General features: G+C 47.3%; 1 pseudogene; it reads left to right on the top strand.

Moving 5' to 3' along the window:
* The first annotated feature begins 52,524 nt into the window (after window positions 1-52,524).
* On the top strand, window positions 52,525-185,516 carry LOC147121194 (uncharacterized; annotated as a pseudogene).
* Window positions 185,517-288,358: the final 102,842 nt, after the last annotated feature.

The raw sequence follows: 288,358 nt of genomic DNA, 5'->3' as shown, positions 1-288,358 counted from the left end.
CTGTCTTGGCTGACAAGTTAGGAATGAACTTTCCAATGAAGTTTATCATCCCCATGATGCGTAGCACTCCTTTTTTGTCAGTGGGTCGGGGCATTTTGAGTATGGCGTTTACTTTTTCCATATCTGGCTCTATTCCTTTACCAGATAGATTATCTCCTAGGAAAGTGGCTTCCTGGACGCCAAACTGACACTTGGCTTTGTTGAGCTTTAGTCCATTCCGGCATATGCTCTGTAGCACTTTAGTCAGTCTCTCATTGTGTTCTTTCAGTCATAGAGTCATAGAGTCATAGAGTTTTACAGCACAGAAAGAGGCCCTTCGGCCCATCGTGTCTGCGCCGCCCATCCATTCCTGTCCAGTCTAATCCCATTTTCCAGCATTTGGTCCATAGCCTTGTATGCAATGGCATTTCAAGTGCTCATCCAAATGCTTCTTGAATGTTGTGAGGGTTCCTGCCTCTACCACCCTTTCAGGCATTGAGTTCCACATTCCAACCACCCTCTGGGTGAAAAAGTTCCTCCTCAAATCCCCTCTAAATCTCCTGCCCCTTACCCTGAATCTATGCCCCCTTGTTATTGACCCCCCCACTAAGGGGAAAAGTTCCTCTTTATCTACCCTATCTATGCCCCTCATCATTTTGTACACCTCAATCAGGTCCCCCCTCAGCCTTCTCTGCTCCAAGGAAAACAACCCCAGCCTGTCCAGCCTCTCTTCATAGCTGAGGCGCTCCATCCCAGGTAACATCCTGGTGAATCTTCTCTGCACCCTCTCCAAAGCAATCACATCCTTCCTATAGTGAGGTGACCAGAACTGCACACAGTACTCCAGCTGTGGCCTCACCAGCGTTTTGTACAGCTCCATCATAACCTCCCTGCTCTTATATTCTATGCCTCGGCTAATGAAGGCAAGTATCCCATATGCCTTTTTAACCACCTTATCTACCTGCTCCGCTGCCTTCAGGGATCTATGTACATGTACACCAAGGTCCCTCTGACCCTCTGTACTTCCTAGGGTCCTACCACTCATTGTGTATTCCCTTGCCTTATTTGTCTGTCCAAAATGCATCACCTCGCACTTTTCAGGGTTAAATTCCATTTGCCACTTTTCCGCCCATCTGATCAACCCGTTTATATCGTCCTGTAGCCGAAGGCTTTCCTCCTCGCAATTTACCACCCCACCAATTTTCGTGTCATCTGCGAACTTACTGATCATACCTTTTACATTCTCATCCAAATCATTTATGTAGATCACGAACAACAAGGGACCCAGCACCGATCCCTGAGGTACCCCACTGGACACAGGCTTCCAGTCACAAAAGCAACCTTCAACCATCACCCTCTGCCTCCTGCCACTCAGCCAGTTTAGGATCCAACGCGCCAAGGCACCCTGGATCCCATGGGCTCTTACCTTCTTAACCAGTCTCCTATGCGGGACTTTGTCAAAAGCTTTACTGAAGTCCATGTAAACCACATCCACAGCATTTCCCTCATCCACCCCACCAGTCACCCCCTCGAAAAATTCGATCAGATTTGTCAGACATGATTTACCCTTGACAAAGCCATGCTGACTATCCCCGATTAATCCTTGCCTCTCCAAGTGGAGATTAATTTTGTCCCTCAGAATTTTTTCCAATAATTTCCCCACCACAGATGTTAGACTCACTGGCCTGTAATTCCCTGGTTTATCCCTGCTACCCTTCTTGAATAATGGTACTACGTTAGCTGTTCTCCAGTCCTCTGGTACATCCCCTGTGGCCAGAGAGGTTCTGAAAATTAGTGTCAGAGCCCCTGCAATCTCCTCCTTTGCCTCCCACAGCAGCCTGGGATACATCTCGTCCGGGCCTGGGGATTTATCCACTTTTTGGCCTGCTAAAACCGCTAGCACCTCCTCCCTCTCGATGCTACTATGTTCAAGTATGTCACAAGTATGTTCAAGTATGTTGGAGCCCCAGATGATGATGTCATCAACATAGACCCGAACTCCTTCCAGACCTTCAATTATGTGTTCCATCGCTCTACGAAAGATTTCAGATGCAGATATTATCCCGAAAGGCATTCTGAGGAAACAATACCTGCCAAATGGTGTGTTGAAGGTACAGTGGCCTAGAAATTCATTATAGCCACTTTTGGGGCGGTAAAGTCGGGCGGCCGCTAAAGTTTGCGCCCGGCGCAAAGTCGAGGCCACTTCGCCGATATTCAGTAGCTTCGCCCTAAGAGTTTGCTCGAGCGCTAAAACTGGCGATGCACGACTATCTTTAGGCGCTAAGCCGGCGGTGCTGAGCGATACCGCCGAGGCCGGGCGCAGCGCAGGTGCGGTCATTTCTTGATTGACAGCAGACACCCTGGCACCGGCCAGCTCTTAAGGGGGAAGGGTCGAGTTGGTCTGCTGCCACGCCCTGGACACTACAGCCCTCCAGCTAGGCCTGAACACTGCTGCTGGACTCAAATAGCGCCTGAAAGGATGGAGAAGGCCCGTGAACGAGCGCAGCGCTTCTCAGAGCACGATCTGAGGGTGCTGGTTGGCGCTGTGGAGAAGAGACGCCATACCTTGTTTCCGGACAATGGGACGAAGCCGGCGGCCCGCGTCTACCGGAAAGCCTGGAGGGATGTCGCCACCAGGGTGACATCCAACAGTGAGGTCCCCAGGAGCTCTGTACAATGCCGCAAAAAGCTAAATGACCTCGCCAGGATTGTCAGGGTGAGTACCCTTCCCAGTGTCCTCCTCATCTTTGCATGTGCACCTCACATTATGGGCAAAGGGACCTGAAAGCCCTAATGGCCAGCCCTCATGCAGCAGCTATGGGACAGTCATGAAAATCAATTGCACATTCTGCATTTAACACACTGGCCAAGCTATTCGACCATGGGAGGCAGTGCACACAAGATCAGGGCTACACACTGGCCAGGCTATTCGACCATGGGAGGCAGTGCACACAAGATCAGGGCTACACACTGGCCAGGCTATTCGACCATGGGAGGCAGTGCACACAAGATCAGGGCTACACACTGGCCAGGCTATTCGACCATGGGAGGCAGTGCACACAAGATCAGGGCTACACACTGGCCAGGCTATTCCACCATGGGAGGCAGTGCACACAAGATCAGGGCTACACACTGGCCAGGCTATTCGACCATGGGAGGCAGTGCACACAAGATCAGGGCTACACACTGGCCAGGCTATTCGACCATGGGAGGCAGTGCACACAAGATCAGGGCTACACACTGGCCAGGCTATTCGACCATGGGAGGCAGTGCACACAAGATCAGGGCTACACACTGGCCAGGCTATTCCACCATGGGAGGCAGTGCACACAAGATCAGGGCTACACACTGTACTTAGAGGCCGTCCTTTCTCTTGCAGGCCAAGCTGGCCAATAATAAGAGGAGCCGGACTGAGACCGGGGGAGGCGGACCCCAGATCCAGCAGCTCACTGAGCTGCAACAGCGCGTGGAGCGCATCATGGGTGCCCGGGTGATTGGCCCCGTTGCATCTGGAGATGCTGACCCTGTTCTGGGCACCAATGGTAAGGACATCACCTTTTGGACCTCTCTCGTCCCACTTGCGCATCAGATCTACATCCTTTGCCACTGTCCGACCAATGCGCTGAATGCCACCACTCATGCATCCCTCGCTGATGCCCTCTCCTCGCTCTAAAGCTACTCTTGTGCCTTCCTGCTTTCAGATGGTGAGGAGGAGGTCCCTGAAGTTGCCAGTGACAGCCCCTCAGAAGAGGAGGAGGAGGAGGAGGAAGAGGAAGGCGGCCCATCAGTGGAACCCTCAGCCGCGGCAAGCCATGCCAATATAGGGGACACGTCTTCTCTGGAGGGGAGCCTGGGGGAAGTGTCGGAGGGGAGTGTAGCTCCTGGGACCAGCGGCCTGCAGCAACGCGGGAGGGGGGTGGAAGCTCAGCGGCCTTCACCCCAGAGGGGGGAAGGGTCGGAGGGGAGTCCAATTGCTGGGCACAGCGGCGTCCAGCAATGCAGGAAGGGTCGGGCAGCTCGGCGGCCTTCCCCCCAGAGGGAGAGTCCGGCCTCCAGTCCGGAGACGGTCACCGCCGAGGAGCTGCGCCTCCTCGAGGACATGTCCGCGGACTCGGAGCGCCGGCACACGGAGCTCATGGGGGTAGTGGCATGGATGCCTGAGGCCATCGAGTCCCTGTCTCGGAGTGTGACCGAGTTCGGGGCCTCACAGGCCACGAGTTTGGTGGAATTCGGGGCAGATCAGGCAGCGAGTCGGGCGGAATTCGGGGCAGCTCAGGCAGCGAGTGGCCAGGTGATCAGTGGTGCTGTGCAGTCACTGGCTGCTCTGATGCGGTCGCAGAACAGGGCAACACGGGCACTCACTGCTGCCACACTCGCTGCGTCAGCCAGGCATTACCAGGGCACCCGCCGCGCTGCAGCAGCACAGCGGTCTGTCCCTCGGCAGATTGCTGCGCATGCTGCAGTGCTGGCCCGGGCGAGTGACAGTGTCTCAGGTGACCAGCAAGCGCCTGCCATCCGCCAGCTTGCTCCCATTCCTCCAGCCGCCACTGCCACTACCCCAGTGGAGCTGCCACGAGCTGCTGCAGCGACTGATGCTGCCCAGCCACAACTGCAGCATTCACCAGCCGGCCCCTCGAGGGCCAGACCTCGTCTAGGCCGACCCCCAAGGGCATCTGCCGTCACGACATGTGCCCCTCAGGAGCCTTCCCCCAGCCTTGCAGCAGCCACTGGGCTCACTTTGAGGAGGAGCAGCAGGGCGTGCAGAGGCCGCAAAAGTTTGCAGAAGGCATCGCCCTCGCGGGCCACAAAGTAGAGGGTGTGCCCAAATGTTTTGTTTTTTGGAATGGGTGTTTTGTGAAGGCCGAGGATGAAGGCCATTTTTGTTTACATCTTTTGTTAACCCTCCCCAGGTTGTGGGAGTGAGTCATGTGTGTGAGTGTTTTTTGGGGGTTTCGTCTGTTTTTGGTTTTCATGTGGGAAGGGCCCTGAGTTTGTACAATAAACCATTTTATTTATTCACATTGTCCATGTTTGATCTTTGAAGTGTTTGTTGCCTTAACCAGCTGAGGGCTTGCGGAGCGGCTGCAATCATGTTCTTTCATTGGCACAAGCCATTCCCTGACAGGGGGCCTAGAAGTGACGTTCAATAAGCCGCCGACGGGCGGCCCTTGGACCTTCTGCCTCCCTTCTGGGCTGGTACTCCTCCTCCTCCTCATGCTCCTCCTGCTCCTCCTCCTGAGGTGGTGGTCCAACGTGAAGTGGCAGTGCCTGAGTCCTGCGGATAGCCAGGTTGTGCAGCATGCAGCAAACGACGACGAATTGGGAGACTCGCTCCTGCGAATACTGGAGGGCTCCACCGGAGCGATCCAGACAGCGGAACCGTTGCTTCAGGACGCCGATTGTTTGTTCGATGATGTTCCTGGTCGCTTGATGGCTCTCATTGTATGCCTCTTCAGCAGGGGTCCTGGGCGCGCGGAGCGGGGTCATGAGCCAGGTACACAAATGATAGCCTTTGTCCCCGATAAGCCATCCTCTTGGGTGAGGCTGTGCCTGGAATATGTCAGCCACAGTTGTCTGTCGCAGGATAAAGGCATCGTGGCTGCTGCCTGGAAAGCGGGCATTGACAGCTAGGATGCGCTGCCTGTGGTCACACACCAGCTGTACGTTGAGGGAATGGTAGCCCTTCCAGTTGCGGTAATCCTCGGCATGCTCCAGAGGTGCCCGCAAAGCCACATGTGTGCAGTCAATGGCGCCCTGCACCATGGGGAAGCCCGCTATTCTTGCAAATCGCACTGCACGCTGCTGCTGCTTGTCCAGGGTCATGGGGAAGGAGATGAATTGATGTCTCCTTCTGAAAAGGGCATTGGTCACCTGGTGGATGCAGCAATGCATGGCGAACTGGGAGATGTTAGCGATGTCCCCAGCAGCGGATTGGAAGGAGCCGGTGGCATAGAAGTTGAGAGCCACCGTCACCTTCACTGCCACCAACAGAGACGTCCTGCGCCTCAGCTGTGGACGCAGATCTCTGTGAAGCAGCTGGCAGATCTCTGCAACCACCTCCCTTCTGAATCGCAGCCTCATAACACACTGCGCGGCAGACATGTTGAGATAGGAGAACTGCTGGCGGTATTCCCTGAGTGGGCAAGGCCTCCGTTGCCGACGCCTGTTGCCCCCTCTGCGTCTAGCCAGGGCTGCCACTCTCTCACGGCGTCTGTAAGCCCTTCGGACATAATGCTGAAACTCAGCGCTGGCACCCAATGCAGCCCCCATAATATGCTGGCAAACACTGAGATCTCAATGAAGGCAAAGAGAATTGCAAAGCTCTGGCCTGAAGCCAAAAATACCTGTCCTAGTGTTGGGCCAAAGCAGTAAGCTCTCTTCCTTGGTCTCTCTCCAAAAATCCGTTGCACAAGAGTGAGTGCTGCAAAATGGCTGCCCTTCATAGTGCAGGGTAAGTGCCCTTTAATTTGCGCTCCCCGCGGTCCGCCTCGGCTGTGTACCATTCCACTTCACAGTCATTCGGGCCGCCAGGCGCACAATGGGGCGGCGCGAGTGATGTTCCGGTTCCGGGCGCACAAAGGGCGTTGCACGACGAAATGACGTCATGATCTGCGCGCACAATGACTTTGTGCCGGCGCTAAATGTCTACTGAAGTTGGGGCGAGGCGCAGATCGCGCTGCGCCCGGGCGCTAAGCGCCTAGCGCTCGAGATCTACTCTTCCTAAGGCGCTAACGGCTGGCGCAGCCAACTGAATGTCTAGGCCAGTATTTGGTGCTCTCTTCATCCAGTTTTAGTTGCCAAAATCCTTGTGAGGCATCGAGCTTTGTAAAGTATCTGGCACCTGACATTTCACTGGTGATTTCTTCTCGCTTGGGAATCTGGTAGTGTTCACGTTTTATGTTTGCATTTAAGTCCTTTGGATCCATGCATATTCTTAGATCATTGTTCTTTTTCTTTACACATACCATGGAGTTAACCCAATCTGTTGGCTCTTCGACTTTCCTGATGACTCCTAGTGTGGTCATTCTGTCCAGTTCATTCTTGAGCCGGTCACGCAGGGGTGCTGGAACTCTTCGTGGAGCATGTACCATTGGCTGAGCATCCTCCTTTAGCTGGGTCTTGTAAGTGAATGGTAGAACTCCAAACCCTTTGAACACATCCTGGAAATTATTCACTACAGAATCCACCGAGTCATCTGGTCTGCTTATGGCACAGTTTATACGGTAGACTCTCTTGACCAGTTCTAAGTCCTCACAAGCTTTGTCACCCAGTAGTGAATCAAGTCTTTCAGCCACAACAGAAAACATGAGATGATGCACTTTGTCTTTGACTGTCACTTTAAGTCTGCATACACCTAAGCTATCTATTTTCTGTCCATTATAGTCCTTCAGTAGTACTGACTTTTTCTGTATTTTGGGCTTTTCTTTCATATTGTTAATGTCACTCATGCTGATTAAGTTTGCTTTTGCCCCAGTGTCTAGCTTCAAGGTAACTAATGCTCCATTTACCTGCAGTGGGATCATCCATTTGTCCTCTTTTACTGCATTAACTTTATGTTCAGCATTGTCCATTTCTGAGGGCTGCACATTTTCTGTATCCTTTTTGATATTGTCACATGATACCATTCCTACAAAAAATGTCTCACTTAAATCAGTGTCCTCAATTACATTAACTCTTTGCCCTTTCTTAGTTTGTACTTTTGAAAAGCATTGTTTGGCAAAGTGATTCTTTCCATTACACTTTTTGCACATTTTTCCAAATGCTGGGCATTGTCTTAACTGGTGTTTGTAACCACAGCATTTACAATTAAAAATTTCATCCTCCGATTGCTTTTCATTTCTGTTCTGCCCACGTTTCTTCCCCTTGTAGGACACAGCACCGACAGCAGCATTATCACTCATTACAATCGCATCATTATTGATTTCACTGAACGTCTTCGCGTGCTTTCGAGCTAGCTCACTGGCTTGGCATATTTTCACCGCATTTTCCAAATTTAGTTCGGTTTCTCTCAACAGATGTTCCCTGACTTTTTTATCATGAATACCAAACACAATCTGGTCACGAATCATGGATGCTTTGAGCTCAGAGAAATTACATATCTGTGCTTTCAGTTTCAGATCAGTTATAAAGCTATCAAAAGTCTCATTTTGCTGCTGTGTCCGAGAACGGAAGATGTATCTTTCATAGGTCTCATTCTTTTTGGGAGAGCAATGTGCATCAAATTTTTTTAACACATCTTCTAATTTTTCTCTGTTCTCCTCTGGATTAAATACAAATGTATTAAATACCTCTATCGCCTGTGGGCCTGCAACCGTAAGCAGCAACGCTATCTTCCTTGCGTCTAGCTTCGTACTGAATCCGATGGCTGCAATGTAGAGTTCAAATTGTTGTTTAAGAGTCTGCCAATTGTAGTCGATATTTCCTGTGAGTTTCAAACGCTCTGGTGGCTTCAAATTCTCCATGTCGCTTTTCACAATTTTCAGCAGATCTTCACCATCCTGGTACCATCTTATGTTCATTAATAAATAGACATTCTTATTATGAACACAGCTAACTTTTGCTAGACACTTTATTGAGCACATGTGGACTAGGTACAGTATCTGTAGAGGCATCCATCTTGACTGCTGCCTTGTGGGTAGCCTAGTGCCTCATGGGTAATGTAGTCTTAATATACATACAGCTGGTTAGTGTAGTCTTATATACATACAGCTATATACAGCTCTACACAGCTCTACGGCTCCACCTAGTGTCCACTATAGAATGACATGTTATTGATCATTACAGAAGAGTCCATCTCAAACTTGTGTAGGGTCATCACGCAGAGCATCGAATCAATGCAGCGAACCATGGAGCATGTGGTCACCTCTATGCACACTGCAATGGGGCACTCGGTTATGGAGCTTTTGGCATCAGTTCTGACAACTTTGATGGAAGCTCAGGCTGCAGCCATTCAGGATCTGGGTTCCAACATCTCCTCTAGCTTGCTAAGCATGAAGGTAAGCATGGATAGGTACTTCCAAACCGTCACATCGCTCCTGTAAACTGCCCTCATGCAGAGCAGTGATAGGGTTGAGATGCAGCTTGGTAAGAGTGGTGGTACTGCCATGGGAACGGCACATGCTGTTTTCTTTCAAGATGACAGCACTCCTGTTCCCTTGCCAACCTCTCAACCAGTGCCCGTGTTGGTACTAGAAAGCCAGCTAGGCCAGACTGCCTTGGCTGTAGACTGAATGTTGTAGTCTACAGCCGGGTTCTCAGGCCAGAGCTCCTCATGGTTGCCCACCAAGGCCACCCCAAGTGCCCTCAGCAGCCTTCAACCTCCTGTATTGTAGCCACTGCCATAGCACCTTGTAGGAGCACTAAAGTAGGGAACAGAGCACCTAAGACAGGCACTAGGGATTTGCACAAGAGTGACCTTTAGTTTTGGAATTTGTTTCATGGCAATTTTAAATCACAATTTTTAATCAAAATCTTATTGAGCAGAGTTTCTTTCGATTGGTGTTTATTGACATTGTCTAGTGAAGTGATAGATAAGTTGAGGCTAAGTTGCGGGTGGGTGAAAGGACTGGGGTGTTCATCATCGATGATCTGCTGACGTAATGCTCTGGAAGCTGGCAGGACTGGTGGCACTCAGCATTGTTCTGCTCTTCCTGCTCTAGCACCTCTACACCTTCCTACCCAGGCGGTTCTAAGGGTTGCCTCCTTTTCAGGGCAAAGTTATGGAGCATACAGCAAGCTACTGTGAATCTGGAGACTCTGTCAGGGATTTATTGCAGGACACCTCCAAACCTATCGAAGCAGCGGAACCTTTGTGTTAGGACGCCGATGGTTTGCTCAATCTGACCTGTGGTGGAGGCGCGGCTCTGATTGTAATGCTCCTCTGTGTCTTTGCTCCATTTCCTGATAGATGTCATGAACCACGTCTTCAGGGGATACCCCTTGTCCCCAAGCAGCCATCCTGAAACTCTATGCCCTGAGTGGAAGAGAAGGGGGGATTGAAGGCTGCCACAGAATTAAGGTAACATGACAACTGACAGGAAATTGGACATAGACCTGCATGATGCAATGCCTGTCGTCGCACACCAGCTGCATGTTCAGCAAATGGAAGCCCTTCCTGTTCATGTGCAGTGAGGGGTCTTTATATGGAGCACACAAGAGTATGTGGATGCAGTCAATTATGCCCTGCACGTGGGGGAAGCCTGCGAATCTGGCGAAGCTCGAACCTTTGCCTTCTTCCTTTGCTGGCTCCGTAGGGAAGAAGATGAATTTACTTTAAATTTGCAATGCATTCCTGATTCTGTGAACTGCTAGATGCAGGGATGCACTGTAAATTGACTAATGCTGCTTATGTCACATGTTCCAGCCTGGAATGAACCTGAAGTATAAGAATTCAGGGCCAGTCACCTCAACTTAGACAGGAAAATCGAGCAGGGTGTATAATGGGCGCCAGTCTGATAGCACCGGTGATACAGCATCGCAGAAAGTTAAAATTACTCCCAATATTTTAAACTAACTCTTTTTCCAAATCCTTCCTGTGCAAAATGGTCCAAAAAATCCCAAAATGTGACAACCCCCTAGGGAGTTCTTTCAGACTATTGGCTTAAAAATATTTTAGACTGTTTATAGCATTAAATGTCTTCTGTTTACTTTGAATCTACCATAGAAACATAGGAACATAGGAACAGGAGTAGGCCATTCACTCCTGTGCCTGTTCATGCATCATTTTCATTTTGCACGGAATTTATCACACTCCTGGCAGAAATTTATGCTATCCTATTGTTAAAAATTTCTTGTAATAATGACAAATACATCTAATTAAATCAGATGTGAAGTGTTTGACCTCGATAAATGACCATGTAGTCACACTGACAAAAGAACAAATTGGAAAAAAGGCTTCCTTTATTTAAAGTACTCACAAGCCAAAGAGAATTGGGTCAACCTCAATACCCAGTAATAGCAGATAAGCAAGGGGCAAAAGAGAGGGGGGAACTTAAAACAATCATTATCACTAGAGAAAAAGTACTAGGCAAGCTAATGGGACTAAAGGCTGACAAGTCCCCTGGACCTGATGGCCTGCATCCTAGGGTCTTAAAAGAAGTGACTGCAGAGATAGTGCATTGTTTGTAATCTACCAAAATTCCCTAGATTCTGTAAAGGTCCCAACGGATTGGAAAGCCGCAAATGTAACACCCCTATTCAAGAAAGGAGGGAGACAGGAAGCAGGAAACTATAGACCGGTTAGCCTAACATCTGTCATTGGGAAATTGCTGGAATCCATTATTAAGGGAGTAGTAGCAGGACATTTAGAGAATCAGAATACAATCAAGCAGAGTCAACATGGTTTTATGAAAGGGAAATTATGTTTGACAAGTTTATTAGAGTTCTTTGAGGATGTAACTAGCAAGGTGGATCATGGGGAACCAGTAGATGTAGTGTATTTGGATATCTAAAAGGCATTCGATAAGGTGCCACATAAAAGGTTACTGCACAAGATAAGAGCTCACGGTGTTAGGGGTAATATATTAGTATGGATAGAGGATTGACGAACTAAAAGAAAACAGAGAGTCGGGATAAATGGGTAATTTTCAGGTTGGCAAACTGTAACTAGTGGGGTGCCACAGGGATCAGTGCTGGGGCCTGTAGGATCCGTTCCTCTCCCACAACGGTAAAAATTGGACTATGAAATATAAAAACCCAGAACTGCACAGCCCACAAAAAGAGATGGGCAATAAACGGCTAATTCAGACATTGCAGCCGAATTGCCATATGAAGGTTTTCTGTCTAAGGATGATACAAGAACATTTGCATATTCATTTACCTTAAGCGGTTACATTGTTTACCTTGGACCATGGCTCCAGAAAAGCTGGTATCGGTGCAGACCTAGACAATGGGCCTGGGCCCTGAAGCATTTGAATACGAATGCTTACAGAAACCAACAATTAGCATATGCAGTCACCTTGGGAAGGTTGCATTGTCAGAAAGGACGTCAATACAGACAGTCGGCGCCCAAGTAATCAATGGACAATACGAGGGATAATTAGCCATCAAGAGTTCTCTGCTAGAGACATTCACACATTTTGATACGGCCATCGTGTGCACAGGAGGGGGCCAGGAAATGTGTTTCAAGATATTGCAAGTTGGTTTTGGTTTAAAGTAAGGCACTTCGAAGAGAGTCGGCGTCAGATGCTAACGCAAGAACAGCAAGCAGAAGGATTCGGGCCTACAATCAACTCCAGGAGACAGGCGAGCGGGAGTGGTGATTGTATGTTTCAGTCAAATCATAGAGGGGGCTTTTGTAATTGGGTCTGAGTAAGTTTGTAAGTTTCAGTCAGATCACAATAAGGGTTTTGTGATTGAGTCTGGGTAACTTTATATGTAACAGTCAAATCGCGGAAGGGTTTAGCTGTGTTATATTGTGTCAATGCAAATGACCCTTGCGTAGGGGTTTGCATTTTGGGGTTGTTAGTCTAATATAAATCGTAGCGATTTATACTGGGGAGGTAATTGTGTGTGTGTATTCAAGAAACGAACGAATCAAAGGTAGAGCCAAAATCCTGTGCCATGTGTATTTTGCTCTTATAAATCCTGATGTCCAAGAACTGTGTGTAATGGGGGACCAGTACTGGAGAAAACCCCTTACAGGCCTCAACTATTTACAATCTATATTAATGACTTGGATGAAGGGACCGAGTGTACTGTAGCCAAATTTGCTGACGATACAAAGATAGGTGGGAAAGCAAGTTGCGAGGAGGACACAAAGGGCAGGATTTTAACTCAGCCGTGAGGCGGGCTTTGAGGCATGTGGGGGTTAAAATCGCAAAACCTGGGGGTCGGGACCCCCCCCCACCTGGTTCCCGACCCCAAGCCATTTTAACCCAGGTGTGTCTGACTATCAGCTGCAGGTCAACCATTAAAGAGGAGATTTGATCAGTCATCATTTGCAGGTGGCAGGACTTTGTTGTTTCAGGCCTGGGGCAACTTTTACCAGGCTTAACCACACCTGTGGAAGGATGGAGCTTCACACACATCTCCAGTGTGACCTCCTGGGAAACCCCACTCACCACCTTCACTCAGCACTTCCTCAATGGAGGCATATACCAGAAGCATGGGAGCCATTTATTTCCTTCCCTTCTGGGCATTAGATGAGCTCGAACACCAGTCGCAGCACCAGCAGAACCAGGAACCACAGCAGCAGCAACAGGAGCGCCAGGCTGCTGCTCACCCACCTGAAGCTGCACAGGCCAGAAGGGGCCAGCGCTTGGAAGTGGCTTGAGAGCTCTTTGCTGCACATCAGGGGGCAATGGGGACCCGTATCTGCACTGGTAGTCCTACTCAGAAGGACTTCCATGAAGGTCTGATTTCTCTGTTCAATACATGCCCATCGCTCCTCAAGAGATGTCATTCTATTATGAACACTCACCATGTTTTCCATACCCTGGCGACTTATCTCCTCCATGGAGGTTGCCATCCTTGCCATGGTGATGCGTTCATGTGCCAATGACTCCACAAAGGCTCTGCTTATGTTTGCTATGGACTCCTCCATTCGCTCCACACTCACATCGACCCTGGAGGCAAAACCTGCCAGAGACTCCTGCAGCTGTTCCTGGAGTTCCAGTCCCGCTGATCTTATGGATGGACCCAGAGGCAGAGGGTCGACATGCAGCTGAGCCGAGCTGGCAGAGTCCTGCACCCTCCGACTAGCACTCTCCACTCCTGTCCCTGTCTCCACAATTTGCTGATGCTCACTTGTGAGCTGTGATACACCAGGTGACAACACTACTCTATGTCCCGAAGGTCCCACCGAGGTGTGAGTGTCTGCGCTGGTGCTGGGTGTGCTGAGTTCTGCTGACGCTGCGCCCTCAGAGGTTGCAGATTCCTCTGAGGAGTCTGGAAGCTCAGGCTCTTCCTCCTGGACAGTGGGGATGGGGGCTCTCGATGGTCCTGTGGGGGAGTAAAGTAAAGAGTTAGAGATGTGAGGTCAAGGTTACATGCACATTGCATATTGCAGATGATCATAGGTCCATCTGTTACTGCTTCAGAATCATTATCAGCGACTCATGCAATGTCAATGAGAGAGATGGAAAACTATTCTGTCACCAGCTTGCTGTGATGCACCCGTCTGCCCGTCCCCGACTTGCGCCTCACCCTCCACTCCTACGATCTCCAGGACTGCCTCCTCCCAGGGGGTGAGGTGGGCTATTGATGGTGGCCCTCCTCCTGTCCTCGCTCATTCTCTTTTATTGTGAGCTCTCTTTTCCTGCAATGAGGGAGACAAGTGGAGTTTGAGTGAGAATGAAGGAGTGAGTGCTCTACCCTTCATCCCAAGTGCACATCCAAGTGGCCACCACCATAAGCTCAGTTTACAAAAATGTTCCTGTGGAGCCAGGAAGATTACTAATACCTCCGTCATCCTAACAGTTCAATTTCACAACCCCCTTTTGAACGTTATTTCCTCCTCCAGTAGTTCTGCAACCACAGGGGAATTATGAAGGATAGAGTCAGAAATACATAACAAGCAGAAGAAGAACATTGAATAAATCACAAGTATCTCAGGTGCTTTTGTATTATATGGTTAGAATAATATCCCAATGTTTCAGTTTTGTTAATTCATATGTAATTTCCTTTGAATTTTGTATGGGTAAAGGACAGAGAATAGCTTGATATATTTTTTGATGACAGCAAGGATAACATGGAGATCACCATATTTTGGGTTAACATATAAAATAAAAAAGACAATGGACAGGCATTGTCAAATATAGAAGTTGCATTGATAAAAGTATTTACTTCAATTGAAATGTTGGTCAATAAGTTTGCTCTTTTTGCCCACTTGCCAACATGAACACATTGGCCCTGGAGCAGACTGTTGGAATTCCTCATTAATATTTGATACAGCATGAGTGCATTCTTCTGTGATGTCTAGGTAGTGGGCATGCATGCTAAACATGCAGTTCACCATGACAGAATTGCGGACTACATGTGCCGTAAAGGAATAAATGCCTTTACAATCAATGGATTGACTGATGGTACCTATACTTCTACGTGTGTACAAGCTACCACAAGCACATTATTGGGAAAACTATATCAACAGCATAAAACCTATTACCGTCTAGACAGCTGTGTCTCAAGATTCCTGGAACAGTGGATGAAGCAATCAGCCTCCCAGAACAGTGCATCAGTTACCCGCTGAATGCAGGTGGATAATATACTCTAACTAAAGCCAGCACAATAACCCCCTGATGCCTGGAACATCCTTAAAGCAAGTAATTGATTGTCAGTGTCAATTTTTTAGGCACAGGCAAAGTAGTTGGAGTCACTGAGAATCTCTCGAATCACATGGACTCAATCAGCGTAGCTCAGTCATTTTCTCTGCTACACCTGAATGATAGCACAATACTTGCAGATAGTTTAATCTGGATCTACAGACCATTTCCCTGGGATAAGGCTGGGTATCAGTTCTCCTCCTCCGATGTGGGTGCTGTAGGATTCTCAAAATTTACAGATCCCCATTTGAAAGAAAAACCATATTAAAGTGATTCTGGACCCTAGCTAAAAACTTCAGAAGTGATAAAAGGACATGTTGGGCCTAAAATGGAGATTCAAGATCAGAAATCAGACTTGGCATTTTAAAAGGACATGTTCAGGCATGTTTGGGAAAAAGGCTGCAACAAAGAATTTGGGATCAACCTCTGCAGTTAGACAGTTTGTGTATTCGAGATAGTCAAACTGTCTGGGGGAACTGTAAACGTCACTCAGCCCCTATCAAGAAATTTACATGCTAACAATAGGCCCACGGAAGAACAGCCTCACAGAACCCATCCAAATCATGCATAAACCAAATCGTTTCACCAACCTACAAAGAATATCAGGCCCCACAGGAAACTCAAAGCTTGAGGACAATTCACTACAATTAGATAAGAGCTCAACAGCTCAGGAAAACCATCCCGAAACCACTTCACACATTTTTAAAACTTCAATAGCCCATGGAACCATCCCAAAACCACTTCAAACAACTTAAGATTAGGAGGCCCCAATTAGTATAAGTGAAAGCCTGTTTTCTAAAGACAGAGTACAGTAGCAGTTCAGCAAGGTGGGAAGTCAAGAAGTTCGAAAGACTCGTTCAGCAGTTCAGTTTGGCAGTTACACAGTTACAACAAGTTCTCTACAAGCTCTACAGTTTTTGGCAGTTCTCAGGAGTTCATCAAGTTCGAAGAAGTTCACAGTTCTGGAAGCAGGTCAACACACAAGAAGAAACCAGTGCAACAGTTTCAGTGACCATCAGACACCTCGCGGCAACAAGGGCCTTACGAAACAACCAACCGGGGTACGGCAGGCACCAACCGACACATCCAGCGAACCCCGAAACCGCGAGCCAGCTCAACTGTCAAGGATCTGTTTGGTGAGCATTATCCCTGGTCTTTTAGAGCCTAACTTAGCTAGTAAGGTGGGATTGGGAGGGGTGAGATATTTTGTCCACTGTAATTTTTCCCTCATGTATGTTGAAGTGTTTCCCCCTTTTATTAGAGTGTTATTATTGTGTTGTATTTTCTTTCTCAAATAAAAATCAAAGTTCTTGCACCAAAAATCAGTTGTCTGCTGCACTTTAAACACAGCCTCCAAATAAGTCCAAGGTCTAGAACCAAGGGAGTGGGAACGATTCGAACCGCTCATAAGTCAGAGGTGAAGCTGACCCCACACACCACCCCCTACAGTGCATCATATTTTCCTTTTTAATCTAATTTGACAGGCCTGTTCAACAAATGATGCAAGGTCATCCATTGTAACAGGACCAATGAATAATTTACCAAATTTTAGAAATAAATGTTGGTCAAAATACCCCCTCATAATTGCCTCACTTGGGGGTGAAATCCCCTTGGAACACAAACAGTGCATTAATGGTGAGTTCAGTTTTTTAATACACTTACAGGAATGCACACATTCCTTTTTGAGGAATGGTGTGGAGATGCCGGCGTTGGACTGGGGTGGACAAATGTAAGAAGTCACACAACACCAGGTTATAGTCCAACAGTTTTATTTGAAATCACAAGCTTTCGGAGCGCTGCTCCTTCATCAGGTGAAGTGGAGAGATGCATAAAGACACAGCTTATATAGTCAGAGAATAATGCCAGATGATTACAGGTAATCTTTCTAACTGCCATTTATCACACCTCGGCAGAGAGATAATCATAGCAATCAAAGGTGTGAATGGTGTCCAAACAGGCCAGTCAGGAAAACATTACATCAAAGAACAATGAGGTGGGGTCACAAGGGGTCAAATGTTGCAGATACAGACGTATGAAAAACGAAAAACAGACAAAAAAAATTTTTTTGCTGGAAATCACAGCAGGTCCGGCCTCAGCTGTGTAGAGAGAACAAGCCAACGACGACACAAGTCTGGATGACCCTACATCAGGTGGAGTTACATGTAGCGTGACATGAACCCAAGATCCCGGTTGAGGCCGTCCTCATGAGTGCGGAACTTGGCTATCAGTTTCTGCTCTACGATTTTGCGTTGTCGTGTGTCTCAAAGGCCGCCTTGGAGAATGCTTACCCGAAGATCGGAGGCTGAATGTCTAGACTGCTGAAGTGTTCCCCGACTGGGAGGGAACACTCCTGCCTGGCGATTGTTGCGCGGTGTCCGTTCATCCGTTGTCGCAGTGTTTGCATGGTCTCGCCGATGTACCATGCTCCAGGGCATCCTTTCCTGCAACGTATGAGGTAGACAACGTTGGCCGAGTCACATGAGCATGTACCATGTACCTGGTGGGTGGTGTCCTCACGTGTGATAATGGTATCTGTGTTGATGATCTGGCATGTCTTGCAGAGGTTGCCGTGGCAGGGTTGTGTGGTGTCATGGTCGCTGTTCTCCTGAAAGCTGGGTAATTTGCTGCAAACGATGGTCTGTTTGAGGATAGGCAGCTGTTTGAAGACCCCAGTATCTGCAACATTTGACCCCTTGTGACCCCACCTCATTGTTCTTTGGTGTAATGTTTTCCTGACTGACCTGTTTGGACACCATTCACACCTTTGATTGCTGTGATTATCTCTCTGCCGAGGTGTGACAAATGGCAGTTAGAAAGATTACCTGTAATCATCTGGCATTATTCTCTGACTATATAAGCTGTGTCTTTATGCATCTCTCCACTTCACCTGACGAAGGAGCAGCATTCCGAAAGCTTGTGATTTCAAATAAAACTGTTGGACTATAACCTGGTGTTGTGTGACTTCTTAATTTTTGAGGAAGTAACTGGTAAAATAGATAAGGGAGAACCAGTGGATGTGGTGTATTTGGACTTTCAAAAGGCTTTCGATAAGGTCCCGCATAAAAGATTAGCATGTAAAGTTAAGGCACATGGGATTGGGGGCAAGGTATTGACTTGGATAGAGAACTGGTTGGCAGACAGAAAGCAGAGTTGGAATAAACGGCTCTTTTTCCGAGTGGCAGGCAGTGACTAGTGGGGTACCGCAGGGATCGGTCCTTGGACCCCAGCTATTCACAATATATATTAATGATCTGGACGAAGGAACTAGATGTAATATCTCCAAGTTTGCAGACGACACAAAGCTGGGTGGGCATGTGTGCTGTGAGGAGAATGATTAAAAACTCCAGTATGATTTGGGCAGGTTGGGTAATTGGGCAGAAGCATGGCAGATGCAATATAACGTGGAGGTTATCCACTTTGATGTCAAAAACAAGAAGGCAGATTATTATCTGAATGGCAATAGATTGGGAGAATGGGAAGTGCAACGAGACCTGGGTGCCCTTGTGCACCAGTCGCTGAAGGTAAGCATGCAGGTGCAGCAGGCGGTTAAGAAGGCAAATGGTATGTTGGCCTTCATAGCGAGAGGGTTTGAGTACAGGAACAAGGATGTCTTTCTGCAGTTGTACAGGGCCTTGGTGAGACCACATCTTGAGTATTGTGTGCAGTTTTGGTCGCCTTATCTGAGGAAGGATGTTCTTGCCATGGAAGGAGTGCAGCGAAGATTCACCAGGCTGATACCTGGGATGGCAGGAATGACTTATGAGGAGAGATTGGGTCGATTGGGCTTGTACTCGCTGGAGTTTAGAAGAATGAGAGGGGATCTCATTGAAACTTATAAAATTCTAACAGGACTAGACAGGCTAGATGCAGGAAGGATGTTCCCGATGGTTGGGGAGTCCAGAATGAGGGGTCACAATTTAAGGATAAGGGGTAAGCTATTTAGGACAGAGATGAGGAGGAATTTCTTCACCCAGAGAGTGGTGAACCTGTGGAATTCTCTACCACAGAAGGCAGTAGAGGCCAATTCATTAAATATATTCAAGAAGGAGTTAAATATATTTCTTAAGGCTAAAGGGATCAAGGGATATGGGTACTGAATTTGGATGATCAGCCATGATCGCATTGAATGGCGGAGCAGGCTCGAGGGGCCGAATGGCCTACTCCTGCTCTTATCTTCTATGTTTCTGTGTTTCTAGTGTGTTTTTGGAAGCTCATTGTGTTAAGGTGCACTATTTGTAACACACAACTGAGTGAGCAATCCCAAAACAACCTTAAGAATGTTACTTAACTAGCTAAACAGTGGCTTAACTGTTATAAGTCACACCCCAAGTCAATCAAGCAGTGGAATCTGCAATTTTTGGGAGAAACGGAGTAATACTTCAGAGAGCAGAAAACACAATTTACCTAAGAAGATGTGCAGTCAAAGTTGACATGTTGAGAACAAGGAGAAATGCGTCATATGATGCAGAGGTGTAACGCACTGTAAGATTTCTATGGACAGTATTCTGTATATCATGTAAGGAGTATGGGCCAAAGGGTAGCAGATGAATTTGTAACTCCTTTCTTTCAGCACCAAATCAGAGAACGGGTATTGATGATGAAATTTCCAAGTTTCCAGTTAGTTCCCCTGAACTATCTCACACTAATTAGTCCAAAAGTATTTTAACATTTACACAAATCAAACCAATTACAGCGAGAACACGGAACACTACCAAGTAAATTAGTTAACTTCCTCTTGTCAAATTCATCAAGAATGAAGTCAGAAATAGATACAAATGAACTAACATCACTTTATCAACACATCTATAACAATTAACACCATCATAAGAATAGCATTGAAGAGCACAGAAAGTACTTGGGTAGATATTTTGAACTGACAGAATTACAATGGTTACAAGCTCAGCCATAGTTTAAATAGCATTACACTCATTTTCCAGGATCGCAAGGTTTGGCTATTTTACAATTAGATCCCTTATATAGCTGGCAGGATAACAGTGTTGGATAACAGGTCTACAGAAGTATGTTTGAAGTCCATTTCAGAACATTTCTAATTAAGATACTAACTTTGACAATATTATCCTTAAGTTTCATACAACCTCCTATTACCTCAAATGGACCTCGATTGCATTTTAACCACAGCCTGAGCAAAAGAAAGACTTTCTTCCCATTTATTTCAATGACTGAACAATCAAAATGACTGATTTGTTTTCAAGGATTCACTTTAAAATGCTAACCACCTTAAACAGACATATGTCAAGGACTTATAACAAGCAAAACTTAATTATTTGTTGAAAATAGGCTTGTTCATTTGATGATAAGGTTCTTTTACTTTTCAAACCCTAAATGATGGTCAAACAGAAAGCACCACATAAAATTTACTTTACTTTGGGTCATTCCCAGGCATTGTTTAGGTTACACAGTGTAACCCATCAGTTATCTCTAGGCTTGTGAGCTTGACAATCTTGGCCTACTCAGCTCCAGTCATGATTTGGAGCCAACTGCTAGTTGTAAGGCTCCTCTGTTCTAGGATTGTTATCTGTCTTTTCTACAATGCTTAGAATTAATTCTTTGGGCAAAATTTTCACCTTTGCATTGGGTTGGGTGCGTGTTGGCGGCGTAGCGGGTCTGAAACGTAGAATCATATAATCATAGAAAGTTACAGCATGGAAGGAGGCCATTTCAACCCATCATGTCCGCGCTGGCCAACAAAGAGCTATCCAGTCTAATCCCACTTCCCAGCTCTTGGTCTGTAGCCCTGCAGGTTACAGCATCCCAAGTGCACATCCAAGTACTTTTTAAATGTGGTTAGGGTTTCTGCCTCTACCACCCTTTCAGGCAGTGATTTCCAGACCCGCACAACCCTCTGGGTGAAGAAATTCCCCCTCAAATCCCCTCTAAACCTTCCCCAATTACTTGAAATCTGTGCCCCCTGGTTTTTGACTCCTCTGCTAAGGGAAATAGGTCCTTTCTATCCACTTTATCTATGCCCCTCATAATTTTATACACCTCAATAAGGTCTCCCCTCAGCCTCCTCTGTTCCAAGGAAAACAAACCCAGCCTATCCAGCCTTTCCTCATAGCTAAGATTCTCTACTCCCGGCAAGACCCTTGTAAATCTGCTCTGTACCCTCTCTAGTGCAATCACATCTTTCCTGTAATGTGGTGACCAGAACTGCACGCAGTACTCTAGCTGAGGCCTAACTACTGTTTTATACAGTTGAAGCATAACCCCCTGCTCTTGTATTCTATGCCATGGCTAATAAAGGCAAGCATTCAGTATGCTTTCTTAACCACCTTATCTACCTGGCCTGCTACCTTCAGGGATCTGTGGACATGCACTCCAAGGTCCCTTTGTTCCTCTACACTACTCAGTGTCCTACCATTTAATGTGTATTCCCTTTCCTTGTTAGCCCTCCCCAAATGCATTACCTCACACTTCTCCGGATTGAATTCCATTTGCCACTGTTCTGCCCACCTGACCAATTTATTGATATCTTCCTGAAGTCTACAGCTTCCTTCTTCAGTATCATCCACATAGCCATTTTTAATATCATCTGCAAACTTCTTAATCATACCTCCTATATTCAAGTCTAGATCATTGATAAATACCACAAAAAGCAAGGGACCTAGTACTGAGCCCTGTGGAACCCCACTGGAAACAGCCTCCCAGTCACAAATCACCCATCAACCATTACCCTCTTCTTCCTGTCTCTGAACCAGTTTTGAATCCAACTTGACAGTTTGCCCTGGATCCCATGAGCTTTTAACTTCGTGACCTGTCTGCCATGTGGAACCTTATCAAAAACCTTGCTAAAGTCCATATACACTACATCAAATGCACTAACCTCATCTACCCTCCTTGTTACCTCCTCAAAAAATTCAATCAAGTTTGTCAGACACTATCTTCCTTTAACAAATCCGTACTGACTATCCTTGATTAATCTGTGTCTTTCTAAATGAAGATTTATCCTGTCCTTCAGAATTCTTTCCAATAATTTTCCCACCACCGAGGTTAGGCTGACTGGCCTGTAATTAATTGGTCTATCCTTTTCTCCCTTTTTAAACAAGGGTACAAAATTAGCAGTCCTCCAGTCCTCTGGCACCACACCTGAAGCCAGAGACGATTGGAAAAAGATGGTCAGAGCTATTTCCTCTTTTGCTTCGCTTAACAGCCTGGGATACATTTAATCCGGGCCTGGGGATTTATCCACTTTTAAAGCTGCTAAACGCCTTAATACTTCCTCTCTCACTATGTTTATTTCATCTAATATTTCACACTCCTCCCTGATAGCAATGTCTGCTTCGCCCCTCTCCTTTGTGAAAACAGACGCAAATTATTCATTAAGAACCCTACCGACGTCTCCCGCCTCCACACACAGATTACCCTCATGATCTCTAATAGGCCCTACCCTTTCTTTAGTTATCCTCTTACGCTTAATATATTTATAAAACATTTTTGGGCTTTCCTTGATTTTACTTGCCAAGAACTTTTCATGCTCTCTTTTTGCTTTCCTAACATCCGTTTTAATTGCACCCCTGCACTTTCTGTACCCCTCCAAAGATTCTGGAGTATTTAGCCCTCGGTATCTGTCATACGCCTCCCTTTTTTTCTTTATCCTACCCTGTATTTCCCTAGACATCCAGGGGGCTCTAGATTTGTTAGTCCCACCTTTTTTCTTTAAGGGCACATGTTTGGTCTAAACCCTCCAGATCTCCTCCTCGAATGCCTTCCACTGCTCTGACACTGATTTACCTTCAAGTAGCTGTTTCCAGTCCACTATGGCTAAATCCCCTCTGAGCTTAGCAAAATTTGCTTTTCCTCAATTTAGAATTTTTATTCCTGGTCTATCCTTGTCCTTTTCCATAACTACCTTAAATCTAACTGAATTATGGTCTCTAGCACCAAAATCCTCCCCCACTGATACGCCTTCTATCTGCCCAGCTTCATTCCCTAAAACTAAGTCCAGAACCGTCCCCTCCCTTGTTGGGCTTGCTACATACTGGCTAAAAAAGTTCTCCTGGATGCATTTTAGGAATTCCGCACCCTCTATACCCTTCATACTAATTTTATCCCAGTTAATATTGGGGTAGTTGAAATCCCCTACTATTACTGCCCTATAGTTTTTGCACTCCTCAGAAATTTGTCTGCATATTTGCTCTTCTCTCTCCCTCTCACTGTTTGGGGGTCTGTAGTACACTCCCAGCATGTGATCACCCCTTTTTTGTTTTTCAATTCGACCCATATGGCCTTGTTTGATGATCCCTCCAACATATCATACTGAAGGGATAATTACTAGTCCTAGCCCCTTTAAGGCTATCCCGGAACAGGCGTGTTCCTCAGACATTCACTTTCAACTCAAGTTTGCGGTAGCTGTATCCTAAAGATGCTTAATTAGGTCTAAATATCTGGACTATCTCTCCCTAAAGGAAAGGAGCAACCTGAAAATGTTACCGTCCTCCAGACAGCACTTTTAATATGTTTAGCTAGACTGTAACATTCTGGATATTATGAGGGTCCGGAAAACTCCCCCAGAATTCTGCAACTCCTCACCAAAGAATGTACAGAGATTGAGTTTGTGAGTTTTTGATACAGAAGTCTTATGTGAGACAATTCTAAAAATATATAGATTTATTAAAGAACTGATATGTAATCTACAGTTGGTGAGTCAATCATAACATTAACAGTTCCAAAAAGAGAAAGCTTACAATCCTATTATCAGAGATCCTTACTCTCAAATCTTAACTTCGCTACAGTTTTACAGTTCTTAAAGTTCTATTCAGGATATCCACCAAAATCAAATACCTTTGATCCCCGAGGTACAAAGAGTTGGAGACTTACAGAGTTGCCTCTGAAGCTGAGAATCGCTTTGCCCTTTTAAAGCGAGTCTACTATCCCATTTGAGAGTTCAATAATTATACCTTTTTATTTCCTTTAAGGTTTTCTGCTGATGTAAGATAATTATCTCTAGTCATTTTTCTGCTGACCCCTGTAATTCTTACAGTCATCTCAGCTGGTAGCATTACAGAATTAGGTCTCTTCTCTAGGTGTTCTAAGTTTACCATAAAAAAACGGTATAACGGCAGGCGTGTTTTTTACTTGATGTAATTTTTATGAAGGCAGATGTTTCTTACTTTTATGTGCTTCTTTACGAAGTGTAAATTAGAACACCTTGTCCATGGTGAACCATTGTTTCATTCCGAAAGGTTCAGCCTGCCGGAGCCTTTAACCTTCTGTTTCAATAAGGTTATTGATTCAGTGTTAACAACTATCTTATCTCTATAGCCAGAATACTTTCACAGTTTTTTCATCGTTAGGTTTCTAGATTTCCAGACCCAGTTTGTCATGTTTTAATAAGACCAGAATTCTTTCATAGAATGGTGTATTTTTCTGAATAGGTTATATGGCTTATTCCTTCACAATCCTTCCTCACAGCTGTAATAGTTTCTTTAATCAATACCGCGACCCCCCTCCCTTTTTACCTCCCTCTCTATCCCATCTGAAAATCCTGTAACCAGGAATGTTGCCAGACCTACCCCTCTTTCAGCCACATCTCTGTAATAGCTATAATATCATAGCCCCAAGTATCTACCTGTGCCCTCAGCTCATCTGCCTTGTTCGCTATACTCCTTGTATTGAAGTATATACCATTTAGTACAGGCAAATCTCCTTGTTGACTACTATCTAGCCCTTAATTCCTCTGTCCTTCCAATTTACTTTCTACGTTTTTGTTTTCCAATTCCAGTTTTTCTTCCCTCCCTACTGACACTATTCTTAGGTTCCCATCCCCCTGCCAAGCTAGTTTAAACCCTCCCCAAAAGCAAGTGATGTTTTCAGCAACGTGCTGCTCAGAGCAACTTCCACTTAATGGCCCCAATTGAAAGAGTCATGCACGTTTCCCGGACTTATTAAATGGTACGGGTCTGATGATGTCATCGATGACTCGTTTCCAGCAGCAGCCTTGCAGTGAACTCACTTGAACATTTCCAGAGGAGGGTGGGAGGTGTGAAAGAAAGGCCACAGGAGAGATAAAACTTTTGAAACATGGATAGCCAAAGGCAGAGGGCTGCACCCCAGTTCTCAGAATCTTATAAGAATATAAGAAATAGGAGCAGGAGTCGGTCACTTAGCCCTTCGAGCCTGCTCCACCATTCAATAAGATCATGGCTGATCTTCTACCTCAACTCCACCTTCCCGCACTATCCCCATATCCCTTGATTCCCTTAATATTCAAAAATCTATTGATCTCTGTCTTGAATATACTCAATGACTGAGCTTCCACAGCCCTCTGGGGTAGAGAATTCCAATAATCCACCACCCTCTGAGTAAAGAAATCTCTCCTCATCTCAGTCCTAAATGGCCGACCCCTTATTCTGAGACTGTGACTCCTGGTTCTAGACTGCCCAGCCAGGGGAAACATCCTCCCTGCATCTACCCTGTAAAGCTCTGTAAGAATTTTGTATGTTTCAATGAGATCACATCTCATTCTTCTAAACTCTAGAGAATATAGGCCTAGTCTACTCAATCTCCCCTCATTGGACAATCCCCCCATCCCAGGAATTAATCTGGTGAACCTTCGTTGTACTCCCTCTATGGCAAGTATATCCTTCCTTAGGTAAGGACACCAAAACTCTACACAATACTCCAGGTGTGGTCTCACCACTATAAGTTTCGCAAAATTATGGCAGTTCCCCCCCCAAAGATTATTTAATTAAAAGAGACCCTGGTTGGACTGATTTTAAAACCAGGGCACCCAAAATGACTGCGGTAAACCTCGTGACCAGGCCGAATGCGATTTTAAAACAAAGGTTTTGCAAAGTAAGCAGGTCAAGGAGTTCAAGTTTTAAACTAATCAAGGATTTTGTAAAGACTGATGAAATGGACAAAAGACTGTAACATTCCAGTCCTCAAGTGGGAATGGGCTCCATCAAGCCATTAGGCTCTCTGCATTTTAAATCGGGAACCGCTCACCAGAGACATTAAGCCTGAATGGGAGCAATTCACAACTTGTCTTTAACAACAGCCAGGGTTTCGAGGCTACTTTAGACATAACGACTATCACTCTACAGGTCATTTTTATAAATGTTTTTAAACATTTAAATGAGCTCACCCAAATCATACAAAGGACTGAACTGATTTGCCGAGCAGATAAGTGCTACCGAGAGGAGTATAAATATAGCCCCTCAGGAAGCCATGCTCTCTCTCTCTCCTCGTCTCCCGCGCCCTGCTTGCCACCACCCCAGGAAGAGGACCTACGAAGAAGAGCCCGCCCCGAGAGCTGAGATACCCTGCCAGAGACTGTTTTATTACTGGGGCATTTTCACCTGGACGGTACCCTGTGCAGCATTGAACCCACTTGGCATCGAAAGGCAGCAGGGCAAAGAAGCAAGATTCTCATCTGTTTAAACGACTCGGACCGATGAGCATGGAATAAGATAGCCTAGCGAGGTTTAGAGGGTGGGAGTTAAGGGGATTGCTAACATTGTCATTTTAGTCATTTTCCCTCGATGTGCCGCTTCTCCTCCCCTGTTAAGTGTAAGTGTACTACATTCAGATCATCCTTTTGTATAGTATTGTTATCTTATTTTCTCTGTTAATACATTTTGGTTTTCTTTGTACCAAACCACTGGTCTGCTCGTTTGTCTATATCGCTATCTGCCAATAAGTCCGGGGATCAGAACTAAGGGGTGAGTGATCCGAACCGCTCAGAGATAAGGCAGCCGGAGACATAACCGACTGGCCAAAGCAAGTAGCAAAACCCCCTTACACCAGGGCCCTATATAATTGCAGTAAGACGTCTTTACTCTTATACTCAAATTCTCTTGTAATAAAGGCCAACATACCATTTGTTTTCTTAATTGCTTGCTGTACCTGCTTGTTAACTTTCAGTGATTCATATACAAGGACACCCAGCAACATTTATCAATCTCTCACCATTTAAAAAATACACTACTTTTCTATTTTTCCTACCAAAGTGGATAACTTCACATTTCTCCACATAATGGGCCAGTAATTCCGGTCCCAACGCGTGAGTACGGACGGTTTACTCACGCGTGGGCCCGATGGAAGTGCCGGTTTTCAGGATGCACAGCGCATGCGCTGAAAACCGGCATTTCCTGTCCTCTGAACCAAGGGGTTAAGAGGCGGAACGCGTACGACGTATCAGGCAGCGCGTGCGCGCTGAATTTCCTTTTTTTGTAACGAGTTGCCCGTGCGTAAAGGCCTCCGGTTTTTACGCTTGAAAATACCAGACGTAAGTACTTAGTTTTACAGGTAAGTGGTCTATTAATACAATTTAGAATTTTTTTTCCACAGGTTTATTATTTTTAAAGAAATTACAGTAAGGTAAGTGTATTTTTAGACCCTATTTGTTAAAAAAAAAAAAAAATTTTAATTTGATTAATTGTTTAAAATAGTTTTTTTTACAGTTATTCATAGTTCATTTATTTAGTGGGATGTTTTTTTAACTTTTATTTGTAGTTTAAGTGCTGTTTTGGGCACCCTGAGTTTTCATGAGTTTGACAGTTCTTACTATCAAACTCATGAATGAACTTTTGCAACCTTCCATTGGTTGCCCAGTGCCCACGTGATCCCAGCCGGCTCATCAAAATAACTACGCTTTAATTCTGTTTAAAACTACTTTACATTCTTCAAAATAATTTAAAATTATTTAAAACTTTATAAAAGTTACCTAAAGATTAATAAAAATACAAAAAATTTCTTTAAAATGCTGCTCTGCATGTAAAATTGCTTTGCAGCTTGTGTTAAAAATTGGGGGTGTGGCCTATGTTAAGGAGACCTCAAGGGGCGTGTCTAACTTAGACTCCGCGCTCGAGGCTTCGCGCTGGCTGCACTCCTGGGCGGCGTGACGTCAGACGCTGCCCGGGAGTAATCAGCTGAAAACAGGAATTGCAAGCGTCCCGGGAGCCGAACGGCAGGCGCGACGGGTAAGTGCTCATCGGGGGCTTGCACGCGCGGCAAGCCCCCGAGCCTAATTTCTGGGCCTATATTCCATTTGCCATGTTCTTGCCCACTCACTTAGCCTGTCTATATCCCCTTGAAGCCTCCTTGCATCCTTGTCACAACTTACATTCCCACCCAGCTGTGTATCATCAGCAAACTTGGATATATTATATTTGGTCCCCTCATACAAATCATTGATATTGATTGTGACTATCTGAGGCCCAAGCACTGATCCTTGCGGTACCCCACTAGTTACAGCCTGCCAACCCGAAAATGACCTATTTATTCCTACTTTCTGTTTTCTGTCCGATAACCAATCCTCAATCCATGCTAGTACATTACCCCCAATCCCATGAGCCCTAATTTTGTTTAATAACCTCTTGTGTGGCACCTTATCAAATGCCTTCTGAAAAACCAAATACACCACATCCACTGGCTACCCCTTATCAATTCTGTTAGTTACAACCTGAAAAAACTCTAACAGATTTGTCAAACATGATTTCCCTTTCATAAATCCGTGTTGACTCTGCCCAATCCTATTATTATTTTCTAAGTGCCCTGTTACCACATCCTTAATAATAGATTCTAGCATTTTCCCTACTACTGATGTCAGGCTAACTGGTCTCTGGTTCCCCGTTTTCTCTCTCTCTCCTTTCTTAAATAGTGGGGTTACATTTGCTACCTTTCAATCCGTGGGAACCGTTCTAGAATCTGTGGAATTTTGGAAAATGACAACCAATGCATCCACTATCTCTATAGCCACCTCTTTCAAAACCCTAAGATGTAGGCCATCAGGTCCAGGGGATTTATCGGCTTTCAGTCCCATTAATTTCTCTAGTAATATTTTTTTTACTAACACTAATTTATTTCAGTTCCTCATCCTCGCTAGACCCTTGATCCTCCACTATTTCCGGGAAGTTTTTTGCATCTTCTTCTGTGAAGACAGACACTGAGGCCATGATTTTGCCAGCGCTCAGAGGGCGGGTTTGGAGGTGGGTCGGGAGTGAAATCCAAGATGATTCACGGCGGGTTGTGAACCTGCCATGAACCCGCCTCCACGTGACTTTCCAAAGCATCGGATCTGCGAGTCCTGATCAGACCGAACACCAAGCAACAGGAGAGGCAGTTAAGGTAGTTAACAGCTACCTGTTTAATGCTATTTTGAGAGGGCTTTCCAATTTTGCAACATTTTCAGCGTGTTCCACGGTGTTCCAGAAACAAGCCAGCTGATTGTGTCGGGTGATCCAACAAGCTGAATAGTTCACAGCTGCAATTGCAGCATTAAAGCTAACCTGCCGCATCAGTTCAATTTCAAAAGCTAGAACTTTCTGATTTCAGGGTTTGGAAGATATTTTTCAGGTGTATTGAGGTTGTAAGTGTGTGTTGTGAGATCTATATAGACTGTGACCTCCTTGGAATAACCTCTCTCCACTTTGACTGGCCGCTTATGACATTTCATCCTCAAGTGACATTTTCACCAGCAGAATGGGAACCATTTACACTCTCTCATCCTGGCCCTCAGATTCGGAGGATGAGCAGCCACGGCAGCAGCAGGACCAGGCACACCAGCAGCACCGACAACATGAGCGCCAACCTTCTCCTCACCCACCTGATGCTGCACAGAGCAGAGGCCGTCAGCGCAGGGCTGCACCTCACCGCAGGAGATACCCCAACACAGGGTTTACAGGTCGAGGATGAGCTTCCTCAACATGACTTAGCAGCAGTGCCAAAGGAGGCTGAGACTTTCACGAGAGGTAGTCACAGACATCTGCACAATGCTGCACCAAGACCTGCAGCCCAGAGGAGCGGGTGGACACTCCTAACCAGTGGCTGTCAAAGTCACCACCATCCTCAACTTCTTTGTGTCAAGGTCCTTCCAGGGATCAGCAGCAGACATTAGCGGCATCTCCCAGTCGGCCGCACACACCTGCACCACGCAGGTTACCGATGGCCTGTTTGGCAAGTCGGCCAATTACATCCACTTCTCAATGGATGAAGCAAGTGTTACCGCGCGGGCGGTTGGGTGTTCCAATATAACAGGCTTCCCAATGGTGCAGGGCATCATTGACTGCGCACATGTAGCCATCAGGGCACCCCATCATCTCCCAGCTGTATTTGCGAACCGCAAGGGCTTCCACTCCCTTAACGTGCAGCTGGTGTGTAACCACAGGAAGAACATTATGCGCGTGTGCGCCTTTACTACAAGGTTAATAATTCACCCTTTCTCATTGCACAATACTAGATCTAAAATAGCCTGTTCCCTAGTTGGTTCCTCAACAAACTGATCTAGAAAACTATCTTGCATACATTGCATGAATTCGTCCTCCACACTATTATTGCAAATTTGGTTTGCCCAGTGTATATGTAGATTAAAGTCCCCCATGATTACTGTATTACCCTTGGTACATGCACCTTTAGTTTCCTGATTTATACTCTGCCCAACATGTTTGGGGGCCTATAAACAACTCCCACCAATGTTTTCTGCCCCTTGCTGTTTCTTAGCTTCACCCAAACTGATTCTACTTCTTGATTTTTGCAGCTAAGCTCCTTTCTCTCTATTGTCTTTACCCCATCCTTTATTATCAGGGCTACCCCTCCTCCTTTTCCATTTTGCATATCTCTTCTAAAAGTTAAGTATCCTGGAATATTTAGTTCCCAACCTTGGCCACTTTGTAACCATGTCTCCGTAATGGCTATTAGATCAAACCTGCTAATTTCTATCTGCACTATTAATTCATCAATTTTGTTGCGAATGCTTCGCACATTCAGATATAGTGCCTTTAGCTTTGACTTATTTCTATTTTTCCCTGATGTCACCTTAGTCACTGATGCCTTATTACCTTTGTTACTCTCTGTCCCTTCCTGACCCTTGCTTATGTTTAACCAAAACTCTACTCTGCTCTAGAGCCTTGACATTTCTCTTGTGCTTTTTCATTTACTCTTTCCTGAATCCTCCCACCACCCTCCCCTTCATTAGTTTAAAGCCCTGTCTACTGCCCTAGTTATTCGGTTCACCAGGTCACTGCTCCCAGCCCGGTATAAGTGGAGCCCGTCCCAACGGAACAGCTCCCTCTTTCCCCAGTACTGGTGCCAGTGCCCAATGAACTGAAACCCCTTTCTCCCACACTACTCCTTGAGTCACACATTTAAATCTCTAATCTGTTTGTCCCTATGACAATATGTGCAATTATTACCTTTTTGCTTCTGCTTTTTAATTTGGATCCTAGCTCTACAAACCCCCTCAGCAGAACCTCATTTCTAGTTCTACCTATGTCATTGGTTCCAATGTGGACCACGACAACTGGATCCTCCCCCTCCCACTCCAAGTTCTTCTCCAGCCACGCGGAGATGTCTTTAACCCTGGCACCGGGCAAGCAACACAACCTTCAGAACTCTTGGTCACAGCTGCAGAGAACAGTATCTATCCCCTGACTATACTGTCCCCGACCACAACTACATTCCCTGTCCTTGGGGGAGTGTTTGCTAGTGCTGTTGGGGAGGGTTTAAACTAAAATGGCAGGGGATTAGGAAGCTGTGCAGGGAGACAGAGGAAAGGGAAACAAGGATAGAAGCAAAAGACAGGAAAGAGAAAAGCAAAAGTGGCAGTCTGAGAAATCAAGGGTTTAACTCAAACATGGCCACAGTAAATAATAATTCTAAAAGGTCTAAGAATGTTAAAAAAACAAGCCTGAAGGCTTTGGGGGAAAAATTCAGTTGTTTGCACCTCCCGTTAGTGCCTTAAGAGGGCACGAATTGGGGCGCAAAGCAACTAGAGGCCGGGCGCGGCGATGTTTGCGCCGCTCGTGAAATTAACTAGACATTTTGCGGCGGCACTAAACACTACTGCCACGATCTCCTGCGCCGGCAGATTGTGACATCAGTCGAGTGCGCAATGCGCCGTTAGCGCCCCGGACCGGATAATGAGTGGCGCCCCCTGCCTTACCGCCTGCCGCTAGCAACGACAGGTTGAGGGGAGTGTTATGCTGTCAGAAAGGGACTAGGGGAGCGCTATTTAAAGGCGACCACTTCCTGCCTTTTTTTGTCGGTGACATTTTTGCACCACGCATTCTGAGAGAGCGAGAGACTTGTGGAGAGATTCAATGCTGTGTGAAGGAATTTTGAGTACTGAGCAGCACTTTGCAGGTTTATTTTGATTTGCCCTTCCTTGCTTCACCAGCACTCTGAGGTAGCGCCTCACTCCTCGGCCTTTGCGCCTTAAGACAGGTGTGAAGCACCTGATTTAGCGCTCCAATCACCTCCAGGGGCGATAAAAGCCAAGTTTGCTGTCGGAGGCGATAATTAGCGCCAGGCGCTAAACTTTGCGCATGGCCGATAATGGTGCCCCAAATGGGGCGATACCGAATTTTTCCCCCTCTGCGTCTTAATGCGAGGAGCATTCGTAATAAGGTGGATGAATTCGCTGTGCAAATAGATGTAAACGGATATGATATGATTGGGATTACGGAAACATGGCTCCAGGAACTCAACATCCATGGGTATTCAATATTCAGGAAAGACAGGCAAAAAGGAAAAGGAGGGTGGGGTAGCATTGCAGATAAATGTTAGATCCGTGATTCTGAGAGTATGCTGTTTTTCAATAACCACACGGATGCTGTAACTTAACGATAAACAGGTATTTACTGGAGGAGGGTAGTCTCAAGACTGGGGGTAAAGAGGCATGTGCAAGGCTTATATACAGGTGTGGTCACTGCCGGTACTACAGTATACAGGAGCTGTAAAAGTAGTTCTGTCTTAAAGGCACATACACTACAATTCCTCCCCTTTTAGATTAGTAGTACCCCTAATATTCAAATAACAATTAACATTTTAACATGTACATTAAACAACAATAGTCCATTTATAGATTCAGTCTTTGGGGCGGCTTCCTGATCCTTTCGGGATAGCGCCTTTCCTGAGGGTCTTGTTCTTGGTGCAGAGGCGATTCTGACCCCTTTTCATCAGGTAGTTCATCGGGTTCCACTGCTACTGGTTCTGAAGTAGATGCTACCGGTATGTCGGGTTCATCCCCAGGTACTCGAGACATGGGGTTGACGCGTTCCTGTGACGCTAAGATCTGATCGACATGGCATCTCACAATGTTCTCCCTGACATCCACTGTGTACATTAAGGGCCCCTGCCTTGTACATATCATTCCGGGTTGCCATTTCTCTGTTCGATAGTCACGGGCCAAGACTGGTTGTCCTACATTGAAGCTCCTTGTCGGCTTCTCATTGATGTGCTGGAATTGTTTGTCCTCAACATTTCTTCGCACATTTGGTCTGAGTAAGTCCAGACGAGATCTCAACCTTCGGTTAAAGAACATCATGGCCGGGGTCTGGTTGGTAACTGCATGTGTCGCGTTTTGGTAGGCTAATAAGAAATTGTCCATCTTATGCTGCAGTGGAATTTCATCGTCGCACATGGCCTTTATCGCCTTCTTAAAGGTTTGTACGAACCTCTCAGCCAATCCATTTGTGGCTGGATGATACGGGGCGGATGTGTAATGCCTTACCCCATTCCTTCTCATAAATTTTTGAAATTCTTTGGACACAAACTGTGGTCCATTATCAGAGCAAATCTGCTCTGGCAAACCGTTTCTGGCAAATATGGTCCGTAGGATTGCAATCGTTTTCTCTGTAGTGGTTGAGAACATTTTTATCACCTCAGGCCACTTCAAATGAGCATCCACTGCTATTAAGAACATTGAGTCCATGAATGGACTAGCGAAATCAATATGCATCCGTTGCCATGGAGAGGAGGGCCACTCCCATGGGTGTAGAGGGGCATGTGGTGGTGCGTTTTGGACCTTCTGACATCCTAAGCAGCTCTTAGTTAGGTCTTCGATTTGTTGATCGATTTCTGGCCACCACACATAAACCCTAGCAAGGCTTTTCATTTTCACTCCCCACAGATGACCTTCATGTAGCTCATTTAGCACTCTCTCCCTTAACTTGGGTGGAACCACCACTGTAGATCCGCACATCACTGTCCCCTGGCATACTGACAGCTGTTCTCTTCTGGATGAGAATGCTGGCAACAGTGAGTCGCCATGTGTTGGCCATCCCCTCACCGTCAAATCATATACCCAAGACAGCATCGGATCATTGCGGGTCTCCTTCTCTATATCCGCGTTCGTTACTGGCAATCGTTCAATTATTGATGAATAAAATATCTCGATAGGGTCCACTGCTGGTGCGTCCTCCACAGTAGGCAGTGGCAGGCGCGATAGCCCATCAGCGTTCCCATGCTGTTTCATGCCTTTATATTCTATTTCATATTGATTTGCCCCTAGAAATAAGGACCACCTTTGTAACCATTGTGCAGTCATCACTGGAACGCCCTTCTTTGGATTAAAGATGGAGACAAGTGGTTGGTGGTCAGTCAGCAAGGTGAACTTCTGCCCATGCAGAGAGTGGTTGAATTTTTTTACTCCCAATACTAGGTTGAGGGCCTCCCTGTCAATCTGGGCGTAGTTGCGCTCGGCTGAGGTTAGTGACCGAGACGCAAAGGTTACTGGCCTCTCCAACCCGTCTGGGAATTTGTGCGACAGCACCGCTCCAATACCATAGGGTGATGCATCACATGCCAAACGAATTGGTAGCGCTGGGTTGAAATGAGCCAACACCTCTTTTGATGTGATCAATTCTTTACACTTCTAGAAAGCTCGTCTACGTTCCTCATCCCACTTCCATGGTACCCCTGTTTGCAGTAGGGTGTTCAGTGGGTGTAATACCGTGGACAAATTTGGTAAGAACTTGTGGTAGTAGTTTACCAGCCCGAGGAACGACCTCAGTTGTGACACATTTTCCGGTGCTGGAGCCTTGACTACTGCCTCAATCTTTTCAGGGGACTTATGTAACCCCTCTTCATCGATGACGTGGCCACAATACGAGATCTGTTTCTGGAAAAACTCGCACTTGTGGCGATTAGCTCGTAGCCCATACTCCTTTAATCTGGTCAGCACCTTCTCCAAGTTGGCAAGGTGATCACTGTCATTTTCGCCCGTGACCAAGATGTCGTCCAAATAACACTGGGTCCCTGGAATCCCTTGCAGAACTTGATCCATTGCCCTTTGCCAGATAGCCGGAGCCGAGGCTACCCCGAACACCAGCCGGTTGTATTGATAGAGACCTTTATGAGTGTTAATCGTAAGGTATTGTTTCGAAGCTTCTTCTACCTCCATTTGCAAGTATGCCTGGGCTAGATCAATTTTGGTGAAGCATTTACCTCCAGATAGCGAGACGAAAATATCCTCAATTCGTGGAAGCGGATATTGTACCGTGTGAAGGACTGGGTTCACTGTCGCCTTAAAATCCCCACAGATGCGGACCTTCTTTGGTTCCCCAGGCGTATTACTCAACGACCTCTTCATTTCAGGAACGATGGGTGTAGCCCACTCGCTCCAGTCCACTTTGGACAGTACTCCTGAACGTTCCAACCCTTCCAGCTCTGCTTCAACAGCTGGTCTGATCGCATAAGGCACTGGTCTGTCCTTAAGAAACTTTGGGCTTGCATTTTCCTCTATTTTAATCGTTGCTGTTATGCCTTTTAGTGTTCCTAGTCCCTCCTGGAACACTTCTTTTGCGTCAGTTAGCATTTTTGACAGTCGTCCAGGTGTGACGTCGCCATCCGTTTTGGCCTCAACCTTAAGTGCCTGTATGGAATGCCAATCTAATTGTATCTTCCGGATCCATTCACGTCCTAGCAGTGGTGGTCCTCCAACTGGCAATGCATATATATCCATTTTAGGTATTTCCTGGCCTTTATTTATCACTTTCACCCATATTTTCCCTTTGGGGTAGACTTTTTGCCCCGTATACGTCTTCAAGACAATCTCTGTAGCTTTCAAGGGTTATGTGAAAATAGCCACTTGTAGTCCCTTTGGTTTATGACTGTTAGGGCTGATCCTGTGTCCAATTCCATTTTCACTTGGACTCCGTCTATCTTGAGTGTAACCCAGATAGTCTGGTGATCCTCCATTTTGGTTACCTTATGTAGTTTCAGACAACCCAGCTCCTTGCTTCCGGAGTCTGTGTCACTTTTCTGTTCGTCTGAACCACTGTCCATTACCTGGTGTACCTTTTTGTACTTCTCCTGTGGAGATTTCTTACTGTTGGTTTTCTTCCCAGACCTGCAGACTCTTGCTATGTGTCCTGCTTTTGCACACTGTCTGCACACTTGGTCCTTGAACCAACAATCCTTCTGGTCATGTGTTGTTCTGCCGCAGCGATAGCACTTCCCTGTTCCATAGGACATTTCATTGGTGCCATATTCTTGCGGTCTCCGTTGTATCTCTGCAGCTCACCTTGCAGCTGCTTCGTGTGATACTGCCATACTGAAAGCCTTGTCCAGCGTAAGATCCTTTTCTGATAGAAGCCGTTTCTGGGTTCCTTCACTTTGTAGCCCACACACAAACTTGTCCCTTAACGTATCTGCTAGTCCCGCTCCAAACTGGCAGTGTTTCGATAGCTTGCGCAGTTCCGTTAGGTACTCAGCATTGCTTTCGTCTTTGTGTTGGTTCCTTTTATGGAACTTAAATCGTTCTGCTATCAGCAACGGTGTGGGGTTTAAGTGGTCCTGTAGGATTTCTACTATGCTTTCGAAATTCTTGTTCTCCGGCTTCTCTGGGGTTATTAGATTTCGCAGTAACCCATAAGTTTTTGCACCCATGGAATTTAACAAAACCAGTGCTTTACTGGCATCTGGCACTTCATTCGCCCTGCAGTACACCTCAATACTGTTGAGTCTGAGTGTCCCAGATATGCTTATTCTAAATCACTGGACACAGACAACAAGAATAACTTAAACAGGTCTTTACTAATCGAACGTCAGGGCTGAACTGCTTAGCAAATTACTACACAGAGTTTATATACCAGTGTGGTCACCACCGGTACTACAATATACAGTAGCCAAGAGAAAGTAGTCCATCTCTTAAGGTAGTCTCTTAAGGTGGTACAGGTTACATACACCACAATTCCTCCCTTTTTAGCTTAACAGTGTACATCCCAATTTAAACATAACATGGATAACATATATACAACTTCATGCAAAACTGTTCAAAGATTCAGTCTCTGAGGAGGCCTCCTGATCCGAGTTGGATATCGCCTTTCAGGGGTCTCTGATTCTCGTTGCTGGGGTGACTCATCTAGTTGATCTCTTATGGATTGGACATCATCAGGTACATTGGCGTCTGAGGTAGATGCTTCAGGTTCACTAACTTCTTCCACTGGTGTCTCTGTCGTAGTCATGGGTTCGACCCTTGTTCTCGATTCTACAAGTTGGTCAGCATGACGTCGTATTACGTTTTCACCAATATCCACCGTGTACATCAGGGGTCCTTGTCTGGCACGAATTGTTCCAGATTGCCATTTCTCATTCTTATAGTCCCGGGCTAACACTGGTTGTCCTATTTCGAAACTCCGAGTGGTCTTGTTATTTATATGCTGGAACTGTTTGTTTTCGACTTCCCTCCGCACATTTGGTTTTAACAAGTCCAACCTGGACCGCAACCTCCTGTTATAGAACATCATGGCAGGGCTTTGATTTGTCACTGCATGAGTGGCGTTTCGATATGCCATTAGGAAATTGTCCACCTTGTGTTGTAGTGGAATCTGGTCTTCGCTCGTGGCCTTTATCGCCTTTTTGAATGTTTGTACAAATCTCTCGGCCAACCCATTTGTAGCCGGATGATATGGGGCAGAGGTATAATGTTTCACCCCATTCTTCTTCATGAATTTCTGGAATTCTTCTGACATGAACTGCGGTCCGTTGTCTGAACATATTTGTTCTGGCAATCCATTTCTTGCGAATATCATTCTTAGAACTGCGATCGTCTTTTCCGAGGTAGTGGTCGCCATCTTAATCACTTCTGGCCATTTAGAATGTGCGTCTACCGCAATTAAAAACATGGAGTCCATGAATGGACCTGCGAAGTCAATATGTACACGTTGCCATGGGGTTGAAGGCCACTCCCATGGATGCAGCGGTGCAATTGGAGGTGCATTTTGAACTTTTTGGCACCCTGAGCAGCTTTTAGTCAGATCCTCTATTTGTTGGTCGATACCTGGCCACCACACATAAGCCCTAGCAAGGCTTTTCATCTTGACTCCCCCCAGATGACCTTCATGCAGTTCCTTTAGAACTCTCTCCCTTAATTTAGGAGGAATAATCACCCTTGTTCCATACATCAATGTTCCTTGACAGACGGACAGCTGTTCTCGTCTGGCTGAGAATGCCGGTAACAGTGGTTCACCATGAGCTGGCCATCCCTTCACTGTCAATTCGTAGACCCGAGACAGCGTCGGGTCGTTCCTGGTTTCTCTCTCAATACTTGCATTGGTGACTGGTAAACATTCGATGATGGTCGAGTGAAATAACTCAACAGGGTCAACTGTCGGTGCCTCTTCCGCTGTAGGTAGTGGCAGGCGCGACAGCCCATCAGCATTACCATGTTGCTTTGTACCTTTGAATTCGATCTGATATTGATGTGCCCCTAGGAAAAGGGACCATCTCTGGAGCCTCTGCGCTGTCATCACCGAAACACCCTTCTTAGGGTTAAAAATGGAAACCAACGGCTGGTGGTCTGTCAGCAGCGTAAACTTTTGCCCTTGCAGGTAATGATTAAATTTTTTTACTCCCCACACGAGGCTGAGAGCCTCCCTATCTATCTGAGCATAGTTGCGCTCAGCGGAGGTCAATGATCTGGATGCGAACGCGACTGGTCTTTCCAAGCTATTTGGCAACTTATGTGAGAGCACTGCCCCAATACCATATGGAGAAGCATCACAAGCTAAACGAATAGGCAGCGTTGGGTTAAAGTGAGCCAACACTTCCTTAGAGGTGATCAATGCCTTGCTTTTGTGAAAGGCCCGCTTACAGTCCTCGCTCCACTTCCATGGCACTCCCTTCTGCAAAAGAGCATTCAGCGGGTGTAGCACCGTGGATAAATTTGGCAGAAACTTATGGTAATAGTTAATCAACCCTAGGAACGACCTCAACTGGGATACATTTTCCGGAGCGGGAGCCTTCACAACAGCTTCGATCTTGTCAGGTGACTTGTGAAGCCCTTCCTGGTCAATGACGTGACCACAGTACGAGATTTGCTTCTGAAAGAACTCACATTTCTGGCGATTAACTCGAAGTCCATATTCTTTCAATCTGGTGAGCACCTGTTCCAAATTTGTAAGGTGTTCCTCATCATCATCTCCTGTAATCAGAATGTCGTCCAGGTAGCATTGTGTGCCTGGAATTCCCTGTAATACCTGCTCCATGGCCCTTTGCCAAATCGCTGGAGCCGATGCCACTCCAAAAACCAGTCTATTATACCGATATAAGCCCTTATGCGTGTTGATCGTGAGATACTGGCGTGACGCTTCATCAATTTCCATCTGTAAGTACGCCTGCGCCAGGTCTATCTTGGTGAAGTGTTTACATAAGAACATAAGAACATAAGAAATAGGAGCAGGAGTAGGCCAATCGGCCCCTCGAGCCTGCTCCACCATTCAATAAGATCATGGCTGATCTGATCCTAACCTCAAATCTTCTATCACTCTGCATCCACCCGAACCCATGTGATCTCCCGGGAGAGGCGAAAAACCAGATAAAGACCCAATGGCCAATTTGGGAGAAAAAAATCTGGGAAATTCCTCTCCGACCCATCTAGGCGATCGAAATTCTTCCAGGAGATCACTCTGTCCCTATATTTTCTACAGTACTTACCTTCTGTAAAGGCGATCTCCACCCCAGCCAGGAACAGGAATAAAACCATCTCCTGAAATCTAACAGAATTAGAACACAGTAGGAGCAGAACAAGGCTACACGGCCCCTGGGCCCGCTCCACTACCCACAGGGCCATGACCATTCCGAACCCAGACTCATGTCCAATTTCCTGCCCGCTCCCCGTAACCCTTTATTCCCTTTACTTCTAGGAAACTATCTATTTCTGTTTTAAATTTATTTAATGATGTAGCTTCCACAGCTTTCTGGGGCAGCAAATTCCACAAACCTACCACCCTCTGAGTGAAGAAGTTTCTCCTCATCTCAGTTTTGAATGAGCAGCCAGACAACGAAGCGAAGGTATCCTCAATCCGTGGAAGCGGATATTGCACCGTGTGAAGCACCGGATTAACAGTGATCTTGAAATCACCACAGATGCGAACCTTCCCCGGTTCCCCCAGCTTGTTACTCGATGAACGCTTCATGACGGGAACAATGGGCGTAGCCCATTCACTCCAGTCCACCTTTGACAGTACTCCGGAACGTTCTAGTCCCTCCAGCTCAGCTTCCACAGCAGGTCGTATTGCATAAGGTACCGGTCTAGCTTTGAATAATTTCGGGTTTGCATGTTCTTCAACCTTGATGTTTGCCGTAATTCCTTTCAGTGTTCCCAGTCCCTGCTGGAACACCTCTTTAGCATCGTCCAATATTCTGGACAGTCGTTTAGGTTTGACATCGTCCTTTTTACCGGAATCTACAGTTAGTGCTTTTAAGGAATGCCAGTCCATATTTATTCTCCTGATCCATTCCCGTCCCAGTAGTGGTGGACCTCCCTCAGGTAACACATATAAGTCCATTCCTCGGCTTTCTTTACCCTTGTGGGCCACCTTTACCTTTATCTTTCCGATGGGGTATACTCTTTGCCCCATGTATGTTTTCAATACAATCTCCGTATCCCTTAGGGGAATGTGTGGAAATAACCTTTTGTAATCTTGCTTATTCATGACCGTCAATGCCGATCCAGTGTCCAATTCCATCTTCACTTGGACTCCTGCTATCTGAAGTGTGACCCAGATAGTTTGGTTGTCTGCTGTGTTACCCACATTATGTATTCTTAGACAACCCAGTTCCTTACTGCTGGAGTCTGAATCCGTCTTCTGTTCATCCGAACTGTTCTCTGTCACCTTGTGTACCTTTGATGCGCTATCAATTACTCATAAAAGACTGAGAGTTAGAAGAGTAACTAAAGGCTTTTATTAACAACAGAATGGAGGTCTGCCTCGCGTGGTCGACCGGTCCATGATACTAAGGGCTGGGGAGCAGTCACCTTTATACTAGGACCTGTGGGAGGAGTCAGCCGAGGCATGTCCAGGCATGTACACAGTGGAATACAAACAGGACAAACAGGAATACAAACAGTGGTTTACCACATTCACCCCTTGTTTAAAATTGAGTCCGGCGGGGTGAAGTGTATTAAAAGTTAGTGTATTGGAGTCTCTCCGGAGGTCTTGTCTGCCGCTGTGATCTGCGTGGCGACGGCAGGGGTAGTGAAGTTTCCGGCGTCGAGTCCAGCGTAGGCTGTGGCACAGGCGTGTTGTCCTCGTAGATGTCGAGCGGGTCGCGGGGCCCAGGCTTGCCGTCTGCTGGGGCTGGATATCGGATCGTGGGGGGGGGTGGTAGTGGGTAGTGGGTTACTGCGGCCCCCGAGGGTGCAAGGTCTCTTATGGAGACTGTGTCCTCCCGCCCGTCCGGGTATGCGATGTAAGCATACTGGGGGTTGGCGTGGAGGAGGTCGACCCTCTCGACCAGGGGGTCCGTTTTATGGGTCCTCACGTGTCTTCTCAGTAGGACCGGCCCTGGGGACGTCAGCCATGGCGGTAGCGATGTCCCCGATGTGGACTTCCTTGGGAAGACAAACATTTTCTCATGAGGGGTGGCGTTAGTGGCAGTGCAGAGCAGTGACCGAATAGAGTGGAGCGCATCGGGGAGCACATCCTGCCAGCGGGAGGTTGGAAGGCCCCTAGACTTTAAGGCTAGCAGGACGGCCTTCCAAACTGTCGCATTTTCTCTTTCCACCTGTCCGTTCCCCCGGGGGTTGTAACTGGTGGTCCTGCTTGTGGCAGTACCCCTAGTTAGCAGGTACTGACGGAGTTCGTCGCTCATAAACGATGAGCCCCGGTCGCTATGGATATAGCTGGGGAAGCCAAACAGGGTGAAGAGGTTGTTCAGACATTTAATGACCGTGGCACTGGTCATGTCCGGGCAGGGGAAGGCGAACGGGAAACGGGAGTACTCATCAATAATATTGAGGAAGTACACATTGCGGTCGGAGGAGGGGAGAGGCCCTTTAAAATCGACGCTCAGGCGCTCGAAGGGGCGAGTGGCTTTTATCAGGTGGGCCCTGTCTGGTCTATAAAAGTGCGGTTTGCACTCAGCGCAGACTTGGCAGTTCCTGGTCATGGTCCTGACCTCCTCAATAGAGTAAGGCAGGTTGCGGGCCTTGATGAAGTGGAAGAACCTGGTGACCCCCGGGTGGCAGAGGTCATTGTGGAGGGCCCGCAGTCTATCGATCTGCGTGCTGGCGCAGGTGCCACGCGATAGCGCATCCGGGGGTTCATTTAGCTTCCCGGGCCGGTACAAGATCTCGTAGTTGTAGGTGGAAAGTTCGATTCTCCACCTCAAGATCTTGTCATTTTTGATTTTGCCCCTCTGCTTGTTGTTAAACATAAAAGCAACTGAACGCTGGTCAGTGAGCAGGGTAAATCGTTTTCCGGCCAGGTAGTGCCTCCAATGATGCACAGCCTCCACAATCGCCTGGGCCTCCTTCTCAACAGCGGAGTGTCTGGTCTCCGGGCCTTGGAGGGTTCGTGAAAAGAAGGCCACGGGTCTCCCCGCCTGATTGAGGGTAGCGGCCAGGGCAAAGTCAGACGCGTCGCTTTCCACCTGGAAGGGGATGGATTCGTCCACTGCGTGCATGGTGGCTTTGGCAATGTCCTCCTTGATACGGTGGAAGGCTAAGCGGGCCTCTGCCGTCAAGGGAAAAGAGGTGGACTTGATCAGCGGACGGGCCTTGTCCGCATAGTAGGGGACCCACTGGGCGTAATAGGAGAAAAACCCTAGGCACCTCTTCAGGGCCTTGAGGCAGTGGGGCAGTGGAAGTTCCATAAGGGGACGCATCCGGTCGGGGTCGGGGCCGATGACTCCGTGTTCCACAACACAGCCAAGGACGGCGAGGCGGTTTGTGCGGAATATGCACTTCTCCTTGTTATATGTCAGGTTTAGGAGTTGGGCGGTGCGGAGGAATTTTTCGAGGTTTGCGTTATGGTCCTGCAAGTCACGGCCGCAGATGGTCACATTGTCCAGATATGGGAAAGTGGCCTGCAACGCATTTTGATCAACCATCCGGTCCATCTCCCTTTGGAAGACGGAGACCCCGTTGGTGACGCCAAAGGGAACCCTAAGGAAGTGATAGAGGCGGCCGTTTGCCTCAAAGGCAGTGTACTGGCGGTCCTCAGGGCGGATGGGGAGCTGGTGGTATGCTGATTTCAGGTCAATGGTCGAGAAGACGCGGTACTGCGCGATCTGGTTGACCATATCAGCTATACGGGGGAGTGGGTAGGCGTCCAGCAGGGTGTAGCGATTTATTGTCTGGCTGTAGTCGATGACCAGGCGCTGCTTCTCGCCGGTCTTAACGACCACAACCTGGGCTCGCCAGGGGCTGGTGCTGCCCTCAATAATCCCTTCTTTCAGGAGCCGCTCCACTTCGGTTTTAATGAAAACCCTGTCCCCGGCACTGTATCGCCTGCTCTTTGTGGCGATGGGCTTACAGTCGGGGGTGAGGTTAGCAAACAGTTGGGGGGGGGTGACTCTGAGTGTGGAGAGGTTGCACCTGGTGCGCGGCGGGCAGTTTGGAAGCTGCTGGCTGCGGACTGTGAGTGGGGGTAGGGGTCCACCGTACGCCATCGTAACACTTTTAAGGTGGCACTGAAAATCTAACCCCAGCAGGACGGCAGCGCAGAGGTCAGGCAGGACCAGAAGTTTAAAATGATCGTACACGGTCCCGTCTACTACGAGTGTCACCATGCAGTAGCCGCCGATGTCCGCCGACTGGGACTCGGAGGCCATAGAAATCCGCTGTTGCGCAGGCAGGACTGGGAGAGAGCAACGCCGCACCGTGTCGGGGTGGATGAAGCTCTCCGTGCTCCCAGAGTCAAAAAGGCAGATTGTATCGTGACCATTTACCTTAATGTCCATTGTGGAACTGGCCAGTTGGTGCGGTCTCGCTTGGTCCAGTGTAACGGATGCCAGCGTAGGGGTCGGTGTGTCGCTGCGGGTATCAGATGAGGCGGTGTCGGGGGCCTGCTACGTCCCGGCTGTCGTCCAAGATGGCGGCGTCCATGATCCCCATGTGGCTGGAGGCGTCCAAAATGGCTGCTGTACCGGTGATTCGCACATGGCCGGGGAGGTCCAAGATGGCGGCCCGCATGGCCCACACGCGGCACTGCTGGGGTTCGGGGTGGCTTTGGCCCTGCAGATGCTAGCGTAGTGTCCCTTCTTCCCGCAGCCCGAGCAGATCGCGTTTTTCGCCGGGCAGCGCGCTCTGGGGTGTTTTGCCTGGCCACAGAAGTAGCATTTCTGGCCTTGGGGCACTGCTGTCTGGCCTTGGGACACTGCTGCGGTAGTTGGGCCGTTGTTGGGGTGTGGCTGGGGTGGCACGGCGCTATGAGGCGGTCCTACCGTGTCCCAGGCTGTCATTCCCCGCGGCGTCCATGGTGCAGAGGAGTAGGCATCCATGCCCTGGTAGGCTGCATCCAACGATAGTGCGAGTTCAGAGGCCTTGTTGAGGTCGAGGTTACTCTGCTCCAACAGTCGCTGTCGGGTGTAATTGGATCTGTGGCCCGCTACAAAGGCGTCCCGGATAAGTTCCTCTGTGTACACGGCGGCCTTTACATCCTTACAACCACAGGCCCGGCCAAGCACAGACAGTGCCTGAAGGTATTCCACGGTCGATTCCCCAGGTTGTTGTTTACGACTCCCCAGGAGGTGCCTGGCGTACACTTCGTTCACTGGGCGCGTGTACTGGTCCTTGAGGAGCTTGATAGCGTCCGCGTACGAGGTCGCGTCTTGGATGACCGAGTACACTCGGTGGTTCACTTTGGAGGTCAGGACATCCAGTTTGTCCTCGTCCGATTTGATTGCTTCGGAGGCGGTCAGGAATTTTTCGAAACACTTAAGCCAGTGAGTAAACTTGGTGGATGAGTCCGCCTCCCGATGATTTAAGTCCAGGCATGCTGGTGTGAGGATCTTCTCCATTATAAAAATGTTGTTAATAAAATTGATGCGCTATCAATTACTCATAAAAGACTGAGAGTTAGAAGAGTAACTAAAGGCTTTTATTAACAACAGAATGGAGGTCTGCCTCGCGTGGTCGACCGGTCCATGATACTAAGGGCTGGGGAGCAGTCACCTTTATACTAGGACCTGTGGGAGGAGTCAGCCGAGGCATGTCCAGGCATGTACACAGTGGAATACAAACAGGACAAACAGGAATACAAACAGTGGTTTACCACAACCTTTTTGCACTTTTCCTGCGGTGACTTTTTGTTGCTGGTCTTCTTTCCTGACCGGCATACTTTAGCTATGTGACCTAGCCTGCCACATTTTCTGCATTCCTGATTTTTGAACCAGCACTGGTTCTGATCGTGCGTTGTCCTTCCACAACGATAACACTTTACTGCACCCAATGCCATTCGATTGGTGCTGAGTTCCGATGACCTTAGCTGTATTTCTGCGGTGCCTCTTGCTGTGGCCTCGTGCGATGCTGCAATGGTGACAGCTTTATCAAGTGTAAGGTCCTTTTCCTCTAGCAGTCGCTTTTGAGTTCCTTCTTTTAGTAATCCACACACAAATTTATCTCTCAGAGCGTCTGCTAGTCCTGTACCAAACTGACAGTACTTTGATAGCTTGTGCAGTTCAATTAAGAATTCAGCGTTGCTTTCCTCTTTCAGCTGCGTTCTTCTGTAAAATTTAAATCGTTCCGCTATCAGCAGCGGCGTGGGGTTTAAATGTTCTTGCAGGATAGTAACAATATTCGCGAAAGTCTGATCCGCCGGTTTATCTGGTGTTACAAGGTGCCTCAATAACCCGTACGTCTTCGCACCCATTGAGTTTAATAAGGTTATTGCTTTCTTATCATCTGGTACCTCATTTGCTGTACAATAAACTCCAACGCGTTCTACATCCGTGGCCCAATCTTCAACATCGCTATCAAAAGCAGTGATGTTACCGTGTTTAGGCATCCTTGAGAGTTTCTTTAAATATTTTATTTTCCCAAAATGGCGGCTTCCCGTGCTTGTCTTCTTCCCCCGCCTACTAAAATGGCGGCTTCCCGCGCTTGGCGGCTTTTCCCACGCTGGTCTTCTTCCCCCTCTGGCTACAATGGCGATTACCGCGCTGTAGCCGTTCTCGCCTCCCAGCGGTTCTTAATTTCCCCGACGCTGCTTTTGTTCCCCCGCGGTTCTCGTGGGCATTAACGCTTCACTTGTTGCTGCGCCTCTCAGCCCCAATTGCAGCCCGGCCCTTTACACCGGCTGTGGTCGAGTTCTCCGCGGTTCTCGTGGCATTAACGCTGCCCTTGTCGCTGCGCCTCTCGGCCCCGATTGCAGCCCGGCCCTTTACACCGGCTGCGGTCGAGTTCTCCGCCCTTTTTCCTCCGGTTTCCCTCCCCTTCTCCACTGACAACGCGGCCGACTTTCTGCCCGTGTCGCTAGATCGGCTTACCCACCACCATGGTAGAAGGATGATCACTGCCTGTCGCTGATGGAGGACTTCGTGGTCAGTAATTTCAACCCGGGTTCTCGATGCCTCCCGTGTGATGCGGTGCTCAGCAGGCTGATGAGGGCGGATGCCTCTTCTCGACGCCCGTTCTGAGGATGAAGCTGCCTTGGATGCAAAACTGCCGCAGGGTAAGATCGGACTCATCGCCACTGTTGAGTCTGAGTGTCCCAGATATGCTTATTCTAAATCACTGGACACAGACAACAAGAATAACTTAAACAGGTCTTTACTAATTGAAGGTCAGGGCTGAACTGCTTAACAAATTACTACACAGAGTTTATATACCGGTGTGGTCACCACCGGTACTACAATATACAGCAGCCAAGAGAAAGTAGTCCATCTCTTAAGGTAGTCTCTTAAGGTGGTACAGGTTACATACACCACAAATACGTTCCACATATGTCGCCCAATCTTCGACTTCATTGTCGAACGTAGAGATACTGCCACTCTTCGGCATCCCTGGGTGTGATTTAACTGTCAAAAATGGCATCTCCCGCGCTTCCCCTTCTTCTCCACTGGCACAAAATGGCGTCTCCCACACTTTCCTTCCTTCCCGCGCTCGCCCTTCTTCTCCACTGCGGCTTCTAAAAATGGCATCTCCCGCGCTCTTCCTTCTTCTCTGCGGCTCAATTGTGTCTCCCGCGCTCTCCCTTCTTCTCCCCACGGACACTGTTCAGCCCTTGAGCCCTGGCTGTGCTCTGCGCATTCTTTTTTATTTTATTTTTTTCTCGACGCCGCTCGGTCCTGAACCCGGCTGTTGCTTTACCCTCTCTCTCTCCGGTTTGTTTTTTTCAAATTTGTGAAACTGTAAACAAAGACAAAGTATGTTTTGTACATAAACTGAGTACTATACATTCGATATTACATAAGATATAAACATATTTACAACAGTAGAATAGACTAATTGTATAACTAACTAACATTTGGACTGTACTTCTGTAAATATCAACTATTACTTCTCATAAACATAGTACTGTCAAAATACTACACGGACAAAGTTGCTATTATGCTAACAAACAAAGATACTCACAGATATTGCGCCTGGCCTAACATATGAGATCAGATTACATTGGATTGAGGATCCCTCATGGAAGAGCCTCCATTACTCAGTTAGGTGCTTCCTGGAATTCTACTTCCTGGGTCAAACAGGTGTCCATAAGTCCAGAACACCTTCTGAAAGTCCAAATAAAGCACATCCACTGATTCTCCCTTATCTATTCTACCAGTTACATCCTCAAAAAATTCCAGCAGATTAGTCAAGCATGATTTACCTTTTGTAATTCCATGTTGACTTTGTCCGATCCTGTCACTGTTTTCCAAGTGCTCTGCTATTACATCTTTTATAATGGACTCTAGCATTTTCCCACTACCGATGTCAGGCTCACCAGTCTATAATTCCCCGTTTTCTCTGTACCACCTTTTTTAAATAGTGGGGTTACATTAGCTACCCTCCAATCCATGGGAACTGTTCCAGAGTCTATAGAATTTTGGAAGATGACCAGCAATGCATCTACTATTTCTAGGGCCACTTCCTTAAGTACCCTAGGATGTAGATTATCAGACCCTGGGGATTTATCAGCCTTCAATCCCGTCAATTTCCCTAACACCATTTCCCTACAAATACTGATTTCATTCAGTTCCTCCCTCTCATTAGACCCTATGTTCCCTGACATCTCTGGGAATTTGTTTGTGTCCTCCTCTTTGAAGACAGAACCAAAGTATGTATTTAATTGGTCTGCCATGTCTTTGTTCCCCATTATAAATTCCCCCGACGCTTGACTTTACCAATCTTTTTCTCTTCACATATCTATAGAATCTTTTACATTCACTTTTTATGTTCCCTGCAAGTTTACTCTCATACTCTATTTTCCCCCTCTTAATTAATCCCTTTGTCCTCCTTTGCTGAATCCTAAACTGCTCCAAATCCTCAGGTTTGCTGCTTTTTCTGGCCAATTTATATGTCTCCTCCTTGGATCTTATGCTATCCCTAATTTCCCTTGTTAGCCAATGTTGAGTCCCCTTTTTTGTTTTATTTTTATGCCAAACAGGGATGAACAAATTATTTTGTTCATCCATGTGATCTTTAAATGTTTGCCATTGCCTATTCACCGTCAAACCTTTAAGTAACATTCCCCAATCCATCCTAGCCAACTCACACCTCATACCATAGTAGTTTCCTTTATTTAAATTCAGTACCCAAGTCTCTGAATCAACTACTTCATTCTCCATCTTAATGAAGAGTTCTATCATATTATGATCGCTCCGCCCCAAGGGGCCTCGCACAACAAGATTGCTAATTAATCCTTTCTCATTACATAATATCCAGTCTAAGATGGCCTGATCTCTAGTTGGTTCCTCGACATATTGGTCCAGGAAAACATCCCGTATACACTTTAGGAATTCCTCTTCCACAGTATTGTTACTAATTTGATTAGACCAATCTATATGTAGATTAAAATCACCCATGATAACTGCTGTGCCCTTATTGCATGCATCTCTAATTTCCCATTTAATGCCATCCCCAACCTCAGAATTACTGTTTGGGGGCCTGTATACAACTCCAACTAACGTTTTCTGCCCCTTGGTATTTCTGAGCTCGACCCATACAGATTCCACTTCATCAGAGCTAAAATCCTTCCTTACTATTGTGTTAATCTCCTCTTTAACCAGCAATGCTACCCCACCTCCTTTTCCTTTTTGCCTGTCCTTCCTGAATATTGAATACCCCTGGATGTTGAATTCCCAACCTTGGCCACCCTGGAGCCATGTTTCCATAATCCCAATTATATCATATCCGTTTACATCTATTTGTGCAGCTAATTCATCCACTTTATTATGAATGCTCCTCACATTAAGACACAAAGCCTTCAGGCTTGATTTTTCAACACTCTTGGACCTTTTAGAATTATTGTTTACTGCTGCCATATTTGATTTACACACTTGATTTCTCTGACTTCCACTTTTGCTTTTCTTCTTCCTGTCTTTTGCTTCTATCCTTGCTTCCCTTTCTTCTGTCTCCCTGCATAGGTTCCCAACCTCCTGCCATTTTAGTTTAAACCCTCCCCAATAGCACTAGCAAACACTCCACCTAGGACATCGGTCCCGGTCCTGCTCAGGTGCAAACCGTCCAGTTTGTACTGGTCCCACCTCCCCCAGAACCAGTTCCAATGTCCCAGGAATTTGAATCCCTCCGCCTTGCACCATTCTTCTAGCCACATATTCATCTGAAATATCCTGCTATTTCTACTCTGACTAGCACATGACACTGGTAGCAATCCTAAGATTACTACCTTTGAGGTCCTATTTTTTAATTTACCTCCTAACTCCCTATATTCAGCTTTTAGGACCTCATCCCATTTTTTACCTATATCGTTGGTACCTATATGCACCATGACAACTGGCTGTTCACCCTCCCCCTCCAGAATGCCCTGCAGCCGCTCCGAGAGATCCTTGACCCTTGCTCTAGGGAGGCAACATACCATCCTGGAGTCTTGTTTGCGGCCGCAGAAAAGCCTATCTATTCCCCTTACAATAAAATCCCCTATCACTATAGCTCTCCCGCTCTTTTTCCTCCTGTCCCGTGCAGCAGAACCACCCATGGTGCCAGGAAGTTGGTTGCTGCTGCCTTCCCCCGATAAGCCATCCTCCCCAACAATATCCAAAGCTGTATATCTGTTTGAGAGGGAGATGGCCACAGGGGACCACTGCACTACCTGCTTGCGCCTACTACTCTGCCTGGCGGTCACCCATTCCATTCCTGCCTGTGCAGCCTTTACCTGCGGCATGACCAACTGATTAAACGTGATATCCACAACATCCTCAGCATCACAAATGCTCCAGTATGTATCCATTCACAGCTCCAGCGCCGCAATGCGGTCTGCCAGTAGCTACAGCTGGATACACTTCCCGCACACATGGTCATCAGGGACACAGGAAGTGTCCCTGATTTCCCACATAGTGCAGGAGGAGCATGCCACAGGTTTGAGCTGTCCTGCCATGACTTACCCTTTAATTAATTTAAATTAAATCAATACCACCAATTATACTACAATTAAATGATATACTCAAGGGCCCTTGTTTACTACCACTCCCCACTACACAACAGAGACCTTAGAAACTATAACCACAAAATTAAGACCTTCTAAACTTTACAAACTATGGGGGGAAAATTCAGTATCGCCCCATTTGGGGTGCCATTAGTGGCCGTGCGCAAAGTTTAGTGCCTGGCGCTAATTATTGCCTCCGACAGCAAACTTGGTTTTTATCGCCCCTGGAAGTGATTGGAGCGCTAAATCAGGTGCTTCACATCTGTCTTAAGGCGCAAAGGCCAAGGAGCGCGGCGCTACCTCAGAGCGCTGGCGAAGCTCATGTGATGTCAGTCAGCAATAGAACACAAACACACTGGCACCGGCCAATTCTTAAAGGGGAGTTCTGATGAATGGTCATCGACCTGAACCATTAACTGTGTTTCTCTCTTCACAGATGCTGCTTGACCTGCTGAGTTTCTCCAGCATTTTCTGTTTTCATCTTAAAGGGGAGGCTTGATCTTGCTCTCCATCCACATCCTGCTCATTGCAGCCTTGAATCTCAGCGTGGAGAGGCTTGTACATCAAATCTGCTGGAAAGAACAATGGAGAGACCCAGGGAAAGAGCTCAGAGTGCAGCCCCCACAGTCCCTTCTAAATAGATACAAGGAAGGGCAAATCAAAATGAACCTGCAAAGTGATGCTCAGTATGCAAAACTCCTTCACACAGTGTTGCATCTCTCCAGAAGTCTCTCTCTCTCTCTCTCTCAGAATGCGTGGTGCAAAATTGTCACCAACAAAAAAAGGCAGGAAGCGGTCGCCTTTAATTAGCGCTCCCCCAGTCCCTTCCTGACTGCAAAACGCACTCCTCAACCTGTCGTTGCTAGTGGCAGGCGGTAAGGCAGGGGACGCCACTCAATATCCAGTCCGGGGCGCTACCGGGGCATTGCGCACTCGACTGACGTCACGATCTGCCGGCGCAGGAGATTGTGGTGGTAGTGTATAGTGCCGCCACAAAATGTCTAGTTAATTTCGCGAGCAGCGCAAACATCGCCGCGCCTGGGGGGTTGGTTGCTTTGTGCCCCATTAGCGCCCTCTTAAAGTGAATTTTCCCCCTATGAACCTTAACTGTCAAACTATAGAGAAGTATAAATACTCACCTGGCCGTACTTACCCAATCAGCTGCTCCCTCCTGCCCACGTCACGTTTTGAATCGTGACGTGGCTCTGGAACGCTGCTGCCGGTCTGCGAGATTGGTAAGCCTCTGAAAGAAAGCCGGCGAAAGTGAGTTTAAATACTCACTGAAACTCCGCTCTCACCGCTCCCGACACTGGCCTGTGAAAAAACCCCGTGAAAGTGAGTTTAAATATTCACTGAGTCTCCGGTCTCACTGCTCCCAACACCAGCCCGTGAAAGAAAGCCCGTGAAAGTGAGTTTAAATACTCACTGAGTCTCCACTTTCACTGCTCCCGACAATGGCCTGTGAAAGAAAGCCCGTGAAAGTGAGTTTAAATACTCACTGAGTCTCCGCTCCCGACAATGGCCTGTGAAAGAAAGCCCGTGAAAGTGAGTTTAAATACTCACTGAGTCTCCGCTCCCGACAATGGCCTGTGAAAGAAAGCCCGCGAAAGTGAGTTTAAATACTCACTGAGTCTCCGCTCTCACCACTCCTGACACCAGCCTGGTTTATAGAACCATTTTTAAGGCCACTGCTCCAACACAACCATTAACCGGGGCATTGTGCAGGCATGAATAACCACCAGCCTCACTATGAACACAAGGCTATATACCCACAGAACCTGGAAGGATATCCAAATGAAGACACCTCTCTTGAAGAAAGTACCAAGAAGAGAAATGAGGATGACCAGGAAGAAAGATCATCTATATGTAGGTATGTCAACCACTGATGTCAATAAAAATATGTCACAGTTGTTAGACAAGTTTGCTTGAGTACCTTAGTACAGTAACAGTGGAACAGATTATGTGTCACAACTAGTGTCCGGGCCAGATATGATTAAATTACTATACTTCTGAACAAGGCAGAATTCCCAATCTATTCTGCATTTCTTGGAGTCCATGGACAATGTTATTTCCACCTCCTTCACTTCTTTCTCTCTCCCTTCTTACCTTCTTCACTGTTGTCTCTGTCCTCCCTCGCTGTTGTATTTCTTACTGCTCCTTTCCCTTCTTGTTACTCTCTCCCATTTATCCTTATAACCATGGGTGGGAAAAGGAAGCAACATTTTGGTTCAGGCAAATAGGCGAGTTAGCCGCAGCATTACTGGTAACCACTGCACTAAGGGCTTGATTAGGAAGGGCTACACAAGACTTTGTAGTGTGGTTTGGGTGGGTGGGGTTAGAGTCTATTGGTATCTAGTCTTTAGTCTGGTGAGGGGTGGGAGGTGGGGTGGTATTGTATGCTCAGGTTCAGTAGCCCTGTGTGATCCTTTTGGTGTTTTTACATATGAAAACTGCAGCTGATGGCAAACGAGTGTTTTTCTCACCGGTTTAGTGATTATTTCAAGTTTCGCACCTTGAATGTTTCTAAAGCTGAAATTGGTTACTTCTCTTACGTTCTTCTTGCACCAGTGGCTATCCACTTTTTCATGTGTCGTGCACTGCTACCAGAACCATTGGTTCCATTTTTGTCCAGCAGTTGATAGAGCATAGCAACAGGCTGCGTGTAAATGGGGGAGGCAAGGACGAACAGAGGTGTTGAGATAACAACAGAAAATGCTGGTAAAACTCAGCAGGCCAGGCAACATCTGTTGTTATTTCGGATTTCCAGCATCTGCAGTATTTTGCTATCGTAGAGGTGTTGAGATGTTGGTTTTGCACTAGTCTCCAGAAGCTGCTCATGGCATATAAAAGCACCTTTTATTGCTTTGGTTGCTCTGATTTGGGCTGTCTGAGCTTGAACGCCGTCTCTCCAGCACGGAGTTACACGAGTGAAGTGAGCACTATTAACAAAGAATGTCTGCCTCTGGAAAAACTCGCCTCTGAGAAATAACTGATTCAGCAGTGGGGATAAAACAATCAAAGAGCTCTCTGTGTCTCTTCCATGTGTAAATTATTCTAATCCTGTTTACTTTGCCAGTCTCTTCTCCTGCTCAGTATAGACTGCTAATTTCACACATACAGCTGTTGTCAACAGTGTAACAATTATTGCCAGGTTTTGCACCTGGAATGTTTCTGACACTAAACTTGGCTGCAGGGCTTCAGTGACAGTGAGTGTTTAAATTCTGGAACTGTTAGTAAAAATTAGTAATTACCATGTTAAAAAAAACATTAAACTGGCAATTTTGATTTTTTTTAAAAATCAGACAGGTAGCACAGCAAGTGGGCTGCAACATGCCTCTCACACTGGTGTCAACCTTAACTTAGTGTTTGCACTCTCTCCTTTGAGTCAGAAGGTTGTAAGTTCAAGCCCCACTCCAGAGACTTGTGCACATAATCTAGGCTGACACTCCAGTGCAGTGCTGAGGGAGTGCTGCACTGTCGGAGGTGCCGTTTTTTGGATGAGATGTTAAACCAAGGTTCCAGCTTTCTTCTCCGGTGAACATAAAAGATCCCATGGCATTATTTGAAGAAGAGTAGGGGAGTTCTCCTGGTGTCTCCTGCCCAATATTCATCTCTTATCCAGCATCACTAAAATGATTATCTGGTTATGCGTCTCATTGTTGTTTGCGGAACCTTGTTGTATACAAATTTGAAGCCGTGCTTCCCTATGTTACAACAGTGACTACACTTCAAAAATAATTCATTGGCTGTGATGTGCTCTGGAACATCCCAAAGTCATGAAAGGTGCCATATAAATGCAAGTTCTTTCTATCTTCTCTCTCCTAACAGTGCTGCAGTCCCCTTCCAGTCCCAGGAATCAGTGATCCTGCAGGTACTGACTGGAGAGGAACAGTAGCACTGCTGGGAGCAGGAGGCAGGTGTCACTGTTCCCACAGTGAGAACCAGCAGTGCTAGCTATCCGATTCTTCCATTCCCCATCGGTTAATCAGCCATTTCTTCTGGTGGGGTTTTTGGAGTAATGCTCACTCAGTCGGGAGTTTCCCAGCGCACTACCCGTGTGTCAGGGGTAGACATTCCCGCCTTAGTATACTTAACTTGAGTTCATCCAGTAAATTGCTGTAATTGAAACACAAAGTGAAGTAATGAAGACTTTCGAGAGCTAGTATAGCAGGATCATGCAGGATAACCTAGAAACGTGTGGCTGAGGAAGATTATTCTGAGTCGGCGCTGGCAGCAGGGAAACAAAGTGGATGGAAAATCACAGGCAGAACGTGTCTCTTCTGCTGTGCACTACCAAGAGGCAAAGTTCCCTGCCGCTGGCATGCACTTGGAAATGGATCTCCCGACAGTTGATAATTACAATACACTGAGTTAGCCATTAATCATTCTCTCAAAGGTTCTGTAGACAAGGTACTTTACAGTAAGTTTTTACAATAAATTAAACTGTGCTGCCACCTAAAATACATAGAACAAAATCTCTGTTCATTTAATGTATATTCTTTCTTCTCTATACAGAAAAAGCAGCTTGCAACCAAGGACGGATGGGTGGATCTCAACCCCTATAATGGAAGTCATCAGATGAGAGTCAGTACAGGGATACATGGTTGATAAATATCCTGGAGGAGAGAACAAACTCCAGGTTTGTACAATTAAAATTGCAAACCTTATCTATGCAATTGCTTTCCAATAGGTTTGACCAGCCATTGCACCATAAATCATTACAAATGTCTGCCCAGTGAGGACCCTGCATCATACACGTGCTATTTGCTGAGGGCTACAAAGGTTGCATAGAAGTGCCATGACCCACATTTCAAACAAGTAACATGTCTCTGAGGAACCTCTATTTAACTTGTTATCACTCTGGAGTAAATGAAGAACCTAGGATCCCCTGGAGACATGTTGTTGTCGACATTCCTTGGAAATCATGCAGTGCCATGCAGAATTCTTTGGCAATGGTCCCAGCTCATTTGCATATTCATAGAGTGGTATCATTTTGCGTTGATGAATGACATGAGATGCAGTACCCTTGAAATGACACATCTTTCAAAAAACCCTGTGTGCTTCTCCTGCTTTGGCTGCAGTCAGGTGCTGAATTTAATGTAGTCACCAACATGTCAAAACTGTGAACCTGTGACCTTATACATCAGTGAACCACAGGCTGGCTGATTCTTGTTAAGCCTTTGCCTTGAAGGAGCCTGTGGCAAAAAAGTTCCATTATGTTTATTGCTATTATAGCCGATGCCAATGTTGCTCAGTAGTTGATCTGGTTTCAGGAAACGGCACAACTTACCTTGGTCAGACATAGGGGGTGAAATTTCAACTCCGCCAATGGAAAGGAAAATCAGGTGGGTTGTATAACTGGCAGCCGATTTCTTTTTCACCCCAGCTGAAGTTGAATTTCACCCCATATCCGCATGCTCCTTGGTGAGATTAAGGTGACTCTGCTCTCTGTGGCAGTGACACTGCCTAGAATAGTTACAGGTCTTCTGTTTCTTCTGCTTCTGCTCCAACATGTCCAACAAAGTGAGGAATCCACCTCTCTGTTGTGTGGACTGAAACAGTTACAATGGGGGAATTTTAACACTCTCACCACGACGGGCAGGAGAGCTGATATTTTTGATCCACTGGTGCAAACTATATTATGCTGTGTTGAACCCATATTGGAAAGTGTTGTATAACTTGTATATTACATATAATTACATAGAATTTACAGTACCGAAACAGGCCATTCAGCCCAACTGATCTATGCTGGTGTTTATTGTTAAGTCCGTGAATGATTGAGACACGGACCAGCAGGAGTGAAAACAAACAAGTCTTTACTGGTGGAAGTCAATAGTGAAACTAACAAACAGAGGCTCTCTAGCGCCTTTTATACAGGGGTGGTCACTGCCGGTACTGCAGTCTGAGACCAGTTATTCTCTTAAAGGTACATACACAACAATTCCTCCCCTTTTAGATAAACAGTACATAACATTCATTTAACAACTAAATGATAACTAATTACAATCACAATCACGGTTGCTAGATACATTGGTTAAGTTTAAGCAATTATAAGTTCAGTCTTTGAGGAGGCTTCCTGATTCTGTCTTGATAACGCCTCTTTGGGGTATCAGGTTCTTCTGGCAATGTTGAGTCGAGATCAATGTCGTTGTTTGGTTCATCTGCTTCCAATATCACCGATTCTGCGGTAGCTGCAATTGGTACGTCGATTTCATTGCCAGGTGTATCAGATCGTGGTGTGGAGTTGACGTTTTCCATTGACTCTAGAATCTGGTCAGCATGGCGTCTTACAATGCTCTCTCCAATGTCCACGGTATACATGAGAGGTCCTTGCCGTGTACAAATCGTTCCTGGCTGCCATTTCTCAGTGCGGTAGTCCCGGGCCAAAACTGGTTGACCTATCTTAAAACTCCTGGTCGGCCTTTCATTCATATTCTGAAACTGCCTGTTCTCCACATCTCTTCGGACGTTTGGCTTAACCAAATCCAAGCGACATCGTAGTCTTCGATTGAAGAACCTCATGGCTGGGTTTGGTTGGTAACCGCATGTGTCGCATTCCGGTAGGCAAACAAGAAGTTGTCCACCTTGTGTTGTAGGGGTATATCTTCATTACACATTGCCTTGATAGCCTTCGTGAATGTTTGGACAAACCTCTCGGCCAATCCATTAGTGGCTGGATGATATGGGGCAGATGTGTCATGCTTAACGCCATTGTTCTTTAAGAACCTCCGGAACTCTTCAGACACAAACTGTGGTCCATTGTCAGAGCAAATCTGTTCAGGCAGCCCATTCCTGGCGAATATGGTTCGCAAAACTGTGATAGTTTTTTCCGTGGTGGTTGAGGACATTTTTATTACTCTGGCCACTTTGAATGTGCATCCACCGCAATTCAAAACATCGAGTCCATGAAGGGACCAGCAAAATCAATGTGCACCCGTTGCCATGGAGATGAGCGCCACTCCCATGGATGCAGAGGAGCTTGTGGTGGGGCGTTTTGGACCTTCTGGCATCCTGCACAGCTCTTGGTCATCTCTTCGATTTCTCTATCGATTCTCGGCCACCACACAAACGCTCTGGCTAAGTTCTTCATTTTTACCCCACCCAGATGACCCTCATGAAGCTCATTGAGTACTATATCCGTCAACTTAGGTGGAATTACTACTCTGGATCCACACATCAAGGTTCCTCTGCACACTGACAGCTGTTCTCTTCTCGGCGAGAATGCTGGCAGCAGTGGTTCGCCATGTGCTGGCCATCCCTTCACCATTAAATCATAGACCCGTGATAGTGTCGGGTCATTCCGTGTTTCCTTTTCTATGTTTGCATTCGTCATAGGGAGACATTCGACTATGGTCGAGTGGAATAACTCCATTGGATCCACTGCAAGGTCTTCTTCTTCCATTGTCGGCAACGGTAGGCATGACAATCCATCAGCATTTCCATGCTGTTTAGTTCCTTTTGTACTCGACGTCATATTGGTGTGCCCCTAGGAAAAGGGACCATCTCTGCAGCCGTTGTGCCGTCATTATCGGTACGCCCTTCTGAGGGTTGAAAATGGAGACAAGAGGTTGATGATCGGTTAGTAGAGTAAATTTTTGACCGTGCAGATAGTGATTGAACTTCTTCATCCCCCACACTAGGCTGAGGGCCTCTCTGTCAATCTGGGCGTAGTTACGCTCGGCAGAAGTTAACGAGTGTGACGCAAATGTTATCGGCCTCTCTAAACCATCAAGGAATTTATGTGACAGTACCGCCCCAATGCCATAGGGAGACGCATCACACGCCAGCCTGATTGGCAGTGCTGGGTTGTAGTGAGCCAATACTTCCCTTGAAGTGATTAAGTCCTTACTCTTCTGAAAAGCACGCTTACAATCATCGCTCCATTTCCATGCTACCCCCGTTCGTAGCAGGGCGTTCAGTGGGTGCAGAATTGTCGACAAATTCGGCAAAAACTTATGATAGTAATTCACCAACCCGAGGAATGACCTCAGTTGTGACACATTTTCAGGCGCTGGGGCCTTAACAACCGCTTCAATTTTGTCAGGGGACTTATGTAACCCCTCTTCATCAATCACGTGGCCACAATACGATATCTGTTTCTTAAAAAATTCGCACTTGGGGCGGTTGGCTCGCAGTCCATGTTCCCGTAGTCTAGTGAGCACCTGTTCTAGGTTGTTAAGGTGCTCACTGTCATCTTCACCTGTTACAAGGATGTCGTCCAAGTAACACTGAGTCCCCGGAATCCCTTGCAGGACTTGTTCCATTGCTCTTTGCCATATCACCAGAGCCGATGCTACTCCGAATACCAATCGATGATACTGGTAAAGACCTTTGTGAGTGTTTATCGTGAGATACTTCCTAGAGGACTCTTCAACCTCCATCTGCAAATATGCTTGTGCTAGGTCAATTTTTGTAAAACACTTCCCTCCAGACAGTGAGGCGAAGATGTCTTCTATCCTTGGAAGAGGATATTGTACTGTGTGAAGGACGGGGCTCACCGTCACCTTGAAATCCCAACAGATGCGAATCTTCCTTGGCTCTCCGGGCTTATTGCTTAACGTTTTCTTCATGACAGGAACGATGGGTGTCGCCCACTCACTCCAGTCAACCTTAGACAACACGCCCGCCTTCTCCAGATTCTCCAGCTCTGCCTCGACGGCTGGGCGAATTGCATATGATACCGGTCTTGCTTTGAAAAACTTGGGAACTGCATTCTCTTCTATTTTTATCGAGGCGGTTACGCCTTTAAGCGTGCCCAGTTCTTGTTGAAATACCTCTTTGGCGTTAGCTAAGATTGTTGACAATCGTCCAGGAGTGACGTCTTCATCTTTTTTACCGTCCACCGTCATTGCATGAATGGAATGCCAATCTAAGTTTATCTTCCTGATCCATTCCCGTCCCAATAACGGTGGTCCACCATTTGGCAGTATGTAGAGATACAATTTCCGTATTTTCTTGCCATTGTATTCGACAGGCACCCTTATTTTTCCTCTGGGGTATACTTTTTTGCCCCGTATACGTCGTCAAGACGACGGATGTCTCTCTCAAGGGTATGTGTGAAAATAGCCGCTCGTATTCTCGTCGATTCATGACGGTTAGCGCTGATCCTGTATCCAATTCCATTTTAACTTGGGACCCTGCTATCGTGAGGGTGACCCAAATGGTTCGGTGATCCTCTTTTGCGATTACATTGTGAAGTTTGAGACAGCTTAGTCTCTTAAAGGTACATACACAACATTTATGCTCCACACGATCCTCCTCCCATTTAACTTCATCTCACCCTATCAACATATCAACAGGAATTAACAAATATAGATGCAGTTGGTAATATGCTGGCATAAAACCTACTGACATTCAGAAAATATCCTCAACAGTGTTTATAAATATAGCTTTTTATTAAAGTTCAGATAAAATCAGCATTGCTTAAATTAAAATTCACACATTCTCAGCAATAATTATCCCCATGCTATGATTATTCCCATTCCTAACAGACAGCTAACCAGTGACCATCGCAATGAGCTATAAATATTGCTAAGTTTAAACTAAAACGGTGGTTAGAGTCAGGAATATTATATAATCAGGTAATTTCTTATTTAGTTGGCATCTGTAGTTCTGAGTCTCAAGGAGGTTCTTGTTGTATTATGTGTTATTATGCATATGTCTGATCATTTAATTGCCCTTCAACAGATGACAAATTAAAACAGCTCTTATCTATCATCACATGTCAGTTTCTGCACAAGATATTTGCCTTGCTCCTGCTGCCAAGAAATAGAGGATTTGAAAATGACCTTTATCGACATCCCAGTAATCTGACAGAAGATTTAGATTACGTATCCACTGCTGTTTATCAGAATTGACATGTATTGCTATAAAATGTACATCATTCAGTTGAATAATTCTCTTCTGCTGCTTAGTTATGAAAAAAACAGCAACTTTTGGAGAGGATAAAATTCCTCCTTTAACAGCATATTGAAAAATGCCTTTTTTCCTGCATGGTTAACACTAAATATATTTCATGCTCAGAAATTGTGTGTTGCAGTGCGCCACATTCTTGCAACGTAGTCACAGGTCTTTCAGTTAAGAAGAGAAACAAGTTTGTTTCCTTTTTTTGTTAATTCACCTCCATTTTTATTTGTATTTAGTGGTAAAGGTTAATGCTAAAAATCAAATTTAACACCAAAATGCTTTTTGGTCCGAGGACATTGATCCCACGTGTCTGCATGTGAGGTTGCCCATTTGGCTTGTCACCCATTGAGTTCTCGTGTATTGGAAGAGCTCCTTTATCCAGTGGCTTCGTGGAAAATAATAGACTATTTTTAGGGACGTCTAAACAAATTACTCCCTGCGATGGCAAAATAAAATTTGTACCAGAAAAATATGGGCAAAAAGGCATTTTCTTCTTTCTTATGGCAGCTTAAAAATATTGACATCCAAGTTCGTCATCCATTGTATGGCCTCAGGTGATGTGGAGTAAATAGAATCTATTCCGCCAGAGAAGGATTTTAGTAAGCAATGGTTGACAAGATGCTCCATGAGGTAGAGCGCCACAGTCATACATCAAGCTATCCTTCATCTTCCATTTATGTAGCAAATGGTTGCCATTGCCATATGAAATTCTGATGTAGTTCGCAGTGACCCACGGTGTCATGGTGAAGGTGGGTGGTTAATCCATGGAGTCCATGATCAGGGCTTGATTCTTGACCTGCTGGCTTCCCACAAATGGCATCACTTGCATTTAGCTGAGGGTTCAGAGTTTTTAAGAATTTCAGCCGCTAACCAGAAGGGGGCTCCTGGGCTTAAGGCGGCATCTTGGGAGCTTCCAGAGATCTACTTTGATAGACAGATCTGAGTTTGCTAGGGCCTGGTTGTATTGTGGAGAAGAAGATGGTCACCTTCGTGTGGTCCTCTCTGTTAAGTGCTCCAGTACAACAAATGCCATCAACAAGGCGACTGATTGATGGCCTACCGGTCCAAAAATTAACACACTCGAAGTTCCTAAAACAAATTTATAAAAAGGTCAAAGAAATTAATAACACTACTCAGTTCTGAGAACATGCTGGAAAAATTTACTTAAATTAAAATGGTTACCGCCCGTGACCTTTTAAGAATTCTATCGCAGATATATCCACTCAAAATGGGCTTACAAAGCAAACAGTGCAATTCTGCTGAAAAAGCTGGGAAATCCCGCCTTCAACTGATTAAAATAATTTTACGTCATTCTGCAGCCTTTAACATCTGGGGAGAATCTGTTGTAAAGGTTCTTATGCTGGAAATTATGCTGGTTGGAAAGTAGTGCTCTATTAGAATCAGGGAAGAAAAAGCAGGCTTAAGGTTTGTTCACCCAATTCCTTGAACACTGCTAGTCTGATCTGTGCTGGTGCAACTGGCAAATTGGATTGAAAAATGTATCCAATGTGCACATGTTTAAAATGTTTCTACCAGCTCCCTCTGTCATCTATTTTCATGGAGGCAGTAACCCGTTTCGTTTTGTTTGACTGTATTACACAGTCATTTCTAGGCTCCTAACTCAAGAGCACTTAGGCTTTCAATTGCAGCCTTCGCTGATACTCAGACCTAGCCAACCTCTTCTGTGAAGAGTTTGATACTGCTAAAGTGTTCCAAAGAGCAGAGGAAAAGATTATCAGAGAGATTTGTATCCCCTTTTACAGCGTGCCTTCTTTCAACTGATAAAGCACAGCATGCACAGTAAATGTGAAACTTGCAGGTTCATTTCTAATAGGTGGGAATGGACAGCATTGCAGCAAGGAGATTTGGAACCATGGATCTATGATGAAGTGAGAAGCGACATTCAAATAAAGTTTAAAAAAATAGAATTCTATCTGAAAAGAGGACTATCGATTTCATTAAGCAGCCCAAACCAATGTCATACAGTACTATATTACATATTTAAGTGAAATACATTAAATAGTGCCAATATCAGTTCCATATATTTTTATTTCTAGTAGTATTTTCAATCATGCTATTGAATAGGTCCATGGTGATTATTATATGATGAGTCTAAAATGGTTTGTTGTCAAATCCAAAGGAAAGGCTGCATCATCTACATCTAGAGTATTTTTATAAACGTATGCTCATATCATTCTTTTCCCTCCCTGGACTAATGCTAATACAAGCATTTTATTTATTTTATTTTATTTTATGAGACATAATTATCTTAGCAGGCTCCAGAAAGTATCGCTATGGATTTGTTGCAGTCCAGCCCACTTGGGATCAACTCCAGTAAGTCTCCATGTACGGGTCACTTTTATTCACCATTGGGGAGAATATGCTGGCTAAAGATTACCCTGTGTGACTGAACGAAATCCACTTAGCATTAAAATCGTAATATCACAAATGTTTAATGTAAGGATATGTGGGACTGAGTTCATGTCAATACATAATCCTCCTGGAATGAGTTCATTCATTGATGAATCGAAATGTGTTTGGAAGAACTTGTGTGTAAAGTTAATGTGGGTAAGGTCGTGGAACTATTGATTGGTGATCATCGCATTGCTGCATTATCGCAGTCCTCATGTGTCCTGCCATCCCATACCTTTTAATGTATATTTTAGATGATAAACTGTTGATTATTTTGTACATATACATGAGAAGATTTTTCCATAGTGTTGGTCACAGGTAATCTTGGTTCTGGAGCATAATTGTGATGTTTAGCTACTAACCAGGCCTGCACCTTTAAGGCCACTGCTTCAGATAGACAAATCCAGGTGATTATAGCTACTTTTAAGCTGCTGTCAGAAAGCAGTTGCAACGGTTTGTTAATTGCAGGCAACAGGATTGTAACTGTCTTTTATTTTTTTTAAACTGTTTTGGATCTCCAACAAGCCGAGGTGTCTAGAGTATGATGGATACGCACTAGACACCTATTATACGTATTAGTAGATCACCTGTGCCATTGCACATGGTGAGCCAGAGGTTATGCTATTGTAAGAGGTTGTTCTGGGGGTAGAAATGATTTGGAAAGAAGTTTATAAAAGAACTCCCCAGGAAGTGTGAAGTGAGTGCTCTTTGATTGCTTTATGGGTAATAGAGAAAGCTGTCTTTGCCCACCACAAATAGATAAATGTGTAAATGCCACAGTTATTATATAAATAAATAAGTCTGTTTCTATGAATAATCACTGTTTTCAAGTTCTCAGTAAAAACAAAAGAAATGTAACTGCTGGGACCTTTTAGGATCCATTACAAAACTTAAAGGGGGAAAATTCAGTTGTTTGCGCCTCCCGTTAGCGCCTTAAGAGGGCACCAATTGGGGCGCAGAGCAACTAGCGCCTGGGCGCGTCGATGTTTGCGCCGCTCGCAAAATTAACTAGACATTTTGCGGCGGTGCTTAGCACTACCTTCACAATCTCCTGCGCCGGCAGATCGTGACATCAGTCGAGTGCGCAATGCCCCATTAGCACCCCGGACCAGATATTGAGTGGCACCCCCTGCCTTAGCGCCTGCCGCTAGCAACGACAAGTTGAGGGGAGCGTTTTGCTGTCAGAAAGGGACTGGGGGAGCACTATTTAAAGGCGACCGCTTCCTGCCTTTTTTTGTCGGTGACATTTTTGCACCACGCATTCTGAGAGAGAGCGAGAGGCTTCTGGAGAGATTCAACGCTGTATGAAGGAGTTTTGAGTACTGAGCAGCACTTTGCAGGTTCATTTTGATTTGCCCTTCCTTGCTTCGCCAGCGCTCTGAGGTAGCGCCTCGCTCCTCGGCCTTTGCGCCTTAAGACAGGTGTGAAGCGCCTGATTTAGTGTTCCAATCACCTCCAGGGTGATAAAAGCCAAGTTTGCTGTCGGAGGCGATAATTAGCGCCAGGCGCTAAACTTTGCGCACGACCGATAATGGCGCCCCAAACGGGGCGATACTGAATTTTTCTCCCCAATAGATTCCACCTTGAAATTTTACATTGTTTAAAGATTCATATAGCTAATATGCTGTAAAGAAATCCTTGAATACTGTAGCCTGTTTCAGGGAAATTATCACATAAAATTTGAAGAATTCATGCTTTACCTTGGTTTTAATGTTTCACAGCAAAAACAATTCAAATTATTTTCACTGTCTCCAATTTTATATAGATTCTCCATTACATCTCAACTTTTACATTCAATACATCTCATCAGAAAGCCCAGTATTCCATTAGCTTTCTTTATGGCCTTGTCCACGAGAGCTGCTGTTTTTAACTTCTTGTGAACCTGAACTCTCAAATCCCTCTGCTCTTCCATATCACACAGCTTTCCCCTATTCAAAGTATAACCATTACTTTTAATTTTGTTTTACCCAAAATGTAAACCTCATATTGACTGACATTGAATTTCATCTGCCACTTTTTGCCATTTCATCGATATTCCCTTACAGCTTCTTTTGATCCTCAAAATTATTTATTGTGCCTCCAATTTTAGTGTGACCTACAATTTTGAACACCATGCCTTCTAGCCCTATATCCAAATCAATGATCTACATAATGGCCCAGTAATTCGGGTCCAAATGCGTGAGTACGGTCTGGGTACTCACGCATCTGGCCGGATGAAATGCCGGCGTTCAGGAAACACCGTGCATGCGGAGAACGCCGGCATTTCCAGTCCTCTGAACGAAGGGGTTCAGAGGCACAGCGCGTGCGACTGCACAGGCAGTGCGTGCGCAGTAAACTTCGTCGATTTCATTCATGGATTCAGTGAGGGTAAGTCCTTACAAGTTACACTTGAAAAAAGCATGTGTAAAGTTGGTCCAAGGCTGCGGAGGAAGATATATTTTATCGTGGAGCTTCTGAAAGGCAATATTTTTGTTTGGGAAAGGGAGCAAAGTTATTTTAAGAAATGCTGAGGTTAGTTTTAAAGTTTAAATTTTTTTTTTTAAACGGGTTTTCAGTACGGTAGGTAGAAGGAGCAATTGTGGCTGTGTGAATTGAATGTGAGAATGAGCGTTCTAAAATGAGTAATGTAACATTTCCAACACTTTTAAGAAAGAAACTTTTCATCAGTAATAAGTAATTATGTATGTATGTATGTCCGCATATATTCCTTTACATATATGTATGTATGTTTTATATTCCTTTACTTATGTGTATGAATGTATGTTTTTAATTATGATTTTCCAATAAGTTACTTTCTCTGAAAGTCATAATTAAATACATACATTCATACACATAAGTAAAGGAATATATTCATACACGCAAAGGAATATATACAGACATAAATACATAATTACTTAAAAGAATATATTACTGATGAAAAGTTTCTTTCTTAAAAATGTTGGAGTCATTTTCACATTTAATAAACACAGCAAATTCAATTCACATAGCCACAATTGATCCTTCTACCTACAGTACTGAAAACCCGTTTTAAAAAACAAAAATAAACTTTAAAACTTACCTCAGCATTTCTTAAAATAACTTTAATCCCTTTCCCAAACAACCACAGCCTCTGGAGCAACTGTACTCATGCTTTTTTCATGTGTAAGTTGTATTGACTTAACCTCACTGAAAGCATGAATGAAAGCGGCAAATTTTACTGCGCACACGCTGCCTGTACAGTCGCACGCGTTCTGCCTCTGAACCCCTTCGTTCAGAGGACAGGAAATGCCGGTTTTCCCCGCATGCGCTGTGCATGCTGAAAACCGGCATTTCCTCCGGACAGACGCGTAAGTACCCCGACCGTACTCGCGCGTTTGGAAGGGAATTACTGGGCCAACATTTTACATGTCAATAAAATGAAAAATTTAACAATTGCACGATTTGCCCCCTCGCATCTGCGACTGAGGGTCCAAGGAGGTGCATTGCGCAACAGGTCATCATCGTACGTATCCTCACACTGTTCCCTTTCGGAAACTGTATGAAGTGGTGGAAGGATTTCTGGCCACGTTAACACTCCTTCCGTGACCATAACCCTCTTCATACCAGCCATTAGGGTGGTTAGTCCTATGGCGTGAGGGTTTTACGGGCTCCCACAACCCATCTGAGGGGGGGAGCCACCCACACCCGCGGATGCAAGTATCCTGCTGGATGTCCACCCAGAATTTATAGTTGGAGCTCCGACTCCACTTGCCGGGACTGTCTGGAGCGGGGTTTGAAACCCTACTCCTTCTGGCCCAGCAGCGGGGATGCTTACCGCTATGCAAAAGGCCCACTCCGCGCAAAAGGTGACACCCATACGTTTCCTGCGCCTTTTCCCTCCCCGTGACTGGAGCCCTATGCTGCCACTTGAAAGACCAAGCTATCATCTGTCCTTTTTGCGGCGCCTTTGACTTCTCATTACCAATGATGAGCAGGCGCTGCGCCTCCACCTCGTTGAGGAGATTGCTGAGGTCATCATCAGTTCAATTGTGAGTTCTTTTAATGCCGTGAATTGTGCTCATTCCAGCCATTTCACGTTGCTAATCGGATTGGGCCTTTGGCGTAGCGGTAGGATCCCCGCCGCTGGGCCAGACGGGGTAGGGTTTCGAACCCCGCTCCAGACAGTCCCGGCAAGTGGAGTCGGAGCTCCGGCTCTAAATTCTGGGTTGACATCCAGTGGGATATTTGTGTCCGTGGGTGTGGGTGGCCCCCCTCCTTGTATAGCTTGTGGGAGCCCGTAAAACCCTCCCGCCATAGGACTAACCACCCTAATGGCTGGTTCAAAGATGGTTACGGTCACGAAATGAGTGTTAATCACGGCCATAAATCCTTCCACCACTTCATACAGTTCCCCAAAGGGAACAGTGTGAAGACACGTATGACGACGACATTGGTAAATAAATAAATGGAATTAAAAAAATTATTTTAGGGCTTTTAAAAGTCTTTAAATAGCTTTAATTCTGTTTAAAACTACTTCAGATTCTTCAAAATAATGTAAACGTTTTTAAAAGTTTATAAAAGTTACCAAAAGCTTCATAAAAATACCAAAAACCTATTTAAAATGCTGCTTTGCATGTAAAAATGCTTATCAGCTTGTGAGAAACATTGGGGGCGTGTCCTATTAAACTGAGACCTCAAGGGGCGTGTCTCACTTGCACAGCGCGCACCAGGCTTCGCGCTGGCTGCACTCCTGGGCGGCGTGACGTCAGACGCTGCCCGGGATTCTTCTTTTTCAAACACGAATTCCAGGCGTCCCTGGAGGTGAAATGTCAGCTCGTCGGGTAAGTGCATATCAGGGGCTTGCACGCGCGGCAAGCCACCGACCCGAATTACTGGGCCAATGAATAGAAACGGTTTCAGAACAGAACAATATTGACACTGCAACCCACTTCCAACCACTCTAGGAAAATGCCTTAACTCCTACTTTCTGTTAACTCACTCCTAACCAGTTTTTAATTGAATTTCCTACCCTTCTAATTCAATATCCTTTAATGCTTTCCAAAAATCTCCTCTGCTGTACCTTGTCAAAACCTTTCTGAATGTCCTTGTATGTTGCATCCATTGGATTTTCCCCCATCCACCATATCTTTTTTTTAAATTCATTGATGGGATGTGGGCGCCGCTGGCTGGCTAGGCCTGCATTTAGTGCCCATCCCTAATTGCCCTTGAGAAGATGGTGGTGAGCCGCCTTCTTGAACCGCTGCAGTCCATATGGTGTAGGTACACCCACAATGCTGTTAGGAAGGGAGTTCCAGGATTTTGGCCCAGCGACAGTGAAGGAATGGCGATACAGGTCCAAGTCAGGATGGTGTGTGGCTTGGAGGGGAACTTGTAGGTGGTGATGTTCCCATGCATCTGCTGCCCTTGTCCTTCTAAGTGGTAGAGGTTGCGGGTTTGGAAGGTGCTGTTGAAGGAGCTTTGGCGAGTTGCTGCAGTGCATCTTGTAGATGGTACACACTGCAGCCACAGTGCGCCGGTGGTGGAGGGAGTGAATGTTGAAGGTGGATGGAGTGCCAATCAAGCGGGTTGCTTTATCCTGAATGGTGTCGAGCTACTTGAGTGTTGTTGGTGCTGTACTCATCCAGGCAAGTGGAGAGTATTCCATCACACTCCTGACTTGTGCCTTGTAGATGGTGGAAAGGCTTTGGGGAGTCAGGAGGTGAGACACTCGCCGCATAATTCCTAGCCTCTGACCTGCTCTTGTAGCCACAGTATTTATATGGCTGGTCCAGTTCAGTTTCTGATCAATGGTAACCCCCAGGATCTTGATAGTGGGGGATTCAGCGATGGTAATGCCATTGAATGTCAAGGGGAGATGGTTAGAGTCTCGCTTGTTGGAGATGGTCATTGCCTGGCACTTGTGTGGTGCGAATGTTACTTGCCACTTGTCAGCCCAAGTCTGAATGTTGTCCAGGTCTTGCTGCATATGGACACGGACTGCATCAGTATCTGACGAGTCACGAATGGTGCTGAACAGTGTGCAATCATCAGCGAACATCCCCACTTCTGACCTTATGATGGAGGGAAGGTCATTGATGAAACAGCTGAAGATGGTTGGGCCTAGGACACTGCCCTGAGGAACTCCTGCAGTGATGTCATGTGATTGAGATGAATGACCTCCAACAACCACAGCCAACTTCCTTTGTGCTAGGTATGATTCCAACCAATGGAGAGTTTTCCCCTTGATTCCCATTGACTTCAGTTTTGCTAGGGCTCCTTGATGCCACACTCGATCAAATGCTGCCTTGATGTCAAGGGCAGTCACTCTCACCTCATCTCTTCAGTTCAGCTCTTTTGTCCATGTTTGGACCAAGGCTGTAATGAGGTCAGGAGCTGAGTGGCACTGGCGGAACCCAAACTGGGCGTCAGTTAGCAGGTTATTGCTGAGTAAGAGCCACTTGATAGCACTGTCGACGACACCTTCCATCACTTTGCTGATGATTGAGAGTAGACTGATGGGACGGTAATTGGCCGGGTCAGATTTGTCCTGTTTTTTGTAGACAGGACATACTTGGGCAATTTTCCACATTGCCGGGTAGATGCCAGTGTTGTAGCTTTACTGGAACAGCTTGGCTAGGGGCACAGCTAGTTCTGGAGCACAAGTCTTCAGTACTATTGCCGGAATGTTGTCAGGGCCCATAGCCTTTGCAGTATCCAGTGTCTTCAGCCATTTCTTGACATCACGTGGAGTGAAGACTGGCATCTGTGATGCTGGGGACCTCAGGAGGAGGCCGAGATGGATCATCCACTCGGCACTTCTGGCTGAAGATAGTTGCAAATGCTTCAGCCTTGTCTTTTGCACTCACGTGCTGGGCTCCACCATCATTGAGGATCTGTCACCTCCTCAACGAACTCTATCAGATGATTTGTTAATTATGAATACAAAATTTGAGCCAATCAACTGCAAGATATCTGCTTATGAGGTGGGATGCCCAAAGTGTGACGGACGAAATGTGACTGAGAACAAGTGTTAGACATTCCATTTTTATATTGTTGTACTCAATCTCCCGAGGTATTGCAGACAAGGATTCAAGTCCAAGCGCAGTCTTCTGATCAAGCAGGGTTGCTCCTTTCCAAGAGACACCCCACCATACCACCCAGCTGAAAAAAAGAGAGAAAGAAAACTAAAGTGAAGCAAAAAAGAAAACGAAAGTGGACAGAATGAAGCAAAAAGAGTTAAAGGAGAGAAGCAGGAAAGAGAAAGTGAGAAGCAGAAGAGGAGAACAGTAACATGACGCCATTAGCCAAGAGAGTAGCCACATTCTCCAACTTACAATGATTGACTAGTATACACAACAGATATATATCAATATATATAACTTCTAATAGTTATGTAATATTTGAGAATATAATTTAGTGTTTACAGTACTTCATGACACTAAAGCTTTTCTAACACAGCGAAACTTCATTTTAGCTCTTGTACGCATCCTGTTTCCATTACATTCTGTTGTTATCTTTCAGGTTTAAATGATTCTTAAATGGAAAATGGTATTGAGCAGTACAGACACAAAGAGAATGAAGTGCTCTGCAATTAGTGCAGAAGCGATAAGTTACATGCTCAACTTGAGCCTCAGAATATTCCTTTAAAGTCTGTAATGGATGAAATTGACTTGCTCTCATGTAACCATTAAAATTTTTAATATGAATTAATTTTGATTTGTAATTAATTATATTTTTCTAATGCCATACCTTAAATAGCAATTTTAGAAACTCTTGTTGTTAAACCTTTCCTAATATTACAATGGAGCTTAATTATAATTTTTAATGGCCTACTTTAACTATTTTCCAGTAAGTAGTTGGAGAAGGTTCTGTTATTTTACATTAAGTGAGTGCTAAAAGGTTTAATGAAATATGTCACACTTCTAACATTCTCCATCGCATTTAGTCACATACAAGCGTGCAGGTGCAATCCAACCTATCTCATGCCCAGTGTCTTTCAGTCCAGTTTGATCACACCTGTCCATCTTTTCCTTTATCTCCATGTTGACCTGCCCAGGAGTAGAAACTGCAATTGTTTTTCCAGGCAATATTCTTTTATTCTCACCACATGCTCAAACTATTGTATTGCCACTGTGCTTATCAACACTGTCAAAGTTTAGTTTGATTTCATTTCTGCTCACTTCTGTCAAATGTCTTCTTTTTCTAATTCATGAATACTTCCTCTATTGTCCTAAATACTGTCCAGAAAACATTTCACATAAGAGATATTTCTTTTAATCTAATTTTGTCATTTGTAAGAGTAAACTTTCTGAGTTCTTCCTTGTGGCAAAGTCCCTGTCCCACTGTGAACATGGATCAGAAAAGTGCAGGCACTTTCTGAGTTTCTGATTGGTGTCCACAGGTGAAGATGCAGAAAATCTACCTGTAAAGTTGAAGTCAGAGAGGCTTCCACATTCTTTCTAATTATGTTCACGAGTGTCCCGGGATGGACACAGACAGACTGATATGGTCTGCACTGTAAGATTCTCAAAATTCACAGATCCCCCAAAACTCAGAGAAAAACCCTAAAGAAAAGGACTTTGGACTCTTTTCTAACCACTTCAGGGTGATAAAATATTGGGCCTAACAGAGGGAGATTCAAGGTCAAAAACCAAGATTTGGTATTTTAAAAAGCATGTTTGGGCTTGTACAGGAAAGGCTGCAACAGGAGATGGGATCAACCTCTGTAATAGACAGTTTGAGTATTGGAGTTAATCAGTTTATCAAACTGTCTGAGGAACTGTCTAATGTCACTCAGCCCCAATCAGACAATTTACATTCTAACAATTGACCCACAAAAGAGCAGTCCCCACCCAAATTACAGGACCCACCCAAAACATGCATAAAACAAATCACCTGGCCCAACTCCATAGAATCTCAGGCCCAGTCAGGAAACTCGAAACCAGAACACAATGACTACAATCAAGTAAGAGCTCAACAGCTCATGGAACCATCCCGAAACTACTTCACACATTCATAAACAAGTTAACGAGCCCGCCAAAATCTTACAATAAACCGAGATTGATTTGGCACGCAGATTAGGAGGCCTCAATTAGTATACTTGAAGGCCTGTTTTCTCATGAAGGCAGAACAGTTCAGTAGGAGTTCAGTTCAGCAGTTACACAGTACAACAAGTTCTCTGCAGTTCTCAGGAGTTCACAGTTCTGGAAGCAGGTCAACACACAAGAAGAAACCAGAGCAACAGTTCCAGTGACCATCAGACACCTCGTGGAAACAAGGGCCTTACGAAACAACCAACCGAATATTACCACCAACCAACCAGGTAATATTGGGCCACCGCGACCAAAGAAAACCAACTCGGGAGAAAACCGAAGATTTGCAAGTTTTCCACTCTGCAATCTATTCCTGACTTACCCCTGGGTAAGATTTTTACTTAAAAAGACTCTAAACCCTATCTCTAACAGAAGAAAAGTGGGTACTCACCCGATAAATCCAATACGCACCTTACCGCATCAGCTGACTCACGAAGACTGACCAGACACGCAGTTGAAGTCCTCTACTGCGTCTGGGGTACGGCAGGCACCAACCAACACACCCAGCGAACCCCGAAACCGTGAACCAGCTCAACTGTCAAGGATTCGTTTGGTGAGTATTATCCCTGGTCCTCTAGAGCCCAACTTAGCTAGTAAAGTGGGATTGGGAGGGGTGAGGTATTCTTCTACTGTAATTTCCCGCGTGTGTATTGAAGTGTTCCCCATTTTATTAGAGTGTTAAGATTGTTGTGTTATATTTTCTCTCTTGAATAAAGATCAATGTTTCTTGCACCAAAACCAGTTGTCTGCTGCACTTTTGTCACAACCCCCAAATAAGTCCAAGGTCTAGAACCAAGGGAGTGGGAGTGATTTGAACCACTCATAAGTCAGAGGGGAAGCTGACACACACCACCACCCCCTACAGCATGTCAGCCTTGTCCTGCAGAAATGAAGGCTTCAAAGGGTAGCAGATGCAGTGCTCCTCTTACATAGAATTACTTAGAATTTTACAGCACAGAAGCAAACCATTCGGCCCAACAAGTCTATGCTGGTTTTCATGCTCCACACGAGCCTTCTCCCACCTTACTTCATGACACCCTATCAACATAACTTTCTATTCCTTCCTCATTCATGTGCTTATATAGCTTCCACTTAAATGCATCCATGCTAATTGCTTCAGCCACTCCATGTAGCAGTGAGTTCCTCATTCTCACCACTCTCTTGAGCTGCTGCCATGAGGAGAAACAGCCACTAAGACATGTACACCAGCTTCAGCACTGGTACCTGGAGCAAGATTCTGGTGACCACCAATCACTGGGGGAATGGACTTTATGGAATCAGAAAGTTGCTTACGTCCCTGGGACATAGTCAAGTGACTATCCTTCAATCGTCAACAAAATGATGGAAGGTGTCGTCGCCAGTGCTATCAACCTGCTCACCGATGTTTAGTTTGAATTCCGCCAGGACCACTCGGCTCCAGACCTCATTACAGCCTTGGTTCAAACATGGACAAAGCACCTGAATTCCAGACGTGAGGTGAGAGTGACTGCCCTTGACATCAAGGCAGCATTTGACCGAATGTGATATACAGGAACCCTAGTAAACTAGAACTCAATCGGAATCGGGGGGGAAACTTTTTACTGACTGGAATCATACCTAGCACAAAGGAAGATGGCTGTTGTCATTGGAGGCCAATCATAGCCCCAGGACATTGCTGCAGGAGTTCCTCAGGGCAGTGTCATAGACCCAACCATCTTCAATTGCTTCATCAATGACCTTCCCTCCATCATAATAATTCCCTCCATACGGATGTTTGCTGAGTGTTCAGTTCCATTCGCAACTCCTCAGATAATGAAGCAGTCCGTGCCCACATGCATCAAGACCTGGACAACATTCAGGCTTGGGCTGATAAGTGGCAAATGATATTCACGCCACACAAGTGCCAGGCAATGAGCATCTCCAACAAGAGAGAGTCTAAGCACCTTCCTTTGACATTCAATGGCATTACAATCACCGAATCCCCCACCATCAACATCCTGGGGGTCACCATTGAACAGAACATAACTGGACCAGCCACAAGAGCAGGTCAGAGACTGGGTATTCTGTGGCGAGTGACTCACTTCATGACTCCTCAAAGCCTTTCCACAATCTACAAGGCACAAGTAAGAAGTGTGATGGAATACTTGCCACTTGCCTGGATGAGTGCAGCTCCAACAACACTCAAGAAGTTTGACACCATCTAGTACAAAGCAGCTCGCTTGATTGGCACCCCATCCACCACCTTAAACATTCACTCCGTCCATCATCGGCAAACCGTGCCTGCAGTGTGTACCATCTACAAGATGCACTGCAGCAACTAATCAAGGCTTCTTTGACAGCACTTCCCAAACCAGTGACCTCTACTGCCGAGAACAACAAGGGCAGCTAGCGCGTGGGAACACCACCACCTGCAAATTTTGCTCCAAGTCACACACCATCCTGACTTGGAAATATATCGCTGTTCCTTCATCGTCGTTGGATCAAAATCCTGGAACTCCCTATTTAACAGCACCGTGAAAGCATCTTCACCACACAGACTGCAGCGGTTCAACAAGGATCTGCTAACCACCACCTTCTCAAGTGCAATTAGGGATGGGCAATAATGTATGCAAGATAGTTTTCTAGATCAGTATGTTGAGGAACCAACTAGGGAACAGGTTATTTTGGATCTAGTATTGTGCAACGAGAAAGGGTTAATTAATAATCTTGCAGTAAAGGAGCCTTTAGGGAAGAGTGACTATAATATGATAGAATTTTGTATTGAGTTTGAAAGTGATTTAGTTAAATCCGAAACTAGGGTGTTAAATCAAAATGAAGCAAACTACATAGGTATGAGGGGCAAGTTGGCTAAGGTAGATTGGGAAACTACATTAAAAGGTATGATGGTAGAGAAGCAATGGCAAGCATTTAAAGAATTAATACATAATTTACAAGAAATATACATTCCTATAAGGCACAAAAGTCTCACAGGAAAAGTGGTCAAAGGGGCTAACAAGAGAAGTTAAAGATAGTATTAGATCAAAGGAAGACGCTTATAATGCTGCCAAAAAGAGTAGTAAGCCTGAGGATTGGGAGGATTTTAGAATTCAGCAAAGGAGGACCAAGAAATTGATAAAGAAAGGGAAAATAGAATATGGGAGTAAACTAGCAAGAGACATAAAAACAGACTGCAAAAGCTTCTATAGGTATGTAAAAGGGAAAAGATTAGCGAAAGTAAATGTTGGTCCCTTACAGGTGGAGACAGCAGAAACTATAATGGGGAAAAAGGAAATGGCAGCGAAATTAAACAAATACTTTGGGCTTGAATTTCATCGGGCCTTTGAGGTGGGATTGGAGGCATGTGGGGGGTTAAAATTGCAACAACTGGAGGGCGGGTCCAACCTCGCCTCCATCCCACCTCCAAGCAATTTTCATTAAATCGTGTCTACTGGTCCCGTCTCCATCCCGCCTCCAAGAGGCGGGATAGGCGGTAAGGCCCTTAACAAGCACTAAATTGCTTCTATAATGCAATTTTGATAGGCCTTGGTGACTTTAACCCTTCTCCCACGTGAAGCACGCCTGTTCTGAAACACAACGGTGAAACCTGGCGGGAGCACAATTGGATGGCTGACTATCAGCTGCAGCTCCACCATTAAATAGGAGATTTGATCAGCCATCATTTGCAGGTGGCAGGACTTTGTTGTCTCAGGTCTGTGGGAACTTTTAGAAGGCATAACCACAGCTGTGGAAGTTTGGAGCCTGACATGCATTTCCAGTGAGACCTCCTGGGAAACCCCTCTCGCCACCTTGACTGAGCGCTTCCTCAACTGAGGCATATACCAGAAGGATGGGAGCCATTTATTTCCTTCCCTTCTGGACATTAGATTCGGACGAAGACCAGCCATGGCACCAGCAGAACCATGAACAACAGCAGCACCAACATCAGCAGCAACAACAGGAGCGCCAAGCTGCTGCTCAACCACCTGAAGCTGCACAGGCCGGAAGGGGCCAGCGCATGGAAGCCCGTCGGCGCAGGAGATACCCCCCAAACAGGGTCTACAGACACAGGGTCAGCTACCTCACCATGTCTGAGCAGCAGTGCCAAAGGTGGCTCCGACTTTTGCGAGAGGTAGTGGGTGGCATCTGCGCAATGCTGCAACAAGAACTGCAGCCCAGAGGACCAGGTGGACAACCCTTACCAGTGGCCGTCAAAGTCACCACCGCACTCAACTTTTTAGCCTCAGGCTCATTCCAGGGATCAACAGCAGACATCAGCAGCATCTCCCAGGCGGCCGCACACACTTGCATCACACAGGTAACCGATGCCCTCTTTGCCATCGCGCACAATCACATCCATTTCACCAAGGATCAAGCAAGTGTCACGGCGCGTGCAGTTGGATTAGCTAATCTGGCAGGCTTTCCAAGGGTGCAAGGCGTCGTTGACTGCACACATGTGGCCCTTATGGCACCCCATCGCAATCCAGGTATTTTTGTCAACCGCAAGGGCTTCCAATCCCTTAACGTTCAGCTGGTGTGTGACCACAAGAAGGAAATTTTGCATGTTTGTGCCAAGTACCTTGGCAGTTGCCATGACTCCTTCATATGGCGCCAGTCTAGTGTGCCTCCGCTATTCAGTCCACCAGACCAACTTAACAGATGGCTACTTGGAGACAGGGGCTATCCCCTGAAGACGTGGCTAATGATGCCGTTGAGGAGCCCATCCAGTGAAGCTGAGGAGAGCTACAACTCCAGCCACATGTCCACCAGAGCCATAATCTTTCTCTTACGTGTGCTGCTACGTGGTGCTTCCCCTGTGGCTTCAGCAGATGTGGAGGCCCCTTGCTCAGTTTCTTGCTGCTCCTGTCTCGACACCTTTGGCGGGCGGCCTCTGGGGTTGCGAACCTGTGAGGGATCACCAACAGTCTGCTACTCCTGCGGCTGTGCAGGGGCTGAGACGCCGATCTCAGTTGGGTGTGGACTCTGGTGGGGCTCTGACCGAGGGCTCTGCAGTGGCATGGAAGTGTGGGCGCTTGGAGAGTAGCCCCCACTTCCTTGATGTCTGCCACCAACTTCCCTCTCATGGCTCAGGTCCCCCTCAGCGCTTGCAAGTGGCTTGAGAGCAACTTACTGCACATCAGGGGGGCCATGGGGACCCGTATCTGCACTGGCAGTCCTACTCAGAAAGACTTCAATGAGGGTCTGGTTTCTCTGTTCAATAGATGACCATCGCTCCTCCAGAGATGTCATTCTATTCAGAATACTCACCATGTTTTCTGCACTCTGGTGACTTATCACCTCCATGGAGGTTGCCATCCTTTCCATGATGCTGCGTTCATGTGCCAATGACTCCACAAAGGCTCTGCTCATGTTCGCAATGGACTCCTCTATTCGCACCACACTCACAGCGACCCTGGAGACAAAACCTGCCAGAGACTCCTGCATCTGTTCCTGGAGTTCCAGCACCGCTGAACTTGTGGATGGACCCAGAGGCAGAGGGTCGACATGCAGCTGAGCTGAGCTGGCAGAGTCCTGCGCCCTCCGACGAGAACTCTCCACCATCTGCTGTCCCTGTCTCCACCATCTGCTGATGCTCACTTGTGAGCTGTGATACACCAAGTGACAACTGTACTCTATGCCCCGAAGGTCCCACCGAGGTGTGAGTGTCTGCGCTGGTGCAGGGTGCGCTTAATTCTGCTGATGCTGCGCCCTCAGAAGTTGCAGCTTCCTCTGAGGAGTCTGGATGCTCAGGCTCTTCCTCCTGGCTAGTGGAGATGGGTGCTTGCGATGGTCCTGTGGGGGAGTAAAGGAAAGAGTCAGAGATGTGATGCCAAGGTTAAATGCACATTGTATATTGCAGATGATCATAAGTCCATCTGTTAAAGCTTCAGAATAATTATCAGCGACTCATGCACTGAGAGAGATGGAAAACGATTCTGTCACCAGCTTTCTGTGATGCACCCGTCTGTCCATCCCCAACTTGCGCATCGTCCTCCACTCCCACGATCTCCAGGACTGCATCCTCCCAGCGGGTGAGCTGGGCTACTGAGGGTGGCCCTCCTCCTGTCCTCGCTCTTTCTCTCTTATTGAGAGCTCTCTTTTCCTGCAATGAGAGATACAAGTGGAGGTTGAGTGAGAATGAAGGAGTGAGTGTAGAGAATCCATAGCATAGCTGCTTAGAAGGAGACAAAGATGGAGTGAGGTGGCAAGACTGAGGGCCCTCATTGTGTGTTGTAAGTTGTTTTCATAGCATCACAGTGATAGGGAGTGTGAGGGCTGCATAGGTGAATAGTTAGGTGAATGTGACAATAGAGATAGAGGGTGCATGGATAGCAGTGTCAAGTGGGATGTGGAGGAAGAGATTGCTAAAGCTGAGTGCCGGTGAGGAGAGGCAATGGGGATCAGATTGAGGGCGATGGGAAATTCATTCTCACTTTTCCAGTGCGCAGAAGGTCATGAAATCTCTTTCTGCACTGAAGCCAGGTTCTGCAGGTTACTGACAAAGAGTTGACCTCCTCTGCCACCTGGATCCACACAGCCTTCATTTGCTGGGGAGGCTTCTTCCTCCCTGAAGAAGGGAAGAGCACCTCTTTATGTGCTCTTGCTCCCTCTACTAAAGCCAGCAGGGCAACATCATTGAAGCGGGGTGCAGACCTAGGTATCTGGCTGGCCATTCTTCCTGCAGGTGCCTCTCACTGCAAAGGTCAAAATGTTGGCAGTCTGCAGAAGAAGCAAGGCTTGTTGCAGACCTTAAATGCAGCAGCAATGATGACGTCATCGGAGGCGACTTTCAGACTGGAAAAACTCAGTGGCCATGGGTTCCCACACGTTGGAACTCAATTGGCCAATTAAGTTAAAATGGCATCATTTTCCCACATTGATGTAGAATCGGGTGGCTAACATGAAATGCGGATTATACGACCCCAGCACGCCCCAGTATCAAAATCCAGCCCTTTGTGTCTGTCTTCACGGAAGAAGATGCAAAAATCTTCCCAGAAATAGTGGAGAACCAAGGGTTTAGTGAGAATGAGGAACTGAAAGAAATTAGTATTAATAAAAAAATAGTACTGGAAAAATTAATGGGACTGAAAGCTAATAACTTCCCTGCACCTGATGGGCTATATCCTAGGGTTTTGAAAGAGGTGGCTATAAAGATAGTGGATGCATTGGTTGTCATTTTCCAAAATTCCATAGTTTCTAGAATGGATCCCATGGGTTGGAAGGGAGCAAATGTAACCCCACTATTTAAGAAAGGAGGGAGAGCGAAAACAAGGAACTACAAACCAGTTAGCCTGACATCAGTAGTAGGGAATATGATAGAATCTATTATTAAGGACGTGGTAACAGGGCACTTAGAAAATAATAATAGGATTGGGCAGAGTCAACATGGATTTATGAAAGGGAAATCGTGTTCGACAAATCTGTTAGAGTTTTTTGAGCTTGTAACTAACAGAATAGATAAGGAGGAGCCAGTGGATTTGGTGTATTTGGATTTTCAGAAGGTATTCGGTAAGGTGCCACACAAGAGGTTATTAAACAAAATTAGGGCTTATGGGATTGGGGTAATATACTAGCATGGATTGAGGATTGGTTAACGGACAGAAAACAGAGAGTAGGAATAATTGGGTCATTTCCGGTTGGCAGGCTGGAACTAGTGGGGTACTGCCAGGATCAATGGCAAATGGAATATAATGTGGAGAAATGTGAAGTTATCCATTATGGTAGGAAAAATAGAAAAACAGAGTATTTTTTAAATTGTGAGAGATTAGGAAATGTTGATGTTCAGAGGGACCTGGGTTTCCTTGTACACGAATCACTGAAAGTTAACATGCAGGTATAGCAAGCAATTAGGAAAGCAAATGGTATGTTGGCCTTTATTACAAGAGGATTTGAGTATAAGAGTAAAGACGTCTTACTGAAATTATATAGGGCCCTGGTGCGACCACACCTGGAGTATTGTGTACAGTTTTGGTCTCCTTACCTAAGGAAGGATATATTTGCCATAGAGGGAGTGCAACAAAGGTTCACCAGACTGATTAATGGGATGGGGGGAATTGTCCTATGAGGAGGGATTTAGTAGACTAGGCCTATATTCTCTAGAGTTTAGAATAATGAGAGGTGATCTCATTGAAACATACAAAATTCTTACAGGGCTTGACAGGGTAGATGCAGGGAGTATGTTTTCCCTCGCTGAGGAGTCTAGAACCAGGGGTCACAGTCTCAGAAAAAGGGGTCAGCCATTTAGGACTGAGATGAGGAACATAAAAACATAAGACATAAGATGTAGGAGCAGGAGTAGGTCATTTGGCCCCTCAAGTCTGCTCCGCCACTCAATACGATCATGGCTGATCTGATCTTGGCCTCAACTCCACTTCGTTACCCGCTCCCCATAATCCTTGACCCCCCTTATCGTTCAAAAATCTGTCTATCTCCACCTTAAATATATTCAATGACCCAGCCTCCACAGCTCTCTGGGGAAGAGAATTCCAAAGATTAACGACCCTCTGAGAGAAGAAATTCCTCCTCATTTCTGTTTTAAATGGGTGCCCCCTTATTCTGAAATTATGTCCCCTAGATCTAGAATCCCCCACGAGGGGAAACATCCTCTCTGCATCTACTCTGTCAAGCCTCTTCAGAATCTTCTATGTTTTAATAAGAACCACTCTCATTCTTCTAAACTCCAATGAGCATAGGCCCAACCTGCTCAACCTTTCTTCATAAGACAACCCCTTCATCTCCGGAATCAACCTCATGAACCTTCTCTGAACTGCCTCCAATGCAAGTATATCCTTGCTTAAATAAGGAGACCAAGGGGGAAAAATTCAGTTGCTTGTGCCTCCCTTAATAGGGCGCTAATGGGGCGCAAAGCAACTAGCGCCCGGGCGCGGCGATGTTTGCGCCCCTCGCGAAATTAGCTAGACATTTTGCGGCGGCGCTAAACACTACCGCCACGATCTCCTGCGCCGGCAGATCGTGACGTCAGTTGAGTGCGCAGCGTCCCGGTAGCGCCCCGGACCGGATATTGAGTGACGCCCCCTGCCTTACCGCCTGTTGCTAGCAACGACAGGTTGAGGGGAGCGGTATGCAGTCAGAAAGGGACTGGGGGAGCGCTATTTAAAGGTGACGCCTTTTTTTGTTGGTGACATTTTTGCACGATGCATTCTGAGAGAGAGAGAGACTTCTGGAGAGATTCAACGCTGTGTGAATGAGTTTTTGGTACTGAGCAGCACTTTGCAGGTTCATTTTGATTTGCTCTTCCTTGCTTTGCCCGCGCTCTGAGGTAGCGCCTCGCTCCTTGGCATTTGCGCCTTAAGACAGGTGTGAAGCGCCTGATTTAGCGCTCCAATCACCTTCAGGAGGTGATAATTAGCGCCAGGCGCTAAACTTTACGCACGGCCAATAATGGCGCCACAAACGGGGCGATACTGAATTTTTCCCCCCAAGACTGTATGCATTTCTCCAGGTGTTGTCTCACCAATACCCTGTACAGTTTGCGTCCTCCACACAATTTGCTTTCCCACCTATCTTTGTATCATCAGCAAATTTGGCTACATTACACTCAGTCCCTTTATCCAAGTCATTAATATAGATTGTAAATAGTTGAGGCCCCAGCACTGATCCCTGTGGCACCCCACTAGTTACAGTTTGTCAACCTGAAAATGACCCAGTTATCCCGACTCTCTGTTTTCTGTTAGTTAGCCAGTCCTCTATCCATGCTAATATATTACCCCAAACCCCGTGAGCTCTTATCTTGTGTAGTAACCTTTTATGTGGCACCTTATGGAATGCCTTCTGGAAATCCAAATATACGTCATCTACTGGTTCCCCTTTATCCACCCTCCTCATTACATCCTCAAAGACCTCTAGCAAATTTGTCAAACATGATTTCCCTTTCATAAAACCATGCTGACTCTGCTTGACTATATTATGATTTTCTATATGTCCTGCTATCACTTCCTTAATGATGGACTCCAGCATTTTCCCAATGACAGATGTTAGGCTAACTGGTCGATAGTTGCCTGCTTTCTGTCTCTCTCCTCTCTTAAATAGGAGCGTTACATTTGCGGTTTTCCAGTCCGCTGGAACCTCTCCAGAATCCAGGGAATTTTGGTAGATTACAACCAATGCATCCATTATCTCTGCAGCCACCTCTTTTAAGACTCTTGGATGCACGCCATCGGGTCCAAGGGACTTGTCCACCTTTAGTCCCATTAGTTTGCTTAGTATTTTCTCTTTAGTGATAGTGATTGTTTTAAGTTCCCCCCCCCCACCCCAATAGCCCCTTGATTATCCATTATTGGGATGCTTTTAGTGACTTCTACCATGAAGACCGATACAAAATATTTGTTCAAGATCTCTGCCATTTCCCTGTTTCCCATTATGAATTCCCCAGACTCATCCTCTAGGGGACCAACATTTACCTTTGCTACTCTCTTCCTTTTTATATACCTGTAGAAGCTCTTACTGTCTGTTTTTATATTTCTTGCTCACTTACTCTCATAAGCTATCTTCTCTCTCTATCATTTTTTTAGTCGTCCTTTGCTGCTTTTTAAAAATTTCCCAATCCTTTGGCCTTTCACTATTCTTCGCAACATTGTATGCTTTTGTTTTCAATTTGATACTATCCTTTACTTCCTTAGTTAGCCACGGATGGTTCATCCTTCTCTTAGAGGCTTTCTTTCTCACTGAGGAGAAATTTCTTCACTCAGAGGGTGGTGAATCTTTAGAGTTCTCTACCCCAGAGGGCAGTGGAGGCTCAATCATTGAGTATATTCATGACAGAGATCGATAGATTTTGGGGTATTAAGGGAATCAAGGGATATGGGGATAGAGCAGGAAAGTGGAGATGAGGTAGAAGATCAGCCATGATCTTATTGAATGGCGGGAAAGGCTTGAGGAGCCGAATGGTCTATTCCTGCTCCTATTTCTAATGTTCTTATGTTCCTATAAATGCTGGCCTTGCCAGTGACGCCCACATCCCAGGAATGAAATGCTGGCCTGTATATTGTGCAACCCAGTTGACATGGACCTCTCTGATTGGTCTCCCAAGAACTGCAGTCCTTCAATTAATGTCTCCACATTGAGTTGATTGACTTACATCTGGATCATTAATGGGAAAATATGAACAGAAGCAGGCCATTGAGCCTCTCGAGCCTGTTCAGTTAGGTTATGGCTGATGTCGAGCTCATCTCCCTTTACCCGCCTTTGTTCCATATCCCTTGATACCCTTACCTAATAAAAATCTGTTAATCTCAGTCTTGATTTTGAATTGACCCAGCATTCACAGCCTTTTGGGGGAGAGAATTTCAGATTTCCACTACCTATTGTGTGAAAAAGAGCTTCCTGATTTCACTACTGAATGGCCAAGCTCTAATTGTAAGATTCTGTTCCTTTGTTCTGGATTCCCCCACCAGAGAAAACAGTTTATCATTATCTGCTCTCAAGAAGGGAAAGGAAAAATCCTGTTGCTTTAACATTGTGAGTTTTGAGGTTTGGTCTCCTGTCCTTTGGAGTACCCCATTGCCACATGGTCTCAGGGCGCGGTGCTGGAGCTGTTGATGCGACACACCTTCCCTCTCCTCAGCTACCGTCGTCGTCTCGTCGCGATGGGTTCTCTTCTTCTTCTCCCTCAGGCAGTCGGCAGCGGTAACGGGGCGGTTGGCGGTCTTTACTGCTTATTTGATTTTACTACCCATTCTTTGAACGCCAGCATATTCGTTGTGGGCGTGGACACCCGCGTCTAACATCAGCTTATTTGCAGTGTTCAATTGCCAACTTATTCTCACTGTCCATACATACACTGCTAACTTCTTCCCCAAACGCCAGCTTATAACTAGGCATTTGGTTTTTACCAATGCGTCTTCTGCTGCCCTTCTCTGCTCTTGTTGGATATTACCTTTTTATTCGTCTCATCTTGTCTCGTCTCGTCTCGTCTGCCCTTTTTGCGGCCTGTGTGCCCTGTATGACTTTGAACTCGGGTCTCGTTCTCCTCCCACATTTGGTCCCGGTGTAATGGGCGTCCTTGGTTGTTGAGCGGTGCGGGGAGCGAGAAGAGAACCCGCCACGAGTACGAGCAGCAGCAGCCCAAGACCACGGACAAGAGTCAGGAGAAGAGAGCGATTTCTACTGATGGGCCTACAGTTATACCCGTTCTTCCACTCCTTATCTGCGCACCAAATCAGGTCAGTCCATTGTTTAACTTTTGGCGGGCTGTTTTAACTGATCACAACCATTTATTTTAACTACTTTAGGAGCGGTTATTTCCAGGTCTAATGGTCCCAATGTCCTGGTTGCTTTGTCATGGATAAGACTTGATTGTCTTCATCCTACCTTGATGGCTACTGTGAGCTGTTATCGATTAAACATGCAGAAAGTTAATGGCCACAATTATGGGCCCATCTAGCTTGATTCGATTCGAGTCAAATAAATGCATATTCTGTGTTTACTTTGTCTGGCTGGGCTCCAAAGAGTCTCTAATCACAGATCCCTGCATTTTAATGTTTCGTCTCCAGGCCTGCTTGCTGGCAGAGCCTTGCTTTTAAAATCCTGTCCATATTGGTCATGAGGTTTACAGAAGCCATTTTGGGTACCCTATTTTTCAATAACTTGTCCAAAAACAGGGTCCCTTGATCCATAACTTGGGGAGTGCGGGAATTTTGAGAACCCTGCAGCTTACAACTGCCAGGTTTTGCTCTTCAAAAATCTTCTCTGATGCATCCTGGCTTGAAGCATCTGCAGAAAAAAAAGTACTGTCAACTCTGGTGTGTTTGAGCAGCGTTCTAACATAATAAGCTAATTTGTAGATCTCTTGTATGGAAAGTGAAGAGATTAAAAAATAGAAACATTAAAAAAACTACGGTATTGGTTATCACAAACTAACTGAAGACATAGAGGGGTCGTTTTTCAATACATTCGTCTGGTGTTAAGGGGGCAGTAACAGTCTAAAAATGGGGCAGGTAGCTTTCCCACCCCGTTAACACTGGTGAAACAGTCAGCTGAAAGGGTGTCCAAGAATGCCTGCCTGCTTCAGGCAATCGGCCTCTTTTAATACAGAAATCAGGGTCCTATGATGTAAATAGGATCCCAATTAACATTTTAGGTCAGAACTGGTCGGGGCCTCTGCCGTGCGCACTCTGACCAGTTCCACTGCGATGGAACCGAAGAGGCCAGCCAAAATTATGACATCCTCCAGTCCTACTGACTCGCTGGGTAAACTAGCCCACATATTCACCACTATCTGTGTGAAGTAGCTATATCTTACCTGTGTATTCACTTTTCCCCATCTAAACTTGTGCCTTTGTCCTGGAGCTTTAGTTAATATGGAAAATCTCTTTGGGACCCAGTTCATCTATTTGCCTCAATAAGATCACTTCAAAGTCACCTCTTTTCCAATGCAAACGACCCTATTACCAGTCTTTCCTCACAGCTCAGGTGTCTAATCTTACTTATCAACTTAGTTCCCCCTCTTTGTACTCTCCTTAAGATCAAGACGCTCGCCCAGCCATGGCACTGTTTTCAGAATTGTGAACAATATTGAAGATAAGAGCAGACCTGTATTTTGTGCAGACTAATTATCACTTCCTGGAACTTGAGCACTGCCCCTTGAGAAATAATAATGATTTGGTTTTGTTTGAAAACCTCTGAATATTTTGCATACTGTTCAGATATCCTTTTAAGCTGCTTCCCTTGATCTTTTGTCTTCGTCACAACAATACAAATACAAATTTCCCTAAGATCTGAAGGATAAAACTTGAACTGGCCTCTGCTTGGAGGATTCATATTTGCTACTTCTGTTCATTTTCCTACAGCTTCACATTGAGACTGATATTTCTGTTTTACCCAAACAATACAGAGAAAAATGTATGAGTTTGGTCTGAGTAATGAGCATCAACATAATGATCAGTGCTATAAATAAACCAGATACTGTCTGGCTCTGCGTTTGGTTCTGTCAATTCTGTATCGCTCATTTTTATGTGTTTTCAGGGTCCAGCACAACCTGGCCTTAATCATTTATTTCTCCATTTTAAACAACAGTGAATGGATAGAGTGCTCACGTATGTGGATATTACTAGTATAGCCCACCCTCCCGATAAAGATAGTAGAACATCAACATTTTAAATTAGCAAATTACAGAATTATTGTGGCCATATTAAAATTACATTAGCATTTGTTCCAGAGTCTCAGAGACCAGGTAAAAATTTCCTGAGGTTTGATGCATTCGTTATATTTTGTGCATTTTTTTAGAAACGAGCTTTAGAATTTAGATTTTTTTTTAATGTTAAGTTTCTGTTCCACTCAGAAGGCAAAATTGGTTTCTACTTTGCATGTCATAGTCTGATTTTCCCTGGTGACTGAAGAATTATGTGAATGAGACAATGGCAGAGTTAATCGAATTAGCATATGATTTACATATTCATTAGTTGCATTGCAGCCAATTGGCAGGGGCAGATCAAAAAGCATTTGAGAATAGAGTTTGAGTTTTGTAGCAAACAAAAATAAATAAACAAAATTCCCAGCAAACTGCAGTAAAAGGCAAATGGTTGAATAAGGCTCACATTGAGTTATATATGATTGCCATTTTTCATAGATTATGGTCTGTAAAAAATATTTAAATGGAGTTTCTTAGAGCAGCTTCTCACAGAATTTCTATTTAGCTCGCCAAGTGATTGTGTGGATTTTGATGGCGGCATTACAGAATGTCAAGTGCATAAAAGAACTTTACGTTGAAGTGATTTTGGCTTGAGTTTCTGGATGTCAGTTTTATTGTTGCTGGTGCAATGACACCTGAAAGCAGCAAAGCAATCACCACAAAACATTTGCCTGTTGTGAATGGGAATTCACCAGTTTCTGACATAGACCTATGTGTTGAAAATGGGTTTCCAAAATTGTTGAAAAGACTACAATGTAGATCAGCTGATCCAATTAAATCAAGTTGCTTTGAAGTTATCAACTACTGAAGACGCCTGTACATGTGTCAGCTATAAGTTGAACTCACAGCTGGTACGAACAGATGTAGGCTACAACCAATCCAGCAAGAGACCAGTAACAGCACTTTCCCCGATCACAGCTCTCATCAGTCTTTATGAGGAGAAGCAGGACACAAGAGAGTGTATCTGAGTAAGAGGCTCCACAGTGCCAGAAAGTTATATCAGAGATTAACAGGGAAGCAATGTCTAAGGAGTTTGAAGCTTTTCAGGAGAGCCAGTTACTAAATATTGCCAAATGGCAGCAGATTGCTCTGACCACAGTTGCTCTGCCTTTGGCTGTGATGGTCACACCTGCTCTGAATGTTTTTTCCTCTTTACTACATAATTTCAAACACTTGGGAGTGATTTGTGGCGATTAACCAAAGAGCTATTTCCACAGTGCCCAATGCACTGTTCTGGTTATTCCCTTCCACAGCAATAATTCTATTCTACACCATGGATTGCTACCTCAAGGTCTTAGGTGTCAACAATGGCACTCACATGGAGATAAGGACAGACAGTAGCATACCTCAACAGGATTCAACATGCAGGTCTTTCTGTGATACTTCATGATGAATCTCACTGTTACATATTTCAGGTCTACCGTAGGTACCTTCTCGGGTTCAGTGGTGCTAGTTGCTTCCGCAAGCAGATTCCATAGCTCTTACATTCCATAGTTGACTCGCACTGATACACTATCATATAAATAGATATTGAACACAGGAGTATTCCTTGAGATTGTAGGGGGTAGCGGGTTGGCGCGTGCGCCCTGTCAGTTATGCCCCTGACTGTTGGTGAGCTGTTCGAATCGTTCCCATGCCCCTGGGTTCTAGACACCGGACTTAGGTGCAGGCGGCGCTACAGAAGAAAATTCGAGTAGACAACTGGTTTGGATGTAAGAAAACCCAAGATTTTATTAAAACTGAAATAACAACACAGTCTTATGAGAAATTACTGGTAAATGATTACAGGCATAAACAAAATAACTATACTTATGCAGTAAATGGGGAAAACACGGCACATCGATGGAAAAACAAGGCCTAGAAATTCAGTTGGGCGCGGCAGCCGTTAGCGCCTTAGGAGGAGTAGATTTCGAGCGCTAGGCGCTTAGCGGCCGGGCGCAGCGCGATCTGCGCCTCGCCCCAACTTCAGTACACATTTAGCGCCGGCGCAAAGTCTTAGCGCGCGCCCTGCTGCGCGCGCACATCATGACGTCATTTGCTAGTGCAACACCTTTTGTGCGCCCCGAACCGGAACTTCACTTGCGCCGGCCCATTGTGCGCCGGGCGGTCCGAGCGACTGTGAAGTGGAACGGTACACAGCCCAGCCGGGCCGCGGGGAGCGCAAATTAAAGGGCACTTACCCAGCAGTATAAAGGTCAGCCATTTTGCAGCATTCACTCTTGTGCAACGGTTTTTTGGGCAGAGACCAAGGAGGAGAGTTTACTGGTTTGGACCAACACTTGGACAGGTATTTTTGGCTCAGGCCAGAGCTTACCAATTATCTTTGCCTTCATTCAGAGCTCAGTGTTTGCCAGCATATAATGGGGGCTGCATTGGGTGGCAACGCTGAATTTCAGCCTTATGCCAGAAGGGCTTACAGACACCGTGAGAGAGTGGCAGCCCTGGCTAGACGCAGAGGGGGCAACAGGCGTCGCCAACTGAGGCCTTACCCACGCAGGGTATACCGCCAGCAGACCTCCTATCTGACCATGTCTGCCGCGATGTGTGTTAGGAGGCTGTGATTCCGAAGGGAGGTGGTTGCAGACATCTGCCAGCTGCTTCAGAGAGATCTGCAGCCACAGCTGATGCGCAGGACGTCTCTGTCGGTGGCAGTGAAGGTGACAGTGGCTCTCAACTTCTATGCCTCCGGCTCCTTCCAATCCGCTACTGGGGACATCGCTAACATCTCCCAGTTCTCCGTGCATTGCTGCATCCGCCAGGTGACCGAAGCCCTTTTCAGAAGGAGACATCAATTCATCTCCTTCCCCATGACCCTGGACAAGCAGCAGCAGCGTGCAGTGGGGTTTGCAAGAATAGCGGGCTTCCCCATGGTGCAGGGCGCCATTGACTGCACGCATGTGGCTTTGCGGGCACCTCTTGAGCATGCCGAGGATTACCGCAACCGGAAGGGCTACCATTCCCTCAATGTACAGCTGGTGTGTGACCACAGGCAGCGCATCCTAGCTGTCAATGCCCGCTTTCCAGGCAGCAGCCACGATGCCTTTATCCTGCGACAGACAACTGTGGCTGACATGTTCCAGGCACAGCCTCCCCCAAGAGGATGGCTTATCGCGGACAAAGGCTATCCTTTGTGTACCTGGCTCATGACCCCGCTCCGCGCGCCCACGACCCCTGCTGAAGAGGCATACAACGAGAGCCATCAAGCGACGAGGAACCTCATAGAACAAACAATCGGCATGCTCAAGCAACGGTTCCGCTGTCTCGATCGCTCCGGGGGAGCCCTCCAGTATTCGCAGGATCGAGTCTCCCAATTCGTCGTCGTTTGCTGCATGCTGCACAACCTGGCTATCCGCAGGACTCAGGCACTGCCACCTCACGTTGGACCACCACCTCAGGAGGAGGAGCAGGAGGAGCATGAGGACGATGAGGACGAGGAGTACCAGCCCAGGAGGGACGCACAAGGTCCAAGGGCCGCCCGTCGGCGGCTTATTGAACGTCACTTCTAGGCCCCCTGTCAGGGAATGGCTTGTGCCAATGATAGAACATGATTGCAGCCGCTCCGCAAGCCCTCAGCCGGTTAAGGCAACAAACACTTCAAAGATCAAACATGGACAATGTGAATAAATAAAATGGTTTATTGTACAAACTCAGGGCCCTTCCCACATGAAAACCAAAAACAGACGAAACCCCCAAAAAACACTCAAACACATTACTCGCTCCCACAACCTGGAGAGGATTAACAAAATAGGGCAACTAAAATGGCCGTCATTCTCGGCCTTCGTCAAAAACAAACATCACATCATCGGCCTTCAAAAAACAAACATCCAATTCTCGGCCTCAAGAAACAAACACAAATGGCCACACATTCGACTATTTGGCCCGCTAGGGCGATGCCTTGACCATCTTTGGGTGGCCCCTGCCCGCCCTGCTGCTCCGCCTCAAAGTAAGGCCATTGGCTGCTGCAAGGCTGGGGGCAGGCTCCTGAGGGGCACATGTCGTGACGGCAGATGCCCTTGGGGGTCGGCCTAGTCGAGGTCTGGCCGTCGAGCGGGTGGCTGATGATTGCTGCAGCTGTGGCTGGCCAGCATCAGTCACTGCAGCAGCTCCTGGCAGCTCCACTGGGGGACTGGCAGTGGCGGCTGGAGGAATGGCGGCAAGCTGGCGGATGGCAGGCGCTCGCTGGTCACCTGAGACACAGGCACTCGCCTGGGCCAGCACTGCAGCATGCGCACCAATCTACCGAGGGACAGACCGCTGTGCTGCTGCAGCGCGCCGGGTGCCCTGGCGATGCCTGGCTGACACAGCGAGTGTGGCAGCAGTGAGTGCCCGTGTTGACCTGTTCACTGACCGCATCAGAGCAGCCAGTGACTGGACGGCACCACTGATCACCTGGCCAGTCGCTGACAGAGCTGCCCCGAATTCCGCCCGACTCGCTGCCTGATCTGCCCGGTATTCCGCCCGACTGGTGGTCTCTGAGGGCCCGAACTCGGCCACACTCCGTGAGAGGGAATCGATGGACTCAGGCACCCATGCCACTGCCGCCATGAGCTCCGTGTGCCGGCGTTCCAAGTCCGCGGACAAGTCTTCGAGGCGTTCCATCTCCTCGGCGAAGAGCATCTCCTGACTGGAGGCCGGACTCTCCCTCTGGGGAGAAGGCCGCCGAGCTGGCCGACCCTTCCTGCGTTGCTGGAGGCCGCTGGGCCCAGCAATTGGACTCCCCTCCGACGCTTCCCCCCTCTGGGGAGAAGGCGCCGAGCTTCCACCCCCCTCCCGCCTTTCTGCAGCCTGCAGGTCCCAGGAGCTCCCCTCCCCTTCGACACTTCCGCCACGCTGCCCTCCAGGGAAGGCGTGTCCCCTACATTGGCCTGGGTGGCCGCGGCTGAGGGTTCCCCTGATGGGCCGCCTTCCTCTTGCTCCTCCTCCTGCTCCTCTTCGGAGGGTCTGTCACTGGCAAGTTCGGGGACCTCCTCTTCACCATCTGAAAGCAGGAAGGCACAAGAGTAGCTTTAGAGTGAGGAGAGGGCGTCAGTGCGGGATGCATGAGTGGTGGCATTCAGCGCATTGGTCGGACAGTGGCAAAGGATGTAGATCTGATGCGCAAGTGGGATGAGAGAGGTGCAAAAGGTGATGTCCTTACCATTGCTGCCCAGAACAGGGTCGGCATCTCCACATGCAACGGGCCCAATCACCCGGCCACCCATGAGGCGCTCCACGCGATGTTGCAGGTCGGTGAGTGGCTGGATATGGGGTCGGCCTCCGCCGGTTGCAGTCCGGCTCTTGCGATTATTCGCCAGCTTGGCCTGCAAGAGAAAGGACGGCCTCTAAGTACAGTGTGTCGCCGTGATCTTGTGTGCACTGCCTCCCATGGTGGAATAGCCTGGCCAGTGTGCCACCATGATCTGGTGTGCACTGCCTCCAATGGTGGAATAGCCTGGCCAGTGTGTCGCCATGATCTGGTGTGCACTGCCTCCCATGGTGGAATAGCCTGGCCAGTGTGTCGCCATGATCTGGTGTGCACTGCCTCCCATGGTGGAATAGCCTGGCCAGTGTGTTAAGTGCAGAATGTGCAATTGATGCTCATGCCTGTCCCATAGCTGCTGGACGAAGGCTGGCCATTAGAGCTTTCAGGTCCCTTTGCCCATAATGTGAGGTGCACATGCAAGGATGAGGAGGTCACTGGAAAGGGTACTCACCCTGACAATGCGTGTGAGGTCATTTAACTTTTTGCGGCATTGGGCACCGCTCCTGGGGACGTCGCTGTTGGCTGACAGCTTGCTGGCGACATGCCTCCAGGCTCTCCTGTAGACGCGGACCGTCGCCTTCTTGCCATTGTCCGGGTACAAAACATGGCGCCTCTTCTCCACAGCAGCAATCAGCACACTCAGATCACGCTCTGAGAAGCGCTGCACACGTTCACGGGCCTTCTCCATGTCTTCAGGCGCTATTTGGGTCCAGCAGCAGTGTTCAGGCCTAGCTGGAGGGCTCCACTATCCAGGGCATGGCAGCAGACACAGTCGACCCTTCCCCCTTAAGAGCTGGCCGGCGCCAGGGTGTCTGCTGTCAATCACGAGATGGCCGCACCTGCGCTGCGCCCGGCCTCGGCGCTATCGATCACCACCTCCGGCTTAGCGCCCAAAGAGAGGCATCCAGCAGCAGTTTTAGCGCTCGCCCGAACTCCTAGGGCGAAGCTAATGAATATCGGAGAAGTGGCATCGATTTGGCGGCGGCCGCAAACTTTAGCGGACGCTCCACTTTAGCGCCCCAAAAGTGGCGTCAATGAATTTCTAGGCCCAACTACTTTAACAATCCCCTTATCCTTATCCCAACCCCTATACCTAACTAGGTTAAGCTATGAGGGGCCAGGAATTCATGCTCACCAATCCAAAGCAAAGCCCGTTGTTTTAGCAATCGCGAGTTTTGAGGTCTGGTCTCCTGTCCTTTGGGGTACTCTGTCGCCACGTGGTCTCAGGGCGCGGTGCTGGAGCTGTTGCTGCGACACACCTTTCTTCTCCTCAGCTACCATCATCATCTCGTCGCGATGGGTTCTCTTCTTCTTCTCCCTCGGGCGGTCGTCGGCGGTAACGTTGCGTTGGCAGTCTTTACTGCTTAGATTTTTCTACCCATTCTTAGAATGCCAGTATATTCGTTATGGCGTGGACACCTGTGTTTAACGCCAGTTCAATTCGTAGTGGTCAATGGCCAACTTATTCTCACTGTCCATAGATTTTCTTCCTCCAAGCGCCAGCTTATATCTAGGCGCTCGGGTTTTATTAGTGCGTCTTCTGCTGCCCTTCTCTGCTCTTTGTCGGGGCTACCTTATTCTTTGTCTCGGTTCGTTTCGCCTCGTTTCCTTTGCCCTCTCTCGTGGCCCGGGTGTCCTGGGTGACTTTGGACTTGGGTCTCGTTCCCCTCTCCTGCGATTGGTATGGATGTCCTTGACTGTTGAAAACCCTATGCGGGGAGCGAGAAGAGAACCCGCCACGAGGCCAGGGCACGAGTACGAGCGGCGGCAGCCCCAGACCAGATGAGAGGTCAGAGTCAAGAGAGAGATTGGTACTGATGGGCCTACAATTATACTCCTTCAGATAGCCCTTATCTGCGCGCCAAATCAGGTCAGTCCATTGTTTCACTTTTGGCGGGCTGTTTTAAATGATTATACTAATCTAAACTAACTGGTATTGGATGGCCGCTTATCGCACCTAATGGTCCGATGTCTGAGCTGTATTGTCATTAATGCATTTTAATCGGCCTGTGCAGCCTTGATGGCTTCCATAAGCTATTTCCGATTATTTATGCGGACAAACTAATGGCCTTGCGCTTAGGCCTAACTGGGTTGATCTGTTCCAATCTGATGAAATGCATATTCAGTGTTTGCTTAACTGTCTGGGTCTTTTTCAAACACAAAGTCCTTTTCACAGAAATGCATGTTAAGTTTTGATTTCCCGAAACTGCCTGTTCTGTGCTACAGAGTCCAAGCTTTTAAAAATCTCACAGGCTTTTGGTCACGAGGTGCAGACGCCATCTTTTGGGTACCCTTTTTAAATTGTCCATGCAGGGTCCCTTTTATTAATAACCTTGGGGGAATGTGGGAATTTTGCGAATCTTACACACCCCCTGTGATACTAAAGCTTGCTTGAAGTATCATCCTTACAAGGTGAGCAAAATTTCTGACCCTTCATAGTCAACCTTTCCCTGTAATTACCTATCTAATATACCCACAACACATGTACTTCCCATTCCATGAAAATACATAGATACATAGATACATAGAAGATAGGAGCAGGAGTAGGCCATTCGGCCCTTCGTGCCTGCTCCGCCATTTAATGAGATCATGGCTGATCCTTTAATTCAGTATCCCGTCCCCGCCTTCTCTCCGTAACCCTTAACCCCTTTTGCCCGTAGAAATATATCTAATTCCCTCTTAAATATATTTAATGAGCTGGCGTACACTGCCCTCTGTGGCAATGAGTTCCACAGGTTCACCACTCTCTGAGTGAAGAAATTCCCCCTCATCTCTGTCCTAAATGGTTTAGCCCTTATCCTTAAATTATGTCCTCTAGTTCTGTTCTCACCCGCCAAGGGAAACATTCCTTCTGCATCCAGTCTGTCTAGACCTGTCAGAATTTTATACACTTCTATGAGGTCCCCTCTCAATCTTCTAAACTCCAGTGTGTACATCCCTAAACTACATAGTCTCTCCTCATAGGTCATTCCCGCCATTCCTGGTATCAGCCTGGTGAATCGCCGCTGCACCCCCTCCATGGCAAGAACATCCTTCCTCAGATGAGGCGACCAAAACTGTACACAGTACTCGAGGTGTGGTCTCACCAGTGCCCTGTACAGCTGCAGCAAGGTATCCCTGTTCCTGTATTCTAACCCTTTTGCTATGAAGGCCAGCATACCGTTTGCCTTCTTGACCGCCTGTTGCACCTGCATGCTCGCCTTCAGTGACTGGTGTACAAGAACACCCAGGTCTCTCTGTACTTCCCCCTCTCCCAATCTATTGCCATTTAAATAATAATTTGCCCTCCCGTTCCTGCACCCAAGGTGGATAACTTCGCACTTGTCCACATTATAGTGCATCTGCCATTTATCCGCCCAATCGCCCAGTCTGTCCAAATCGCTCTGGAGCTTCCTGGTCTCTTCCTCTGAGCCCACCCCACCTCCTAGTTTAGTGTCGTCTGCAAATTTGGAAATGCTGCATCCGACTCCCTGATCCAGGTCATTAATGTAAATTGTGAACAGCTGGGGGCCCAGGACAGATCCCTGTGGTACCCCACTTGTTACTGCCTGCCATTCAGAAAATGAGCCGTTTATTCCAACTCTCTGTTTTCTATCTGACAGCCAGTTCCCTATCCACGCCAAAACTTTCCCCTTTATCCCATGAGCCTCAATTTTCCATGCTAATCTTTTATGTGGGACCTTATCGAAGGCCTTTTGGAAGTCCAGGTACACCACATCTACTGGCTCTCCCCCATCTATTCTACCAGTTACTCCCTCAAAAAATTCCAATAGATTAGTCAAGCACGATTTACCCTTTGTAAATCCATGTTGACTCTGTCCTATCCTGTCCCCATTTGCTAAGTGCTCCGCTATTTCATCCTTAATGATGGACTCCAGCATTTTGCCCACAACTGATGTAAGGCTTACAGGTCTGTAATTACCTGCTTTTTCCCTACCCCCCTTTTTGAATAGTGGGGTAACGTTAGCTACCCTCCAATCCATCGGCACTGTTCCCGAGTCTAATGAATTCTGAAAAATCATCCTTAGTGCATCCGCTATCTCTAGGGCCACCTCCTTCAGTACCCTAGGATGCATGTTATCAGGCCCTGGGGATTTGTCCACCTTCAATCCCTTTAGCTTCCTTAACACCATATCCTTAGAGATATTGATTTGCGTCAGTTCCTCCTTTGCCAATGTCCCTATTTTTCCCGATATCCCAGGGAGGTTTTTTGTGTCTTCCTTCGTAAAGACTGACCCAAAGTATGCATTTAGTTGATCTGCCATTTCCTTATTTCCCATTATATATTCCCCCGTATCTGACTGCAATGGACCAACTTTGGTTTTCACCAGTCTTTTCCTTTTGATATATTTATAAAAGCTTTTGGAGTTAGTTTTTATATTTTCCGCCAGCTTGTTTTCGTAAGCTATTTTGCCCCTCTTGATCATGCCCTTTGCCCTCCTTTGCTCTATCTTAAACTGTTCCCAATCTTCCGCTCTGGCGCTTTTTTTGGCTATTTTATACGCCCTATCTTTGGATTTTATGCTGTCTCTAATTTCCCCTGTTATCCACGGTTGAGTCACCTTTTTAGATTTCCTTTTATGCCAGATTGGTATAAACAATTTTTGCAATTTTGTCATTCTATCTTTAAATGTAGTGTACATAAGCATACATAGAATAATTACAGTCCTTTACACACATCCAAGCATGGAGGGTTCCAACCCCCTGCACCACTTGGTACACATACATCTTTATTAACAACGCGTCGCAAAATCTTTATTAAAACTTCAAACACAAAAAAAACAACAATCTTTAATCAAAAATATAAGGAAAAACCCAAACAGGTGTATCTCCCTCCACCTTCACATAATGTTCCTTCCAGATCTTCTGGTTTTGGAATTCTAGCATCTGACCTTTTCCCTTACATTGAATGCATACTAGGTACAACACTATCCCTAACTGGCAAACCACGAGAATGTGGGAAGCCAGTCTGATCCACGAAGGGACCTCTATGTTATTGAAAATGTCCCACCAGGGTGGAATCACAATATCCAATATCTTAAACCCTATCTCTACTGTTTTCTGCTCTAGAGTGTAAAAATGTTTCTGCGAAACTATAACGGCTTTGAGTATTTTGGTAAGGTGTTCTGGGAGAGGTGGAATTTTGTAGCCGAAATGCGCTACGTACTTTTGCAAATTGGTAAAATTCTCCTTCACAGTGAGGTGAATAGTGGAGGGTTCAGGAATGGGGACAATTCACTTCTGGGCCACTTGAACTTCTGCCTCGGGTTTAAAACAGAAGCTGCTGTCACTCACCGGACACCAGCTATGCTGTCCAAGCTGGTAGTGGGATGCACCTGTGGTGACACAATATGTCCCACCTCCTATATATACTACCTGCGGGGGAACATGGCCTTGTGCCATTGCCTCCATGGTGCAATTTATAGGTTTCGCGCCAACAGCTCTGAACCCGCACTGCGGTTTTGAATAGGCATTCAAGTGCTGGGGACACAGGATTATGTGTGCTCCCCTGCTCCGGCACCCTGAGAGGTCAGTACCTGTCATAGCGTGCTCCCACTTTATGACGTAAGGCGGGACCGCTGTGAAACGAATGTGTGCACCCCCTTGAATGACTCCAATGTTCTCAACCCTGTATACCGGTGCGGGTCGGGCTGTCCTACCCATGACCGGCATCCTGACTACTACTCCCATGATCGTGTGGTTGGACCATCCACAATCCACTGGGACTGGGTAGGCTTCGGAAGCTACCCGGAGTTGGCACGGGCTTAATGCATTCTCAAATGGATGGAGAGCTGCGAGGTGTTTGTTGCTGATCCAGGAGGGGACTAAACCCTGTTATAAATCCTCCAGATTACTGCGGCTCTCGCCCAGCAAACACGCCCCATACAGAGCACACACCTCGTTCTGCGCAGCCTGGTCAGAAGCATTTCTGTCCCCCCTTATGAGGGCATTTACCGTCTTTATGTGCTTCTCCAACTCCGCTATAATCTCTTTTAAATGGACTGTCATGGCCTGGTCCTCATGCAACTCCGAGCCCACTACCTTGTTCTCATCCATTAATATCTTCCTTAACTGTGTTTTTATACCGTTTATCTGGGTCTGCAGCTCTATGTCATCTAAACTGTTGATGACAGAGGACCCAGTAGTAAACGCAGTAAAAACATCATTCCATACTCCCCTTCTTTGTCTCCCTGCATTACCCAAAAACTCGCGGTGTGTGGTGTACAGTTCGGTTTTGTCAATATTGGTGAAATCGAACTCATAAAACTTCTTGAACATGTCATTTAATAGGGCCTGGTATAGCTGCTCTGTTTCTTTGGGACACCACTCCGGCAAATGTACCTCGGTGAGATTTAAAATCACGGAAGTTACCGTGTAGTGTGCCCCCTGGTACAGCATCTGGTCGGTAGGCACTAGTACCAGTCCATTCCCTGGTCCCTTGGTGGTGGTGGGGCACCCTTCCCTGGGTAACCTCGCTGCCTGCGCCGTGGGCAGGGTCTTTCGGGGGTGGGTAACAAGCTCAGTGGCATTGACTGGGAGCAGGGAGAATGGGACTGTGCACGCCTTCAGGCTGTTATCCCACTTCATCCCCTCCCCGGTGTCTTGCCACTGTGGGTGGAAAATAATGGATATGCCTGAGGGGCAGACTCTCTCTGACCCCCACATACAGATGTAAATCCTTTGATCCGGTTCCCACTACTTGTCCCAACACACACGCTTAATCCCCCATGAGTCCCTGTAATCGTCCGGTGGGTATTGTTCCCCGACAGTTCCCACTCGACTGCGGGGTTCCTCATATCTTTGCTCAGCTTTCTGAGCCACCACCACCTATCCAGGGGAATGTGTCCCTTGCACGTTAAACATACACGCTTCCCTACGGTGACGCTGACCCTTGTGGTAACGACCCGTACCCTGGGGCACAGAAGGGAGGCCTCCCCGTAAGTGAACCCGGTCTGGCTGGGGTACTGAGATGACTTAGACCCCAGCCACCCTGGCCACCTTCCCTCGTGGACGTAGGCAGTGGTCTCCTCGGCATCCCATTCGCCACTTCTGTCGGTTGCTATCGGGGCTCTATCTCCGGAGCACCCATAGATGTGGGAGTCTTCAACGTCACCCCTCTTTCCCAGGCTCAGTCCCATCAGGGCGAGTAGGATTACGATCCCCTTCATCCTGAAAGTCTTTCTGCAACAGATACAAAAACATGCAGCCAGGTCCCCAAGAGATTCTCTGGCTTGGGTGAAGCATAGTCGAGCCTTGCGGCCTCGACTCAAATACACACACTCTTAGCAGATTACTACTTAATTAAAACTACCCATCACCTTACTTAACTTAAGCTAAAACACCAAACTTAAGCTAAATACCTAACCTAAATTGTAAACATAAACTATATACATCCGCCGCCCGTCTCCGGGCGGCCAGGCTAATTCCTGGTTGGACTGCGGCACACCGCTTCCTCCGGCGTGGCCGCACCAAATTGCACTGTTGGTCCCTCGCCGCCCGTGGCTGCTGTCTGAGGACCTCTGTCCTCGGACCTCCTCCTGACTCGAGGGGTGGCCCTTGGTAGCTGGAGAGCTGGTGACCATGGCTTTCTCGGCTGGGGCGTCCGTGGGGACCTTCTAGGGACCTTGGCGGGTGGGGCTTTCTTTAACCCGAACCGCTGCTCCCTCAGGCTTGACCTCTCCCGAACCTGGGCTAGGGGCAGGTAACTTTTCGCAGCCTGCTGCTGCGAGCTGAGAGTCTCTGCCCCCAGGTCCCATGGCTGGGTCTGGGGCAGGGTTTTCACCCTCGGGCCCTTCCTCGTCTGGGTCCGAGAAGAGTGGGGGAGTGTCCCAATCGATGGGCGGGATGGCCCCTCCCTTTAAGCAAGCCACAGCACCTGCCTGTGCAGTCTGTGAACTCGCTCCTGCTGCAGGCTGAGGATCTCTATCCTCAGACCTTACCCCAACTGGCTGTTTTCCCTTTTCAGGTTTAAAAAATTTGCACTGGTTGATATGAAACCATTTTGTACGCCGGGGCATCTTCAAGGCGTATACCATGGGGCAGGCTTTATCTACAATGCTGTAGGGCCCCATGTATAATGGTTCCAAACTCCCTACTTGGGCATAGTTTCTCACCATGACCTGATCTCCTACTTCCCACTCATGGTGCTTTCGGGGTTCGAGCAGCAATCGGTTGCTCCGATGCTGCTTTCCCATGTTCCCAGCCACCCGCTCGTGGACCTGCTTCAGGTGCTCAAAGAGGTTTCGAGCGAACCTGTCCTGGTTTACCTCCCTGAGCTGGCCCTCTGGCTCGGATCCCCATAAGAACCAACGGTAGGACCTCAGCCCATTTACAGGGCGAGTCCACCATCTGCTTCCTCAACCTTTCTTTTAGGGTCCTGTTCATACGTTCCACAATCCCTGATGACTGTGGGTTGTGGGCCACGTGCCATTTCCCCTCGATGCCTAGCAGCATAAGGGTATTCTGCATCACCCGTACGGCGAAGTGACTCCCTTGGTCGGACTCCACATACTGTGGTAGTCCTCACCGCGAGAACACATTCCCGGACCAGGATCCTGGCAGTACCCAGAGCTGTGGCTGTTCTGCAGGGGAAGGCCTCTACCCATTTGGTGAACACGTCCACCAGGACTAGGCAGTACTTAAAGCCTCCCTGGGCAGTGGGCAGGGGCCCGATGTAGTCGCAGCGGGGAAGAAAGGAAAGCGCGGGAAACGCCATTTTAAGCCACAGTGGGGAAGAAAGGAAAGCGCGGGAGACGCCATTTTAAGCCAGTCTAACCACACCCAAAAATGCCAAAGAGTGGCAGTATCACAGCGTTCGACAATGAAGTCGAAGATTGGACGACATATGTCGAACGCATAGAAGTATACTGCAAGGCGAATGAAGTGCCAGGTGACAAGAAAGCGCTGGTATTGTTGAATTCAATGGATGCAAAAACGTATGGCTTACTACGAAACCTAGTAACCCCAGAGAAGCCAGTAGAAAAGGATTTTGAAAACATAGGCCTAGAAATTGGGTTTTGGCGCAGCCAGGGCTTTAGCGCCGGAAGTTAGTGCCGGCGCTAAGTCCACCTGCGCGCGCCAAAAATTCAGTAGCGCCGCGCCCAAATGGCTGCCGGCGCTACTGGAGGGTTTCAGCGCCTCCCAATGGGCGCTACCTGCCCCATTGCGGCGCTGTTCCGGCGCTGCGGCGCCCGATGCGGTGCGGCAGGCTGGGGAAGTGCAGGCCTCCTCCTTCCGTTAAGGAGGAGCTGCCTGCACCCGACCGCTGGCCGTTGACGGCTGAATAAAAATGAGCCCGGCACCTCGGAGAAGTGCCGGGCTCGCGGCCCACACGCATCTGTGCCGCGGGGGGGTCCTGGAGGAGTCCGGGGAGGGAGGTGCGGGCAGGCGGCCGCCGGGGAAGCGGCCGGCTGCCGCGCGACCTTAATGCGCCGGCGCTAACTTCAGCAAGGCACCTTTTACAGAACGTTGCTTGCGGCTGCCACGGGCGAGGCGGCCGCAACTCAATTTCGGAGTTCGGGCGGGTTACCACGGCAACCGGGACGCTGCGCACACCGATGACGTCATCGGTGCCGGCGCAGCGCTACCGGTGCAACGCCGCTTTAGGGCCCCACTCAATTTTTCAAATGGCCATAACTCTGGCGCGAGTCCCTCTAGCGACTCAAAAGCGGCGCTAAGGCTAGTGAATTTCTAGGCCATAGTGTCAATCCTACAGGACCACTTAAAGCCCACACCACTGCTGATAGCAGAAAGATTTAAGTTTCACAAAAGGAACCAGCATAAAGATGAAAGTATTGCTGAGTATTTAATGGAACTGCGCAAGCTATCGAAACACTGCCAGTTTGGAACGGGACTAGCAGATACTTTAAGGGACAAGTCTGTGTGTGGGCTTCAAAGTGAAGGAACCCAGAAACGGCTTCTATCAGAAAAGGATCTTACGCTGGACAAGGCTTTCAGCATTGCAGTATCACACGAAGCAGCAGCACAGGGCGCTGCAGAGATACAACGGAGACCGCAAGAATATGGCACAAATGAAATGTCATACGGAACAGTGAAGTGCTATCGCTGCGGCAGAACAACACACGACCATAATGATTGCTGGTTCAAGGACAAAGTGTGCAGACAGTGTGGAAAAGTAGGACACATAGCAAGAGTCTGCAGGTCGGGAAAGAAAACCAGCAGCAAGAAATCTCCACAGGAGAAGTACAAAAAGGTACATAAGGTGACGGAGAGTAGTTCAGACGAACAGAAAAGTGATACAGACTCCGGAAGCAAGGAGCTGAGTTGCCTGAAACTACATAATGTGATCAAAATGGAGGATCACCAAACTATCTGGGTCACGCTCAAGATAGCAGGAGTCCAAGTGAAAATGGAATTGGACACAGGATCAGCCCTAACAGTCATAAACCGAAGGGACTACAAGCGGCTATTCTCACATATACCCTTGAGAGATACAAAGATTGTCTTGAAGACATACACGGGGCAAAAAGTCTACCCCAAAGGAAAAATAAGGGTGAACGTTATGTATAACGGCAAGGAAACACCAAAAATGGACCTATATGTATTGCCAGATGGAGGACCACCACTACTAGGACGTGAATGGATCCGGAAGATACAGCTAGATTGGCATTCCATACAAGCACTGACTGTAGATGCCAAAAAGGATGATGACGTCACACCTGGACGAATGTCAAAAATGCTAACTGATGCACAAGAAGTGTTCCAGCAGGGACTCGGAACATTAAAAGGCATAACAGCGATGATCAAAATAGAGGAAAATGCAAGCCCAAAGTTTTTTAAGGCCAGACCGGTACCTTATGCGATCCGCCCAGCCGTCGAAGCAGAGCTGGAAGGTTTGGAATGTTCAGGAGTTCTGTCCAAAGTGGACTGGAGCGAGTGGGCTACACCCATCGTTCCTGTAATGAAGAGGTCGTTGAGTAATACGCCTGGGGAACCAAAGAAGGTTCGCATCTGTGGGGACTTTAAGGTGACAGTGAACCCAGTCCTTCACACTGTACAATATCCGCTTCCGCGGATTGAAGATATTTTCGCCTCGCTATCTGGAGGGAAATGCTTCACTAAGATTGATCTGGCCCAGGCGTACCTGCAAATGGAGGTAGAAGAAGCCTCGAAACAGTACCTCACGATCAACACTCATAAAGGTCTCTACCAATACAATCGGCTGGTGTTCCGGGTAGAATCAGCTCCGGCTATTTGGCAAAGGGCAATGGAACAAGTCTTGCAAGGGATTCCAGGGACCCAGTGTTATTTGGACGACATCCTGGTCACGGGCGAAAATGACAGTGATCACCTCGCCAACCTGGAGCAGGTGCTCACTAGATTGAAGGAATATGGGCTCCGAGCTAATCGCCACCAATGCGAGTTTTTCCAGAAGCAGATCTCGTATTGTGGCCACGTTATTGTCGTGTATGTACCTTTAAGAGAATAACTGATTCTATACTGCAATACCTGCAGTGACCACCCCTGTATCTAAAGCCATAGCAGGCTTCTGTATATCAGTCTTAAGTTACCCTCTGTTCAGCTGCAAGCACGAGCAGAGGGAGCAGCCAGACTTTGGAGAGTGGATTAAAGTGGTGGTCCCCTGACCAGGAAGAGGAGGAGAACGTTGGACCACCAACAACACCAACTCCACCATCATTACATCAACTGAGGTGCCTGGAGAGAGAGGACAGAGGAGGAGAAGGAGAAAGGAGGCCTACATCAACATCAACCAGGGGAGAGGCCTTTCTATCACTGCCTCCCCAAATTGGCCTCCACTTCAGGAGAGGGAGAGAGGGGAGAGAAACCAACTGCTTGAAAGGAGGGAAGAAAACTTCATCCGGAACATCTACAGGTGGGTGTTATTTGGGGCACTCTCCCAAGACTTTGTATTTTAGGTGGGGGGAGAAAAGAAGAAGCAAGGCCGGATCATCAAGGGGTGTAGTGTGTGTGCTCTTGTTAAAAGCTAGGCCACACACACCACTAATTAGCATCCCTTCTATTGCCTGCCCTGGGAGAGCTTGGAGCTGCCCAAGGTGAAGTCCTTAATTTAATTTAATTACATCGTTAAGACCTGTTGCAGGACTAAGCCTGGGCTTCTCCAGCTTTTCCAGGTGAAGACGTCTTCTCCCCCTGCCAGAAGACCACCATCACCAAAGACTTTTTCCATCGGAGAGTGCAACCCTGCCAACACCCACCCACCATCCTGAGTGGCAACACTGCCCTTTGCGGCCTCCCTCCTTCCCACCCCCCCACCTCTCTCTCTCTCTTTGTCTCTCTCTGCCTGTCTTTCTAAGGCACCTTAGTTTCATCTATTTTATTAATTGCCAATTGAGCAGAGAGGAGAGGGCTCCTCTCCCAAATTAAATCAATAAGAAGAGAGGTGTGTCCTCATTTTAATCAGCTCCCTCTGCTCAATAGAGGACAAAAAAATATATATATACACCGAGGCCATTAACACCTTCAGGCCTGTGACTTGGGGTGAGTGTAGCCCTTAAAAAAAGCACCCCAGAATGGCGACTGCGTCTTCGCCGGTGGCGGGGCCAGCCGGGACCTATGCGAGAGTGGTAGCCACAGCCACAGCTGCTCCCGCTGTTCCTGCTGCCCCGTCACCTTTTCGATTAATAACAAAAAAGCTTGGGGTGAAGAGCTACACTCACCCCACTATGACCATCGAGGCCTGCGTCAAGGCCATGGCTGGGGTTGTCGGCCCCTCAGCCATCGTCGCGGCCTCGAAAATGTATGGGAAGGCTGTGTTCTTCCTGGGGTCGGAGCGGGCGGTGTCCCTGGCTGTCGCCAAGGGGCTCACCGTGGGCGGGACCTTCCTGCCGGTGGATCCTCTCGAGGCCACCGCGCAGAGGATCATTATTTCCAACGTCCCGCCCTATGTTCCTGGTGAGCTCCTCCTTCCCCATTTGCGACAACTTGGGGAGGTGAGGTCGGGGATCACGCCCATCCCGCTCGGCTTCCGGGAGGCCAGCCTTCGCCACGTCTTCTCCTTCCGGCGCCAGCTGTTTATCCAGCTGGCGCGGGAGGAGGACACTGAAGAGGCGTTCGTCGTCCTCCACGAGGGGACCGCCTACCGCGCCTTTTGGACGTCGGACGGTGTGAGGTGCCATGCCTGCAGGGAGGTGGGGCACATCAGGAGGAACTGCCCTGCCTCCAAGGCCGCCGGATCATCTCGTGCGGCCGAGGCTGGCGCCGCCGCCGCCGCCCTTCCACCCGGATCTGCCCGCGCGTCAAGTACGTCTGATGCGCGGTTGACGTCGGGGGCAGATGCCACCAAGGCCTCCGGCGGGGGGCAGGGAGCGTGTCCGGCCGGAAAGAAGGCGCGGGGAAAAAAGAAGCACCTTCGGGCAGGTCCCCCCGTGGATGGTGAGCCCTTGCCCCTTGAGCCCCTTACACCCGCGCTCCTCGCGGAGTTGATCAGGGCAGATGTGAGCGGGAGGGGCCCCGTGCCCGAGCCTGTGGCCGCAACCGCCGCAGCGGTGATGCCAATTCCTGCGGCCGGGCTCGGGCCCGAGGAACCCGACAAACCTGCTCCGCCGGAGGGAGTCGAGGAGGAGGCCTTTGCAGACATGGAGGTCTCCCTCGCTCCCTCCGTGCTAAAAAGAAGGCGCGACCCCCTGGATGAGGAGGAGGACCGGGAGGAGGAAGGTCCCTCCGAGCAGGGGGAGTCGTCGCCCGCCGCGGGTACTGCGCCCCCCCCCCCCAGCGCTGTCGTTATCACCAGCGATCGGCAGGGGTCGCCTGTCCCTCGGGAGGCTGAGGCAGATGTGTCTGTCCAGCACGTGCCTCCCGGGGATGGGGATGAGACCCTGCCCATGGGGGGGGTTGCGGAACAACCCGCGGCAGTAATGGAAGTTGACCTTTTATCGGTGTCGTTACCCCTCGCCGGGTCGGGCAGCCTGGGGGCTGGGTCGGGCGAGCTCGAGGATAATGAGCTCGCGCAATGCGACCCGGACGTCTCCCAGGGGATGCTCGTCCTGGTAGAGCTTTTAATTCAAAACCCCCCGTCCGCTGGGTCAGAGGTTGGTGGCGGGGAGGAGGATGGCCCCCTGGCTGCGTCTCTGGTGCCGGACGTACTGGAGGAGCTGGAAATTGTTCTCTCCCCAGTTTCTCCGGTCGTTCCGGCATCTGAGGCGGAGGGGAGCTCTGAACCGCCGCCGTCTTCTGGCCCGGCACCCCTAGAGGAGCCCAGGGAGAAATCCTCTGCCGCCGATCCTGCGGGTGGGATCCGGGCGGAGGCGGGGCTGGCTGGCGCGGCCGAGTCATTCGCTTCGCACTGCGCGGCGGACGGGTCGGCCGCTGGTGACGACCCCCTGGAGGAGGATGGGGACTCGGTGATGGGCACGGAGGACGATTCGGACTCCAGCGCCGACGTGGCGATGGATGACCTCGTGCCCCTTGCCGAGTCTCCCCTCATTTCCGTAAGGGAACTCCGGGATTTTATGGCCACGTGCCTGGGTCAGCGCAATAAGGTCCGGCTGGCCCTCGACAGGTGGTCGGAGCTGGCGCTGCTCATCGATTCCGTCCGCGCCGCCATTAAGATCTTGGGCGCGGACGAGGGTGTGAACCCGCTCGAGCTGCGTCGGCTCACAACGTTTCTCACTGGGCTGCTGAGGAAGTGGCGGCGGACCAGCGGCTGCGCTTCCTCCCCCCGTTAGGTGTAGGTAGAGGTTGCACTATGCTTCTGACATGAAGATAACCATAGCCAGCCTCAACATCAACGGCAGCAGAGAGGCGCGCCGCAGATTCAATAACTTCTCGGTCCTTCGGGACGGGAAGTATGCGGTGTGCTTCCTGCAAGAAACCCACACCGTTCCGGGAGACGAAGCCACGTGGCTCCTGGAGTGGCAAGGAGGGGTCAGCATGAGTCACCTCTCCAACAATTCCAGCGGGGTGGCTATCTTGCTGGCCCCGCATTTTCAGCCGGAGATCTTGGGGGTCAAGGAGCACGTGCCGGGCCGCTTGCTCCATGTCACTCTTCGCCTGGGGGGCGTGCCGCTCCATCTAGTGAACGTGTACGCCCCTCAGACCAGTGCGCAGCAAGTGCGCTTCTTCGAAGAAGTGTCCGCTCTCTTGGGCTCCATCGACGTGGGCGAGTGCGTCATCCTCGGGGGGGATTTTAACTGCACCCTCGAGGCGAGGGACCGTTCGGGTCCCCCGCGAAGCCCGGTGGCGATGGAGATGTTGAGGGACCTGGTTGGGTCCTTCGACTTGGTGGACGTCTGGCGAAATCTCCACCCCGACTCCAGCGCCTTCACTAGCGTGAGGTCTGGGGGAGGAAGGTCCAGAATCGACCGCCTCTACATTTCCCGGGCGTACGTCTCCTGCGTTCCGGCAGCTTCCATGCGGCCGGTGCCGTGCACGGACCACCACCTGGTGTGGGCGGAGCTCGCTCCGCTGCGCGCGCGGGGGGGGTCCGTGTACTGGCATTTTAACAACCTGCTGCTGGAGGACGCACGGTTCCGGGATTCGTTTCGTCGATTCTGGGCCGACTGGAGAAGGAAGCAGGGGGGCTTCCCCTCCTTGAGGCTATGGTGGGATGTGGGCAAGGCTCACATCCGTCTCTTCTGTCAGGAGTACGCGAAGGGGTCGACCAAGAGGCGGGAGGCCCGGGTTGGGCGGTTGGAGAAGGAGGTGCTCGACCTGGAGTCCCGTCTCGGTCAGGTCGTCGAGGACCCGGCCCTGCGGAAGGTGTACGAAGAGAAGAAGGGCGCGCTGAAGGACCTGCAGCTCGTCGGGTCCCGAGGCGCATACGTGAGGTCGCGGATCCAGCTCCTGCGGGACCTGGACCGCGGCTGCCCCTTCTTCTACTCGCTGGAAAAAAGACGGGGGGTCCGTAAGCAGCTCTTGGGGCTGCTGGCCGACGACGGATCTCTGGTCTCGGATCCGGAGGGAATCAGCGCGGAGACCCGTGCCTATTACGGGGCTCTGTTCTCTCCGGATCCGTCCAGCGAGGATGCGCGCAGAGTTTTGTGGGAGGACCTGACGAAGGTTGGCCCGGAGGGCGCCGAAAAATTGGACGCTCTGCTAAGTCTGGCGGAGTTGACCGGCGCCCGCCGCCAGCTCTCTAGGGGAAAGTCCCCGGGGCTGGACGGGCTGACCGTGGAGTTCCACAGGGCATTCTGGGACGTCTTGGGGGGCGACTACGCGCGGGTCCTGGGGGAAAGTTTGGCGACCGGGGAGATGCCCCTCTCTTGGCGCAGGGCGGTCATTGTCCTGCTGCCTAAGAAGGGCGATCTCCGCCTCCTTAAGAACTGGCGCCCGGTCTCCCTCCTCAGCACGGACTATAAAATCTTTGCCAGGGCCATGTCTGCTCGCCTTGGCACCGTGCTGGCCCACATGATCCACCCCGACCAGTCCTACACGGTCCCGGGCCGGACCATCCACGATAACATCCATCTGGTCCGGGACCTGGTCCACCACTCCCAGAGGGCTGGTCTGTCGGTTGCCTTCCTTTCCCTGGATCAGGAGAAGGCGTTCGACAGGGTGGATCACGAGTATCTCTTCGGGACTCTGCGCGCATTCGGGTTCGGGACGCATTTCGTCGCCTGGATCCGACTTCTGTACGCCGCCGCGGAGTGTCTGATTAAAGTTAACGGGTCCTTGACGGCGCCCCTTCGCTTCGGGAGGGGGGTGCGTCAGGGATGCCCCATGTCCGGTCAGTTATATGCCATTTGCGTGGAGCCTTTCCTGCGCCTCTTGCGGAAGAGGTTGACGGGACTGGCTCTGCAAGGGCCGGGCGTGGAGGTGGTCCTCTCGGCTTACGCCGATGACGTGCTCCTCATGGTCACGGATCCCGCTGACTTGCGGAGGATGCGGGAATGCCAGCAGATTTACTCGGACGCATCCTCCGCCAAGATCAACTGGGAGAAATGTTCCGGACTCCTGGTGGGTCAGTGGCGGGTGGACTCCCTGCCGGAGGAGTTCAGGCCTTTCGCCTGGAGCACCACGCACCTCCTCTATTTGGGAGTCTACCTTAGCCCTGCCGAGGACGCTTGGCCGGCGAACTGGCAAGAGCTGGAGGCCAAAGTCACCGCTCGCCTAGGACGCTGGACAGGACTGCTCCGAGTGTTGTCCTACAGGGGTCGAGCGCTGGTCATAAACCAGCTGGTGGCCGCCATGTTGTGGTACCGGTTGGTCACTTTGATCCCTCCCCCTGCGTTTGTCGCCAAGATTCAGAAGAAGCTCATCGACTTCTTCTGGGACAAAAGGAAGCACTGGGTCTCTGCCGCGGTTCTGTGTCTCCCGCTTAGGGAGGGCGGTCAGGCGCTGGTGTGCCTTCGCACCCAGGCTGCGACTTTCCGTCTTCAGACGCTGCAGAGATACCTGTACGTCGAGAATCCTCCGAGATGGTGTGCGCTGGCGACGCTTTTCTTCCGCCAGCTGCATGGCCTCAATTACGACACGCAGCTCCTGTTTGCGAAAGTGGGCGGCAGGCGTGCCGGCCTGCGGGAGCTGCCTGTCTTCTACCAGGAACTACTATGGGTTTGGAACTACGTCGCTTCCAGGCGGAGCTCTCCCCCGTCAGGAGCGGCGGCTCTCCTTCGGGAGCCGCTGCTCAGGAATCCGCACCTCCACGAACACGGGTTCGGGCGGCTGGCGGAGGGTAGGGCTGTGGCTGGCAAGGTGACCAGAGTCGGGGACCTGCTCGATGGCGGAGGAGCGGGCTGGATGGCGCCGGAGGAGCTGATGCGGCGCCTGTCCTGGGCCAACGTCCAGCTCGCGGTCGAAACCATCGAATCGGTAAAAGCAGCAATGGGCCCCGACTCCACTCGGTGTATCGAGGCGGCTCAAGCACGTGGGGTGATCCCGTCCGAGCTTACCCCTGTTCGGACGGAATTCCTCATCGGCGCCCGGCCCCGAAACTCCCCTCGGGAACCGGCGCCTCACAACTTGAGCCGTCTCGAGGAAATACCCTCCGTGCCTTTTCATTCCGCGTGGAGGGGTTTCCTGTACGGGCTGCTCCTGCACACTCTCCACTTTGCCATCTTCGTCTACCGTCCGGACACGCCTTGGCGTGGCGTTTTGCCGACCGGCGGTAGCGGAGGTCCCCAATGGAGGGCTCTCTATGCGGGAATCCTCCCTTGTTCCATCGGGGACTTGGCCTGGAGGGTGTTGCACGGAGCGGTCCCGTGCAATAAGGTTTTAAGTAGGTTCACGGACTCCCAGGCCGCCTGCATTTTTTGCGGCCTGGAGGAGTCCGTGTTTCACGTTTATATGGATTGTGAGAGGTTGCAGCCCCTCTTTCACTACTTGAAGGGGCTGCTCCTCGATTTTTGGTTGCACTTCAGTCCCACGCTCTTGATCTACGGTCACCCGGTGCGGAGGGGAGCGGACAGGTTGGAGGACCTCCTTGTGGGCCTGCTCCTGGGCCTGGCTAAAAGAGCCATCAATTGGTCCAGGCAGCGGGCGGTCGAGGGGGTCGTCCAGCCGGATTGCCTGCATCTCTTCCGCGGCCATGTTCGCGCCCGGGTGGCCCTGGAGATGGAGCACGCGGTGTCCGCCGGTGCGCTTGAGCATTTCCGCGACCGGTGGGCGCCGCGGGGACTGGAGTGCATCATCAACACGGAAAACCAAATTTTAATTTGATTTGTTAAGCTTTAGTTGAACTTTTGTTTATTTACAGTCGAATTGTTTTTTTTTGGGTCCAAATAAAAGAGTACCCTCTGTTCAGTAAATACCTGTTATTATTGTTCTCCTGCAGTCCGTGTATTATTTATATACTCGGACACTACATTGGCGATGAACAGGTTCGAACTCACCTGCAGTACTGCATCACCTCACGGGGATGTTTCCCTGAGAAGAAGCTTTTGGAGGTCGAAATCAGAACAACAGGCATCGACTGCGGGCAACCGCCCAAGCATCCATCGGAGTTCGGAGAGTTGCAGGAGAGGCTGTGGAGAGCTGGGCGGTGCTCAAGAACCGGGCAGCGTAGCGAAAATAAAACAAGGGGAAGGAAAAGTGAGATGCGCCGAAGCCGCGGGTCGCCACCATTACCCTGCAGAACGCTAGGAGCAGCGTGGCAGCAAGGGGAAGAAGGAAAAGTGCGGGAGGCGCCATTTTATTCCATTGGGCAAGAAGGAAAAGCGCAGGAGGCGCCATTTTAATCCATTGGTGAAGAAGAAAAAGCGCGGGAGGCGCCATTTTAAGTCACCCAAGATGCCGAAAAGTGGCAGTATCACTGCTTTCGACAACGAGGTAGAAGACTGGACCACGTATGTGGAAAGAATTGATGTGTACTGCAAGGCAAATGAGGTGGCCGATGGAAAGAAGGCGTCGGTATTATTAAATTTGATGGGCGCGAGAACGTACGGCCTATTGCAGAATTTAATTATCCCAGCTAAACCAATGGAGAAAAGTTTTGAAGAGATTGTTAATACCTTACAGGAACACCTGAACCCTACACCGCTGCTGATAGCAGAAAGATTCAAGTTCCATAAAAGAAACCAGCACAAAGATGAGAGCAATGCTGACTATCTTACGGAACTACGCAAGTTATCGAAGCACTGCCAGTTCGGAGCAGGACTGGCAGACACCTTACGGGATAAGTTTGTCTGCGGGCTCCAGAGTGAAGGAACCCAGAAACGACTACTTTCGGAAAAGGACCTGACGCTAGAACAGGCTTTCAGCGTGGCAGTATCCTATGAAGCAGCAGCACGGGGAGCTGCGGAAATACAACAGAAACCACAAGAATACAGTGCTAACGAAATGGCGTATGGAGCAGAAAAGTGCTATCGCTGCGGCAGAACAACCCATGATCAGATGGACTGCTGGTTTAAGGACAAAGTATGCAGGCAATGTGGGAAAATGGGACACATAGCAAGAGTCTGCAGGTCGGGAAAGAAAACCAACACTACAAGAACTACTAAGGAAAAGTACAAGAAAGTAAAGAAATTGACAGACAGTAGTTCGGAAGATCAGGAGAGTGATAAGTACTCCGGGAGCAGGAGACTAAGTTGTCTAAAGTTATACAATGTGATCACAAAGGAGGATCACCGAACCATTTGGGTCACCCTCATGATAGCAGGGTCCCCAGTAAAGATGGAATTGGACACAGGATCAGCCCTAACTGTCATGAATCGACGAGACTATGAGCGGCTATTCCCACACATACCCTTGAAGGACATGTCCATTGTATTGAAGACATACATGGGGCAAAAAGTCTACCCCAGAGGAAAAATAAGGGCGCCAGTTGAATACAACGGCAAGGAAATACAGAAACTGTATCTATATATACTACAAGATGGAGGACCACCATTATTGGGACGTGAATGGATCCGAAAAATACAATTGGATTGGCATTCCATTCAGGCGCTAACTGTGACTGATAAAAAGGATGATGACGTCACACCTAGACGACAGTCAAAGATTCTAACTGACGCGAAAGAGGTGTTCCAACAAGGACTTGGGACTCTAAAAGGAGTAACGGCAATGATAAAAATCGAAGATAATGCAAACCCAAAATTTTATAAGGCCAGACCGGTACCTTACGCGATCCGCCCAGCCGTTGAAGCTGAGCTGGAGAGTCTGGAGCGTTCGGGTGTGCGGTCCAAGGTGGACTGGAGCGAGTGGGCCACACCCATCATTCCTGTAATGAAGAAATCACTGAGCAGCACGCCTGGGGAACCAAAGAAGTTTCGCATCTGTGGGGACTTCAAGGTAACTGTGAACCCAGTCCTGCACACAGTACAATATCCACTTCCACGGATAGAAGATATTTTCGCCTCACTATCTGAAGGGAAACGCTTTACAAAGATTGATCCAGCCCAAGCGTATCTACAAATGGAGGTGGAAGAAGCATCAAGGAAATACCTCACGATAAACACTCACAAAGGCCTTTACCAGTACAATCGACTGGTATTCGGAGTAGCATCAGCCCCGGCTATTTGGCAGAGGGCGATGGAACAATTCCTGCAAGGGATCCCGGGGACCCAGTGTTATTTGGACGACATCCTGGTTACGGGCGAAAATGACAGTGAACACCTTGCCAACCTGGAGCAGGTGCTCACAAGATTACAGGAATATGGGCTACGAGCCAACCGCCCCAAATGCGAGTTCTTCAGGAGACAAATCTCGTATTGTGGCCACATGGTTGATGAGGAAGGGTTACATAAGTCGCCGGACAAGATTGAGGTTGTAGTCAAGGCTCCAGCACCGGAAAATGTTTCACAACTGAGGTCGTTCCTCGGGTTGGTGAACTACTACCATAAGTCCTTGCCGAATTTATCTGCAATTCTGCACCCACTGAACGCCCTGCTGCAAACTGGAGTAACATGGAAATGGAGTGATGAGTGTAAGCGTGCCTTTCAGAAATGTAAATGCCTAATCACTTCAAAAGAAGTATTGGCCCACTACAATCCAACACTACCGATTCGGTTAGCATGTGATGCGTCTCCCTACGGCATCGGAGCGGTGCTGTCACACAAATTCCTTGAAGGTTCAGAGAGGCCAATAGCCTTTGCGTCGCGCTCGTTAACCTCAGCCGAGTGTAACTATGCCCAGATTGACAGGGAGGCCCTCAGCCTGGTGTGGGGGGTGAAGAATTTCAATCAATATCTGCACGGGCAGAAATTCACCCTACTGACTGATCATCAGCCCCTGGTCTCCATTTTTAACCCAAAGAAGGGCGTTCCGGTGATGACGGCGCAACGGCTGCAAAGATGGTCACTTTTTCTAGGGGCACATCAGTACGACATAGAGTACAAGGGTACGAAACAGCATGGAAACGCTGATGGGCTGTCGCGCCTACCGTTGCCTATGGTAGAGGAAGCACCTGCAGTGGACCCTGTTGAGATATTCCATGCGACCATAGTCGAATGTCTACCTGTTACAAACTCAAGTATAGAGAAGGAAACCCGAAATGACCCGACACTCTCTCGGGTCTATGATTTGACGGTGAAGGGATGGCCAGCACACGGCGACTCACTGTTGCCAGCATTCTCATCCAGAAGAGAACAGCTGTCAGTATGCCAGGGAACCTTGATGTGTGGATCCCGAGTGGTAATTCCACCCAAGTTAAGGGAGAGAGTGCTCAATGAGCTTCACGAAGGTCATCTGGGAGGGGTGAAAATGAAAAGCCTTGCTAGGGCTTATGTGTGATGGCCGGGGATTGATCAGCAAATCGAGGACCTGACAAAGAGCTGCTCAGGATGCCAGAAGGTCCAAAATGCACCACCACATGCCCCTCTACACCCATGGGAGTGGCCCTCATCTCCATGGCAACGGGTGCATATTGATTTTGCTGGTCCATTCATGGACTCAATATTTTTAATAGCCGTGGATGCGCACTCGAAGTGGCCTGAGGTGATCAAAATGTCCTCCACCACCACGGAGAAAACTATTGCAGTCCTACGGACCATTTTTGCCAGGAATGGCTTGCCAGAGCAGATTTGCTCTGATAACAGACCACAGTTTATGTCCGAAGAGTTTCGAAGATTTATGAAAAGGAATGGGGTAAGGCATTACACATCCACCCCGTATCATCCAGCCACAAATGGATTGGCTGAGAGGTTCGTACAAACCTTTAAAAAAGCAGTAAAGGCCATGTGCGATGACGACATTCCACTGCAGCATAAGGTGGACAATTTCCTGTTAGCCTACAGAAATGCGACACATGCAGTCACCAACCAGGCCCCGGCCATGATGTTCTTTAACCGAAGGTTGAGGTCCCGTCTGGATTTGCTCAGACCAAATGTACGAAGAGATGTTGAGAGTAAGCAATTCCAGCACATCAATGAGAAGCCGACATGGAGCTTCAATGTAGGGCAACCAGTCTTGGCCCGCGACTACCGAACAGAGAAATAGCAACCAGGAACGATATGCACACGGCAGGGGCCGCTAATGTACACAGTGGATGTTGGGGAGAACATTGTGAGACGCCATGCTGACCAGATCCTAGAGTCACAGGAACGAGTCAACCTCATGTCTCGGCCATACGTACCTGGTGAGGAACCCGACGTACAGGTCGCATCTACCTCAGAAACAATAGCATTGGAAGCTGATGAATCAACTGACGACAGGGTGTTAGAATCGCCTCCGCACCAAGAGCGAGACACTCGGGAAAGGCGTTATCCAGAAAGAATCAGGAAGCCTCCCCAAAGACTGAATTTATAAATAGACTATTTTCAGTTAATGTTGCATGTTAAAAGTGTTAATTGTAATTAGTTGAGATTTAATTGTTAAATGAGTGTTATGGTACTGTTAATCTAAAAGGGGAGGAATTGTAATGTATGTACCTTTAAGGGGGAGAACTACTTTTTACAGCTCCTGTATCCTATAGTACCGGCAGTGACCACACCTGTATATAAACCCTGAGTAGTTGATCATTCCCTGCAGTCTTTGTCTGATTATTGAAGGAGACAACTTTAAGATACACGGATCTAACAGCTGCAAGCTTTGGATCACAGAGACCCTTCACCTTAAGATCCATCTGTGAGAGGAGCAAGGTCCAGCAGGCAATGCGGGCACTGCTCACTGTTCCGTCCTTGATCCTCCCATCCAGAATCATCTGGGTGGGTGTGTGATGGGTGAGGAGGGCGATGGGAGAGGTGCCTGTGAAGATCAATGATCTTTTCACAGCCCAATGTGTGGCCAAGAGGTGCCGCTCACAGTTGGAATAGCTCCTCTCCACATCCGTGAGTATCCTGGAGGAGTAGACCACCGGCCTCAGCCTGCCATGCTGCTCTTGGAGCAGCACAGCACTCAGGCTGTCCCCGCTGGCTGCTACCTCCAGGAAAAACTCTTTCCCCCAATCTATCGCCCCTAGAGCTGGTGCGGTCTGCAAGTCTTTCTTGAGCCTGACAAATGCTGCCTGGCAACCCTCATCCCAAAGCCACTCCACTCCCTTGTGTAGGAGTCGGAGCAGAGGGGCTGCTGTGGCTGCATAGTCCTCAATAAAGTCTCTGCAGTACCCGGTTAGCCCTAGAAACGGCCTCACACCCGTCACTCTGTTGGGGACTGGTAACTCTTGTACCGCTTCTCTCCTGGCCTTATCTGTGGCCCTTTCTCCAGCGCGCATGGTCAGGCCTAGGAATTTCACCGCCTGCTGGCCGATCTGCGCTTTCTTGGGGTTTACCTTAAAACCCTTTTGCCAATAGTGGGCCATGCTCCTCTCTCGAATTGGTGAACAGGAGCAAGTCATCCACATATTGTACCAGCTGTCTGGGTTGACTGAACTCCTTTAAACTGTTTGCCATGCACTGATGGAAAATGCTGGGGCTGTTGTGGATGCCCTGGGGCAAGCAGTTCCACGTCTACTGTTGCCCTTTAAATGTAAAGGCAAACTTGTACTGATCCTCCCTCCTTACAGGGATGGACTAAAACCCGTTGGAAACATCCAGCACCGTGAAAGTGGTCGCGGATGCTGGAATACTTCCTATCAGGTCGGCAACTGCTGCTACTGTGGGTGCACAGGCTGGGATGTTACTATTGAACACCCGATAGTCCACCGTGGCCCTCCAGGAATTGTCCGGCTTTCTAACCGGCCACAATGGAGAATTCACGTGGGTAGCTATCGGTCTCAGCACTCCCTGCTGTACTCAAGAGGACATGGCTGCTTCCATGTCTGGCTCTGCTTCCCTAGGGAAGTTATACTGTTTCTGTGGTCGGGCCATGGGGTCCCCATCTACGCTGACCTCAAACCCATTGACCATCCCGCAGTCATGTTTGTGGGTGGCAAATGTGGCCAGGTGGGCCTGCGCAAATGCCTGGAACTCCTGTGGGGTGTTACTGACCATAAGCTCGAGGTTGTAACCCTCTTTGGGCTTCATGGTGCACAGGGTCCCCTTCCCTTCCTTTCCTGGGATCACTACTACCTCACCGTTCTTTACTGTACCTGCCCCCCATAGGCAATGATTTCTCAAATCTACTAGGACCCCGTGGCCTACAATAAAGTCAGCTCCCAGGACCCCTCTTCCACCTTCCACTTCCCATTTCATCAGGACACAGGTCCACTGGGAGCGGATCGGTCCTAACCGAATGGCGAGTGGGATGGAAAACGAGCCGGCCTGTTCTTTGCCTGTGAACCCTGACAGACTGTATGGGACCCCGTTAGATAGAGGCGAAGTGGTGGGGCTAGCTGAGTAGACCACGGTGCATGATGCCCCGTGTCTAACAGATATGTCCCCGTCACCTTTTCCACCTCCATCTCCAAGAGGGGTCTTTTCCATTCATCATACCGGAGAGAACACAGGTAAACAGGCTGCGCTGGCTCTAGTCAGGGCTGTGGGTTGGATGGGGCTGACGGGATCAGAGCACCGGTAGCGGCTGCTACTCTCCCCTGGCCATTCAATAAGGACCTCTTGGTGTCCTAAAGTGACTCGACCGCTGCGGGAGTGATTCCTGCCTCCGCCTTTTGGGCTGGGGCTGTGGAATTCTTTCCCTTGTTATCTTTCCAAGGGTTCTTGCACTCCATCCGCCAGTGACCATCCTTCCCGCACCCGTAACAATTCGTCCTTGTGTTGGGGGGGTTATTCCCTTCCTGGTGCCACTCTTTCCTGCCCAGTCCGGGTTTTACCTCATGCACCTTCCCCTTGGGTGGGTGTGCATCGGCTCCCCTACCGTTTTTATAGGATAGAGTCAACTGCCTGATCACCGTAAGATCGGTGGTCTGGGGGTTTTTGGGGTCGAACCAGACTTGTTGCCACCAGGCAACGGAGCCAATGGGCCAGGGGACCCCCATTCAGGAACACCCGATTCAGCGTCCCCGGGCAGGCCCTCCGGCACCCCGGCCATAACCGGTCCGCGAAAGCCTGCGGGGTTTCCCCTGCGAGCTGGACTGTCTTCTCCACACGGGAGTAAGGACTTCCCTCATTCATCCCCATGGCCTCCAGAACCGCATCTCTGAGCTCCTCGTACCCGCTCAGCTCCCTCTTACACTCATCAGAGTGGGATTGGAGGAGACTACTCTCCAGGGAGAATAGCAGCATCTTGGCCTGCTCAGCGCCATCGCAGTCGTTGACGCTGGCTGCCTGCTCTATGTCTCTGAAGTGGATCGAGGGGTCTCCCTTTTTGGAGAGCTTTGGGATATGGTTCACCATAGCCCTAAGCTGTTGGGTGCTATAGGGTAATACGAACTGGTTTTGGAGGGGTCCCTCATCGTCGCCATTAACAGGTGGGCCGAACCTCCAATGCCGTCCTGGGCACATCGGTCCCAGCTCTGACCACACTGGCGGGGGTTGCTGCACCTCAGCTTCCACCTCTGGCTCCACCCCCCCTTGCTGCCAAACCTCGCTGAAACTTGATGCTACGGGCGGTGGTCGTGAGATCTCCTGTCCCTCAACCGGGTCATCCCTGGGCACTACCGGTGACATTGGACTGTCCTCCCCTCGTTCCCCATAAAATCCGCCTGACCTGCCTTTGGGCTTATGAGGCATACTATGCCTTTTGCCTTCCGGACGGCCCAGCTCAGATTTTCTATCCGCTCTTTACAGGGGCCGTGGTCTGCCTCCTCAAACCCCGGTTCGCTCGCTAGCCTGTAAGCTGCCTTTACTTCCTATACTTTCTCTTCCTGTTCCCTAATCTGCCTTGCCAAGCGGGCGTTCTTCTCCCGCAACCTTAACTCATTTCCCTTGTCCTTGGTGACTTGGCACCATAGGTATTCCAACTGGGCCTTGTGTTCTCCCATTAAATGCACTCTCTCCTGATTCAAGGCCTGCAAAGCTACCAATAACTTCTCCCCTGCTGGAGCCTTGTCCTGGATCTCCAGGGCTGACTCCCTTAACTTGACTGCCTGTGCTGCAACGAGCCTGTCCAAAAGCTGGACCTGCTTTTTGAAACACATCAGAAAGACTGCCTTCTCTAAGGACTTCTTGTGTTCCTTTCCCTCTGTCCACTTAGCTGCTGCATCTACCGGATGCCCAGCCCTTAACAGAGTAGTGATCCACTTCTTAGTGATATTCACCTTGCTAAACACATAATCAGAAATCCTTTCCTCCATCATGGTTTGCTCATCCGAACCATTGTCTACTGTATCACAACCCTGCTGCCAGTGTCCTGCCGCAGTCACCATTTTCTGTAGGGGGTGGCGGGTTGGCACGTGCGCCCAGTCAGTTATGCCCCTGACTGTGAGCAGTTCGAATCGCTCCCACGCCCCTGGGTTCTAGACACCGGACTTAGGTGCAGGCGGCGATACAGAAGAAAATTCAAGTAGACAAGTGGTTTGGATGTAAGAAAACCAAGATTTTATTAAAACAGAAATAACAACACAGTCTTATGTGAAATTACTGGTAAATGATTACAGGCATAAACAAAATAACTATACTTATGCAGGGAATGGGGAACACAGGGCACATCGAGGGAAAAACAACTACTTTAACAGTACCCTTGTCCTTATCCTACCCCCTATACCTAACTAGATTAAGCTATGAGGGGCCAGGAATTCATGCTCACCAATCCAAAGCAAAGCCCGTTGTTTTAGCAATCGCGAGTTTTGAGGTCTGGTCTCCTGTCCTTTGGGGTACTCCGTCGCCACGTGGTCTCAGGGCGCGGTGCTGGAGCTGTTGCTGCGACACACCTTTCTTCTCCTCAGCTACCATTGTCATCTCGTCGCGATGGGTTCTTCTTCTTCTCCCTCAGGCGGTCGTCGGCGGTAACGTTGCGTTGGCAGTCTTTACTGCTTAGATTTTTCTACCCATTCTTAGAACGCCAGTATATTCGTTATGGCGTGGACACCTGCATTTAATGCCAGTTCAATTCGCAGTGGTCAATAGCCAACTTATTCTCACTGTCCATATATTTCCTTCCTCCAAACGCCAGCTTATAACTAGGCGCTCGGGTTTTATTAGTGCGTCTTCTGCTGCCCTTCTCTGCTCTTTGTCGGGGCTACCTTATTCTTCATCTCGGTTCGTTTCACCTCATATCCTCTGCCCTCTCTCATGGCCTGGGTGTCCTTTGGACTCGGGTCTCGTTCCCCTCTCCTGCGATTGGTATGGATGTCCTTGACTGTTGAAAACCCTATGCGGGGAGTGAGAAGAGAACCCGCCACGAGGCCAGGGCACGAGTACGAGCGGCGGCAGCCCCAGACCAGATGAGAGGTCAGAGTCAAGAGAGAGATTGGTACTGATGGGCCTACAATTATACTCCTTCGGCTAGCCCTTATCTGCGCGCCAAATCAGGTCAGTCCATTGTTTCACTTTTGGTGGGCTGTTTTAAATGATTATACCAATCTAAACTAACTGGTATTAGATGGCCATTTATCGCACCTAATGGCCCGATGTCCGAGCTGTATTGTCATTAATGCATTTTAATCGGCCTATGCAGCCTTGATGGCTTCCATAAGCTGTTTCCAATTATTTATGCAGACAAACTAATGGCTTTGCGCTTAGGCCTAACTGGGTTGATCTGTTCCAATCTGACAAAATGCATATTCAGTGTTTGCTTAACTGTTTGGGTTTTTTTCAAACGCAAAGTCCTTTTCACAGAATGCATATTAAGTTTCGATTTCCCGAAACTGCCTGTTCTGTGCTACAAAGTCCAAGCTTTTATAAATCTCACAGGCTTTTGGTCACGAGGTGCTGACACCATCTTTTGGGTTCCCTTTTTAAATTGTCCATGCAGGGTCCCTTTTATTAATAACCTTGGAGGAATGTGGGAATTTTGCGAATCTTACAAGACCTGAACTGGACTTTCGTGTCTTTGCACGTGTGCTTCTTAAACCTTGTTGATTTGCAGAACTGATAAGCACTATGCTAAGACGAGGTTATTGACAAATGGAGAGACTGGTTTATTTTGTAGAATTCATATGCCTGAACAAAAGTAGCAATTTTCATTGCAGTCAATGAAACTGAATATCAGGCGCTGTGTATAACGGATGGCCGATCAGATACCGTCTGTTTTTTACCACTGCCCGGGACCAATTTCTAGTCTGTTATATTCACTTTCTGTTTGATTTCCTTTTGGGTCAACTGCTGTCTGGGAAAACTGATCTGCTCTAATTTATTTCCTACCTCAGGCCCAGACCTGCCTTCTAGACCTCACTGGCCCAGATCAGGTTTTGCTTCTGTTTAATTCCAATCCTAAGAAGCAGTATCTCATCAGAATACTCCAGGAACTATCCCACTAAGCTCAAATATCATCTCAATCACTCTAAACTAATTTTCATTGTCTGAAGCATGCCAATTCAGACACCGCATCTGACTTACTTTATTCCTTCTCGGGATGTGGATATCGCTGGCGTGGCCAGCATTTACTGCCCATCCTGACTGCCCTGAGATGGTAGGCTTTTTACTTGAACTGCTGTTCTTTGTAGCAATTTGATACAACTGAGGGGCTTGCTGGGCCACTTCAGAGGGCAGCTAGGAGTCAACCACATTGATTTGGAACTGGAGTCACGTACAGGCCAAAACTGGTGAGGACGGCTAATTTCCTTCCCTAAAGGGCATTACTGAACTGGTTGGGTTTTTAACAACAACCTGACAACAACAACAACTTGCATTTATATAGCGCCTTTAACATAGTAAAATGTCGCAAGGTGCTTCACAGGAGCGTTATCAAACAAAATTTGACACTGAGCCGCAGAAGGAGATATTAGGGCAGATGACCAAATGCTTGGTCAAAGAGGTAGGTTTTAAGGAGAGTCTTAAAGGAGGAAAGAGAGGCAGAGGGAATTCCAGAGGTTCGGGTCTCAGCAGCTGAAGGCACGGCTGCCAATGGTGGAGTGATTAAAATCAGGGATCGATTCATGGTCACTTTTACTGGTACCAGCTTTTTATACCGAATGCAAATTCTCAAACTGTCACGGTGGGATTTGAACTCTCAGTCCCTGGATTATTTGTCCAATAACATAGCCACCTCACTACTGTACCCTATGAATCCTAATCTGCCAGCCCTGCTGTCCTGTGACTTTAATCCCATGAGAGCTCAGGTTTACTTAATAGTAGCATTTTTAACAGAAATCAAACCAAGGTGCCCCCATGGCAAGATAGTCAGAAATGCCAAAACAGTGAAAAATGCATATGAATGGGATCAATATCTAACTTTTTCAGCTTCAGGCAATCATTTTTGCTGCAGCATTGGAACATGATGATCAACTGCATGGCTGTTGCCTGAAATTCTGTCTCACTGCTCTACTGCGTAACCCCAGACTCCAGCAGAATATAGGTAGAAACAGGTATACAAGAAAACATGCTTTACTATTAAATAAATATCTGAAAATTTCAAGCAGCGATTCTGATGACTTGATTGCTCGAGGGAGAAAAGGACTTTACAATATGAGCCAACCAAAATGTAATGCTTAATTTGCCCAATAACTGTGGAGCACCAATTGATAAAGCAAACTAATGAAAACAATCTAGAGGCTGTCTTACTTAAGCTGCCAGTAGTATTCTGGTTTGATCACACCTTGCAGTGACAAGGGAGACATTCTAATTGCCTAAACTTACAATTACCTACATGACATAAATACAGCCAGAAATATATGAAACAGAAGGGACAAAAGCAAGGATGATGATTTAAGACAATATCCTGTGTTTGAATATGTGGTAAATATGGTCAGCATGTGTATGTTGTGTTCCCTCACACAACCTCTATGTATCTCACTCGATGACTATATATCTGTGATGATTCCCTCTGTGCTCCCTTCTGATAATAGTATCAATGGTGGAAGTCCAATTGGGAAATCTTAGTTGAGTGAGAAAGAATAGGAAAGAACATGAAATACATGTGAGAGGGACTGGATTTTAGTAGATGTCAAAAATGTCAGAATGTATGATTTTGAAATGTGAGATTGCTGTGAGGAAAGTTTAATTAATTATGACATTTAAATATTAACTAGTTGTGATACATTTTTTCATCTATAAAATCCATCTGCTAAATTTAATTTCCATTACTATTTGCCATTTCAGAATGAATTATTTTCCTTTATAATATTATTAAAGCTTTTTTCGCTCATAGCAACAAATAATCATCGTGTCATAGAATGATGCAGCACAGAAGGAGACCATTTGGCCCATCGTGCATGTGCCGGCTCTTTGAAAGAGCTATCCAATTAGTCCCAATGCCCTGTTCTTACCCATAGTACTGCAAATGTTTCCCCTTTAAGTATTTATCCAATTCCCTTTTGAAAGGTACTATTGAATCTGCTTTCACCACCCTTTTAGACAATGCATCCCAGATTATGACTCGCTGCATAAAACATTTTTTTCCTCATGTCGCCTCTGATTCTTTTGGCAATTACCTTAAACCTGTTTCCTCTCATTAGCAACCTTTCTGCCACTGGAAACAGTTTCTCCTTATTTACTTTATCAAAACCCTTCATGATTTTGAAAACCTCTATTAAATCTCCCCTTAGCCTTCTCTGCTCCAAGGAGAAAATCCCTAGCTTCTTTAATCTCTCCACATAACTCAAGCCCTTCATCATTGGTACCATTCTGGTAAATCTCCTCTGCATCCTCTCCAGGGCCGTGACACCCTTCCTAAAATATGGCGCCCAGAATTGGTCACAATACTCCATCTGCGGCCTAACCAGTGAGTTATAAAGGTTTCGCATAATTTCTATGCTTTTGTACTCAAAAGGCTAAAAATTCGCATATGTTGGAAACTTGCCAGTAACAGTGCTGGCCAAGGCAAATGGCCGCCTGCTGAGAGAGCGCAGGCAGCTGTATTTTGGCGCTACCTGCTAATTGACATCAGTGTCGTGTTGATATTGTGGCCTAACACGCTCTTTCCAGCGCTAAGTTCAGCAGGAGGCCGAAGGTTGCATCTATCTCCCACAGGCAGTGACAGGGAACGGGGAAGAAAGGAGCAAAGCTGTAGGCCATGTACGGAACAATTGACGTACTTGCTACAAAAATATTACCTGCCACCCGATGTGTGTTGATGTTTTAATAGTTCATGAAATGATTGCACCTGCGTTCTCCATAACACTAACCTTTCCCTGTTGGTTAATCTTGGAAGTGTTTAAATGTGTAGTAATCATGCCAGCTTTTAGTGGATCTTGTATACTTGACACAAAATAATTATTTGATAAATAATTGGTTATGGAATATTGAATAAATTAATTATAATTCCTTAAAACCTTAAGCAGTTGAGTCCAGATTTGCTAGAGGTGACATTCTGGTGATGCTATCAGAAATATACAAGAGCTCTCATCAGAGGTGATCTTCAAACGTTGCAATGGAGTTCTAGCCAATCTGATGCTCTTCAGGAATTTGTTTTTTTTATTTGCTGGGAAACCGCTGAGGGAATTTGCAGTTTTGTGCAGGTGTTCAGTTCTGAACTAAAAGCTTGTTCCACAAGGTTTCACCCATTGATTTACTGACCCACAAACACTATCGGCCTTCCAGAAAGCCACCAGAAAATGCAAACCCCCCCACCCCCCCACCCAATCCTCCACTCAACTGGGCAAAAAAATGAACATTTCAAAGAACAACCTTGACAAAGGAGGCGTTTGAAGCATCCAACTGAGCTGTTTTCCACTTGTCAACCTCCATCCTCGTATACAATCTGCCAAGTCTAGCCAGACTTCTCATGGCTGTTAATGATGCTGAAACGTTTTTAGCAGCTGATCGCACTGGCGTGCTTTAGAGAGGGCGGCACTGGGAGCGGCAACATTCAAAATGGATGAGTGGGCATCAACTCGGTGTTGCACACCAATTGACGTCATGCTCTGACTCATTACAATACTTTCAGTGCGTGCATGCAATGGCAATGCTGCCGGCTTGCTGAAAATGGTGACTGCCACGGGACCCACCAGCAGCGGGCAAGAGTGCAGCAGCTGCCATTTTTTCCCCTGAATCTGGCAGTAATGGGTGGTGTAGGGTCCTCAAAATTCCCACATTCCACAAAGTTATGGATAAAGGGACCCTGTATGGACAAGTTATTAAAAAGGATACCCAAAATGGCTTCTGAAACCTCATGACCAAGGCTTGCAGGATTTTAAAAGCAAGGCCCTGCAAGAAAGGCAGGCCTATTTCAAATCCTGAAACGAAACCTAACATGCATGGATCTGTGAAAGACTTTGTCCTTTTCTAAAGCCAGACAGCTAGGTAAACACAGAATATGCATTCTTCACCTTGGAACAGATCAAGTCAGGATGGACCTAATCTTGAGGCCATCAACTTTTCGCATAAATAATCAGTAACAGCTCACAGGTAGCTGCCAAGCCAGGAAAGACGATTAAATTTCATAAATAACAAACAGCCAGGATGTCGAAGCCATTAAACAAGGAGATAACCATCCCAGAAGTCATTAAAGTAAATGACTGTAATCATTTTGGATGAGCCCGCCAAAAGTTAAACAAAGAACTGACCTGATTTGGCGCGCAGATAAGGGGTGAAGAACCGGGTATAATTGTAGGCCCACCGGTAGCTCTCGCTCTCTTGCCTCTTGCCTCTCACTCTCTTGCTCACTCCCGACACTGAGGATGCCCATTACAACACCGGGGGCCAAACACGGGGAGGAGAACGGAACCGAATCGAGCACGCACAGGACACACAGGCCGCAAACGGGCAGACGAGATGAGACAAACGGTAAAACCGATAGGCAGAGAAGGGCAGCAAGAAGAAGCATTGCGGGGGACAAATGGCCTAGTTATAAGCTGGCATTTGAAGCATGGATAGTAAAATCAATTAATGGTAAAAACCGCCAACCGAACCCCAACCGCAACAAAACCGTCGGCGACCAAACCGCCACCAGAAGAACAATCATTTCCTGCAAGATGAAGTACCCCACAAAAGACTCTAATCTGATGAAGGAAAAGAGGGGTACTTCGCACAGACAACTCCATCGCCGTGCCCTGTGACCACATGATGATAGTAGGCCCAAAGGACAACAAGAGCGAACCCCAAAACCATGACCGGCTTAATCAACAGGTTTTGAACCGTAAAAGAAACCCCATTGGTAAGCATGAATTCTAGGCCCCTCGTAGCTTAATCTAGTTAGATATTGGGGGGTTGGATAAGGGGATTTTTAATGTATTTGTTTCCCTCGATGTGCCGTGTGTTCCCCATTCCCAAATAAGTGTAACTTTATATGCCTGTAATTATTTCAGTAATTCTCAGTAAGATTGTGTTTTATTGTGCCTTTAATAAAAATTGTGGTTTTCTTGCACCAAACCACTTGTCTACTCTATTTTCTATATCGCCGCCTGTACCTAAGTCTGGTGTCTAGGACCCAGGGGTGTGGTAGCGATTCGAACTGCTCAGAGACAGTCAGGGGCAGAGCTGACTGGGCACACGCCACCCCCTACAGAAATGGCGACCACGGCAGGACTTGGGCAACAGGGGTGCGATACAGTAGACAAAGGTTCGGAAGAGCAAACCATGATGGAGGAAAGGTGTTCTGATTACGTGTTCAGTAAGGTGAATATCACGAAGAAGTGGATCACCAATCTGTTAAAGGCTGGGCGTCCGGTAGATGCCGCAGCCAAGTGGACAGAAGGGAAGGAGCACAAGAAATCCCTAGAGAAGGCAGTCTGGCTGATGTGCTTCAAGAAGCAGGTCCAGCTTTTGGACAGGCTCGTTGCAGCACAGGCAGCCAAGATAAAGATGTCAGCCCTGGAGATCCAGGACAAGGCTCCAGCAGGGGAGAAGTTACTGGTAGCACTGCAGGCCCTGAATCAGGAAAGGGTACAACTAATGGGAGAACATAAGGCCAGGTTGGAATACCTACAGTGCCAGGTCACCGAAGCCAAGGGTAATGAGTTGAGGTCGCGGGAAAAGAACGCCCGCCTAGCGAGACAAGTAAGAGAGCAGGAGGAGAAAGTGAAAGAAATAAAGGCAGCTTACAAGCTAGCGAACAAACAGGGGTTTGAAGATGCAGATCATGGCCCCTGCATGGAACAGATAGAGAATCTGAGCCTGGCCCTAAGGAAGGCAAAGGGCATGGTGTGCCTCATAGGCCCGAAGGCAGGCCAGGCGGATTTTATAGGGAACGAGGGGAGAACGGTTCAGACATCACTGGTAGTGCCAAGGGATGACCCGGTTGAGGAACAGAAGGTCCCACGACCACCACTCATAGCGCCAGGTTTTAGCGAGGTCTGGCGGCAAGGGCGGGGGGCTGGAGTCAGGGGTAGAGGCAGAGGTGGAACAGCCCCCGCAAGAGAGGCTGGAGCCGGGACCGATGTGCCCAGCTCGGCATCGGAGGTTCGGCCCACCCGTTAATGGCGAGGACGTGGGACCCCTCCAAAACCAGTTCGTATTATCCTATAGCACCCAACAGCTTAGGGCTATGGTGAGCCATATCCCAAAGCTCTCCGAAAAAGGGGACCCCTCGGTCCACTTCAGGGAAGTACAGCAGGCAGCCAGCGTCAACGAGTGTGATGACGCTGAGCAGGCCAAAATGCTGCTGTTCTCTTTGGAGAGTCCCTCTCTGACGAGTATAAGAGGGGGCAGAGTGGGTATGAGGAGCTCAGGGATGAAGTTCTGGAGGCCATGGGGATGAATGAGGGAAGTCCTTTCTCCCGTGTGGAGAAGACAGTCCAGCTCGCAGGGGAAACCCCGCATGCTTTCGTGGACAGGTTATGGCCGGTATATAGGAGTGCCTGTCCTGGGGCACCTAATCGGGCATTCCTGAACCAGGGTCAGCTGGCCCACTGACTCCATTGCCTGGTGGCAAACAGCTTGCCACAGGTCCGGGCCAAGGCAGAAGTCTGGTTCGACCCCAAGAATCCCCTGACCACCGAATTTACGGTGATCAGACAGTTGACCCTAGCCTATAAGAACGGTAGAGGAACCGATGCACACGCACCTAAGGGGAAGGTGCATGAGGTAAAACCCGGACAGGGTAGGAAGGAGTGGCATCAGGAAGGGAATAACCCTTCTAGCAATAAGCTCAATTGCTACGGGTGTGGGAAGGACGGACACTGGAGGAAGGAGTGCAAAAACCCTTGGACAGATAATAAGGGAAAGAATTCCACAGCCCCAGCCCAAAAGGCAGAGGCAGGAACCCCCCCTGCAGTGGTCGAGTCATTTTTGGACACCATGAGGTCCTTACTGACTGGCCAGGGGAGAGTAGCAGCCGCTACCGGTGCTCTGAACCCGTCAGTCCCATCCAACCCACAGCCCTGACTAGAGCCAGCGCAGCCTGTTTACCTGTGTTCCCTTCGGTACGATGTATGGAAGAGACCCCTCGTGGAGATGGAGGCAGAAAAGGTAAAGGGGACCTATCTGTTGGACACGGGGGCATCATGCACTGTGGTCCATTCAGCTAACCCCACCACCTCACCTCTATCTAGCGGGGTCCCATACAGCCTGTCGGGATTCACAGGCAGAGAACAGGCCGGCTCATTTTCCATCCCGCTCTCCATTCGTTTAGGTATGCTCCGCTCTATGTGGGCCTGTATCCTAATGAAGTGGGAGCAGGAGGGTGGAAAAGGGATCCTGGGAGCTGACTTTATTGTAGGCCACGGGAACCTGGAGGGTTTAAGAAACCATTGCCTTTGGGGGGCAAGTACAGGAAAGGAAGGCGAAGTAGTAGTCATCCCAGGGAAAGAAGGGAAGGGGACCCTGTGCACCATGGAGCCTAAAGAGGGTTATAACCTCGAGCTCATGGTCAGTAGTACCTCAAAGGAGTTCCAGGCATTTGTGCAAGCCCACCTTGCCATATTTGCCACACACAAACACGACTGCGGGAGGATCAACGGGTTTGAGGTCAGCGTAGATGGGGACCCCATGGCCCGACCACAAAAACAGTACAACTTCCCCAGGGAAGCGGAGCCAGACATGGAAGCAGCCATGTCCTCCTTAGTACAGCAGGGAGTCCTGAGACCAATAGCCACCCACGTAAACACTCCACTGTGGCCGGTTAGAAAGCCGGACAATTCCTGGTGGGCCACGGTGGACTATCGGGTGCTCAACAGCAACACCCCAGCCTGTGCACCTACGGTAGCAGCAGTTGCCGACCTGATAGGAAGTATCCCAGCATCCGCGACCACTTTCACGGTGCCGGATATTTCCAACGGGTTTTGGTCCATCCCTTTAAGGAGGGAGGATCAGTACAAATTTGCCTTTACGTTTAAAGGGCAACAGTACACCTGGAACTGTTTGCCTCAGGGCTTCCACAACAGCCCCAGCATTTTCCATCAGTGCATGGCAAACAGTTTAAAGGATTTCAGCCAGCCCAGACAGTTGGTACAGTATGTGGATGACCTGCTCCTGTTTACGGATTTGAGAGAGGAGCATGGTCCACTAATGGCCGAACTGCTGGAGCTGCTCAGGCAAAAGGGTTTTAAAGTAAATCTGAAGAAAGCGCAGACCCTTCCCGGACAGCGGCGGGCTAGAGCCCGACCGAGCGGCACAGCAAAGGGCCGAGCAGCGTCGACGGGAGAGAGAGAGAGAGGGCAGAGCGCACAGGGCGCAGCCGGTGTTCAGGGGCCGAGCAGCATCGAGGAGAGAGAGAGAGACGCGCAGAAACCCACGAGGCGCCGCCATTGCCACGAGGACCGCCGAGAGCGGCGTTGGCAGCAGCGCAGGAGAAGCGCGCGAAACCTACAGGGTGCCGCCATTGCCACGAGGACCGCCGAGAGCGGCGTTGGCAGCAGCGGGGGAGGAAGGAAAGCGCGGGAGATGCCATTTTAAGCCATTTTGAAATCGAGGACCTGACCAAGAGCTGCTCAGGATGCCAGAAAGTCCAAAATGCACCACCACAGGCCCCTCGACACCCATGGGCGTGGCCCTCATCTCCATGGCAATGGGTGCATATTGATTTTGCTGGTCCATTCATGGACTCAATGTTTTTAATAGCCGTGGATGCGCACTCGAAATGGCCTGAGGTCAACAAAATGTCCTCCACCACCACGGAGAAAACTATTGCAGTCCTACGGACCATTTTTGCCAGGAATGGCTTGCCAGAACAGATTTGCTCCGACAACGGACCACAGTTTGTGTCCGAAGAGTTCAAGAGGTTCTTGAAAAAGAATGGGGTAAGGCATTACACATCTGCCCCGTATCATCCAGCCACAAATGGATTGGCTGAGAGGTTCGTACAAGCCTTTAAGAAGGCAATAAAGGCTATGTACAATGACAACATTCCGCTGCAGCACAAGGTGGACAATTTCCTGTTCGCCTACCGGAATGCGACATATGCAGTCACCAACCAGGCCCCAGCCATGATGTTCTTTAACCGAAGGTTAAGATTTTGCCTGGATTTGCTCAGACCAAACGTACGAAGAGATGTTGAGAGTAAGCAATTCCAGCACATCCATGAGAAGCCAACAAGGAGCTTCAATGTAGGGCAACCAGTCTTGGCCCGCGACTACCGAACAGAAAAATGGCAGCCAGGAATGATATGCACACGGCAGGGCCCACTAATGTACACAGTGGACGTTGGGGAGAGCATCGTGAGACGCCATGCTGACCAGATCGCAGAGTCACAGGAACAAGTCAACCCCATGCCTCGCCCATACATACCTGGTGATGAACCCTACATACAGGTCGCATCTACCCCAGAAACAGTAGCATCGGAAGCTGATGAACCAATCAATGACAGGGGGCAAGAATCGCCTCTGCACCAAGAGCAAGACACTCGGGAAAGGCGCTATCCAGATAGGATCAGGAGGCCTCCCCAAAGACTGAATATATAAATAGACTATTTTCAGCTAATGTTGCATGTTAAAAGTGTTCATTGTAATTAGTTTGATATTTTAATTGTTAAATGAGTGTTATGGTACTGTTAATCTATAAGGGGAGGAATTGTAATGTAGATACCTTTAAGGGGGGGAACTACTTTTTACAGCTCATGTATACTGTAGTACCGGCAGTGACCACACCTGTATATAGTACTGAGTAGTAATCTGTACTGTCAGTTCAACTGTGAGCCACGTTGAGTAAACACCTGTTGTACCGTTTCTGCTGCAGTCTGTGTCTTATTATACACAGACAGAACATTGGCGACGAGGCAAGTTCGAACCTACCTGCAACTCTGCATCACCTCCTGGGGATTCGTTCCTGGAGATCAGTGGATTGGAGGTCAAGGCCAGAGACTCGGGCGTCGACCACGGGCAACCGACCAGTCATCCAGCAGAGACTCGAGAATTGCGGGGGAGGCTGTCGAGAGCCAGGCTTGGCTTTCCACTCGAGGTGGTCCAGCGAAACGGGCTGGCAACAGGTAGTGCGCAGACCCTTCCCGGACAGCGGCGGGCTAGAGCCCGACTGAGCGGCACAGCAAAGGGCCGAGCAGCGTCGACGGGGGGGCGGTGAGAGAGGGCAGAGCGCACAGGGCGCAGCTGGTGTTCAGGGGCCGAGCAGCATCGAAGAGAGGGAGAGAGAGACACGCAGAAACCCGCGAGGCGCCGCCATTGCCACGAGGACCGCCGAGAGCGGCGTTGGCAGCAGTGCAGGAGAAGCGCACGAAACCTACAGGGCGCCGCCATTGACACGAGAACCACCGGGAGCGGTGTTGGCAGCAGCGGGGGAGGAAGAAAAGCGCGGGAGACGCCATTTTCAGCCATTGGGAGACGCCATTATGAACCACACCCAAAATGCCGAAGAGTGGCAGTATCACCGCCTTTGACAATGAAGTCGAAGATTGGACTACATATGTCGAACGAATAGCGGTATACTGTAAGGCAAATGAGGTGTCAGATGACAAGAAAGTATTGTTAAATTTAATGGGTGCAAAGACGTATGGTTTATTACAAAATCTAGTAACCCCAACGAAGCCAATGGAAAAGAGTTTTGAAGACATAGTAACGATACTACAGGAACATTTAAACCCCACACCGCTGCGGATAGCAGAAAGATTCAAGTTTCACAAACGGAACCAGCATAAGGATGAAAGCAATGCTGATTATTTAACAGCACTGCACAAACTATCGAAACACTGCCAGTTTGGAGCGGGACTGGCAGATACCTTAAGGGACAAGTTTGTGTGTGGACTTCAAAGTGAAGGAACACAGAAACGGCTTTTATCTGAAAAGGACCTTACGCTGGAAAAGGCTTTCAGCATTGCGGTATCATACGAAGCAGCAGCACGGGGTGCTGCAGAGATACAACAGAGACCGCAAGAATATGGCACAAACAAAATGTCATACAGAACAGAGAAGTGCTATCGCTGCAGCCGAACAACACACGACCACAATGATTGCTGGTTCAAAGACAAAGTGTGCAGACAGTGTGGAAAAGTAGGACACATAGCACGAGTCTGCAGGTCGGGAAAGAAAACCAGCAATAAGAAACCTACCAAAGAAAAGTACAAGAAGGTACATAAGATGACGGAGAATACTTCAGACGAACAAAAGAGTGATAACGACTCCGAAAGCAGGGAACTGAGTTGTCTGAAACTACATAATGTGATCACAACGGAGGATCACCGAACCATTTGGGTCACTCTCAAGATAGCAGGAGTCCAGGTAAAGATGGAATTGGACACAGGATCAGCCCTAACAGTCATAAACCGATGGGACTGCGCAACGAGTACAAAGATGGACACTTTTTCTAGGGGCGCACCACTATGAGATTGAATATAAGGGCACGAAACAGCATGGAAATGCTGATGGGCTATCACGCCTGCCACTGCCTACTGCGGAGGAAGCACCAGCAGTGGATCCTGTCGAAATATTCCATTCGACTATAGTTGAATACCTCCCGGTAACTAACGCTTGTATCGAAAAGGAAACCCGAAATGACCCGACACTGTCTCGGGCATATGATTTGACGGTGAAGGGATGGCCAGCACATGGTGACTCACTGTTGTCAGCATTCTCGACAAGGAGAGAACAGCTGTCAGTGCGCCGGTGGACCTTGATGTGTGGATCCCGAGTGGTAATTCCACCCAAGTTAAGGGAGAGAGTGCTCAATGAGCTTCATGAGGGTCATCTGGGAGGGGTAAAAATGAAAAGCCTAGCCAGGGCTTATGTGTGGTGGCCGGGAATCAATAAACAAATCGAGGACCTGACCAAGAGCTGCTCAGGATGCCAGAAAGTCCAAAATGCACCACCACAGGCCCCTCTACACCCATGGGGGTGGCCCTCATCTCCATGGCAACGGGTGCATATTGATTTTGCTGGTCCATTCATGGACTCAATGTTTTTAATAGCCGTGGATGCGCACTCGAAATGGCCTGAGGTCATCAAAATATCCTCCACCACCACGGAGAATACTATTGCAGTCCTACGGACCATTTTGGCCAGGAACGGCTTGCCATAACAGATTTGCTCCAATAACGGACCACAGTTTGTGTCCGAAGAGTTCCGGAGGTTTATGAAGAAGAATGGGGTAAGGCATTACACAACCGCCCCGTATCATCCAGCCACAAATGGTTTGGCTGAGAGGCTCGTACAAACCTTCAAGAAGGCAATAAAGGCTATGTACAATGACAACATTCCGCTGCAGCATGAGATGGACAATTTCCTGTTCGCCTACCGGAATGTGACACATGCAGTCACCAACCAGGCCCCGGCCATGATGTTCTTTAACCGAAGGTTAAGATCTCGCCTGGATTTGCTCAGACCAAACGTACGAAGAGATGTTGAGAGTAAGCAATTCCAGCACATCCATGAGAAGCCAACAAGGAGCTTCAATGTAGGGCAACTAGTCTTGGCCCGCGACTACCGAACAGAAAAATGGCAGCCAGGAACAATATGCACACGGCAGGGCCCATTAATGTACACAGTGGACGTTGGGGAGAACATCGTGCAATGCCATGCTGACCAGATCCTAGAGTCACAGGAACAAGTCAACCCCATGCCTTGCCCATACGTACCTGGTGAGGAACCCGACGTACAGGTTGCATCTACCCCAGAAACAGTAGCATCGGAAGCTGATGACCCAACCGACGACAGGGTGCCAGAATCACCTCCGCACCAAGAGTGAGACACTCGGGAAAGGCGCTATCCAGAAAGGATCAGGAAGCCTCCCCAAAGACTGAATATTTAAATGGACTATTTTCAGCTAATGTTGTATGTTAAAAGTGTTAATTGTAATTAGTTTGATATTTAATTGTTAAATGAGTGTTATGGTACTGTTAATCTAAAAGGGGAGGAATTGTAATGTATATACCTTTAAGGGGGGAACTATCTTTTACAGCTCATGTATACTGCAGTACCGGCAGTAACCACACCTGTATATAGTACTGAGTAGTAATCTGTACAGATCAGTTCCAGTGTGAGCCACGTTGAGTAAACACCTGTTGTACCATTTCTCCTGCAGTCTGTGTCTTATTATACACAGACACAACACTTGTGTCTTACTACTGACGGACACAACAAGCAGGAGGTGAAATTCTTGGGCCTGACCGTATGCGCTGGGGAAAGGGCCATAGATAAGGCTAGGAGGGAAGCGGTACAGGAATTACCAGTCCCCAACACAGCAACGGGTGTGAGGTCGTTTCTAGGGCTAACCGGGTACTACAGAAACTTTATTGAGGACTGTGCAGCCACAGCAGCCCCTCTGCTCCGACTCCTACACAAGGGAGTGGAGTGGGCTTGGGATGAGGGCTGTCAGGCAGCATTTGTCAGGCTCAGGAAAGACCTGTAGACCGCACCAGCTCTAGGGGCCATAGATAGGGGGAAAGAGTTTTTCCTGGCGGTAGCAGCCAGCGGGGACAGCCTGAGTGCTGTGCTGCTGCAAGAGCGGCATGGCAGGCTGAGGCCGGTGGTCTACTCCTCCAGGATACTCACGGATATGGAGAAGAGCTACTCCAATTGTGAGAGGCACCTCTTGGCCACACATTGGGCTGTGAAAAGATCACTGATCTTCACAGGCACCTCTCCCATCACCCTCCTCACCCATCACACACCCACCCAGATCCTCCTGGATGGGAGGATCAAGGATGGAACAGTGAGCAGTGCCCACATTGCTCACTGGACCTTGCTTCTCTCACAGATGGACCTAAAGGTGAAGGGTCTCTGTGAGCCAAAGCTCGCAGCCAACCTGGTATATCCTGGAACAGCCCACCGGTGTTCCATAGAAGGGGTTTGGGAAGTGAACATTGGTTTACGGGCCGGGGCACAACCCGCGGGTCGCGAGATCTATGTAGACGGTTCCAGCATGGTATCTGCTGGCGAGCGTCTCACGGGGTGTGGAGTTTACGACCCAGCGGCAAACATTGCCCTGGCGATTAAGCTCCCCAGCACCATGAGCGCCCAGCAGGCTGAACTGTCCGCGGTGGTGTACGTCGTTACACACCCCGAAATCTTCCCCACCCCATACACGATTTGCTCGGACAGCATGTTTACATGCAATTCATGTACGGAGTACCTGGCAATCTGGCCCCGCTGCAGATACACCTCTGCCAACGGGAGAACCTTCACAGTAAAACCCCCGCTGGAGAAAATCTTAGCAGCAGTGGGGGAGGAAGGGGAGGTTTTCATCCATAAAGTGAAAGCCCATTCCTCCACAGAACCCCGTAGTCAGGGCAACCAGCAGGCTGACATGCTAGCAAAGGAGGGTGCCCGCACAGACACTTTCTGGGACCCATATGGGTCCAGACCCATAGCAGCAGTCAGGGGTAGGGACGGGACCCAAGGGAGTGCAGGGGTAGCTTTAGCCCCGGACCTTAAGACGGTCCAAACCCAAGACCCCATCCTCAAGGCAGTCCTCAGTGCAGTGACTGAGGGGAAAAGGGTAGAGGGCCCTTTCGGCACAAAAGCCCTCTCTGTGAAAGAAGGCATGCTGTTTAGGGGAGAACAATGGGTGGTACCACAGCAGCACCGGAGGGAATTCCTTCAACTGGCACCTGAGGGTCCAAGAGCAGGGCATCCCAGGCCTGAAACCATCTGGCAGCGGGTGGAAGATGCGACATGGTGGCCAGGACTCAGGGAAGATGTCCGCGAGTTCTTCGCCAGCTGTCTGGTGTGTGCTGCTAACAAACCTGACCCCCACAAAAGGAAGGTACCTATGGGACACATCAGGAGGGTAGAGGGACCATGGCAGTCGATACAGGTCGACTACATCGAGCTCCTGCCCACCGCCCAGGGAGGCTATAAGTACTGCCTAGCCCTTGTTCACGAAATGGGTAGAAGCCTTCCCCTGCAGAACAGCCACAGCTCTGGCACAGCCAGGATCCTGATCCGGGAAGTGTTCTCGCGATGGGGGCTACCACAGTGTGTGGAGTCCGACCAAGGGAGTCACTTTACCGGGCAGGTAATGCAGAATACCCTTATGCTGCTCGGCATCGAGGGGAAGTGGCACGTTGCACACAACCCATAGTCCTCAGGGATTCTGGAAAGGATGAACAGGACATTAAAGGAAAGGTTGAGGAAAGAGACGGTGAACTCGCCCAGAAAATGGGCAGAGGTCCTACCGTTGGTCCTGATGGGGATCCGGGCCAGCCAGTCAAAAAGCACGGGGTACTCCCCGTACGAGCTGATGACTGGCCGAGTTATGTGGACCCCCACCCATTTACTAGCCCTGGGGCTCACAGAAGGTCAGCTCAGGGAGGTAAACCGGGACAGGTTCACCCGAAGCCTCTTCGAGCACCTTAAGCAGGTCCACGGGCAGGCGGCTGGGAACATGGGAAAGCAGCATCGGAGTAACCGATTGCTGTTAGAACCCCGAAAACACCACGAGTGGGAAATAGGGGATCAGGTCATGGTGAGGAATTTTGCTCAGGCAGGAAGTCTGGAACCATTATACATGGGGCCCTACAGCATTGTAGACAAGGCAAGCCCCATGGTATATGCCCTTAAGATGCCTCGGTGCACCAAATGGTTCCATATTAATCCGTGTAAACTGTTTAAACCCGAGAAGAGAGAACAGCCAGTTGGGGCAAGGTCTGAGGATAGAAATCCTCAGCCTGCGGCAGGAGCAAGTTCTCAGACTGCACAGGCAGGCGCTGTGGCTTGTTTAAGGGGAGGGGCCATCTCGCCCACCGCTTGGGACACTCCCCCACTCTTCTGGGATTTAGATGAGGAGGGACCCGAGGGCAAAAACCCCGCCCCTGACCCAGGTTTAGAGGAGGAGGGACCTGAGGGCGAAAACCCTGCCCCGGACCCAGATTTGGGACCTGAGGGCAAGGACCCCCAGCCTGCAGCACCAGGCTGCGAAGAGTTACCTGCCCCTAGCCCAGGTTCAGGAGAGGTAAAGTCTGAGGATGAAGATCCCCAGCCAGCGGCAGTGGTAAGCCCACAGACAGCACCGGAGGGGGCAGTGGCTCGGGCTAAAGGCCCACCAGCCAGGAAAACCCCACCCGCCAAAGTCCCTAGAAGGTCTCCACGGACGCCCCAGCCAAGGAAACCGTGGTCACCGGCTCCCCATTTTAAAGGGACAGCCTCCCGAGTAAGGGGTAAGTCCAAGGACAGAGGTCCCCAGCCAGCAGCCACAGGCTGTGAGGGACCAGAAGTACAAGACAGTGCAGCCACGCCGAAGGGAGCGGTGTGCCGCAGCCCGAACAGAGATTAGCCTGGCCGCCCGGAGACGGGCGGCGGATGTACATAGTTTTACGTAATTTTTAAAGTTTGAAAGATTGTTGTTTTTTTTGTTTTTTTGTTGTTTTTAATAAAGATTTTCAACGTGTTGTTTTAATAAAGATGTATGTGTACCAAGTGGTACAGGGGTGTTGGACCCCGCCATGCTTGGATGTGTGTAAATGACTGTAATTATTCTATGTGTGCTTATGTACACTACATTTTTACAGAATGGGAAATGCGTGTGTCGTGGGATCATAGATAGGTAATTACAGGGGAAGATTGACTATGGAGGGTCGGAAATTTTGCTCACCTTGTCAGGATGATACTTAAAGCGAGTTTAGTATCAACAGGGGGGAGTGTAGGGTTCTCAAAATTCCAACATTCCCCAAAGTTATGGATAAAGGGACCCTGTATGGACAAGTTATTAAAAAGGGTACCCAAAATGGCTTCTGAAACCTCGTGACCAAGGCTTTCAGGATTTTAAAAGCAAGGCCCTGCAAGAAAGGCAGGCCCATTCAAATCCTGAAACGAAACCTAACATGCATGGATCTGTGAAAGACTTTGTCCTTTTCTAAAGCCAGACAGCTAGGTAAACACAAAATATGCATTCTTCACCTTGGAACAGATCAAGTCAGGATGGACCTAATCTTGAGGCCATCAACTTTTCGCATAAATAATCGGTAACAGCTCACAGGTAGCTGCCAAGCCAGGAAAGATGATTAAATTTCATAAATAACAAACAGCCAGGATATTGAAGCCATTAAACAAGGAGACAACCGCCCCAGAAGTCGTTAAAATGAATGACTGTAATCATTTTAGACAAGCCCGCCAAAAGTTAAACAAAGAACTGACCTGATTTGGTGTGCAGATAAGGGGTGAAGAACCGAGTATAATTGTAGGCCCACCGGTAGCTCTCGCTCTCTTGCCTCTTGCCTCTCGCTCTCTTGCTCGCTCCCGACACCGAGGACGCCCATTACAACACTGGGGGCCAAACACGGGGAGGAGAACGGAACTGAATCGAGAACGCACAGGACACACAGGCCGCAAACGGGCAGACGAGACGAGACGAACAGTAAAACCGATAGGCAGAGAAGGGCAGCAAGAAGAAGCGTTGGGGGGGACAAATGGCCTAGTTATAAGCTGGCGTTTTGAAGCATGGACAGTAAAATCAATTAACGGTAAAAACCGCCAACTGAGCCCCAGCCGCAACAAAACCGTCGGCGACCAAACCGCCACCAGAAGAACAATCATTTCCTGCAAGGTGAAGTACCCCACAAAAGACTCTAATCTGATGAAGGAAAAGAGGGGTACTTCGCACAGACAACTCCATCGCCGTGCCCTGTGACCACGTGACGATGGCAGACCCAAAGGACAACAAGAGCAAACTCCAAAACCATGACCGGCTTAATCGACAGGTTTCGAACCGTAAAAGAAACCCCATTGGTGAGCATGAATTCCTGGCCCCTCGTAGCTTAATCTAGTTAGGTACTGGGGGTGGGATAAGGATAAGGGGATTTTTAATGTATTTGTTTCCCTCGATGTGCCGTGTGTTCCCCATTCCCAAATAAGTGTAACTTTATATGCCTGTAATTACTTCAGTAATTCTCAGTAAGATTGTGTTTTATTGTACCTTTAATAAAAATTGCAGTTTTCTTGCACCAAACCACTTGTCTACTCTATTTTCTGTATCGCTGCCTGTACCTATGTCTGGTGTCTAGAACCCAGGGGTGTGGGAGCGATTCGAACCGCTCAGAGACAGTCAGGGGCAGAGCTGACTGGGCACACGCCACCCCCTACAGTGGAGCTGAACCCCCAAAATGTTAGCTCTGTGCTTCCCTCCAGTCTGAAAAACTGCCATTCGCCACTACTCTCTGCTATCTGTCCCTTAGCCAATTTCGTATCCATGCAGCCACTGCCCCTTTAATCTGCCTCTTCAATTTTGCTAACAAGTCTATTACGTGGTACTTTGTCAACCACCTTTTGAAAGTCCATATAAACAACATCAACCATGCTAACCTCATCAATCCTCTCCTTTACTTCATCAAAGAACTCAATAAAGTTAGTCAAACATGATTTGCCTTTAACAAATCCGTGCTGGCTTTCAATTATTAACCCATGTTTATACAAATGCCAATTAATTTTGCCCCAGATTATTGTCTCTTAAAGTTTCCCCACCACCGCTGTCAGGCTGACAGGCCTGTAGTTGCCAAGTTTATCCCTCTTCCCTTTTTGAACAGAGGTGTAACATTTGCAATCCTCCAGTCCTCTGGCACCACTCGCATATTTAGGGAGGATTGGAAGATTATGACCAGGCCTTCCGCATATTCCACCCTTACATCCCTCCACAACCTAGGATGCATCCCATCTGGACCGGTTGACTTTTCTACCATGAGTGCTGCCAACCTTTAAAAAAAAAAATGTCCTAGTAAAGGATCCCCTTGGAATGAGTGACCATAACATGGTTGAATTCCATATTCAATTAGAGGGTGAGAAGGTTGGATCTCAAACAAGTGTGCTAAGCTTGAATAAAGGAGACTATGAAGGTATGAGAGTGGAATTGAGTAGAGTGGATTGGGAAAATAGATTAAAGGGTAAGACGATACATGATCAGTGGTGTACATTTCAGGAGTTATTTTACAACTTCCAAAAAAAATATATTCCACTGAGAAGAAAAGGGTGTAAAAGAAAAAACAGCCATCCGTGGCTAAGTAAAGAAATTAAGGATAGTATTCGACTAAAAACAAGGGCATATAAGGTAGCCAAATCTAGTGGGAGGATAGAGGATTGGGAAAACTTTAAAAGACAGCAAAAAATAACAAAAAGATTGAATAAGAAAGGGAAGATAGATTATGAAAGTAAATTAGCAAAAAATATAAAAACAGATATGAAGAGTTTTTATAGTTATATAAAAAGAAAAAGGGTGGCTAAAGCAAATGTTGGTCCCTTAGAGGATGAGACCGGGAAATTAATGGTGGGAAATATGGAGATGGCAAAAACACTGAATGAATATTTTATATCAGTCTTTACAGAAGAAGACACTAAGAATATCCCAACACTGGACAAACAGGGGGCTAAAGGGGGGGAAGAGCTAAACACGATCAAAATCACTAAAGAAGTGGTACTCGGTAAAATAATGGGACTCAAGGCGAATAAATCACCTGGACCTGATGGCTTACATCCTAGGGTCTTGAGGGAACTGGCGGTAGGTGGGCTAAGTAAGTGGGCAGAGATTTGGCAGATGGAATACAATACTGGAAAGTGTGAGGTTATGCACTTTGGCAGGAAAAATCGTAGAGCAAGTTATTATCTTAATGGCAAGAAACTGTAAAGTACTGAAGTACAAAGGGATCTGGGGGTCCTGGTGCACGAAACTCAAAAGGTTAGTATGCAGGTGCAGCAAGTGATTAAGAAGGCCAATGGAATGTTGGCTTTCATTGCTAGGGGGATAGAATATAAAAATAGGGAGGTATTGCTTCAGTTGTACAAGGTATTGGTGAGCCCGCACCTGGAATACTGCGTACAGTTTTGGTGTCCATACTTAAGAAAAGACATACTTGCTCTTGAGTCAGTACAACGAAGATTCACTCGGTTAATCCCGGGGATGAGGGGATGGACATATGAGGAGAGGTTGAGTAGATTGGGACTCTACTCATTGGAGTTCAGAAGAATGAGAGGCGATCTTATTGAAACATATAAGATTGTGAAGGGGTTGGATCGGGTGGATGCGGGGAAGATGTTCCCGATGATGGGTGAAACTAGAACTAGGGGGCATAGTCTTAGAATAAGGGTCTGCTCTTTCAAAACTGAGATGAGGAGGAACTACTTCACTCAGAGGGTGGTAGGTCCATGGAATATGCTGCCCCAAAAAGCTGTAGAAGCTACATCATTACATAAATTTAAAACAGAAATAGACAGTTTCCTAGAAGTAAAGGGAATTAAGGGTTACGGGGAGCGGGCAGGAATTTGGACATGAGTCTAGGTTCGGATCGGTCATGGCCCTGTGGGTAGCGGAGCGGGCCCAGGGGCCATGTAGCCTGATCCTGCTCCTATTTCGTGTGTCTAATTCTGTTAGATTCATGAGATGGTTCTGTGATAGTGGATTGGCAGTTAGGATCAGATCAGCCATGATCTTATTGAATGGCGGAGCAGGCTCGAGGGGCCGATTGGCCTACTCCTGCTCCTATTTCTTATGTTCTTATGTTCTTATTAACTATCTCCACTTTATCTATTTTTATCCTATCCAATTTCTGTGCTACCTCCTCCTTTACTGTGACATTGGCAGCATCCTCTTCTTTAGTGAAGACAGATGCAAAATACTCATATAGTACCTCAGCCATGCCCTCTGCTTCCACAAGAAGATTTCTTTTTGCCCCTAATCCGCCTCACTTTTTCTCTGACTGCTCAAATACTATTTATAAGTTACAAAAGACTTTTGGCTTCCTGTTTATGTTACCTGCTAATCTAGTCTCAAACACTCTCTGTGCCCGCGTATTTCCTTTTCCAGTTCTCCTCTGTATTTTCTGTATTCAGCTTGGTTCTCTACTGAACTATGAACCTGACATCTATCATAGGTGTAGAGTGTCCACTTTGGGCGCAATCGGCGATCCCGGTGCAAATTGCGGCCAAAATTGCGCCGGTTTTTGAGAAGTGTTTTCTTTCTCAAGTTTCCGCTCAAACTCATTTGTATATCGCCAAATATAAAATGTGCCATGTACCATTGCAATTAGGCAGTGTTTTAGAACTGAATTTAAAAAAAAAAATTTTGATCTGCAAAAAAATATTCCTTGATGTATTTAAGAGTTATAACTTAATACAGTTTGTTTAATACAGCTGAAAAAGGGTTGATCACAAAAAATAAACATTTTTAATCAGAGTGTCTAGTCCACCAGCTGTAAGTAACCTGATATTACATAACTGAAAGTGACTTTAAAAACTATATAGAACCATTTTCTAGTTATACTGGTGTACATTTGTTAGTTTCTTAGTAAATTTCAATAAAATAGATATATATTCAAAAGCTTTTAAAACGTGCCTATTCGTGTCTTTGGGGGAAAAATTTGGTATCTTAGTGCCCCCCGTTAGCGCCAGCAGGTGGCGGTAACAGGGCGCTGATGCAGTCGCACCGGGGCGAGGCGAATCCAGCGGCACACAGCAAATCCGCCTCCCCCCCCGTTGCGCCGCCAGTATGAGGTACCGCCGGGGACTTCAACGCCAGGCAGATCATGATGTCAGTGAGCGTGCAATGCTCACTGGCCGCCCTGTCTGCGAAATTGATTGTCGCCACTTATATTAGCGCCTCGACCAAATAGCGAGAAGGAGAACTGGGGGGAAGCAACCAGAAGCCGGTTCCAGGGATGTTATTTAAATGGATCATGAGTAATGAGTCGCAACTGCAGGTCAGTGGAGTTTCAGTGCTTTCTTGTCAGTTTCACATTGTGCAACAGTTTAATTCAGTAATTTAAAGGTTACTTTGTATCAGGAATGTTGTGGGAACTAAAAAGTAGCTACATTTACTTTTAAAAAATCAAACCGCTACACTTGGTTACATTAATGGAAGCTGTACTGGCAGTCAATCTGGCCCTCCAGGATCTACGGTGGAGAGAGTGGAGGCAGCAAGAAAGAGTGGAACATGTGGCCAGAGGGAGGAAAAAGGCCATCAGGGTGCTTAACAGGAGGCCTTATGCTCTGAGGGTATTCTGAGAGCACTTCTCTTACCTCCAATTAAGCAAGGAGCAGTGTATTAGAAGGCTCTGCTTCACCAAGGAGGTAGACACAGAACTCTGCCACTTCCTGCAATCAGACCTCCAGCCTCAGATCAGGACGACCACGGCTCTCTCAGTGGCTGTCAAAGTCACCGTGGCCCTCAATATCTTTGCCAGTGGATCCTTCCAGGCTGCAACAGGAGACATAGCTAACATTTTGCAGTTCACCATCCATCGCTGCATCCGGGAGGTCACAGAGGCACTCTACAGTGGGAGAAGGGACTACATTTCCTTCACCATCACCAGAGAGAAGCAGGATGAGCGTGCATGTGGCTTTGCCAGGATAGCGGAATTATCCATGGTGCAGGGCACCATTGACTACAACCACATGGCTTTGTGGACACTGCATAACAATCCTGAGATCTTCCATAACTGCAAAGGCTATCACTCACTTAATGTGCAGTTGGTATGCGACCACAGACAGCAAATCCTCAGTGTAGGGCAGAGTATAAATCAAGACATTAGAGGCACATGGAACAAGGGTGAAACTGTAATCATGGGGGACTATAATCTACATATAGACTGGGCACACCAAATTTGCAGTAATAGTTTGGAGGAAGAATTCATGGAATGTATGTAAGATATTTTTTTAATCAGTATGTTGAGGAACCAACTAGGGAACAGGTTATTTTAGATTTAGTATTGTGCCAATGAGAAAGGGTTAATTAATAACCTTATAGTAAAGGAGCCTTTAGGGAAGAGTGACCATAATATGATAGAATTTATATTGAGTATGAAAGTGTTTCAGTTAAATCCGAAACTAGGGTCTAAAATCTGAACAACGCAAACTACGTAGGTATGAGGGGCAAGTTGGCTAAGGTAGATTGGGAAACTACATTAAAAGGTATGATGGTAGATAAGCAATGGCTAGCATTTAAAGAATTAATACATCATTTACAACAAATATACAATCTTTTAAGGCACAAAAACCCCACAGGAAAAGTGGTCGAACCATGGCTAACAAGAGAAGTTAAAGGTGGTATTAGATCAAAGGAAGAGGCTTATAATGTTGCCAAAAGAGTAGTAAGCCTGAGGATTGGGAGGATTTTAGAATTCATAAAAACAGATTGTAAAAGCTTCTATAGGTATGTAAAACGGAAAAGATTAACAAAAGTAAATGTGGGTCTCTTACAGGCGGAGACAGGAGAAATTATAATGGGGAATAAAGAAATGGCAGAGAAATTAAACAAATAGCAGGATTTTCATTGGGCCATGGAGGCGGGATTGGAGGCGTGTGGGGGTTAAAATCCCCAAATCGGGGGGCACGAACCCATCCCGCCCCCAACCCGCCTCCATGCCTGTACCCGACCTGCGCTGGGACCCGCCTCCCCGAGGCGGGAAGGAGATTAGTGCCAATTAACTGCCTGTTAACAGGTAGTTAACAGGCAGTTTTTAGCCTAATCCCTATTTTCATTGGTGAAGTGTGAAATTCCCGACGGCTCCAAACCACGCCAAGTTAGCGAGATGGGCCGTCAGGCTGAAGGGCTTGGAGGGGTCGAGATGTCCGGTGTTCAGGTGAGTGATGGGTGCATGAATGCAGAGGTAAGTGTGTTTGGTGTGTTTAAAGTGTTTAAAGAAGTTTTACTTACCTTTCCAGCCTTCCTTCCTTCCTTCAGGTCTCGGGAGTCCCTCATCGCACCGGCACAAAAAGCAGAATGGCCGTGAGTGGTCAGAAATTGCAGCATTCAGCTTTCTGTTCCAGAGAGACCTCTAAATCATCCTGAGAGGAAGGAATTAACTTGGAGTACAGATTGTCAGTGCTTGGCAGCTTCAAAGAGCTGTCAAACGCTGATATTTCATCTGTCAAAAGGTCTTGACAGATGAAATATCAATCTGCGACATCACCTGTTGCCGGGTGGCCCTTAATTGGCCTGCTGAGCCCGCTGGGTGGGCTCAACAAGGTCAATCAAGTCAAAATTGCATGGGTTGGCTTCAACTCGATGGAGGCGGGACGACAACCCCGAAAGTTGCAGTACCGCCTCCTACCCGCCTCCTCAGTGAAAATCCAGCCCTTTGTGTCTGTCTTCACAGAAGAAGACGCAAAAAACATCCTGGAAATAGTGGAGAACCAAAGGTCTAGCGAGAATGAGGAATTAGTAAAAAAAATGGTACTGGAGAAATTAATGGAAATGAAAGCCAATAAATCCCCTGGAACTGATGGGCTACATCTTAGAGTTTTGAAAGAGGTGGCTATAGAGATAGTGGATGCATTGGTTGTTATTTTCCAAAATTCCATAGATTCTAGAACGGTTCCCGCGGATTGGAAGGTAGCAAATGTAAACCTACTACTTAAGAATGGAGGGAGAGTGAAAATGAGGAACTACAGGCCAGTTAGCCTGACATCAAAATAGGGAAAATGCGAGAATCTATTACTAAGGACGTGGTAACAGGGCACTTAGAAAATAAATAATAGGATAGGGCAGAGTAAACATGAATTTATGAAAGGGAAATCATGTTTGACAAATTTGTTAGAGTTTTTTGAGGTTGTAACTAGTTGAATAGATAAGGGGGAACCAGTGGAAGTGGTGTATTTGGATTTTCAGAAGGCATTCGATAAGGTGCCACACAAGAGGTTATTAAACAAAATTAGGGCTCATGGGATTGGGGATAATATACTAGCATGGATTGAGGATTGGTTAACGGACAGAAAACAGAGAGTAGGAATAAACAGGTCATTTTCGGGTTGGCAGGCTGTAACGAGTAGGGTACCGCAAGGATCAGTGTTTGGGCCTCAGCTATTCACAATCTACATCAATGATTTGGATGAGGGGACCAAATGTAATAAATCCAAGTTTGCCGATGATACATAGCTGGGTGGGAATGTAAGTTGTGAGGAGGATGCAAAGAGACTTCAAGGGGATATAGATAAGCTAAGTGAGTGGGCAAGAACATGGCAAATGGAATATAATGTAGAGAAACATGAAGTTATCCACTTTCACAGAATCACAGAATCACAGAAACCCCACAGTGCAGATAGAGGCCATTTCGGCCCATCGAGCCTGCACCGACACATATCCCACTTACACCAACACATGTCCCACCCTATCCCTGTAACCCCACGTATTTAATCCCCCTAACACTAAGGGTCAATCACTGAAAATCAACATGCAGGTACAGCAAGCAATTAGGAAAGCAAATGGTATGTTGGCCTTTATTACAAGAGGATTTGAGTATGAGAGTAAAGACGTCTTACTGAAATTATATAGGGCCCTGGTGAGACCACATCTGGAGAATTGTGTACAGTTTTGGTCTCCTTATCTAAGGAAGGATATACTTGCCATAGAGGGAGCGCAATGAAGGTTCACCAGACTGGTTCCTGGGATGGGGGTATTGTCCTATGAGGAGAGATTGAGTAGACTAGGCCTATATTCTCTAGAGTTTAGAAGAATGAGAGGTGATCTCATTGAAACATACAAAAATCTTACAAGACTTGACAGGGTAGATGCAGGAAGGATGTTTCCCCTAGCTGAGGAGTCTAGAACCAAGGGTCACAGTCTCATAATAAGGGGTCGGCCATTTAGGACTGAGATGAGGGGAAATTTCTTCACACAGAGGGTGGTGAATCTTTGGAATTTTCTATTCCAAAGTGCTGTGGAGGTCAGTCATTGAGTATATTCAAGACAGACATTGATATATTTTTGGATATTAAGGGAATCAAGGGGTATGGGGATAGAGCGGGAAAGTCGAGTTGAGGTAGAAGATCAGCCATGATCTTATTGAATGGCAGAGCAGGCTCGAGGGGCCAAATGGCTTACTCCTGCTCCTATTTCTTATGTTGTTATGTCAATGCCCGCTATCCTGGCAGCAGCCACGATGCCTTCATCCTGCGCCAGACCGGTGTGCTAGCACTCTTCCAGCCACCACTTCAAGCTCACGGCTGACTGCTTGGAGTCAAGGGGATGGATTTTGTGAATGGATTCAAGTTGGAGGCGGGACATCTGCTTGTCGTTTCAATGTCCCACCTCCATTTTCACCTGACCAACCAGAGGTATTTTCCCCTGATTGAGCTTGTTAAGCCTGCCCTGCGGGCTCAGCAGGCCAATTAGGGAGGAAGTCACTGACAGATCACTTCAACGTCAAACGTGCTATCTGTCAAGACTTCTTGCAAGAAGAAATGTCAGCATTTGACAGCTCTGTGAAGCTGTTAAACACTGACATTTTCTTTAGTTTGATGAGACCTTGTGTTCAGGACTCATCAAATCTTTCAAATTTGTAAGTTTCACATGGCTGTTGGAACGGAGGTTCCAACAGCCAGTCTGTGAAATTGACAAGCAGGATGTCGGCTCTCCCGATCCACTGTGGCTAAAGGCTGTATGAAGAAAACAAGGTAAGTGAACACTTTTTTAAACTTATCACTCACATTGCCTACTTATCACTCCACACTTGCACCCATCACTCACCTCTACAACTTACTTCCAGGTGCCTCCGACTGCCGCAGACCTCCTCCACGTCTCCTCCAACCCGGCGGGGTTCTCGAGGTCAGGAAGCCTTCACCTGTGAAGGAAAAATGGCACTAATCCTTTTTTCTGCCTGTTAACTACCTGTTAACAGGCAGTTAAAAGGATTAAATGCCTTTCCCGCCTCTAGCAGACGGCACCCGAAGCTGCACATCTTCCCGCCTCCTGGCAAAAGGGCATGGAGGAGGGATGGGGGCGGCTTTGCCATCCGCCCCCACTTTCTCTGAGTTTACCGGCTGTCCCGCCTCCAAGCCGACCTCCTCGGGGCTTGGAAAATCCAGCCCAAGGTCTATCCACTCTCCACCTGGCTCATGACTCCCCTCTGCAACCCCAACACTCTTGCCCAGCACTCATATAATGACAGCCATGCTGCCACTAGGAACAACATCGAGCAGACCATCGGGATGCTCAAGCAATGGTTCCACTGCCTTGAACTCTTGGGAGGAGCCCTCCAGTACTCGGCTGAGTGGGTGTCCCATTTTGTGGTGGTCTGCTGCATGCTCCACAACTTGGCCATCATGAGGGCCCAGCCCTTGCCACCAGGGATTGTGGGACCACCTCAGGAGGAGGAAGAGGGAGAGGAGGAGGAGATTGAGGAGGAAGAGGAAGACGAGGAGGAGGAGGAACAGGAGCAAGGGTGGAGGCAGTCACTCAATCGACCTTCCAGAAGGGCGGTTCCAATAAATCAAACCACAGCTCCCTGTTGTTCACCACACTGCAGGCCATATCACAGTGCAAAAGGATACAAACTGAAATAATACATTTATCACCAATCAGTGAACACATACTTACACCAAAAATATTAACTATTCACCCTTATGCAATCCCTTAGTGCCTCTCGTTACTGTGCCTTTGCCTACTCTAGTTCACCTACGAAGTGATAGCCCACTAGTGGCTGCAGCATGGCTGGTGGAAGGCTGCTGAGTGTCCATGCGGGAGACTTCAGATGGCCTTACAGGACGCTCTCGACGAGCTCTGGGCCTGGAAGTACACTGCACCACCTCAGCATAGGCGGCAGCAGTCTGGAGTGGCTGGATGACAGGCAGCGACAAGGGTAATGGCAGAATAGCAGTGATGGAAGCAGGAATGCTGTCATCCTGCTCTCTGCCATTCCCTCGGGGCAGGATGTCAGCATCCCTAGCAATCTGTTGGAGCTCAGATTGCTAGCCTGCTGCGACACCGTGAAGCACCGGTCGACCCAACCACGATGGCAGCAATCAGAGCTTGCGTGGCATCAAGCTGAGACTGCACGAGAGCAGTCTGAGATTGGATGCCACCAAGCATAGGCTGCATTACATCACTAAGACGTTGCGTTGCTTCTGCCTGTGCTGCAATGGAAGCTGCCAGATCGCCCATCACACATGACACGAGGTCTGGGTTTCTCTGGGAGTCTACCATCCTTTGCAGACTGGAAATGATGAGCTCCATGGTGTGTGTCGAGCTTTGTGCAATGTTGGAGGTGGACTCCTCCATTCTCCTTATCATTGCTGAGATGATCTCAGGCACCCTTGCCATTGCACCTATCATCTCCGTGTGCATGCCCATCACCCTTCTTCTAACGGCCTCCCCATCGAGGTCCTCATCTGAGTCCTGTGCAACAGAACACGCCCTCCAGGAAGCTGGACCCCAAGCTACCCTTTCCACCTGGCCTTGCTGAAGCCCACTCATCCCCGGTGACTCACCCTGTGCAAATCCCACTACTATACTAGCCTCTAAAGAATGCGTAGTGCCAGTATCTGAACTGGTGCCTGCGGGTGAGACATGCGGTGACGCGGTGTGTTCTTAGTCCTCCTCTTCTCCCACCTCACTCTCTGCGGTGCCCTCAGGAACAGGCTGCTCAGGTACTTGCTGATTATCTGAAAGCATAAAAGCACAAGAGTCGGGTTAAGGTGAGGGGAGGGGGGCACGAAGGGAGAAATGCATGCATACAGCATGATTAGCTAGAAAGTGCAAAACGCTTGTGGGGTGAGGGGGAAGTGGGATGTGAGAAGAAGGAGTAGGGATGAACATACCATTGTTGTTCCCAAGGGGGTCAATGTCACCAGCAGGAATGGCACCCATCACCTGGCGCCCAATAATCTTCAGCACAATGTTCTCCAGCTCAGACAGTGGTTGGGTGTCGGCTTGTCCCCTGCTCCTTCCTGTTGTGAGCCACCTTGGCCTGCAAGAGAAAGGAAAGTGTGTGAATGAGTGTGGAGCAATGTGTTTGTGTGATGTGCCTGTCATAGTTGAATAGCTGTCATTGTGTGCAAGGTGTGAGATGTGAGTATGAGTGTTGCTAGGTAGAGATTGTTGGTGGGTGAGTGCTGGGAGTATGGTGCTTTGGGTAGTGTGTGAAGATTATGGTTCAGATGGTGGTATGTAGCATTTGCTGAAGCATTGACTCACCCTGACCACCCGAGTGAGGGCGCTAAATTTCTTCCTGCACTGTGTGTGGGTCCTGGGGACTACAGTGCTACCTGAGATGTGCTGCGCTACCTCCCTCGACATGGTTCGGAAGACTTGTGGCGAGGACCTCCTGCCACTTGTCGGGTAGAGCACCACCCTCCGTCTCTCCATAGTGAACACCAGCGCCTCCAATGCTTGATCGCTGAATCTGTGGGCTCTCTCCCTGGGGCATGGATCTGCCATGAGTACAGCTGCTTCAGTCATCCAGCTCCTTCTCCTTGATCAGCTGCTACCTGCTGAGGCAGCTGCACAGCCAGCAATGCTGAGTATGAGGTTCTGCAGCATCAATGAACCTCCCCTTTAAAAACTGGAAAAAGCCTGTGGCAATGATGACTTGCAATTAGACTGCACACAATATTGGTCCACCCTTTGAGTGTAACACCAATGAGCGTGGGCTTTAAGACTTGAATTAGCACTCCAATCATTTCTTTCAGCATTGACCATGAATTTTGCGTGCAGTCTAAAACATTAGCGCCTGGCCCTAATTCTCCAACTTTTCTCATTTTACCACCCATTCCTGGGCTACAATGAATTTCTTGCCCCTTGTGTCCAAAAGAACCAGCTTAATTTTAAGAGCCTCCTCGAAGGCCCGCAAAGAGGTGCAGTAAGCGGAAACTTGCAATGGTGATTTATTAGATTAAGAGCATGGCCAGTTTTGTGGGCGGGGCCAGTTTCCAGTGCTATTTTTAAAAAATCTAGCGCAGAAGATCATGGCAACTCGATTTGCGCTGAACAATAATTTGTGCTTGAAATTCCATAATATTATGCGCTGGTTTGGCTGATTTTCAGCAAATTGCGCTGAAGTAAGCTCCCATTGCTCAATTACTGTTTCTGTTTCACCTGCTAATCTTTGATTTCATTCCACCTGGGCCAGATCTCTTTCCAACTCACTGAAATTAATCCTGCTCCAGCTCAGTATTTTCACATTTGATATTTTTCCATACCTACTCTAAACCTAATGATATTGTGATCACTGTTTCCCAAATGCTCCCCGACTGAAACATGCTTGGCTTGCCCGACTTCATTCCCCTAAACTGGATCCAGCACTGCTTCCTTTCTTGTTGGACTGGAAACATACTTGCATAGAATTACATAGAATGTACAGCACAGAAACAGGCCATTCGGCCCAGCTGGTCATAATAAGAACATAATAAGACGTTCGAGCAGGAGTAGTTTATTTGGCCCCTCGAGCCTGCTCCGCCATTCAATACGATCATGGCTGATCAGATCTTGGCCTCAAATTCACTTCCCTGCCCGCTCCCCATAACCCTTGACTCCCATACCATTCAAAAATCTGTCCATCTCCACCTTAAATATATTCAATGACCCAGCCTCCACAGCTCTTTGGGGAAGAGAATTCCAAAGATTCACGACCCTCTGAGAGAAGAAATTCCTCCTCATTTCTGTTTTAAATGGGTGCCCCCTTTTCTGAAATTATGCCCCCTAGTTCTAGATTCCCCCACGAGGGGAAACATCCTCTCTGTATCTACCCTGTCAATCCACTTCAGAATCTTATATGTTTCAATAAGGTCCCCTCTCATTCTTCTAAACTCCAATGAGTATAGGCCCAACCTGCTCAACCTTTTTCATAAGACATTCCCTTCACCTCCGGAATCAACCTCGTGAACCTTCTCTGAACTGCCTCCAATGCAAATATATCCTTCATTAAATAAGGAGACCAAAACTGTACGCAGTACTCCAGGTGTGATCTCACCAACGCCCTGTACAGTTGTAACAGGACTTCCCTACTTTTATGCTCCATTCCCTTTGTAATAAAGGCCAACATTCCATTTGCCTTCTGAATTACTTGCTGTACCTGCATGCTAATTTTTTCTGATTCATGTACAAGGACCCCCAGATCCCTCTGTACCTCAGCATTTTGTAATCTCTCCCCATTTAAATAATAATTTGCTCTTTTATTTTTCCTACCAAAGTAGATAACCTTGCATTTTCCCACATTATACCCCATCTGCCAGATTTTTGCCCACTCACTTAGCCTATCTACATCCCTTTGGAGGTTCTTTGCATCATCCACACAATTTTCTTTCCCACCTAAATTTGTATCATCAGCAAATTTGGCTAAATTACACTTCGTCCTTTCATCCAAGTCATTAATGTAGATTGTAAATAGTTGAGGCCCCAGCACTGATCCCTGCAGCACCCCACTAGTTACAGTTTGCCAACCTGAAAATGATCCATTTATCCTGATTCTCTGTTTTCTGCAAGTTAACCAATCCTCTGTCCATACTAATATATTACCCCCAACCCCGTGAGCTCTTACCTTGTGTAGTAACATTTTATGTGGCACCTTATCGAATGCCTTCTGGAAATCCAAATACACATCATCTGCTGGTTCCCCTTTATCCACCCTCCTCATTACATCCTCAAAGAAATCAAGCAAATTTGTCAAACATGATTTTCCTTTCATAAAACCATGCTGACTCTGCTTGACCATATTATGATTCTCTAAATGTCCTGCTATCACTTCCTTAATGATGGACTCCAGCATTTCCCCAATGACAGATGTTAGGCTAACTGGTCTACAGTTTGCTGCTTTCTGTCTCCCTCCTTTCTTAAATAGGGGTGCTACATTTGCGGTTTTCCAGTTTGTTGGGACCTCTCCAGAATCCAGGGAATTTTGGAAGATTATAACCAATGCATCCACTATCTCTGCAGCCACCTCTTTTAAGACCCCAAGATGCAGGCCATCGGGTCCTGGGGACTTGTCCACCTTTAGTTCCATTAGTTTGCCTAGTACTTTCACTCTAGTGATAGTGATTGTTTTAAGTCCCCCCCACCCCAATAGCCCCTTGATTATCCATTATTGGGATGCTTTTAGCGTCTTCTACCGTGAAGACCGATACAAAATATTTGTTCAAAGTCTCCGCCATTTCCCTGTTTCCCATTATTAATATCCTCAGACTCATCCTCTAGGGGACCAACATTTACTTTAGCTACTCTCTTACTTTTTATATAACTTGTAGGTGGTTTGCCTTGGTGGTTCGAATCACCTCCCCAACTTAGTTCTAGATGACTGGAAATACGGTGAACAGGATTGGAACACAGACAAGCTGTTCGGACTCAACCGTACGGTGTTTAATACGGTTAACACACACACCCGCCTCTAGTACGTAAAATGCTTGGTGGCGTAAAACAAACAGTACAACAATACTGTTATGAATCTTATGATCCATGAAGAAAGACTCATGAAATAACACTGGATGGCCAGCTGGTGGCACCGTCCAAGGAGTATAAATACTCGGGCATGGGCCCAGCTTCCCCAGGACATTTTGTAAACAGGAACTAGTGAAAGATAACTAGACCTCCATGTTTTGAAACAAGTTGATTAAAGCCTTGCTTTATACTGGAACCAAGTGCGTAGTGAGTTTTATTACATCAATTTAATCAACTTGATATCAACTCCAACTTGATTTCGGGAACAGCCAGCTATGACTTCAACTGCAGAAGGGAACTCCGGCATAGAAATCAATCCATCATGGACAAACTACTCAGACCCGCCCATTTTGACCTGGACCCAAATTCACCTACAACTGCTAAGGTATAGAAACACTGGTATCGTACCTTCAGCAACTTCCTCAGGGTGTGTGGTGAGAATGTTCCTGATAAATTAGAGATACTTGCCAATTATGTATCTCCTCATGTGTTTGACTATATCGAAGACTGTGTAGACTATGGGCTGGATTTTCCTAAGCCCCTGGAGTCGGGTTGGAGGCGTGCGGGCGATAAAAATCAGAGATCCGGGGGTCCTGACCCCATCCCGCCTCCAACCCGCCTCCATGTCAATTTCATAGGAGTCGGGTTGCCGACAAGTGCTGGAACCCGACTCCCAGAGGCGGGAAGGGATTAAAGGCAATTAAACTGCCTGTTAACAGGTAGTTAACAGGTAGTTTTTTGCCTATTCGCGATTTTTATTGCAGGTTTGTGGGCTTCCCGACAGCTCCAAACCATGAAAAGTTTTTGAGGCGGGACGTGGGTCTGAGATCTTGGAGGGCTCGAGATGCCCAGTGTTCAGGTGAGTGAGGGGTGCAGGAGTGCAAAGGTAAGTGTTTTGCAAGTGTTTAAAGTGTTTAAATAAGTTTAACTTACTTTTACTTACCTTTACAGGAGTCCTACATTCCGGTGTCGGGAGTCGGCTGCAAGAACCACAGAAGCTCCGATTTTTAAAAAAAAATCAGCTTCTTGGTTTCTGCAGCAAAATGATTTTAAAGTTATCCTGAGAAAGGACTGAGGCTGAATTAGTAGTTTTTCAGTGCTTGACAGCTTCAAACAGCTGTTAAACACTGATATTTCATCTGCCAAAAGCTTTTGACAGATGAAATGTCAATCTCTGACGTCACCTGTTGCCGGGTGGCCCTTAATTGGCCTGCTGAGCCCACAGGGCGGGCTCAACAAGGTCAATCAGAGGAAAATCCAGTGGGTTGGCCACATCTCCATGGAGGCGGGACAACAAGCCCGAATGTGGGTTTCCCACCTCCAACCCGCCCCCGTAGCAAAATCCAGCCCTATGACTCCGCTATCCTAATATTACAGCGACTATATGTTAGGGCCCCAAACAAAATTTTTGCTCGGCATCTATTGGCCACAACTAGACAACAACCCAGGGAATCACTTGACGAATTCCTTCAAAAGCTTCGCAGGCTCAGCAAGGATTGTAACCTTAAAGCTGTCACAGCTGAGCAGTACCAGAAGGAGCTAATTCGCGATTCCTTTATTAATGGAATTACGTCTCCCTTCATATGCCAGCATCTGTTGGAGAATAAAACCCTTGAGTTACAGGCTGCCTATGGCCAGGCGTATTCGCTGGACTTAGCAAAGAGGAATGCAGATACCTATCTTTTACCTCATGCATGGGCTGCTGCTATCACTTTTAATGACTCCTTTGATTGGTCTCGGGCGGAAGCCCTCACTGATGATGACTCTAACCTAGCGAATGACAACCCTACACTAGAAGCCTTCACTGATGAAGACCCTGCCCTAGCGGCATCTTGGCAATCTGGAAGGAAGTGTTTCTTCTGTGGAGGTGTGTCCCATTATAGGAAATTTTGTCCTGCTCGTAACGCAACCTGCAATCATTGCAGCAAGAAAGGTCACTTTTCTAAGGTATGCCAGTGAAAAACCTTTGTTAGTAAGAAAGGCCCCTTTTCTAAGGTATACCGGTCGAGAGCTCCTGTTAGTTTTGCAGCTGCTATCTATGAAACTGCTCCTCCTCCAAGAACCACTACTAAGGTTACAGCTGTCAAGGGTAAAATTGCCCCTCCTCCCATCACAGCTGTTTTTCACCAAAGTCTGTCCCATGCAGTCATGAAGGTTTTGGTAAATGGTCACATTCTAAGCGCACTAATTGACTCATGCAGCTCTGACAGCTTCATTAGTGAGCGGGCTGTTAGTAAGTTAAAATTGCGTATTTACCCCTCAGACAGGGAAATTGCAATGGCTCTGACGACACTGACCACCAATTCTTCTGGCTTTTGTCTTGTCGACCTTATTCTCAATGGCCGCACTTATTTCTCCATCTGGCTCGGGGTGCTCAAAAACCTATGCAGTGATGTGCTCCTGGGACAGGATTTCCAGAAACAACACAAAAGCTCACTTTCGAGTTTGGAGGGTCAAAGCCGGAGCTTACTATTTCCAAAGTATCATTTTGTGCACTTTCGGCGGCTTCACTCGACGAGTTCTCCTTGTTTGCCAATCTTTCCCCCCGATGTAAGCCCATAGCCACTAAATCACAACGTTTCAGCCAAGATGATCGCTCCTTTATTGAGGCGGAAATCTCTCGCCTTCTAGCTGACGGTATAATTGAGCCATGTTCATCTCCCTGGCGGGCTCAAGTCATCGTTGTTAAAAATTCTCTGAAGCAACACATGAAACGTCTTTGCACTGATTACTCGCAAACTATTAACCAGTATACCGACCTGGATGCCTACCCACTACCACGCAGCGATGACATGGTCAATAACCTTGCCAACTACAAGGTATTTTCAACTTTTGATTTAAAGAGCGCATACCATCAACTACCATTAAAGGACTCTGACAAAAAGTATACGGCCTTTGAGGCCAATGTCGGCTTTACCAGTTTTGTCGCCTTCCATTTGGGGTCACCAATGGGGTGGCTGTCTTTCAACAGGCAATGGATAGCCTAGTCAAACAGGAGAATTCAACGGACACTTTTCCATATCTAGATAATATCACCATTGCTGGTCATGACCAAAAGGAGCATGATGCCAACCTCCAGAAATTTTTTGACATTCTCCGTCGTCGCAACTTAACCTTAAATGAGTCCAAATCTGTGAAATCAGTACCATCAGTCAACATCCTTGGCTACTGGGTGGGCAACGGTGTCATCAAACCGAACCCGGAGCGACTTTGTCTGCTTCAGGAGCTCCCTCCCCCTACGAATCTCGGCTCTCTTTGTCGGGCACCCGGCGTGTTCGCCTATTATGCGAAGTGGATACCCCACTTCTCCGACAAGATCCAGCCCCTGCTTCACGCGAAGCCATTTCCGTTGGAGGCAATGGCTATTTCAGCTTTCAACCTCCTCAAGCGACAACTGGAAAAAGCCACGCTTCGTTCCATTGATGAAAATCTCCCTTTTGTGGTCAAGTGCGATGCATCGGAGGTGGCGATCTCGGCTACCTTGAATCAAGGTGGTCGACCCGTTGCATTTCTGTCCAGAACTTTGCAGGGTAGCGAGCTCCATTATCCTCCTGTCGAGAAGGAGGCTACGGCCATTATCGAAGCTGTACGTCAATGGAGTCATTTTCTCGCTCGTCGCCATTTCACACTTATAACCGATCAGCGCTCCATGGCCTTTATGCTGGATAACTGGAAACGCACTAAGATCAAGAATAACAAAATACAACTCTGGAGGATGGCATTGACCGCCTTTGGATACACCATACATTATCGACCCAGCAAAGAGGATGTGGCCTCATGCGGGCATTCTGCTCTTCTATGTCAACTTCGACTCTTGCGGATCATCACACTGACTTATGCCATCCTGGCGTTACCCGTATGCTGCACTTTGTGCGATCTAAAAATCTCCCATGTTCTATGGAAGATGTGAAAAGAACATGCTCCTCCTGTAGAATTTGTGCGGAATTAAAACCGCAATTCTTCCGTCCATTGGGTGGCTCGCTCATACACGCTATGCAGCCTATGCAGCAACTCAGCATTGACTTTAAAGGGCCATTGCCTTCCTCAACGTGAAACACCTACTTACTTACTATGGTGGACGAATATTCACGCTTTCCCTTTGCTTTCCCCTGTTCCAATATGCTTACTTCCACAGTGATCAAATGCCTCGATCAAGTCTTTTCCCTTTGCGGTATGGCCAATTTCATCCACTCTGTTCGGGGTCCCTCCTTCATGTCAAGTGAACTCAAAAGTTATCTTTCCCAACGGGGAATCGCCACAAGTAAAACAACACCATATCATCCCATCGGTAACGGACAGGTTGAGAGATACAATGCTATCATTTGGAAACTGTTCGTCTTGCACTGAGGTCACGCAACCTACCAGACCAGCAGTGGGAAACCGTGCTCCCTGATGTGTTGCATTCCATCAGGTCTCTTCTTTCCACGTCCACCAACATCATGCCTCACGAGCGATTCTTCAGGTTCCAGCGTCGCTCCACACATGGGACGTCCCTACCATCATGGTTGGCAGCTCCCGGCCCCATGCTGCTCCACAGATTCGTCCGATCTGCCAAAAATGATCCCCTCGTTGACGAGGTGGAGTTAACAGACGTTAATCCCACTTACGCGCACGTGCGGTACCCTGATGGCCGGGAGTCCACCGTTTCACTCCGAGATCTGGCTCCCTGTCCAACTGGTCCCACGGACCCAAATGATAGAGGGTCCCACGGTAATGATGCCGACACTCTGCGCTCCTTTGAAGATGACGCCCTACCTGGGACATCAAGAGATCTGCCGGCTACTCCACCAGATCAACTCAGGAAGCCGAGCACTTGCCATGGGATGGCCACCCGAAGCCAGGACGCTGGTCAATTCCCGGCTATCGAACAAGATGAAGGCAGCTCTGCGCCTGTGGGGACCCCACCCGGAGTCATGATCTCCCCAGTCGCCCTCAGGTCGATCAAGGCGACACAGGCCCTGTCAACCTACCAGTACGGATCAAGCGACCCAGGGACCCAGACACAGTCCGGGGAGACGTGCCTTCCAGCCACAAGCGAAGAGCTAAAAGACTGCGGCTATTCGTGGTCCGGCTAATCCGTTAAAAGGCAGTCATCGGACTTCCAAATCTTTAGGGAGGAAGAATGTTATGAATCTTATGATCCATGAAGAAAGACTCATGAAATAACACTGGATGGCCAGCTGGTGGCACCGTCCAAGGAGTATAAATACTCGGGCGTGGGCCCAGCTTCCCCAGGACATTTTGTAAACAGGAACTAGTGAAAGATAACTAGACCTCCATGTTTTGAAACAAGTTGATTATAGTCTTGTGTTATACTCGAACCAAGTGCTTAGTGAGTTTTATTGTGTCAAATACAACTTGGCCCATCGAACAGTCCCCTGTCTTGTATTAAGACGCCTAAAATCACACTGTGTTGCAATACAGAGTATAACATGGACTTGTCCCACAAACCCCGGAACATACACGATATAATACACACAGAACCTCTCCACTAACCCCATCTAGATTGGTTGGGACACACAACACCCCCTCACACAGTACTGGTGGTCTTAAGGATGCGCGAGCTTGGACAATGCTCACCTCGATTGTCCATTTTCTTGCTCACTGCTTCCCTGTGTAGAACGTGTCTTCTGGTTCCGTATCGCCGATGCAGTATCCAAGTCCTGGTTTCGAGGTTCGTTCCTACAGTTGAAGAGCAAGACAAGGCTCTTGTCGCTCGTGGTGATTTCTTCTCTCCGTCCCGGATGGAATGCTCGGTTCTTGGTTCAGAGAATGAGGGCACGCGAAGACGAGAGCAAGTGAGAGAGAGAGAGAAAATGGCCAAAGCTGCCTTCTCTGTATACCCTAAAAGTTCATTAAGGTCTGTGTATTGCAGTGATGTCTTTTAAATCACCCTTCTTTGTCTGGTTCCTGCCTTTTCGAGTCTGGGCCTTCCCCCAACTCTTGTATTCCAATACACACCCAGTAATCCAAACCACGGGACATGTACAGGGCTGGGGGATGGAAGACAATTCCTTATCTTGTCTCCCGCTCCCTGTGGTACATATTTGATGTGATTTAGTCTTACTGCTGATGTGTTTTGCCCAAGGTTAAAGTATTTTTCATTGAGGCCAGGAAGTCCATTGTTCCAGCGAAACTGGCATCATTGTCTTATCCAATTGAAGATCCATCAAAACCCATTAAAACACAAAGTCTCATCACCTATCGAGACGCTCATTGTCCAAAGTAAATGTCTTTTTCATAGTTAAATTGAAACTCACAGGTGTGTCTGTGCTTCTAGTTCCAACTGCACCACACCCCTACCACTGGGCCAAACAGGCTGCAGGTCGATCAGCAGTAACAATCATACAAAATGTCCAATACAAAAAAAAATCTTTGGGGCCTGCGCTGATGTTTACAACCTGTAGAAGCTCTTACTGTCTCTTTTTATATTTCTTGCTAGCTTACTCTCAAAGGCTATCTTCTCTCTCTTTATCAATTTTTTAGTCATCCTTTGGTGGTTTTTAAAAATTTCCCAATCCTCTGGCCTTCCACTATTCTTCACAACATTGTATGCCTTTGTTTTCAATTTGATACCATCCTTTACTTCCTTAGTTAGCCACGGATGGTTCATTCTTCTCTTAGAATCTTTCTTTCTCACTGGAATATATCTTTGCTGAGAGTTATGAAATATCTCTTTAAATGTTTGCCACTGCTTTTCTACAGTCTTACCCTGTAATATATTTTCCCAGTTACTTCTTTAAAGAACGTAATAAGGTTGATCAAGCATGGCCTTCCCTTTTGTAATCCATGCTGACTACTCTTCATTATATTTTCATTTTCTAGATATTTTTCTATTACGTCTTTGAGTAAAGATTCCATTATTTTTCCTACCACCAATATTAAGCTAATTGGTCTATAGTTCCCTGGCCTTGTTCTATCTCTGATTTTAAACATAGGAATCACATTAGCTGTCTGCCAGCCTTCTGACACTGTTCCCTTTCTAATTAAGTTTTATATAGATGTAACAGTGCCTCTGCTATCTCTTCCCTAACTTTTTTTTAACACGCATGGATGTAATCCATCCAGGCCAGGGGTTTTATCCTCTCTAAGTTTGATTAGTTTATCAATTATCTCCCTCCCCTTTCTATTTAAATATCATTATATCTTTTTTGATTGCTTCTTCTGATGCCAAGTCCACCCTATTGGTCTCCCTGGTAAATAATGGCCCAGAACTTGGTGTCGGGGGCTTGCCGCGCGTGCAAGCCCCCGATGTGCACTTACCCGGCGCGCCGACATCTGAAACCTGGCCCGCAGTGGATTTCCTGTAAGTGGCCCGGTTCTGATCTCGGCGCGCTGTGCTAACCTGACCCAGCGGCGTAGTTAGTGCGATGTGCCGGCTGGGATCAGGTGAGCACTGTTCAGCCAATCAGGGGAGGGGAAACTTCATTCATAAGTTTGATAGTAAAGACTGTCAAACTCATGAAAAGTACGGCACCCCAAAACACTACTTAAACTTTAAATAAAATTTTAAAAAGCATCCCAATAATTAAATTAACTATGAATAACTTTAAAAAACTATTTTAAACAATTAATCACATTTTTGAAAAAAAGAAATTTTTAAAAATAGGGTCTAAAACTAAACTTACCTTACTGTAGATTCTTTAAAAATAATAAACCTGTGGAAAAAAAATTTCTAAATTGTACTAAAAGACCACTTACCTGTAAAACTAAATACTTACGTGTGGTTTTTCAATGCGTAAAAACCGGAGCCCTTTACACATGCGCAAATCTGTAAAAATACAGGAAATCCAAGTCGCACGCGCTGCCCGATACCGCGCATGCGTTCAGCCTCTTAACCCCTTGGATCAGAGGACAGGAAATGTCGGTTTTCAGCGCATGCACTGTGCATGCTGAAAACCGGCAATTCCTCCTGGCACACGCGTGAGTACCCTGTCCGTACTCACGCGTTGTGACAGGAATTACTGGGCCATTGAAGCAAAGTAAAATGGGCCTGAATTTGCGGTCAGCGGCGAAGCTAAGGAGAACGTCGCTGACATTGCAAATAAATCCACACCTGCCTCATTTGATTCCACCCTTTCGGAACTTCCTTTCAAACACTGTTACATGCAGCCTACTCTCCCACGGAACCCAGGAGCGCGCCGTTGTGCGTATGCAAACCTGGGATCACGTGGGGTGTGACGTAAGAAAACTACTATGCACTTGGTCTAAGTGTTAAACAAGGCTTTAATCAGCTGTTTTTCAACATGGAGATCCAGTTGTGTCCTTCGCTAGTTCCTGTTAAAGAATGTCCTGAGCAAGCTGGGCCCATGCCCGAGTATTTATACTCTCACTGGACAGCGCCACCAGCAGTCCGCCCAGTATTATTTCATAAGTCATTTCCATATGAATGACAAGATTCATGTCAGGGTGTAAGAGACGTCACATCCACAATATCTGTCAAAACTGACAGAAGGATAAACCACACCCACAGAAGTTTCTTTCAGTCTGCAGAGGTGAGTACCATTGAAATTACCTGTGTTAGTTAAATGCAAGTGCATTTTAATGTTTATAAAAGCTTTATAAAACTTTTAGAAATTTGAAAAGATTTTTAAAGACTATTAAAGACTTTGGGGGCGAAATTCCCCGAGGCAATAACTGCGCCTCCTGCAAAGTTTCAGCCACCGGTCACAGCATCCGTGCCGCAATCAGTCAGCCCGGCACTCTGCTTGAGTGCTGATGTGCTGATCGCGCGGCACTCCCGCGTAGCAACATGTGGTGCTGCTGAGCACATCGCCCCGGATCAGGACATTCCCCGCCTCGTGCGCACCAAGAGGCAAGAGGGGTGCTTGATTTAGCACTCCACTTCCCTCTTGGAGCAAAAAGAGGGAATTTAACAAATGTCTGAAAAGCTTAGCGCCTGGCGCTAACTTTCCAAACATTTTTCACTTAGCTCCCCAAACGGTCCTCTAGGGGAATCTCTCCCCCTTTACTTTTAATTAAATGGCAAAGGGAAATGGACGGTTTGAAAAAGCTGAGCAAAGTAAAAGTAAAGGTGTGCACTTAATTACAGAGAGGATATGGAAGTGGCAAAGATAAATGAGAGGAAGAGGGCTCATAAGTTTAGTGAAGATGACCTCAATACATTCCTCAATGAGGTGGAAGCCCACCATCAGCACCTCATCAGGAGTGAATAGTCCAGAGCATCGCGTAAAGGGAGCATGTCAGCATAGAAAGAGTTTGTGCAGGCTGTTAGCGCTAACTCCACCCTGCCACGTACTGCAGAACAGCGTCGCAAAAAACTCAATGATTTAATGTGATCTGCCAAACTTTGTACAGTTATTAGAAATTTTAAATGTAAGATTTCCTAAAATGTTACTATAGCAAAATCAAAGAGCTTGTTTACATGCATAGGTGCAGTGTGACTTCATTGTGCAGTCATCTAGTCTCAACTAGTCGTAAAATTCAATTGCTTTGGAGACATTCAGAGACACTATGTGCTTGTAAAGATTTTTCATCCATACTCCACAGATTTGAGGTGTGAAATTGCAATTAGAGAACAATACCCTGTCTCCAAAGCAGCCAACTTATCTCTTTTAGCCAACAATGAAGCAAAAACTGAAGTCTAATTTTCGTCTCTGTGCAGAGTAAGATGGCACATAATGCCAGAGAGTGTGCCATGACAGGTGGTGGTGTGGCCATTCTGAAGGAGTTGATGGAGCAAAAATAAAGGCTCACTCAGCTGCTGGGCAGTTCGGTGTCTGGTGCCCAATGAGACATTGGAGTAAGGAAAGGTGAGTGTTGCATTGTTGCTCTGTCTAGCTGTATGTTTAAAACATGATGGTTGGCTGTAATGTCTGAAGAAGGAGAAGATGATGAATGTGCCTGTGTGGCATATGAGCTTCTGTGATGTGCCAGATCAATGTGCTTCACCATTGTAAATGTTTACTGTTGTAGAATTCGCAAAATTGAATATTGTCCTATAAGGGTCTATTGGCAGAAAAGGCCTTAATTTTAAAAGACTGTTTTAAAAGAAGCCCAGATAAAGGGACACACAAAATGGTCACCAGGCCCCGTGACCAGCTTTTGGGACATTTTTAAATGGTTCCTGCAGTCCCCAGACAGCTTTTGTGGATTCAGCCCACAGTAAGTTCTGGAAGGCAGTTTCGGAGTAAACGAAACCAGACAGAGCCCATACATACAGATTGGATGCAGATCCGATCAGAGCGGCCTGTAGATAAAGGCCATCTAAATGCTTACCCAGAAAAAGGGGAACAGATTCAAGTTCACAGGGGGACACGAAAGACAATACAAGGTCATTCCAGACCAGAGATGGCAGCTACCGGCCATCCCGAAGATACTTTAAACACAAAGACTACCCGCTGTGCTACAAGCCCGCCAAAAGTTAAACAAAGACTAACATTGATTTAGCAGGAGATAAGGGCCTCCATGGAAAAGTATAACTGGAGACCTGGGAAGTCATCCATAAAAGCTGCGGAGTTGGGAGGTGTTGCGTCTGTGTATAATAAGACACAGACTGCGGAGAACGGTACAACAGGTGCTTACTCAACATGGCTCACATTGCAACTGATCTGTACAGATTACTACTCAGAGCTATATACAGGTGTGGTCACTGCCGACTGCAGTATATATGAGCTGTAAAACATAGTTCCCCCCTTAAAGGTATATACATTACAATTCCTCCCCTTTTAGATTAACAGTACCATAACACTCATTTAACAATTAAATATCAAACTAATTACAATTAACACTTTTAACATGCAACATTAGCTGAAAATAGTCTATTTATAGATTCAGTCTTTGGGGAGGCTTGCTGATACTTTCTGGATAGCGCCAGGTACGTATGGGCGAGGCATGGGGTTGACTTGTTCCTGTGACTCTAGGATCTGGTCAGCATGGCATCTCACGATGCTCTCCCAACGTCCACTGTGTACATTAGTGGGCCCTGCCGTGTGCATATCGTTCCTGGCTGCCATTTTTCTGTTCGGTAGTCGCGGGCCAAGACTGGTTGCCCTACATTGAAGCTCCTTGTCGGCTTCTCATGGATGTGCTGGAATTGCTTACTCTCAACATCTCTTCGTACGTTTGGTCTGAGCAAATCCAGGCGAAATCTTAACCTTTGGTTAAAGAACATCATGGCTGGGGCCTGGTTGGTGACTGCATGTGTCGCATTCCGGTAGGCGAACAGGAAATTGTCCACCTTGTGCTGCAGCAGAATGTTGTCATTGTACATAGCCTTTATTGCCTTCTTAAAGGTTTGTACGAACCTCTCAGCCAATCCATTTGTGGCTGGATGATACGGGGCGGATGTGTAATGCCTTACCCCATTCTTTTTCAAGAATCTTCGGAACTCTTCGGACACAAAATGTGGTCCGTTGTCGGAGCAAATCTGTTCTGGCAAGCCATTCCTGGCAAAAATGGTCCGTAGGACTGCAATAGTTTTCTCCGTGGTGGTGGAGGGCATTTTGATGACCTCAGGCCATTTCGAGTGCGCATCCACGGCTATTAAAAACATTGGGCCAGAAATTCCAGAACGGGGCTTGCAGCGCGTGCAAGCCCCGTATTTGCACTTACCCCGCGCTCCTGCCGATCAGCTCCAGGGACGCCTGCACTTCCAGAAACTGAAGCAAGAATCCCGGGCAGCGTATGACGTCACGCCGTCCAGGAGTGCAGCCAGCGCGGACCCAGGAGCGTGCAGTGTAAGTGAGACACGCCCCTTGAGGTCTCAGTTTCACTGGACACGCCCCCAATGTTTCTGTCAAGCTGCTTTGCTTTTTTACGTGCAAAGCAGCAGTTTAAATAGGTTTTTGGAAGTTTTTTGAAGATTTTGGTAACTTTTATAAACTTTTTAAAATGTTTACATTATTTTGAGTAATCTGAAGTAGTTTTAAAGAGAATTAAAGCAATTTAAAGACTTTTAAAAGCCCTAAAAGAATTTTTTTAATTCCATTTATTTATTTAGCAATGTCGTTGTCATACGTGTCTTCACACTGTTCCCTTTGGGGAACTGTATGAAGTGGTGGAAGGATTTATGGCCGTGATTAACGCTCATTCCGTGACCGTAACCATCTTTGAACCAGCCATTAGGGCGGTTAGTCCTATGGCGGGAGGGTTTTACGGGCTCCCACAAGCTATACAAGGAGGGGGGGCCACTCACACCCACGGACGCAAATATCCCACTGGATGTCAACCCAGAATTTAGAGCCGGAGCTCCGACTCCACTTGCCGGGACTGTCTGGAGCGGGGTTCGAAACCCTACCCTGATCTGGCCCAGCGGCGGGGATCCTACCGCTATGACAAACGCCCAATCCGATTAGCAACGTGAAATGGCAGCATAGGGCTCCAGTCACGGGGAGGGAAAAGGCGCAGGAAACGTATGGGTGTCACCTTTTGTGCGGAGTGGGCCTTTTGCGTAGCAGTAAGCATCCCCGCCGCTGGGCCAGAAGGAGTAGGGTTTTGAACCCCACTCCAGACAGTCCCGGCAAGTGGAGTCGGAGCTCCAACTTTAAATTCTGGGTGGACATCCAGCGGGATACTTGCGTCCGTGGGTGTTGGTGGCCCCCCCCCTCCTCAGATGGGTTGTGGGAGCCCGTAAAACCCTCCCGCCATAGGACTAACCACCCTAATGGCTGGTTCAAAGATGGTTACGGTCACGGAATGAGCGTTAATCACGGCCATAAATCCTTCCACCACTTCATACAGTTCCCCAAAGAGAACAGTGTGAGGATACATACGATGATGACCTCTTGCGCAATGCACCTCCTTGGACCCTCAGTCGCAGATGCGAGGGGGCAAGTCGTGCAAGTGTTAAATTTTTTATTTTATTGACATGTAAAATGTTGGCCCAATAATTCCCTTCCAAATGCGCTAGTACGGTCGGGGTACTTACGCATCTGGCCGGATGAAATGCCGGTTTTCAGCATGCACAGTGCATGTGGGGAAAACCGGCATTTCCTGTCCTCTGAACGAAGGGGTTCAGAGGCAGAACGCGTGCGACTGCACAGGCAGCGCGTGCGCAGTATAATTCGCCGCTTTCATTAATGCTTTCAGTGAGGTCCAGTCATTACAACTTACACATGAAAAAAGCATGGGTACAGTTGCTCCAGAGGCTGCGGAGGAAGATATTTCTTATCGTGGAGCTTCTGAAAGTATGTATGTCTGTATATATTCCTTTGCGTGTTATGTATATATTCCTTTACTTATGTGTATGAATGTATTATTTAATTATGACTTTCAGAGAAAGTAACTTATTGGAAAATCATAATTCAAAACATACATTCATAGTAAAGGAATATAAAACATACATACATATACGTAAAGGAATATATGTGGACATACATAACTCATTCTCACATTCCATTCACACAGCCACAATTGCTCCTTCTACCTACCGTTCTGAAAACACTTTAAAAAAAAAAAAAAATTTAACTTTAAAACTTACTTAAAATTTCTTAAAATAACTTCCCTCCCTTTCCCAAACAAAAATATTGCATTTCAAAAGCTCCACGATAAAATATATCTTCCTCCACAGCCAATGAACCACTTTACACTTGCTTTTTTTCAGTGTAACTTCTAAGGACTTAACCTCACGGATTTCATGAATGAAATCCACGAAGTTCACTGCGCAAGCGCTGCCTGTGCAGTCGCACGCGCTCGAGGTCTGGAAATGCCGGCGTTCCCCGCATGCGCTGTTCATGCTGAACGCCGGCATTTCCAACGGCCAGAAGCGTGAGTAAGCCGACCGTACTCACGCTTCTGGCCTGGAATTTCTGGCCCATTGAGTCCATGAATGGACCAGCAAAATCTATATGCACCCGTTGCCATGGAGATGAGGGCCACTCCCATGGGTGTAGAGGGGCCTGTGGTGGTGCATTTTGGACTTTCTGGCATCCTGAGCAGCTCTTGGTCAGGTCCTCGATTTGTTTATCGATTCCCGGCCACCACACATAAGCCCTGGCTAGGCTTTTCATTTTTACCCCTCCCAGATGACCCTCCTGAAGCTCATTGAGCACTCTATCCCTTAACTTGGGTGGAATTACCACTCGGGATCCACACATCAAGGTCCCCCGGCACACTGACAGCTGTTCTCTCCTTGTCGAGAATGCTGGCAACAGTAAGTCGCCATGTGCTGGCCATCCCTTCACCGTCAAATCATATACCCGAGACAGTGTCGGGTCATTTCGGGTTTCCTTTTCGATACAAGCGTTAGTTACCGGTAGGTATTCAACTATAGTCGAATGGAATATTTCGACAGGATCCACTGCTGGTGCTTCCTCTGCAGTAGGCAGTGGCAGGCGTGATAGCCCATCAGCATTTCCATGCTGTTTCGTGACCTTATATTCAATCTCATAGTGGTGCGCCCCTAGAAAAAGTGACCATCTTTGTAGTCGTTGCGCAGTCATCACCGGAACGCCCTTCTTCGGATTAAAAATGGAGACAAGAGGCTGGTGATCAGTCAGCAAGGTGAATTTCTGCCCGTGCAGATAGTGATTGAACTTTTTCACTCCCCACACTATGCTGAGGGCCTCCCTGTCAATCTGGGCATAGTTACGCTCGGCTGAGGTTAGTGATCGTGACGCAAAGGCTATTGGCCTCTCTGAGCCGTCCGAGAATTTGTGCGATAGCACCGCTCCAATGCCGTAGGGTGACGCATCACATGCCAACCGAATTGGTAATGCTGGGTTGTAATGGGCCAATATCTCTTTCGATGTGATTAGTGTTTTGCTCTTCTGGAAAGCTCGTCTACATTCGTCACTCCACTTCCATGGCACCCCAGTTTGCAGTAGGGTGTTCAGTGGGTGTAGTATTGTAGACAAATTTGGCAAGAACTTATGGTCGTAGTTTACCAGCCCGAAGAACGACCTCAGTTGTGACACATTTTCCGGTGCTGGAGCCTTCACTGCTGCCTCAATCTTCTCTGGGGACTTATGTAACCCCTCTTTATCGATAACGCGGCCACAATACGAGATCTGTTTTCTACAAAACTCGCATTTGGGGCGGTTAGCTCAGAGCCCATATTCCTGCAATCTAGTGAGCACCTGCTCCAGGTTGGCAAGGTGATCACTGTCATTTTCGCCCGTGACCAGGATATCGTCCAAATAACACTGGGTCCCTGGGGTCCCTTGCAGGACTTGGTCCATTGCCCTCTGCCAAATAGCCAGAGCTGATGCTACCCCGAATACCAGCCAGTCGTATTGGTAAAGACCTTTATGGGTGTTGATTATGGCTGTTACCTTAAAGTCCCCACAGATGCGAACCTCCCTTGGTTCCCCAGGCGTGCTGCTCAATGACTTTTTCATCACAGGGGCGATGGGTGTAGCCCACTCGCTCCAGTCTACCTTGGACAGTACACCTGAACGTTCCAGACTCTCCAGCTCTGATTCGACGGCTGGGCGGATCGCATAAGGTACCGGTCTGGCCTTAAAAATTTTGGGCTTGCGTTTTCTTCAATTTTAATCGTCGCTGTCATGCCTTTTAGTGTTCCGAGTCCTTGCTGGAACACTTCTTTCGCGTCAGTTAGGATCTTTGACAGTCACCCAGGTGTGACGTCGTCATCCCTTTTGTCAGCCACAGTCAGTGCCTGTATGGAATGCCAATCCAGTTGTATTTTCCGGATCCATTCACGTCCCAGTAATGGTGGTCCTCCATCTTGCAATACATACAGGTCTAGTTTTGGTGTTTCCTTACCGTTATATACAACAGTCACCCTTATTTTTCCTTTGGGGTAGACTTTTTGCCCCGTGTATGTCTTCAAAATAATTTTTGTGTCTCTCAAGGGTATGTGTGAGAATAGCCGCTCGTAGTCCCATCAGTTTATGACTGTTAGGGCTGATCCTGTGTTCAATTCCATCTTTACCTGGACTCCTGCTAACTTGAGAGTGACCCAAATGGTTCGGTGATCCTCCGTTGTGATCACATTATGTAGTTTCAGACAACTCAGTTCTCTGCTTTCGGAGTCGTTATCACTCTTTTGTTCATCTGAACTATTCTCCGTCATCTTATGTACCTTCTTGTACTTTCCTTTGGTAGGTTTCTTATTGCTGGTTTTCGTTCCCGACCTGCAGACTCGTGCTATGTGTCCTACTTTTCCACACCGTCTGCACACTTTGTCTTTGAACCAGCAATCATTCTGGTCGTGTGTTGTTCTGCCGCAGCGATAGCACTTCTCTGTTCCATATGACATTTCGTTTGTGCCATATTCTTGCGGTCTCTGTTGTATCTCTGCAGCGCCCCATGCTGCTGCTTCATATGATACCGCAATGCTGAAAGCCTTTTCCAGCGTAAGGTCCTTTTCAGATAAAAGCCATTTCTGGGTTCCTTCACTTTGAAGCCCACACACAAACTTGTCCCTTAAGGTATCTGCCAGTCCCGCTCCAAACTGGCAGTGTTTCGATAGTTTGTGCAGTTCTGTTAAATAATCAGCATTGCTTTCATCCTTATGCTGGTTCCGTTTGTGAAACTTGAATCTTTCTGCTATCAGCGGTGGTGTGGGGTTTAAATGTTCCTTTAGTATCGTTACTATGTCTTCAAAACTCTTTTCCATTGGCTTCATTGGGGTTACTAGATTTCGTAATAAACCATACGTCTTTGCACCCATTAAATTTAACAATACCGACGCTTTCTTGTCATCTGACACCTCATTTGCCTTGCAGTACACCTCTATTCGTTCGACATATGTCGTCCAATCTTCGACTTCATTGTCAAATGCGGTGATACTGCCACTCTTCGGCATTTTGTGTGTGGTTTAAAATGGCGTCTCCCAATGGCTTAAAATGGCACCTCCCACGCTTTCCTTCCTCCCCCGCTGCTGCCAACGCCGCTCCCGGCGGTTCTCATGGCAATGGCGGCACCCTGTAGGTTTTGCGCGCTTCTCCTGCACTGCTGCCAATGCCGCTCTCGGTGGTCCTCGTGGCAATGGCGGCACCTCGCGTGTTTCTGCGCATCTGTCTCTCCCTCTCTCCGATGCTGCTCGGCCCCTGAACACCGGCTGCGCCCTGTGCACTCTGCCCTCTCTCTCTCTCCCCCGTCGACGCTGCTCAGCCCTTTGCTGTGCCGCTCGGTCGGGCTCTAGCCTGCCACTGTCCTGGAAGGGTCTGCGCACTACCTGTTGCCAGCCCGTTTCGCTGGACCACCTCGACTGGAAAGCCAAGCCTGGCTCTCGACAGCCTCCCCCGCAATTCTCGAGTCTCTGCTGGATGACTGGGCGGTTGCCCGTGGTCAACACCCGAGTCTCTGGCCTTGACCTCCAATCCACTGATCTCCAGGTGCGAATCCCCGGGAGGTGATGCAGAGTTGCAGGTAGGTCCGAACCTGCCTTGTCGCCAACGTTGCGTCCGTGTATAAAAAGACACAGACTGCGGAGAACGGTACAACAGGTGTTTACTCAACGTGGCTCACACTGCAACTGATCTGTACAGATTACTACTCAGTGCTATATACAGGTGTGGTCACTGCCGGTACTGCAGTATACATGAGCTGTAAAACATAGTTCCCCCCTTAAAGGTATATACATTACAGGAGGCAGCTTCAACAGGTGGCGATTGAGGTAGCCATTGAGGAGCATTAGCTTCATTGGTGCAGAGTTCACGTGGAGACGATCGAGGAGAGGATCGGGTTCGGAGGATCGAGATTCGAGTTCAGAGAGAAGCTCGAGAGGGAGAGAGAGGTTTGAGAGGGGAAATCAAGTCAGCATCCAGCCCTGGGGTAACTGTCGGGAGATCATCGACCAACCCCGGGACGTTGACGAGACAAGAAGAAACCCATGTGATAATGGTAAAACAGATGGCCTCTCCCCACACCGATGTCCAGGCCTGCTAACATCCAGCCTGTCCGAGTCCATTACCTCGAGGGAGGAAAGAGTGTGTCGCAGCCCGCTGCGTTCCGCTGACCACGCGGAGACAGGACGCCTGAGAGGACCAAAACGCAGACTTCAAAACCTCTGTTTTCTAACTGGGATTGGTGAGCATGTTTCTGGCCCCTCATAATCTAATCTAGCTAGGCTTAGGGGGTGGGCATTTTAGGGGATAATTAACAATGAGTTGTTGTCCCTCGATGTTCCGTGTGCTTCCCTATTTCATGATGAACCTTGTAAAGCATAATATGCCTGTAGATATGTTGGTTAGCACTGTATTATGATTTGTTTTTCCCTCCCATGTACCTTATTTTGGCTTACATTCAATTTTTCCTTTATGCAATAAAATTTCATTTTGTTTCATTAAACTTGGTCTATAGAGTGTTCTCTGCATTGTAGTTCCTGCCTCAAAGTCCAGTGTATAGAACCTAAGGGGTGAGTGGGTCGAGCCACTCGGTAAATTACTGTGCAAGAGAGAGAGAGGCCTCTAAAGCGAGAGAGACACCTCGGCGATCGAAAACCCCTTACAGAAAATGGCAACCGCGGCAGGACATTGGCAGCAGGATTGCAATGTGTTAGACCCAGGTTTGAATGGACGAAATGTTATGGATGAGAGGATAGCACATTATTTTTAATGGTAAGGTAAATCTCACCAAGCAGTGGATTTCCGATCTCTTACTGGATGGGCGTCCGGTAGACGCAGCCGTCAGGTGGACAGAGAGTAAAGAACATAAAAAGTCAGTAGAGAAGGCAGTGTGGCTGATGTGCTACAAAAGACAAGTCCAGATTTTGGACAGAGTCGTTGCAGCGCAGGCAGCCAAGATCAAAACCCAGGCATCAGAAATAGAGGAAAAGGCCATGGGTGGGGAAAAGCTGATCGCAGCGCTTCACGTGCTGAATCAGGAACGCCAAACTATAGCCAGCCAACATCAGGCTAAAGTAGAGTACCTGGAATGTCAGGTCACTGAGGCAAAGTTTCATGAAGCGAGAGTACGGGAGAAAAATGCCCGCCTCGCGCAACAGCTAAGGGCGCAGGAGGAGAGCATAGTAGAGGTTAAGGCAGCTTACAAGCTGGCCATTGAGAACGGGTTTGAGAGCGCAGACCACGGCCCCTGCCAGAAGGCGTTAGAAGACCTAAGAATGGCCCTGGCAAAGGCAAAAGGCATGATATGCCTCATAAGCCCAAAAGCAAGTCACATAGACTTCCTGAAGGAATGCAAAAGACCGATTCCACGCGAAGTAGTTGTGGCACCAGCCACTGAACCCTCAGCACCGCCGAGCTATAATGAGGTTTGGCCCGAAGGGGGGGTGGTAGAAGGGGAGGAAGCCGAGGTAGAAGAAAAGGAAGGGCAACACCCGGTAGTAAAGCCGGAGCCGGCACCAATGTGTCCTACTCAGCACCAGAGGTACAGTCCCATCGACGCAAATGGCGCTGACGGACCCCTCCTGAACCAGATCGTGTTGCCCCACGGTGCCCAACAACTCAGAGCGATGGTGAGCCACCTCCCAAAACACTCCGAGAAGGGAGATCCCTCAGTCCATTTCAGGGAGATAGAGCAGACAGCTGCCGTCAATGACTGTGATGATCCAGAACAGGCGAAAATGTTGCTATTCTCCCTGGATAGCACAATCCTTCAGTGCCTCTCAGACGGGAGTAAGAGGGGACAGAAAGGGTATGAGGAACTCCGGGACGAAGTCCTGGAAGTTCTGGGAGTGGACGACGGCAACCCGTTCCTCCGTGTGGAAGGGACTGTGCAGCTAACTGGAGAACCCCCACGGGTTTTCGCAGAAAGGCTGTGGCCAGTGTATCGGCGCAGATGTCCGGGCATGCCTGAACGGGCCGCAATGAACAATGTCCAGCAGGTTCATTGGCTTCGCTGCCTGGTTGCCAACAGCTTACCACAGATACAGGCCCAAGCCAAATCTTGGTTTGACCCCCAAGGTCCTGGGATCACGGAGGAGACAGTGCTCCGACAGCTCACCATTGCAGATAAGAATTGCAGGAGTCAGGAGGCACCTCCCTCTAAGGGAAAAGTGCATGAGGCAAAACCCGCAGCCCCAAGTAAAAAGGAGTGGCATCAGGAGGGGAATCGCCCTCCCCAAGCCAAGCTCAATTGCTACAGGTGTGGGAAGGGTGGACATTGGCGCAGGGACTGTAAAAATCCGTGGAAGGATAATAAAGGAAGATCTCCCGCAGCCCAAGCCCAAGCCCAGACCGCCGCCCCAGCACGAGTCCAGGTCCAAGCCGCAGACCCTGTCCCAGAAAAGGGAACCGGTGCAGCTATGGATCCCGCTGCGATAGAGTCAATTTTAGAGACAATGCGGTCTCTTATGATCTCGCAGGGGAGGGTAGCAGCCACCACCGGTCTTGTCGCTCTCGCAGCCCCGACCGTTTCACCCCAATGACTAGAGCCAGCGCAGCCCGTTTACCTGTGTTCGCTGCGATATGATTTATGGAGACGACCCCTCGTGGAGATGGAGGTAGAGAAGGAAAAGGGGACCTATCTGTTGGATACGGGGGCATCGTGCACAGTGATCCACACAGCTAACCCTACCACCTCACCTCTGTCCACCGGGGTTCCATATATTCTGTCGGGCTTCATGGGCAAAGAACAGGCTGGCGCATTCTCCATCCCTCTCTCCATTCATTTAGGACCACTCCGCACCACGTGGAAGTGTATACTGATGAAGTGGGAGGTGGGGGGTGGAAAAGGGATCCTTGGGTCCGATTTCTTAGTGGAACACGGGATTCTCGTGGATCTTAGAAATCACTGTCTCTGGGGAGCGAGTACGGGTAAGAGAGGCGAGGTAGTCATCATTCCAGGGAAGGAAGGGAGAGGGACCCTATGTACCGTGAAGCCAAAAGAGGGCTATGACCTCGAGCTCATGGTCGCCAGTGTCCCACAAGATCTGCAGGCATTCGCGTCAGACCACCTGACTACGTTTGCCACTCACAAACACGATTGCGGGAGGGTCACCGGGTTTGAGGTCAGAGTAGACGGGGACCCCATGGCCCGACCCCAAAAACAGTACAACTTCCCCAGGGAAGCGGAGCCCGACATGGAGACAGCAATGTCTTCACTGGTGCAACAGGGCGTGTTGAGGTCAATAGCCACCCACGTGAACTCTCCTTTGTGGCCGGTGAAGAAGCCGGACAATTCATGGAGAGCCACGGTGGACTACAGAGTCCTCAATAGTAACACCCCAGCCTGCGCGCCGACGGTAGCAGCAGTTGCCGACCTGATAGGGAGTATTCCAGCATCCGCAACCACGTTCACGGTGCTGGATATTTCCAATGGGTTTTGGTCCATCCCTTTAAGGAGGGAGGATCAGTACAAGTTTGCCTTTACTTTTAAAGGGCAACAGTACACCTGGAACTGCTTGCCACAGGGTTTCCATAACAGCCCCAGCATTTTCCATCAATGTATGGCAGGGAGCTTAAAAGAGTTCAGCCAGCCCAATCAGCTAGTGCAGTATGTGGACGACCTGCTCCTGTTCACAGATTCCAGGGAGGAGCATGGCCCACTATTGGCCGAGCTATTGGAGCTGTTAGGCAGAAAGGGTTTCAAGGTGAACCCAAAGAAGGCACGGATCGGCCAGCAGGAAGTAAAATTCTTGGGTCTGACCATCCGCGCTGGAGAGAGAGCCCTAGACATGGCTAGACGGGAATCGGTGCAAGATCTACTGATCCCCACCACCGTAACGGGTGTGAGGTCCTTTCTGGGACTGACCGGGTACTGCAGAGACTTCATTGAGGACTATGTCGCCACAGCAGCCCCGCTGCTCCGACTCCTACACAAAGGAGTGGAATGGTCCTGGGATGAGAGTTGCCAGGCAGCATTTGAAAAACTCAAGGGGGACTTGCAGACCACGCCAACTCTGGGGGCCATAGATGGGGGAAAGGAGATTTTCCTGGAGGTGGCGGCTAGTGGGGATAGCCTGAGCGCTGGACTGCTCCAAGAGCGACAGGGCAGGCTAAGGCCAGTGGTTTACTCCTCCAGGGTGCTCACAGATGTGGAAAGGAGTTTTTCCAATTGCGAGCGGCATCTTTTGGCCACGCATTGGGCTGTGAAAAGGTCTTTGATCTTCACAGGCACTTCTCTCATCACTCTCCTCACCCATCACACACCCACTTGGATGCTTCCGGATGGAAGGATCAAGGATGGGACAGTAAGTAGTGCCTGCATTGCGCGTTGGACCCTCCTCCTTTCTCAGATGGATCTGAAAGTGAAGGGTCTCTGTGAGCCCAAGCTCGCGGCCAACATGGTATATCCCGGAACAGCCCAGTTCCGTAGAAGGGGTATGGGAAGCGAACATAGGTTTACGGGCCGGGATACATCCCATGGGAAGCGAGATCTACATAGACGGTTCCAGCACGGTATCCGCTGGCGAACGACTCACAGGGTGTGGAGTTTATGACCCCACGGCAAACATTGCCCTGGCGATTAAGCTCCCCAGCACGATGAGCGCCCAGCAGGCTGAACTGTCCACGGTAGCGTACGTGGTTACCCACCCCGAGATCTTCCCCACCCCATACACGATTTGCTCGGACAGCATGTTCACATGCAACTCGTGTACGGAATACCTGGCCATCTGGTCTCGCCGCGGATATACCTCTGCGGACGGGCGACCCTTGACCGTAAAGCCCCTACTAGAAAAGATCATGGCTGCAGTGGGGGAGGAAGGGGAAGTCTTTATCCACAAGGTGAAGGCCCATTCCTCCACGGAACCCTGCAACCAGGGTAACCAGCAAGCGGATACGCTAGCCAGGGAAGGTGCCCGCACCGGCATTTTCTGGGATCCCTATGGGTCCAAACCCGTGGCAGTAATCCGAGGCAGAGATGGGACTCAGGGGACAACAGGGGTAACACTGCCCCCAGACCTCAAGACCGTCCAAACGCTAGATCCCGCCCTAAAAACAGCCCTCAATGCCATCACTGAGGGCAAGGAAGTAGAAGGTCCGTACGGTACAGCAGCCCTCTCCATCAAGGAAGGCATGCTGTTCCGAGAGGAACAGTGGGTTGTGCCGCAGCAACACCGGAGGGAATTCCTTCAACTGGCCCATGAGGGTCCAGGAGCGGGACACCCCGGGCCTGAGGTCACCTGGCAACGGGTAGAACAGGCGGGATGGTGGCCGGGACTTCGGGATGATGTCCGCGAGTTCTGTGCTAATTGTCCTGTGTGCGCTGCAAACAACCCAGACCCCCAGAAAAGGAAGGTGCCCATGGGACACATCAGGAGAGTAGAGGGACCATGGCAGTCGATACAGGTTGACTACATCGGGCCCCTGCCCACCGCCCAGGGAGGCTATAAGCATTGCCTTGTCCTGGTGCATGTGTTCACCAAATGGGTAGAAGCCTTCCCATGCAAAACAGCCACGGCACTTAGTACTGCCAGGATCTTGGTCCAGGAAGTGTTCTCGCGGTGGGGACTACCACGATTTGTGGAGTCTGACCAAGGGAGTCATTTCACCGGCCAAGTGATGCAGAACACCCTCATGCTCTTAGGCATCAAAGGGAAGTGGCACGTGGCCCACAATCCTCAGTCATCCGGGATTGTGGAACGCATGAACCGCACCCTCAAAGAAAAACTGAGGAAAGAGACGATGGACTCGCCCCAGAAATGGGCGGAGGTCCTGCCTTTAGTCCTCATGGGGATCTGGGCTAGCCAATCTAAAAGTACGGGGTACTCCCCGCACGAATTAATGACTGGGAGAGTCATGCGAACCCCCACCCATGTACTAGCCCCGGTGCTCACTGAAGGTCAGCTCCGAGAGGTAAATCGGGACAAGTTTGCCCGGAACCTTTTTGAGCGCCTGAAACAGATTTATGGGCAAACGGCTGGGAACATGGGAAAGCAGCATCAGGGCAACCGTTTGCTGCTCGAACCCCGTAAGACACAGGAGTGTGAAGTAGGAGATCAGGTCATGGTGAGAAACTATGCCCGAGTGGGGAGTTTAGAACCACTGTACATGGGGCCCTACAGTATTGTAGATAAAGCCAGCCCCATGGTTTACGCAGTGAAGTTGCCCCAGCGCACTAAATGGTTTCACGTAAACCAGTGCAAACTATTTAAGCCAGGTGCAAAGGAGCCAACAACCGAGGACAGGTTTGAGGGCAAAAATCCTCAGCCTGAGGCGTGCAGAAAGTCGCAGATCACACAAGCTGGCACCGCAGCCTGCTTGAGGGGAGGAGCTATCCCGCCCACCTGGGAGGTTTCCCCATTGGACTGGGACTCGGACGGGGAAGAGCCGGAAGACCAAGGCCCTCCCCCTGATCCGAGCACAGTTAGGGGGGAGCCCGAACAGCTAGGCCCCGCCCCGACACGATTCTGGAGGAGGTGGAGTCGGAGGACGGAGGTCCCGCCCTCAGCTCAAGCTTAGGGGAGGTAGAAATTGGGGGCGGAGATTCTCCACCTGTAGGGATAGGTAGGGAGGAGTCGTCTGCCACAGACCCAAATCCCAAAGGGGCGGAGTCTGAGGGAAGGGAGCCGAAGCCGACAGTCGTGGAGAAGCCATGGGCTGTGAGGGCTAAAGTCCCAACCAAAGGTCCACTCGCAAAGGGAGCCTCGCCCGAAGTACCCCCTCGCAGGTCGTCTGACCCGAGCACAGTCAGGGGGGAGCCCGAACAGCTAGGCCCCGCCCCTGACACGATTCTGGAGGAGGTGGAGTCGGAGGACGGAGGTCCCGCCCTTGACTCAAGCGTAGGGGAGGTAGAACTTGGGGGTGGAGATTCTCCGCCTGTAGTGACAGGTAGGGAGGAGTCGTCCGCCACAGACCCAAATCCCGAAGGGGCAGAGTCTGAGGGAAGGGAGCCGAAGCCGGCAGTCGTGGAGGAGCCATGGGCTGTGAGGGCTAAAGTCCCAACCAAAGGTCCACTCGCTAAGGGAGCCTCGCCCAAGGCACCCCCTCGCAGGTCGTCTCGGACGCCTCAGCCAGTAAAGCCCTGGCCAGATTCCCCCTACTTCAGCAGACACCGACTTGGGAAATCACTAGAAAGATGCAGTCCCCAATTGGCAGCAAAAGGCTACGGGGGACTCAAGCTACAGGTCAGTGCGGCCCCGCCACAGGGAGCGGTGAGCTGCAGTCCGAACAGGGATTAGGCAGACCGCCCGGGGACGGGCAGCACTGTACATAAGTTTAGCTAAGTTTAAGTTTAGTTAAGTTTATGTTTTGGTTAAGTAGAAAGTGTGTAAATTTTTAAGGTGATGGGTGTTATAAGAAATAGTTTTGGAATCTGCCCAGCATGTGTGTTTGTTTTGGGTTGAGGCCGAAAGACCCGATCATGCCTTCACCTAGGCCAGAATCTCTCGGGAGCCTGGCTGTATCGTTTAATCTGTTGCAGGAACCAAAGGTGCCATGGAGAAGATTCTCATCGCGTTCACGGTGATCGGGTGTAGCTTGGCCTATCGGGGATACACCAAGGACTCCACCGTGTATGGATGCTCCGGGGACACAGGCCCCATCGCGACTGATGGGACAGGTGAACGGGACGTTGAGGAAACAGCCACCTACTTCCACGAAGGGAGGTGGCCAGGATGGCTGGGGTCGAACTCTACAGAATACTCCAGCCAGTCCGGGTTTGCATACAGAGAGACTTCTCTAATGTGTCCCAGGGTGAGAATCATCGCGCCCAGAGTCAGCATCACCGTCGGAAGGAAGATTTGTTTGATATGCCATGGACATGTTCCTTTGGACAGATGGTGGTGGCTTTGGAAGCTGAGAAAGACCATGAAAAACTCCACGGTCGAGTGGGAGCGACTGGGTAACAATACCCATCGGACTATTACGGGGACTCATGGGGGATTGAGTGTCTGTTGGGACAAATGGTGGGAACCAGATGAGGGAATTTACATCTACATGTGGGGTTCAGAACGCGTCTGCCCCACAGGCGTCTCATAGAAACATAGAAACATAGAAGATAGGAGCAGGAGTAGGCCATTCGGCCCTTCGAGCCTGCTCCGCCATTCAATGAGATCATGGCTGATCATCCAAATTCAGTACCCTGTCCCTGCCTTCTCCCCATATCCCTTGATCCCTTTAGCCTTAAGAAATATATCCAACTCTTTCTTGAATATATTTAATGAACTGGCCTCCACTGCCCTCTGTGGCAGAGAATTCCACAGGTTCACCACTCTCTGGGTGAAGAAATTCCTCCTCATTTCAGTCCTAAATGGCTTACCCCTTATCCTTAGACTATGACCCCTGGTTCTGGACTCCCCAGCCATCAGAAACATCCTTCCTGCATCTAGTCTGTCCAGGCCTGACAGAATTTTATAGGTTTCGTTGAGAACCCCTCTCAATCTTATAAACTCCAGTGAGTATAAGCCCAATCGACACAATCTCTCCTCATACGTCATTCCTGCCATCCCAGGTATCAGCCTGGTGAATCTTCGTTGCACTCCTTCCATGGCAAGAACGTCCTTCCTCAGGTAAGGCGACCAAAACTGCACACAATACTCAAGGTGCAGTCTCACCAAGGCCCTGTACAAATGTAGCAAGACATCCTTGTTCCTGTACTCAAACCCTCTTGCTACAAAGGCCAACATACCATTTGCCTTCTTAACCGCCTGCTGCACCTGCATGCTTACCTTCAGTGACTGGTGCACAAGAACACCCAGGTCTCTTTGCACTTCCCCTTCTCCCAATCTATTGCCATTCAAATAATAATCTGCCTTCCTGTTTTTGCCACCAAAGTGGATAACCTCACATTTATCCACATTATAGTGCATTTGCCATGTTTCTGCCCAGTCACCCAAACTGTCCAAATCGTACTGGAGTTTCACGACATCCTCCTCACAGCATACCCTCCCACCCAGCTTTGTGTCATCTGCAAATTTGGAGATATTACATCCAATTCCCTCGTCCAGATCATTAATATATATTGTGAACAGCTGGGGCCCTAGGACCGATCCTTGCGGTACCCCACTAGTCACTGCCTGCCACTCAGAAAATGACCCATTTATTCCAACTCTTTGCTTTCTGTCCGCCAACCAGTTCTCTATCCAAGTCAATACCTTGCCCCCAATCCCATGTGCCTTAATTTTGCATGCTAATCTCTTATGCGGGACCTTATCGAAAGCCTTCTGAAAGTCCAAATACACCACATCCACTGGTTCTCCCTTATCTATTTTACCAGTTACATCCTCAAAAAATTCCAGTAGATTAGTCAAGCATGATTTACCTTTTGTAAATCCATGTTGACTTTGTCCGATCCAGTCACTACTTTCCAAGTGCTCTACATCTTTTATAATGGACTCTAGCATTTTCCCCACTACCAATGTCAGGCTTACCGGTCTATAATTCCCCGCTTTTTCTCTACCACCTCTTTTGAATAGTGGGGTAACATTAGCTACCCTCCAATCCATGGGTACTGTTCCAGACTCTATTGAGTTCTGGAAGATGACCAGCAATGCATCTACTATTTCTAGGGCCACTTCCTTAAGTACCCTGGGATGTAGATTATCAGGCCCTGGGGATTTATCGGCCTTCAGTCCCATCAATTTTCCTAACACCATTTCCCTACAAATACTGATTTCTTTCAGTTCCACCCTTTCACCAGACCCTATGTTCCCCGGCATCTCTGGGAGGTTATTTATGTCCTCCTTTGTGAAGACAGAACTAAAATATGTATTTAGTTGGTCTGCCATTTCTTTGTTCCCCATTATAAATTCCCCTGATTCTGACTGCAAGGGACCTACGCTTGACTTCACCAATCTTTTTCTCTTCACATATCTATAAAAGCTTTTACAGTCAGTTTTTATGTTCCCTGCAAGCTTACTCTCATATTCTATTTTCGCTTTCTTAATTAATCCCTTTGTCCTCCTTTGTTGAATCCTAAACTGCTCCCAATCCTCAGGATTATTGCTTTTTCTGGCCAATTTATATGTCCTCTCCTTGGATCTTATGCTATCCCTAATTTCCCTTGTTAGCCACGGTTGAGTCACCTTTTTTGTTTTATTTTTATGCCAAACTGGGATGAAGAAATTCTGTAGCTCATCCATTCGGTCTTTGAATGTTTGCCATTGCCTATCCACCGTCAACCCTTTGAGTGCCATTCCCCAATCAATCCTACCCAACTCGCTCCTCAGACCATCGTAGTTTCCTTTATTTAAATTGAGGACCCTAGTCTCTGAGTCAACTCTTCATTCTCCATCTTAATGAAGAATTCAATCATATTATGATCGCTCCGACCCAAGGGGCCTCGTACAACAAGATTGCTAATTAATCCTTTCTCGTTACATAATACCCAATCTAAGATGGCCTGATCTCTGGTTGGTTCCTCGACAGATTGGTCCAGGAAACCATCCCGTAAACACTCCAGGAATTCCTCCTCCGCAGTATTGTTACTAATTTGGTTGGCCCAATCTATATGTAGATTAAAGTCACCCATGATGACTGCTGTGCCCTTATTGCACGCTTCTTTAATTTCCCTTTTAATGCCATCCCCAACCTCCGCCTTACTGTTTGGAGGTCTATATACCACTCCCACTAACGTTTTTTTCCCCTTAATATTTCTCAATTCTACCCATACAGATTCTACCCATCTTTTTCCAAAGACAGTGGCAGGATGCTGGGAAAGGGACGAAGTGGGACGTCAGCACACGGGCATGCAGAGTCCCATACTCTCAGCTCCCGGTGAATGCCACTGAGCTCATCACCTGCCCCCGCAAACCCCTGCCCACGATTCTGGTAGCCAAAGCCCGCAAGATAGGGCGCCCCGCCACTACCAACAGACCCGGGAACGGACTGGTATTGGTACCCACAGGTCAGGTGCTATACCAAGGGGTGCAATACGCGGTGGCCTCTGTGATTTTAAACCTCACCGAGGTGCGATTGCCAGAGTGGTGCCCCAAGGAAACGGAGCAATTGTACCAGGTCCTGTTAACAAATATGTTCAGAAAGTTTTATGAGTTCGACTTTGCCGATGTCGAAAGAGCCGGATTGTACACCACACAACATGAGGTCTTGGACAGGGTAGGGAGACAAAGAAGGGGTACAGTCAATGATATTTTTACCGCCTTTAACACAGGGACTTCCGTCATCAACACTCTGGATGACGTGGAGCTGCAGACCCAGATCAATGGTTTAAAAGCACGGTTAAGAAAGATACTGACGGACGAGAATAATGTAGTGGGTTCTGAGTTACATGAGGACCAGGCCATGACACTACACTTAAAAGAAATCATAGCTGAGCTGGAGAAACACGCTAAAATGGTAAATGCTCTCATCAGGGAGGATCGGAATGCATCAGATCAGGCTGCGCAGAACGAGGCTTGCGCGCTGTATGGGGCGTGGTTACTGGGCGAGGGTTGCAGTAATCTGGAGGATTTAAAACAAGGTTTGGTCCCCTCCTGGATCAGCAATAAGCACCTCGCAGCCCTCCACCCTTTTGAGAATGCATTAAGTCCGTGCCAGCTCAGACTAGCTTCAGAGGCCTACCCAGTCCCAGTGGACTATGGGTGGTCTAATCACACCATTATGGGTACAGTGGTAAGAATGCTGGTTATGGGAAAGACAGCTAAAACCGCCCCGGTATACAGAGTGGAGAACATTGGAGTCATTCAAGGGGGTGCACACATTCGCTACACAGCGGTCCCACCTTACGTCATTCGATGGGAGCATGCAATGACGGGTACCGACCACTCGGGGTGCCAGAGCCGGGGAGCACACATCATCCTGTGTCCCCAGCACTTGAATGCCTATTCGAAACTACAGTGCAGGTTCAGAACTGCTGGCGCGAAGCCTATAAATTGCACCATGGAGGCAATGGCACAAGGCCATGTGCCCCCGCAGGTGGCATACATATAGGAGGTGGGACATACTGTGTCACCACTGCAGCGCCCCACTACCAACATGGACAGCACGGCTGGTGTCCGGTCAGTGACAGCAGTTTCTGCTTCAAACCCAAGGCAGAAGTCCAAGTGGCCCAAAAGCGAATTGTCCCTATTCCTGAACCTTCCACTCTTCACCTCACTGTCAAGGAAAACTTCACCGATCTGTAACGATTCGTTGCACATTTTGGCTATATCATTCCCCCTCTCCCTGAACACCTCACCAAGATACTAAAAGCCGCTGCCGTTTCACAGAAACATTTTTACATGCTGGAGCAGAAGACACTATATTATATATAGTGACCCCACAGTGGTGGGACCTGTTCACTAATATAGAAGTCCCTTCATGGATTAGGATAACCTCCCAAATCCTCGTAGTATGTCAGATTTTTATTGTGATTTATTTACTTTTTGTACATTGTAAGAGGGACAAACATTTCCAGAGGTATGAGAACAGAGGAGAATGGAGGGAGCATTATGTGCGGGTAGACGAGGAGACACCCGTCTAAATTTTTGCTGCTATGTATGGAGTTAGAGTTTCACTCCCTCCTCTATTTTTGATAGTATTCATGTGTGATTTTGTGTGTATTTTCTTTCTTTATTATTTTTATTGAAGTTTATTATGTGTGTTGTTATTAATAAAAATAATATGTATGAACCAGGTGGTGTAGGGGCATTAGGCCCGCCTCCATGCCTGGAAATGTGTGTGTCAGATTTTAATTCCAATGTATTGCCATCTATAGATGCTTAATGTACACTGTGGGTTTTCTGAAATGGGAAATGCATGTGTCGTGGGGTCATAGATAGGTAAATACAGGGGATGGTTTGATTATGGAGAGTCAGAAAATTTTGCTCACCCAGAATTATGATACTTCAAGCAAGTTATAGTATCATCAGGGGGGACTGTAGAATTTGCAAAATTGAAGATTGTCCTATAAGGGTCTATTGGCAGAAAAGGCCTTAATTTTAAAAGACTGTTTTAAAAGAAGCCCAGATAAAGGGACACACAAAATGGCCGCCAGACCCCGTGACCAGCTTTTGGGACATTTTTAAATGGTTCCTGCAGTCCCCAGACAGCTTTTGTGGATTCAGCCCACAGTAAGTTCTGGAAGGCAGTTTCGGAGTAAACGAAACCAGACAGAGCCCATACATACAGATTGGATGCAGATCCGATCAGATCGGCCTGTAGATAAAGGCCATCTAAATGTTTACCCAGACAAAGGGGAACAGATTCAAGTTCAAAGGGGGACATTAAAGACAATACAAGGTCATTCCAGACCAGAGATGGCAGTTACCGGCCATCCCGAAGATACTTTAAACACAAAGAGTACCCCGCTGTGCTACAAGCCGCCAAAAGTTAAACAAAGACTAACCTTGATTTGGCGGGAGATAAGGGCCTCCATGGAAAAGTATAACTGGAGACCTGGGAAGTCATCAAAAAGCTGCGGAGTTGGGAGGCAGCTTCATCAGGTGGCGATTGAGGTAGCCATTGAGGAGCATCAGCTTCATTGGTGCAGAGTTCGAGTGGAGGTGATCGAGGAGAGGATCGGGTTCGGCGGATCGAGATTCGAGATCGGAGAGAAACTCGAGACGGAGAGAGAGGTTCGAGAGGGGAAATCAAGTCAGCATCCAGCCCCAGGGTAACTGTCGGGAGATCATCGACCAACCCCAGGACGTTGACGAGACGAGAAGAAACCCATGTGATAATGGTAAAACAGATGGCCTCTCTCCACACCGATGTCCAGGCCTGCTAACATCCAACCTGTCCGAGTCCATTACCTCGAGGGAGGAAAGAGTGTGTCGCAGCCCGCTGCGTTCCGCTGACCGCGTGGAGACAGGACGCCTGAGAGGACCAAAACGCAGACTTCAAAACCTCTGTTTTCTAACTGGGATTGGTGAGCATGTTTCTGGCCCCTCATAATCTAATCTAGCTAGGCTTAGGGGGTGGGCATTTTAGGGGATAATTAACAATGAGTTGTTGTCCCTCGATGTTCCGTGTGCTTCCCTATTTCATGATGAACCTTGTAAAGCATAATATGCCTGTAGATATGTTGGTTAGTACTGTATTATGATCTGTTTTTCCCTCCCATGTACCTTATTTTGGCTTACATTCAATTTTTCCTTTATGCAATAAAATTTCATTTTGTTTCATTAAACTTGGTCTATAGAGTGTTCTCTGCATTGTAGTTCCTGCCTCAAAGTCCAGTGTATAGAACCTAAGGGGTGAGTGGGTCGAACCACTCGGTAAATTACTGTGCAAGAGCGAGAGAGGCCTCTAAAGCGAGAGAGATCTCGGCGATCGAAAACCCCTTACGCTGTTTCTTTCCCACAGGTGGACAGCTGTCTTTGCACACACGGGCTCAAGAGTGCGGCGAGTCTGCGGCTGCAGAGGATGTTCACACGGGGCCTGGAGAGGGCACTGGGGAAGGGGTTGCAGAGCAAGTGCATATGGTAAATGAGGTGGGGGAGGAAGAATCTGTGGAGTGGCAGCAAGTGGAAGGGGAGAGTGTGGACCCTGAGTGCGAGGCCATGCCATGTGCGGGGTGGGAGGACCTTGACCATGATGAAGTGCTGATTACTGCCTCTCCATCTCCTGGCCCCTCTGGCCAGCCGCCAAGCAGATACCACGGGGTAACACGGAAAACACAGCAGCCTGATTTTTGACACTGAGGTGGAAGAGATTGAAGGCTTGATGCAAACAATGCTCACTCAGCATGAGAAGAAATTTGACACTCTTGCCTTTCTCAGGCAGGAGATAAAGGATCATGGGAACAATCTGTGTAATCAGTTGGCCATAGGCATACAGACCATTACTAATCAGTTGGCCCTGACAATTACTACTCAGCTCGCCATTGGTTCACAGAGCATTTCTGATCAGTTGGCTCTGATGCATCAGGTGAATAGTCAGGTTAATGAGTCTCGCCTTCAACTATTTCAGTTGCAGACAGCATGATTGGCTATCGTTCATTAGACGCCTGTAGAACCCGCCCACCTTGCCTGCTCCCAGCGCAGACACAGTGCAGGCCTTCGAGTCAGTAGCTGCGCCAATAATTGGAATCAAATGTTGCCTCTCAGCAGTATCAACCCAGCCACGAGTCAACTGCTGAAGGGCAAGAGATAGCACACAGGGGTCATGCCCTTGGCATGAGAGGAGTCCAGTCACGGGGAAGGGCAAGCCGCAGGAGACAGTAGGGTGCCTCCTTTTGCAGAGTCCACCTCCTTCGACCCTCAGGCATGGATGTGACAGGACATGTCTGTTATTTTTTTGATGTTTGCTATTCTTGAAATGTTGGTGTGTTATTTATTGGAATTTATATTGTGAATGATTGTGTAATTACCCATTTTTGTTTTGAATGTATAGTCTATAGTCCCTTTAAAGTGTTTAACTGTTTTTATTAGCAACCAATTTAACATTACAACTGTTTACAAAGTAGAAAATAGCTAGTTAATAATTTGTATTTAAAGTCTTGTACTAAGAACATCAAATAACTACCTGAAAAGTCTTACAAAGAGTATTTGCTGCTACAATAAAAGTTCATTGTTTGACTATAAATCTTGTTGTTTAAACTTGTTTAAATACAAGTTGTTGTTGTTGTTTGTTCTTTTGTGTGCCTTCTTGGGGAGGGGGAGGGAGGAGACATCTCTTGACACTCTCAGCGGTGTCGAAATGTATTAGCCACCAGCTGCTCCCTGGCCGATCTGCTTTCTGCAGCAGCTGCTTCCTCAGATGCCCTACCAAGCCTGGGCACAGGGACATCCATGTTGGGATCCTCCATGTTGCCCATTTCCACGAGGATCTCGTCTGCAGGGTTAAGGGTCAGTCCTTCCTGCAGGTCAAAGTTGTGCAAAGTGCAACAGGCCACCACAATCCACAACACTTTCACAGGTGAGTACTGCAAAGTTCCCCCTGACCTGTCCAGGCATGGGAAGCGTGGTTTCAGCACCCCGATTGTCCTCTCCACCACTTGATATGTGGGCACGTGTGCCACGGTTGTATCTCTGTTGTGCTTCATTATTGGTCCTGCAATATGGTGTCATCAGCCATGGTTTCAGTGGGTAGCCCTTGTCGCCCAATATCCATCCAGATACTGGACGCAATGTACTGAGGGCGTCATGTAAGTTTGATTGCCGGCGAATGAAGGCGTCATGAGCACTTCCCCAGTGATCTGCATTCACATTAAAGATCCACAGTTAGGCATCACCGACGATCATACATCGAAGGAATGAAACCCCTTCCTGTTGATATATGTAACAGATATATTAACTGGTGCCTTCGATGTGATGTGGGTTCCATTGATGGCCCCAACCACTTTGGGGAAGCCAGCAATCCTGTAGAATGCAAGGGACCTCTCCCTTTGCTGCCCAGGGGACAAGTCAAAGTCAATGAAGTCAGAAGCCCTACAGAATATGGCACCTGTGACCTGGTGAGTGCAGGCCCTCGCAGAGCTCTGGGTGATGTTGTAAATGTCACCGGTGCCTGACTGAAATGATTCGCATGCATAGAAGTTCATTGCTGTGGTTACCTTCATAGCCACTGACAAGACAGTGCGGGTCTTCAAACGTGGTTGAAGGTCTGCCGTTAAATTATCACATAGACGGCCAATTGCTTCTTTGCTGAAGCATAGTCTCCTTACTCACAACTCCTCCGACATCATCTCAAGACAGCCTCTCCCTATACACTCTCTGGGGTGGGTAAAAGTTCCTCCTGATCAGGCGACGGTCATGGTTCCTGACTCTTCTCTCTTGTTCCCTCCTGTGTCAGAGTCTCCATACCAAAATCACACACCAGATTGGGGCAAAGACTTCAAAAGGCATGTTTCTCCCTCACAGGCGTCCTCTTTAAATAGTTGCAGTACAAATGGGGAAAAAATGAAAAGAGTTGTAAAAGTCATATTAATAAAGTGAATCGAAACAAATAGAAATTCGTCTCGGGCGTGGCACAAAATGGGCGGTATTGGACCGGCTACCCGCTATACACAGCGCCTGGTATTCAGTTCCGTTGACTGCAATAGAGCTGAATATCAGGTGCTGCGTATAACGACCATGCCCAAGACGGATTTCTAGGCCAAAGAATTTTTACAAAGTCTACGGATGTGAATTTTTTAAACAGCATATAACTGTTATCAAAATTTAAAACATTCAGATAATTCTGGAATAATTATTTTAAAAAGTCATGTAAATGTGAACAAAGTCATTTTTAAACAGTGATTGAAGTTTTAAAAAACTGAAATAGAATTGAAAACATGCATACCTCATTCTCAGAGCCCTTCCTGGCAGATAAAATGCCTGCAAGACTTTAAAAACGTTTCTTCTGGTTCCCTTACGCTGTGCAACAGGCTTCCTGCGTCTGCTTGTACAAAACTTAAAAATTGCAAGCATAATTACCTCGCAGTAGGTGAGCGATTAGCCCAACTTTTTGCCAGCACGTTGATTTGTATCAGGAGGTGATAAATGCAGCAAAGCCTCTGTTTATTCGGAACTTGACAGATTGTAAGTTGGAGATTTAGCACGTGTGTAAGTGCATGTGGAAATCCAGAACTTACAGTCAGTTTCAAAGGCGGTATATTGGCGAACGTTGACAGTTCATCGTCATGCCAACCTGAAATTCAGGGCCAATATTTCTGCCATTTTGCTGTCATTATCTGTGAGTTTATCTTGTGTAACCTTTAGATATATACCTATCTTGATTTTTCTTTTGACATTTATGTGTTATTTATGTGTTTAGACTACTTTATTTATTCTTTTTATATTCCTTGATAATTTAATTTCGTAGTTCCTCTTTGCTTTCCTAATTTATTTTACTTCTTTCCTAACCTCATTGTATTCCCTTTTGTCATCCTCTCCTTTATTGTCTGTGTACTTAGTGTATGCCTTTTTCTTTAGTTTGAATTTTACCCTTATCTCGTCATTCATCCAGGGTGTTTATTTATTGAGAACATTCTCTTGTACACATTTCAGGAATTCCTTCCCCTCTTTGCCCTTTACACTGTTGTTTTCCCAGTCTATATTAGGATAATTGAAGTCCCTCATTATCACTACTCTAAAGTTATTGCATCTTTCTGTAATTTGCCTTCAAATTTGCTCCTCTATCTCATGCCCACTATATGGTGGGTTACAGAATACACAATCTATTACTAGAATAATTTTTTTTGTAATTCTTTTTTTTTAATTGCCTAAGAGCAAATAGGGGATTTGAATCCAGTCTTACAAATCACGTGATCACTCTGGTCTGGACTGTGGACAGGAAATTTAGAACGCTGTACGCTACGCTCCTTCCAAATACACCCTCCTTTCACACCAACTGCTAGTACGTTTCTACTGGAGCCTGGGGGCATGCTTCACTGCAAAAGTTAGAATTTTCACAGTAACAATAGTATATTCTGGTTATTTGCTACATTTTTAAGTAATTGCCTTTCTTTTGTAAATCAGCCTGCCTTTCCAACACTCAGGCCAATTAACCACACATGCTAAGCCTCAAAGCAGCCTTCACTCTCACTTCAACCCTTGAATGACCGTGCCCCTACTCCCCACTCAGCCCTGCATGACACATGGCCTGACCTCCTCCTCAGCCTAAGAATGGCGTTAGGTAACAGGCTCCACTAGAAACTACATGGGCCCACATTTTCCGATCGGAGGCTTCCTGTGTGCGGGGGCCTCCGATCTGGAAAAAATCTACGCCCTTACCTGAGGGCTCCAGAGGTCCGGCCATTTCGGCTCCTGGGCCTCTGCTCTATGAAATGCGCATTGCCCACGTATCCCAGGGGCGCATGCGGTTCGCAAGCGTCCCTGGGATCACGTGGGCCATGGGGAACCAATGGGATAAGGGAATCTCCCTTCATACTTTTGACAGCTTAGACCTGTCAAAAGTATGAATGGAGTTCACTCCAAAAACACATCAAAACATTTAAAAAAAAATTATTTAATTGCGTTTTTAAAATTAGTTAAAATTACATTAAATTAAATATTTTAAACAAAAATTAAATTTTTTGGAAAGAAGTTAAAGTTTTTTAGGGGGCTAAAAATAAACTTACTTTTTTTTAAAGTATTTTAAAATGATAAATGAGTGAAAAAAACATTTAAAAAAAAACTTTTTTGAAACTCTTATGCTGGTAAAAGCAGGCCTTATGCAGGCTTTTACCAGGAGTGAGATTTTTAAGTGTTTTCAGTGGGCGGAGGTTCTGCAGAAAGTGGAACTCTCCACCCGCAGAGGCCCTTCTCCAGGGCAGGCGTGCGATCTGTCAAGAGGATTCTTGACAGATTGGAAATGCCGGTTTTCAGCGCATGCGCTTCACATGCCTGAAACCAGCATTTGCGAGGTCCCTACGGGTGTGTACACAGCTCATACACACATGTGGGGGTCAGAAAAAACGGGCCATGACAAATAGAAACTGAGACATAAATCTAAACAGCTTTCAAACAATATACGACAGCAAAATACTGCAGATGTTGGAAATCCGAAATAACAACAGAAAATGCTGGAAAATCTCAGCAGGTCAGGCAACATCCGTGGAGAGAAATTTGAGTTGACGTTTCGGGTCGAAACCCTTCTTCAAAACTGGAAAGAAAAGAAAATAGATCGAAGGCAAGGCTGCGATCGAACAAAACAGACAATAAAAGGTATTCGAAGCCAAACGAGATGGCAATAGGCCCGTGGAGACAAAAGGCAGCTGAGATTAGGTGTGAAGTGTACTGGCAGGTAAGAGACAGCTGCCAGGTGAGAGAGAGAAACAAAAGGAAAGGAGGTGGGGGGGGGAAAGGAGGACCCAAAACAAAGGGGTGGAAAAAATTATCAGTAAAAAAGTAATAGGGGCCGAGGTTATGATCTGAAATTGTTGAACTCGATATTGAGTCCGGAAGGCTGCAAAGTGCCTAGTCGCAAGATGAGTTGCTGTTCCTTGAGTTTACGTTGAGCTACTGAACAGGTATTATATAGCATCCAATAACGATTAAACACACACAGGAATAAACATGTTTTATCTATTTTAGTTGGATAAAAATTCAATTTGCACTTCCACTCAAGTAAGACGCTATCCTCTACTTGTCTCAAGGCCCCCTCATCCACCCCATGGACTCTTTGTACAGGTTAAATCATGCTAAGGTACAGACTACGACTGCTGAATATAGTGGGGTGAAAAATATTCCCGTTCCACCAGTCCACCACCGTAACTCCAGCAGGAGACCAGCAGATGCCCCCTTGAAAATTATGGATAGCCCCCTTGCTTGGTGACCGATTGGATCATTGCCAGGGTTAACTACGGAGGGGGTGGAGGGCGGAGGGAGGGGGAGTAGTCTGGGCAACTTCATCTCCCTTCTAACAGAGGTGGGCAGGTGCCGGAGTTTCCAGCAGGCAAATTCACCAGCGGACATATCCTGGGGTGGGCACTCACTACGCTGGAAGTTCCCACTCCAGTGGCACAGTTGGGACCCAGTGTATCTGCTGTATGCCCAGTGAGGTATTCACATACCAGCCTCCAGTTGGGCAGATATAAGGTTCACCAGCGGGGTCCAGCCAGTGAAGTGGCCTGAACTCCTGAAAAATTCCCCAAAAATGTCTATTTAAAAAAAACAGATTGGCCCCTTACCCAGGAGGCTGAGGATGACATGGTATGGGGAGGGCTTGAGCACCCCACCCACCACCCCCACCCTACACATGGAAGTTGGGTTCAGGAGCTTTTGGCTGCATGAGTCTGCCAGCCACCAGGGATGTGCCTGGAGTGGTGCTTGCTTCTGCCTGCCCCATGGTGTCCTCCCACTGACACTGCACACTCTGGTGGGGTCAGCGCTGGAAGGCACTGGCAGCTGTGATCCCGGGATAACTGCTGGGATTGCGTCCCAAGGGTCTTTGGAACCAAATGTCTCCATACATTGATTGTTCACCCTCTACATGCAAACAGCCCCACAAATAAAGGAAGTTTGCTATTATGTTTAGTCTGTGTGTTTGAAATTAAATTCAAATTGTTCACGTATAATGGAAGAAATCTTTGCAAAAAAATATAAAAGTCCAATTTAACAACATCTATTTGTCTGTAAGGGAGGAGAAAACACTTTTAATACGTAAGTACTTGAATAAAAATGTAATTCTTATCTTCAAAAAGGGAGATAGACTAATCCAGTGAACTATAGACCAGTTAGTTTAACATCAGAGCTAGGAAAGATATGAGAATCTTTGCTAAAAGATCAGATAGCGAAACATCTAGAAACAGAGAATATAATAAAAATGGATTTCTAAAAGGAAGGTCATGTTTAACCATCCTTACTGAATTTGTTGAAGAAAGAACAGAGAGAATAGACAAGGGCAATCCAGTGGAAGTGATATGCATTGACTTTCAGAAGGACTTCGATAAGCTGCCACATAAGGGACTCAGTTTAAATTTATATTTATATGCGCAACAAGACCTGGACGACGTTCAGGCTTGGGCTCATTAGTCGCAGGTAACATTCGCGCCACAGAAGTGCCAGGCAATGACTATCTCCAACAAGCAAGAGTCTAAACATCTTCACTTGACATTCAACAGCATTACCATCACCGAATCCCCCACCAAAAACATCCTGGGGGTTGCCATCGACCAGAAACTTAACTGGACCAGCCACATAAATACTGTGGCAACAAGAGCAGGTCAGAGGCTAGGTGTTCTGCGGCGAGTGTCTCACCTCCTGACTCCCCAAAGCCTTTTCACCATTTACAAGGCACAAGTAAGGAGTATGATGGAATATTCTCCACTTGCCTGGATGAGTGCAGCTCCAACAACACTCAAGGAGCTCGACACCATCCAGGACAAAGCAGCCCACTTGATTGGCACCCCATCCACCACCTTAAACATTCACACCCTCCACCACCGGCGTGCCGTGGCTGCAGTGTGTACCATCTACAAGATATACTGCAGCAGCTCACCAAGGCTTCTTCGGCAGCACCTCCCAAACCCACGACCTCTTCCACCTAGAAGGACAAGGGCAGCAGGTGCATGGGAACACCACCACCTCCAAGTTCCCCTCCAAGTCACACACCATCCTGACTTAGAAGTATATTGCCGATCCATCATCATCACCGGTTCAAATTCCTGGAACTCCCTCCCTAACAGCACTGTGGGAGTACCTTCACCACACAGACTGCAGCGGTTCAAGAAGGTGGCTCACCAACACCTTCTCAAAGGCAATTAGGGATGGGCAATAAATGCTGGCCTTGCCAGTGAGGTCCACATCCCATAAACGAATAAAAAAAATATAGAACTATGTTTGGACCACAGTGCTGATCGGAGGCTAGAGGAAAGATTGGGATCTGGAGCAGGGGGGATATCGAAGGCCAGAGGGAAGAGCAAAGATCTCGTGGAGGTGGTCTGAAGAGTTGGGGGGAGATTGGAAGGGTCGGGGGGTGGGGTGGGAGTTGACCAATCATGGGGGTTGGTGAAGCTGGAAAATTGCATCCAGCAGGTAAGTGGAATGGCACTTACCTCCTCGATCCAGCAGTCCTCACCTCCTTTTAGCCATCAGGTTCCCTGAGGCCTGGAAAAGTCGGTCGGCCAGGGTTAAATTTAAAATGGTGGTTAAATATGAAGCAAGCAGTCTCATTATAATATTTAAAGGTAGGTTGGGGTCAGGATTTAGATTTTTAACATTTTACCATCCCACCAGACCCAAACCCGCCCAATTTAGGGGTTTAAAATTGTCCCCTCCATTTCAAAAGTACTTGTTTGCTGTGATGCCCTGTGGGACATCCTGAAGTCATTAAAGGCAATATATAAATGCGAGTTCTTTCTTTTCCTTCCTTCGTTCCTTCCATTTCAGTAGAAGGAGAGAATTGAGGATTTCCTGATATGACAGCTTATGAGGGGTTAGTTAAGGTGGGATACAATCAGGAATACAAGCAAAATTTCACCATGAGCTCACAGCTGCCATATCTCCAACATGCCTGACTACTACAACAACAACAACTTGCATTTATATAGCACCTTTAACTTGAACAAATATCCAAGGCGCTTCACAGAGGCATAATAAGACAAAAATGGATACCAAACTAAAGAAGAAGATATTAGGAAAGATGACCGAAAGCTTGGTCAAAGAGTTGGGTTTTAAGGCGGACCTTAAAGAAGGAGAGAGCAGTGGAGAGGCAGAGGGACTTAGGGAGGGAATTCCAGAGTGTGAGGCCTAGGCAGCTGAAGGTTGACTGTCAATGGTGGGGTGAAAGGAAGGGGGCTAGCACATGATGGATGCCTTCCAGAGTGGGTGATATTTGGCTTTTTTGAGCATCTGACTATATGGAACAATGCCGGCAGCTTGGGAACATCCTCTCAGGGTAGGTATCTGGCTACCTGGGCAAAGAGAAGGGGATTTTTTTTTAAAAGGAAGGAACTTAATCAAACTTCAATAAAGATAAAACACAGGAAATGCATTCAGACATTTATCTAGCTTTTTTTATATAAAAATGTTTAAATAGTATCTTATGTTCATTAATAAACAAACATTCTTATTATGAACACAGCTAGCTTTTGCTAGACACTTTTATTGAGCACATGTGGACTAGGTACAGTATCTGTAGAGGCATCCATCTTGACTGTTGCCTTGTGGGTAGCCAATGCCTCATGGGTAATGTAGTTTTAATATACATACAGCTGGGTAGTGTAGCCTTATATACAGCTCTACACAGCTCTACGGCTCCACCTAGTGTCCACTATAGAATGACATGTTATTGATCATTACATCCCCCTTTCTTTGAGGTTTAACAAAATCAATATCAATCAACTTTCAAGAAAACAATAAAGATAATATCAGTAACACTTTTGTTAGTGCTCTATAAACATAAACATTTTCAAAACAGTCAACACATTTTCAAAGCTTTACATTGTACTCAAAGATTAAGTCTATCAGGCTTTTTTACTTCACGTGTGGATCTTCTCAACACGGGTAAGTCTGATGTGTCTTCATGAGATTGTTCTGGCAGTGAATGACAAGATGCAGTTGCGGCATTGTCATCAATCTGCTCTTGAATAGTCTCTTGTGTTTTTAGGAGGGAACGGCGGTTCCTCCTGAGAATCTGTCCTTCCTCAGTTCTAACAGTGTATGACCTTGGTCCTACTTCCTCAAGAACTGTAGCTTTCCTGTTCCATGCATCTGGATCCTCAATCCTGACAACATCATCCCTTGTCAATGGTTTTAGAGTTTTAGATGACTTGTCATAGTATGATTTCTGTTTCAGCTTTAACAGTTGAAGTCTCTGTCTCAGTTCCTCACTTTGCTGTTCTTTTGCACAGCAGGGTAGCGTGGTGCACAACTTGCGACCCATTAGTAGTTCAGCAGGTGAAGAACCACAGTCTAAAGGTGAGGCTCGGTAGCTCAGCAGGGCGAGATAAGGATCAGACTTGCTTTCTGTCGCTTTCTTCAGTAGCTGCTTGAGAACTTGAACACCTTTCTCTGCCTTACCATTTGACTGAGCATACAAAGGACTGGATGTGATGTGCTGAAAGTCATAATGTGCTGCAAACTGTTGCCACTCCTTACAGTTGAAGCACGGACCATTGTCGCTAACGGCAATCCTGGGAATTCCATGTCTGGCGAAGATGGATTTCACATGCATTATGACACTGCTTGCTGTGGTGCTTGAGAGCAGCACCATCTCAGGATAGTTAGAATAGTAGTCAATCACTATTAGATAGTCTTTACCATTTAAATGAAAAAGGTCCATACCAACCTTTTGCCATGGTGCTGTTGGTATGTCAGCTGCTATCATTGGTTGCTTTGCTTGTTTGTTTTGGTGTTTCTGACATGTCTCACATTTACCGATCGTGTTCTCAGTGTCCTTATTTATGCCAGGCCAATAAACAGTGTCTCTTGCTCTCCTTTTGCATTTTTCAATTCCGAGGTGTCCCTCATGAATCCTTTGAGCATGTCTTGACGTAGAGCCTGTGGAATGACTATTCTGTTCTGTTTTAGTAATAGTCCACTTGTGACACACAATTCTGACCTTATGTGAAAATATTTTGGACAGGAATCTTTTGGCCAACCATGATGAATGTTCTCTATTATTGTTTGTAATACTGTATCTTTTACTGTTTCTTCTGCTATTTGCTTTGATTTTGTGTCTGACACAGGCAGCGCAGCAGTGACCATACTCACATGAACATCCACGTCTTCTTCAGTAGAGCTCACATGACTCATTGTGGGTGCTCGGGATAGTGCATCTGATAACACTATGTATTTGCCTGGTGTGTAGATCAGTTCAAAGTCATATCTTTGCAGCTTCATCATGAGTCGTTGAATCCTTGGAGACATCTCATTCAGGTTCTTTTTTATGATGGCAACCAGTGGGCTGTGGTCTGTCTCAACTGTGAAGGTGGGAAGTCCATATCTGTAGCCATGAAACTTTTCTAGTCCAACTACCAAGCCGAGACATTCCTTTTCAATCTGGGCGTATCAACACTCAGTATCAGTCATAGACCTGGAGGCATAGGCAACAGGCTTCCAATTTTCACCCTCTGCTTGTAGCAAGACCGCACCTAGGCCATCTTTTGATGCATCCGTTGACACTTTGATTCTTTTTGTTGTGTCAAAGAAGGTGAGTACAGGTGTGGTTGTCAGCACTGTTTTGAGGTTGATCCACTCTTGTTCGTGTCTTTCTGTCCATGCGAACTCATTTGTTTTATGTAGCAGGTCTCGCAGACAGGCTGTCTTGGCTGACAAGTTAGGAATGAACTTTCCAATGAAGTTTATCATCCCCATGATGCATAGCACTCCTTTTTTGTCAGTGGGTCAGGGCATTTTGAGTATGGCGTTTACTTTTTCCATATCTGGCTCTATTCCTTTACCAGATAGATTATCTCCTAGGAAAGTGACTTCCTGGATGCCAAACTGACACTTGGCTTTGTTGAGCTTCAGTCCATTCCGGCATATGCTCTGTAGCACTTTAGTCAGTCTCTCATTGTGTTCTTTCAGTGTGGAGCCCCAGATGATGATGTCATCAACATAGACCCGAACTCCTTCCAGACCTTCAATTATGTGTTCCATCGCTCTATGAAAGATTTCAGATGCAGATATTATCCCGAAAGGCATTCTGAGGAAACAATACCTGCCAAATGGTGTGTTGAAGGTACAGTATTTGTTGCTCTCTTCATCCAGTTTTAGTTGCCAAAATCCTTGTGAGGCATCGAGCTTTGTAAAGTATCTGGCACCTGACATTTCACTGGTGATTTCTTCTCGCTTGGGAATCTGGTAGTGTTCACGTTTTATGTTTGCATTTAAGTCCTTTGGATCCATGCATATTCTTAGATCATTGTTCTTTTTCTTTACACATGCCATGTAGTTAACCCAGTCTGTTGGTTCTTCGACTTTCCTGATGACTCCTAGTGTGGTCATTCTGTCCAGTTCATTCTTGAGCCGGTCATGCAGGGGTGCTGGAACTCTTCGTGGAGCATGTACCACTGGCTGAGCATCCTTCTTTAGCTGGATCTTGTAAGTGAATGGTAGAACTCCAAATCCTTTGAACACATCCTGGAAATTATTCACTACAGAATCCACTGAGTCATCTGGTCTGCTTATGGCACAGTTTATACGGTAGGCTCTCTTGACCAGTTCTAAGTCCTCACAAGCTTCGTCACCCAGTTGGGAATCAAGTCTTTCAGCCACAACAGAAAACATGAGATGATGCACTTTGTCTTTGACTGTCACTTTGAGTCTGCATACACCTAAGCTATCTATTTTCTGTCCATTATAGTCCTTCAGTAGTACTGACTTTTTCTGTATTTTGGGCTTTTCTTTCATATTGTTAATGTCACTCATACTGATTAAGTTTGCTTTTGCCCCAGTGTCTAGTTTCAAGGTAACTAATGCTCCATTTACCTGCAGTGGGATCATCCATTTGTCCTCTTTTACTGCATTAACTTTATGTTCAGCATTGTCCATTTCTGAGGGCTGCACATTTTCTGTATCCTTTTTGATATTGTCACATGACACCATTCCTACAAAAAATGTCTCACTTAAATCAGTGTCCTCAATTACATTAACTCATTGCCCTTTCTTAGTTTTTACTTTTGAAAAGCATTGTTTGGCAAAGTGATTCTTTCCATTACACTTTGTGCACATTTTTACCAAATGCTGGGCATTGTCTTAACTGGTGTTTGTAACCACAGCGTTTACAATTAAAAATGTCATCCTCCGATTGCTTTTCATTTCTGTTCTGCCCACGTTTCTTCCCCTTGTAGGACACAGCACCGACAGCAGCATTATCACTCATTACAATCGCATCATTATTGATTTCACTGAAAGTCTTCGCGTGCTTTCGAGCTAGCTCGCTGGCTTGGCATATTTTCACCGCATTTTCCAAATTTAGTTCGGTTTCTCTCAACAGACGTTCCCTGACTTTTTTATCATGAATACCAAACACAATCTGGTCACGAATCATGGATGCTTTGAGCTCAGAGAAATTACATGTCTGTGCTTTCAGTTTCAGATCAGTTATAAAGCTATCAAAAGTCTCATTTTGCTGCTGCATCCGAGAATGGAAGATGTATTTTTCATAGGTCTCATTCTTTTTGGGAGAGCAATGTGCAGCAAATTTTTTTAGCACATCTTCTAATTTTTCTCTGTTCTCCTCTGGATTAAATACAAATGTATTAAATACCTCCATCGCCTGTGAGCCTGCAACCATAAGCAGCAATGCTATCTTCCTTGTGCCTGGCTTCGTACCGAATCCGATGGCTGCAATGTAGAGTTCGAATTGTTGTTTAACAGTCTGCCAATTGTAGTCGATATTTCCTGTGAGTTTCAAACGCTCTGGTGGCTTCAAATTCTCCATGTCGCTTTTCACAATTTTCAGCAGATCTTCACCATCCTGGTACCATCTTATGTTCATTAATAAATAGACATTCTTATTATGAACACAGCTAGCTTTTGCTAGACACTTTTATTGAGCACATGTGGACTAGATACAGTATCTGTAGAGGCATCCATCTTGACTGTTGCCTTGTGGGTAGCCTAGTGCCTCATGGGTAATGTAGTCTTAATATACATACAGCTGGGTAGTGTAGTCTTATATACAGCTCTACACAGCTCTACGGCTCTACCTAGTGTCCACTATAGAATGACATGTTATTGATCATTACAGTAGTGGCATTTTAATTGTCCTTATGCCAAAAATATCTAAACGGACATGCGAGCGTTGTTGAAAATGTATTAATCATGAACTATACATGGATTTTTGTTTAGTTTCGAGAGAAGTAAGAACAATTGAATAAAAGACTGCTTTGTCATTATATAAAGTCCCGCAGAAAGCTTTTTCAACGTTGAGAAATGGAGATGAAAAAATATGCTGTAGCATGTTTAAGTGTTTCCGCTAAGCAACGTGAAACTGCGAAAAGCTTGCTTTGTCATATACATTCCAACCACAGCTTGGTTGGGTTTGTTCTGGCCATGCTTTGCCCGTTCCCAATGAATTGCACTATCAGATGCAGCTGCTGCTGTTTTGAAAACAGGTCTCTTAGGGAAATGATTTCCTTCTTGCGGTATGCAGAACAAAATTGCAAAACCCTTTAGCTTTGTTACACATGGTGGGCTGAAGAAATCATTGGCCTTGATTGTTTCTAGGCTGTTTGTTAGTCCATTTTGCAACTTTTGTATATTTTAGGTGCTACAGGCATCTTTGCACCATCTGCAACAGGAAAAAGGTTTTCCCAGATTAACCAATATGTTAAATCTTGTGTCTGGAAATAGTCCAGGAATTTGATGAAAATGTGAATGGTGGGATTTATCTGCCATCATACTGTCAGTTCGTGTGAGTCAGAACTCTTGTCGAGCCATGCTAATTAACAGAATTATGCCAGGAATATTCCATAATTTGCTTTATGTTTCCTAGCCAAAATGTCTGCAGAAGAAACCTACAGAAATAGCCTTAGGGCTGGATTTTGCCATTGGGGCGGGCTGGGGGCGTGTCAGCCGCTTTTCGTGTTAGCCACCCGACTCCAATTTGATGTGGGAAAAATATGCGATTTTCACCTAATTGGGCAATTGATTTCCAGCGTGTGGGAACCCCTGGCCCACTTAGTCTTCCCATCCTGAAAGTCACCTCCGATGATGTCATCAGTGCTGCTGGATTTAAGGCCTGCAAGCAGCCTTGCTTCTTCTGCAGACTGCAAACCTTATGCCCTTTGCTGTGATAGATTCCTCCAGCCAATATGTCCAGCAGTAGGCCAAAGTCTGCACCAAGGTTCGATGACGCCGCCCTGCAAGCTCTGGTGGAGGGAGCAAGAGGAAATAAGGAGGTGCTCTTCCCTTCCTCAGAGAGGAAGAAGCCTCCCCAGCAGACGAAAGCTGTGTGAATGCAAATGGCCCAGGAGGTCAGCTCTTTGTCTATGTGCCGCAGAACCTGGCTGCAGTGCAGGAAGAGGTTTCATGACCTTCTGCGCACTGGAAAAGTGAGTATGACTTTCAATCTGATCCTCATTGCCTCTCCTCACCAGCACTCAGCTTTGACAACCTCTTCCTCCACATCCCACTTGACACTGACATCCCTGCACCCTTACCCATTCCCTCTCTCTCTATGGTCACATTCACTTAACTATTCGACCATGCAGCCCTCACACTTTCTATCACTGTGATGCTATGAAAACAACTTACAACACACAGGGAGGGCCCTTGGTCTTGCCACCTCACTCCATCTTTGTCTCCTTCTAACCATCAATGATATGGATTCTCTACACTCACTCCTTCATTCTCACTCAAACTCCACTTTTCTCCCTTATTGCAGGAAAAGAGAGCTCACAATAAGAGGGAAAGAGCGAGGACAGGAGGAGGGCCACCCTCAGTAGCCCAGCTCACCCCCTGGGGGGAGGCAGCCCTGGAGATCATGCGAGTGGAGGAGGATGCGCAAGTGGGGGACGGACAGACGGGTGCATCAGAGCAAGCTGGTGACCGAATAGTTTATCATCTCTCTCATTGACATTGCATGAGTCACTGATAATGATTCTGATGCTCTAACAGATTGACTTTTGATCATCTGCAATATTCAATGTGCATGTAACCTTGGCCTCACATCTCTGACTCTTTCCTTTACTCCCCATAGGACCATCGAGAGCCCCCGTCCCCACTGTCCAGGAGGAAGAGCCTGAGCTTCCAGATTCCTCAGAGGAAGCTGCAGCCTCTGAGGGTGCTCCGTCAGCAGAATTAGGCGCACCCTGCACCAGCGCAGACACTCACACCTCGGTGGGACCTTCGGGACATAGAGTAATGTTGTCACCTGGTGTATCACAGCTCACAAATGAGCATCAGCAGATGGTGGAGACAGGGACAGCAGTGGAGAGTCCTAGTCGGAGGGCACAGGACTCACCCAGCTCAGCCCCGCTGCATGTCACCCCTGTGCCTTCGGGTCCATCCAGAAGGACAGCGGTGCTGGAACTCCAGGAAGAGGTGCAGGAGTCTCTAGCAGGTTTTGTCTCCAGGGTTGCTGCAAGTGTGGAGCGAATGGAGGAGTCCGTCGCTAACATGAGCAGAGCCTTTGTGGAGGCATTGGCGCATGAACACATCACCACGGAAAGGATGGCAAACTCTGTGGAAAGGATGGCTACCGTAGAGGAGAGGATGGCTACGGCCATGGAGGAGCTTAGTCGCCAGGGTATGGAAAACATGGTAATTGTTCACAATAGACTGACATCTCTTGAGGTGCGATGGTCAGCTATTGAGCAAACAAACCAGACCTTCATGCAAGTCCTCTGGAGTAGGACTTCCAGTGCAGAAACAGGTCCTCATGGCCCCCCTGCAGTGCAGCAAAGTGCTGTTCAGACACTTACTAGCTCTGCAGTGGGGCTGACCCATGAGGGGGATGTTGGTGGCATACAACAAGGAAGTGGGGGCTCCTCTCCAAGCGCTCACACGACCATGCCACTGCAGAGCCCTCGGTCAGAGCCCCACCAGAGTCCACACCCAACTGAGATCGGCGTCTCAGCCCCTGTACAGCCGCAGGAGCAGCAGACTGTTGCCGAGCCCTCACAGGTTCGCAACTCCAGAGGACGCCTGCCAAAGGTGTTGCGACAGGAGCAGCAATAAAGTGAGCAAGGGGCCTCCACATCTGCTGAAGCCACAGGGGAAGCACTGTGTAGGAGCACGCGTAAGAGGAAGATAATGCATAAGTAGTCACAAGGGTAGTCACTTGGGTGTAATGTTGTGTTTATTTTTAAAAGGCCATCACTTGCTTATTGTCATAAAAAATTCTGATGGCAAATGTAATGATATCAGCAAATAGTGATGGTATTTGCCTATTTGATTATGATGCCTTACCAGCATATTTGCCTGTTTGATTATTTATGCCTTACCAGCAGAGGGCATGTGAGAGAAAGAGTTTAGTTTTAGTTTTGTTTTAGATGGATCTCTAAGATGGTGTCTCCTGTAATGCTGTTAACATAGCTGAACAAACTTTAGATTAAAGACATTCTCTTTCATGAATGTGTCATCATTGAACCCACATAGAAATCAATACATGATGTCAGAAGTGATTGAAAGAGATGAAGAGGAAAAATCTGAAGTTAGCAACTCGAAGAGACAGTGAACGGAGTCGTAGCAAGTAAGCTACCCAGCGAAATCAGCTCTCCACATATTAGCAAGCCAAAAGAGAACATCGTTACTTACCTTTGAAGAATAGCTAACAAAGTGAAAAAATGGAAGGTTTACTCCCACCGGCGAAGCTTCAGTTGACAGGTAATGTGGCTGAAAATTGGAGGAGATTCAAACAACATTTGGAGCTGTATTTAGCGGCAATCGGAGCTGACGAGAAAAGTGATAAAATGAAAGCGTCAGTGTTCTTACATGTTGTGGGTGATGAAGCGCTGGAGGTGTATAATAACTTCACATTCGCTGCTGATGTAGACAAAATGAAACTGGATAAAATAATGGAACAGTTTGAGGCCTACTGCATACCTAAACGTAACGTGACGTTTGAGAGGCACAGATTTTTCACATGTGTACAGAAAACAGGAGAGATTATTGATCAGTATGTGACTGAACTGAGAAACAGAAGCAAAACGTGTGAATTTGGGGGACTGACAGACTCGCTGATAAAAGACAGACTGGTGTGTGGTATTCCAGATAATGGTCTAAGGGAAAGACTGCTAAGAGAGCAAAATCTAGACCTGGGAAAAGCCATAGCACTGTGTAGGGCTACAGAGACTGTGAAGTCGCAGGCAAAAGAGCTGTTCAGTGACAGCAGCTGCAACGTGGATGCAGTGAGAAAGTACGGACACAAACCGTTTAACAAAAAGAGCGCCAATGTGAAAAAAGAGGCGTGGCCAGCGAACAAAAATGAAAGGGGCAATCGAAAGTCATGTAGTCGATGCGGTACACAGCATCCACCAAAAAGGTGTCCAGCATATGGTAAAACATGCAATAGTTGCAACAAAAACAACCATTGTGCCCGTTGCTGTAAGAACCAAGCGCAACAAAGCAAGGTCCATGCAGTAGATGAAAGCGACATAGAAGAGTTCTATGTGGATGTTGTGTCTGAAAACAAAAAAGAAAAAAGAGACTGGATGTTGACACTAAAAGTGAATGACATACACATTCCATTTAAATTGGATACTGGAGCACAAGTTAATGTGATATCAGAGACTGATTTTAAGAAAATTAGACCCAGACCAAAGATACATGGAATAAAAGTGAAAGTGACAGGATACTCAGGTACTGATATACCAGTGAAAGGAAAATGCATTGTCAAAGTGACACACAAGGACAGAGAGCACACGCTAGCATTAATCGTGGTGCCAAAGGATGTGCAAGCCATACTAGGTTTAATAGCCTGTGAGAGACTGAACCTGGTAAAGAGAGTCCTCATTGTGGAAAGCGAAGGAGAGACAATCTATGATGAACTCATGAAAGAGTACAACGACCTATTTAAGGGTCTAGGCTGCCTTCCAGGAGAACACACGATCAGAGTAGATAAAAGTATGCTAACTGTCATACATCCATGCAGAAAAGTTCCATTTGCTCTTCAAAAGCAACTGAAGGCAGAGTTGGACAGGATGGAAAGCCTGAACGTGATTCAGAAGATAGATGAGCCAACTGAGTGGGTGAGTTCACTCGTCGTTGTGGACAAAAAGAATGGAAAGCTCAGAATTTGCCTGGATCCAGGAGATCTAAACAGAGCAATAAAGAGAGAGCACTTCAAGCTTCCTACACGTGAGGAAATCATGGCACAGTTTGCAAATGCAAAGTATTTCAGCAAGTTAGATGCATCATCAGGATTTTGGCAGATGAAGCTGGATGAGGCAAGTTCAAGACTGTGCACATTCAACAGTCCATTTGGCAGACACAGATTCCTAAGGTTACCATTTGGCATTGCCTCAGCTCCTGAAGTGTATCACAAAACTATCCATATGATCTATGAGCACCTGGAGGGAGTTGATACATCAATGGATGACATCATAGTATGGGGAACCACGAAAACTGAGCATGACGAGAGACTGAAAAAAGTGCTGGAAGCAACAAGGAAAACAAACCTGAAGCTGAATAGAGAGAAATGCCAGCTCGGGTTGACAGAACTGACATTCGTGGGAGATATCCTTAGCAGTGAGGGCATCAGACCAGATCCCAGAAAGGTGTCCGCCATTGAGAATATGCCAAAGCCACAATGCAAAAAAGACGTGCAGAGGTTTAATGGAATGATCAACTACATGGGTAAATTCATATCCAACCTCTCAGAAAAGATGGCGCCACTGAGAAGACTAACTGAAAAAAACATAGAATGGGAATGGAATCATGAGCATGAGAAGTCATGGAGCGATCTAAAGAAACTGCTCACAGAGGAACCAGTTCTAAGGTTTTATGGCCCAGCGAGACCCATCAAGATATCATCAGATGCATCACAGAGTGGACTCGGTGCCGTTCCTCTGCAAAAATATGACTACTGGCAACCTATTGCATATGCATTGCGCTCATTGACAGACGCGGAGACGCAATATGCTCAAATAGAAAAGGAGCTGCTCAGCATCACATATGCCTGTGAAAGATTTCACCAGTTTGTGTCAGGACAAGCAATCAGTGTAGAGACTGACCATAAGCCCTTGATTGCATTGTTCCAAAAGCCACTAAATAGCTGTCCGCTTAGAATACAAAGAATGATGATCAGGCTGCAACGCTATACACTGAATGTTGCGTACACATCGGGTAAGCTGATGTATACAGCAGACACGTTGTCCAGAGCTGTTGACCCAAGAGAGCCCGCAAACACCAAAATGGATGAAAAAGTGAACGCCTACGTGGGCATGATCACAAGTGCACTGCCCATAGCAGATGCAAAAATGGAGCTCATTAAGACTGAGACAAACAAAGATGAAACAATGAGACGACTGAGGAAAAGCATCTTGGATGGATGGCCCAAAATGAAGCAAGACTGCTCACCTGACATGGCAGAGTACTGGAACTGCAGGGCGGAACTATCAGTGGTCAAAGACATCATCTACAAAGGAAGTAAAATAGTTATCCCAAAGAGTCTGAGAAAAGAGATGCTAAAAAGGATCCATGGAGGACATCTGGGAATCGAAAAATGTAAGAAAAGAGCACGAGAGGTGATGTACTGGCCACAAATCAACCAAGATGTGACAAATGAGGTGTCAAACTGCACAATATGCCTGAAATATCGAGCAAGCAATCCGGTAGAACCACGAATGCCACACGCAGCGCCAGACAGACCTTACCAGAAGGTAGGCGCTGACCTATTCGTATGTCAAGGGAAGGACTATCTTGTAGTCACAGGCTATTACTCCCTGTATCCAGAGGTTTGTAGACTGTACACCACCACTGCAGATGCTGTGATAACAGGTATGAAAGCCATATTCTCCAGACATGGCGTGGCAAGCGAGGTCTTCACAGACAACGGACCCGAGTTTTACAATGCAAGTTTCCAACACTTTGCCAAAGAGTGGGACTTTGTCCACACAACGTCAAGTCCTCACTTTCCACAGTCCAATGGACTAGTGGAAAAATCGGTCCAGACAGTGAAAAGACTGATGTACAAGGCAAAAGACAGTGGAACTGACTTCTACCAGAGCATGCTTGTATACCGCACAACGCCGCTCGAGTGTGGTATGTCACCAGCCCAACTCCTTATGGGACGTCTACTAAGGTCAAACCTACCCATCCCGGAGAACCTCCTGAAAACAAAAGAGGGGGAGAAAGTGAGGAAGTTCAAAGAACAACAGAAAGAAAAGCAAAAGTACTACTATGACAGAGGAACACAAAACCTACCTGAACTACACACTGGTGACCAAGTAAGGTTCAAAGACAAAACAAACATATGGACTCAGAAGGGAACTGTCCTGAGTGAAGTCCAACCAAGATCATACACCATTCAGACAGATGAGGGTGCTGTTCTGCGAAGAAATCGTCGGGATCTTCTCATGGGACCAACCACAGCAAGTCAAAAGACTGATACTGTTGAACAACCTGATCACACAGCAGGTCAAAAGACTGATACTGTTGAACAACCTGATCACACAGCTGAGAAATCATCATCTGAGGCAACAACTCAGATTCAAGGACAATCAATCAGAAAATCCTCAAGACACGTGAAGCCTCCTGAGAGACTCATTGAGCAAGTTTAAGGACTCTTGTTATAGAAGGAAGTAATGTTATCTTATTCTTTCTTCGAGTTCTAGTGTATTTACATATTTCATGTGAACACACAAAACAAGGTTAAAAAACCTTGATAATGATAATGATAATGTAGGTTCATTAAGTGTTACAGTTAAAATGCAGAGTAATACAAAGAAAACATGTTGTTAGATAAAAGTAAAATACTTTTGTTTTAAGAAAGGGAGATGTAATGATATCAGCAAATAGTGATGGTATTTGCCTGTTTGATTATGATGCCTTACCAGCATATTTGCCTGTTTGATTATTTATGCCTTACCAGCAGAGGGCATGTGAGAGAAAGAGTTTAGTTTTAGTTTCATTTTAGATGGATCTCTAAGATGGTGTCTCCTGTAATGCTGTTAACATAGTTGAACAGACTTTAGATTAAAGACATTCTCTTTCATGAATGTGTCATCATTGAACCCACATAGAAACCAATACAGCAAACTGTTGCAGTAGTGGCGTGTGTCATTTCGCAAATGGGACTTACACATTGAGGGCTTAGGGTAACTTGCAATTGTCAGTATGGTGGTCAGAGTGATAGGAATCCGCAGGTTCTTGGCCATTGTCGATGGTCTGATAAGAATGTGCGAGGCAATTGTGTTTGATTGTGCAGGCTAAGCAAATCTGGCCAAGATGAGTGCGTCCCTTGCATCCCGGGGAGCAATGTGGCCACGCACTGGTGCCTTCTGGCCTGTGCAGCTTCAGGTGGGTGAGCAGCAGCTTGGAGCTCCTGCTGTTGCTCCTGCTGTTGGTGGTGCTGTTGTTCATGGTTCTGCTGCTGCCATGGCTGGTCTTCGTCTGAATCTGATGTCCAGGAGGAAAGGAAATAAATGGTTTCCATTCTTCTGGTATATACCTCAGCTGAGGAAGCGCTCATTCAAGGTGGGGAGAGGGGTTTCCCAGGAGGTCACACTGGAGATGGGTGTCAGGCTCCAAGCTTCCACAACAATGAGTAGGCCTGTTAAAAGTTCCCCCAGACCTGAGACAACAAAGTTCTGCCACCTGCAAATGAAGATTGCTGAAAACTCCTTTTTAACGGTGGAACTGCAGCTGTTAGTAAGCAGTCCACTTGTGCTACCACCAGGTTTCACTGGCGTGTTTCAGAGGAGGCATGCAGCATGTGGGAAAACTGTTAAAATCAGAAAGGCCTCTCAAAATGGGATTATAGAGGCAATTAACTGGTTGTTAAGGGCCTTAAGGGCCTATCCCGCCTCTTGGGGGCGGGATGGAGATGGGGGTCAGAAAACTCGCATGTGGGAAAATTGCTCGGAGGTGGGATGGAGGCGGGATCAGGCCCGCCCGCCAGTTTTTGCGATTTTAACACCTCACACGCCTCCAATCCCGCCTCCTCGGGCCTGGCAAAATCGAGCCCTTAGTCTCAGCTACAAAAACCTCTGAAACTGCCATTGCCAACAGTAGCATCATGTTTCTTGTCTGCTGTCAGGGCCTCTACAAAGTAGTGCCCTGCTGTTGTGAAGAGTGATGCGCCTCAAAAAGTTCAAGACTCAAAGTTAACTGAATAAAACAAGGCTTTTATTAGCAAAGGAAAGATGCCTGTGTCTTCACCTAGCTTCACCTAGCATGCTGCTGTTCTGCTGCAAGACAAGCCTGGGCTTGTCTTAAGTAGGGCCAGGTATGGGCGGAGCCGACACACAAAGGGGGCGGTGCACTATACACAATACCAGGTAAAACACCGGAGCAGGCAATACAATATATATATTTAACTACAGAGTCTGATGAATGACATATTTCATCACATTCACCCCTTCTACAGATTTAGTCTGTCCGGGGTTGTGATAGTCCTCTGTGACCGACGTAACGGTTGCGGTGCCGCGGGTGCCGGCTGGGTGTCCCGGGTGGTCTCCTGGGTCTCTGCCGGGGGCGCCACCGGGGTTGTTGAAGGAGTAGGTGGTGGGGGCACCGTTGGCTGGTGTTCTTCCGGGGGTGATGAAAGAATAGTGGGTGGAGTGGGTGAGTAATAGTTGTTGTGGTTGTTGTGGTTGTTGTTGTTGCTGTTGTAGTCGTTGTCGTTGTTGCTGTTGTTACCGGCTGGGGCGAGGTCTTTTATGGACACAGTGTCCTCCCGTCTGTCGGCGTGCCGGACATACGCATATTGTGAGTTGGCGTGGAGCAGGTGCACTGGCTCCACGAGAGGGTCCATCTTGTGGCCCCTCACATGCTTCCGCAAAAGTACCGGACCTGGGGTGGAGAGCCATGACGGTATGGATACGCCTGAGGTGGATTTCCGGGGAAACACAAACATTAGCTCATGAGGCGTGGCATTAGTGGCGGTACACAATAGTGACCGTATTGAGTGGAGCACATCTGGGAGGACTTCCTGCCAGTGGGAGATAGGGAGGCCCTTGGTCCTTAGAGTTAGAGTGACTGTCCTCCATACTGTCCCGTTCTCTCGCTCCACCTGACCGTTACCCCGGGGGTTGTAGCTGGTGGTACAGCTCGTGGCAATCCCCTTGGACAGCACTCATGAAGGACGCCCCCCTATCCGTGTGGATATAGCTTGGCATACCGAACAGGCAGAACAGGCTGTTGAGGCATTTAATGACCGTGGCGCTGGTCATGTCTGGGCAGGGGAAGGCGAATGGGAAACCAGAGTATTCGTCCACAATGTTCAGGAAGTAAACATTGCGGTCGACGGATGGGAGGGGGCCCTTGAAATCTAAGCTAAGCCGCTTGAAGGGCCGTGTAGCTTTGATTAGGTGGGCTCTATCAGGGCGGTAGAACTGAGGCTTGCACTCAGCGCAAGTGCGGCAGTTCCTGGTCAGGGACCGAACTTCCTCAATCGAGTAGGGTAAGTTGCGGGACTTTATGAAGTGGAACAGCCGTGTGACCCCTGGGTGGCAGAGGTCGTTGTGGAGGGTCTGTAGCCGATCCCCGGTAGCGTTGGCACACATCCCTCGTGAGAGGGCGTCGGGGGATTCGTTAAGGGCCCCCGGCCGGTATATGATGTCGTACTCGAAGGTGGAGAGCTCGATCCGCCACCTAAGAATCTTATCATTTTTAATCTTCCCCCTCTGTTTATTATTGAACATAAACGCTACCGACCGCTGGTCGGTAAGTAGGGTGAAGCGTTTGCCGGCTAGGTAGTGCCGCCAGTGGCGCACTGCCTCCACGATGGCTTGGGCCTCCTTTTCCACGGAGGAGTGTCTGATCTCGGGCCCCTGGAGGGTCCTCGAGAAGAAAGCTATGGGCCGCCCCGCCTGGTTGAGGGTGGCCGCCAAGGCAAAGTCAGACGCATCACTTTCCACTTGAAAGGGAGTGTTCTCGTCCACTGCCTGTAGCGTGGCCCGCTCAATATCCTGCTTAATGCTTTTGAAGGCAGCATGGGCCTCAGCAGAGAGCGGGAAAGAGGATGCTTTCATGAGGGGGCGGGCTTTATCGGAGTAGTTGGGGACCCATTGGGCATAATACGAGAATAACCCCAGGCACCTTTTCAGGGCTTTGGGAGTGTTGGGCAGGGGCAGCTCCCATAGGGGGCGCAATCGGTCGGGGTCTGGTCTGATTTCCCCATTCTCCACCATGCTGCCTAGTATGCAGAGGCGCGTGGTGTTGAAAACGCACTTGTCCTCGTTGTAGGTGAGGTTGAGTTTTTGTGCGGTTTTCAGAAACCTCGCGAGGTTTGAGTCGTGGTCCTGTTGGTTGTGGCCACAGATGGTGACGTTGTCGAGATAGGGGAAGGTTGCCTGCAAGTTGTGGTCATTGACCATGCGGTCCATCTCCCTCTGAAAGACCGAGACCCCATTCGTCACCCCAAAGGAGACTCTGAGGAACTGGTAGAGGCGTCCGTTTGCCTCGAAGGCGGTGTACGAACGGTCCTCTGGTCTGATAGGGAGCTGGTGGTACGCTGACTTGAGGTCGATGGTGGAGAACACCCGGTATTGGGCGATTTGGTTCACCATCTCGGATATGCGGGGTAGCGGGTAGGCATCTAGTTGGGTATAGATGTTGACTGTTTGACTATAGTCAATCACCATCCGCTTCTTCTCGCTACCCCTCACCACCACCACTTGGGCGCGCCACGGGCTGTTGCTGCGTTCAATAATGCGCTCCCTCAGGAGCCTGTCTACCTCGGTCGCGATAAACCGCCTGTCCTCCCAGCTGTACCTCCTGCTTTTGGTCGCTATTGGCCAGCAGTTAGGGGTAAGGTTCGCGAATAGCGAAGGCGGCTTTACCTTCAGGGTAGCCAGACCGCACACTGTGAGTGGCGGCTGGGTCCCACCGAAATTGAGCGTGATGCTTTGGTGGTGGCACTGAAAATCCAGGCCCAAGATCACGCTCACACATAGATCCTTCATAATTAACAGATTAAAATTATTATATACAGTGCCTTTAACGGACAATCGTACCGCGCAGTAACCCACAATAGTCGATATCTGGGTTTTGTCGGCCATAGAGATCGTGCCCTGAGTAGGGACTATAGTTAGAGAGAGTCGTTGTACCAGATCAGGGTGAATGAAGCTCTCCGTGCTCCCGCTGTCAATTAAACATTTAACCTTGCACCCGTGTACCTCGATGTCCACCATCGATTTGGATAGTGGGTGCGGTCTGGACTGGTCCACTGTGATCGACGCCACTGTAGGGCCCTGGTCGGGACAAGGTGGTGGGCCGCACGAGGCCGGGTAAGATGGCGTCCACGATGTCTGCTCGCGAGATGGCGGACCCCACGAGGTCAGACAAGATGGCGTCCAAGATGGCCACTCCCACGGCGCGCACCCGGCGGTGGCGGTTTTGCCTGCGGGGTTCCCTCTGCACACCTTCCCAAAGTGCCCCTTCTTACGGCACTTACAGAAGGTGGTGCCTTTCGCCGGGCACAGGTTCCTGGTGTGCTTCGGCTGCCCGCAGGAGTAGCATTTGGGGCCCCGATGCGTCACGGCGGTCGTAGGGCTTCTGGGGGGAGAGCAGGACCCCGACGGTGTGGGCTACCGGGCGGGGAAGCAGAGGCGGCGTGGGCCGCGCGGCCTGAAGAGTAGGAGTCAGAGTTCTTCTGAGCCACATCCAGCGATCGCGCTGTGTCCACAGCTTGTGTCAGATCTAGGCCCGTTTTCTCTAGCAGTCTCTGCCGGATGTAATTAGAGCTAAGGCCTGCGATAAAGGCATCCCGAATAAGCTCGTCTGTGTATACCGTGGCTTTCACGTCTTTGCATTTGCAGTCTTTGCCAAGCACTTTTAGGGTGACTAGAAAGTCCTCTAGCGACTCTTCGGGTCGCTGTGTGCAGGTAGCAAGCAGGTGCCTGGCGTACACCTCGTTGGTAGGCCGCTGATAGTGGGCCTTTAGAATGTTGCAGGCATCCAGGTAGGTGGCGGCGTCTTGGATGAGTGGAAAAACCCGGTGGCTTACCCGATTCTGCAGGATCCCGAGTTTCACATCTCCGGTGGCTTTCGAGGCTGTGACGGCTTCGGAGTTGGCCATAAAGAATTCCAAGCACTGGAACCAGTGTCCAAACCGTGCCGATGCATCCGAAGCATGTGGGTCCAAATCCAAGCGTTCCGGTTTCAAAAGTTGATCCATCGTTAAAAGTTTGCTAATAAAATTGATGCGCCTCAATAACTTCAAGACTCAAAGTTAACTGAATAAAACAAGGCTTTTATTAGCAAAGAAAAGATGCCTGTGTCTTCACCTAGCTTCACCTAGCATGCTGCTGTTCTGCTGCAAGACAAGCCTGGGCTTGTCTTAAGTAGGGCCAGGTATGGGCGGAGCCAACACACAAAGGGGGCGGTGCACTATACACAATACCAGGTAAAACACCGGAGCAGGCAATACAATATATATAGTTAACTACAGAGTCTGATGAATGACATATTTCATCACAAAGAGGCCATATTTGACAGAGAAATGAACCACCTGATTCGGAAGGGCAAACTAACTCCGATAATCTCTCCATTCCCGTGTATCAGTCATAACTAGGTCATTTTGAATTTTACATTGTCTTCAAGATTTTTGTGCATTTTAATGGCACATCCCTGTTTGGAGAATATTATAGCTTTAAATGCTATGTAGTTTATTGTTAATTATTAAAGGTATGTGAACATAAAGCACATTTTAAAGACTGTAGGAATGATTTTCACTTTTGGGCAGCCAACGGGCGGAGTGGGCCGACCTTCCGCCTGCCCGTCAAGTGGGCATTGAGGCCCTAGCTACATTGAGCTCAGGCCTCATTTAAATCTCACCAGCAAGCTGCGTGCCCCAAACGGGCATCTCCACAGCAGCTCACCAGCTCCTGGCCAGCGCAATATCGGATGACTTGAATGGCACGCCAGCCCACAGATAGGTCCTGGGGATTGGCGAATCAATTGTGCAGCGACCGGTTCTACGGTTTCACAAAAATATAACTCAGAAATATTCCCGGGCTGTTTTTGGAGCCAATGATTATCCTTTCAGCAAAAAGTGGTTGGCTGTTTATCACAGATTGAAACTGTATAATAACATGCTTTATTCCAGTAGTAGTGGGGCCTTGGGTTCAGCGCTTGTCTTGTCATTGTACGTTTCAGTAATAGCCATGCTAGTGGATGCAAGTGACGAAGATAGTTCCACTACAGAATATCACAATATGGTGAATTGAGTCAAGGAACAAAAAATGGGACAATGGGGGTGGGAGGGGCTACTTTAGCCTCAGCGTTGGCAATCCCTCCATCCTTCGCTTCCCAAGCCTCTCCTCCAATCACAATGTGACACTTTACTACTCCTTCTGTTTACTCGCACACACTCAACACCTGTTACTGCCCTCAGAACAACTTCCTTCTCTTGTCCACGGTTGCTGCTTCTTCCTCCCAGCATGTGCAATATGCTCAGCACTAAATGCACTCCCAGGTCGTTGGGAGTGTCATAGAGTCATAGAGTCATAGAGTTTTACAGCGCAGAAAGAGGCCCTTCGGCCCATCGTGTCTGCGCCGTCCATCAATCCCTGTCCAGTCTAATCCCATTTTCCAGCATTTGGTCCATAGCCTTGTATGCAATGGCATTTCAAGTGCCCATCCAAATGCTTCTTGAATGTTGTGAGGGTTCCTGCCTCTACCACCCTTTCAGGCAGTGAGTTCCAGCTTCCAACCACCCTCTGGGTGAAAAAGTTCCACCTCAAATCTCCTCTAAATCTCCTGCCCCTTACCCTGAATCTATGCCCCCTTGTTATTGACCCCCCTACTAAGGGGAAAAGTTCCTCTTTATCTACCCTATCTATGCCCCTCATCATTTTGTACACCTCAATCAGGTCCCCCCTCAGCCTCCTTTGCTCCAAGGAAAACAACCCCAGCCTGTTTAGTCTTTCTTCATAGCTGAGGCGCTCCATCCCAGGTAACATTCTGGTGAATCTTCTCTGCACCCTCTCCAAAGCAATCACATCCTTCCTATAGTGAGGCGACCAGAACTGCACACAGTACTCCAGCTGTGGCCTCACCAGCGTTTTGTACAGCTCCATCATAACCTCCCTGCTCTTATATTCTATGCCTCTGCTAATGAAGGCAAGTATCCCATGGTTGCAGACCATAGCAGGGGCAGTTGTGCAATGGCAGTAGAACGTGTTGCCTTCTCTCAGGATGACAGCGCACCTGTACACTTGACACCACCACCACCCTCCCACTCCCCCAACCCCGCAACTAATGCCTGCCCTGGTACCAGAAAACTAGCTGGGCTAGACTACCACACCAGCCACTGAGATGCTGCAATCTGCAGTCGGTCACTCTCAGGACTGCATCCCTTGAGGTCACCAACCACAAGAATCTTAAGAGACCTTGTCTAAAACACAGCAGCCTCATACCTCCCATGCCATTGGTGGAGTACTTCATTGGAGCACTAGGTAGGTAAGAGATTACTTAATACAGACACTATGGGATCACCCCTGGATGATAATTAATGTGTGCGCATTTGTGAAAGCCAATAAAATGACAACCTTTTGTGTTCCTACGGTAGCTGCTCACTCTGCAATGTCAGGTGAATTGAATATCAATGTTGCTCTTTGGGCAGATTTATTGGTGGGTGGAAGGACTGGGGCCGATGTTGGACATGACTGTTGATGCAGGGGAGCAGGGATTGTTCAGCTGAAGCGCTCTTCAATCAAATGCTGTCAGGAGTTCTGGCTGCAGGCAAGTGTTGGAGCCCATCCACTTCTTTGCCCTCTTCTGTGTGATCAGTATCCTCTCCCTCACCATGCTGAAAGTCCTTGTCCAATGGTAGCTCCATGTGTTGTCCCCATTGCAGAGCAAAGTTAAGCAACACACAGCAAACCGCAATCATATGAAAGCTTCTTTGTGAGTTATACTGAAGAACAATCACCAGATCTATCTGGGCAGCTTGAGGACTTCAATATTCTGCTGGATGAAGGCTCTAATTGACCATGGATCAGATTGTAGCACAGTTCAACCACCAAGATTAGATTCTTGAGAAGAGTCACGAGCCAAGTGCCCTCAAGCAACCAGACTCTCGTTGTCATGCAGGGGCAAAGAGTGGGGGAATTACCACAATATAAATGCATCATGGCAGCTACCAGGAAAACAGGCACAGAGCTGCATGGTGTGCTGCTGGTGATCAGACACCAGTTGCATATTAATCATAGACTCATACAATAGTAGAGCACAGAAGGAGATTATTCAGCCCATCGAGTCTGCGCCAATGTTCCCTCAAATTTGTTTTTGGGTGTGCAGCCCCTTTAACAGGCTGCACGGCCCATTCAAATTTCTGCACATGCGCAGTTTTTCTTATTGTGTAGCCAGCAAATGGCCTGCGCGAGACCTCCAGACAGTTGCCTGGCTGTGCAGCTTAACAGGAACATTGGTCTGTGCCAGCTCTTTCAAAGAGCATTCCAGTTAATCCCATTGCCCCGCTCTTTCCCCATATCCCTGCAATTTTTTCTCCTTCAAGTATTTATCCAATTCCCTTTTGAAGGCTACTATTGAATCTGTACCCACCATCCTGTCAGGCAGTGCATTCCAAATCCTAAACACTCGTTGCGTAAAAAAGTTTTTCCTCATGTCACTTCTGGTTCTTTTAGTCAACTTAAATCTGTGCCCTCTCGTTATTGATCCTTCAGCCATGGAGTGGAAGCCTTCACGATGCAGCAAAGCAGTGGGTTATCTGAAGGAGGCCTCTGGGCAATGTGGGTGCAGTCATTCACTCCATGGACATGGCGGAGGCCTGCTCTCTGTGTAAATACCATAGCCTATTGTAATGTATATACCTTTAAGGGAGGAACTACTTTTTACAGCTCATGTATACTGTAGTACCGGCAGTGACCACACCTGTATATAGCACTGAGTAGTAATCTGTACAGTCAGTTGCAGTGTGAGCCACGTTGAGTAAACACCTGTTGTACCGTTCTCCGCAGTCTCTGTCTTATTATACACGGACACTACATTGGCGACGAGGCAGGTTCGAACCTACCTGCAACTCTGCATCACCTCCCGGGGATTCGTTCCTGGAGATCAGGGGATTGGAGGTCAAGGCCAGAGACTCAGGCGTCGACCACGGGCAACCGACCAGTCATCCAGCAGAGACTCGAGAATTGCGGGGGAGGCTGTCGAGAGCCAGGCTTGGCTTTCCAGTCGAGGTGGTCCAGCGAAATGGGCTGGCAACAGGTATTGCACAGATGCTTCCCGGAGAGCGGCGGGCTAGAGCCCGACCGAGCGGCACAGCAAAAGGGCCGAGCAGCATCGACGGGGGAGAGAGAGAGAGGGCAGAGCACACAGGGTGCAGCCGGTGTTCAGGGACCGAGCAGCGTCGGAGAGAGGGAGAGAGAGACGCGCAGAAACCCACGAGGCGCCGCCATTGCCACGAGGACCGCCGAGAGCGGCGTTGGCAGCAGCGCAGGAGAAGCGCGCGAAACCTACAGGGCGCCACCATTGCCACGAGAACAGCCAGGAGCGGCATTGGCAGCAGCGGGGGAGGAAGGAAAGCACGGGAGATGCCATTTTAAGCCATTGGGAGATGCCATTTTAAACCACACCCGAAATGCCGAAGAGTGGCAGTATCACTGCATTTGACAATGAAGTCGAAGATTGGACTACATATGTCGAACGAATAGAGGTGTACTGCAAGGGAAATGAGGTGTCAGATGACAAGAAAGCGTTGGTATTGTTAAATTTAATGGGTGCAAAGACGTATGGTTTATTACGAAATCTAGTGACCCCAACGAAGCCAATGGAAAAGAGTTTTGAAGACACAGTAACGATACTAAAGGAACATTTAAACCCCACACCGCTGCTGATAGCAGAAAGATTCAAGTTTCACAAACGGAACCAGCATAAGGATGAAAGCAATGCTGATTATTTAACAGAACTGCGCAAACTATCGAAACACTGCCAGTTTGGAGCGGGACTGGCAGATACCTTAACGGACAAGTTTGTGTGTGGGCTTCAAAGTGAAGGAACCCAGAAACGGCTTCTATCTGAAAAGGACCTTACGCTGGACAAGGCTTTTAGCATTGCGGTATCATATGAAGCAGCAGCACGGGGCGCTGCAGAGATACAACAGAGACCGCAAGAATATGGCACAAACGAAATGTCATATGGAACAGAGAATTGCTATCGCTGTGGCAGAACAACACACGACCACAATGATTGCTGGTTCAAAGACCAAGTGTGCAGACAGTGTGGAAAGGTAGGACACATAGCACGAGTCTGCAGATCGGGAAAGAAAACCAGCAATAAGAAACCTACCAAAGGAAAGTACAAGAAGGTACATGAGATGACGGAGAATAGTTCAGACGAACAAAAGAGTGATAACGACTCCGAAAGCAGGGAACTGAGTTGTCTGAAACTACATAATGTGATCACAATGGAGGATCACCGAAACATTTGGGTCACTCTCAAGATAGCAGGAGTCCAGGTAAAGATGGAATTGGACACAGGATCAGCCCTAACAGTCATAAACCGACGGGACTGCGAGCGGCTATTCTCACACATACCCTTGAGAGACACAAAAATTATTTTGAAGGCGTACACGGGGCAAAAAGTCTACCCCAAAGGAAAAATAAGGGTGACCGTTATATATAACGGTAAGGAAACACAAAAACTAGACCTGTATGTATTGCAAGATGGAGGATCACCATCACTGGGACGTGAATGGATCCGGAAAATACAACTGGATTGGCATTCCATACAGGCACTGACTGTGGCTGACAAAAAGGATGATGACGTCACACCTGGGCGACTGTCAAAGATCCTAACTGACGTGAAAGAAATGTTCCACTAAGGACTCGGAACACTAACAGGCATGACAGCGATGATTAAAATTGAAGAAAACGCAAGCCCAAAATTTTTTAAGTCCAGACCGGTATCTTATGCGATCAGCCCAGCCGTCGAATCAGAGCTGGAGAGTCTGGAACATTCAGGTGTACTGTCCAAGGTAGACTGGAGCGAGTGGGCTACACCCATCGTCCCTGTGATGAAAAAGTCGTTGAGCAGCACGCCTGGGGAACCAAGGGAGGTTCGCATCTGTGGGGACTTTAAGGTAACAGTGAACCCGGTCCTTCACACCGTACAATATCCACTTCCGCGGATTGAAGATATTTTCGCCTCGCTATCTGGAGGGAAACGCTTCACTAAGATTGATCTGGCCCAGGCGTACCTGCAAATGGAGGTAGAAGAAGCATCAAAAAAATACCTTACAATCAACACCCATAAAGGTCTCTACCAATACAACCGGCTGGTATTCGGGGTAGCATCAGCTCTGGCTATTTGGCAGAGGGCAAAGGAACAAGTCCTGCAAGGGATCCCAGGGACCCAGTGTTATTTGGATGACATCCTGGTCACGGGCGAAAATGACAGTGATCACCTTGCCAACCTGGAGCAGGTGCTCACTAGATTGCAGGAATATGGGCTCTGAGCTAACCGCCCCAAAGGCGAGTTTTTTAGAAAGCAGATCTCGTATTGTGGCTACGTTATCAATAAAGAGGGGTTACATAAGTCCCCAGAGAAGATTGAGGCAGTAGTCAAGGCTCCAGCACCAGAAAATGTGTCACAACTGAGGTCGTTCCTCAGGCTGGTAAACTACTACCATAAGTTCTTGCCAAATTTGTCTACGATACTAGACCCACTGAACACCCTACTGCAAACTGGGGTGCCATGGAAGTGGAGTGACGAATGTAGACGAGCTTTCCAGAAGAGCAAAAAACTAATCACATCAAAAGAGGTATTGGCCCATTACAACCCGGCATTACCATTTCGGTTGGCATGTGATGCGTCACCCTACGGCATTGGAGCGGTGCTGTCGCACAAATTCTCGGACGGCTCAGAGAGCCCAATAGCCTTTGCGTCACGATCACTAACCTTAGCCGAGCGTAACTATGCCCAGATTGACAGGGAGGCCCTCAGCCTAGTGTGGGGAGTGAAAAATTTCAATCACTATCTGCACGGGCAGAAATTCACCTTGCTGACTGATCACCAGCCTCTTGTCTCCATTTTTAATCTGAAGAAGGGCGTTCCGGTGATGGCTGCGCAACGACTACAAAGATGGTCACTTTTTCTACGGGCGCACCACTATGAGATTGAATATAAGGGCACGAAACAGCATGGAAATGCTGATGGGCTATCACGCCTGCCATTGCCTACTGCGGAGGAAGCGCCAGCAGTGGATCCTGTCAAAATATTCCATTCGACTATAGTTGAATACCTACCGGTAACTAACGCTTGTATCGAAAAGGAAACCCGAAATGACCCAACACTGTCTCGGGTATATGATTTGACGGTGAAGGGATGGCCAGCATATGGCGACTCACTGTTGCCAGCATTCTCGACAAGGAGAGAACAGCTGTCAGTGTGCCGGGGGCCTTGATGTGTGGATCCCGAGTGGTAATTCCACCCAAGTTAAGGGATAGAGTGCTCAATGAGCTTCATGAGGGTCATCTGGGAGGGGTAAAAATGAAAAGCCTAGCCAGGGCTTATGTGTGGTGGCTGGGAATCGATAAACAAATCGAGGACCTGACCAAGAGCTGCTCAGGATGCCAGAGAGTCCAAAATGCACCACCACAGGCCCCTCTACACTCATGGGCGTGGCCCTCATCTCCATGGCAACGGGTGCATATTGATTTTGCTGGTCCATTCATGGACTCAATGTTTTTAATAGCCATGGATGCGCACTCGAAATGGCCTGAGGTCATCAAAATGTCCTCCACCACCACGGAGAAAACTATTGCAGTCCTACGGACCATTTTTGCCAGGAATGGCTTGCCAGAACAGATTTGCTCCGATAACGGACCACAGTTTGTGTCTGAAGAGTTCCGGAGGTTCTTGAAAAAGAATGGGGTAAGGCATTACACATCCGCCCCGTATCATCCAGCCACAAATGGATTGGCTGAGAGGTTCGTACAAACCTTTAAGAAGGCAATAAAGGCTATGTACAATGACAACATTCCGCTGCAGCGCAAGGTGGACAATTTCCTGTTCGCCTACCGGAATGCGACACATGCAGTCACCAACCAGGCCCCAGCCATGATGTTCTTTAACCGAAGGTTAAGATCTCGCCTGGATTTGCTCAGACCAAACGTACGAAGAGATGTTGAGAGTAAGCAATTCCAGCACATCCATGAGAAGCCAACAAGGAGCTTCAATGTCGGGCAACCAGTCTTGGCCCGCGACTACCGAACAGAAAAATGGCAGCCAGGAACGATATGCACACGGCAGGGCCCACTAATGTACACAGTTGACGTTGGGGAGAGCATCATGAGACGCCATGCTGACCAGATCCTAGAGTCACAGGAACAAGTCAACCCCATGCCTCGCCCATACGTACCTGGTGATGAACCCAACATACAGGTCGCATCTACCCCAGAAACAGTAGCATCGGAAGCTGATGAACCAACCGACGACAGGTGGCCACATATGCCTCCGCACCAAGAGCAAGACACTCGGGAAAGGCGCTATCCAGAACGGATCAGGAAGCCTCCCAAAAGACTGAATATATAAATAGACTATTTTCAGCTAATGTTGCATGTTAAAAGTGTTAATTGTAATTAGTTTGATATTTAATTGTTAAATGAGTGTTATGGTACTGTTAATCTAAAAGGGGAGGAATTGTAATGTATATACCTTTAAGGGAGGAACTACTTTTTACAGCTCATGTATACTGTAGTACCGGCAGTGACCACACCTGTATATAGCACTGAGTAGTAATCTGTACAGTCAGTTGCAGTGTGAGCCACGTTGATTAAACACCTGTTGTACCGTTCTCCGCAGTCTGTGTCTTATTATACAGGGACACTACACCTATCCTTCTCTTTATGGTTTTCCATGGGGAAAGGAGTGAAAGTGTTAGTTTTGATAAACATGGCCTCAGTCACCTGCTTAATGAAAGCATGAACTGTAGACTATTGATATTCCCTATTGCAGCCTGGAAGAAGCCTGAGGCAAAGAAGTTTGGGGCTGCAATGAACTTGTTTGCAGCACGCTGAGAGGGTAAGGATCCCTGCAAGCATGCCTCCTTCTATCTGGCCTCCCTGTAGCTGCAACTCTGTTTTCTCCTTCCTCGTGTTGCTGCTCCTCTTCCTCCTCTTTAAGCCAGAGGGGATTTGCCATAACAATCCCCATACAGAAAAAATTGAGTACCAATAGATCCTTAAGCATTCAGAATGTTGTGCAGCCACTATAAGCACTTTAAAATCATCTAAGTAGCCAAAAAACACTATAATTTAACAGCAAAATGTTTCCCAAATCATTGCAGCATTTCAGGTGAGGATCTCCTTTAAATTCCTCTGGAAATGGTCACTTCCTCACCTGTACCACTCGTGGTTGTGACCAGGTTGAGGAATTAATGGTGGTAATTGTACTGGCCTCGCATGACGTGCTCCTATCTAGTTATCCAGCAAGTTAAACACTTATTCAAAATAATTCCTCGTGAAGCCGTTTGCTGTTTTGAAGCTTTACTTGAACAAATTTGTGAAACTGTAAACAAAGACAAAGTATGTTTTGTACATAAACTGAGTACTATACATTTGATATTACATAAGATTTTAACATATTTACAACAGTAGAATAGACTAATTGTATAATTAACTAACATTTGGACTAACTTCTGTAACTATCAAATATTAACCTTTTATAAATATAGTGTTATCAAAATACTACTCTGACAACGTTGCTATTATGCTAACAAAGATACTCACAGATATTGCGCTTGGCCTAACATAGAAGATCAGATTACATTGGATTGAAAATCCCTCATGGAATTCTCCATTACTCAAGCCAGGTTCTTCCTGGAATTCCACTTCCTGGCATTCTACTTCCTGGGTCACACAGGAAGAAAGGTAGAAAGGTCAAATGACTTCTCACACAGGAAGAAAGGTAGAAAGGTCAAATGACCTCTCCTCCCACACAAATACTGCTAACACATAACCACCACCAGAGGGTGCTATCTGCATACAAAATGGTCCATAAGTCCAGAACACTCCCCTTCTGGGGTCGTTAACGACTCCACATAATCCGACCTCTACTTGTCACTGGAGTCCTCTGGCGACAAAAGAAGAACCACCTCAGAGACGGTCCGTCGGTGTCGACGATAGGATGAAGCTTCCGTAGACTGCTGTGAGGGGGTAGGTTGCGTTCTGCTACACACAGTTTCAATCTGGGTATGGCGAGGTCTGGCTGGGGCGCCAACTTGCCTCTATCAAAGACGAAGCCGATTTTGCTTTGTCCATCTTGAGTGGTGACCTTCAGATAAGCCACACTTGCAATGGCCTTAGCGGATGCGTCTGCAAAGACACAAAGCTCTTTGAATTGGGCATTTAAGGGAGAGAAAGACGTATAAGAGCGAGGTATTCGGATTTCCTGTAGGTCTTGGAGTGAGTCTCTCCATCTGTCCCACTCTGCTCCCATCTCTTCAGGGAGAGGTGAATCCCACTCTTCAGTGCGTGTGGAGAGTTCCCTGAGGAGCAGCCTGCCTTGTATGGTGACAGGGACGAAGAAGCCGAGAGGGTCGTACAGGCTGTTAGCTGTAGAGAGCACTCCTCTACGTGTGAAGGATTTCCTGGCATCTATGATTTGGAACGTGAACGTGTCTGTTGCTATGTTCCAAGACACTCCTAGACTACGCTGTAGGGGGAGGTTATCAGTGAAGAGGTCTAGGTCCTTGACGTCCTTAGCACGATCTTCAGGGGGGAATGCCTCCATCACTGCTGGTCTGTTAGAGGCTATCTTGTGCAGCCTGAGGTTGGATAGTGCAAGTAGTTCCTGAGCTTGTCCGAGGGTACTGATGGCCTCTGCTTTGGTCGGGAATGACATCAGTGCATCGTCGACATAGAATTCTCGTTCAATGAACCCTCTCACATCACTGCCAAAGCCGTCGTCTTCTTCCTTGTCAGCCCTCCTCAGTCCGTATATGGCGACAGCAGGGGACGGGCTATTCCCGAAGACATGGACACGCATTCTGTAGTCCATAATGTCTCTGTTGGGGTCGTTGTCCCGATACCACAGGAAGCGGAGGAAGTCTCTGTGGTCTTCTCTCACCACAAAGCAATGAAACATATGCTGGATATCGACAGTGATGGCGATGGGCTCTTTCCTGAATCTCATGAGTGCTCCCCAGAGGCTGTTGTTAAGATCGGGCCCTGTGAGGAGTACATCGTTGAGAGAGACTCCCTGATATGGTGCACTGGAGTCAAACACCATGCGGGTCTGTTCCGGCTTTTTGGTGTGATAGACTCCGAAGGAAGGGAGGTACCAACACTCTTGGCCTTCCTGGAGTGGAGGAGCTATCTCTTCATGATCGTTGACAAGCATTTTCTTGACAAATTCTCGGAAGTGTGCTTTCATTTTTTTAGATTCCTGGCGACGTCCGACAGGGTACACATTAACGAGGCATATCTTGGAGCATGCTCTTGCACTCACTCCTTCTCCACACACCTCGGTGCACTTGGATGTAATCTCCGGACTGGCAGCTCCCTCTCTCTCCCCGCTGTGCTCTGAGGCGGGAGCAGGCGACTCTGACTTCCAAGGAGCTGGGCCTGGGTGGAGTGCTGAAATGTGCCGATCACTTTTGCATTCTGTGCATTTTGCATCTACCTTGCAGTTCTTGGCGAGATGTTTCGTGGAAGAGCAGCACTTGAAACATATAGAGTTCTCTTTGAGACATTGTTTCCGATCTTCCAGGGACATCTCCCTGAAGCCTCTGCACTTCTTTAAAGGATGGGGCTTGTTGTGGATAGGGCATTGTTTGCTCATATCCTCAGGTTTCTTCTGAATCTTTGTGTTCTCAGTTGAGGACACTTGCATTTTGTTGACAGATATTGGTGTCTTTCCATGTCTGTCGAACTTGTCTCTTCTGGCAAGTGCTGTGTGGGAGGAGAAGAGGTTGAAGCTGGGGTCATTCCTGGCTTTGGCTTCTTTACGGATGAATTTGGCGAACGCAGAGAATGATGGGAATGCCACATTGTGCTTTAGCTTGAACTTTGATCCAAATGTTATCCACTTCTCCTGCAGGTTAACTGGAAGCTTCTCAATGATGGGACTTACCCCTCTGGAAGTGTCTAAGTACGATAGACCGGGTAGGTAGCCGTCCTGCTTTGCGGCTTCGAGTTCCGACAGCAGATCTCCAAGGTCGCGGAACTTCTGGGGTTCCTTGCTCATCAACCTCGGAAAGTTCTCCAACTTGTCAAAGAGAGCCCTTTCAATGGCTTCAGGCGAGCCGTAGCTTTCTTCCAGCCTCGCCCAAGCCATCTTCAACCCCTCTGGCAGCTGTCCCACATTGGCCGCTTTTATCCTGCAGGCCAGTCCGGAGGACTCTGGGCCGAGCCATTTGATAAGGAGGCCGACAGGTCGAAGCCCGATATGGCATCGTGGAAGCAGGACTTCCAAGCCCGATAATTCTCCGGCCTGTCATCGAACTTGGTTAACCCAGTAGTCACCAGCTGGGTGCGTGCAAGGTATTTGGCAAGGTCGTAGGTGCTGGGACCTGTGCCAGGGTTGCCTTGGCTAGGGGCTCTGTTGGGGGTCTCAAGGAAGCGAGAGGGGATTTGCTGCTGACTTTCTCTATTCAGCGTTCTATTCCTCTGCACCATGTCTTCCGTCCTGCTGGGGGAGACTCTGCGGCTTGAGGCACGCTGTCTACTTTGACATTGGTTGGCAATTTGGGGCATGCTATATGAAGTGCTTGCATCTGTAGAGATGTGCGGGCCTTCATCCCTTTCTCTTGTAAACTGTATGTCGGCATGGTCGCTCATGTAATCTATGGTGCGCTGTCGTGGACTCTGCCACGAAACGGGAATTAAAGGTTTGTAAGCTGTCTCGGGACCAGCTCCCTCCAAAATTGCCTCGAATACTTGTGTCTCAGCTAATGCAGCATCTATCTCTTTTTGTTGCTGCAGAGCATCTAATGTGGCTTGGAGACGGGCCTGTTCAGCTTGGCGTTCAACCTGGTGACGGGCCAGGTCAGCTTGGTGTCGGGCCTGTTCAGCCTGGAGTTCAGCTTGGAGATGGGCCTGTCTTACTTTTATTTCTATTTCACTGTCTGCATGCGCAGCTCTGGCTTGAGCTGCTACTAGCTTAGCCCGTGCTTTGGCGATGGCTATGCTTACTCTAGAACCACCCAATGACCGTGAACCAGCTTGCGATCTGTAGTAACCAGAGCTTATTGACCGATTGTCACATTCTACAGTTTCGTCTGCCTGTTTAAGGTCTTCTACTTGCTGCAAAGCATTTTCGTTATTATCTTCTGACATGTTGATGTGAGGTAGGTGTGCTCTACGAGGTTAAGGCTTACACTGGGTTCCTCCAGCTCCGCTCTTCACAGCTAGCCGTATTGCTATCTTTTCACTGTATCTTTTCACTGTACTGGCCTCGCTAGATGTGCTCCTATCTAGTTATCCAGCAAGTTAAACACTTATTCAAAATAATTCCTCGTGAAGCCGTTTGCTGTTTTGAAGCTTTACTTGAACAAATTTGTGAAACTGTAAACAAAGACAAAGTATGTTTTGTACATAAACTGAGTACTATACATTCGATATTACATAAGATATAAACATATTTACAACAGTAAAATAGACTAATTGTATAACTAACTAACATTTGGACTAACTTCTGTAACTATCAAATATTAACCTTTTATAAACATAGTGTTATCAAAATACTACTCTGACAACGTTACTATTATGCTAACAAACAAAGATACTCACAGATATTGCGCTTGGCCTAACATAGAAGATCAGATTACATTGGATTGAAAATCCCTCATGGAATTGTCCATTACTCAAGCCAGGTTCTTCCTGGAATTCTACTTCCTGGCATTCTACTTCCTGGGTCACACAGGAAGAAAGGTAGAAAGGTCAAATGACCTCTCACACAGGAAGAAAGGTAGAAAGGTCAAATGACCTCTCCTCCCACACAAACACTGCTAACACATAACCACCACCAGAGGGTGCTATCTGCATATAAAATGGTCCATAAGTCCAGAACAGCAATGCTAAGTGACATGAAAAGGGCAGCGGGGATCCTGGCAACATCACTTGAGCTTTATTTGCATATATTTGAGGCCCTCACCTATTGCCAGTGGGAGCGCCAATGTATAAACCGAAGTCCAGGCAAAAGTTGGAACAGGAGGACCTCCAGCAGTGAGTCAGTGCTTCTTTCCGAATCTTCATCTCGCTACTGCCCCATTTACAGGCTGTAGGGAAACAAAAGCTAGCTCCAGCATGTGTTCACCAGGACACATCTATAAAGTGAAAGTTTCCTTCATTAAAGCCACTGTACATATATTGCTTTTTACTTGCTGTAGGTCTGGAGGTAAAAAAAAAGCTAAATTTCAAATATATTATATGCTGTACATTCTTACATTATTCAAATGTAAGATATTTGCTACCAAAAGGACATGGATTAGAAATAGGTTCATCTGAATCAAAGTAGAATTTTCAGTTAGGGAACATCAAGTACCCTCAGAGAATCAATGGCCCAGAAATTCAGGTTGGCGGCTTCCCACGGGTGCAAGCCTCCGACCTGCACTTACCTAGCGCGCCGGCCGTTGAGCTGTGGGCTCGCATGGGATTCTGATCCTGGGCCTCCTCCAACTGCCGGCGCGCAGTGCTTGCGTATCCCAGGGGCGCAGTTAGTTTTATGCGTTCCCTGGGATCACGTGGGCCATGGAGAGCCAATGGTAGCAGGGAATGCTTCATTCATAAGTTTGACAGGAAGAGCTGTCCAGCCTATAAATACAATAAGCCCCAAAACATCACTAAAACTTCAAATAATTTTTTTTTAAATCACATTTTTAAAAGAACTATAAATTACATGAAATAATTATTTTAAACAATAATTTAAATTTTTGAAAAAATAATTACTTTTCTAATGGGGCTAAAAATAAACTTACCTTTCTTTAAAGTATTTAAAAATAATAAACCTGTTGAAAAAATGTTTTAATTTTAATTAATTCACCACTTACCTTGTTAAAAGCAGGCCTTGCACCTGCTTTTTAAAAGTGTAACTGCTGGAGATATACCCTCCCGGAAAAACCTGAAAAAAAAACGTAAGTTCGATGCGCACGCACTGCCTCTCTGGCGCACGCGTTCCACCTGTCAACCCCTTCTTTCAGGGGAACGGAAGTTCCGGTTTCCCACGCATGCGCAGTGCATGCACGAAACCGGCACTTTCGTTGAGCCTACGCATGAGTACTGTTAAGTCCGTGAATGATTAAGACACGGACCAGCAGGAGTGAAAACATACAGATCTTTACTGGTGGAAATCAATAGCGAAACTAAACAACAGAGGCTCTCTAGCGCCTTTTATACAGGGGTGGTCACTGCCGGTACTGCAGTCTGAGACCAGTTATTCGCTTAAAGGTACATACACAACAATTCCTCCCCTTTTAGATAAACAGTACATAACATTCATTTAACAACTAAATGATAACGAATTACAATCACAATTACTGTTGCTAGATACATTGGTTAAGTTTAAGCAATTATAAGTTCAGTCTTTGAGGAGGCTTCCTGATTCTGTCTGGATAATGCCTCTTTGGGGTATCAGGTTCTTCTGGCAATGTTGCGTCGGAATCAATGTCTTTGTTTGGTTCATCTGCTTCCAATATTATCGGTTCTGTGGTAGCTGCAATTGGAACGTCAATTTCATTACCAGGTGTATCAGATCGTGGTGTGGAGTTGACGTTTTCCAGTGACTCTAGAATCTGGTCAGCATGGCATCTTACAATGCTCTCCCCAACATCCACGGTATACATGAGAGGTCCTTGTCGTGTACAAATCATTCCTGGCTGCCATTTCTCAGTGCGGTAGTCCCGGGCCAAAACTGGTTGACCTAACTTAAAACTCCTGGTCGGCCTTTCATTCATATTCTGAAACTGTCTGTTCTCCACATCTCTTCAGACGTTTGGCTTAACCAAATCCAAGCGGCATCGTAGTCTTCGATTGAAGAACATCATGGCTGGAGTTTGGTTGGTAACCGCATGTGTCGCATTCTGGTAGGCAAACAAGAAGTTGTCCACCTTGTGTTGTAGGGTTATATCTTCATTACACATTGCCTTGATAGCCTTCTTGAATGTTTGGACAAACCTCTCGGCCAATCCATTAGTGGCTGGATGATATGGGGCAGATGTGTAATGCTTAACGCCATTGTTCTTTAAGAACCTTCGGAACTCTTCAGACACAAACTGTGGTCCATTGTCAGAGCAAATCTGTTCAGGCAGCCCATTCCTAGCGAATATGGTTCGCAAAACTGTAATAGTTTTTTCCGTGGTGGTTGAGGGCATTTTTATTACTCTGGCCACTTTGAATGTGCATCCACCACAATTAAAAACATCGAGTCCATGAAGGGACCAGCAAAATCAATGTGCACCCGTTGCCATGGAGATGAGGGCCACTCCCATGGATGCAGAGGAGCTTGTGGTGGGGCGTTTTGGACCTTCTGGCATCCTGCACAGCTCTTGGTCATCTCTTCGATTTCTCTGTTGATTCCCGGCCACCACACAAACGCTCTGGCTAAGTTCTTCATTTTTACCCCACCCAGATGACCCTCATGAAGCTCATTGAGTACTCTATCCGTCAACTTAGGTGGAATTACTACTCTGGATCCACACATCAAGGTTCCTCTGCACACTGACAGCTGTTCTCTTCTCGGTGAGAATGCTGGCAGCAGTGGTTCGCCATGTGCTGGCCATCCCTTCACCGTTAAATCATAGACCCGTGATAGTGTCAGGTCATTCCGTGTTTCCTTTTCTATGTTTGCATTCGTCACAGGGAGACATTCGACTATGGTCGAGTGGAATAACTCCATTGGATCCACTGCAAGGTCTTCTTCTTCCACCGTCGGCAACGGTAGGCGTGACAATCCATCAGCATTTCCATGCTGTTTAGTTCCTTTGTACTCGATGTCATATTGGTGTGCCCCTAGGAAAAGGGACCATCTCTGCAGCCGTTGCGCCGTCATTATCGGTACGCCCTTCTGAGGGTTGAAAATGGAGACAAGAGGTTGATGATCGGTTAGTAGAGTAAATTTTTGACCGTGCAGATAGTGATTGAACTTCTTCACCCCCCACACTAGGCTGAGGGCCTCTCTGTCAATCTGGGCGTAGTTACGCTCGGCAGAAGTTAACGAGCGTGACGCAAAAGCTATCGGCCTTTCTAAACCATCAAGGAATTTATGTGACAGTACCGCCCCAATGCCGTAGGGAGACGCATCAGACGCCAGCCTGATTGGCAGTGCTGGGTTGTAGTGAGCCAATACTTCCCTTGAAGTGATTAGGTCCTTACTCTTCTGAAAAGCACGCTTACAATCATCGTTCCATTTCCATGCTAACCCCGTTCAAAGCAGGGCGTTCAGTGGGTGCAGAATTGTCGACAAATTCGGCAAAAACTTATGATAGTAATTCACCAACCCGAGGAATGACCTCAGTTGTGACACATTTTCAGGCGCTGGGGCCTTAACAACTGCTTCAATTTTGTCAGGGGACTTATGTAACCCCTTTTCATCAATCATGTGGCCACAATACGATATCTGTTTCTTAAAAAATTCGCACTTGGGGCGGTTGGCTCGCAGCCCTTATTCCCATAGTCTAGTGAGCACCTGTTCTAGGTTGTTAAAGTGTTCACTGTCATCTTCACCTGTTACAAGGATGTCGTCCAAGTAACACCGAGTCCCCGGAATCCCTTGCAGGACTTGTTCCATCGCTCTTTGCCATATCGCCGGAGCCGATGCTACTCCGAATACCAATCGATGATACTGGTAAAGACTTTTGTGAGTGTTTATCGTGAGATACTTCCTAGAGGATTCTTCAACCTCCATCTGCAAATATGCTTGTGCTAGGTCAATTTTTGTAAAACGCTTCCCTCCAGACAGCGAGGCGAAGATGTCTTCTATCCTTGGAAGAGGATATTGTACTGTGTGAAGGATTGGGTTCACCGTCACCTTGAAATCCCCACAGATGCGAATCTTCCTTGGCTCTCCGGACTTATTGCTTAACGTTTTCTTCATGACAGGAACGATGGGTGTCGCCCACTCACTCCAGTCGACCTCAGACAACACGCCCGCCTTCTTCAGATTCTCCAGCTCTGCCTTGACGGCTGGGCGAATTGCATATGGTACCGGCCTTGCTTTGAAAAACTTGGGAACTGCATTCTCTTCTATTTTTATCGAGGCGGTCACGCCTTTAAGCGTGCCCAGTTCTTGTTGAAATACCTCTTTGGCGTTAGCAAAGATTGCTGACAATCGTCCAGGAGTGACGTCTTCATCTTTTTTACCATCCACCGTCATTGCTTGAATGGAATGCCAATCTAAGTTTATCTTCCTGATCCATTCCCGTCCCAATAACGGTGTTCCACCATTTGGCAGTATGTAGAGATACAATTTCCGTATTTTCTTGCCATTGTATTCGACAGGCACCCTTATTTTTCCTCTGGGGTACACTTTTTGCCCCGTATACGTCGTCAAGACGATGGATGTCTCTCTCAAGGGTATGTGTAAAAATAGCCGCTCGTAGTCTCGTCGATTCATGATGGTTAGCGCTGATCCTGTATCCAATTCCATTTTAACTTGGGACCCTGCTATCATGAGAGTGACCCAAATGGTTTGGTGATCCTCTTTTGCGATTACATTGTGAAGTTTGAGACAGCTTAGTCTCCTGTTTCCGGATTCACTATCGCTCATCTGGTCTTCGGAACTACTGTCCGTCATCTTTTGTACTTTCTTGTACGGTTCCTTAGTAGCCTTTTTGTTGTCGCTGGTCTTCTTCCCAGACCTACAAACTCGTGCAATGTGTCCAAACTTCCCGCATTGTCTGCATATTTTGTCTTTGGACCAGCAGTCCTTCTGGTCATGGTTAGTTCTGCCGCAGCGATAACATTTTGCAAATCCCCATGTCATTTCGTGGGTGCCGTATTCCTGTGGTTTTTGTTGAATTTCTGCAGCTCCCCTGGCTGCTGCTTCATACGATACTGCCACGCTGAAAGCCTTTTCTAGCGTCAGCTCTTTTTCTGAGAGTAACTTCTTCTGTGTTCCTTCACTCAGTAGTCCACAGACAAATTTGTCCCGTAGGGTATCTGCCAGTCCTGCTCCGAACTGGCAGTGCTTTGATAGCTTGCGTAGTTCCGTAAGATACTCAGCATTTCTCTCATCTTTGTGCTGAGTTCTCCTGTGGAATTTAAATCTTTCTGCTATCAACAGCGGTGCAGGGTTTAAGTGTTCCTGTAGGACAGCAACAATTTCGTTAAAACTCTTCGCCTTCGATTTGGCTGGAGTAATCAGGTCCCGCAATAGGCCGTACATTCTAGCGCCCATTAAGTTTAGCAATATCGATGCCTTTTTCCCCTCCGCTATATCGTTTGCCTCGAAATATACCTCGACACTTTCCACATACGTGGTCCAGTCCTCTAATGTATTATCAAAAGCAGTGATACAGCCAGTCTTCAGCATCTTGCAAATCTAAAATGGCGCCTCCCACGCTTTGCCTTCTTCCCCGCTGTTTTTAGCGCTGCTTTCCACGGTATCTTGCGCGTATTCTTTTTCTTTTATTATTTTCCCGTCGTGGAGCGGACCCTCTGGGACACTTCCCTCCCTCTTCTTAGGTCCGAACGCTGCCCGGCTTCGAAACACCGGCCGCGCCCTGTGTGCTCCACCCTCTCTCTCTTTGCTTCCCGACTCGCTGCCCGGCCCCGTTGAAAAGCCACCCGATCGAGCTTCAGCCCGCCGCAGCCCAGGAAGGATCAGAGCACTACCTGCCACCAGCCCGATTAGCTCGGAAACCACAGACCGAGGAACCCAGCCTGGCTCTGGACAGTCTCTCCTGCAAGTTTTTAAACCGATGATTGATGGTCGACGCCCGTTTCTCGAGTTTCAATGGACTCTATTTTTTTCTTTTTTTTTCTTTCTTCTGGCTCCGACCTTCAACAACGTCGTCGGAGGTGCTGCCGAGTTGCAGGTAAGTTCGTTTCTTACTCGTCGCCAGTGTTAAGTCCATGAATGATTCAGACACGGACCAGCAGGAGTGAAAACATACAGATCTTTACTGGTGGAAATCAATAGCGAAACTAAACAACAGAGGCTTTCTAGCGCCTTTTATACAGGGGTGGTCACTGCCGGTACTGCAGTCTGAGACCAGTTATTCTCTTAAAGGTACATACACAACAAGTACCCCGTGCGTACTCATGCGTTGGGACCCGAATTTCTGGGCCATTATGTTTAGCAAAGTATGGAACAGCACTTACCTGATTCAATCTTAATTTTGATCCTACCAATAGAATTTAATAACAAATTAGGTGTTTATGAGGATTGAACTGTGTAAACATTGTGCTGCAGAAAAAACAACACAATTGCATGAGGTAGATATTTAAGCTGAAAAGAATAAAAGAAATTCCCACATGGCTTGAGCATATGCAGCTACATAATGTGTTGGATCAATATTAGGTCAAATGAACAATTAAAATTTGATCTGAAAATTCTAAATTGCAGTATTTTTATAATACTTTTGAAATATTAGTCCTGAAATTGTACTGTGAATTCTTTATCACTAAGATTGAGACCATCCGATCAGCTGCCTCTGCCACTTCCCTCCCTTCCCCTAGCCCACCGGGTCAAACTTCCTCTAAGATTTCCCCCTGACGGAGCCCTGAAATCGCATCTTTCTCCAGCGTCTCTCCTTTTTTTTTATTCGTTCCTAGGATGTGGGTGTCACTGGCAAGGCCAGCATATATGTCCAACCCTAATTGCCCTTGAGATGGTGCTGGTGAGCCGCCTTCTTGAGCCGCTGCAGTCCGTGTGGTGAAGGTACTCCCACAGTGCTGTTATGGAGGGAGTTCCAAGATTTTGACCCAGCGATGATGAAGGAATGGCGATATATTTACAAGTCAGGATGGTGTGTAACTTGGAGGGGAACTTGGAGGTGGTGGTGTTCCCATGCACCTGCTGCCCTTGTCCTTCTAGGTGGTAGAGGTCACGGGTTTGGGAGGTGCTGCCGAAGAAGCCTTGGCGAGTTGCTGCAGTGCATCTTGTAGAAGGTACACACTACACCCACAATGCGCCAGTGGTGGAGGGAGTGAATGTTTAAGGTGGTGGATGGGGTGCTTTGTCCTGGATGTTGTCGAGCTGCTTGAGTGTTGTTGGAGCTACACTCATCCAGGCAATTGGAGAGTATTCCATCACACTCCTTACTTGTGCTTTGTAGATGGTGGAAAGGATTTGGGGAGTCAGGAGGTGAGACACTCGCCGCAGAATACCTAGCCTCTGACCTGCTGTTATTGTCACAGTATTTATGTGACTGGTCCAATTAAGTTTCTGGTCGATGGTAACCCCCAGGATGTTGATGGTGGGAGATTCAGCGATGGTAATGCCTTTGAATGTCATGGGGAGGTGGTTAGACTCTTGCTTGTTGGAGATAGTCATTGCCTAGCACTTGTGTGGCGCAAATGCTACTTGCCGCTTATCGGTCCAAGCCTGAATATCATCCAGGTCTTGCTTCATGTGGGCATGGACTGCTTCATTATCTGAGGAGTTGCGAATGGAACTGAACACTGCAATCATCAGCGAACATCCCCACTTTTGACCTTATGTTGGAGGGAAGGTCATTCATGAAGCAGCTAAAGATGGTTGGGCCTAGGACACTGCCCTGAGGAACTCCTGCAGTGAAGTCCTGGGGCTGTGATGATTGGCCTCCAACAGCCACAATCATCTTCCTTTTTGTTAGGTATGACTCCAGCCAGTGGAGAGCTTTCCCCCTGATTCCCATTGACTTCAACTTTGCTAAGGCTCCTTGATGCCACACTCAGTCAAATGCTGCCTTGATGTCAAGGGCAGTCACTCTCACCTCACCTCACCTCTGGAATTCAAGTCTTTTGTCCATGTTTGGACCGAGGCTGTGATGAGGTCCAGAGCAGAGTGGTCTTGGCATCTCCCCTCATGCCCTCTCCGAGCTCATCTTGTCCATGATACCCACTTCCTGCTTCCTCAACCTTATTCCCACCAAACTGCTGATGATCCAACTTCCGTTCCTGGCTTCCTAGCTATTCTTTCTCCTCAGGTGCTATCCCTCTCTCCTTCAAATCTGCCTTCATCACCCCTCTCCTCAAAAAAAACCCTTGGCCTCTTCATCCTTGTAAACTACCACCCCATCTCCAACCTCCCTTTCCTCTCCAAAGTCCTTGAACATGTTGTCGCCTCCTAAATCTGTGCCAATTTTTCCCGGAACTCCAAGTCTGAATCTCTCCAATCAGGTTTCCACTCCTACCACAGTACCGAAACGGCTCTTATCAAAGTCACAAGTAACATCCTATGTGACTGTGACAAAGGTAAACTATCCCTCCCCGTCCTTCTCAACCTGTCTGCAGCCTTTGACACAGTTGACCACACCATCCTCCTCCAACCCCTCTCCACCGTTGTCCAGCTGGGTGGGACTGCACTCGCCTGGTTCCATTCTTATCTATCTAATCGTAGCCAGAGAATCACCTGTAATGGCTTCTCCCACTCCTGCATCATTACCTCTGGTCTCCCCCAAGGATCTATCCTTGGCCCCCTCCTATTTCTCATCTACATGTTGCCCCTCAGCGACATCATCCGAAAACACAGTGTCAGTTTCCACATGTACGCTGATGACACCCAGCTTTACCTCACCACCACTCCTCTTGACCCCTCCACTATATCTAATTTGTCACACTGCTTATCTAACATTCAGTACTGGATGAGCAGAAATTTCCTCCAACTAAATATTGGGAAAAATTAAGCCATTGTCTTCGGTCACTGCCACAACTCCATTCCCAAGCCACTGATTCCATCCCTCTCCCCGGCAACTGTCTGAGGCTGCACCAGGCTGTTCGCAGTCATGGTGTCATATTTGACACCGAGATGAGCTTCCAACCACATATCTGCTCCATCACTAAGACCACCTATTTCCACCTCCGTAACAATGCCCGACTCCATCCCTGCCTCAGCTCATCTACTGCTGAAATCCTCATTCATGCCTTTGTTACCTCTATTGTGACTATTCCAACGCACTCCTTGACGGCCTCCCACATTCTACCCTCCAAAAACCTATGGTCATCCAAAACTCTGCTGCCTATGCCTTAATTCACACCATGCCCCATTCACTCATCTCCCCTATGCTTGTTGACCTACATTGGCTCCCAGTTAAGCAATGCCTCGATTTTAAAAGGCTCATCCTTTTCTTCAAATCTCTCCATGGCCTCACCCCTCCCTATCTCTATAATCTCCTCCAGCCCCACAACCCTCCAAGATATCTGTGCTCCTCTAATTCTGGCCACTTGAGCATCCCCGATTCCAATTGCTCCACCACTGGTGATCATGCCTTCAGCTGCCAAGGCCCTACGTTCTGGAATTCCCTCCCTAAACCTCTCCGCTTCTCCACCTCTCATTCCTCCTTTAAGGTGCTTCTTAAAACCTACCTCTTTGACCAAGCTTTTGGTCATCTACCCTAATATTTCCTTATGTGGCTCGGTGCCAAATTTTGTTTTATAACACTCCTGTGAAGCGCCTTGGGATGTTTAACTACGTTAAATAGAAGTTGTTGTTGTGGTTTTTGGGACACTGGCATAGAAAAACTTAATGGTTTGATGGAAATTCCTCTCTCTGTTATTTTACTGGAGGCATTCATCTATTTATTTTGAACAGGTTTATGTCTGCTGAAATAGCTGAGAGATTTCAGATAAGCATTTATCATCCTATAATGTAATTTTAGGGCCTATGTCTTATAAATAAATAAAATTCACTGGAGAAATTATCCAATAAGTCGCAAACAATTTCCTCACATGTTTGTTGTTTATACTGCTTTAAGATGTATATATGCACGTATATTTGTTAAAATTAATAGTTAATGAATCTTCTTTCTAACTGTTATTATTTTACCTTTATTGAGAGCCATTTTCAGCATGGAAGATACTGCAATCTTCTGTTTTAGATCATATGAGCTACCTCTCACCACTCTGGAGAAGTGAATGGCTGCCATTTCAAAGATAAGGATGAAGAAGGAAATTCGTGGCCAAGAGCAAAAATAGTACGTGGTGAAGTAATGAGCCTTCAAGTTGGGATGAGACATTAACGTTAAGAGAAAAAAGTCAAATTTTCAGCTGCTGCATCAAATTCAGATGACAGCCATGCATTCCTGCATTTTTATGCCATACACTATACGACCTTTGAGTCACAGAGATAAAACTTCATCTGAGTTTCGTGACCCAGGGGAGGGAAGCATTTTCTAAAGTGTCAAGAATGAGTGAAAATTGGCTTAAAAATGCACATATACATAATTAAACCAGGCCATTTTTGGGAAATAAGTTTTAATTAAGAACAAGCAGATGTAAACTATTCTATCATGTACAACAACCGTAAGGGGTCTATTTTTCTTCTTGTCGAGATGGTCTGTGATGCTGAGCTAATCATCCTTCTGGCGAATGGCAAATTTCCAGGATTACCACATAACTCACTGGCCTGGATATTAACAAGGGTGGATTACGTAGGTGGGGGGGCGGAGTTTCGGAAAGGAAACATGGAAGGTTTCCCCACATTCTGTAGAGTTTCTCCACAGCGTACATCTTTTGTCATTGACAGGTTTCCAGCCCAGAAGTCAGCCTGATTTACAGGCTTGGCTTCCAGTCGGGCGGGGAGGACTCGGGAGCAGGCCGCAGGACCAGATAGGTCCAATCCCGGACCCGGGGTAGGGGCGGTCCGATCCCGAGAGGGATCCGATCCCTGACCCCGGGGATCTTTGTATCGGGAGTGGGGGTCTGATGCGGGGAGCATGTGGGGCTAGGAGGAAGCACTCCTGCTCCTCCTGGCCCTAAAGGATTGCTGTAAAGGTATTTACTTTCTCCCCAAAGTGGTCCTCTCCTCCCTTCAGCTGTGGGGTTTCCAACGGCCTGGAAAACCCGGCTGACCACAGTTAAACCTGTAAAACAGGTTAAATCAGAGGCTGCTGGACTCATTAAAATATTTAAATTGCCAACCCGCCTCCTGGCAGTGGGTTGGCGGCCCACCCCTTGTCCCGCCTCTGTTAATCCCAGATGTGGGTGGGTTGGAGGCGGGTTGGGGGGTCGGGTTTGACATTTAAAAATGTTTAACCTCTGACCTGATCCCAACTATTGCAAATTTTGTCCGTTAAAATCTTCCTGAAATGGACATAGGTTATTTGAGCAGAATGACTGGCTACAAGAATAGCTTTTGGAAGATGATAGTTATTCATGGAAACCCCATGACACCATTTGCAGGCCAGCCAACCCATATGTGCCAGTCAATAATCGGTATAATAACATGGAAAAGCCCATGTGCAATTCTGCACAGCAAACCTTTGGGCTGATCAAACAAAGGTTTACCATGTCGGGAAGGCTCTATAACACAAGTCAGGAAAAGTGAGGAAATTCACTATGGTGTGGTGCATGTTGCATAACATGATCAACATGAGGTGTGCCACCCCAGACACCATCAATGAATGCAAATATGTTTTATTAGAATATGTTGAGGAGCCCAACAGCCTGCTCCAGAATGGGAATATTCTCTTGTTAATAAGACATTAGGGGCAACAGACCACGCTACTTTTGCTTTCACAACAACAGTTAATATATGATCACAAGCTGTGCTCTATTACTTACCCACAGGTCATCCCTCCATCTATTTCATAGAAACGATGGAACTTATGCAGAAGAATAGATTCTAATTAATTTATTCAACAGGCATTAGTACCTGTGTATTTGTTAGCTCAAATGATCCCATGAAAACCTTGTATTTTTTCATGCTGTGTTTAAATTGTGATTCCCCATGTGGTCAAAGTATCAGGAGAAAATAGCAACATTCAGAGGAAGGTTTGCAGTTTGGGGTGCAGGGATGAGGGCAGCAGCAGTAATCCCTGATGCCTGGGTATCAGGGCATAAAATGGTTTGAGTCACCTCAAGGCAATATTTAATGTCATTGAGGACTCCTGAAATGAGTTAGTGTTCAGGCTTTTCAACATGATAAGCAGACTATCAGTTTGACAGCCAATGTCCCATCTATCATGTTGCTTGACTCTGTGCATCATGGTTTTGCAGAAGAATATGGTCATTAATCTGACTGAGAGCATCTGGAATGACATCTCTCACCTCTCTTCACTTATTGATGACTGTAATTTCTGTCCAATATCAGAAAGCCTCGTCTTCAGTGCAATTTGTAGAGGTGACCCAATGTCAGCGTCAAAGCAGATTCCAACATTGCTCTTATGTAGGTGCATCCATGACTCAATGAAGGTCCAAATGTAACCACCATAACCAATCGCATTACAGCCATTTTATTGTCAAGCACAGTCTGAACTTCAGATGTTGAACTTTGAAGGCTATCCCGTAACTCTCCAGGACAACGAGGAGTGTAACAATTGGCAATGTGCTCCTTATGCTGCAGCTTCAACAGCCCTGCCCTGGAGTCTTGTGATGATAAGTGCACCCACCTCCTACTTCACATGAATCTCAGGTTTAGAGCACCAGTGACACAAAACATCCTGGACTGGAAGCGCTGTGAGTGTATGTACAGATGTCACAACCTATATGTTGGTGCTTGCAGTATTGGTGGAGCCATTTCATGCAATGTGAAGTGTCTTTGGGACCAATTGTCTTTGGGCAGATGGTCCTATTCAATCTGTGGAATGAAGACAATAACCACGAGGAACACCTAATAAGATCCACATGGTCAACATGGCTTAGATGTGGTACTAATATTTATACTAGTTATTAACTGAAGACTGTATTCATGTGGTAAGCAGTGTAGATATCATCTAGAAAAAACTTATCAGAGTCCTTGAGGGTGCATCCTACCTCAGCTTTGTCCATACAAGTCTAGGCTTGCAATTCTGTCACTTTCATTCCTAAAAGTAGGCTCCTTCAACTGCAGTGATTATATCATTGCTGAACTCCTCCAAATAGTGGCTTGTAAATTTTCCAATGAGCTATGCTGGTAGTACGACCACATATTTTTGTTTAATGGGGTTAATTTTTATTTCATTTCTGGTTTGTTTAGGTGCTTAGCTGTGATTGTATCCAGTCTTCATTTCAATTAGCAGCATAATTGATGGCAAGGGAGCCAAACATGTTTATAGGCCATTACTTTCAACAGTTCAAATATAGACTCAGCATTGCAATAGATTGGGCTAAGACAAAGTCCACTATCATGAATTTAATTCTTTATCCCTACTTAGAGTTTTTCGACATAGTGAGCTAAGAGCTGTCGAAAGAAAGCACTTGCTATCATAATGCTGAAGACATACACGAACATACAAAAATGACAGGCAGGAAAAGAACAGCTCGTCCATCAAGCCTGTCCCTCACTCATGTGCCTCGATATTAATCACCCCACAATAGGGGGAGGAGACTGTTAGGGTCGGGGGGGGGGGAGGTGGGATTAAAGAATTAAATACAGGGAAATCATTCCTAACATGCACATGTCTGGATCTGAGTGTTCCACCGTGGAGGGGCGGGACAATTAATTAGCATATTTAAATCGGGCTCCCACAGTGCAATTGGGAGCCTGAATTAAAATTGACTGTTGCTGCACAGATTTCCCAGGGGTCGGGAAACTCGGCAGTGAAAGGGAGGCGGGAGCTGCCAGCTCCACCAGGTAAGTACCTTTTACAGCATTCCTTATGGGCCAGGAGGAGTAAGAATGCTCCTCTCAGGCTGATCAAGGAAGCCTTCAGTCTCCTCCAGCCCCGACTGCCAGAATCCCCATCCCTGCCCTCCTGATCACGGCCTCTCTCCACATTCCTGATTGCCGACCTCTCTTTCCAACTCCCAATCACAGTGTCTCCCGCCCCCCCCATCGAATGCCGGCGACCATCCAATTCAATTCAATTCAAATCGCTTTATTGGCATGACAAGGTACATCTTATGTTGCCAAAGCATCGAAAAACATTCATGGTTGAACACATAAATACAGATCTATCCATACAGTGTATAAACAGATATATCCCTGAGTGTATAAATATACATTCATATGATTTGTATATACTCTTTTCTTATATTTAGTGGTTGTCCCTCTGTTTATGGCAAGCTGTAACATAGTGTGCCGCTAAGGTTACACAATTTCTCTCTTCCCCTAGTAGGTATGGGAGTTTTTGGTCATCATTCAAATTTCTGAATTCCGGGCATATTTTTGTGAATTTTGGGTAGAAATTCTCCCTTATGCCCTGATATTTTCTACAAGCTGTGAGGAAGTGCATCTCTGTCTCCACCACTCCCTGACTGCAGTGAGAGCGTATCCTGTCCTCTTTTGGTAGCCGGGTCTGTCTGTGTCTACCTTTTTCAATCGCCAGGCTATGTTCACTAAGTCTGTACATTGTCAATGTTTTTCTCAGTTTGCTATCCTTTACCATGGTCAGGTAATCAGCCATGTTGTATTGTCTGTTTAGGGCCAAGTAGCAATTGAGTTTGTTTTGGGTTTTTGTTGTTTCTGCCCAATATGACAGATATTTTTCCTTTTGCTTAGTGACCCCAAGGGTTCTTGGCTGCAGCCTCCTGCCGCAGTTGTTCCCTCCCTACTACCAGCTAGGCTGTTCATTTGGCTGGCTGCCAGGCGAGAAACTGAACAATATAATGTTAATGAGGTCCTACCATTGAGTTCAGTAGGACCCCAGCCTTGCCACATACTTCGGCCAATTTCGGCCTCCCCCGCAACCTCCTCACCTCCCCATAAATATCAGGGCTATGATGTCTGATGCATCATAACTAGACACTTTCTACCTCCCGCAGTCATGTAATCTCCTGAGAGGCAAAAAAAGAGAAAAAATTTAAGTGGGAACACTAGGCTGTCTGGTTAAATAACATGATTGATTAGTGTGTTGTTGAATATTCTATCAGCAAGTTATTCAAATGAGGTTGTTGAATGGCCAGGGAATACTTTAACATATAATTATTCTGGGTAGATTAATAGTATAATCTTTGTATTTATGTTATATTTAATATTTGTATATTTCACTAAATATTGCAACCGGTAAAACTATAATTGAGCATGTAGAATCATAGAATGGTTACAGCATGGAAAAAGGCCATTCGGCCCATTGAGCCCATGCCGACTCTCAGCTAGTCCCACTCCCCCGCCCTTTCCCCGTAGCCCTGCAATTTTTTTTCCTTCAGATACTTATCCAACTCCCTTTTGAAAGATAAAATTGAGTCTGCCTCCACCTACCCTTTCAGGCAGTGCATTCCAGATCTTAACCACTCGCTATGTAAAAAAGTTTTTTCTTATGTCGCCTTTGGTTCTCTTGCCAATCACTTTAAATCTGTTCTTGACCCTTCTACCAATGGGAAGAGTTTCTCTCTATCTATCCTATCCAGACCCCTCATGATTTTGAGCACCTCTATCAAATCTCCTTTCAATCTGCTCTGCTCCAAGGAGAACAACCCCAGCTTCTCCAGTCTATCTACGTAACTGAAGTCCCTCATTCCTGGAACCATTCTCATAAATCTTTTCTGCACCCTCACTAAGGCCTTCACATCCTTCCTAAAGTGTGGTGCCCAGAATTGGACACAATTCTCCAGTTGGGGCCGAACCAGTGTTTTATACAGGTTCATCATAATTTCCACACTTTTGTACTCTATACCTCTATTTATGAAGCCCAGGATCCTGTAAGCCTTTTTAACTGCTTTCTCAACCTGCCCTGCCACCTTCAACGATTTGTGCACACATATCCCCAGGTCTCTCTGTTCATGCACCCGCTTTAGGATTGTACCATTTAGTTTATAGGCCCTCTCCTCATTCTTTCTACCAAAATGCATCAATTCACACTTTTCTGTGTTAAATCTGCCCATTTCACCAGCCTGTCTATGTCTTCCTGAAATCTATCACTCTCCTCCTCACTGTTCACTATACTTCCAAGATTTCTGTTATCTGCAAATTTTGAAATTGTGTCCTGTACACCCACATCCAAGTCATTAATATATATCAAGAAAAGCAGTGGTCCTGGAACCGACCCCTGGGATACACCACTGTATACCTTCCTCCATTGCAAAGAACAACCGTTCACCACTACTCTCTGTTTCCTGTCACTTAGCCAATTTCATACCCAGGCTGCCACTGTCCCTTTTATTCTATGGGCTTCTATGAGCAGGTCTCATCCAAAAGTGGCACTTTGTCAAACGCCTTTTGGAAATCCATGTACACCACGTCAACTGCATTATCCAGTGTCAGCTGTGGCTTAGTTGGTAGCACACTTGCTTCCAAGTCAGGAAAGTTGTGGGTTCAAATCCCACTCCAGGGACCTGAGCCCATTAAAACAAAAAATTAGGCTGACACTCTAGTGCAGTGCTGCACTGTTGGATATGTTGTCTTTTGGATGAGACCTGCTCTCTCAGGTGGACATAAAAGATCCCATGGACACTATTTCGAAGAAGAGCAGGGGAATTATCCCCGGTGCCCTGGTAAATATTTATCCCTCAACCAACATAACAAAAACAGACTATCTGGTCATTAACACATTTCTGTTTGTGGGAGGTTGTTGTGTGCAAATTGGCTGCCATGTTTCCCACATTACAACAGTGACTCCACTTCAAAAAGTACTTCATTGGCTGTAAAGCGTTTTGAGACGTCCAGTGGTCATGAAAGGCACTATATAAATGCAAGTCTTTCTTTCATCAACCCTCTCTGTTACCTCATCAAAATACAACTGAATCATTGGAAGATATGAGAGAGTTGTTGGTTTTGCCCTTCACCTCTAAATGATGAATACATAAATCAAGGCTATAAATAATGATTCTCTGATAACCGTCAGTCAATTCACATTAAAGAAAAACATTATTTCCATAAAAATGATTTCACATTTGTGGCAGCTGTTGAACAAGCAAGATGGAATTTTATTTCTATACTGGGTTTACTAAACCAATGATTTAGCACATCTTTAAATCTGTTAATGGGCGTCTGTGATATAATGAAAACCATTGTGCCTTCAATTAACAGTATAATAATGTCTTGTTATATTGTAAGGCTTCAGAAATCTTAAACTAAAATGTTTCCTTTAAAAACATCAAAGTAATTTATTTTTAAAATGCTATTGATATTTTCTTGAGATTTTGAGATGTATCATTTATATGTCCCTGAGCTTTTGGTATTGTCCATTCCAAAGCACATCAATGTTGATATTTTTTTAAGCTTTGCTTGCTCAAATTGGGTGGACCTGAGATCTATAATGGACATGCAATTATTTTATACAATGCTAAACCCAGCCACAGAAAGTTTTGTATAAGTTAAACTCAAAAGTGATAAACCCATGAAATTAAATGATTTTCAAAATACTGTTGCATAGCCAGATAGTATATAAAATAACAAAAACCACAATTATATCACCCACATAAAGAGATGCTAAATTTTCCTCTGGATGGATTGCAGTGAGCAAATCTGACAGCAATTGTCTACATATTATAAAGGGTTATTTTTCACAACTGAGCAATGACTACCAGATTAGAATATTTAAATGAAAAGTAGTTAGTATTTTGCTGGTGCACAAGGCCAAAATGTAAAGAAAGGAAAAGGGTGCCTGGCAAAGTAGCTAAGCTTGTGTGTAGTTTGGCTTAATGGTTGAACTCTTGCCTCAGAAAGCCATAGATTCAAACCCTACTTCAAGACTTAAGCACATAATCTAACCTGATGCTTCAATGTAGTATAGAGGGAGTAATCAGAGATGCTGGGATAGAAATTGCATAGCACCAGCCAGCAGGCATGAACTGGATGCAGTAAACAATCCCTGTGCCAGAACAGGCCAGCCTGAGGTCCTGAAGCAGCATCTGTGAAGAGAGAAACAGAGTTAGAGTTTCAGGTCAATACAGTCATCAATGTACCAGTAAAGAAGTGAGGGAGGGGGCCTGAGTAGACCAATCCACTCTCAGGAGGTCAGTTGGTCGGTAAAACCTTTTAAGGAGGCTGCGTGCCTCCATTTTAACAACCTTTTTATTTTTGTGTCGGCTGAGATTCCCTGGGCTCGGGAAACCCGGCAGGTGAAAGGAGACAAGAAGGGCTGGATCCATAAGGTAAGTGCCTTTACAGCACTGCTTGTGGGCCAGGAGGAGCAGGAGAGTTCCCTCCCAGCCCAACAAGCTTACCCTGTGAACCCCCCATGATCTGTCTGCTCCCCTTGTTGCAATCACTCCCTGCAACCACCATCTCCTCCCCCTGCGATCTCTCCCAACTCCCCCCCAATTCGAACCCCCACCAGCGATCTTGCCCTACCTGCTGCTCTGCTGCAGGCTTTCCCGTCCGACAGGCAGCCAGCCAGTCAACCAGGCTGGTTATCAGGTGGGAAATCTGGAGAAAAAATTTAAAAGGCGTCCTGCAGTTAAAAACTGCAGGATGTTCGGGAAACCCATACTTCCACGTTTCCTGTCCATAACTCCTCCCCCCACCGCGCTCTAAACTTGTAGCTCCATAAATATTGGGGCCTAAGATGGGGTAGAAGAGCAAAGGGATCTAGGAATATAGGTGAACAAATCATTAAAAGCACCATCGCAGGTCAGCAAAGCAATTAAAAATGCTAACAAAGCACTGGGATTTATTTTTAGGGGTATAGATTTCAAAAGTAGTGAAGTTATGTTAAACTTGTATAGGACCCTGATCAGGCCGCACTTAGAGTACAGTTCTGGTCTCCATACTATAAAAAGGATATAAAAGCACTGGAGAAAGTGCTAAAAGATTTACAAGGATGGTACCGTAACTGACAGCTTACAGCTATCAGGAAAGTTTGAACAGGTTGGGGCTTTTTTCTTTAGAAAAGAGAAGACTTGGAGGAGACCTGATAGATGTCTTTAAAATTATGAATGGGTTGGGCAGGGTAGATATGAAGAGAATGTTTCCACTTGTGGGAGAATCCAAAACTAGGGGCCATAAATGCAGGATAGTTACTAATAAATCCAATAGGGAATTAAGGAGAAATTTCTTACTCAAAGAGGTTAGAATGTGAAACTCATGACCACAGGAAGTGGTTGAGGCAAATAACTTAGATGCTTTCAAAAGGAAACTAGATGACTACATGAGAGAAAAGGGAATAGAAAAAAAATGCTACTTTAGGCTGAGATGAGGTAGCTGGAATGGGAGGAGACTAATGTGGAGTATAAACACTAGCACAGACTAGTTGGGCCAAATGGCCTGTTTCTGTGCTGTATATTCTATGTAAAAGCCCGAGTGTAGCAGGCCTGACACTTGTCCTGCTTTTCACTGACTCATTTTGAAAAAGAGGCCTTTAACAGGAGTTAAATTGGCATGTTTGAAAAACAGGCACAATGCATACCAAATTCTACCCCACTATCTTTCAGTTAAGATGTTGAAGAGAGATCCTGTCTGCCTGTTCAAGTACATGAAAAATATCCCAAGGGCGCTATCTAAAGAAGAGTGGGGAAGGACCTCAGTGTCCTGGCCAAAATGTATCCCTTTACCGATACCACCAATAGAAATGATTGGCCATTTCTGTTTGTGGAATCTTGCTGTGTGCAAATTTGGCTGCTATGTAAAGCAACTGTGACCACACTTCAAAAATAACTTATTGGTTGTGGTTGCGAAGTGCTTTGCAGCATCCTGAAGATATGAAACACACTATATAAATGTGAGATCTTTCTGTAACTGAACTCTAAGCTGCAAGAACAACATTTCTTTGTTGTCCCTTACTCCACCCAATACTGTTTAAACACGTAGAGGGTGAATTTGCACTGAGGGTTCTCCCATTCGTTCACTGTAACTTCGGTGGAAGAGCTGCGGAAACCCTGGAAAAATGGCATAAACGGCATTCACATTGTTTTTCCAGGGTTTATGTAAATCTTCTGCCAGATATGGCAGATGAGCGAGAGAACCCCTGTCACCATTCACCCCATAGCTGGGATTCTGCTGGGGTCACAATTCTAGGCATTTCTGAAAGGAGATCAGTGTGAAGTTTTTTGTCCTTTATCTTTTTGTATTGCACTGGCATTATGTTATTATATTTTCAGGGTACTTAACAGTCCACTTTTTGTAATGAAAAGCATACCAGCTAAAGTACCCTTGATAAAAAAATGAAACAATAATTGACACTTGTAGGTGCATAAAAATTAATTCCAATAAAAGAATGAATGACTCTCATTATCAAGAATTAGTAGATGGTTACATAGAATTACATAGAAATTACAACAGGGAAACAAGCTGTTCACCCAAACCAGTTGGTGTTTATCCTCCATAAAGTAGTCCTAATCCCATGTGCTAGCCCTGTTCCGATATCCCTTTATTCACTTTTGGTTCTTTATATAATAATGTTGCAATTCAACTGCCTGGCAAATCGACAATAATCACTGAGAAAATCATACTGCTCTGGGAAGCTCTTTCAATATCAAAGCAACACCATAAATACTACTCCAGGAAATAATTTAGAATAAAATCACACTAGCATAGCCTAGTAGCAACAGCACTAAAGCTTCCCACCCACTGACCTACAGTTGCATTTGTTTTTTCTCCTTGAGGGGTGAGCTTCTTAGCTTCAGTTTAATTGTCTAAGGAAGTATGAGAGATGTTTACGTGAAATTGCTTCTCTCCAACCTGTCAACCCGAGGACAATAATTTTGTGAGTTTTCAGTTTACACACAGGGATGCTGAAACTGATACTAATAGTTATTCAAAAGGCAGAAGTATCTGTACTACTGTAACAGTAACCCTGAATGAAAGCAATGTTGCACAATTTCACCCTATTTAATTATGCTCACCCACTTATGCCTTTTTATTTAATTTCAGTCCTTTTTAATTTTAATGGCTCGGATTTTGCAGGTAGCGGCGAAGTGATGGTGCTTGCCGCTGACCTCGAAGAAAGCTGCCCACAAAGATCTAGCGATCTCTGTGGTGTCGATTTCACTTCTCTTGATATTAATTTCATTCTGGCACCAAGTCTTTTTATTTATTAGTTTATGGGATGTGGGCGTCGCTGGCAAGGCCAGCATTTATTGCCCATCCCTAATTGCCCTTGAGAAGGTGGTGGTGAGCCTCCTTCTTTAACCGCTGCAGTCCATGTGGTGATGGTGCTCCCACAGTGTTGTTAGGTAGGAAGTTCCAGGATTTTGACCCAGCGGCGATGAAGGATCAGCAATATACTTCTAAGTCAGGATGGTGTGTGACTTGGAGGGGAACTTGCAGGTGGTTCTGTTCCATGCGCCTGATGCCCTTGTCCTTCTAGGTGGAAGAGCTCGTGGGTTTGGGAAGTGCTGTTGAAGAAGCCTTGGCGAGTTGCTGCAGTGCATCTTGTAGATGGTATACACTGCAGCTACGGTACGCCGGTGGTGGAGGGATTGAATGTTTAAGGTGGTGGATGGGTGCCAAACAAGCGGGCTGCTTTGCCCTGAATGGTGTCGAGCTGCTTGAGTGTTGTTAGAGCTGCACTCATCCAGGCAAGTGGAGAATATTCCATCACACTCCTTACTTGGGCCTTGTAGATGGTGGAAAGGCTTTGGTGAGTCAGGAGGTGAGACACTCGTCACAGAATACCTAGCCTCTGACCTACACTTGTTGCCACAGTATTTATGTGGTTGGTCCAGTTAAGTTTCTGGTCAATGGCGACCCCCAGGATGTTGATGGAGAGGAATTCGGTGATGGTAATGCTGTTGAATGTCAAGGGGCAGTGATTAGAGTCTCAATTGTTGGAGATAGTCATTGCCTGGCACTTCTGTGGCGCAAATTTTACCTGGCACTTATCAGCCCAAGCTTGAACGTCATCCAGGTCTTGTTGTATACAGGCATGGACTGCTTCATTATCTGAGGAGTTGTGAATGGCACTGAACACTGCGCAGTCATCAGCGAACATCCCCATTTCTGACCTTATGTTGGAGGGAAGGTCATTGATGAAGCAGCTGAAGATGGTTGGGCCTAGGGCACTGCCCTGAGGATCACCTGCAGTGATGTCCTGGGGCTGTGAGGATTGACCTTCAACCACCACAACCATTTTCCTTTGTGCTAGGTATGACTCCAGCCAGTGGAGCATTTTCCCCCCAAGGGGATCTCCAACAACTGTGATGTAATCAAGCTGGCTAAGCAGCTAATCACATTGAAGAATTCTCACATACAGCAAACCAAGAAGTAAAATGCACTGATTTTCCTTCAGTTTTTAATCATTTTACAGAGAATGAAATAAAGATTGGGACATACACATGAGATTAAGTTAGAAGCTGAAATATCAACAAACTTATTATATTATATTATTATATAACAAACCATGAAATTATTATCAAAATGGATAAAATGACATTCCACAAATATAAAATTAGCTTTTCAGGGCCAGTTAGATTGTTCAACAGTAATTATGACTCATTACGCTGTTAAAAACCCAGTTACACCTTATTGAACAAGATTTAGCTTTTTTGGAGGGTTTTAACAGCAATATTTCAGGGTAAAAGGGGAAGTTTTTGTCAGTTCAATGATTTCAATTGTTTACCGGCTCCAAGAAGTTGAACAGCGCCGCCTGTGGAGGAGCCGGGAAGACTGACAGCAACTTCGGGATTTCCATGTTTCACTGCGCATGTGTGGACACCAGATGTTGCTGTCAGTTTCATTGTTGTAATAACGGTGAGCGCTGACAGTTTCACTGTCATTACAACCACAAATTCCAGGCCAAACTCTTTTTCTACCTAATGTATTGTTTACTCTGTTTCTCTTTTAAAAAGTTACCTTTGGTATTTGTTGTGTATGTACCTTTAAGAGAATAACTGGTCTCAGACTGCAGTACCGGCAGTGACCACCCCTGTATAAAAGGCGCTAGAGAGCCTTTGTTGCTTAGTTTCGTTTATGCCTTTCACCAGTAAAGATCTGTTTGTTTTCTCTCCTGCTAGTCCGTGTCTCAATCATTCATGGACTTAACACTGGCGACGAGTTAGAAACGAACTTACCTGCAACTCAGCAGCAGCTCCGACGACGTTGTTGAAGGTCGGAGCCAGAAGAAAGAAGAAAAAAATAAAAAAATAAAATAGGCCATTGAAACTCGAGAAACGGGCATCGACCGTCAATCATCGGGTTCAAAACTTGCAGGAGAGACTGTCCAGAGCCAGGCTGGGTTCCTCGGTCCGTGGTTTCCCAGCTAATCGGGCTGGTGGCAGGTAGTGCTCTGATCCTTCCTGGGCTGCGGTGGGCTGAAGCTCGATCGGGTGGCTTTTCAACGGGGCCGGGCAGCGAGTCGGGAAGCAAGGAGAGAGAGAGAGGGTGGAGCATACAGGGCGCGGCCGGTGTTTCGAAGCTGGGCAGCGTTCGGACCTCAGAAGAGGGAGGGAAGTGTCCCAGAGGGTCCGCTCCACGACGGGAAAATAATAAAAGAAAAAGAATACGCGCAAGAAACCGTGGAAAGCAGCGCTAACAACAGCGGGGAAGAAGGAAAAGCGCGGGAGGCGCCATTTTGTTAAATCGGAGAAGAAGGCAAAGCGCGGGAGGCACCATTTTAGATTTGCAAGATGCTGAAGACTAGCTGTATCACTGCTTTTGATAATACATTAGAGGACTGGACCACGTATGTGGAAAGAGTCGAGGTATATTTCGAGGCAAACGATATAGCGGAGGGGAAAAAGGCATCGATATTGTTAAACTTAATGGGTGCTAGAACGTACGGCATATTGCGGGACCTGATTACTCCAGCCAAACCGAAGGCGAAGAGTTTTAACAAAATTGTTGCTGTTCTACAGGAGCACTTAAACCCTGCACCGCTGTTGATAGCAGAAAGATTTAAATTCCACAGGAGAACTCAGCACAAAGATGAGAGAAATGCTGAGTATCTTACGGAACTACGCAAGCTATCAAAGCACTGCCAGTTCGGAGCAGGACTGGCAGATACCCTACGGGACAAATTTGTCTGTGGACTCCTGAGTGAAGGAACACAGAAGAAGTTACTCGCAGAAAAAGAGCTGACGCTAGATAAGGCTTTCAGCGTGGCAGTATCGTATTAAGCAGCAGCCAGGGGAGCTGCAGAAATTCAACAAAAACCACAGGAATACTGTGGTGTATGTAACTTGTTCCACCTTAAGAGAACTTAAGCCTGTTCCACCTTAAGAGATGTACTACTTTCTCTGGCTGCTGTATACGTAATACCGGTGGTGACCACCAGTATATAAGCACTGTGTAGTGATATTGTATTTAGTATAGTCCTGACCTCCAACTAGTAAAGACCTGTTGAAACTTTATTCTTGTAGTCTGTGTCAGTAATTAATCTTAATACAACTGGAACACACAGACTTAACAGTGGCGACAAGTCCGATTCTTACCCTGCGGCAGTTTATATCCACGGCGGCTTCGTCCACAGAACGGGCGTCGAAGAGAGGCATCCACCCTCATCACCCTGCTGGAAGACACGTCGCGCGGCAGGCATCGAGAACCCGGAGTGCAGAAGACATCCTGAACTCAAAGCCTCCATCAGCGGCAGTCAGCTATCTTCTTTCTACCTCGGTGGTGGGTAAGCCGGTCAGCGACGCGAGCAGAAAGTCGGCCGCGTTGGCTGTACAGACGGGGGGAGGAAGACGGAGGAATAAGGGCGGTGAGATCAATCGTGACCGGAGATAAGGGCCGGGCCGCATTCGGGCCGAAAGGCGCAGCGCGGGGACATCGATCGCGGCTGGTGATAAGGGCCGGGCCGCTTTCGGGCCAAAAAGGCGCAGCGTCTGGGGCGACTGAAGGCGCGAAAGCCGCGGTGAAGGCGAACGCAGCCGGTGCTAATAACCGGGCTGCAAGAAGGGCTGCGAGGCACGACATCGGGGAAGCGCGAATGCCCGAGGGAGCCGCGGTGAAGCGGAGACAGCGTCGGGGGAGTTACTAACCGCTGGGAAAGGGGAGCAGCAGCGGCACGCCAAACGCCATTGCAGCCAGTGGGTGAAGACCGCCAAGCGTGGGAAAACCACCATTTTGTAGGCGGAGGACAAAGACAAGAGCGGGAAGCCGCCATCTTGGGATAAAATTAAAAAAATAAAAAAATAAATAAATAAAATAAATTGCAACGATGCCTAAACATGGGAACATTAATACCTTTGATAGCGACATCGAAGATTGGGCCATGTATGTAGAACGCATACAAAATTATTGTAAAGCAAATAAAATCCCAGATGCAGAGAAAGCACTAACTTTATTGAACTTAATGGGTGCGAAGACATACGGGCAATTGAAACACCTTTTATCACCAGATGAACCGGCGGATAAGACGTTCGAGGAGATTGTTACTGTCCTGAAAAATCATCTAAACCCCACGCCGCTGATGCTAGTGGAACGATTTAAGTTTTACAGCAGAAGGCAGCTGAAGGATGAAAGCAATGCTGAATATTTAATGGAATTGCGTAAGCTAGCAAAGTACTGTCAGTTTGGAACGGGACTAACAGACGCGCTAAGAGATAAATTTGTGTGTGGATTATTAAAAGAAGATACACAAAAGTGACTGCTCGAGGAGAATGAGCTGACGCTTGAGAAAGCAGTCACTATGGCAGCAGCACACGAAGCCGCAGCGAGAGGCACGGCAGTAATGCAGCTACGGTCACCGGAACTCAGTACAAATAAATTGGGTTTGAGTACTGTAAAATGTTATCGTTGTGGAAAGACAACACACGATCAGAACCAGTGTTGGTTTAAAAACCAAGAATGCAGAACGTGTGGCAGGCTTGGCCACATAGCTAAAGTATGCCGGTCAGGAAAGAAGACCAGCAACAAAAAGTCACCGCAAGGAAAATACATAAAGGTGCACAAGGTGACAAAGACCAGTTCGAATGAACAGAAGTCAGATTCAGACGCTAGCAGTAATGAACTGGGTAGCTAAAGAGTACACAACGTTGGTAAGGATGCAGATCTCCAGACAATTTGGGTCACTCTTCAGATAGCAGGAGTCCAAGTAAAGATGGAACTGGACACTGGATCGGCATTGACGGTCATGAATAAGAAAGATTACAAAAGGTTATTCCAACATATTCCCCTACGGGATACGGAGATTATATTGAAAACATACACGGGGCAAAGAGTGTACCCCATCGGAAAGATAGAGGTAAAAGTGGTCCACAAGGGCGAAGAAAGCCAAGTAATGGACTTATATGTGCTACCTGAAGGAGGTCCACCACTACTGCGACGGGAGTGGATTAGGAAAATAAATATGGACTGGCACTCCTTAAAAGCACTAACGGTAGATTCCGGGGAAGCAGATGTCAAACCTAAACGATTGTCCAAAATATTGGATGATGCTAAAGAGGTGTTCCAGCAAGGACTGGGAACACTGAAAGGAATTACGGCAAACATCAAGATTGATGAACATGCACAACCAAAATTTTTCAAAGCCAGACCGGTACCCTATGCAATACGACCTACTGTAGAAGCGGAACTGGAAGCGCTAGAACGTTCAGGTGTACTGTCTAAGGTAGATTGGAGTGAGTGGGCTACGCCCATTGTTCCCATTATGAAACGTCCTTCGAGCAACAAGCCAGGAGAACCAGGGAAGGTTCGCATCTGTGGAGATTTCAAGATCACCGTTAATCCGGTGCTTCACACGGTGCAGTATCCGCTTCTGCGGATTGAGGATATTTTTGCTTCATTGTCTGGCGGGAAACACTTCACCAAGATAGACCTGGCACAGGCATACTTGCAGATGGAGGTTGAAGAAGAGTCACGGCAGTACCTCACGATCAACACGCATAGAGGTTTGTACCGGTATAATAGGCTGGTTTTTGGAGTGGCATCGGCTCCGGCAATTTGGCAGAGGGCCATGGAGCAGGTATTACAGGGAATTCCAGGCACACAATGTTACCTGGACGATATTCTGATTACAGGTGATGGTGATGAAGAACACCTCGCAAACTTGGAACTGGTGCTCAACAGACTGAAAGAGTATGAACTTAGAGTTAATCGGCAGAAATGTGAGTTCTTTCAGAAGCGGATCTCGTACTGTGGTCATGTCATTGACCGGGAGGGGCTTCATAAGTCTCCTGACAAGATAGAGGCAGTTGTAAAGGCTCCCGCTCCGGATAATGTCTCTCAGTTGAGGTCATTTCTGGGATTGATTAACTATTACCATAAGTTTCTACCGAATCTATCCACGGTACTGCACCCGCTGAACGCTCTTTTACAGAAGGGGGTACCATGGGAATGGAGCGAAAACTGTAAGAAGGCATTTCGCAAAAGCAAAGAATTGATCACCTCAGAGGAAGTGTTGGCTCACTTCAACCCGACACTGCCTATTCGGTTGGCTTGTGATGCTTCTCCATATGGTATTGGGGCAGTACTCTCACACAAGTTGTCAAATGGCACGGAAAGGCCAGTCGCGTTTGCATCCAGATCATTGACCTCCGCTGAGCGCAACTATGCGCAGATCGATAGGAAGGCTCTCAGCCTTGTATGGGGAGTGAAGAAGTTTAATCATTAGCTGCAGGGCCAAAAATTCACACTTCTGACAGACCATCAGCCGTTGGTATCCATTTTTAACCCTAAGGAGGGTGTTTCGGTGATGACAGCACAGCGACTCCAGAGATGGTCCCTTTTCCTAGGGGCACATCAATATCAAATAGAATTCAAAGGTACAAAGCAGCATGGCAATGCTGATGGGCTATCGCGCCTGCCACTACCTGAAGCGGAAGAGACGACGAAAGTTGACCCTGTTGAGTTATTTCATTCGACCATCATCGAGTGTTTACCGGTCACCAATGCAAGTATTGAAAGAGAAACCAGGAACGACCCGACACTGTCCCGAGTTTACGAGGTGACAGTGAAGGGATGGCCAACACATGGTGATCCTCTGTTACCGGCATTCTCGGCAAGGCGAGACCAGCTGTCCATCTGCCATGGTACTTTGATGTACGGGACAAGAGTGATTATTCCTCCCAAGTTACGGGAAAGAGTTCTAAAGGAACTGCATGAAGGTCATCTGGGGGGAGTTAAGATGAAAAGTCTTGCTCGGGCTTATGTATGGTGGCCGGGCATTGACCAACAGAAAGAGGAGTTGACAAAAAGCTGCGCTGGGTGCCAAAAAGTGCAAAATGCACCTCCGATCGCACCGCTACACCCATGGGAATGGCCTTCAGCCCCATGGCAATGCGTACATATTGACTTTGCTGGTCCATTCATGGACTCCATGTTCCTAATTGCGGTGGACGCACATTCCAAATGGCCAGAAGTGATCAAGATGAATACCACTACTTCAGAAAAGACAATTGCGGTGTTAAGAACAATATTCGCAAGGAACGGATTGCCAGAACAGATATGTTCGGACAACGGACCACAGTTCGTGTCGGAAGAATTCCAAAAATTCTTAAAGAAGAATGGGGTGAAACATTATACCTCTGCCCCATATCATCCGGCGACAAACGGGTTGGCCGAGAGATTTGTCCAAACATTCAAAAAGGCAATAAAGGCCATGAACGATGATCAGATTCCGTTACAACACAAGGTGGACAATTTCCTAATGGCATATTGAAACGCCGCTCATGCAGTGACTAACCAAAGTCCTGCCATGATGTTTTATAACAGGAGGTTGCGGTCCAGGTTGGACTTGTTAAAACCAAATGTGCGGAGGGAAGTGGAAAACAAACAGTTCCGGCATATTAATAACAAGTCCACTCGAAGTTTCGACGTAGGATAACCACTGTTGGCAAGGGGCTATGGAAATGAAAAATGGCAGTCCGGAACAATTCGGGCCAGACAAGGGCCTCTGATGTACACAGTAGATATTGGTAACAATGTGATAAGGCGTCATGCGGATCAACTGGTAGAGTCAAGAGCAAGGGTCGAACCCATGGTTGCGACAGAGACAACTGTGGAAGACGTTAATGAACCTGAAGCATCTACCTCGGCAGGGACTGTACCTGATGATGACGTCCAATACATAGGAAACCAACAAGAAGAGTCACCTCAGCAACAAGAATCAGAGACCACTGAAAGGCGTTATCCAAACCGAATCAGAAGGCCTCCTGAGAGACTGAACCTTTGAACTGTTTATACCTGAAGTGATATATGTATATATATGTTATTATGTTATGTTAAATGGGGATATGACTGTTAAGCTAAAAAGGGAGGATTGTGGTGTATGTAACCTGTTCCACCTTAAGAGAACTTAAGCCTGTTCCACCTTAAGAGATGTACTACTTTCTCTGGCTGCTGTATACGTAATACCGGTGGTGACCACCGGTATATAAGTACTGTGTAGTGATATTGTATTTAGTATAGTCCTGACCTCCAACTAGTAAAGACCTGTTGAAACGTTATTCTTGTAGTCTGTGTCAGTAATTAATCTTAATACAACTGGAACACACAGACTTAACAAATACGGCACCCACGAAATGACACGGGGATTTGCAAAATGTTATTGCTGCGGCAGAACTAACCATGACCAGAAGGACTGCTGGTCCAAAGACAAAATATGCAGACAATGCGGGAAGATTGGACACATTGCACGAGTTTGTAGGTCTGGGAAGAAGCCCAGCGACAACAAAAAGGCTACTAAGGAACCGTACAAGAAAGTTCAAAAGATGACGGACAGTAGTTCCGAAGACCAGATGAGCGATAGTGAATCCGGAAACAGGAGACTAAGCTGTCTCAAACTTCACAATGTAATCGCAAAAGAGGATCACCAAACCATTTGGGTCACTCTCACGATAGCAGGGTCCCAAGTTAAAATGGAATTGGATACAGGATCAGCACTAACCGTCATGAATCGACGAGACTACGAGCGGCTATTTTCACACATACCCTTGAGAGAGACATCCATCGTCTTGACGACGTATACGGGGCAAAAAGTATACCCCAGAGGAAAAATAAGGGTGCCTGTCGAATAAAATGGCAAGAAAATACGGAAATTGTATCTCTACATACTGCCAAATGGTGGACCACCGTTATTGGGACGGGAATGTATCAGGAAGATAAACTTAGATTGGCATTCCATTCATGCAATGACGGTGGATGGTAAAAAAGATGAAGACGTCACTCCTGGACGATTGGCAGCAATCTTAGCTAACGCCAAAGAGGTATTTCAACAAGAACTGGGCACGCTTAAAGGCGTAACCGCCTCGATAAAAATAGAAGAGAATGCAGTTCCCAAGTTTTTCAAAGCGAGACCGGTACCATATGCAATTCGCCCAGCCGTCGAGGCAGAGCTGGAGAATCTGGAGAAGGTGGGCGTGTTGTCTAAGGTCGACTGGAGCGAGTGGGCGACACCCATCGTTCCTGTCATGAAGAAAACGTTAAGCAATAAGTCCGGAGAGCCAAGGAAGATTCGCATCTGTGGGGATTTCAAGGTGACGGTGAACCCTGTCCTTCACACAGTACAATATCCTCTTCCAAGGATAGAAGACATCTTCGCCTCACTGTCTGGAGGGAAGCGTTTTACAAAAATTGACCTAGCACAAGCATATTTGCAGATGGAGGTTGAAGAGTCCTCTAGGAAGTATCTCACGATAAACACTCACAAAGGTCTTTACCAGTATCATCGATTGGTATTCGGAGTAGCATCGGCTCCGGCGATATGGCAAAGAGCGATGGAACAAGTCCTGCAAGGGATTCCGGGGACTCAGTGTTACTTGGACGACATCCTTGTAACAGGTGAAGATGACAGTGAACACCTTAACAACCTAGAACAGGTGCTCACTAGACTACGGGAACATGGGCTGCGAGCCAACCGTCCCAAGTGCGAATTTTTTAAGAAACAGATATCGTATTGTGGCCACGTGATTGATGAAGAGGGGTTACATAAGTCCCCTGACAAAATTGAAGCAGTTGTTAAGGCCCCAGCGCCTGAAAATGTGTCGCAGCTGAGGTCATTCCTCGGGTTGGTGAATTACTATCATAAGTTTTTGCCGAATTTGTCGACAATTCTGCACCCACTGAACGCCCTGCTACAGACGGGGGTAGCATGGGAATGGAGCGATGATTGTAAGCGTGCTTTTCAGAAGAGTAAGGACTTAATCACTTCAAAGGAAGTATTGGCTCACTACAACCCAGCACTGCCAATCAGGCTGGCGTGTGATGCGTCTCCCTACGGCATTGGGGCGGTACTGTCACATAAATTCCTTGATGGTTCGGAGAGGCCGATAGCTTTTGCGTCACGCTCGTTAACTTCTGCCGAGCGTAACTACGCCCAGATTGACAGAGAGGCCCTCAGCCTAGTGTGGGGGGTGAAGAAGTTCAATCACTATCTGCACGGTCAAAAATTCACTCTACTAACCGATCATCAACCTCTTGTCTCCATTTTCAACCCTCAGAAGGGCGTACCGATAATGACAGCACAACGGCTGCAGAGGTGGTCCCTTTTCCTAGGGGCACACCAATATGACATCGAGTACAAAGGAACTAAACAGCATGGAAATGCTGATGGATTGTCACGTCTACCATTGCCGACGGTGGAAGAAGAAGACCTTGCAGTCTCCCTGTGACGAATGCAAACATAGAAAAGGAAACACGGAATGACCCGACACTATCACGGGTCTATGATTTAACGGTGAAGGGATGGCCAGCACATGGCGAACCACTGCTGCCAGCATTCTCGCCGAGAAGAGAACAGCTGTCAGTGTGCAGAGGAACCTTGATGTGTGGATCCAGAGTAGTAATTCCACCTAAGTTGATGGATAGAGTGCTCAATGAGCTTCATGAGGGTCATCTGGGTGGGGTAAAAATGAAGAGCTCAGCCAGGAATGATTTGTACACAACAAGGACCTCTCATGTATACCGTGGACGTTGGGGAGAGCATTGTAAGACGCCATGCTGACCAGATTCTAGAGTCACTGGAAAACGTCAACTCCACACCACGATCTGATACACCTGGTAATGAAATCGACGTTCCAATTGCAGCTACCGCAGAACCGGTAATATTGGAAGCAGATGAACCAAACAGCGACATTGATTCCGACTCAACATTGCCAGAAGAACCTGATACCCCAAAGAGGCGTTATCCAGACAGAATCAAGAAGCCTCCTCAAAGACTGAACTTATAATTGCTTAAACTTAACCAATGTATCTAGCAACAGTAATTGTGAATGTAATTCGTTATCATTAGTTGTTAAATGAATGTTATGTACTGTTTATCTAAAAGGGGAGGAATTGTTGTGTATGTACCTTTAAGAGAATAACTGGTCTCAGACTGCAGTACCGGCAGTGACCACCCCTGTATAAAAGGCGCTAGTGAGCCTCTGTTGTTTAGTTTCGTTTATGCCTTTCACCAGTAAAGATCTGTTTGTTTTCTCTCCTGCTAGTCCGTGTCTCAATCATTCACGGACTTAACAGTCTTCCTCCTGCTGAGTTCCAGGGTGAAAATGTCCAGCAGCAGCCCACAGAGATAAATCACCTCATCCGTGGAATACTAAGCCTTAATGATGTACTTTCTTCTGCTATGTTTCTCAATCCCATCCTCTACTGAGGCTGTTGATTCCTTGCTGGGACAGAGTTCCACAGACACTGGTCAGCTCCTGGTTCTTCACTCAAGTGACCATTATTCATGTGAGGGTCAACAGCAAGTGTCAGCAGGTTATTTAACTATGGGGGCATCACAGTTGACCCAGATCTGTCTCTACCTGATGCCACTTCCAGGCAGGGGCCATTGGGCAACAATCAGGAGTGAGACCTCTGGCAAATTGTCCCCTCCCTAACTTTGGGCTACTGAGGCAGATGGTAGTATCCCTACTGTTTTCATGCCTGAGATCAGCTAACGCAGCACAGACCATAGATTGTACTGTGGGTCTGCTTGTCTGCTTGGTTCATCTATGCACTGGATGACCTCTCTGAGCCATCAGGGACCTAATAATGCTTGCTATACTGTCTAAGAATATTTACTATTATAATAATGCACATCGGCCTAGAAATTCAGTTGGCGCCGCGCCAGGGCTTTAGCGCCGGAAAGTTAGCGCCGGCGCTAAGTCCCCCTGCGCGCGCCAAAGATTCAGCAGCGCCGCGCCCAAACGGCTGCCGGCGCTACTGAAGGGTGTTTGCGCCTGAAAATGGGCGCTACCTGCCGCTTTGCGGCGCTATTCCGGCGCTGCGGCGCCCGATGCGGTGCGGCAAGCTCGGGAAGTGCAGGCCTCCTCCTTCAGTTAAGGAGGAGCTGCCTGCACCCGCCCGCTGGCTGGTAAACTCATCAGAAAAATGAGCCCGGCACCTCGGGGAAGTGCCGGGCTCGCAGCCCGGAAGCATCTGTTCCGCGGGGGGGGGGTTGGAGGAGTCCGGGGAGGGAGGTGCGGGCAGGCAGCCGGCGGGAAAGCGGCCGGCCGCCGCGCGACCTTAAGGCGCAGGCCCAACTGATGTAAGACTCTGTTGCCAGAGTCTTAGTTGCGGCTGCCACGGGCGAGGCGGCCGCAACTGAATTTCGGCGCTGGGGCCCGTCGGCATGGCAACCGGGACGCTGCGCACACCGATGACGTCATCGGTGCCGGCGCAGCGCAACCGGTCTACCGCCGATTCTAGGGCCCCAGGGAATTTCTAAACTGGCCATAACTCCGGCGCTAGGCCCTCTAGCGCCTCAAATGCGGCGCTAAAGCTACTCAATTTCTAGGCCATCTAGTTTTAAACATTAAAAGCCATTTTTCATTCATATTCCCAGGCTCTAAATCTCTGAGATCACTTAGAACAATATCGCTTTCCTTGAAAGATCTGTAGATTTCAACATTCCATTACAATTCCCTTACAATTCCCTTTTGTTCTTTCATCCCCTCCCCCCTTTCCCAGCCTCTTCACTTGCTTAAAAATCTGTTCCATTTCCTGCTTTTGTCCAGCTCTGACAAAAGGTCATCGACCTGAAACATTAACTCTGTTTCTCTCTTCACAGATGCTGCCTGACCTGCTGAGTTTCTCCAGCATTTTCTGTTTTTATTTCAGATTTCCAGCATCTGCAGTGTTTTCTTTTTGTATTTTCCATTACAATTCTCTCACTGAGGTCATTAAACATTATTATGAACAGGAAAGATCCCCGAACTTATCCTTTGCAGATCACTAGCTACAGTCAACTGTGTAGAACCATTATCATTATCTCTAGTCTATGCTGAATTCGCTGATCTCAGGCAGGAAGGAAGTAGGTGGATTACAACGGGCATCAACGTCCTTGAACTAAGGAGAGAATGAAATCACCCGGGATTCCCGTTTCTTGATCACTATCCAGTAACCCGTGCTGGAACACGTAAATGTGTAAATGCAGGTGAGAAGTCAGGCTCGACTGTAATACGCTCCTCAATCAAACAGCCTACCAACATTCACTGTCAAAGCAAATGCATGAAGAATGGCTATTTGGGCAAGGCACTACAGAGAGGTATTATACTTATTGCACTGACACCAAGTGGGTGCCTTCAGTAGACGAGCGAAGAAAATTGGGCAAGCAAACAAGTAATCTCCAGTTCTCTATTCATCTCTCTATCCATATGTTTAAAAATGGAATCTTCCTACCACTGCCCTTGTGGTAGCTGCTTTTCCCACTGCTTCACTCAGAGCATTGCTCTCTGCATATTCACCACCGTCTGTTACTTTATTTCCATTCCCCTTTCACCAAGTATCACAGGCTAGAAATTTGGCTCCGTAGTGCCCGGTTTTTCGATCCGTTTGGTGTTGAAAATGGCATCTGTGTCGTACACGCACACTTCTGGTGTGGGCTGTGCCGGACGCCATTTTGGTGAGGGTGGTAGGGCAGATGTTAGGAGCATGCGACGGAAGTGAGCAAATTGTGACGTCAACCAGTGTGCAACACTGATTGATGCCAGCATTGCCATTTACGTCCTCAACTCTGGAGCTAATGCCCTGTCTTAACCTCACACAGCTTAACATGTGTTCAGCAGCAGCAAGGACCCCTCACCAGCAATACTTAAAGGGATCAACAACCACTCTAAGGTTATTGCTGATTCAGTTCTACTGGCTCTTTGTAAGTTTGTGGAAGCGTTTGGAGCTTTCCAGAGTTGTTTAACTTTGGTGAGGTGACAGGGAGTGGTGCTGCAAGTGGAGAAGGCCTTGCTTCTGACTTCAAGAGTTCTAGTCAGGCCACTTGCTCCCAGTCATGGGTGCTCTAGTTGTCATCCCCCTTGGCCTGCAGCATCACAAGGAGATGGAACAGAGGCAGCAAAGAAGAGGACAAGCTGCTCGCAGAGAGAGGAGGAAGAGGGGGAGAAGGGCTCTGAGCAGGAGGCCTTATCCGCCTAGGGTCTTCCGAGATCATTTCTCTTACCTCAGCCTGAGCCAGGAGCAGTGTCTGAAGTGTCTGCGCTTTATGAAGGAGGTGCTCCCAGAACTCTGCCACTTCCTGTAACCAGACCTGCAGCCTCACACCAGGGCAAGGACAGTGCTACCAGTGGCCGTGAAGGTGACCGTGGCCCTGAATTTCCTCGCACCAGGATCCTTCCAGGCCAGAGCAAGAGACATCTGTAACATCTCCTAGTTCACCGTCCACTGCTGCATAAGACAGGTGGCAGATGCTCTTTATGCCAGGAGAGGGGACTTCATTGTCTTCTCTCTGACCAGAGAGAAGCAGGTGGAGTGTGCATGTGGCTTTGTCAGGATAGCGTGCTTCACCATGGTGCAGGGCACCATCGACCACACGCATGTGGCTTTGCGGGTGCTGCATCTAAATGCTAAGATGTACCGCTACCGCAAATGTCATCGCTCGCTGAACGTGCAGTTAATGTGCGACCATACGCAGCACATCATGATGGTGAATGCCCGGTATCCTGGCAGCAGTCATGATGCTTTTATTCTGCACCAGTCCACTGTTCCCTCAGGCTTTGATCCACCGCAACAAACCAGAGGGTGGCTACTGGATGACAAGGGCTATCTGCTGACCATCTGGCTCATGACTCCACTGCACAACCCATGCACACGTGGGCAGCATGCATATAATGAAAGCCATGCTGCCACACAAAATCTGATAGAGCAGACCATTGGCGACCTTAAACAATGCATCCGCTGCTTGAACCACTCTGGAGAAGCCCTGCAGTACTCACCAGAGCGTGTCTCAAGATTTGTCGTGGACTGCTGCATGCTCCACAACTTCGTCATCCTGAGGTCACAGCCCTTGCCGCCACGCATACGGTGACCAGTTGAGGAGGAGGAGGAGGAAGAAGTGGAAGAGGAGGAAGCAGAAGGAAAGAGGCAACCGAGACAGCCCTTTTCTGGCCAGGCTGGCAGTGATCGACTCATCTGACTGCGGTACCAGTGAACACAACCCCAATTCCCCATTCAACAGTAGTCCTACACCTTACCTTCCTCTGTTACTAACCATCACAGTTTCCACTTGGCCACAAGGCTGAAATAAAAGCCACCACAAAAGAAACATTTCAATCCAAGTTTATATATCAATCCATCCAATATTACATAACAAAATCAACTAATCACTCTCGTGCATTCCCTTAATGCGTGTCTTCCGTGTGCCTTTGCCTGTCGTAGTGCTCCTACAAAGTGCTACCCCAGTGGCTGCAGCATGGTTGGTGGAAGGCTACTGACTTTAAGTGGGAGAGACTGCAGATGGCCTTGCAGGATGACCTCGAGCAGCTCTGGCTTTAGACTCCCCCAACTTGGCATGGGCGGCAGCAGCCTGGGCTGGCTGGATGACGGGAAACAGCAAAACAGTAAGGGCACTGGCGGAGTGACAGTGGTGGGAGGCCGACTGCTGTCCTCTTGAGAGAGGACAGCAGGTTTGTCCTCCACAGAATTACTGCCACTCCCCTGGGGCGGTGTCTCAGCATTCCTAGTAATCTGTTGGAGGATAGATTGCTGGACTGCTGTGACACCCTGCAAGCCCCTTTCCATACTGGTAAATGCAGCCATGGTGGCAGCAGTCTGAGCTTGCGTGGCAGCAAGCTGAGCCTGCATGAGAGCAGTCTGATCTTGCAAGACAGAAGTCTGAGCTTCCACTGCATCACTAAGGCATTGGGTGGCTTGTGCTTGTGTTTCAATGGAAGCGGAAGCATTGGCCATCAGACTCTGATTATGGTTGGGTCCACAAGTGCGCTAATGGCGTTGGCCATCACTTCCATGCTAGAAAGGATGGGCTCGAAGTTCTGTACAAAGCCCTGTGCAAGGTTGGTGCCGGACTCCTCCATGCTCCTTGACATTGCATTCAGGTTTTCTGGCAGGCCTGCCAATGCACCAAGCATTTAATTGTGCATACTCATAACGGTTCTTCTGTAGCCTGCCCCATTGAAGTCCTCATGTGAGTCCTCTGCAGCAGAACCTGTGTGCGCCCTCGCCCTCCGGGGAGCTGGCACCTGAGCTTCCCATTCCCCCTGCCCTGGCTGTAGGCCACTCATACGATAGCAAAAGCTGACAGTGTGTGCAAGCTGTGAGATGTGGGTGTGATTGTTGCAGCAGTGGGAAGTGTGTGAGTGTGAGGTGAAGCTATGATTGTGAGGTATGAGTCGTGTTTGGTAGTTAATGTTGGTAGGTGATTGATAGGGGTGTGGTGTATTGAGCAGTGTGTGAGGCTAAGGGGTGCAGATGGTGGGATATTGCAACTGAAGATGAATTCACTGACCTTGATCACTCATGTGAGGTCATTAAACTTCTTCCATCACAGCATCTAGGTCCTCGGGGCTATACTGCTGGCATTCACCACGACAGATATCTGCTTCATTGCATTTTACGTATTTGCCTGGAGGGCCTCCTTGTCTCCTGTGGAAACATGATCTCTCTCCTCGTGTTCACCTCCTGCACCAAGACCTCCCGTGCTGCGTTGGAGAACCTTGGAGCACGCTCTCTCCCCTGTTGTGACCTCAGTAGTACTTTTTGCTGCTCTGACGCTGTTTCCAACCAGCTGAATGACCTGCTGCAAGCAGAATGCACCTCCCCTTTAAAGAGTGAGCGTTCAGCTACCCAGCAGCGTGTTGAGCACTGGGCTGAACACCACAATCATGTTAATCAGCAGACAGCACAAAGTTAGCATGCTTCCTGCATCACTTTGAATGGGCGCGGGTTGATCGCGCCTTGCGATCCCTGCGCTCATTTTCAGGGGAAAACAAAGTTTTAGCCCCACCTGTTTCTTTCCCTCTCAATGGTACCAACTTCTTAAATCTTATTTCCACCTCCTTCTATGGATCTTAACAATATTACAACAGCTTTCATTTTGCCCAATATATTTAAATTCTTCATTGGTATAATAAATTCAATATTTGATTTTCAACAAATGTTATTTTCTCCTTTACTTTCTGTATATAATCCAGCTCACCAGCATGTATTATATTGGTGTTTCTTTTACACCACATCTACCTTTCAGGATCTTGAGCACAAAAATATATGTTTACTTTCCTGGTATTCCTTCCATTTGCGCATTCTACACCCCTCATGTATTTGCAACTTTCATCATTTCTAATGTTTCCTTGTCAATAGCAAATATAATATTTTACAAATTGGTAAAATGCTTAATTTCTTCAACAGCAACACCCTGTAAAATAAAGAAAAGAATCATTGTGGAAAACAACTTTGTAGTGTCCGGGTATCAATAATACTCGGACTGCAGGAGAACAATAAAACAGGTATTTACTGAACAGAGGGGAATTCAAGACTGAAATACAGAAGCCTGCTATGGCTTTATATACAGGGGTGGTCACTGCCGGTACTGCAGTATAGAATCAGTTCTTCTCTTAAAGGTACATACACAACAATTCCTCCCCTTTTAGATAAACAGTACATAACATTCATTTAACAACTAAATAATAATTAATTACAATTACAATTTTCTCTGTACTATATACATCAACTGAAATAATCATTTATAAGTTCAGTCTTTGAGGAGGCTTCCTGATCCTGACTGGATAGTGCCTTTCTCAAGTATCCTGTTCTTGCGGCGGAGTTGATTCTGGCTCATTGTCATTGGTTGGTTCGTCAGCTTCCAATACCACTACTTCTGAGGTAGACGCAATCTGTACTTCGGGTTGATTACCAGGTGCACCTGCTCGTGGTATGGGTTTGGCTTGTTCCTGTGACTCTAGAATCTGGTCAGCATGGTGTCTCACGATGCTCTCTCCAACGTCCACTGTGTACATTAGTGGTCCCTGCTGTGTGCTTATCATTCCTGGCTGCCATTTTTCTGTTCGGTAGTTGCGGGCCAAGACTGGTTGCCCTATCTTGAAGCTCCTGGTTGGCTTCTCATTTATGTGCTGGAATTGCTTATCCTCAACATCTCATCTTATGTTTGGTTTGAGCAAATCCAGGCGACATCTTAGCCTTCGGTTGAAGAACATTATGGCTGGAGCTTGGTTGGTGACTGTATGTGTCGCATTCCAGTAAGCAAACAAGAAATTATCCACCTTGTGTTGTAGTGGTATGTCGTCATTATACATTGCCTTTATTGCCTTTTTAAAGGTCTGAACAAACCTCTCAGCCAATCCATTTGTGGCTGGATGATATGGGGCAGATGTGTAATGTTTCACCCCATTATTCCTCAGAAACCTCCGAAAATCCTGGGACACAAACTGTGGCCCATTGTCGGAGCAAATCTGTTCTGGCAAGCCATTCCTGGCGAAGATGGTCCGTAGGACTGCAATAGTTTTCTCCGTGGTGGTGGAGGACATTTTGATGACCTCGGCCATTTCGAATGGGCGTCCACAGCGATTAGGAACATTGAGTCCATAAATGGACCAGCAAAATCAATGTGTACCCATTGCCATGGAGATGAGAGCCACTCCCATGGATGTAGCGGGGCCTGTGGTGGAGCGTTTTGGACCTTCTGGCATCCTGTGCATCTCTTGGTCATATCCTCGATTTCTTTATCGACTCCCAGCCACCACACAAACGCCCTGGCTAGGCTCTTCATTTTTACCCCTCCCAGATAACCCTCATGAAGCTCATTGAGCACTCTATCTCTCAACTTGGGTGGAATTACCACTCGGGATCCACACATCAAGGTCCCCCGGCACACTGACAGCTGTTCTCTCCTTGGCGAGAATGCTGGCAACAGTGAGTCGCCATGTGCTGGCCATCCCTTCACCGTCAAATCATAGACCCGAGAGAGTGTCGGGTCATTTCGGGTTTCCTTCTCTATACTTGAGTTTGTAACAGGTAGACATTCGACTATGGTCGCATGGAATATCTCAACAGGGTCCACTGCAGGTGCTTCCTCTACCGTAGGCAACGGTAGGCGCGACAGCCCATCAGTATTTCCATGCTGTTTCGTACCCTTGTACTCTATGTCGTACTGATGTGCCCCTAGAAAAAGTGACCATCTTTGCAGCCGTTGCGCCGTCATCACCGGAACGCCCTTCTTTGGGTTAAAAATGGAGACCAGGGGCTGATGATCAGTCAGTAGGGTGAATTTCTGCCCGTGCAGATAGTGATTGAACTTCTTCACCCCGACACCAGGCTGAGGGCCTCCCTGTCAATCTGGGCGTAGTTACGCTCGGCTAAGGTTAACGAGCGCGACGCAAAGGCTATTGGCCTCTCTGAACCGTCAAGGAATTTGTGTGACAGCACCGCTCCGATGCCGTAGGGAGACGCATCACATGCTAACCGAATCGGTAGTGTTGGATTGTAGTGGGCCAATACTTCTTTTGAAGTGATTATGCATTTGCATTTCTGAAAGGCACACTTACACTCATCACTCCATTTCCATATTACTCCAGTTTGCAGCAGGGCGTTCAGTGGGTGCAGAATTGTAGATAAATTCAGCAAGAACTTATGGTAGTAGTTCACCAACCCGAGGAACAACCTCAGTTGCGACACATTTTCCGGTGCTGGAGCCTTGACTACAGCCTCAATCTTGTCCGGCGACTTATGCAACCCTTCCTCATCAATCATGTGGCCACAATACGAGATTTGTCTCCTAAAGAACTTGCATTTGGGGCGGTTGGCTCGTAGCCCATATTCCTGTAATCTCGTGAGCACCTGCTCCAGGTTGGCAAGGTGTTCACTGTCATTTTCGCCCGTAACCAGGATGTCGTCCAAATAACACTCGGGATCCCTTGCAGGACTTGTTCCATCGTCCTCTGCCAAATAGCCGGGGCTGATGCTACCCCGAATACCAGTCGATTGTACTGGTAAAGGCCTTTGTGAGTGTTTATCGTGAGGTATTTCCTAGATGCTTCTTCCACCTCCATTTGTAGATACGCTTGGGCCAGATCAATCTTCATAAAGCGTTTCCCTCCAGATAGTGAGGCGAAAATATCTTCTATCCATGGAAGTGGATATTGTACTGTGTGCAGGACTGGGTTCACAGTTACCTTGAAGTCCCCACAGATGCGAACCTTCTTCGGTTCCCCAGGCGTGCTGCTCAATGATTTCTTCATTACAGGAATGATGGGTGTGGCCCACTTGCTCCAGTCCACCTTGGACAGCACACCCGAACGCTCCAGACTCTCCAGCTCTGCTTCAACGGCTGGGCGGATCGCGTAAGGTACCGGTCTGGCCTTAAAAAATTTTGGGTTTGCGTTATCTTCGATTTTTATCATTGCCGTTACTCCTTTTAGAGTCCCAAGTCCTTGTTGGAACACCTCTTTCGCGTCAGTTAGAATTTTTGACAGTCGACCAGGTGTGACGTCATCATCCTTTTTACCAGTCACAGTTAGCGCCTGAATGGAATGCCAATCCAATTGTATTTTTCGGATCCATTCACGTCCCAATAATGGTGGTCCTCCATCTGGTAGTATATATAGATACAGTTTCTGTGTTTCCTTGCCATTGTATTCAACTGGCACCCTTATTTTGCCTCTGGGGTAGACTTTTTGCCCCGTGTATGTCTTCAATACAATGGACGTGTCCTTCAAGGGTATGTGTGAGAATAGCCGCTCATAGTCTCATCGATTCATGACAGTTAGGGCTGATCCTGTGTCCAATTCCATCTTTACTGGGGACCCTGCTATCATGAGGGTGACCCAAATGGTTCGGTGATCCTCCTTTGCGATCACGTTGTGTAACTTTAGACAACTTAGTCTCCTGCTCCCGCAGTCCTTATCACTCTCTTGATCTTCCGAACTACTGTCTGTCAATTTCTTTACTTTCTTGTACTTTTCCTTAGTAGTTCTTGTAGTGTTGGTTTTCTTTCCCAACCTGCAGACTCTTGCTATGTGTCCCATTTTCCCACATTGCCTGCATACTTTGTCCTTAAACCAGCAGTCCTTCTGATCATGGGTTGTTCTGCCGCAGCGATAGCACTTTTCTGCTCCATATGCCATTTCATTAGCGCTGTATTCCTGTGGTTTCTGTTGTATTTCCGCAGCTCCCCGTGCTGCTGCTTCGTAGGATACTGCCACGCTGAAAGCCTGTTCTAGCGTCAGGTCCTTTTCCGAAAGTAGTCGTTTCTGGGTTCCTTCACTCTGGAGCCCGCAGACAAACTTATCCCGTAAGGTGTCTGCCAGTCCTGCTCCGAACTGGCAGTGCTTCGATAACTTGCGTAGTTCCGTAAGATAGTCAGCATTGCTCTGATCTTTGTGCTGGTTTCTTTTATGGAACTTGAATCTTTCTGCTATCAGCAGCAGTGTAGGGTTTAGGTGTTCCTGTAAGATATTAACAATCTCTTCAAAACTTTTCTCCATTGGTTTAGCTGGGGTAATTAAATTCCGCAATAGGCCGTACGTTCTCGCGCCCATCAAATTTAATAATACCGACGCCTTCTTTCCATTGGCCACCTCATTTGCCTCGCAGTAGACTTCAATTCTTTCCACATACGTGGTCCAGTCTTTTACCTCGTTGTCGAAAGCAGTGATACTGCCACTCTTCGGCATCTTGAGTGATTTAAAATGGCGCCTCCCGCGCTTTTTCTTCTTCCCCAATGGAATAAAATGGGGCCTCCCGCGCTTTTCCTTCTTCCCCAATGGAATAAAATGGCGCCTCCCGCGCTTTCCTTCTTCCCCTTGCTGCCACGCTGCTCCTAGCGTTCTACAGGGTAATGGCGGCGACCCGCGGCTTCAGCGCGTATCACTTTTCCTTCCCCTCGTTTTATCCTCTCCACGCTGCCCGGTTCTTGAGCACCGACCGCGCCCTGTGCGCTCCACCCTCTCTCTCTCTCTTTCTCCCGATGATGCTGCATGGCCCCTTTGCAGAGCCGCTCGATCGAGCCCGCCGCAGTCCGGAAGGGTCAGCGCACTACCTGCTACCAGCACGACTTGCTGGAACACCTCGACTGGGGAGCCAGGCCCAGCTCTCCACAGCCTCCCCTGCAACTCTCCGATGGATCCCTGGGCGGTTGCCCGCGGTCGACGCCCGCCGTTCTGACTTCGACCTCCAAGAAGCTTCTCTTCAGGGAAAAGAGCCCCGTGAGGTGATGCAGTACTGCAGGTGAGTTCAAACCTGCCCGTCGCCAGTGTAGTGTCCGAGGATCAATAATACTCGGACTGCAGGAGAACAATAAAACAGGTATTTACTGAACAGAGGGGAACTCAAGACTGAAATACAGAAGCCTGCTATGGCTTTATATACAGGGGTGGTCACTGCCGGTACTGCAGTATAGAATCAGTTCTTCTCTTAAAGGTACATACACAACAAACTTTACATTTAAATGAGTTATAGGTTTATTGAACTTTATAATCAGCAACAGACAAATCTGATGGTTAGATGTTCTGATTTTAATAATGATCAACTCTGCCTGAGATAGATTCATTTGAATTTGTTTATCATTTCTAAGGGATCAACAGTGACATCTGACGCATAGCACAGCTTAATACTAATGTTATCTTTCTTTGTACGGAGTTCACAAGAAGTCACAAACAAACATCTTGTGAAAGACCAGACGCAGAAGATCCCTGACTTTGGTCTTCTGTGAAGCTTATGAGCAACCCTAAACTGCACCCGCACAAACCACAAACCAAAAATGAAGAATTAAAGACTCTCCAGTGTGCGACTGTGGTCACCCAGAACAGACCATGGAACATATAATGACTTAATGCCCGATTCACAAATATGAAGGAGGCATCACAGCAATATGCGCCGCTACTCCTAACGCAATTATTTGGCTTAACCACCTCAATGTAAAATTATAGTTGTTGCTTTGCATCTACATCAGTCATACAAAGTAGTAGTATCTCTAAAGGATCAACTGTGGTAAACAGTGACATCTGAAGCATAGCACAGCTTAATACTAATTCTATCTTCCTTTGTAGGCTTGTTTTTATTCCAGCAATACAACAATGTAGCAGACTAATTTTTTATTTTACTTTAAAGAGATCAAACAGTAGGAGACCACTGGTGTAAATAAGGGAGCCATCTGAACAAGAAAATATCAATTATTATTTATATGTTTCTTATTTATTCATGTAATCAGAATATACAGTTTTAAGAAAGTTTATTTGCTTCTTATTACACATGTGCAGCTACGAAGGTCGAACCATGCCGATCTCTCCATCCCCTCAATCACTCTGGTTGCCTTCCTTTGTAACCTTTCAATAGCTGAAATTTCCCTTTTGTACTACTGCGACCAGAACTGTACACAGTATTCTGAAGTGTGGTCGCACCAATGATTTTTAAAGTGGCAGGATGATCTCACTATTTCTGCTCAATATTGACCTTTTCGTACATTGCCAACATTAGATTTGCTTTACTCATTGACACTGAGCATTGTTGCTGGAAAGGATGGAGAGAAATTCAGTGCTGGTGCCACCTTAAAAGACTGCCCCAGTTAAAGGATGAACATTACTTTTACAGTAGCAAGAAGCATAGCTGCTAGAAGAGCAACCTCAGAGAGCTTAGCAGCAGGAAAGGCTCCTGGATGCAGAGAGTTGTTGTAGACTGAATTTGTTACCTCTAGACTTGACTATTCCAACGCACTCCTGGCTTGCCTCCCACATTCCACCCTACGTAAACTTGAGGTCATCCAAAGCTCGGCTGCTCATGCCCTAACTCGCACCAAGTCCCGTTCACCCGTCACCCCTGTGCTCACTGACCTACATTGGCTCCCGGTTAAGCAACGCCTTGATTTCAAAATTCTCATCCTTGTTTTCAAATCCCTTCATGGACTCGCCCCTCCCGATCTCTGTAATCTCCTCCAGCCCCACAACCCCATGAGATATCTGCGCTCCTCTAATTCTGCCCTCTTGAGCATTCCTGATTATAATTGCTCAACCATTGGTGGCTGTGCCTTCTGTTGCCTAGGCCCGAAGCTCTGGAATTCCCTGCCTAAACCTCTCTGCCTCGCTACCTCTCTTTCTTCCTTTAAGATGCTCCTTAAGACCTACCTCTTTGACCAAGCTTTTGGTCACCTGCCCTAATTTCTCCTTATGTGGCTCAGTGTCAAATTTTCTGTCTTTTAATACTTCTGTGAAACGCTTCGGACGTTTTACTACGTTAAAGGTGCTATACAAATACAAGTTGTAGTAGTAGAAAAGGGATCTTCTGATGGGAACTGAGGGCAGGAAGACCCCTTACAGGGTGATTCAGCTATATGGAGGGAGGTGGTAGAAGCTGTCAGTGCAACCTTCACTAGCCCAAGAACTGACCTCTCAAGGGTGGCCATAGTAATTCAAGGCACTGTTGCCAATACATATTCTTTACCAATGATAGAGCCTGCACTCACCTCCTTACCTCTCATATTCTTTGTCATCACTTGAGTGTTATGATGACTCACTTATGCAAAGGACAGCCTCTGCAAACACTCAATCACCAGGTAAACTCATAACCATTGTTATCTGCTCACATAACTTGCCACAAGGGCTTCTGCTAGACTTCAAGGATAGTTCACTTAAACAGACAATGCGGTCGATTTTCGTTCAGGTGCGGGGAATTGGCGGTTTCCCCGAATTTATTGATTCCGACACGATTGTAAATGGGTCTGTGAGATTGATGCAAATTTAACACAATTGGCCAATTGAATTCCAGCATGTGGGAAGCCTTGGCAATTGAGTATTTCCAATCAGAAAGCCGCAGAATATGACATCATCATTGCTGCTGCTTTTAAGGTTCCTCTGCAGGCTTCCAACCTTCCACATTAAGATGGCACAGGAGCCTGCAGGGGGAACGGCCAGCAGGAGGGCCAGATCTGCACCCAAATTTGATGAGGCTTCACTGCAGACATTATTGGATGGTGCTAGGGCCCACAGGGAGGTCCTCTTCCCTTCTTCAGGGAGGAAGAGGCCTCCCAGTCAGACCAAGGCTGTGTGGATGCAGGTGGCTGGTGAAGTCAACTCCTTGGCTAACACGAAGAATGTGGTTGCAGTGCAGGAAGAGATTCCATGACCACCTTCGCACTGGAAAAGTCAGTACTGTATGATGTTTCCATCACACTCAATTTGATCCCCATTGCCTTTCCTCACCAGCACACAGCTTTAGCAATCTCTTCCTGCACATCCCACTAGACACTCACATCCATGCACCCTTACCCATTCCCTCTCTATCTATGCTCACATTAACAGAACTATGCCACCATGCAGCCCTCACACTCGCTCTCACTCTGATGCTTTGAACACAACTGACAACACACAGGGAGGTCCCTTGGTCTTGCAACCTCACTCCATCTTTGTCTCCTTCTAAGTATCTATGGGATTGATTTGATTGAATTGAATTGCAATTAAAGGGTAAGTCATGGCAGGAGAGCCCGGCGCCGTGCTATGCTCCTCCTGCGCAATGTGGGAACTCAGGGACACTTCCGGTGTCCCTGACAACTATGTGTGCAGGAAGTCTGTCCAGCTGCAGCTACTGGCAGACCGCATTGTGGCGCTGGAGCTGCGATTGGATACATACTGGACCATTCGCAATGCTGAGGATGTCATGGATATCACGTTTAAGCAGTTGGTCACTGATGTGCCAAATAACGGCCTGAATCCAAGAGGTTAAAGCTTAAAACTAAAGGCTTTTATTAAGTAAGAACATGGCATCAAGTTAACACAGTGCAACCATCATTCATCACCGACCCAGCCCTTATGAGCAAGATCCAGCTCTTATAAGTAAGACTCACACCAATCCGGAGGATCCAGAGGGGCGGGGCTAGGGAGGAGCATTAGTGGTTACACCTGTAGAACATTCCAGACATTAACAAGTACAACAACAACAGACAATACAAATGCCAGAGCACAGTTATTTCATCATATTCACCCCCTGCTATAGATTCAGTCTGTCAGGAGGTCTGATAGTCCTCTGGGAATGACGTAAGTCTTGCTGAGGCTCCTCCCGGAGTACTAACTCCGGTTCATTCAAATTCCCAGAATCATCAGTGTTTTCCACACTGAGGGTTTGTGTCTCTGAAGGTCCAATACCACGATTGAAAACTCTACTCTCAGAGTCGAACTCTTTTCGAGCTCCAGCAGGTGCAAGATCTTTAATAGAGACCGTATCCTCTCGCCCATCCGGATATTGAATGTACGCATACTGGGGATTAGCATGGAGGAGTTGTACTTCTTCCACCAGTGGATCAGTCTTGTGGCCTCTCACATGTCTGCACAACAGCACAGGGCCCGTGGTCGTCAACCATGAGGGTAACAATACCCTATTAATAGCTTTTCTTGGAAAACTAAACATCCTTTCATGAGGGGTGGCATTCGTCGCTGTACACAAAAGAGACTTTATGGAATGCAGCATGTCTGGCAGGACATCCTGCCAGCGAGAGGTCGGCAGGCCTTGCGACTTCAGAGACAGTACGATAGCCTTCCACACTGTCGCATTTTCTTTCTCGACCTGCCCATTACCACGAGGGTTATAGCTGGTAGTTCTACTCATTGCAATCCCTTTCGATAGCAAAAACTGTCGCAATTCTTCGCTCAGAAAGGAAGAACTCCTATGACTATGTATATAGTTAGGCATGCCAAACAAGGAAAACAGTTGGCAGAGGCATTTAATTACAACAGCACCAGTCACATCTGTAGTGTATGTGCCTTTAAGAGCCCCAGGTGTACTGTAATGCCGGTAATGGCCACTCGGGCTATATAAGCCTGTATATTGTGTTATATCAGTTAGTTCCCCTCCAGACTTTGTTTAGTAAACACCTATGAAACCAACTGTCTTCAGTGTCTCTATCAACACACAGACACAACAGTGGCGACGAATTGGAAACGGACTTACCTGCAATTCGGCAGCACCTCAAGGACATCGATTCCTCTGGCGTCCAAAGTTGAAAAGAAATCAAGAAAAAGAAAAAGCTGTGGTTTCACCAGCTAGCCAAGCTGGTGGCAGGTACTGCAATAATCCTTCCTGGGCATCGGGCTGGGGCTCCAGCAGCTGGCTCTGCAGCTAGGCCAAGCAGCGAAAGCAGAGGCAAGCAGTAACAGACGGGCAGGGAGCACTCGGGAGACGGCCGGCGCTGCAAGCAGGTCGGCGTTCAGACCTAGAGAGAGAGTCTGGCGGGAACGAGTCTCCAACTGTAAATAAATAAATAAAAAGAACGGAAACCGCGGGAAACAGCATTGTCATCGGCAGCAACGGCGGGGAAGCGTGGGAAGCGCCATATCTTTTCTGCAGAAAAGAAAGAAAAGCGCGGGAAGCGCCATTTTTTTTTCTAAGATGCCTAAGTCTGGCAATATTGATGCTTTTGATAACAAGATAGAGGATTGGACCACATATGTGGAAAGAGTGGAGGTATATTGCACCGCAAATGGAATAGAAGATAAAAAAAAAGCTTCAGTACTTCTAAATCTAATGGGCGCAAAGACATACAAGCTGTTACGAAACTTAATCACTCCAGCCGAACCGATGGACAAGAATTTTAAGGAGATTGTTGATACCCTACACTGCCAATTCGGGGCAGGACTGGCAGATTCTCTACGAGGCGAATTTGTCTGCAGTCTCCTAAGTGAAGGAACACAAAAAAGGCTACTTTCTGAGAAAGATTTGACACTGGACAAGGCTTTCAGTGCAAGAGGAGCTGCAGAGATACAGCAAAAGCCACAGGACTTCGGCACCCATGAAATGACACGGGGTTTCGAGAGATGTTATCGCTGCGGCAAATCCAACCATGACCAGAGGGACTGCTGCTTCAAGGACAAAGCATGCAGGCAATGCGGAAAGATGGGACACATTGCACGTGTATGCCGATCTGGAAACAAAAAATCCACTAACAAAAAAAAAAATCAATAAGGAAAAGCACAGAAAGGTACAAATGATGACGGACAGTAGCTCCGAAGACCAGAAGAGCGATAGCGACTCCGGGAACAAGAGACTAAGCTCTCTCAAATTACATAATGTAATTGCCAAAGAAGATTACCAGACCATTTGGGTTACCCTCACAATAGCAGGGTCCCCAGTTAAAATGGAGCTAGATACAGGATCAGCTCTGACTGTCATAAATCGACAGGATTACGAGCGGCTATTTCCGCATATACCTTTAAAAGACACATCCATTATCTTGAAAACATATACGGGGCAGAAAGTATACCCCAAAGGAAAAATAAGGGTGCCTGTTGTATACAACGGCAAGGAAATACAGAAGTTGTATTTATGCGTTCTACAAGATGGTGGTCCACCGCTGTTGGGACGTGAATGGATCAGGAAAATACGTTTAGACTGGTACTCCATTCAGGCACTGACGGTGACCAGTAAGGAAAAAAATGAGGATGACGTCATACCTGAACGATTAAAAGACATCTTGGCCAACGCCAATGAAGTGTTTCAAGAGAAACTAGGAACCTTGAAAGGCATCACCGCCTCAATAAAAGTGGAAGATGCGGCAATTCCCAAGTTTTTTAAGGCAAGACCAGTGCCATACGCAATTCGTCCAGCAGTCGAGGCAGAGCTGGAGAATTTGGAAAAGGCAGGCGCATTATCCAAAATAGATTGGAGCGAGTGGGCAACACCCATCATCCCGGTCATGAAGAAAACGTTGAATAATGATAAATCTGAAGAACAGAGAAAAATTCGCATCTGTGGAGACTTCAAGGTGACTGTAAACCCGGTCCTTCACATGGTAAAGTATCCTCTTCCGAGGATAGAAGATATTTTCGCCTCACTATCCGGAGGGAAACGTTTCACCAAAATTGACTTGGCACAGGCATATCTACAGATGGAGGTTGAAGAGGCCTCTAAAAAATATCTCACGATAAATACACACAAAGGTCTATACCAGTACAATCGACTGGTTTTTGGAGTAGCATCCGCTCCAGCTATCTGGCAAAGAGCTATGGAGCAAGTCCTCCAAGGGATTCCGGGGACTCAATGCTACCTAGATGACATCCTTGTAACAGGAGAAAACGACAACGAGCACCTTGCCAATTTGGAGCAGGTGCTCACTAGGCTGAGAGAATGGGGCATACGAGCAAATCGCCCCAAGTGCGAATTTTTCCAAAATCAAGTATATTGTGGCCACATAATTAATAAGGAAGGGTTGCATAAGTCACCTGAAAAAATTGAAGTGGTCATAAAAGCCCCAGCACCTGAAAATGTTTCACAATTAAGGTTGTTCCTGGGATTAATAAATTACTATCATAAATTTTTACCGAACTTATCAACTCTTCTACACCCTCTTAATGAACTGCTACAAACAGGAGTAATTTGGAAATGGAGCGAAGACTGTAAACGTGCCTTCCATAAATGCAAAGACTTAATCACGTCCAAAGAAGTTTTGGCTCATTACAACCCATCACTGCCAATCAGACTGGCGTGCGATGCATCCCCTTACAGCGTAGGAGCAGTATTATCACATAAATTCACTGATGGCTCGGAACGGCCGATAGCTTTTGCGTCACGCTCATTGAAGTCAGCTGAGCGTAACTATGCCCAAATCGACAGGGAAGCACTCAGCCTGGTATGGGGAGTGAAGAAATTCAACCATTACCTACACGGACAAAAATTTACCTTGTTGACTGACCATCAACCCCTCATCTCCATATTCAACCCTAAAAAGGGTGTTCCCATTATGACAGCGCAAAGGCTACAGAGGTGGTCCCTTTTTCTAGGGGCACACCAATACTACATAGAATACAAAGGATCAAAACAGCATGGGAATGCTGACGGGTTATCGCGCCTACCATTGCCAACAGTAGAAGAAGCACCTACCGTAGACCCAGTGGAGATTTTCCACTCTACCACAGCCGAATGTCTACCAGTAACAAATTCTGCCATTGAAAGGGAAACTAGAAATGACCCGACTCTCTCACGAGTCTACGATTTAACAGTGAAGGGATGGCCAGCACATGGCGAACCACTGTTGCCAGCATTCTCGCAAAGAAGAGAACAGCTGTCAGTGTATCGAGGAACCTTGATGTGTGGATCCAGAGTGGTGATTCCACCCAAACTCCAGGATAAAGTTCTAAAGGAGCTTCACGAGGGGCATCTGGGTGGAGTGAAAATGAAGAACCTAGCCAGGGCGTTTGTATGGTGGCCAGGTATCGATGGAGACATCGAAGAAATGACAAAGAGCTGCCTAGGATGCCAGAAGGTCCAAAACGCTCCACCCCAAGCCCCTCTACATCCATGGGAGTGGCCTTCATCTCCCTGGCAAAGGGTACACATCGACTTTGCTGGTCCATTTATGGACTCAATGTTCTTAATCGCGGTGGATGCACACTCCAAGTGGCCGGAGGTAATAAAGATGTCCTCCACCACCACGGAAAAAACCATCACAGTATTAAGGACCATATTTGCCAGGAATGGGCTGCCGGAACAGATATGTTCTGATAATGGACCGCAATTTGTGTCCGAAGAATTCAGGAAGTTCTTAAAAAACAATGGGGTTAAGCACTACACGACCGCCCCATACCATCCCACCACCAATGGATTGGCTGAAACGTTTGTCCAGACCTTCAAGAAGGCCATAAAGGCCATGGGTAATGAAGACATAAAACTTCAGCACAAGGTGGATAACTTCTTGTTCGCATACAGGAATGCAACACATATGGTTACAAACCAAACTCCTGCCATGATGTTCTTCAATAGAAGCCTAAGATGCCGGCTGGATTTGATCAAACCCAACATCAGAAGGGACGTGGAGAACCGACAATTTCAAGGCATGAATGAAAGGCCAACTAGAACCTTCCAGATAGGTCAACAAGTTTTGGCCCGGGACTACCGTACTGAGAAATGGCAGCCTGGAACTATCTGCACACGACTAGGACCGCTGATGTATACCGTGGACATAATAAGGCGCCACGCTGACCAAATCATAGAGTCATCCGAAAAGGGACAACCTACACCACAACTCTATACGCCTAACGATGAAGTAGAGATACCCATATCTACCTCCGATCCGGTGATACTGGAACCCGATGAACCCGACACTGGCATTCAAGCCGAATCAGCCTTTCCAAAAGAACCTACTACACCACCAGAAACTACTGCACCACCGAGGCGTTATCCGGACCAAGTCAGGAAGCCTCCAGAGAGACTGACTTATAATTAATTAACTGCAGCAATGTGTAGATTATTTTTCTTGTAACATGTAATTAATAATTACTTAAAATATTATGTACTGGTTGGCTAAAAGGGGAGGAATTGTAGTGTATGTGCCTTTAAGAGCCCCAGGTGTACCGTAATGCCGGTAATGGCCACTCGGGCTATATAAGCCTGTATATTGTGTTGTATCAGTTAGTTCCCCTCCAGACTTTGTTTAGTAAACACCTATGAAACCAACTCCTGTCTTCAGTGTCTCTATCAACACACAGACACAACAACATCCGGACAGGGGATAACAAAAGGGAACTGAGAGTACTCGTCTTTAATATTAAGAAAATAGACATTACAGCCGCTCGATGGAAGGGGACCTTTAAAATCGAGACTCAAACGCTCAAATGGTCGAGTTGCTTTAATAAGATGAGCTGACTCGGACGGCTTATAGAAGCGGGGTTTGCATTCAGCACAAACACGACAGGTTCTGGTCATTGTCCGGACCTCCTCAATAGAGTAGGGTAGATTGTGGGACTTAATGAAGTGGTTCATTCTGGTAACCCCAGGGTGGCAGAGTGCGTCGTGGAGACTTTGAAGCTTATCTACACCTAGACTAGCACATACTCCTCATGACAAAGCATCCGATGGCTCATTGAATACTCCAGGCCTGTACTGAATATCATAGTCATATGTTGACAGTTCTATTCGCCATCTTAAAATCTTATCATTTTTGACCTTGCCTCTCTGCTTAGTATTGAACATAAAGGCCACAGATCGCTGGTCAGTAATGAGCGTAAAACATTGGCCAGCGAGATAATGCCTCCAATACCTGACTGCTTCGATAATCGCCTGTGCCTCCTTTTCCACTGAAGAATGTCGAACTTCTGGTCCTTGCAATGTACGAGAGAAAAAAGCTACTGGTCTACCAGCTTGAATAAGAGTTGCTGCCAATGCAAAATCAGATGCATCACCTTCCACTTGAAAAGGGATCTTCTCATCCACGGCACCTACCACTGCCTTCTCAATGCCCCGTTTGATATTAAAGAAAGCCTCCTGAGCTTCCGCCGATAGCGGAAAAGACGTCGACTTAATAAGAGGTCGGACTTTATCTGAGTAGCTAGCCACCCACTGGGCATAGTATGAGAAGAATCCCAGACACCTTCTTAAAGCTTTTACAGTGTGAGGTAAAGGTAATTCCTTAAGCGGGCGTAATCTTTCAGGATCTGGCCCGATTACCCCATTCTCCACAATGCAACCAAGAATACACAAACGTGTAGTATTGAAGGCACACTTGTTTTCATTGTAGGTCAGGTTTAACCTCTTTGCAGTCTCTAGGAACTTCGCGAGATTTTGATCATGCTCCCGTTGGTCGCGCCCACAGATAGTAACATTGTCCAGGTACGGGAATGTTGCTTCCAACGCGTATTCATCCATCACACGATCCATCTCCCATTGGAAGACGGATACCCCATTCGTCATTCCAAAGGGCACCCTAAGGAATTGGTACAGGCGCCCATTAGCTTCGAAGGCCATATAAGGTCGGTCTTCTATTTTAATGGGGAGCTGATGATAGGCAGACTTTAAATCAATGGTGGAGAACACGCGGTACTGAGCTGTCTGGTTCACCATCTCAGAAATACAAGGCAAAGGATAGGCGTCTAATTGGGTATACAAGTTTATATTCTGGCTATAATCGACCACAAGTCTTTTCTTTTCATTAGTTTTAACCACCACCACCTGGGCACGCCACGGGCTATTACTGTGTTCGATGATTCCCTTCCGTTGAAGCCTTTCCACTTCCTCTTTTATAAATTTTTTATCTTCTGAACTATACCGTCGACTCTTAGTCGCTATAGGTCTACAATTAGGAGCAAGGTTCACGAACAAAGAAGGCGGACTTAGTTTTAAAGTAGAAAGGCCGCAGACTGTGAGCGGAGGCTGGGATCCACCATACTTAAGGGTGACGCTCTCATGCTGACACTGGAAGCCCAAGCCTAAAATTAAGTTCACACACAACTGAGGTAATATGAGGAGTTTAAAGTCCTTATACTCCGTATCCTTAAAAGTCAATGTGAATTTACAATATCCAGTTACCTCTGAAGTAAGAGACTTGGATGCCATCACGATTTCACTTCGAGTAGGATACACCTTCAATGAACAGGAGTTAACAAGGTTAGGGTGAATAAAACTTTCAGTACTGCCACAGTCTATCAAACACCCAGTAAGACGACCATTAATCTTGATGTCCATCATAGATTTCGACAAGGAACACGGTATGGTCTGGTCAACTGTAACTGAGGCTAGAGTAAAACGATAGGCGGCAGCAGAAAAGATATCGGGTACAGGATTACCCATACACACTTTACTAAAATGTCCCCGTTTCTTACATTTAAAACAGGTAGCCTCTCTGGCTGGGCATCTTTGCCTGGGGTGTTTAGATTGGCCACAAAAATAACACTTAGACCCATGGGGTACAGCTGCAACAATAGGATTAAGTGGAGGCTCCATTGGTGTTATGGATTCCTCCATACTCGGAACACACAAGGCTGAAAAAGACGCATGGGCTGATGCATACACTTCTAAATTCTTCTCGGCTACATCTAACGATCGAGCAGTAGCGACGGCCGTTTTTAAAACTAACGAGTCATTCTCGAGGAGTCTCTGTCTAATATAATTAGATCGGAGGCCAGATATGAAAGAATCGCGGATGGCTTCTTCCTGATACAATATGGCAGAGACAGCCTTGCAGTTGCAATCCTTAGCCAAAGCCTTAAGGTCCTGCAGGAAATCGTCCAGGGATTCCTCGGGTAATTGCCTGCGAGTAGACAAAAGATACCTGGCGTATACTTTGTTAACCGACTTAAGGTACTGGGCCTTAAGGGCTGCGAGGGCCTCTTCATATGTCGTAATATCTTTAATTATAGAGTAAGTTTGATGACTTACCAAGTTGGTTAGAAGACCCAACTTGTTAACCATCGGATCGAACAATGCGATGAAGTGTTCAAAACATCGAAGCCAATGCGTAAATTTCTTCGACGCGTCTGCCAAATGGGGATCGATATCCAGACGCTCTGGTTTCAAAAATCAATCCATCTTCCAAAAGTTGTTACTTAATAAAATTGATGTGCCAAATAACAGCCTAAATACAAGAGGTTAAAACTTAAAACTAAAGGCTTTTATTAAGTAAGAACATGGCATCAAGTTAACACAGGGCAACCATCATTCATCACCGACCCAGCCATTATGAGTAAGATCCAGCTCTTATAAGTAAGACTCACACCAATCCGGAGGATCCAGAGGGGCTGGGCTAGGGAGGAGCATTAGTGGTTACATCTGTAGAACATTCCAGACGTTAACAAGTACAACAACAACAGACAATAAAAATGCCAGAACACAGAGTTATTTCATCACAGTCACACCACAGGCAAAGGTTGGACAGGCAGAAAGGGAATGGGTGACCAACAGACAGAGTACTAGGTGCAGCCAGCTAGTGCAGGGGTCCCCTGTGGACATCCCCCACTCAAACAGATACACCACTTTGAGTACTGATGGGGGGGACGGCTTATCAGAGGAAGGCAGCAGCAGCCAACTTCCTGGCACCAGGTGTGGCTCTGCTGCACAGGATGGGAGGAAAAAGAGGGGTAGAGCTATAGTAATAGGGGATTCTATTGTAAGGGGAATAGATAGGTGTTTCTACGGCGGCAAACAAGACTCCAGGATGGTGTGTTGCCTCCCTGGTGCAAGGGTCAAGGATGTCTCAGAGCGGCTGCAGAACAACTTGGAAGGGGAGGGTGAACAGCCAGTTGTCGTGGTGCATATAGGTACCAACGATATAGGTAAAAAATGGGATGAGGTCCTAAAAGCTGAATATAGGGAGTTAGGAGGTAAATTAAAAAATAGGACATCAAAGGTAGTAATCTCAGGATTGCTACCAGTGCCACGTGCTAGTCAGAGTAGAAATAGAAGGATATTTCAGATGAATATGTGGCTAGAGGAATGGTGTGAGGGGGAGGGATTCAAATTCCTGGGACATTGGAACCCATTCTGGGGGAGATGGGACCAGTTCAAACCGGACGGTTTGCACCTGGGCAGGGCTGGGACCGATGTCCTAGGGGGAGTGTTTGCAAGTGCTCTGGGGGAGGGTTTAAACTAAAATGGCAGGGGGTTGGGAACCTGAGCAGGGGACAGAGGAAAGGGAAACAAGGATAAAAGCAAAAGATAGGAAGGAGAAAAACAAAAGTGGCATGTCAGAGAAATCAATATTTTAAATCAAACATGGCCACAGTAAATAATAATTCTAATAGGTCTAAGAGCATTAAAGAAACAAGCCTGAAGGGTGTTTTAATGCGAGGAGCATTCGTAATAAGGTGGATGAATTAGCTGCGCTAATAGAGGTAAACAAAAATGATTTGATTGGGATTACGGAAACATGACTCCAGGGTGGCCAAGGCTGGGAACTCAGCATCCAGGGGTATTCAATATTCAGGAAAGATAGGCAAAAAGGAAAGGGAGGTGGGGTAGCATTGCCGGTTAAAGAAGGGATTAACACAATTGTAAGGAAGGATATTAGCTCTGATGATGTGGAATCTGTATAGGTAGAACTGAGAAATGCCAAGGGGCAGAGAACGTTAGTGGGAGTGGTATATAGACCTCCAAACAGTAATGCGGAGGTTGGGGATGGCACTAAAAGGGAAATTAGAGAAGCGTGCAATAAGGGCACAGCAGTCATCATGGGTGACTTTAATCTACATATAGATTGGGCTAACCAAATTAGTAACAATACTGTGGAGAAGGAATTCCTGGATTGTTTACGGGATGGTTTCCTGGACCAATATGTCGAGGAACCAACCAGAGATCAGGCCATCTTAGACTGGGTATTATGTAACGAGAAAGGATTAATTAGCAATCTTGTTGTACGAGGCTCCTTGGGTTGGAGCGATCATAATATGATCGAATTCTTCATCATTAAGTTGAAGAGTGAAGTAGTTGACTCAGGGACTAGGGTCCTGAATTTAAATAAAGGAAACTACGATGGTCTGAGGCGCGAGTTGGGTCGGATTGATTGGGGACTGTCACTCAAAGGGTTGACGGTGGATAGGCAATGGCAAACATTCAAAGACCGCATGGATGAACTACAGAAGTTGTTCATCCCATTTTGGCATAAAAATAAAACAGAAGAGGTGACTCAACCGTGGCTAACAAGGGAAATTAGGGATAGCACAAGATCCAAAGAGAGGACATATAAATTGGCCAGAAAAAGCAGTAAACCTGAGGATTGGGAGAAGTTTAGGATTTAATGCTAAAGGGATCAAGGGGTATGGGGAGAAAGCAGGGACCGGGTACTGAACTTGGATGATCAGCCATGATCGCATTGATTGGTGGAGCAGTTTCGAGGGGCTGAATGGCCTAAACCTGCTCCTATCTTCTATGTTTCTATGATTCAACAAAGGCGGACAAAGGGATTAATTCAGAAGGGGGAAAAAGAATGAGTAAGCTTGCAGGGAACATAAAAACTGACTGTAAAAGCTTTTATAGATATGTGAAGAGAAAAAGATTGGTGAAGTCAAGCGTAGGTCCCTTGCAGTCAGAATCAGGGGAATTTATAATGGGGAACAAAGAAATGGCTGACCAATTAAATACATATTTTGGTTCTGCCTTCACAAAGGAGGACACAAATAACCTCCCAGAGATGTCAGGGAACATGGGGTCTGATTAAAGGGAGGAACTGAAAGAAATCACTATTTGTAGGGAAATGGTGTTAGGGAAATTGATGGGATTGAAGGCCGATAAATCCCCAGGGCCTGATAATCTACATCCTAGGGTATTAAGGAAGTGGCCCTAGAAATAGTAGATGCATTGCTGATCATCTTCCAACATTCAATGGAATCTGGAACAGTACCCATGGATTGGAGGGTAGCAAATGTTACCCCACTATTCAAAAAAGGTGGTAGAGAGAAAACGGGGAATTACAGACCAGGTAAGCCTGACATCGATAGTGGGAAAAATGCTACAGTCCATTATAAAAGATGTAATAGCAGAGCACTTGGAAAACAGTGACAGGGTCGGACAAAGTCAACATGGATTTACAAAAGGTAAACCGTGCTTGACTAATCTAATGGAACTTTTTGAGGATGTAACTGGTAAAATGGATAAGGGAGAACCAGTGGATGTGGTGTATTTGGACTTTCAGAAAGCTTTCGATAAGGTTCCGCATAAGAGATTAGCGTGTAAAGTTAAGGCACATGGGATCGGGGCAAGGTATTGACTTGGATAGAGAACTGGTTGGCAGACAGAAAGGAAAGAGTTGGAATAAATGGTCTTTTTCCGAGGGGCAGGCAGTGACTAGTGGGGTACCGCAGGGATCGGTCCTTGGACCCCAGCTATTCACAATATATATTAATGATCTGGACAAGGGAACTAGATGTAATATCTCCAAATTTGCAGACAACACAAAGCTGGGTGGGCGTGTGTGCTGTGAGGAGGATGCCGAGAAACTACAGGATGATTTGGACAGGTTGGGTGATTGGGCAGAAGCATGGCAGAAGCAATATAATGTGGATAAATGTAAGGTCATCCACTTTGGTGGCAGAAACAGGAAGGCAGATTATTATCTGAATGGCAATAGATTGGGAGAAGGGGAAGTGCAACGAGACCTGGGTGTCCTTGTGCACCAGTCGCTGAAGGTAAGCATGCAGGTGCAGCAGGCGGTTAAGAAGGCAAATGGTATGTTGGCCTTCGTAGCGAGAGGGTATGAGTACAGGAACAAGGATGTCTTGCTGCAGTTGTACAGGGCCTTGGTGGGACCACATCTTGAGTATTGTGTGCAGTTTTGGTCGCCTTATCTGAGGATGGATGTTCTTGCCATGGAAGGAGTTCAGCGAAGGTTCACCAGGCTGGTACCTGGGATGGCAGGAATGACGTATGAGGAGAGATTGGGTCGATTGGGCTTGTACTCGCTGGAGTTTAGAAGAATGAGAGGGGATCTCATTGAAATTTATAATCATTCTGACAGGACTGGACAGGCTAGATGCAGGAAGGATGTTCCCAATGGTCGGGGAATCCAGAACCAGGGATCACAGTCTAAGGATAAGGGGTAGGCCATTTAGGACAGAAATGAGGAGGAATTTCTTTACCCAGAGAGTGGTGAACCTGTGGAATTCTCCACCACAGAAGGCAGTAGAGGCCAATACATTAAATATATTCAAGAAGGAGTTGGATATATTTCTTAAGGCTAAAGGAATCAAGGGGTATGGGGAGAAAGCAGGGACAGGGTACTGAATTTGGATGATCAGCCATGATCACATTGAACGGCGGAGCAGGCTTGAGGGGCCGAATGGCCTACTCCTGCTCCTATCTTCTTTGTTTCTATGTTTCTATGCTATGCAATCTCTGCACTCACTCCTTCATTCTCACTCAACCTCCACTTGTCTCCCTCATTGCAGGAAAAGAGAGCGCACAACAGGAGAGAGCGAGCCAGGAGCGATGGAGGGCCGCCCTCATTAGCCCAGCTCACCCCCTGGGATGAAGGCATCCTGGAGATTGCTGGGGCAGACTGAGATATGGACGTTGGGGTAGGACAGGCAGGAGCATCCCCGCAAGCTGCTGACAGAATGGGCCAGAAATTCCAGGCCAGAAGCGTGAGTGCGCTCGGGGTACTCACGCTTCTGGCCGTTGGAAATGCCGGCGTTCAGCAGGAACAGCGCATGCGGGGAACGCCGGCATTTCCAGACCTCGAGCGCATGCGACTGCACAGGCAGCGTTTGCGCAGTGAACTTCGTGGATTTCATTCATGAAATCCGTGAGGGTAAGTCCTCAGAACTTACACTGAAAAAAAGCAAGTGTAAAGTGGTTCATTGGCTGCGGAGGAAGATATATTTTATCGTGGAGCTTTTGAAATGCAATATTTTTGTTTGGGAAAGGGAGGGAAGTTATTTTAAGAAATTTTAAGTAAGTTTTAAAGTTAACATTTTTTTTTTTTTAAAGGGTTTTCAGAACGGTAGGTAGAAGGAGCAATTGTGGCTGTGTGAATGGAATGTGAGAATGAGTTATGTATGTATGTCCACATATATTCCTTTACGTATATGTATGTATGTTTTATATTCCTTTACTATGAATGTATGTTTTTAATTATGATTTTCCAATAAGTTACTTTCTCTGAAAGTCATAATTAAATAATACATTCATACACATAAGTAAAGGAATATATACATAACACGCAAAGGAATATATACAGACATACATACTTTCAGAAGCTCGACGATAAGAAATATCTTCCTCCGCAGCCTCTGTAGCAACTGTACCCATGCTTTTTTCATGTGTAAGTTGTAATGACTGGACCTCACTGAAAGCATTAATGAAAGCGGCGAATTATACTGCGCACGCGCTGCATGTGCAGTCGCACGCGTTCTGCCTCTGAACCCTTCGTTCAGAGGACAGGAAATGCCGGTTTTCCCCACATGCACTGTGCATGCTGAAAACCGGCATTTCATCCGGCCAGATGCGTAAGTACCCCGACCGTACTAGCGCATTTGGAAGGGAATTATTGGGCCAACATTTTACATGTCAATAAAATAAAAAATTTAACACTTGCACCACTTGCCCCCTCGCACCTGCGACTGAGGGTCCAAGGAGGTGCATTGCGCAAGAGGTCATCATCGGACGTATCCTCACACTGTTCCCTTTGGGGAACTGTATGAAGTGGTGGAAGGATTTATGGCCGTGATTAACGCTCATTCCGTGACCGTAACCATCTTTGAACCAGCCATTAGGGTGGTTAGTCCTATGGCGGGAGGGTTTTACGGGCTCCCACAACCCATCTGAGGGGGGGGGTGCGGCCACCAACACCCACGAACGCAAGTATCCCGTTGGATGTCCACCCAGAATTTAAAGTTGGAGCTCCGACTCCACTTGCCGGGACTGTCTGGAGTGGGGTTCAAAACCCTACTCCTTCTGGCCCAGCGGCGGGGATGCTTACTGCTACGCAAAAGGCCCACTCCGCACAAAAGGTGACACCCATACGTTTCCTGCGCCTTTTCCCTCCCCGTGACTGGAGCCCTATGCTGCCATTTCACGTTGCTAATCGGATTGGGCCTTTGTCATAGCGGTAGGATCCCTGCCGTTGGGCCAGATCAGGGTAGGGTTTCGAACCCCGCTCCAGACAGTCCCGGCAAGTGGAGTCGGAGCTCCGGCTCTAAATTCTGGGTTGACATCCAGTGGGATATTTGCGTCCGTGGGTGTGGGTGGCCCCCCCTCCTTGTATAGCTTGTGGGAGCCCGTAAAACCCTCCCGCCATAGGACTAACCGCCCTAATGGCTGGTTCAAAGATGGTTACGGTCACGGAATGAGCGTTAATCACGGCCATAAATCCTTCCACCACTTCATACAGTTCCCCAAAGGGAACAGTGTGAAGACACGTATGACGACGACATTGCTAAATAAATAAATGGAATTAAAAAAATTCTTTTAGGGCTTTTAAAAGTCTTTAAATTGCTTTAATTCTCTTTAAAACTACTTCAGATTACTCAAAATAATGTAAACATTTTAAAAAGTTTATAAAAGTTACCAAAATCTTCAAAAAACTTCCAAAAACCTATTTAAACTGCTGCTTTGCATGTAAAAAAGCAAAGCAGCTTGACAGAAACATTGGGGGCGTGTCCAGTGAAACTGAGACCTCAAGGGGCGTGTCTCACTTACACTGCACGCTCCTGGGTCCGCGCTGGCTGCGCTCCTGGGCGGCGTGACGTCATACGCTGCCCGGGATTCTTGCTTCAGTTTCTGGAAGTGCAGGCGTCCCTGGAGCTGATCGGCAGGAGCGCGGGGTAAGTGCAAATACGGGGCTTGCACGCGCTGCAAGCCCCGTTCTGGAATTTCTGGCCCAATAGTTTTCCATCTCTCTCATTGGCATTGCATGAGTCGCTGAAAATGATTCTGATGCTACATCATATGGACTTATGATCATCTGCAGAATGCAATGTGCATGTAACCTTGGCATCACATCTCTAACTTTTTTCCTTGACGCCCCCACAGGACCATCGAGAGCCCTCGTCCCCACTCTGCAGGAGGAAGAGCCCAAGCAGCCAGACTCCTCAGAGGAACCTGCAACCCCTGAGAGCACAGCGTCATCAGCAATAAGGGCACCCAGCACCAGCGCAGGCACTCACACCTCGGTGGGACCTTTGGGACATAGAGTAGAGTTGTCACCTGGTGTATCACAGCTCACAAGTGAGCATCAGCAGATTGTGGAGACAGGGACAGCAGTGGAGAGTCCTCGTCGGCGGGCACAGAACTCTGCCAGCTCGGCTCAGCTGCATGTCGACCCTCTGCCTGTGGGTTCATCCGTAACATGGTGATGGAACTCCATGCACAGATGCAGGAGTCTTTGGCAGGTTTTGTCTCTAGGGTCGCTGCGAGTGTGGAGCGAATGGAGGAGTCCATAGCGAACATGAGCAGAGCTTTTGTGGAGTCATTGGCGCAGGAACGCATCACCACGAAAAGGATGGCAACCTCCGTGGAAAGGATGGCTACAGTAGAGGAGAGGATGGCTACGGCCATGGAGGAGCTAAGTCGCCAGAGTGTTGAAAACATGGTGAGTGTTCAGAATAGACTGACATCTCTGGTGGAGCGATGGTCAGCTATTGAACAGAGAAACCGGACCTTCATGGCAGGCCCTCTGAGTAGGACTGCCATTGTAGAAACAGGTCCCCATGGCCCACCTGATGTGCAGCAAACTGCTCTCAAGCCACTTACAGGCACTGAGGGGGACCTGACCCATGAGAGGGAGGTTGGTGGCAGACCTCAAGGAAGTGGGGGCTCCTCTCCAAGCGCTCGCACATCCATGCCACTGCAGAGCCCTCAGTCAGAGCCCCGCCAGAGTCCATATCCAACGGAGATAGAGGTATCAACCCCTGCACAGCCGCAGGAGCAGCAGACTGTTGATGAGCCCT

The sequence above is a fragment of the Somniosus microcephalus genome, chromosome 3 (genome assembly GCF_052327205.1).
Source record: "Somniosus microcephalus isolate GS21.2 chromosome 3, FLI_Smic_1.0, whole genome shotgun sequence".
Lineage (NCBI taxonomy): Eukaryota > Metazoa > Chordata > Chondrichthyes > Squaliformes > Somniosidae > Somniosus > Somniosus microcephalus.
This window is presented reverse-complemented; position numbering and strand designations above follow the sequence as displayed.